We start from the raw sequence: 288,358 nt of genomic DNA, 5'->3' as shown, positions 1-288,358 counted from the left end.
TCACACACTGTAAATATTTTGAAACCATTACATTTAGATGAATGCATTTGCTGATCGCTCTGCCAGCTATTTACTAGAGTAAATAATACAAGTATGTAGGCAACCGGGGCATCCAGAGTGAGACTATGTTCCATCAATATATGCTTATCCGCTAGGACCACACCTCTATGGATAAATGACAGTACAGCATCCCATATCAGGGATAGGGGACTAGAACCTAGTGCTCGCTGGCACAAATGAACAGTACACACATTGTCCCATAAATTGCTGACTTAGTAAAGAAGAACCCACAGGGTAACTCACTGTTGAAGTCCAATGATCTTCAGTGTGGTCCTATTGCGGTGTATTCCAATGGCGTGTAGTCCTCCAAACACGATAAACAGAGAAAGTAGAGAAAAAATGACCAGTCAGGACCCCTAGAGCAGCAGCACAGGTAACACACCTACGCGTTTCGGTCCCGTGCTGCTGCTCTAGGGGTCCTGACTGGTCCTTTTATGGAATAAAAACACTTTTTTTTTTACCTGTGAGCCTCCTGCTTTTTTGGCAGTGCACTTTCATTTTTTCTCTACTTTCTAGAGTAAATACTAGACAGTTTTCATCACTTCAGACAAATAAGAAGTAGTGAACCAAAATGACACTAAACGCATTATTTTCATCTTGATCCTCTTTGCATCAGTGTATCAAAGTCTTTCTCAAAACGAGAGCAACGCATCGAAATCATCTACCCCCACATATGGCAGAATCACGAAGGTCTGATATGGGTTTGTCAGGATCGCCTAGACCTCCTGCTTAGCCATAGTTCTTCTTTGTCCACAGGTGTGCTGCTGTCTTCTGTTTCCTCTGGGTTCCTCTGTCTGTCTGTCTGTCTTCTTGTTGCTCCTGTCTCTGTCCTTTATAGCTTGCTTCCTGTCTGTTGCTTTTGCCTTTGCTTGAAGTCAGACTCCTTATGCACATGCTTCTGATCCTGATCTGTTTTCTGTACCTGTACCTGTATTATAGAAGTCTGTTCACAGTAAAAGCCCTTGCTGGTAATCCGGCTTGTCCCTGTTCTCAGTCTCTGCCCCCAGACCTGTCCTTGCTCCCCTGTCCTGTTCCAGTCTCTTCGTTGCCGACCTCTGCTTGTTACCTGACTTCGCTACCTGCCGCCTGCCTCGGACCTCTGCTTGTACCTGACTTCGCTACCTGCCGCCTGCCTCGGACCCCTGCTTGTGACCCCTACTACGCTCGTGCTGTTCCGGCCACCGAGATCCTACCCGCCACAGGAGTCTCCCGTGACAGGGTTATTGCTGCCTGATCCATTGTTAGCTGCCGCTGACTATTGCAGCACGACCATTCGTATTGGACCTTATTGAATCCCAGTGACAGAGTCGTCATCAATATGCAGTGAAGACGTCTTCCTCATGCAGGAGATGCGTTCATCTCCATTCAAATGAATGAAATGACCGTGTTCTTCAGCCTGCGAAATATGGCTTCACTGCATTTTGAATTGGGACTATGGACCGCACACACCCTCAAGGTTTATTTACCCAGGCGCCATATTAGTCTTTTTACCCCTACTAGCCATGAGCGATTGTTGACATTTATCACCATTTACTAAAGATGTGCAATAGTTAGAAATTGCTGTTTTAAAATCTATTCTGGATGTTTATTCTTCCTGGACCGAACATTTACAAATGTGTTGTCTTTACATCTATAATAATAAAATAATTTGTTTGTCTGTCTCGCTGTCAAGGCCATAGCTCCAAGACCATGAAATCTAGACATCCGAAACTTTGCCATCATACTAAGGGGACCCAAGGGGTGTGTGCATCTTTATCTTTTTTGATTTTTATTTAAACAAATTAATTCTATGAGTAATTAAAATCTCAGACAAGCAAGTCAGCCAGTGGGTATTGTATCTGGTAGGCTATGTATTTGGCACGTGACATCATAATGCACATAGCCTGGTGGCATATAAGGAGAGTAAGATAGTTATAAAGTTTACACAGAAAGCAGATGAAGAAAGAAAGAGGGAAGTCAATTGACACGTGAGGAGAAAGCAGGTGGAGAAGGAGAGACAGGTGGAAATAATTGGGAACATCATAAAGGTAATAAAGGAAAGTGATGGGAAGAAGAAAGATGAGGGGGGCAGGGAAAGATGAGGGATAGAGAGAGGAGAAGGGGGGAGAGAGAAGAGATGGGAGAATGAGAAGGGAGGAAAGAGAAAAGAGAAAAGAGGGGGAGCAGAGAAGAGGGAGAGAGACCAGTGCGAAGCAGGGCTTTAGCTAGTGATATTTATATTACATCTGAAACTAGCATACTGTACAGATGTCTTTTTAATGCAAAGTTTATGTATGTGTGCATGATTAAATAATTAAACTCTGACTAATTGGAAGGAGGCGGATTATATGTTTAGACTTCAAAACTGCACTGTAAAGATATTTGTCAAATAGTTTGTCATGTTGATTCTACAGTTTCATATGATTTGAACATCCAATGTTGAAATTGGCCATAAATGCCTTTGTCTTTGTTATTTTCCCTTGGTTATGCATCTAACAGGAGCAGAACACAAACCTCTATGTTTGTGGGTTTTCTGCCAAGTTATAACAGCTCAGTTCAATGTGTTTCCTCCCTGTGCAGATAAAACAGCTCAGAACACCCCTTGATGATACTCTTAATTGCAGTTTTCATTTCTTACAGCTCAGCCTAACTTCTTGAGAGTTTAGCGGGTGGTTATATATTTATAACAAAACAATTCCTGGCTTTTACACTGTTGCACCAGATTTCTGAAAGAATAAATCCCAATGTTTTCAATAGTATTCATCTTCTTTGAAAATGTAATGAACACGCAATCCCTGCAAGCTCTAACCCCAGCACCCAAACCATCATATATATATATATTATATATGTGTCAAAAGGAGTGCTACTCGGTGGGCCAAATGTATACAACAAAAGACAAACATACCCAATGCTACATATCCAATATGACAAATAATACATAGTTAAATACTAAAATGTTTGTATTCTCATGAGTAAGGGTTGTGACACTAAGGGGGTAACCAGGCTATACAATAAAGGTTAAGCCCACCTGGTTATCCCAGAGAACGGTGGGCCCCTGGTAGCTATCTAGCACCATTAGCCAGGGGCCAGGTATTATAACATGCAATGGTTAAAGTGTCATCTGCTTTTTCACTGTCCATGTTCCCTTTGCCCCAGACTCATGAAACTTTCTATGTGTAAGTTTTAGGTGGGATATTTGGGTAGAAATGCAATTGTTTTGTTTGCAGGAGTTTGGGGGCCAAAGATACCGGTAGTCCCCTAATTCTCCCCTGTGAGCAGGCATGATTTGTCGGTACGTGGGTTGAATCACACCGGGGCTGCCCAGTGTCCCCCAGACTCCTGGTTTTTGAGCCTAGATATACAAGTCCTGTTCCCCTTACAAATATGAGTCTCCCCAAGTGATCCTATGGATTAAAGTATGTTTTATTTAATTTGTGCTTTTACTATAAATGTCTATTCAGTTAGCCCGGGCATCCATATAGGTTCCGGGAAGTCTGGATAGACATCGGAGTTTAAAGAGGAGACGGGATGTTGAGTGGTGTCTGGGTTTTAAGTGGCTGGGGCAGGGCGGAGTACTGGGTCCGGAGAACAGAGACTCCCTGCGGTGAGGACCCTCTGGTCTGCCAGACTCAGTGGAGCCTGCCCAGTAGGTGGCAATGGGTTGACTGGGGGAAGCGGCAGAATGACGACGCGTTTCCCATTGGTCAATTCATATGTCCCGCCCACGGGACATCCCGAGCCGGATTGGCATGCCCCCTCCTCTGATGTCAGCCAACAGACAAGCCCCCTTTTCTATTGGCTAGTGGGATAGGGTTCCCACGCTCTAATTGGTCACTCCTCCTACCTCCATGTCAAGGATAGCTTAGCGGAGTGTATGAAAGGAGGAAGCCGACTCAGAGGACCAGACCATCTAGTGGCTTGTGTCGATGAAGCTAGCAAAGTTGCGAATAGCAGAGCAACCGACTTCGTTTTGAAGCTAGGAAAGTCTGCCCGGTAGAGACTAAGTCAGACGCGAAGTCCAAGTTCTCATTTTAAACGTAGCGGTCGCGGCTAGGAACTGAAGCCGAAAAGAGGACCAGGAAGCCCGGGGGAATATCCCGGTCAGGGTAAGCCTACCCAAGCAGGCGCCCTGCACCTATTGTAGTAGAGCCTAGATTTCACCCCCAGACTCCCAGTAAGTGTGCTGTATTATGTGTATTCATTGTGTTGTACGCGGGTCTACCCGAATAAACTGCATTTTGTTGTTACTACCTTGTTTTGCCTAGTGAATGATCCTGGTACAAATATAAATATGTGTCAATAGTCCTGGTCTCCCATGACAAGGGTCATTTAGCTAAACCCTTTGGCCAAAGCATTATAAGCCTGCAGCCACGTCACGGCTATGTATTTTTTGTCATATTGGATGTAACATTGGGTATTTTTGTCTTTTGTTGATAAATTGAATGCAGCCCTGTTGATCCATTTTTGTAATTGAGAGACTTAAATAGTGAATTTTATGGGAGCATTTTGCAAAATCTGCCGCCTGCAAAATGTGTGCAAGTCCAGCATCATATTACCTAATATAAAGTTTGTATTCGTTTTCCCGTGTTTGGCAGCTGAGAAACTCTGTTATTAAATACAGATCCCCTTCTATATCACGCTGTAGATGTAGACGTTTGTGTTTCACTTTTGCCCCTCTTATGTCAGTAAGGAACAGAGGAGGTGTCTCATTTTATGCAAATTGCAAAGGACATTTGTACACAATAATGCATAGTACAAGAGCCAGCAATAGGCTTTGGGGGGGGGCCCAAAGTGGACACTGGCAGCGCTGCCTGCCCTGTAAATAAAAAGTTAAGGGGACTTACCTTGATAAGCGGCTCTCCTTCGGCAGTGTCGCTGCGTCATGATGTCATGTCACGTCGGTAACCATGGCAACACGACGCTAGAGGAGGTGGTCTGCTCTGGAAATGTTAAGACCCCCCCCACAAAAAAAAAACATACACGCCGCTCAGTAAGAATCGGTCCTGCCAGTCCGGGGTCCCCGCGCTCCCTCTTCCAGCTACCCCCTCCAGTCAGATGCAAGTTGGATCCCGGCCCCCGACAGGAAGAGGGAGAGGAGGAAGCGTGGGGCCCCTGCAGGTGCGAGGCCCGAGGTGGCCCCTTGCCCTATAGCACAATGTTTGTTTTACCTTTCTGAGGGGCAGATCCACATTGTGGAAAAGGTAAAGACCATTGGGATGATGTTGCACCACCTGAGTCTGCTGAAGCCGGTAATACCACGATCGGCATATTTGGAGATTTGCCGGGTCGAGGCTAAAGAACCCGACTCTAGTGAAACAAGTGTCCCAGAGGAGCATATTTGTGGGAAAACTGTTTCGTGGATACTGATTCCATCCTTTTCCTGTCTATTTAGAGAGGGAAGAATGGTGTGGTGGTGGAGTGTTCCATCCAATTTGAGCTTGCCCAGATGTCTATGATTAGAAGGGGTTATGGTGTGCACTGGTGTGAGGGTCTATTAATCCCTCCCGGAAGGAGAGAATTTACCAGCAGTATTTGGAAATTGTTGATGACAGGTTGTCCTACAACAAAGATGTGGGACATGGCTCTGACAGAGAGCCCTAAAGAGGGCGTCGCACGCCAGAATTGGAAGCTCGGTGTGAACAGAGTAAGGAAGAGACCTGTAGCTGAGGGAGAGCCGGCGCCCAGCCACGAAATGACCGGCAGCCGGGCCTGGCCAGAGATTGGACCCAACTTGCAGCGCTGACCGGCACCCCCGCAGTCACTGGGCCCGGGACACCTGTCCCAGTTGTCTCCCCCCTGTCGGCGGCCCTCCTCCCAACACCACTGCAAGCTTGTATAGCTCTCCAGGCAGGATAATATCGCCTGTGTTACCAAGTCTTGCAACATTACCGCCATTTTTGCGGAAGTGTTTTGTATACTGCAAGAATGATCTCGTTTTTAACACCACGTGTCATTACCATTCGCACGGATTTTGGAACTTTAGAAACGCTCATGACTTCTGCTTTATTTATGCGTTAATAACATGCATTTAATTTTTTTAAAGGACTGCGATTTAAACTCCATTTTAGTGGCGTTTGATGACCGCGCCTATGTATCAAATATAAGCACAAAGTATTTTCTTTAAATACCTGCGCCCGGCTGCTTGTACGTATTAGTCTTAGTTGCGCCATTTGCGTGTGCGTCCGCCTGCAATGAGATGAGGGATTTATGGAGCATGCGGTCAGAGTTACATGTGCATATTGGTCTGTGTATCAGGAAATGTCCGGCTTGCGTTACTTTCCTTGGCGGTTTTCTGTGTGTGTTTTCTCCATCGCCTTACTGACAGCGCAAGTCTTTTTTTTTAGCGCAGAATACAAGCGCAGCACGTGACAAATTCTACAACAGTAGAAATACGCGCAAATATGTTGCATTTGACAGAAGAAAAATGCTGTTTTGTTAACGCAAAATGCGTCAGCGCCGACCACTTTCCTGATACATACTGTAGACCCCGCACTCTTCTGCGTGTCTACATACACAGACCTCTTGTTTATTTCCTCCTATTCCCTTGAAGTCCTAGTTGCAGCGTTGCCAGACAGATCAAAGCATTCGCGTACGTTCCTTGAACGTCGAAGCCTTTAGATGTTCCTTCCAAAATCTTTCCCCACTACACGTTCTGATAAGTACAAGATTTATCCGGCACCAAAAAGACACGGTTAAGATTCAATTACTCGCGGGGTGGATTGCTGTAGGAGCCCATGCTGTTCATTAGAAATGCAGCCACGCATATGTCCAAAATTGACGTAATGCAGATGTAGCCAAGAGCTCTCAAGAGCCCCCAATAGGTCAGGTTTTCAGGATATCCCTGCTTCAGCACCGGTGGCTCAATCAGTGGCTCAGTTGAAGACGGATTGAGCCACCTTAAAACCTGGCCTGTTGGTAGCTCTTGAGGATTGGAGTTGGTCACCCCTGATATAATGGCAGTAATCTACTTAATAGGTTTAATCTAGCTGCTTTTTGCCTTAAAAAACACATCTAAGTATTTGAACTGTTTTCAAACTTCACCCTCACAATTGTTGCCGCCTGAAGGCTCGGGTGTGTCCTTACTGCCACTATCTCAGCCTTATCATTATCACATGTGCCAGCTGGTCCTTAGGCATGGAGTTGATAACCATAAATCTGATGACCGTATGAATAAAAACCACACTAATTTACACCGCCCACCCGGTCTCCGATTCCGCTCTTTTGCCTCTGAAGATAAAGGGAAGTGTCCAGCGGGTCAGCGCCACTTGCATATACTTTTGATCTAATTTGTTTACAGAAGGTGTCAAGCATCTGGTTGGGTAACGAGTGAGGCAGCACCTTTAATCATTGTATTGATTGTCGCATCGCAGTCAAGCACATTAAGATACTAATTCCAGATCATATGATACTGCAGCATAAAAGATCATCTCGTATGGCTGTGCTGGGCGTGAAGTACATGCAGACTTGTAAAGTCCCCATCTCAATATTCTGTGTAGTCTTTCCCCCCTGGCTTTGTGCCTGGTTATACCCACTTATCAGCTACACATGGCAAAGCCAGTTTCACCAGCCTCACACTGATGAGACCCAAAAGGTGAAACAGCTGTCTGTGAGTAGGGTTACTGGCTTTGCACTTCTTTAACCCCGGCTGTGCTGAAAAAGCTGTGCAATGCGGCAGGCAGATGTTTACCGGGGTTCATGTTAAAATGGACAAGAAGCAAAGAGTGACTGCGCTCATTTGCATGCCATTACCCAGAATCCCTGGCGGCAGTGGAAGCATCGTATGCTGGGAGATAATAGGGAAAGGCAGGGATGACGACCTGTCTGAGATGTGTGATATGTGCTCACAAAGGGGTATTTAAATTTACTGTACACTGTACCATGGAGGATTTTTGTCACTTTTTTACCCACCATAACATGTTTCGTGTCTGGTTTTCCCTTTGGTAAGAAAGTTTTTAAGCCCAATTTCCATGAATGGAGCTTACATCTTCCCTAGCAAGGAAAGGACACCTACACATATAGGGACTGAAAATGTTATACCTAATTTGGGACCACAGGCATGGGGGCAGGGGGGCAGGGAGGCAGGGGGACAGGGGGGCAGGGGGACAGGGGGGCAGGGGATAACTCTTAATCAAAGTTACAAGGATCGAGCACACTCACTTCCTACTTCAGCTCCCGTTGCCTCTATCTATCATAAACCAGGCTGTGGTAGTTTTAATATCTGTAAGATTCAGATTTGTGTTAATATGACACAAAACAATCCAGTGCTCCCTACCAGCTCCAACTCTGAACAGGAGGAGAGAGAAAAGAACGGAGCACTACATCCAGTGCTAGTCAGCCAAAAAAAACAACAAGAGTGTGTTCCCACGATAAAAAATAAAGCTATTTAATGGATCATGGTAACAAACAGCACACCAACACGTTTCAGACTATACAGCCCTTTATTATTGCTGCTTTCTGTTTTGGAGCACCATACAGCATTGGTTCCAGCTCCTACTCTGCCCTGGACTTGGTAGGGTAGATCAGGGGTGTGCAAACGTCTGGTGCTGCACCCCCTGCCTGCTCTCCCCCAGTGCTCGCGCCCCCCCCCCTTACCTGTGTGTGCGGGGTCATGTGACGGGCATCAAATGATGCCGCGACGTCATGTGATATCACATGACCCCGCGGCATCATTTGACGCCGCGTTCCCATGGCGACGCATCGCCCAAAGCCGGCTGAATCACGGTAAGTGAGTTGCAGAGGCCTCACGCATTTATTTTAAATGCCTTGGAGAAGAGTGTGGGGCCTCTGCAAAAGCGTCACCCCCCCGAAAATCTTGCGCCCCCTGTTTGCGCACCCCTTGGGTAGATCATTCACTTACGTTATGTTACACGGTTCTTATACTGTTAACAAGCAGAGGGTGAGGTTCACTAAGCGCCGATGTTGAGTATCGCACAGCGATCCAGCGTAAAATGCTCTTCGAATCAATGAGCGTTAACCCAGTGCTTGGTGAATCCCGGTGATAGAGGCCTCTAGTTTATAAAGCCACTGGCTGTTGTAATGAGTCTCCTTCCTTTAGGAGATGTGGAGGTAAGGAGGTGGGCTGAAGGAGCGGCTCAGTGAGTAAAGGCTCTTACTGTAGCTTGAATGCAGGGGAGCCTGGTTCAAATCCTGGGTTCCGTGCCTTGTGACCGTGGGCAAGTCACTTTATCTCCCTGTGCCTCAGGCACCAAAATATAGATTGTACGCTCACCTGGGCAGGGGCTGTGCCTGTAAAATTCTATCTATAATGCTGAAACACACAAGAATAAACATTATTATTATATTGGGTAAGAGGCCCCACGCTCTCCACCCGCACCGAGCTCCGCTAAGTGGACAATTAGGTTTTGCGAAAACTCTGTTTTGACAAAGGCAGTAGGTTCCTGGCCATCAATGAGAAAGGATGCTTGTGCATATGAGAAGTCCTACTGCACATGCCAGGTGCCTAAACCCTCACAGCTGCTGCCGGTGGGATTGATAGTTCCTATCGAGATGCTATGTCTGCTTCACATATTGGGAGTGGATTTCATGGACCCTTTACCAACAAAGGCAAAATGATGGAAATAAATGTTATTTTTTTTGTGGACGGTTTTACAAAGCGAGTGAAACGATTTCCTACTAAACAAGCAACAACCAAAAGCGACGCGGGAAAGTTGGCAAAGGAATTGTTTCCACGGCATGAGGCTCCACCGACAATCCCTGACAGAGGAACACACTTCACAAGCGTTGGTTTAAAAGAAGCAATTTCTACTTTAGGCATTTAGCACTGTTTTACTTCAATCACCCTCAGTTTTATCTAACAGAAAGGGGGGAGGGGCGGTGTGTGTGTGGGGGGGTGGTTTGGGGGTGGGCAGGTGGGGGGCACAAAACAAGCACGCAGAATGCAAAATAGAAAAGAAAAATAAAGAAAACTACACGTATACAGTACATTGACAGTTAAAATGTATACGTTTTTCTCTAAATATCAGTTTTATAGAAAAAGAACTGTAACGGTTCGATTTTACACATGGCTACAGAACATTTGCACCACTTGATACATAGCCCATGCTGTAAGTATATACTGTAGTTACCTCTTTCTGAATGTAGAGTATAATTTCCCATTTTGTTTGATAACAGAATATTTCCTGTAATTAGATTGCATCTCCCATAAGCCCATTTCGTATCATACCCGTCTATATATATATATATATATATATATATATATATATATATATATATATATAGCAGAAAATAGCCGTGTTAGTCCAGTTGCGATTGTGCAGAATAAATGAGTTCTTCAGTATTAGGTGATACCTTTTTTATTGGACTAACAATTTATGTCATAGGACAAGCTTTCGAGAGTTATCCTCTCTTCTTCATATATATATATATATACATCACAGTTCTGTGCAAACAAGCTTTCATTCTCCATTTATATATCTATTCCGTGACCACCATCCGTTTCCTTTTTGCTTTTGAAGCGCAAACTTATCCCATTGCAATTCTACTTTGTGTTTCCCACTAATTAAACGTGTTGCTCATCTGTGTCCTGTCCAACGTCCCATGACCAGAACTGCACGGCATGTCCAAAGCACAGCCATACACCTCACAGTCATCGAGCTCATAACTCAAAGATTAGAATGTGCCAAGCGGTTTATTCATTTACTTTACCTTACATGGTGAGGCCAATGCATGGTGGGTGTGCAAGAACAGCTCAAAAGGAGTGAGGTGGGGGTGAGTCAGAAGGCCGAGGGGTGATGCATCAAGGCAAACTTTACTCAAATTGCATCATTCTCAGTTTGCGTCTCTGTGTCAATGTATCCAGTGTTGCCCTATGTGTGTCAGATTGCGATTTAGGGAGTATCTGTAGGAGGAACTGGGGAGGGGATACATTATTATAATGAGATGTATCTGCGTCTTGGGCTGCGTCTCGGGGCTTAGCTTGCAGCTAAGGCAATGAAGGGGTTAAACCTCAATAGCCTGTTTCTTGGGGCAGATGGGGTTGATGAAGGGGGTAGTAGTCCCAGGGTGGGTGGTTAGGCCTGTCTGGAAGGTTGCCGGGGGCATTAACCCCTTCACTACCATAGCGGTGGCAACCGCTATGGTAATGAAGGGGTTAACCAGTCCCGCTACCCCACGTAAGGCCTAAACATCCATCCTTGGGGCTACTACCCACTTCACCCAATCCCTCTACCCCAAGAAACAAAAATAAACACAACAATCCTACTACCCACCTCCTCTAACCCCAACAACCCCCCCACCCCCCCCCCCCCCAAACACATACAGTACAGCAATGGGCAAAATTACTATTATCCACATATGGATAATAGTGCATTTGCCCATTATAAAATCAAACATTAGCCATCCAACATTAATAAAGTAAATAAAACTTTCAACTTACCCCCGCCTCATGAAGGGCATCCTCGTCAGCTTACTGCAGGGCCATGTCCTCCGATGCCAGCAAGAATACAAGAATAAATACAATCTAATTGCCCCTAACCCCTTAATCACCTTAGCGGTGAATAACCGCTATAGTAATTAAGGGGTTAACCCAACCTCCCCGCTACCCACCCGGGAGGCCTAACCACCCACCCCGGGACCACTATATCCACCCTCTACCCATTGATTGGCACAGTGGTATATCATACCCATATAATATGGGCATGATGAGCCACTATAGCAGTCAATGGTCAACCTAATAAAAATTATTAAGGCCAAAAATAACAATAATCAAAGAAATACATAAGCACCTAAACACCATAACAATAAAATAACGAAAAAGCCTCACTACACATCAATTACATTCATATATCACTTAAACAGAAAAATAATTCCAATTGTTATTCCAACACATAAGAATACAAATAAATAAACACCTATCCAACCAATCAATTAAAGAAAAAAAACCAGTAGCCAACAAAACAATGAATTAATTTAACATGCTAACCAATCCTAAAAAGTACTAAAAACCAGCCATCCAAATTCAAAACAATTTAATCCTAACAATAAACAGAAATAGCAAAAATAACAATTAATTGAAAACACGCATTTGCCAAAAAATGCATTGGCTTTCACAGTATTTATCTGTACCCTAAAGGGGCACAGATTAATACATTATCAGTCAATGGGCAAGCAAAAACATAAAAGTAAATAAATACAATGAAAAAACCTGAAAAAAGACAATTACATACATTTAATATTTATCTTACCTTTAGAAGTCTTCACCCTCCGAATCCCGTTGTATCTGCAAGCTCTCGACCCATGACGTCATCACCGGCAATCCACCTCCATCCTCCTTGAAGATCAGCATCAGGTACCAAAATCTTCTTTCTTTCATCTTCTTTCACCGTCTTCTATCTTCATCTGTCATTATTTTCTTATTTTCTTCTATCTTCTTTCTTTCAATCCAAAACCCCATGGTATATCCAAACGGATGTTGCTTCGTCGAGATCTTCGCTAAAATGAGACGTACAGGCCTTTTATATGGCCTGTGATGTTCCATTTCTGGGTCAAATGGTACAGCTCCAATCCGACGCTGTATCATGTGCCCGCCTTTTTTTTTTTTTTTTTTAAGGATGTGACATCATCTCCAAGGGAGGTACGTCACATCCTTAAAACCACATAGTTGATATCACATGGTATTTCAGCCAATGGGATGTTAGACAACCCCATTGGTTCCTGTACCAAGTGATGTAACATCCTTTTTAGAATGGAACATGTCACATGGTACAGGAACCAATGGGATTGTCTGCAATCCCATTGACTGTAATACCATGTGATATCAGCCATGGGGTTTTAAGGATGTGACGTACCTGTACCTCACCCGGGAGTCTGTTTTGGACGGCTGAAAAATTTGGCCATTCTTGTCTTTATCGCCCACTTATCGAGGCTTACAGAATAGCAGTATTCATTTTGGGTGAAAAGGCCTCGATAAGTGGGTTATGAAGGATTATAGAATATGCCCCTAGGTGTCTGGAGAACAGTGATAAGATAATTAAATAGTAGTAGTAATAGTAATTAAGTAGTTAAATATATAAATAGATATTCCTTTGGGGGTATTTACAACAAAACGCTCTGTCGACCTGGATGTAAGGAAAGGAAATTGGTACAGCAGCTTTAAAATAAAGGTTTCTTGTTCCGCCTTCTGGAAGGGGGAGTGAAAACATGGTTACCATTTTAAAACTAAGGTGAAGATACTGTAGAAATAGCTAATAATTAACCTGATTACTGCAAGAATGAATGTTATTGGCTTCCACAGAAATGTTCAACTCCCTTTACCTTTAAAGTAAGTGTCTGAAAACGGAAGTTTCCACACACAACGTTACCACAGTGGGACAAGATAAATGGGAAGCCATGTGCTTACAAATTAGCAAAGAGTGGAAAAAATGACCTTAGTGATGGCATTTTGAAACACCCAGTAAAGACTTGATTTCTGCACGACATTTGTTAGAAGCCCATAAATTCTGACCCCTATACATAATGTGCATGCTTTTTATTCATGTGCTTAATTTATGTCAATGACAATGTTTATGTTATGAATACAATTTATTTTCTCCCGTGCTCTTTGTTGCAGAAATGAAATGAGGAAACCTCTTTGTGAATTTTGTTTTTTATAGTTACAGAAAAATATTAACGTAAGACAGTGTCCATGTTTACTAAGCAAAGCTATGTAAAAGACAGCTTTCAGCACCAGAAGACAGCTTGCTTCAAATTTAAATGCCAGAAGGTGTCTTATGGACTAGCTGAGTAAATATGGGGCAATGGGCCACTTTACTAAGCGTTTTTTTGCCATTTTTTCTGGAAGACATCATACTGCCTATTCAAGTCAATGGGCTATAAGGGGATTTGTATTGCCAGAAGGCATTGGCCAATATGCCAATATGTCAGGTACAGTATACTGTATGTGGACTCTTCTTCTGATGAAAGGGCTGGGCGATCAGTCTACTTTTGACGGGAACTGTTCTGTGTTCGACCAACATACCTTTGCACTGCGTAAAACCTATGATGTCACAGACGCTAAAAAGGTCACTTTGAGTGCTCTCTTTACACTTTTGTCTTTGGAATACCTAGGGTAGTTTCATTTTATATATTTCATGAGAAATATTCTATAAACTCCCCATCACAAAAAAAAGACAGAAATTCTCAAGTACTTTAGGACAAAGAAATGACCACAAATTTGCAAAGTAATCATTTTTGGAATCAAAACAGCACTGATGACAGCCCATATCACAAAATGTAACAGTGGGTTTACATGAAGAGGGGACCTGGGATGCTTCAAAACATATGCATTCTTATTGTTATGTAGCCATGCATAATAATGACTGCATACATCCTCCCTGTTGGCAGTAAGTCCTGGTAACTACAGGCCTGCCAACAGTAGTTATGGAGGTTTTCCCTCACACCCTAGTGTGGTGCCCTGTGTAAGGAGGGGAGTGGCTGTATGCTCTGAGTCCCTGGATAGTGACCTCAGAGATGCGCCTGCCCCCTGAGGTATAAAGGGCACAACACTGACAGTTAGTGTTGTTGTTGGTTGAGCAATAGTAACCAGAAGGTACAGAGATTGGAGAATCGCTTTTGTGACCCTAGTGCAGTAACTAGCGGTAGCAGAGTGATCAATTAAGTTTTGTCTACGCCATACTGTGTCCAGGGACCTGGCGCAGCGGTGATCTCCCTAGGAGAACGGGGATCCCACTTCAATACGGGAGGGCGTACCTGGCAAAGGGACAGCACGGAGAGATGTGCGGCTAAAGCCAGCAGCTGCATGGGGCAGTCTGCTACATCCCTGTATTCAATAAAGATGTCCTTGAGAAAAAGAACCCCACTGTGTGAGTGTGAGATTACTCAACAGTGGATGGCACCAAGAAGGAGTTCCTCACCAGGACCATCTCCCTGCGGAAGCACAGATCCTGATGAGGTGGAGGCACTGCACATGATGTAAGTTGGACTCGTACCCACTACCTCAGCTACCTGTCCTGATGACATCCCCTAATAACACCAAGCGGGAGACTCAAGAGTCCTGTTACTTGCAGGTGCACCACCACACACGCCTTGTAATGGGAACTGGTTAGACTACATGGGCCAATGTGAGATTTGGTGGGTCAGGCCAGGGGGATACACCCGTTACAATTGGAGGCGCTGCTGAGAGACCTGTTAACAGGACAGGCTTTTGCTAGGCACACATTAGGAAACAGGGAGAGTGTCTGCTGCCACTTTGTGCTGCGTTGGACGGAACCAGGGGTAGTCAGGGAGATGCTGGAGCTGCATGCCGCAAAGACGCCTTGGGATCCGTTAGGGGTTAGTGAGTCTGGAGCAGGGGGCTATTGCTGTCCTAGTCGCCTTGAGGTAGCGCTAGCGGGGGACGCCTAAGGGGTAAACTGGTAACTGAGAGCAGGAATTCTGGACGGGTCCGCACTAGGCTAGCCAAAAGTAGGTCGACGCCCAAAGTACTGCATGGAAGAGCCAGAGTACTCTAGTCTCCATTCCAGATCACTTACCAAGGAGCACAGACTGGAGGAACGTGTTACAGTAGACACAGAAAGAGTGAGCCTAGCCTCAGGTAGTGCAAACACGAGTCGGATATACATTAGGTACACAAGGTGGTGCACAAGGCATGTTTATTGTACAGATGTGGTAGCTGCCCCACAGAGCGGAGCTCCATGTACAAAACCCCCGTGTTCAATGATCACGAGCGATCTGTCGGAATGGAGGATCTGCACAGAGCAGAAGGTCCAGGATGGCGGAGAGAGAGAACCACAAGAATGGAGGATCTGCACAGAGCAGAAGGTCCAGGATTGCGGTCAGAGGAAGAACACGCATATGAACTGTGCGTGGGTGAAGAACAGGCTACAGAAGAGACTTTTGTGGGCTTGTTGTGGAATGGAGTGAAAGCCGTGGCTGCGCCGTGTTTGTCCTGCCTATGTTCTTGGGAAGATACCCCCGAGAATAGTGAGGACGACAGTCTTGCGAGATGGGAAGAGCGAAATGGACTTTGTTATACACCTATTAACAAACAGCCCGACGCTGCCTTAAATGAAAGAAAAGACAATGCTTACCAAGATGGCGGTTCCCGCGTTCCCGGGACGCCGCGTGGGCATGCTGCAGAAAGTCTTGCAACTTTGCAGTCTGCTAAATGTTGGCCAGGATTGGCGCCAACAAGAAAACTCCACCCCGAGGGGAAGTTTGGCGCGAAAGCTGGAGCCGCGCCCTCATGGACTATGACTCACTCCGCACCTGTGCTGGGTCAGCCTACAAGTCTACGAGACATCCCCCTAGTTTCAACCAGGGGGAGTGGTTTGCGGTTCCACCGGATGTCGATAGAGAAAATGGGAGGAAGGGTTGCTACATCAGCCCACGGCTTTCAGTTGCGAAGAGACATTGACCAGTATAGACCTCTGAGACGAGTGCCTCCGCTGGTAAAGATGGTTGAAGCTGCTGACAAAGTGGACCAAGGTCCTGTGATTTCCACTCACCCTTATTCGGCTCCAGGAGGCTTCCTGGTGATACGGGTGGAGGGTGTGGAGACTGTGGCGTGTCTTTGCCTGCAGTGCAGACTGCCGGGCGGAGCCGTGGGCAGCGAGGCCCGATACCCCCACTGCGGACTGCAGTACATGTGGCCAATGACCACATTCGTACCGGTGCAAGCTGTGGGAGTGGCCGGAAATGTCCCGATGTCAATAGAAGAACAGCCGGGAGCGCTCTGGAACAAGAGTGTCAGTCCCGCGGAGTCGGAGCCAGCATTGGTGCTTCCGATGGAGAAACTCAGCCATCGGACAGGTGATCACCGAGGAGCTCATCGTCGGTCTCCTACTGGGCTGCCTCGGCCGAACTGTAAACTGGAATCCTCGGACGAGGAGTGTGCAAGGCTGGCAAGTAAGGCCGTTCCAAAACGGGACTGTCATACCATTGGTACGCCATGGAGGGATGCAATTCCTCGTGGTGTGGAGACACGGAGTCGAGTGTCTCCAGTACCGCGACCACCCGATTGCCGGAGTCCCACTGCCGTGGTGACTAGTGGATCGGACGGAGGTCGATCCACCCCTACCCTGCGAGGTATTAAGACACCGTGCCTGTCGCAGGCCTTGGGAGTGGAAGATCCGGAAGAGCGAGTCCAGAGCCAGACTGGAACGCGCAGTAGACGGGCGTTGGCGGATGTCCTCGTGGAGGAAGAGATCCCGCTTGGGGATCCACCCCAAGATGGCGTCGCAGCACGTGCGCGTGCGGAAGTGGTTCCGGCGGACCAGGGAGGCCCCGAGTGGGAGATGGTGCCGCCTCTGCGGTCAAGCAGCGGGAAACGACCCCCTACTACCAGGGGGAACGGACGTTTGAACTGCAACCCCAGAAGCTCAGCTGTTGAAGACAAAGATGGACTTTGTGGCGACGTTACAACAGGTATCGCCGGAGAGCAGGTCGAAACCCTGTCAGTGCCTACTGTTCGGTCCCATCCCCAAACCCCATCCACACCCAAGGTTAACCCCAAGGCCCTAGTTAAAGCCCCTGTGCCAGTCACTATTTTATTTGGGTCCAGTTCCAGCTTAGGGTTGTCCGGGGAGTCACGGGGTCCTTCCGATGATCGGACTGGAAGCCTGGACTTGGGTACGTCGGATGATGGGTCGGAGGGAGGAGGGAGCATGTCCCGACAACTGTCGGTGTCCAGTGATCGCCCTAGTGGGTTTAGTATCACAGTACGAAACACCTCTCAGTATAAAAGAGTTAATGAGAGATCTGAGGGTACATCTGGGGTGTCTTCTGGTGGGCCTGATGAGGAGTCCATAGAAGAGAGTATAGATCCTAGCTCCGAGGAACGGAAGGAGACTAGGTGGTGGGCCCCATTGTATGAGGGCTATGTATCATGGTTCGACCGCACCCGCTTTATTTTAGAGAGGGAGGGGGTGGTTGATCACTGGTGGGCTGCCGGTGACTTTGATGATGAGTCATACCTTAGGGCTCTAAGGGTAAGGTGGGATCGGATCCAGGCAGGCCTTATTATCCCTGAGGGGTCCGCAGGGTTGGATGATCCGGTAGAAACCGATGAGCCCCTGTCATGGGTGTTGCCCGGGGCGGCTGGTCAAAACAGTTTAACCAGGGTTTGCCGAGCTGAACTGGCAATTACGGCCAAATATAGGAAGTCCCATGGGCTTGATTACCCATATGTCCCTGAACCTCTAATGCGAGAGATAGAGGAGAACAGGGAAAGATGGCTCAAGAATGATATACAGTATTATATCGTGGAGAGAGGGGGAGCTATTAAAGGGATACAGGCCGAGCAGAGGGTAGCTCAACTGATGCGGGTCTGGAAGATAGGGCGCAGTGTATATATGCACAAGGTGGTATACTGCAATGAGCGAGGAGTACCCAGAGAATACAGCGTGACTGTACATGATGCCGCGGGGCGAGAGGTGAAGAAGCCAGATCCTCGGCATTATTATTGAGTATCCAATAGAGTGGTCTGTTGTTTTCTTTAGCGCTCTCTGCTGGTCAGTGAGTGTACTAGGCTTACATTATTATGTTCATGTGATGATGTTTGCTATGTTATTTGTGTGTTCTTTTGCTGTGTTTCCTGGCGCAAGGTACACCAAATTTAGGTCCCAGCCGGGACGGTGGGTATCAACCAGGGGGAGTATGTAGCCATGCATAATAATGACTGCATACATCCTCCCTGTTGGCAGTAAGTCCTGGTAACTACAGGCCTGCCAACAGTAGTTATGGAGGTTTTCCCTCACACCCTAGTGTGGTGCCCTGTGTAAGGAGGGGAGTGGCTGTATGCTCTGAGTCCCTGGATAGTGACCTCAGAGATGCGCCTGCCCCCTGAGGTATAAAGGGCACAACACTGACAGTTAGTGTTGTTGTTGGTTGAGCAATAGTAACCAGAAGGTACAGAGATTGGAGAATCGCTTTTGTGACCCTAGTGCAGTAACTAGCGGTAGCAGAGTGATCAATTAAGTTTTGTCTACGCCATACTGTGTCCAGGGACCTGGCGCAGCGGTGATCTCCCTAGGAGAACGGGGATCCCACTTCAATACGGGAGGGCGTACCTGGCAAAGGGACAGCACGGAGAGATGTGCGGCTAAAGCCAGCAGCTGCATGGGGCAGTCTGCTACATCCCTGTATTCAATAAAGATGTCCTTGAGAAAAAGAACCCCACTGTGTGAGTGTGAGATTACTCAACAGTGGATGGCACCAAGAAGGAGTTCCTCACCAGGACCATCTCCCTGCGGAAGCACAGATCCTGATGAGGTGGAGGCGCTGCACATGATGTAAGTTGGACTCGTACCCACTACCTCAGCTACCTGTCCTGATGACATCCCCTAATAACACCAAGCGGGAGTCTCAAGAGTCCTGTTACTTGCAGGTGCACCACCACACACGCCTTGTAATGGGAACTGGTTAGACTACATGGGCCAATGTGAGATTGGGTGGGTCAGGCCAGGGGGATACACCCGTTACAGTAATTATTATTTATCTGTCTCTAAAGGAGGCCACGTCAGATTAACTATACACACTGGCAGTGCTCAGGCTCTCAGGCCTTTGCAGGGTGCTGGGTCGGTGCAGGCCGGGGCGTGAATAAGCAGGTAGGAAAAACAATGGGCGCCGGATACTTTTATAACACAAAAAGGTTCTTTATTGGACACCCGTCTATAATGCTTCACAGCTGTTTGATTGGACCTTTCAGGCACACACTTTGGGGTTACAAAACCCCTGTTATGTATTGCATGCTTCCTCCGTACCTATTCGATCAGCGCGAGGAACCTTCTGGTTGGGTCGGTCGAAGCATACTCCTGAGTTACTATTCTGAGAACTCCTATCCAGAGCATGCTGCATCCTTAGCAATAGTGAGAACAATAGTGGTCCCTTAGTACTGGCGCTTACTTAGATCAGGGCATATTTTCTAACTTCAAAATAATAATAGGTGATAGGACGCATCTTTATACACACAAACTTATTTACAGGACTCACAGTGAGGACCCCCAGTCAGACCTCTGAAGAAGATGCTTCTAGAACAAAGGGTGGAGCTATATATATATATATATATATAAAGGAGATAGGAGAGAGTGCACGCCCCATAGTGTAAAACCGTAAATTTATTGAGGGGAAGGGGAGGGGGGGGGGGTAAAAAATGCACTCACAAGGGTACAAGTTTTAAAAGCATATCGTGATCATAATCACCACCATCCGGTAAATGTGTTGATGCTGTAGAAGACCCTCGGTCCCAACGATGGATGAACCACACTGTTGCAAGAGTTCCTGGGTTGGTAGATGGTTAGGAGACAAGTTCCAAAGATCCCAAGGAAAAACAGCTTTGCTCGCGGGTCTCTGTGGTGTCCGGCGCTCGAGTAGATTTCCTCCTGCGCTCCGTGATGACGTAGTGTCTGTGCGTCTACGTGATGACGCTCCCTGACGCCTTTCGTCACACACGGGTGACTTTGTCAAAGGGTAGTGGGGAAGAGTGATTTGTCCGCATATCTATACCCTAATGGTTCCGTGGTATACAGCTGAATGTAATAATTAAGATAATCAAGGTAATCGGAGCCGAAATCGCTCCTAATGACACTGGTGAATCAATTTTCTAAGGGGCATGCAAAGCTCTTACTATATATGGATACTATACTAACACAGTATATAATGACAGAGGGCACAATACAATACAGAGCTAATATGACAATATCTAGAAAATATATATAAATATTTCATTCCAAAAATGTAAGCTAATATTATATATAAAAACAGTGCTATATATATAAAACCTAAGTGGTTTCAAAATGACTCATAAGTGCCAATAGATATAAATTGTAACATATTAGAACACAAGAATAAAAAACTATAATGCCATAGAATATGCCCAGAGGGAAAACCTAAATGATTAATGTTAACAAATTTGCCAGTTAGCCTATACTATAATATATACAAAAATCCCTATAATAAAAATAATGATAATAATGATGTATAGAAACCTGGATATTGAAATTTTACCGATGAAAAAAACCACAATATGTAAATGGTGAAGGAGGTGAAGGACTCAAAAGTGAAATAAATTATATTGTGTCCCAAATATAGACACAATATATCTGAAATTAATAGATGAATGAAAGTATATAATTATGTGCAATAGGACTCTTAACTATATGCAGTGGTTGACAAATCACCAAAAAATCTACTCGCCACACAAAAAAATCTACTCGCCTCCTAGTACCAAACATGTGCTGCTTGGGCCAATATTTACTCGCCCGGGGGTTAAATCCACTCGCCCGGGGCGAGCAAATGAATAGGTTTGTCGAACACTGACTATATGTAACTATAAAACATGATATAATTATATATTAATAATGTATTGATAATTTTATAATTTTATAAATAATGGTGCGGGCCCTAATGTGAAAGAATTTTGTATATTTACTCTAAAATAACATTGTGTATAAAAGATTAATTTCATAAACCATTGTGTGGAAAAAATGATTCAAAGAACCAGAATTAATGTATATGTGTATATATATATATATATATATATATATATATATATATATATATATATATATATATATATATATATGTAAATAATGACCATTCCAAGATCAGGAGGATCTGGGTGGGATTCAGACAAAAGATGGTGGAGGACAACAGAGGAAGCAGATGAACAAGGAGAGGTGCCCACGGGAAGAACTACACCAATGTACTAACATCCAAGCATTCATTTAGACCACCAGGGGTCAAGGTACCCAACTGGTGGATCCAGAATGTTTCTCGTCTGCAGAGGGTCTTGAATCGATCACCCCCCAGAGTACAAGGAGAAATGGTCTCAAGTCCCATGATAGTCAAGGATTTTGGGTCAATTTAAAATGTCGTGAGACACTATGGGAATTTAGACCTTTGATCACATTTCTCCTATGTTCCAGGAAGCGGGTTCCAAGTGACCTGGTGGTGCGGCCAACATATTGTTGACCACATCCACACTGTATCAGGTATACAATATATGTACTTAGACAGTTAATAGAAGTAGTAATAGAATGTATAGTTCCTCTGCTGGCAGAACAGAACTGGGATTTGATAAGAAGGTGTCTACAGGTTATACACCGGCTACGTCCACATTGATGATTGCCCACGGGACCCATACGAACCGGGGCTCTGGATGTACTGGCTGACCTCAGTTTAGTGGGAGCCACAATGCTCTTGATATTTCTGGTCTTCCTGTAAACTATAGCAGCTTTCTCTGGCAGAGTAGATCTTAAATGGGGATCACACCTGAGGATGCTCCAATGATTTCTCAAAATTTTATTAATAGATCTAAAGGACTGATTAAATGTAGTTACAAACCTTACCGAAGATGGTCCAGTTTTAATGGGTTCAATTGGAGCATCATAACTCAAACGTACCCCTCCATCGGATTTGATTTTAGATTTGTTCAATAAAACTGACCTCTCCATAGAACTGGCTTTGCTGAGGGAGTCGGAGACCAGATCCGGATCATAGCCTTTGGATAGGAATTTGTCGCCAAGTAATTTGGACTGACTGGCAAAATCGATATCCCTGGTACAGTTTCTACGTAACCTGTGGAACTGGCCCAGGGGCACATTGTCAAGCCATTGTTTATGGTGGTTGCTGGACGCATGAACATAACTATTAACAGAGACTGACTTGAAGTGCATGGTTGTGATAATGTTAGAGTCTGAGTCTGCAGTTAGGACTAAATTGTATTGTATTGTATTGTATGTCTTTATTTATATAGCGCCATTAATGTACATAGCGCTTCACAGTAGTAATACATGTGGTAATCGAATAAATAACAGATAATATAAATAACAGATCATGGGAATAAGTGCTTTAGACAAACATAACATTAAGGAAGAGGAGTCCCTGCCCCGAGGAGCTTACAATCTAATTGGTAGGTAGGGAGAACGTACAGAGACAGGAGGAGGGAGTTCTGGTAAGTGCGTCTGCAGTTGGCCAAGCTTTATGTATCATGTGTTCAGAATATCCACAGTGCTATTCATATGCTTCTTTAAGCAAGTGTGTCTTAAGGTGGGTCTTAAAGGTGGATAGAGAGGGTGCTAGTCGGGTACTGAGGGGAAGGGCATTCCAGAGGTGTGGGGCAGTCAGTGAAAAAGGTTTAAGGTGGGAGAGGGCTTTAGATAAAAAGCGGGTAGAAAGAAGACATCCTCGAGCAGAACGCAAGAGTCGGAATGGTGCATAGCGAGAAATTAGGGCTGAGATGTAAGGAGGGGCAGAAGAGTGTAAAGCTTTAAAAGTGAGGAGAAGAATGGAGTGTGAGATGCGGGATTTGATTGGAAGCCAGGAGAGGGATTTCAGGAGGGGAGATGCTGAGACAGATCTAGGAAAGAGTAGAGTGATTCTGGCAGCAGCATTTAGGATAGATTGTAGGGGAGACAGGTGAGAGGCAGGAAGGCTGGACAGCAGGAGGTTACAGTAATCAAGACGGGAGAGAATGAGGGCCTGAGTCAGAGTTTTAGCAGTCAAGCAACAGAGGAAAGGGCGTATCTTTGTTATATTGCGGAGGAAAAAGCGACAAGTTTTAGAAATGTTTTGAATGTGAGGGGCGAATGTGAGAGAGGAGCCGAGTGTGACCCCTAGGCAGCGTGCTTGGGCTACTGGGTGGATGATCGTAGTTCCAACAGTAATGTGGAAGGAGGTAGTAGGGCCAGGTTTGGGAGGTAGTATGAGGAGCTCTGTTTTAGCCATGTTGAGTTTAAGGCGACGGAGGGCCATCCAGGATGATATAGCAGAGAGACATTCAGAAACTTTGGTCTGTATAGCAGGTGTAAGGTCAGGTGTTGAAAAGTATATTTGTGTGTCGTCAGCATAATCAAGAAATACAGTGGATACTGCATCAATTTCAAAAGTAAATTTGAGTCCAAATTGATTATCGTTGAAGGAACTAAGAATACCAGATAGAACAGTCTCTTCACCATCCCAAATAAGAATGATATCATCTATGATGCGGCCATAGTACACGAGACCCGCTCCAAGTAGGGTGTTAAGCCACAAAGATCTCCTCCCAATGTCCCATGAAGAGATTTGCGTAGCTAGGAGCGAATCTCGTGCCCATGGCTGTTCCACAGATTTGCAAGTGATAATTGTCTTCAAATAGGAAATAATTGTGAGTGAGGATAAAGTGAATGCTATTTAGAATAAAGTGCTTGTGCTTGTCTGGGAATGATAAGTCCCTGTCTAGCCAATATTTAATGGCTTCAATCCCCCTGGCATGATCAATACAAGTATAAAGTGATGCCACGTCACATGTGGCCCATAGATAGGTAAATTTCCACTTAATAGCTGAGATGGAGTCGATGACATGGAGCGTATCCCTAATATGGGACCTGAGCTTGGCTACATAGGGATGGAGAAAGTAATCTACATATTGGGATTGGCTCGATGTCATCGACTCCACCCCAGAAACTTTCGGCCTGCCAGGGGGATTGAGCAGGGACTTGTGAAGCTTGGGTAAATGATAAAAAATGGGAGTGCGTGGATGTGTAGAAAACAAAAATTTAAATTCTGATTTGGAAATAATACCATCACCCAGTGCAGTTGTGAGGAGTTCCTTCAACGATAATTGATAACTGTCCACTGGATCAGACTCTAACAAGGTGTAGGAGGCAGAGTCACCCAGGAGTCTATGTGCCTCTATGAGATACACAGATAGGTCCTGGATGACTATGCCCCCGCCCTTGTCGGCCTGTCGGATGACAATTTCATAATTAGCCTTGAGTTTGTTCAATGCGTCCAGCTCACCCTTAGATAAATTCTGATTGAATTTCGTAGATTTTGAACACAATGACTCAAAGTCACGAAGTACCAGATTATAGAACGTGTCCACAAATCCCCCTTTAGACTGGTATGGGAAGAAGACTGACCTTGGCTTAAATGGTGAGTGTATAATATTCAGATCTTCCTCTAAGTCTAGTTCCACAGACCTATTTTTTAATTCTTATTTACGTTATTTTATATATATATTTTTGTCATTGTATTTATGTGTATGGTAATATTTATCACAGCATTATAAGATATATTTGTCTATTCACCATATTAGTTTAGGCACTTAGTTTAGATTCTATATTTATTCACATTAGCACATATATTTAATATATTATAATTATATCACAATTATTTCACTTACACCCTCACTAGGCGCTGCTTTATTGTTTTGTTTGTCTTATATATATATATATATATATATATATATATATATATATATACAGTGTTCGACAAACCTATACATTTGCACGCCCCGGGCGAGTGGATTTAACATCGTGGCGAGCTCCTATTGGCCCAAGCAGCACACGTGTGGTACTAGGTGGCGAGTAGATTTTTGTGTTCGGCGAGTAGATTTTTTGGGGATTTGTCGACCACTGTATATCTGTCTTGTTTGTATCCAGCTTCAACCGGGGAATGTAATATTGAATACATGTCCCCGCCCCCCCCTTCACCACCAGTCTCCCCCCGCTAGCTGGCACATCTTCCCCCCTCCCCCGCTGGCACATCTCCCCCCCTCTACCACCCCACACATCTGACATAACCAGTGATTCCCAACCTTTTTTGTTTGGAGGAACCCTTTAAGTATTTCGTAAAATTTTGGGGAACCCCTATCTGGATGACACATGTTTGACAGGGGTAAATTGCAAAATAGACGTGTAAAGCAGTAGGGGCAATAAATAATTAACTCATACTTTTGAATAAACAATGTGTTTATTTTGTAATGATTTTGGTTTACAAATAACCCCCCCCCCCCCCTGCAGCTACCATCACCCCCCTCCCCCCTGCATCTCCCATCACCTCCCATGGACCAATCGATCTTTCTCCCTCTCCTCTCTCTCCTTCTCTTTCCTCTACCTCCTGCTCTCTCCTCTCCCTCCTTCTCTCTCCTCTACCCTTTGCCTCTCCCTCCTTCTCTCTCTCCCTCTCCATTCTCTCCTCTCCCGCCTTCTCCCCTCTTTCTTCCTCTCTCTCACACACAGTGTCACACACACAGTGTCACACACACACAGTGTCACACTCACACACAGTGTCACCCACAGTGTCACCCACACACACACACAGTGTCACACACACACACACAGTGTCACACACACTGTGTCACACACACTGTGTCACACACACTGTGTCACACACACTGTGTCACACACACACACACACACACACACACACACACACACACACACACACACACACACACACACACACACACACACACACACACACACACACACACACACACACACACACACACAGTGTCACACACTCACACACACACAGTGTCACACACTCACACACACACAGTGTCATACACAAAGTGTGACACACACAAACACACACACAGTGACTGTGACGGTAACTTTGTGACAGACTATTAATAATACACACCAAAAATATAACTGGGTTCAACTGAACGAGGCTTAGATATGATCAAATATAATTTATTCCTTGAAAAAGGTGAATACACGAGATTATACAAATAACAAACAAAATATGCACTTACTTAAAGTTTGAATTATGAAATAATCACGAATCTTGATTAGCAGTTCATACAGCAATCTCAGAATGACACAAAGACACGAAAGACAATAGCCATAGGCTGAGCCTGGTTCTTATACAATTATTTCCCATTGAACACAACCTAAACCCAGCCCCTCTCATAAATCAGTGGTGAGGTTGACAGTTTTCCCCAGAGTAAAACTCCTCCAACCCAAGGACGTTTAAAAACTGCTTTTCCTATCTAAATAACTTCATAACTTCAGTTCAGTAGTACTTACTGGCACGCGAGCATATTAATACATTCCGGCACGCATGACGCTCCCAATAAGACTAAATATTACCGTGTAATATTAAAATTAAGAGAGATATTAATATCTGTCTCTTAGTACCTGCTAGACATCATGTGATGGTAATCCTTATGTGCGAATCAGTCCCTCGAATACACATATGTAGCTTTTAGCACGTTCAGCCGAGGACATCTCATAATATTCTTATATTTAATAAGGTCACTCATTCTGATATCTCCTTGGGTAACAGCACCCCTGGCCCCCATAACCCCTGGTCAATAAATCCTTTGAAGCAGGGACTCGTGTGTAGAGAACATTTGTCACAGGTGCTAGATTTCACACCCAATGCCCCAGATATTGCCCATACCTGTCTCTACCAGCAATATGTGTTAACATACACCAAACCCCCTCTGTACTTTTCACACCCAACTTCAATCAAGCCTTTTGAAGCCCAGATATTTCTGAAAAGACACCACACATATTTGTATTTTCCTAAACTGTAGCTCATTAACCCCTTAAGCCCCAGTGTGTGTGGTGCAGACACTGGCACAGAAACAATACATTTATAAAGGGGAATAAACAGTTGGATGGCTGAAGCAAGGCAAAAACACATTACTGGACCCCAGTCCAGTTAACCCCTTGCTTCCCAGGTGAGAGTAGAGGGTGGCCAAATGGGTTGTAACCCTTTTTATCCCGGGCCAAATCCTCTCTCTCATGACAGTGAGTCACACAGTGTCACACACACACAATTTCACACAGTGTCACACACACACAAACACACACACACACAAACACAGTGTCAAACACAACACACACACACACACACACACACACACACACACACACACACACACACACACACACACACACACACACACACACACACACACACACACACACACACACACACACACACACAGTGTCACACACACACACACTGTCACACACACTGTCACAGTCACACACACAGTCTTGCAGCAAAAGCTGCCTCTCTCCCTCCCTCCCTCCCGTAGCTTACATGTAAGGAGAAGTAGAAGCCCTTCCCCGCCCCCCCCCCCAAGTGCATAGCTGCTAGAGCATGCTCCAAGGAGGGAGGAGGAGAGCAGAGGTGGGAGAGCCAGGGACACACACACACACACATACACATAGTTTCCAGCAAAAGCAGCCTCTGTCCCTCCCTCCCTCAGCTCACATGTAAGGAGAAGCAGAAGCACCAGGCTCCTATCTCCCCCCAGAAGTGCAGGGCTGCTAGATCGCTCTGAGGAGGAGAGCCAGGGGAAGCAGTGACAGAAACACACACACAGCTCCCCAGGCAAGGACACGCCCCCTCCCTTAGTAGCCACGCCCCCGCCCCCTGCTCTCGCTCTCACATTACTGCTATCCAGCAGAGTGAAACTTAGAATGTCCATAATTTGGGAGGTGAGTGACATTGGAAGCTCAAAATAGTTGCATTGACCTACAAATCTGCAGCAGAATGTACAGTGAATGTTTCGTGGTGCTACGTGGTGCCGTTTCTGAGATTTCGATGCTTCTGACATACAAACAAACGGAAAACGGATAGAATGGGGAGGGGTAAACCCTGAGTGATCCCACCCAGTTAAACCCTTAAGGCATTAACCCTTTTACAGAACTAGTAGTCTTCACAGAGGGGGCTACATATCTAAAGCGCAAGCATATTCCGTAGCACGGCGCAACGAGGGAGCAGCACAGTAGTTACATAAACAGAATTACATACAAAATAAGAACAACTGAACACAAACCCATACAAAATATACAGAGGGCCCTGTTCATGAGAGCTTACAATCTAGAAGGAGAAACAACGGTATAAGTGGCTGCTCATTGCGAGACAGAGTATGCCTCAGGATGGAGTTTAGGGCATGTTGATGTCAGGGGAGTGTGACATAGGCTTCCTTAAGCATGGTGACTTCATCCTTAGTCACAGGTGGAGGTGAAGAGAGCGTACGGACACAGGGGTAAGGTGCTATTGAAAATATGTCCTTACTCGTGAGTGTACATAAAGTGAGTGTCCGTAAACCAGGGTATGCCTGTATATTACGTAAATATAATGACATACAAATAAGGAAAAACAAGTGGAAACAGATACTAAAGGTAATGAAGACCCTGCTCCAGGGAGCTTACAATGTAGAGTAGGGCTGTCATACATGCGTCCACATGGTGTTTCCATGTAGCCCTCGCCCACTCAGCAGAGTTAAAGATAGACCACTTCAGGCAGGCAAACAGACTCTGCTCTGGAACCCTCGGAGTGTGAGCAGGTGAGGACTTCCGCCCGATCACCCCCACACCCAATCCCTCCAAATCTCCACCACACCCCAGGATGGGAGAAAGAAGGAAAGGTTTGATGGGAAGAGGGAGAGAAAGAAAGGGGTGAAGGGGAGAGGGAGAGAGAGAAAGGGGTAATGGGGAGAGGGAGAAAAGGGGGTTATGGGGAGAAGGAGAGAGAGGTGATGGGGATAGGGAGATATGGGATGAGGGAGAGAGTGGGAGTGGAGGAGAGGGATGAAATGCGGGAGAACGAGGGGATGGGGAGAGAGAGTGGATTGGGGAGAGGGAAAGGGGAAGGGAAGAGAGGGGATGGGGAGAAATGGGGGGTGAGAGAGAGAGGAGGGATGGGGAGAGAGGGGATGGAAGGAGAGAGGGGATTGGGAGAGACAGAGAGACAGTTAGAAAGAGAGCGGATGAGGAGAGAAAGATGGCATGGGGAAGAGAGGATGGAGGGAGATGGGATTGGGAGAGAGACAGAAAGACAGAGAGGGGACAAGGCGAGAAAGAGAGGGAATGAGGATATTATGAGAAAGAGGGTGTGTGGGGAGAGAGAGATGGGATGGGGATGGAGAGGAAAGGAGGTGGGAAGGGGTGGTTGGGAGGAGGGGAGAGATACCAGTGACTTTTCCATATTTTTTACAAGGAAAGCTCAAGTAAAAAAAAGTGTATGTGTAGATTATAGTGACTCTTTATTTTTTCCTTCTGCCGCTCCGATGGTGCGGTCAAGTCTTACAGTCGGATTTAAGAATTGATCCCCATCTATTCTGAGTTTAGTGGGCCAGATCTGGAGGGGAAAGGGGGCTGCTTGCTGTGAGATGGAGTGTGCCTCAGGATGGTCCAACCGCTCAGCTGATCCAATTTAGATTTGGGGGGGGTCCAGCTACGATTTGCATTCCATTATAGTGGATATGGGAAAACAGTGTGGGGTTTGCATAGGGGATCAGCAGATTTTGGACGGACTGGAGCAGGGAAAGTCAGATAAGAAGGAGGTTGAAGCAGTCAAGGCAGAGCATGATGCGAACATGTTGTATAGTACAGGTCCCAATAGGGTTAGAGGGGGGGTATGCCATATAGGAGTTTTCTGGGAGTTTTTAAATGTCTGAAAGCTGGGGGAGAGTCTGATGGTGCATGGTGGGGAATTCCAGAGAGAGGGAGCAGCACGGGAGAAGTCTTGTAGGTGGGACTGGGAGGAGGTAATAAGGAAGGAGGAACAGGCGGATGTCATGGGAAAAAAATAGTGGGTGTTTAGGGGTATATTTGGGAATGAGGGCTGAGATGTAAGGGGGGCGGCATTGTACATCACTTGTACTAGTGATGTACATGGGCCACAAAGTCTTTCAGATAAAGGCTCCTATTTACCTACTGTATGTGGGGCTATTCTATAACACACTGGAGGCCGCTCCAAAATGAATGGGTTGTAGTAAGTTTTCTGGTGATGGACGGTTATAGCAGAGCACGTCTAATAAATATGGCCCTAAATCCTAGCTCTCGTGTACTGTGCCACATTTCATATTAGCTGGGTTCTAGTGAACAAAGTACGACCCAGGGAGACGCACGCTTAGCGTTTACGTGCAATATTAAATGCCAGTGTTTCAAAGAAAAAAGCCCATAACGAAGGAAAATCAAACGAACCCCTTGACTGCTGCGGGGAAGCTGTTAAACACAATGCAGTAAGAAGGTTATCACGCACATCCACGGCTAGTTTTTCACTGGCCATCCCATGGGCATTTTTTTTTTGGTTTCCTTAATTATTTCATTAAGAGAGGATTTATGGGATCAGGCCGGGGCTTGGAATGTAAGTAAGGGAGGAGGAGCATTACCTGCATACCAGTGAGATGAAGCAGACCCTAATTGAATCTCACTTATCAGGGGAACTGGTACACGGTGGAACATTGTTTAAATATGAAATCTCTTTTGGTCTGGATCAAGCACACAGCAATAAATTACATGAGGTTTGTAAAACAATGGATGAAAAATGGCTTGCAGGGATATTTTTTTTTTTTTACAAAAGCTACAGAATTGCATAATTTCTCAACTTGTACTCTTGTACTTAGATTGTAAGCTCTTCGAGGCACGGACTGCTCTTCCTATTGTTTTGTGTCTGAAGCGCTTATTCCCATTGTGTTATATTATTGTCACATATATTGTGGAGCGCTATGCACCTGTATGGCGCTATATAAATAAAGATATACATGCAGTATATACATACCACAAGCACGAAACAAAACAATATTTACTGATACATTTCATAGTAACATAAAAACAAACCTCTACGTTGACAATACAGGCGGTCCTCGGTTATCCACCGGAATCCGTTCTGGAAGTAGCGTTGGATAGTGAAACCGTTGTAAAGTGAGTCCCATGTTAATCAGTGGCGGTGAGCATTGGATAACGCATTCAGGCATCGGATAACGCATTCCGGCATCGAAAAACGGGCCCATAGGGCTGCATTGTAAAGCGTTGGATATGCCATTCATGTAAAGTGAAACGTTGGATAGCGAGGACTACCTGTAGATTCTTTCTGTAGCAGTGTATTTCTGTAACGTGCTTGGCATTCGTCTTGATAGCACTTACCTTTAACATTCTGTTACTCTGTATTGCTGCATTGTGGCATTTTAGATTTCTAGAAAAGTATTCACCACAACCAGCGTTACATATTGTAGAAAAAATAGTTGTTGGACATGATAAGTTTTGCTATCTAATGTACAGCTCACTGGATCAGGGCGCTAAATAAATGTTGTTATAAATAAATAAACGATTTAAATGATATGGCAAATACACGTGGGGAATATTCCTGATAGAAAGACATGAGCGGATTAATGATAAATCAGAATACCTGCAGCTCTTGGGTACAAATACAAAAAACAATGTGTCATTCTTGAAACATAATTCATTTCCATTTCCCCCGATCCTATATTGAAACCATAATGGCCCTTGGAATTATTCCAGCTGACTTTCATAGAATGAATATGGAATATGTGTTGCACTCTTACTGGGAAAAGCAGAGAGTTGGTCACATAAGAATAAAGGGGTTATATACTCAATTCTCCGATCTGCAAAACTGGCATAAAACCAGTGCAAAAGAACAGCACCAGATTTTCCTAAAGAGCAAACTCCCATTGTTTTCAATAAAGATTCCGTTACCTTGATAAATATGGTGTTTTTTTTGTTGCACAGGTTATTCCCCAGGAAATTGTGGGGTTTATTCTGTAAGCTCCCAAAGCGCTGAGTCGTGCGATCTGCGAAGAAAACCCCATTCAAGTCAATGGGGTTTTCCGTGCAGATTGCCCGGCTCAGCGCTATCGGAGCTTACTGAATAAGCCCCTGTCTTTTTTTTGGTGGTAGCCATTTTGTCTGTCCCAAGCTATTGGGGACTTCACAGAGTCACATCCAGTAAGGTAAATCGAGGCTTCGCATACCACCGAGAGAATTCTCATTTAACATATTCAACATCGCTTTGTGTCAATGTATCAAGGTATTTGCTCCATACTGGGGAGTCTCAATCGGAGGAGTGAGAGAGAGAGGAGTTACACAATGCACAGACTAGAAGGAACTCAAATTCTGCATCTCTGTGCATCCTTTTTTCCTTGGATTTGTATCTGCTTTTCTGGCTAACAAGGCAGTGACAGCCACAAAACCATGTTCTCTTCCTTTACTCTCACAAGGTGGTGGCTGGGCTAACCCAACTATCAAAATCTAACACAATGGCTATAACAATGTGGAAATATTTGGTCAGCAGTGGTTTAATAATATACCTGCAGTGCACTTTTATTCAAACCTTGTGCAGTCAAAATTGCTTTGGGTAAGCATGAAGGCCGTCAGCTTTTAAGGAGATCTATGTGTGTGTTTTTACTCGTCTGGTCTTTGTGGGCTGGAGTTTGACTTCTCCTTCAGGAATGTGATAAGTAGTCACATTTAGGAGAAACAGATTTCCTTGTAACATGTTCCACCTGTGGGCTACTGCAATCAACAGCTCGTACATCATGGCATTTGTATGCAGGTACATGTGTTGAGTTGGGGTCAGAAGCAGTCCGTTTAATCCATCCATAGGTGCACCAGAGGGCCATAAACTCCAGGACATCACTTACTGACCAATGTCATGACATGTATCAAGATCACCATTTATTACGTTCAGGGTGATAGGTAGGAGATTTAGGGCCAGTTAAGTCTCTTTAACATTTAGAACATGGCAGCGCAATATAGAAACTACACGAAGACCCTGACAAATTTTGCTGCACTTATTGTATAATTAAAATTCCCTGTACTGTATTCTTTGTGAAGCGCTGAGTACACTTTTGGCGCTATATAACTAAAGACATACAATACAATACAATACAAATGTGACTCTGAGGGTCAAAGATTATAAGAAGTATTATACTAAAAATCATGAGCCCTTCCAAGCCCCAAGACTTGTTACCACTGAAATCAATCCAAGAGATTCATCCAAGAATACGTGTGGGCTCATAACATGACCAAAGTCTCTTGTGTGTCCGAACACAGTTATACACCAAAAAAAAGCAGAACGGATTTCCAATCTTTTTGATTTCATTGCTCTTTATGATATTTTGCTTTCAAGTTTCATATGAAGTCTAAACTTTATCTCAGTATTGTTACGATGCTCTCAGGGACCTTGTCACAACCAGTTCTAGATCTAATCACACGGAGTCATTTGTAAGCTTGCGTTCTGTATTTATTTGCGTTCTCATTTTTACAATCTCTCTCTCTTACAGTAAAGATGGAGAACCCATGAATGTATCTTAGGCTACGGCCCCAGGGAACACTTTGCGCTCTCGACGGAGTGCCTAGCGGCGCTCGTTCCCTCCACCCGCGCGATCTCAGATCAATCGCGATGGGGAGACGTGGCGGGGGCATGACAGGGGCATGGCCATGACATCACATGGCTGGTTCGCCCTCATTGGCTGAACCGCCGCCGTGACATGACCATTGCTCAGCCGGCGCGACAAATCTTATCTTTTAGAAAAGGTGATCATGCATTGCGCTTTCTGCAGGCGTGCGCAGGCAGTGACTGGGGCCGCCCCCATAGAGGGCCCTACTTGGTTGGGCGCGCACGCCATCGCGCACACAGCCGCGAGCACAGCCGCGAGCACACAGCCGCGAGCATCGCGCACACAAGGCCTAACTGTCTTCCACAGGTTCCCCTAACTTGTTTCATTCTTCCCATTATCACGTGCCAAACAGTAGCTAAGCTTCAGATAAGGATTCTGGGAAGTAACATGACAAGGAGCACACATCATTAGTGTCACTTTGAGCTGCCTATATTTTACATGGATTTCCTATCATTTCTTGTACGGCACTACACAGCTCTCACGGCTTAGCCTAGCAAAAAACAATCACCTTACGATGTATGTATGCGTGTCTTTATTTATATAGCGGCATTAATGTACATAGCGCTTCACAGCAGTAATACACGTGACAATCATATAAATAACAAATAATACAAATAACAGATCATGGGAATAAGTGCTTCAGACATAAAAGTAACATTAGGAAAAGGAGTCCCTGCCCCGAAGAGCTTACAATCTAATTGGTAAGTAGGAAGAACGTACAGTATAGAGACAGTAGGAGGGTGTTCTGGTAAGTGTGTCTGCAGGGGGCTAAGGTTAATGTATTAGGTGTAAATTATCAGCCACGGTGCTACTCCTATGCTTTGTTAATCATGTGTGTTTTAAGGTGGGTCTTAAAGGTGGATAGAGAGGGTGCTAGTCGGATATTGGGGGGAAGGGCAATGCAGAGGTGAAATGAAATACATTTGTTTTGAACCCCTGGTGTTCTCCATGAACCCAATCATGGGAGTTGGTGACGATGCAGGGTTACACCGTGCTGCTTTCTTACCTCCTCCTGCTAAACAAGAAACAGCAATGACATGGGTTTCCCTCAGCCTGCCTCCAGGAAAGGCAGAGACAGGCTCCGCGCTGACCTCAGTGCTGACCCGTGCTCTCTGGGGAATGCTGCGAGTTAATTGGAAATGAGCTTTATCACTGCAGCAGCTGGATATATTTGTTTAATGACTGTGGTTTGTATGAAGCTGTGAGGAAGTTGATTTCATTGTTATGGAATTCCCACCATGAGCTCTTTATTGTGCTAGGGACATTCACCTTTGCTTACTATTTGTGCCCTCCCACTATCACCCACGCAATTAAATAGTCTTAATTAATGGCTGGATAGGAAAGTACAGCTCAGGCATTCAATCACTATTCAAACACATTCATTCAGCCAGGGGTGGCCAACTCCAGTCCTCAAGGGCCACCGGCAGGTCAGGTTTCCAGGATATCCCTGCTTCAGCACAGGTGGCTCAGTCAAAGACTATTTGAGCCCACCTGTGCTGAAGCAGGGATATCCTGAAAAACTGACCTGTTGGTGGCCCAGGAGGACTGAAGTTTTTCTGGAAAAAACATACTGGACACAATGGTGAAAGGTGCGGCACTCTCGGGATACACACACTGCTCCATGCTGTTTCCTTCTCTCCTTTGCCCCACCTCCAGGCTCTTGACACCTGCATTACACAGCAGCAGCCAATCAGGATGGAGGAAGCTGCTCAGCCCCCTAGCAACAGCCCTGCTCCCTCCCTGCTTGGGGAAATCCCGCAGCCCCCCTCCCCCCCAAGCTGGTCAGGTCACTATGTCCAGAGAGGTAATACCGGTATACACGTACATGTCCCGAGAGGTAATACCGGTATACACATACACGCCTAGTATTACCTCTCATTGTTTACTGGACAGAGTGTCCAAATATAGGACAGCCCGGTTCAGTACTGACCCAAATTATACATGAGTCACAATAATAAATTTGGAGTGCGCCATAAATGAGCAAATAATAGAATATTCCCTAACAATCCAATACTCCAAGAAAAGGTTAAAGCTGTAATCCCGTCTGCATGAGATTAGTTTGTGTGTCTTCACATTTTGATAATCAACTGGATACTACTTTGACTCCCAGTCAAACAAATCTTTATATTAACCACTTCAGTGCCCCGATGACATAAAAGTGCCACCCCGGGGGCCCTTATGACGTATACCGTACGCTCGCTGGCCTTTGCTCGTTTTCTTTAGGGGCTGTACGTAACCATGTACCCCACGGGAAAGGGGGGAGGATGGCCGGAGCAGCAAACTCATCACATGATTGCTACAAAGAGGTGGCACGTCCTTCCCATACTGAAAGGGTTAAGGAATCGAGCGTTATTTAGAGCAGCAAACCCCTACATCCCATTACTTGATTTGATTGGTTGCTGAGCGAGACTGACCACAGGTGGCCATATTGTGCGCACCAGACAAGTATCCTGTGGATATACCAGTACTGTACACATCTGGGGAGCCAGAGGATGCTTGAAGGACAGGTCTACCATGAATCAGGACTGGGAGACACCCTAGGAGGAAGAGAAAGAAAGAAAGAAAGATTGAATTGGTGTTTTAGAATAAAATACACTTGCTCGCTGGGCGTACTTATATTTTAAGTCTCTGCGTTCCCAACTGCCCACCCCGAAGTGATCTGGTTGCCGGCAGCCATGCTTTTCTATCCCGGGGTCACTTTCCAATACAGAAAGCTGACCACAAGGGATTAGAACTCGTTTTGAGAACGAAGACCACGTTGGGACTTAATTGAGTCTCTTTTTATGAAAATAAATAAACAAATGGCAGATTGCCCCTTTGAAATGACAGGAAACATTGATGGCTGAATACTTAAGTCTAACTCTATTATTAGTTGCTCTGTGGGATTGTATAATAACACAACCTCAGAAGAGCCGAAGGCTGCGATAGTTGGTGCGAAAATCTACCATGTGACCTTTTCAAGATAAAAAAGTTAATTAAAGTCTTCAAACAAAACACGCTTTTTTGTAACTCCCTAACTTTGTGTGTTTTCCTGGATTCAGCAAGTTCTGAGTTGAAATTAATTAGATGGAAGTTTTCGGAGCGGCAGCTGGGAAGGGCACAGCACATCTGTTCCACCACAGACCTTTTCATGCTGAGCAGCAGAGTTTGTCTTCACTCCTACATCTTGTGCGGAACGCGTGGCAGGGAGAATATGATAACTCGCTGTCTGTACATCGTTATAGAGACCAGGCACACGCTTCACTTCTCTGGGGTGGCGATTACTTGTGCCGCGGGTCTTATAGAAGACTTCTGCGTTGTCGGCGCATAAACAGATTTAGGGTAACCACAATGGACCGACTCAAACAATGTCAGACAGAGCCCCACAATTCTACAACACTCACTGCATTAAAATGCTACATTTTACAAAGCTGCTCTTTGGGAAAGAGCATAAGAGTATAACCAACCTCGTACTGATGACAAACGAAAGGCTGAAACAGCTGCCTGTGAGTAGGATTACTGACCGGGCACTTCTGTAACCCACACTGTGCTGAAAAAGCTGTGTAATGCGGCAGCCATAAGCTTATAGGGGTCCGTGTTAATAATGGACAAGAAGTTAAAAGGTGACACTTTGTGCTCATTTGCATGTCATATCCCAGAATCCCTGGCTGCAGTGGAAGCACTGTATGCTGGGAGATAATGGGGAAAGGCGGGGTAGCAGACGTGTCTGAGACACGGGAATGTGCTTATAACGTGGTATTTTTATTTGCTGTGCCCTGTACAGTGGAGGGTGGTTGTTATTTTTTTTACCAACCCTAGCTTGCTAGAATGAGTGCCAAACATAGCAGACGTTCTTATGGAAGTCACAATACGATTTGTTTGCTATAATGCAATCAGAAAAATATATAAGCAAATTCTCTGCTCCTATTGGCTTTTTCACTGCATTCCATGTTTAAACTCTCCCACTCTGTATGTCATTTAAATTGGAAATAGAAAAAAAATAGACTCATTAAAACTAAGTGAAAAAAAGTCAGATGAGGGTCTAACACCTTCACTAGCATGTTGTTTTCAGTTGTACTTCTAAGGCTAAAGCCCCGCTCCCTCCGTCAGCGTGCCAGCACTGCAGACAGGCGGGGCGCTGACAGATACAGACCGCGATATGCGGTCTGTAGTGAGCGGGAGTCGGGGCTGGAGTGGGAGGGAGGGGCGTGGTTTAAGCGGGGGGGCATGGTTTAAGCGGAGGGACCCGCTACCCCCCCCCCCCTCCACGGGCTCAGGCTGCAGCAGGGAGCTGCTGCGGGCTGCCCTAGGTGTGTGATCGACTGGGCTTGTACAGACAGCACTGGGAGAGGGACACTGTATCCGGCTGCAGCAGGAGACTAACTCACACGCTGACACTCATGCACTCACACACACGCACTCATGCACACACACACACACACACACACACACACACACACACACACACACACACACACACACACAAGCAGGCACACACATACACACACACACACACACACACAGGCACCGACAGGCACTCACGCTGCTTTCCCTCCACACTCTCCTCCCCGCTCCCCAAAGCCTCCCCTCCTCATTGGCTCCCAGCCACATCACGTGACACGTCGACGCTAGGGATTACAATTCTCTTGAATCCCCTAGCGGCTGACGCGTCACAGCGTGTAGTGAGCTGTGCCGTGAGGGGGGACCGGGTCCGGCTCGGGAGGATTCCCCTGCTGGTGGGGAACGCTCGTGCAATCCGTCGCTCCGTCGCGTCGCGCTTACTATAAGCGCACGGGACGGCGGCAATGCATTTGTTTTGCCGTCACGTCGCTGTCGCCGGCACTATAATCGCAGCCTTATGCTTGCATGCTGTCTAATTGCTTTTGAACCAGTGGTGTTGATAAGCAGTATTTATTGTTACTCTTGCTGCAGGAGAAGGTACAGCCAGTGGTGTTGATAAGCAGTATTTATTGTTACTCTTGCTGCAGGAGAAGGTACAGCCAGTGGTGTTGATAAGCAGTATTTATTGTTACTCTTGCTGCAGGAGAAGGTACAGCCAGTGGTGTTGATAAGCAGTATTTATTGTTACTCTTGCTGCAGGAGAAGGTACAGCCAGTGGTGTTGATAAGCAGTATTTATTGTTACTCTTGCTGCAGGAGAAGGTACAGCCAGTGGTGTTGATAAGCAGTATTTATTGTTACTCTTGCTGCAGGAGAAGGTACAGCCAGTGGTCGAAGTGATATGAAAGAAGTAATGTTGTCTGATTTAATAAAGATCTCAAGCACAGATCCACACATCTCCGCTAAATTACTTAACCCAGGGGACTCAACTCCAATCTTCAAACCCCCCCGCCCCCCCACAGGTCAGGTTTTCAGGATATCCCAGCTTCAGCACATGTGGCTCAAACAGCGGCTATCGAAGACTGAGCCTCTGATTGAGCCACCTGTGCTGTAGCTGGGAATTCCGAAAACCTGACCTGTTGGCAGAGCTTCAAAAACTGGAGTTATGCAACCCTTTGCTTAACATGTAGCGTCACGCTGAGAGTAAGGCCTTGGCCATAGTACTGCCAAGATGGCGTGAGCGACGACACAGGGACGCCAATGCGCCAGTGCGCCCGCATGCCTGTGAGCGCTACAGAAAACAGAGGAGACAAAATGTGTTTGTATTTGCCGCGCAGCGGCCGGGTCACCTGAGTGGTTCAGCCGATGAGTGCAAACCACTCACGTGACATCACGGCACGCCCTCGTCACGCCCCCACCCATCGCTCAACACTGCAGGACACAGATCTCGGCAAGGACAGGCGCGAGTGACATCATGCGTGCTCGCCCGTACTGCGTCCGAGGCCTAATGCTGCGGCCACAAAGGCCATTAACCTAACATTAAGTCATCATTTCTCCCGCAAAGAGCGTTGTGCAAGCGACGGCGGCCATTAGTGATAATAAGATGCTAATGATATGCAAGCGCGGCGTTACCATAACAGCGCCTCATCACAGAGAGCCGGTAAGGTTCACGCTGGGATTTAACGTCGCCTTAGTTACATCTTTAACCCCGGCTGTGCTGAAAAGCGCTGTAACACGGCAGGCAGACGCTTATACTGTAAGGGTCCATGTTACAATGTATAAGGCGCAAAAGTTGACACTGCGTGCTCATTTCCATGTCATTACCCACAATCCCTTGCTACAGTGGAAGCACGGTATGCTAAGAGATAATGAGGAAGGGCAGGGTTGCAGACATGTCTGAGGCATGTGATATGTGCTCACACAATGGGATTTTCATTGGCTTAGTTAAGTAATAACGTAACGTGGCGTTACTCACGTGGGTGTGACATCACAATTACAATATAGTGCGCCGTGCGTAGCACATAGGGAGAAGGAGCGGCTCAGTGAGTAAAGACACTGACTGACACTGAGATTGCTGCAGGGGAGCCTGGTTCAATTCCCGGTGTCAGCTCCTTGTAACCTTGGGCCAGTCACTTTATCTCCCTGTGCCTCAGGCACCAAAAACATAGATTGTAAGCTCCACGGGGCAGGGACCTGTGTCTGCAAAATATCTCTGTAAAGCGCTGCGTAAAACTAGCAGTGCTATACAAGAACACGCTATTATTATTATTATTATTATTATAGGAATGTTACAGACACTGGCACAGAGAGATAAAGTGACTCGCTCAAGGAGCTGGCACCTGGATTTGAACGCAGTTCCCCTGCTTCAGACGCAGTGTAATTGTTATCCCAGCCAGTGCCTTCCCTCGCTGAGCCGCTCCTTTGCTGTTGATATTTGCTAAATTCCACCTGCCTGGAAATATTTGGACTTTTCTCTGTAAGAAACTCTCCCTGGCTGGGCAGCGATTGTATCTGCTCTTATCAGGTGGAGAGGAATACCATGCATGGTACACAGCGCAACTCGTACCAGGAGCCAGATCTTGAGGTTACATTCTTTTCATATGTGGAATAACCTCCCTTCAGAGACATCTTATAGCCATTCTTCATTTGAAGGAACGTTTAAGGTGCTTGAATGGCAGTGCGTGGATAGATAGTTGTGTGCGGGGTATTATATTAATCTGGAAAAATATATAAGATGATAGAAGTATTGTAGACACGTTTGTTTTACAGTATTATTGTTGTATATTATTATTGTTTATTTGTAAAGTGCCCACATACGCCGCAGTCCGGTACAAGGGGGGTACAGAGTGACATCGATGACAAAAACAGAATGACAAACAGATACAGAAGGTAATGAGATCCTTGCTCCGGAGAGCTTACACTCTACAGGTGATAAGGGGCAATGCTGAAACAAAGGGTAGAGGGGCTGCTCATGTGGGACGGAGTATACAGCAGGGTGGAGTACGTTTCAGCTGCACCGCTGGATCCATTAAGGTTTGGGGGTGTGGGTGTTAGGGGGCGACAGATAGCGTGGAGTTTGGCCATTATTCCCTATTGTTGTGGAAGATTCCCATTATCACTTATATTTATTCAGCGCTGAAACGACAGATACTGTAGAACAGCAAGTGGTGGGGCAATGTAGAATAGAAAATATGAACTTGCAATATTGTTTTATTATATAGAGGGCTGCAGTGTACTCAGCACTGTCCATTATCATTTTCAGAGACACGTGTCTCTCCCACAGAGCCTCCAATCTCATTTGTGTGTCTGAGGCACAGGGAGATAAAGTGACTTTCCCCAGATCACAAGTGCAGGTTACTGGGGGTGGAGGGATGTTCACCAACTTTACCACTGAGACATCCCTGCTCCACATTGCTCCTCCATATCTGATTTATGTTCTCCGAAGTGTTGTCTTACAGCCAATAACAATTCACCCCATTCACATTTACATTTAACCATCTTTTATAGGAAGCTGAAATGGCATAAAGTGTAAGGTTCTGGCATTTTACTGAAAAAGTAGTAGATGCCTGGAAAAGTCTTCCAGCAGGAGTGGTGGCAACAAATGATGTCAGAGGTATAGCAATACAAATAGCTGTTTTGTGCCAATGTATCAAGGCATTTTACACGTGGTTGAGCTGCTAATTTGCACTTGGATTAGCACACTAATTAGAAAGTGCTTACGGGTGCAGGTTGTGAGTAGTTATTAGGCCAGTATTGTTATGGGACACATCAACGTTTGCACCTTTAACAGACACACTTTTTCTTTTTGATGTAATTTCGATTGAGCCACCTGTGCTGAAGTAGGGATATCCTGAAAACCAGACCTCTTGGTGGCCCTTGAGGGCAAGAGCTGAGCTCCCCTGGTCTCGCCCATGTGCAGTGCTGCTGTTGGTCTGGGCGGAGTTCCAAATAGAACGGAGTATCACTAAAATCACCTGAAAGAGCGGACAGCAGAGCCAGCACAAGGTACACAGTGCGCTGAAATGATCATCACATACAGATGTGTGAAGAAGAGAGTACACCCTCTTTGAATTCTATGGTTTTACATATCAGGACATAATAACAAGTTCCTTAGCAGGTCTAAAATTAGGTAAATACAACCTCAGATGAACAACAACACATGACATATTACACGTGTCATGATTTATTTAACAAAAATAAAGCCAGTTTATATGTTTTCATATATTTCGGATTCCTGTCTTTTGTAGGCTTCCTTACTACCTCCGAGGGTTCCGTACATTCTGAAACCAGCCAGACAGATCAGCTGCTCTGCATTAGGCCTCGGCCAAGGTTGTTGCTGGCGCTGAGGCTCAGGGAAAGTTGGCCTTAGACAGCGTGCCATCCGGGGGCGTGTCGGCGGGCGGGCCAGTGACGTCACGGAGCTGGTTCGCCCTCATTGGGCGAACCGCTCACGTGACCGGCCCTGCGCTCCGGCAAGAGCTTGATTTTAAAATTTCCGTAAGACCTACGCTTCCGCGCGCTTGCGGAAGCGTAGGCGAGCCCCTACTAAAGCCGCACTCATTGCGGCTGTAGGGGCTCACTGGTAAGTACCAGCGCGCCTCCATGCCCGAGGCCTTATACCGAAGGCCATTGAAGTCATGGACACTACCTATAATGTCAACAAACAATTTCTGTTACCAGCAGTTACTCTGGTCAATCGGCCACTCCGCCTTCCACATTGGCCTCATATCGTTAAACTAGACGAGAGAGGCAACATGGAGGGCGACGTCGCCCTTCAAGGCAACAGTAAAGTCACAGTGTTTACTAACAAATGTTTTAACATTTTAATAACGTTTCATAGTTATAAAGTTTTATTTTATTTTAATTATAAGTTATATTTTTGTGGTACTTTTTGTAAGTGGTTTATTCACACAGTATTTACACGTTGTACAAAATAAACATGAGTTATATCTACGGACATGAAACATTCTAGGCCATTGCTGTTGTTTACCGACAAAACACTATGCATATATTTTCTTCTCTCTACCCAAGGAACAAGTGATACACATATGCAGAATGAGAACACAAACATAGTCAATACAATTCCTGGCAAGAAAATAACAGTCCCTTTACAAAACGTCACGTCTACTTTCATACTGTACATGTCATACTTAGCGTGGGGAAGAATGAATCGGGAGGCTGAAAGAGTTCTAGAAGGCAAGTCACAGTCACAAATAACACACAACATCAAAACCTAAATGTACAATAATCGTTGTCCGACACAACAATAGTTGCATTCCTCTCTGTCTTCACTCCCTCTTCCCTCTCTCTATCTTCACCCTCTTCCTTCTCTATCTTTCTCTCTTCACCCCTCCTTCTCTCAGCTTTCCTTTGACAGTTTTTCTTAACATTTGATTTGTTGAGGCTACATATGTCTGTATAGTATATAGGCCATAGCTCATGGATGTTAGTGGTCTGCCCTAAATAGAAGCTCAATGTGTGTCTGATTTGTTCTTCCAATGAGCACTAACATTATAACGACCCATTTCACTGTCTAAAAAGCATAAGCCATGTAACAATCAAATGCATTTTCATTTGTTATCTCATGTAGAGCTAACCACATTTACTGTCACTTGTCTGCCAAGATTAACTGACCTTGTCCTACTTTTGATTGACCAGGTGCCTCATCGGAAGCTTCAAGGCATGAGTTCCCCCTTCTTGGCCTCACCAAACATGTATTGATGCTCCATAGGGGCGTCTGAAAGTATGGAGGAAGATGAGCAGAGGAAGAAGGCTCCTCAGCTGGCTGAACACCCAACCAGCCTGCGTCCCTGCACAACACGTTCAAGAGGTCCGTGATCCAACAGAAGAGGCAGACAAAAGTGTTTGGAAACATCAAACTCTGTGTCCCCGGGAACGCATACAAATTAAAAAAGATGTGGCAGAGGCAGTGCCGTCTTAACGCATGGGCACGCTGGGCAGTTGCCCGGGGGCCCCACGAGCATAAGGGCCCCCATGCTAATCTATGCACAGACCACAATTTAGCACTAATTTTCCGATCGCCCGCCTCAACATTCAAATCTCCCGCTAACTCGGTAGAAGGAGAAAAATTACGACTTGTAGCGGAGTGTTGGCGGGGCCCAGTGCACTGCTTTGCACAAGGGCCTATAATGCTGTTAAGACGGCCCTGGGCAGAAACCACTGACAGACGACAATGCTATGCTGCAAAAGCACCTAGAATACTGCTTGAGTCAAAATAGCATCAGAGAACATCGCCGGGTTACTACAAAGTGAGCAGGGACAGGACAAGCTGAGAGCGGAGCAAGTGTAAATGGAATTCAAGTATGTATGTATGTATATCTTTATTTATATAGCACCAAAAGTGTACTCAGCGCTTCCCAAAGAATACAGTGCAGGGAATTATAATAATATAGCAAAATCAGACAATAGGAAAGGAAATCCCTGCCCCGAAGAGCTTACAATCTAAGTGGTATGATGGGAGAGTTACAGAGACAGCAGGTGAGGGAATAAGTGCTGTAGATGGCAGTGCTTGGTCACAGTGGGTGATAGGAGTGACTGTGTGTGTGGGACGATAGTCAGGAGTGCAGGCTGTTGGAATGCTTGATTTGTGGGGCAAGTTTTAAGGTTAGTCAGTATTAAATTAGATAGGTTAACACCATTAGCAGGGGAAGAGGTGGCAGGGAGGCGTGGGTGAGAGCAGGTGTGTGTGTATGGCTGGGTCCAGGATTAGGAGAGATATCCCCAGCAGCAGGAAGGAGTAGTTAAAGGGTGTGAATAGAGGATTTGTGGGGGTGCTTTTTATTGAGCGGTAAAGAAGTTGGGAGAGAGGTTTATAAATAACGGTGCAGTGTACGGGCACACGCATGGGTGGAGGGGAGGACAGATGAAGAAATGTGGATAGAAGGGGAGGGGGGAAGTTGCAGAGAACAGAAACGTTTACAAAGGAGTGAGGAAACAGTAAACAGAAATAGCAATAGGGAGGGCCTAGTAAGATGCAGGGAGAGACTTCCCAGGTACTGGAGGATAGGAAGGATACATATTATCAGAGCATTTAGTTCTCACAGCTGCAGGGTTGTTGTTGTTGTTTGTTGAAGTGCAGAGTCCAGATCTTCTTGTATTGTTCACCTCCAATTCTAACTTTAATGTTACGTGATTCAGAATCCATGTTGTTTCCCCAGACTGAGGAATATAAGAAAAACAAATATAAGCAAAACAATTGACTTGAAGCAAGTTATAACAAGTGAATTGTTTATAATACATTTTGGGTACTAAAAGTTGTGTCCACATTTTTCTAAGGATTGTTTCATTGTATTATTGTTTCATGTTAACAAGCTATGCATAGGTTAAATTAGTAGCTAGGAATTACTATGTAAATCCTGTTTGAGAGTAGATACATCAGAACAGAAATACATAGCCCAAGTTCTTTTCCATTTTTAACCAGTCGTTGCCCGAATTTGCCTGAAGCTTATTGCAACTGCCTCTAGGAAGAATAAATATTTGGAACTGCAAGAAACCTGTCGGACAAATTTATTGGGACAAAGAATCTGGAATTTCACACACTTGAAACATTTATTTTCACCAAGCAGGAAAGCGGCAAACACCAGTGAATCCTTGATATTAACTGTGTCTGTCCGAAAAAGGCAAAGTATTTTTGCCAAGTACCGCAGGCACCTGCTGCTGTCCCTTCGACGCCTCTGGTCCTGTCGATGTCTGCTGTTCCACCGACCCCTCCTGTCCCCTCGACGCCTCTGGTACTATCGACGCCTGCTATTCCACCAGCTGTAGCAGCAAAACCAAACTGGCCCTCCAACGAGATCCAGAAGGAGGTCGGAAAAAATGGCCTTGACATTTGTGGTCACGTAATAATACACTATAAATGCTTGATGCAAAATGTTGAGTTGGTATCATTTTTTTTACTGTATACAGTATTCTTATTAGGTTCATGGATCATGGGCATAAATAGATAAATAATTACAATTAACGCGGCAGAACAAATCAATCACAAAAGTCATCCAAAAATATGTGGGTTACATGCACACAAGACAAACATCCCCATGACATATTTACGATGACTTTGTCTACGTTATCCCGATTGGATAGCATTGCAAATAAGCGACACATTTTGCATTAAAATAATAAAAGTTAACTATGAAAAAGTTTTCCCCTTATTCATGCAGAGCAGAACAGGCACCATTTGTATTATGTTGCAAGATTGTGGAGTGAAAAATCTTCTAACATAATATGCGTCCTGCAGTATAGCAAACGTCACTATACATGTACACAGCCACTGTTACCAATAAGATACTACTTTGGTTGGGGGTTAATGACTTATCTACTGTATGCTATCGTATGCACATTCCGTAGAGAGTTTATATTCCCGAACAGACGTTATGTAAATAAAATTGTGTAATTTGTGCAGCTTTTGCAGCAAGTTTAACACGGAGACATGCATTTCCCAAGGTGCAGCAGGACTGGTAAAGCAATAAGCACCTTACCCCTCGCCAAGGCGGCCTAGAACATTTGGTCGCGACCAAATCTCCGCTGGTGCTTAGCCTCGCTGCCGGGACATCTGCACTGGCTGCTTTGCTGCCAAGGTAATACCCTAATCTTAACCCCTAATACAAAAGTTACCCCCTACCCTAAAAATCTTAACCCTTTATATAGGGGTTTTCCCGGGGCAGATTTTGCACATGCGTGAAACGGCGTGCGCACGAGTGGCTGGCCAGTGCCGGCAAGCACCGATCGCTCGTGGGCGGCCGGCCCCAAAAAACGGGTCATTTGAGATAGAAGTCGGGACCCGGGACAAAGTGTAAAAAAACGGGATGTCTGGTCACCTCTGAAACCCCTTAAATTAACGTACCTTAATGGAGAAGCATCCCGCGGCGGAGCGTCTGCGATGAAGGGTCCCTCAGCCGCCAAACGCTGGCGGAGACTTGGTCGCGGTGAGGTGGCAATGACCAAATGTCCGATTCCGCGCCTAGGTGCACTACAAGGGCTCGGATACAGTGGGTGCAGGGCGGGGCGCATGGCGTCACGCACGCCTGTCGGGCCAAGCGATCTGTGGCCCGTGATCCACAGCCACGGGGAGGCGTGGCGGAGACGTGGCATGCCTGTGAATTGACGTGAGCGGTTCGCCATCATTGGCTGGACGGCGCACGTGACCTGGCCATCGCGCGACAACATAAAAAAATTGACAGCTAAACGCGTGCGCGCCGTCTCGCTTTATCACGCGCACGATCACTCACTCTGTGGTTCCCTCATCGAGGTTCGGCCTGGTGCACGCGCGGTCGCACACAGTATGGATGCGGCCTAAGTAGATTTGTGCCGTACATGCTATTTATTTTCATTGCTTTTACATTTATCAAACAAATTTTTTTTAAAAAGTGTGAATTCTGCGACCATGAAAAAGTTGCAAAATTCACAGAAAAAAAATGGCAAGCAGAATAGCATATCTGAAAAGAAATACAAAGAAAATACAAAATAAATCATTTGTATCGTACGGGCGTTATCTCGTCAGGCTGCAGAACGCTTAATGCGAGGAAGGAGTCTCTGCTGTGTAGTCACTATATCAGCAACAACAACTCAAGCCCAACTGCAAACTGCGGGCTGTTGTTGTGACAAACAGCATTTCGCCTCTAATAAATGCAGTCAATGGGCTAGATAAAGCAGATTAAACTAGGACATTAAATCAACAAGAAAAGCCATCTGTCTGCACTGCTAAGCTTTTAAAATGAATGGTGCCTCTACTTTGTAAGTATATATAGTATACACACGCGCACACACACACACGCGCACACACGCACACACAATATGTGTGTAGTGTCCAGGATTTGGTTCACATATTTTTTATCTAACTTAGTTAAGGGTGTGAAATGTAGATATTTTTCCATAATGTACAGATTATTTCATCATTTTTTATGCTGTTTTTTTTTAAAGAAATTGAATAAAAACATTATCTAGGTCATGTGACCTGGCACGTTGGTCATGTGACCCGGCACGTTGGTCATGTGACCCTGCACGTTGGTCATGTGACCCTGCACGTTGGTCATGTGACCCTGCACGTTGGTCATGTGACCCTGCAAATTTGTTTCGTGAAAAACTGGGAAATTTCGCCACGCTTGCGAACTGTTGTGAACAGTTTACACATATGGAAGATGCACATATATGTATATGTGCGCACACACGGAATTATCAAGTGTGATATATGTTGCAAGAACTCACTAGATTTCACCAGGGTCTACAAACCCAACGGTGCGCTGTAGAAATTAGCAAGGGTGAATAAAAATAAAATCACCATCATTATAAATATATTTATTAATATTATATATAAGTGCATATCAACTAATCAGTGGTCCCAAATAAAGTCCAAACAGTGTCTTTCTAAAATAACAGTGTCCAAATAGAATCAACGTCACCAATGTAGTGTATTCATATATCCAACTGCACAGGTGTCTTGTGGTATCAGAAATTTGTGTGCCTTGCGATGAAAACAATTCTTGGGAAAGATTTCCTCTTTCCAGATTACCGGCGTCCTGCAGCCTATTAGGGGGGTTCTTCTATCCTACATCTAAGAGTATATCATGAAGATAACAAAAAGCACACACAAACAAAACCCTGCCAATAGTTACATACAGCTTAATATGATCAGCTTTCAAACAAGAAGCATTTCACTTACAGAGACATTGCTCATCTCACAGGCATGCGAAGGGCTCCCCATATACTCGGTCCAGCACCTGCCCTTGTCCCAAATGACTAGGGCTCTGATCGTCTCGGGAGGTTGACATCACCGTGAAGAAGCGGGGGAGCCTAGGGAGAGTGTCTGTTGGAATGAAGGTCACATGGAAGGTGACGTCCTCCACCTGTCACCTATACAGTGGCGACCAGGCTAGATGCTGGGCCGAATGTATGGAAAACTCTTCATACTCCTCCGAGATCAGCATTGCTTAACATTGTCTGTCAGGGTGGCCGCGTCTGTGCGTGCCCCCCCTCGTGCTCCTGCAGCTCAGCGATCTGTGCCTTGGCTGTAGGAAGTTGGGTCGCGGCGTTTGGGGGCGTGGAGAACGTGTCGCGGAGCTGGTTCGCTGAACCAGCTCACGTGACGCGACTGTAGCCCGAAATATCATTTTTGGTTGTAGCGGCAAAATGTCGCAGCGTCAACGCTGCACTTTGCCGCCGGTGGAGTTTTCAGTTTGAACACTCCCACCGAACAACCCGAAATTGCGACGGCCGTGCACGCGCACGCAAGCGCACGCACGTCGCGTAGCAGCCACCCTGAACTCGGCCTTAGTACTTTACTTACTGTTTCAATCTGAACATATTAAAGTGTGTGTGTTGTAGTTGTACAAGGTACTGGTATAAGTATCGTGAGTACAGTGAGAATCCCCAAAGTTGGCAACTCCACACACAAGTTTGCAGCACTATTACCAATCTGCCAATAAATAAAATAAATACATGAAGACTTCTTCATACACTATTGGCGTTCTTCTTTTCACCGTTTGATTTTTTTCTTGATGTGCAGTACACTGGCGTCTAGCCCTGTTAAATAAAGATGACGTTTTTCGATTCCATTTATTCCACAAGAGCTGCAAAATAAACGTGCGACAAGTGCATTTAGTTTAAGACGGAGTAGTAAAGCCCCCCCAGTACTATCACCCTTTGATGTATGGAAAGATCATTAGCATTTCACCACTTTCCTGGCTGGCTTCCCTCACGGAGGTGTACTTGACCCCAACGTGTCTAGAATTCCTGTAAAGTAAACTGGTTAATATAACATTTAATCTTCATAAAGATAAGAAGCCCAGAGTTGGGAGGTCCTGCCTAGGAAAGGGATCCCAGTGTTCCACTGCAGGAATTCTGGGGAAGATAAGAGGCTTTCTGTGGCTTACTGTACATCATCTCAGCAAAAAGACTGTGACAGGGCTAAAAAATCTCTAGGGTGTTTCCTAGAGTGGTGCCCGATTCTTTTATTAGTAGAGATAACTTTTAATGGACCATTAAAAGATATCGATATGTGTAGTTCTTACCTTTGGGTCTCATCAGTGTGAAGGAGGTTACTGGCCTTGCATTGTGAAGATGGTTGTGGCTACAAACCAGATACACAAAGTAAGTTTAGGTAAGGCCAGTAACCGCCCCTTCCACCGATGAGACTCAAAAGGTTGAAACAGATGTCTGTGTGTGTCATGGCCTCCGATAGGAGGGGAGGGGGGTGGGGGGGGGGGGAGAGCACGGTGGCTCCGGACAGCCGATGGTGGATGTTCGGCCTGAACAAAAAAAGTGAGGCCTAACTTCCTCATCTGGCCACAGGGACCTCCATGTTCCGCGGGTCCCCAGCTTTCCATTGCTGCGGGGGACCAATAGCCAAACTCACCCAGGTGTCCGGCCGGCCCGATGCTGGTGGGTGGGCCCAATTTTCGCATCTGTCCACCGGGCCCCAGCTCTACTCTGCCATGGGACATTACATGACAGAAGTCCTCACCCGAAAGTAAAAAATAGAGATGGGGAAGAGTGAGAGGGGAAGATACATGCAGGGGCAGAGTGATAGAGAAAGAGCGTGAAAGAGTGAGGGAATGAGATGAGAGGGGAATACATATCGTGGGGAGTGAGTGTGGGGGGGGGGAAATATATGGGGGGAGATTGTGAGTGGGGGATAGTAAGTTGGGAGGGAGAAATACATGGGGGAGAGAGAGGGCACGTAAGAGAGAGAGGGCATGATAGAGGGAGGGCGGTAGAGAGATGGGGAATCGAGTGAAAGAGAAAGATGGGGAGAGAGCGAGAGAGATATTGGGGAGTGAGAGAGATAGGGAGAAATACAAGGGGGAGAGAGAGCAACAGAGATGAGGAGGGAAGTAGGGAGAGAGAGATGGGGGATGAAGTGAGAGAGAGATGGGGAGAGAGTGAGAGAGATGGGAAGGGAGCGAGAGAGAGATGGGGGAGAGAGTGAGAGAGAGCGAGAGAGATAGGGAGGGAGCGAGACAGAGATGGAGTGATGGGGACGGAAGTGAGAGATGGGGACGGGAGTGAGAGAGTGATGGGGGGAAATACATAGGGGGTAGAGAGCGAGACTGAGTGGGGGAGAGAGAGAGGGGGGTGCATGAGTGAAGGAGTGAGAGAAAAAGAGGGGGGGTAATAAAAGGAGTGGGAGAGAGAGGGGGTGCATGAGTGAAGGAGTGAGAGAAAAAGAGGGGGGGTAATAAAAGGAGTGGGAGAGAGAGAGAGGGGTGCATGAGTGAAGGAGTGAGTGAGAGAAAAAGAGGGGGGGTAATAAATCAGTGGGAGAGAGAGAGGGGTGCATGAGTGAAGGAGTGAGTGAGAGAAAAAGAGGGGGGTAATAAAGGGAGTGGGAGAGAGAGATGGAGAGAAAGGGGGGAGAGGGAGAGATGGGGAGAGGAAAAGATAGGGGAGGGGGAGAGATGGGGAGAGGAAAAGATAGGGGAGGGGGAGAGATGGGGAGAGAGTGAGAGAGATGGGAAGGGAGCGAGAGAGAGATGGGGGAGAGTGAGAGAGAGCGAGAGAGATAGGGAGGGAGCGAGACGGAGTGATGGGGACGGAAGTGAGAGAGAGATGGGGGAGAAATACATAGGCGAGTGAGTGGGAGAGAGAGAGGGAGTGCATGAGTGAAGGAGTGAGTGAGATAAAAAGAGGGGGAGTAATAAAGGGAGTGAGAGAGAGATGGAGAGGAAGGGGGAGATGGGGAGAGGAAAAGATAAGGGAGGGGGAGAGATGGGGAGAGGAAGAGATGGGGAAAGGAAGAGATGGGGAGAGGAGGAGATGTGTGAGAGGGAGAGATGGGGAGAGGGAGATCGTCCAGGGAGGGAGAGCGAGAGGGGAAGAGGGAGAAAGAGTGGATGGAGAGATGAGAGTGAGCAAGAAATGGGGGAGAGGAAGAGATGGGAAAGAGGGAGAGATGGGAGAAAGGGAGAGATAGGGAGTGGAAGAGATGGGGAAAGGAAGAGATGGGGAGAGGAGGAGATGTGTGAGAGGGAGAGATGGGGAGAGGGAGATCATCCAGGGAGGGAGAGCGAGAGGGGAAGAGGGAGAAAGAGTGGATGGAGAGATGGGAGTGAGCAAGAAATGGGGGAGAGGAAGAGATGGGAAAGAGGGAGAGATGGAAGATAGGGAGAGGAAGAGATAGGGAGAGGAAGAGATGTGGGAGGGAGAGATGGGGAGAGGAAGAGATAGGGAGAGGAAGAGATGGGGAGCGGAAGAGATGGGGGAGGGAGAGATGGGGGAGGAAGAGATGGGGGAGGGAGAGATGGGGGAGGGTGAGATGGGAAGGAAGAGATGGGGGAGGGGGAGATGGAGGAGGAAGACATGAGGAGAGGAAGACATGGGGGAGAGGAAGAGATAGGGGAGAGGAAGAGATGGGGGAGAGAGGGGGGAGAGGAGGGGAGAAGGGGGAAAGGGGGGTCCTCGGAGATGAACATAGAGCGTTACTGACCTGGAGGAAACCTCGATTCCATTCATGTTTTAAAAAAAAATCAATATATATGTATTTATTTATATTAAAAAAAGTTATGGTGAGTAAAAAGAAAGCGACAAAAACCCTCCACCTTACAGTGTAAATACAAATATCACTTGTAAGCACATTCGCATGTCTCAGACAGGTCTGCAACCCTGACTTTCCCCATTATCGCTGACCAAACAGTGCTTCGACTGCAGCCAGGGATTCTGGGTAATGAGATGCAAATGAGCGCAGTGTCACTCTTTACTTCTCACCCATTTTATATACGGACAGCCAGGATTTGTGCTTTAAGTCACCTAAATTGTAGCTGCCTTTAGACACTAACATTCCACTTATATTAACATGTAATTAACATGCAGAAGTGAGGACAGGACAGGGGGTTATTTATTCCTCTTCCGGCTGCAAAATATAGTCACAAACAGGTTTATTAAAGGAAAAATGCCAGGGGGTTATTGGCTCATTTATGGAAAGCTTCCAGCTTTCAGATTGGGGGTAAAAACCCAGATTGGACACTACATTTATCAATACATTTTGTTCCCATTGATGGGTATTTTCTTACGGATAAATTCGGTGCAGTACCAATATTTTTGCACCAGCGGTACAATGGGGGGGTAGAGAGTGACATGAATTCCTAAACAGAATAACATACAAATAAAGACAAACATGTACAAACAGATGCAGAAGATAATGAGGGCCCTGTCCCAGAGAGCTTACAATCTAGAGGGAATAAGGAGCAAAAGTTAAAGTGGCTGCTCATTGTGGGATGGAGTATACATCAGGGCGGAGTATGGTCACAGCTGGTCCTATTAAGATTTGGGGGGTGCATATTATGGGGGTGTTAGAACGCGTGGAAATTGGTCACTTAATTGCTAACATAACGTGGCGCTAACATTAAGCCTGTGCTAATGAGTTAACAACGAGCGTTGTTGCATATAATTAGCTTGGCGGATTCAGTACGTCCGTTATCGAGTTTGGTAACTGCATGTTATCAGCACTGAGCTACCGGACCTACAGCAGATCTGCACCTTCGTACCATGGACAACAGAACACATGCGCAATAGTGAGTCTCGCCCTTTGGATCACACAGCCATTCACTGAGACTGAAGATTAATCTCACATTCTGTATCCGACGGCATGAAACCTTTTTTCAGCTTTTAATACTATACAGATGACGGCTGGTTGCAAAGCGATGTGATACTGTCCCACAAACAGTGCGCATAAAAAGAGGACAGTAAGAGCGTCTTCAAATCATTATCATCATTATTATCAGACATGTACAGGTGGCGAGATGTAGATCATGAGCCCAGATTGTGCCCATAAAGTAATATTCTCTGTACATAAGGCAATCTGTAGGATTTCAGTAATGTGCCACGTTAGGAGATGTGTTCCTGTTAAGATTATAATCCTAAACCTGCGATTTGAAAGGGGGATTTAAAATGGCTATTGTGACACAGCGTACATCTGTGAAATCAAAAGCTACCAAGTTCCACATGAAAAAGAGCCGATCACATTATAATCCGTTAACATCTCTCCAAAGGGAATGCTTATTTTTTTTCCTACTCATGCCAAGCTTTACAGTGACCTACATTTTGAAACGAAACCCTTTATAGTGATACATGATACATGATGGCCCTACTTCAATGATTGGCTGCCCGGCTGGGACCTCCACCGCCACTGTGGTCATGCTCCCATCTGCTCAACAATACTTAAGCCCCCAAATACCACCCTCACTCAACTCGCCAGCACCATCCCCCAACCCTCTGTGCTTGGCCCAGTATAAGCTGTCGGAAAGCCTGCTTTCTTGCACTGACTTTTTGACACAACATTTTTACAAATAATAGATTTAGCTTAAATACATCGGTTCCTGTATTTTTGGTTCCTTTAATAAATCTGGTGGATTTTTGTGCTGAGGGAGCAGGAACAGCTCTGTGAGGAACTGACTCTGATAACAAGACACTTTATCTCTCTGAGCCTCTGGCACAGAAATCAGATTGTATGTATGTATGTATGTATGACTTTATTTATATAGCGCCATTTATGTACACAGCGCTTTACAGCAGTAATACACGTGACAATCATATAAATAACAAATAATATAAATAACAGATCATGGGAATAAGAGCTTCAGAAATAAAAGTAACATTTAAGAATAGGAGTCCCTGCTCCGAAGAGCTTACAATCTATTTGGTAGGTAGGAAGAACGTACAGACAGTAGGAGGGTATTCTGGTAAGTGCATCTGCAGGGGGCCAAGCTTTATTTATCAGGTGTATAGTATCAGCCATGCAGCTACTCATATGCTTCTATTAAGCAAGTGTGTCTTAATTTGGGTCTTAAAGGTGGATAGAGAGGGTGCTAGTCGGGTACTGAGGGGAAGGGCATTCCAGAGGTGCGGGGCAATCAGTGAGAAAGGTTTAAGGCGGAAGAGGGCTTTAGATACAAAGGGGGTAGAGAGAAGACATCCTTGAGCAGAACGCAAGAGTCGGGATGGTGTATAGCGAGAAATTAGGGCTGAGATGTAAGGAGGGGCAGAAGAGTGTAAAGCTTTAAAAGTGAGGAGAAGAATGGAGTGTGAGATGCGGGATTTGATAGGAAGCCAGGAGAGGGATTTCAGGAGGGGAGACGCAGAGACAGATTTAGGAAGCTCTACAGGACAGAGACTGTGTGCGCAAAATTCCCATGTGCTGCGTACCGCGCGCTATACTGTAATTGTAACTGTCACGCGCTTTGAGTCCCATTGGGAGAAAAGTGCTATATGGCATAAAGTTTATTATTATTGCTATTTATTATATATTTGCATGATTTTCAGAAACAGTATCCCTCTTTCTCTTTTCATAGGATTACTGGAGAAAGAAATAAGTTTTTCTGAAGACATTTGCACATATTGTATATTGCACATAATCAGCACTATATATTGCACTTTAATAGCACTTTATAGCTGCACATATTTGCACAATTAAACAGCGCTCCCCTCATCCTTTCGGTATATCCGGTGTGCCCAGGGTTGCCTCCTCTCCGGGTTTGACCCGGAGACTCTGGGTTTCGGGCACTTACCTCCGGGCTACAGGCTGCCATTATCAATCTCCGGGCGGCGGCGGCGTTTCCGTTATTTTCCTGCGATCCCCCCTCCAACTGCAGTGAACGTGGCCGCGTGGCGCAACCGAAAGCTACGTGACGTTGTGACGCTACGCGCCGTTACATTGCCAGGGCAATGTAAGGGCGCGGCACAGCGTCATGACGTCACGTAGCGCCTGGTTGCCATGGCAATGCGGTGTCATATGACGCAGCCATGCTCACTGCAGGTAGAGGGGGAATTGCAGCAGGATGCCGGGAGGCGCCGCCGCACCAAGTAAGGGATTTATTAAAAAAATGTTATATATCTTTGGGTTGGCGTTTAGTAGAAGGTGGCAACCCTGGGTGGGGCTGATGGGGCGGCTCTATCTCGTGCATAACGCTGCAACTTGGATGCTGAGACTTCTTTCTCGCTTTGAGCAGATTACGACCATCGGGCGCGATCTGCACTGGCTTCCAGTGATCTTTCAGGTTCGGCTCAAGTTGGCCGTAATAGCCGAAATAGCCGTAATAGCCAAGGGCCTGCCTATCTGCAGTCTCGTTTGAAGCCTCAGAAAGATACTGGCTATGACCTCAGATCCTCAGGGGGTGTCCGCCTCTCTGTGCCTCATGTACTGCACCCTACGCTGGGTGGGAGGACCTTCTCGTGTGCAGCTGCAGAGATCTGGAACTCGCTACAGCAAGAGCGCAGGTTTATATCTACTTTGCCACTGTTTCGGGATCTGTTTATTTCTTCCTTCTGGCTTTTCCTGTCTAACAGAATAATTATATATCATGTTTGTTCTTAAACTGGCTGTAAAGTACTTGAGCAGAAAGCAAGAGTCGAGCAAGTGTATAGTGAGAAATTAGGGCTGAGCTGTAAGGAGGGGCAGAAGAGCGAGAGCCTTAAAAGTGAGGAGGAGAATTCTGTAAGTGATACGCAGTTTAATATGAAGCCAGGAGAGGGATTTTTGCAGGAGAGACACAGAGACAGATTTACTGTAGGAGAGAGTAAAGTGATTCTGGCAGCAGCAGTTAGGATAGAGTGTAGGGGAGACAGGTGAGAGGCAGGTAGGTCGGGCAGCAGAAAGTTACAATAGTCGAGATGGGAGAGAATGAGGGCTTGTGGTAGAGTTTTAGCAGTAGAGTGACAGAGGAAAGGGCGTATCTTTTGGTGATACGACTGTGTAACAGTCCTTTAAGCTATTCATTTTCTTGTTGTTTTACTTGTTTGCAAACTAATTATTGGTTATCAGGTGCATAACCAGGACTTTGTCTGAGGTAAGGCATTGTTTGTTGCTGGTGGGGCGTTCATGGTGCGCTGGGCAAAGTTCTGTCAGGTTATACTCAGGGTCAGTGTATAGTGTAGTCTCAGAGTATAACCAGACCGCACTATGCACTGACCCAGAGTATAACCAGACTGCACTATATCACTATCACCAAGTATAATAAGACTGCACTATATCAACCCTGAATATAAGGAAATAATATATACACATGATTAGTGGAGAAAAATTAACATGAAATCAAATTAAACACTGCAAAATTAAAAAAGTTACCAAATCATTTAAAAAGCCAGAACACTGCAATAAAATAAAAACATTAATTATTCCTAGATTCATGTTAAATTAATAAAGGAGCATTAGCAACATAGAATACATTTCCACAACATGCGAACAGCAATAACATCAATGTATTATACAGTACAGTAAAACATAATCTGGAGATGGGGGGAGGGGACACATAGGTGGGGGAAAGAGAGGAGGCACACATGGGGGGAAGAGAAGGGGACACACATGGGGGGAAGAAAAGGGGACACACATGGGGGGAAGAGAAGGGGACACACATGGGGGGAAGAGAAGGGGACACACATGGGGAAGAGAAGGGGGGACACATGGGGGGAAGAGAAGGGGACACATGGGGGGCGAGAAGGGGACACATGGGGGAAGAGAGTGGGACACGTGGTGGGAAAGAGAGGGGGACACACGTGGTAGGAAAGAGAGGGGGACACACGTGGTGAGAGAGGGGGACACATGGGGGGCGAGAAGAAGACACATGGGGAAGAGAGTGGGACACACATTGTGGGAAAGAGAGGGACACACACACGAGGGGAAGACAGTGGGACATGCAGTACATGGAGGGGAAGAGAAGGGGACACACATGGTGATATAGAGAGGGGGACACATGGGGGGCGTGAAGGGGACACATGGGGAAGAGAGTGGGACACATGGTGGGAAAGAGAGGGGGACATGCAGTACATGGAGGGGAAGAGAGTGGGACACGCATGGGGAAGTGGTGACACATTGGGGAGACAGTAGGGGGGAAACATGGAGGATGCACTAGGGGGAGAATTGGGGAGGCTGTAGGTGGGGCATGGGGTAGCAGAAGTGACCTGTGACGGAGCGCTTGTGGCGGAGGGTTCCACCCAGGGCCATCTTAACAATATTAGGGGCCCCCGGGCAAAGCAGTGCATGGGGCCCTGCCAACAATGTCGCTCCCAGCCTCCCTGGAAGAGCTGCACTGCTAGGCTGCGAGCGGTTGTGACGCGAGCCGGGGTGCCTGGCGGGCAGGGAGCGAGCGGAGCCGGGGTTCCACTTCCGGGCGGGGGAGAGCGAGCAGTGCCGGGCGGAGAGCAAGCCGGGGTGCCGGCGCCGCGGTGGGGGGAGAGCGAGCCCTCCTAGCTAGACTTTGAACGGAGATTTAACATTTTTAGCATTGCTGGGTAGGGTTGCCAGATGGCTTGTTCAAAAATACTGGACACAATGGTAAAAGTTGGGACGCCCCCAAAATATATATATATATATAAAAAAATAAAAAAAACACGCTCCCAAATACATATATATTTAAAAAAAACACGCTCCCAAATACATATATATTTTAAAAAAACACGCTCCCGAATACATATAAACTATACCCTTACCACCCCCATATATATTAAATATCCCCGCACCACCCCCATATCTACTATATATTTGTGAAATCACTGTATGTCTGCGTCCCAAGGGTCAATCGCATTGGACCTTGGGCCTGTCACTCCTGCTCAGGCCATGCCCACCCCCGCACACCTCTCATTGGCCTACGTCCAACACCAATGCCACACTGTCCCACCCCTCACTGACTCTCATTGGCCTGCGTCCAATGCCCGCCCCCGCACACCTCTCATTGGCCTGCGTCCCACCCCTCACTGACTCTCATTGGCCTGCGTCCAATGCCCGCCCCCGCACACCTCTCATTGGCCTGCGTCCCACCCCTCACTGACTCTCATTGGCCTGCGTCCAATGCCCGCCCCCGCACACCTCTCATTGGCCTGCGTCCAACACCAATGCCCTAATACTTCCACACTGTCCCACCCCTCACTGAGTTTTGGGAACGCTTTCCTCTAATCCTCAACCTGCTCTGGGGCCACGCTTCACAGCTATCAAAACCTTCACGTCTGCTACCACAGACTGCCGAATCAGGTACAGCAGTGTTTCCCAAACTGTGCGCCGCGGCGCTTGGCTAGAGGGGCGCCGCGATCAGGGCCGCCAGCAGCGGGAAACAAGGGCTGCTAGCTCATTAAAAAAAAAAAAAAAAATCCTCTGAGGGGAAGCAGAGGAGCGGTCACGTGACCGCTCCCATCCAATGGGGCTGCAGCCTGCCCGGCATTGCAACTGCAGAGCCACCAGACAGCAGCAGCACCAAGGGGGGGGAGGTGTGTGTGTGTGTGTGTGTGTGTGTGTGTGTGTGTGTGTGTGTGTGTGTGTGTGTGTGTGTGTGTGTGTGTGTGTGTGTGTGTGTGTGTGTGTGTGTGTGTGTGTGTGTGTGTGTGTGTGTGATGTGTGTGTGGTGTGTGCGTGTGAATATATTTATCAAAGTTGCACAATGTTAATAAATAATTTATTCTCACATGTCTTTTTTTTTTTCATTTTTAAATATTATATAATACACACACACACACACACACACACACACCAAGTGACAAACACACACAGTGATACCCGCCTACCAAGCGCGCTTGCTGTCTCCTCTGCCAGGACAGCGAAAAGCTCCTGGTAGAGCGAGCGGCAGCAAGCAAGAGCGAGCAGCAGCACCTAAGCGCTTACTATGTCCCAGGCCAGAGGAACTATAGCAGCGCTGATTACAGATGCAGGGGCTTTGTGCATCTGTTCAGCGACGCTGAGAGAGGGAGGCCCGGCGCGCACGCTGGAGGAGCAGCACCGGGAGACTGAGAGAGAGAGTGAGGTCAGAGAGAGAGTGATGTCAGAGAGAGAGAGAGAGTGAGGTCAGAGAGAGAGAGAGTGAGGTCAGAGAGAGAGTGAGGTCAGAGAGAAAGAGTGAGGTCAGAGAGAGAGAGAGAGAGAGGTCAGAGAGAGAGAGTGAGGTCAGAGAGAGAGAGAGAGTGAGGTCAGAGAGAGAGTGAGGTCAGAGAGAGAGAGTGAGGTCAGAGAGAGAGAGTGAGGTCAGAGAGAGAGAGTGAGGTCAGAGAGAGAGAGTGAGGTCAGAGAGAGAGAGTGAGGTCAGAGAGAGAGAGTGTGAGGTCAGAGAGAGAGAGAGGTCTGAGAGAGACACCAACTGCGCACTGCAACTGTTAGGTATGTATATACACCTTTGTTTTTACTTTGGGCGCCGCGTAAAAATCCTGATCGCCTTGGGGAGCCTTGAAAAAATTCTGATTGCCTTGGGGAGCCTTGAACCGAAAAAGTTTGGGAACCACTGAGGTACAGAATCTACACACAACGCACAAACACAGCACACACACACATTCACACAACACCAAACACTGCAGACTGCCTCTTCAAACCCCCCCTCCCCTCCACGCCACACATCTCCCTCACGCAACCGGACCGCGAGGCCGCGGCCTCCACTCACACACCATGGCAACGATGTCCCTCCCCCTATCCCGCTACCTCACACAGTGTAGCTCCCGCGAACCGCACAGCACGCCACATCTCCTGCACCTCACACAGCTCCCTACCGCAACCAGACCGCGAGGCCGCGGCCTACACTCACACACCATGCCACCAATGTCCCTCCCCCTATCCCGCTACCTCACACAGTGTAGCTCCCGCGAACCGCACAGCACGCCACATCTCCTGCACCTCACACAGCTCCCTACCACAACCGGACCGCGAGGCCCCCTACCCCGCTACACCATGCCACCAATGTCCCTCCCCCTATCCCGCTACCTCACACAGTGTAGCTCCCGCGGACCGCACAGCACGCCTCACATCTCCTGCACCTCACACATCTCCCTCCACAACCGGACCGCGAGGCCCCCTACCCCGCTACACCATGCCACCAATGTCCCTCCCCCTATCCCGCTACCTCACACAGTGTAGCTCCCGCGAACCGCACAGCACGCCTCACATCTCCTGCACCTCACACATCTCCCTACCGCAACCGGACCGCGAGGCCCCCTACCCCGCTACACCATGCCACCAATGTCCCTCCCCCTATCCCGCTACCTCACACAGTGTAGCTCCCGCGGACCGCACAGCACGCCTCACATCTCCTGCACCTCACACATCTCCCTCCGCAACCGGACCGCGAGGCCCCCTACCCCGCTACACCATGCCACCAATGTCCCTCCCCCTATCCCGCTACCTCACACAGTGTAGCTCCCGCGGACCGCACAGCACGCCTCACATCTCCTGCACCTCACACATCTCCCTACCGCAACCGGACCACGAGGCCCCCTACCCCGCTACACCATGCCACCAATGTCCCTCCCCCTATCCCGCTACCTCACACAGTGTAGCTCCCGCGGACCGCACAGCACGCCTCACATCTCCTGCACCTCACACATCTCCCTCCGCAACCGGACCGCGAGGCCCCCTACCCCGCTACACCATGCCACCAATGTCCCTCCCCCTATCCCGCTACCTCACACAGTGTAGCTCCCGCGAACCGCACAGCACGCCTCATCTCCTGCACCTCACACAGCTCCCTACCGCAACCAGACCGCGAGGCCCCCTACCCCGCTACACCATGCCACCAATGTCCCTCCCCCTATCCCGCTAGCTCACACAGTGTAGCTCCCGCGAACCGCACAGCACGCCTCACATCTCCTGCACCTCACACATCTCCCTACCGCAACCGGACCGCGAGGCCCCCTACCCCGCTACACCATGCCACCAATGTCCCTCCCCCTATCCCGCTACCTCACACAGTGTACACTGGCGACACACTTTATTCGAGCTCGGCTAGTCCCACGAATTCGGGTATACCCGGGTGTATTGAGGTTTGTGACTGTTTTCTGCCCGAGTGCATTGAGGTATTTTCCAGGCAGGGATTGAAGCATTTTATTCCCGCTGGCTGCAATACTGCACAGTATATATATATAAACTGCATTACAATTCATGAATTTATGCCATCTGGTAGACACGCGAAGCATTGCAGCCTATTAAATCCTAATCATTATCATTTAACAGATCAGCCGCCCGTCAGCCAGGCATGAACCCAGGCTGGGAAGGCAAACACAACGGGGCTTGTCAGAGGTGAGGAGCGGCGCATTCCAGGTATCTGCCAGGTACATACTGGGTATTTGCTCGAATAAAGTGTGTCGGTGCAGTAGCTCCCGCGGACCGCACAGCACGCCTCACATCTCCTGCACCTCACACATCTCCCTACCGCAACCGGACCGCGAGGCCGCGGCCTACACTCACACACCATGGCAACGATGTCCCTCCCCCTATCCCGCTACCTCACACAGTGTAGCTCCCGCGGACCGCACAGCACGCCACATCTCCTGCACCTCACACAGCTCCCTACCGCAACCGGACCGCGAGGCTGCGGCCTACACTCACACACCATGGCAACGATGTCCCTCCCCCTATCCCGCTACCTCACACAGTGTAGCTCCCGCGGACCGCACAGCACGCCTCATCTCCTGCACCTCACACAGCTCCCTACCGCAACCGGACCGCGAGGCCGCGGCCTACACTCACACACCATGGCAACGATGTCCCTCCCCCTATCCCGCTACCTCACACAGTGTAGCTCCCGCGGACCGCACAGCACGCCTCATCTCCTGCACCTCACACAGCTCCCTACCGCAACCGGACCGCGAGGCCGCGGCCTACACTCACACACCATGCCACCAATGTTCCTCCCCCTATCCCGCTACCTCACACAGTGTATGACAACACCTACCACTGGAAATCAGATGTTCGTTGAAATAAAATTTGTTTTCCTAACTATTTTACTGTCTGTATAATGTACACAACACTCACCCACACAAAACCCCTTCATACACACACACACACACACACACGCAAACATCCTGTCATTCTATGCCACACACTACACTCAAAAACATGCCATTTTTAACATGTGTATGACCAACAACACGCACTCACACACGTCACACACACAACATGCCTCATACACACACACACGCCATCACACACCAGCAACACACACACATGCTCTCACACACACCACACACCATGCCACCGATGTCACTCCCGCTATCCCGCTACCTCACACACTCTACCTCCCGCGGAACAACCAGCACGCCTGACATCTCCTGCACCTCACACATCTCCCTCCGCAACCGGACCGCGACGCCGCGGACTACAGTCAAACAGCATGCCACCAATGTCACTCCCGCTACCTCACACACTGTATGACAACACCTACCACTGAAACTCAGCTGTTCCTTACAATAAAATATGTTTTCCTAACAATTTCACTGTCTGTATAATCTACTATATATTTCTGAAAGCACTGTATGTCTGCGTCCCTAGCGGCAATCTCATTGGTCCCTTGGCCCGCCCGCCCCCGCACACCTCTCATTGGGCTCACACACTCACACCACCCCCTTGGCCCACCCCCCACACCTCTCATTGGGCTCACACACTCACACCACCCCCTTGGCCCGCCCCCCACACCTCTCATTGGCCTGAGGCGGAGTGACGGGCCAAAGCTCCAAAAAAAAAAAAAACACACACACACACATATATATATCTCTGTCCTCTCCCCCCCCCATCACTCACCTCCTCCCCTCCCCGGTGCTCACCTCCCTCCCGCTCCACTCCCTCCCCGGCGGGGGGACACGCGCCCACCTAAGACGCGCCCGGAAGCCGCTCCACTCCCGCACTCACCTCCCGCACTCACCTCCCGCTCCACTCCCTCTACACTCCACTCCCTCCCGCTACACACCACTCCCTCCCGCTCCACTCCCGCACTCACCTCCCTTCCACTCACCTCCCTCCCGCTACACACCACTCCCTCCCGCTACACACCACTCCCTCCCGCTCCATTCCCTCCCCGGCGGGGGAACAGGCAGCCTGCCACGCGGCGCCTAAGATGGCGGACCCCCTTCCTCCCTCGCGCTCCATTCCCTCCCGCTCCACTCCCTCCCCCGCTCCACTCACGTCCCTCCCGCTCCATTCCCTCGCGCTCCATTCCCTCCCGCTCCACTCACCTCCCTCCCGCTCCACTCCGTCCCCGGCGGGGGAACAGGCTGCCACGCGGCGCGTAAGATGGCGGACCCCCTTCCTCCCTCGCGGCGCCGAGTAAGAAGATGGCGGCGGCCGGAAGTACAGGTAGGTGTCGCTCCCCCACCTCCCCCCCACCTGTGGCGCCGCACGAAACTGAGAAAGGGCGCATCACGGGTGTGTGTGTGTGTGTGTGTGTGTGTGTGTGTGTGTGTGTGTGTGTGTGTGTGTGTGTGTGTGTGTGTGTGTGTGTGTCACTGCCACCCCTCCTGTCCACTGCCCCCCCTCCTGTCCACTGCCCCCCCTCCTGTCCACTGCCCCCCCCCTCCTGTCCACTGCCCCCCTCCTGTCCACTGCCCCCCCCTCCTGTCCACTGCCCCCCCTCCTGTCCACAGCCCCCCCCTCCTGTCCACAGCCCCCCCCCTCCTGTCCACAGCCCCCCCTCCTGTCCACAGCCCCCCCCTCCTGTCCACTGCCCCCCCCCTCCTGTCCACTGCCCCCCCTCTCCTGTCCACTGCCCCCCTCTCCTGTCCACTGCCCCCCCTCTCCTGTCCACTGCCCCCCTCTCCTGTCCACTGCCCCCCCCTCTCCTGTCCACTGCCCCCCCCTCTCCTGTCCACTGCCCCCCCTCTCCTGTCCACTGCCCCCCTCCTGTCCACTGCCCCCCCCTCCTGTCCACTGTCCTCCCTCCTGTCCACTGTCCACTGCCCCCCCTCCTGTCCACTGCCCCCCCTCCTGTCCACTGCCCCCCCCTCCTGTCCACTGCCCCCCCCCTCCTGTCCACTGCCCCCCCCCTCCTGTCCACTGCCCCCCCTCCTGTCCACTGCCCCCCCTCCTGTCCACTGCCCCCCCTCCTGTCCACTGCCCCCCCCCTCCTGTCCACTGCCCCCCCCCCTCCTGTCCACTGCCCCCCCTCCTGTCCACTGCCCCCCCTCCTGTCCACATCCCCCCCCCCCTTCCCACCGCCTCCCCCCCCCTTCCCACCGCCTCCCCCCCCTTCCCACCGCCTCCCCCCCCTCCCCCCGCTTCCCACCGCCTCCCCCCCCTTCCCACCGCCTCCCCCCCCTTCCCACCGCCTCCCCCCCCTTCCCACCGCCCCCCCCCCCTTCCCACCGCCTCCCCCCCCCCTTCCCACCGCCCCCCCCCCCTTCCCACCGCCTCCCCCCCCGTTCCCACCGCCTCCCCCCCCTTCCCACCGCCTCCCCCCCTTCCCACCGTCTCCCCCCCCCTTCCCCCCCTTCCCCCCCTTCCCCCCCCTTCCCACCCCCTTCCCCCCCTCCCCCCCCCCTTCCCACCGCCTCCCCACCCTTCCCACCCCCCTCCCACCGCCACCCCCCCCTTCCCACCGCCCCCCCTCCTTCCCACCGCCCCCCCTCCTTCCCACCGCCCCCCCTCCTTCCCACCACCCCCCCTCCTTCCCACCCCCTCCCCCTTCCCACCACCTCCCCCCTCCCCACCACCTCCCCCCCTTCCCACCCCCTCCGCTCCCCTCCCCTCCACCCCCCTCCCCTCCACCGCTTTCCCCTCCCTTCCCCTCCCACACTTCCACCCCTTCCCCCCCTCCTCTAACCCTTCCTCCCCCTCCTCTAACCCTTCCCCCCCCTCCTCTAACCCTTCCCCCCCCTCCTCTAACCCTTCCCCCCCCTCCTCTAACCCTTCCCCCCTCCTCTAACCCTTCCCCCCTCCTCCACCCCTTGCCCCCCTCCTCCACCCCTTGCCCCCCTCCTCCACCCCCTCCTCCCCTTCCCGCCGCCCTTCGCCTTCCTGCCCGCCTTACCGCCTCCCCACCCCCGCCTCTGCCTTTCACCCGCCCTTACTCCGGCCGCCTCTGCCTTTCACCCACCGCCTCACAGCCGCTGCATGCACTCAACAGACACCCGCCACACTCGACACATACCTGCCGCCACACACACCTGCTGCCTCCCGCCCCTACGCACCGAAATCACTGACCCACCGCCTCACACCCTAGCAGGACCCCCACTCACACACAGCACTCACAACCCACGCGCCACCCGCCGCCTCACACCCTAGCAGGACCCCCACTCACAGACAGCACTCACAACCCACGCGCCACTCGCCGCCTCACACCCTAGCAGGACCCCCACTCACAGACAGCACTCACAACCCACGCGCCACCCGCCGCCTCACACCCTAGCAGGACCCACACTCAGACAGCACTCACAACCCACGTACCACCCGCCGCCTCACACCCTAGCAGGACCCCCACTCGCAGACAGCACTCACAACCCACGCGCCACCTGCCGCCTCACACCTTAGCAGGACACACGCCTCACATTTTTACATCACTTATGGCACCAAAATATACATTGTACTGTGGTGTGGTTACAATAAACCATTTTTATACAACATCGTATTACATTTTCTTCCATCTTTCTTTTCAATATTATTATCCAACCTTTACAACAAACAGTCACCTATTGTTCCACAATTTATAAATAATACTACCTATTACGCATTTACATCCCGGGCAACGCCGGGTCTCTCAGCTAGTATATATATATATATATATATATATATATATATATATATATACAGTGGTTGACAAATCACCAAAAAATCTACTCGCCACACAAAAAAATCTACTCGCCACCTAGTACCAAACGTGTGCTGCTTGGGCCAATATTTACTCGCCCGGGGGTTAAATCCACTCGCCCGGGGCGAGCAAATGTATAGGTTTGTCGAACACTGTATATATATATATAAAATATCCCCCCACCTCCCCAATTCATATAAAATATACCCCCACCTCCCCAATTCATATAAAATATACCCCCACCTCCCCAATTCATATAAAATATACCCCTACCACCCCAATTCATATAAAATATACCCCCACCTCCCCAATTCATATAAAATATACCCCTACCTCCCCAATTCATATAAAATATACCCCTACCACACCCATATATATTAAATATACTCCTACCACCCCAATATATATAAAATATACCCCCACCACCCCCATATATATTATATATACTCCTACCTCCCCAATACATATAACATATACCCCCACCCCCCTATATATTATATATACTCCTACCTCCCCAATACATATAAAATATACCCCTACCACCCCCATATCTTATTATATATTAGTGAAAGCACTGTATGCCTGTCTGCATCTTCCTGTGTCCCTAGGGGAAATCTCATTGGTCCCTTGGGCCGCCCGCCCCCGCACCTCTCATTGGCCTGAGGCGGAGTGACGACACACACACACACACACACACACCCTCCAAGTCATCGTGACCCACGCGCACCTCCTCTCCCCGTGTCTCCCTGTTTCCCGCTCTTTCACCCCCCCCCCCCCCCGGCGCCGCTACAGTCAGCGGGGGAGCGGAGCGAGCACCCGGGACACCCCCCACGGCTCTCAAGCACGCGCCGCGCGCCCCCGCGCTCTCCTCCTCTCCCCGTGTCAGCTCCCCCCCGGTGCTCCGCTCAGCTCTCCCCCCCGGAGCTCCGCTCAGCTCTCCCCCCCGGAGCTCCGCTCAGCTCTCCCCCCGGTGCTCCGCTCACCTCCCCACCGGTGCTCCACTCACCTCCCCCTCGGTGCTCCACTCACCTCCCCCCCCCCCCCCCCATGCTCCGACAGGCAGTGGACCACGCGGCGCCTAAGATGGCGGCGCCCGGAAGGACCCCCTTCCTCCCTCGTGGAGTAAGATGGCGGCGGATGGAAGGAGAGGTGACGTGTGTGTGTGTGTGTCACTGTGTGTGTGACACTGTGTGTGGGGGGACACAGTGTGTGTGTGTGTGTGTGTGTGTGTGTGTGTGTGTGTGTGTGTGTGTGTGTGTGTGTGTGTGTGTTACACTGTGTGTGTGTGTGTTACACTGTGTGTGTGTGTGTGTGTTACACTGTGTGTGTGTGTTACACTGTGTGTGCGTGTGTGTTACACTGTGTGTGTGTGTGTTACACTGTGTGTCTCACTGTGTGTGTCAGACACTCTAGGGTGGGGACCGGAGCTACGCATGGGGGGGAGGGGGAGCAGGAGCGGAGAGAGAGGGGGGAGCGGAGAAACATACAGGGGGAGTGGAGAGGAGGGACACGGAAATTGTAAGCAACCGACCCCCCCTCCTGTCCACTGTCCCCCCCCCTCCTGTCCACTGTCCCCCCCCCTCCTCTCCACTGTCCCCCCCTCCTGTGCACTGTCCCCCCCCTCCTGTCCACTGTCCCCCCCCCCCTCCTGTCCACTGCCCCCCCTCCTGTCCACTGTCCCCCCCTCCTGTCCACTGTCCCCCCCCTCCTGTCCACTGTCCCCCCCTCCCGTCCACTGTCCCCCCCTCCCGTCCACTGTCCCCCCTCCTCCTGTCCACTGTCCCTCCCCCCCTCCCCTCCTCCTGTCCACTGTCACTCCCCCCTCCCCTCCTCCTGTCCACTGTCCCTCCCCCCTTCCCCTCCTCCTGTCCACTGTCCCTCCCACCCCCCCCCCCTTTTCCTAGCGGGAAATTTCACTCACGGGCAACGCCGGGTCTCTCAGCTAGTATATTATATATACTCCTACCTCCCCAATACATATAAAATATACCCCTACCACCCCCATATATATTATATATACTCCTACCTCCCCAATACATATAATATATACCCACACCATATATATTATATATACTCCTACCTCCCCAATACATATAAAATATACCCCCACCACCCCCATATATATTATATATACTCCTACCTCCCCAATACATATAATATATACCCCCACCACCCCCATATATATTATATATACTCCTACCTCCCCAATACATATAATATATACCCCCACCACCCCCATATATATTATATATACTCCTACCTCCCCAATACATATAATATATACCCCCACATCCCCATATATATTATATATACTCCTACCTCCCCAATACATATAACATATACAACCACATCCCCATATATATTATATATACTCCTACCTCCCCAATACATATAACATATACCCCCACCACCATATATATTATATATACTCCTACCTCCCCAATACATATAAAATATACCCCCACCACCCCCATATATTTTATATATACTCCTACCTCCCCAATACATATAAAATATACCCCCACCACCCCCATATATTTTATATATACTCCTACCTCCCCAATACATATAACATATACCCCCACACCCCCATATATTTTATATATACTCCTACCTCCCCAATACATATAAAAAATACCCCCACCACCCCCATATATTTTATATATACTCCTACCTCCCCAATACATATAAAATATACCAATACCCCCCATATATATGAAATATACTCCTATATATAATATATTCAGTCAAAGACTGAATCAGGGACAGATTGAGCTACCTGTGCTGAAGCTGGGATATCCTTAAAGCCTGACCTGTTGGGGGGGAGGGGGACTTGAGGGCTGAAGTTGAGCCCCCCCTAATCTAATCTAATCTAAAGGACACGATGGTAACCTCACGTGCTAGAGATGAATGGAAAGCATCATTTTTAGCACTTAAAAAGAGAAATGAACATTATACAAGTTGATCCCCAGCCAGTGACAAAGCTGTTGCTGTTGATCCAGTTAACAAAACAACAACGCGAGGGATACAGAAGTGGGATAAACACATTTATATTGTCGGCTTTCAGCTCACTCCTTCCAGGTACTATAAATAAAAAAATTAATTAAAAAAAAAAAAAGCCTTTAATTGGGGTTCTCTTTCAACAACAACAAAAAAGAACAAAGTAAGAACGAGTGACCTTTACACAGCGGGACACTTAAAGAATCGGACTCCCGAAGCCCCCCCCGCCCAGCCCCCCCTGGGATGGTAACGTCATCATATAGAAATCCCTGTTTAATTGCTTTTTTTTTTTTTTCTTTTCTTCATTCAGATGTAATTTCGCTATTCATCGCCTTTCCACCCACATGTAGGTTTCAGGGGCTTCAACAATGGGGCGGCCTCACGTGCTCACAATGCCTTTTCTTTACAAACTGCCTTTGGCTTCCTTTTTGTTTTGATCCTGATTGAGTGTTATTGTGTCAAATCTGGCAGCAGTATCTGTTTTGGAGAAATAAAAGCAGGGGTGCGCAAACAGGGGGGCGCGAGAATTTTTTTTTTGGGGGGGGGGGGTTGCACCGGTGGTCCCCCTGCTCTTTCCTCAAAGCATTTAAATTAAATCTTGGGGAGCGCGAGAGGTCTCTGTAACTCACTTACCTTCTCTCTCTGACGGCATCAGGCGACACGTCGCCATGGCAATGCTGTGTCAAGTGATGTCGCGGGGTCATGTTACGTGATGTCGCATGACCCGTGCTGTCACATGACCCGTGGCGTTATTTGACCCCGGATACCAGGTAGGGGGGGTGTGAGCACTGAGGCTGAGCAGGCCGGGGGGGGGGGGGAAAGGGGGGAGCAGGGCCAAAAGTTTGTGCACCCCTGAAATAGAGAACGAAATTAACCCTTTGCAGAAGACACGTTGGGGTAAATATCACCTTGTCATAGCCTGGCCCAAAGTGACGTGAAAAGAAGTCCCCAGGTCAGCCGATAACCTTCCCTGGGCCCAGGACTAGAGTCTCCACCAGGGCCCTGGTTTTTGAGCCAGTGGGGAGGGAGGGGGAGCTGTCTGCTCACCCCTGTCAGCAGCCCCCCCCCTCTCTCTCACACTCTGAACCCCTCTCTCTCCCTGTCTTTCACTTACTCCCCTATCTCTCTTCTTCCCTTTCCTTTCCACCCTCCCTCTTGCTTTTCCTCCTCCCTCAGTTTTCTCTCTCGCTCTCTCACTCTTCCCCCCCCCTTTCTCTTCCACTCTATCCCTTTCTCTCTCTCCTTCTCCCACCCTATGCCTGACCCCCCTCTTCCACTCTCTTCCCTGTCTCTCATGCCTCCCCCTCTAACTCCTCCCTCTCTCTCTTCTTTCCCCCTGACCTGCCTCTCACTCACCCCCTTTCTCTATTCCCATCACCCTCTCCCTATTCCTCACTTCGCTCTTTCATTCTCCTCCCTCTCTTTCATGCCCCCTCTCTCCTCTCCCCATCTCACTCTTCCCCCTTTCTCACTCCTCCCCTCTCATGCTTTTCCTCCCCCCTCTCTCCCTTCCCCATCTTTATCACTCTTGCACCCTTCTCTGTCTCACAGACCCTCTCTCACACTCCCTCTGTTTCACTCCCCCACGCTCTCTCCCCTCATCATTCTCCCCCTCCACCAACGTTCTTACTCTGTCTCCCCCGGCCCCTACCTGTGAAGTGGGGATGCGGGGTCTATCATGGCCCTACCTTACGCCAGAGGGGGGCGCATCTAGGTGGCTGACATGAAGTTCGGTGCGACTTCTGGAGGGGCCTAACTTCTGGGCTCAGACTGCTGGGGTGAGCCCCCCTCCACGGCTGGGCCCGGGACATATGTCCCTGCTCTGCCCCCTGTCGGGGGCCCTGGAAACCCCCACCACTTCCGCTTACCTCTCCGCAATCTCCTCCTAGAGAATTAGCGTAAATCAAGTGACGTTCCCTTAACATCATAAGAGCCCCTACAGTGCTGGCCGTTATGTCGTTCAGGGTATGTCATATGGCACCCCAGGGGTTAATATATTTGAGGCCTCTTAAACGTGTAATCCCACCCAAATCAAATTTCAACTTAACACCTCATTTGAAAAAAAATGGCAAATACAATCCCAAATTCGGTTCCAGAAATCTTAAACTCCATTCATTTTCGTTTTGACGACTCCACTGCATTTTTCGGAGCTTTGCTACTGTAACTCATTCTATCTGCCATTCTGTTCTATCCCGGCAACAGCAGGTTACAGGGCAACCTTTTCCAGCTTTAGAAGGTTAAAGGAAGTTTAGCAGGGACCTGCAGTTATGCGGAAGGCTTTTCAAAAGTCAAGGGAAAAGCGCGTTTCGCCCTTCTCAGGTCAAGGAAAACATATGGGAAGGGGTTGTACCTTTAAAAATTACACTATTGTATATTTCATAAGAACTGCTTTCAAATCCAGCTAAACCGGTACAGCTTTGGAAACACAACAGCCTTGAAGTGACACTTAATAATAGGATATGTTCAGAGGTCTTTTACGGCCCTATTTAATATACTCCGGACTGGGCGCTTTGGCTGTTTTGTTTCTCAATAAAAATGATGAGTTACCCACCGAAGCCCCGAACACAAACAAACCATGTATTATCATCCGAAATGGAAAGGACCATGCAAATACACATGGCGGCCCACCTTCTTACTGTACTCTCGCTTGGGCGAGTCCTCTGATTTTGTGCTGGACGTCTTCTGGAAAAATACAAATGTCTGTAAATCGGAGGTGACGGAAGTATTCACCACAGAGTTGGATTCCTTTGTTCCCCAGTTCAATGTCTTAATTAATTCTTCGAGTGTTGCTTTGAATAGCTTGGGTGACATTGTATCCCTCTGTCCCACACTCTTGCTGATCCTTATCTTGCTTGTATCTTCTTGTACTGTAGGCTAATGGTTAATGTGGCCTTCTCGTAAATGTCCCTTATAATATCAATGTACGCTTCTTCAACATTTCGACTTCTTGGTGCATTTAAAATGACTGAGGTGAGACTCGTGTTTTTTTTGTTTGTAATTGATTAATCCTAAAATGAGTGTTAGATCACATTCATTACTTTGGGAAACCATTTCTTGTGCCACTTGGATATGGTCCATTGTGTTGTATCCACCACAAAATATCCCTTTTTCTCTAGGCTGGGGAAATTCCCGGGTCTCTGGCAGCTGATTAGTTAGAATCTTGGTTATAAACCTTGTAAGTGGTTGGAAGTAAGTAGACTGGTTAGTTCTTTTCTTCTTGATCTCCTTTCTTATGGATGAGGATAGCTATGGCATTCCTCCACTATTCTGGAATTGTGCTGTTCTTTAAGCAGCACGTACAAGTAAGCAGCTTTGCAAGGGCTTTGTACACATCTTCCCCAGCTTCTTGCAAATTTTCAGTTGTAATTCCACCCTTTCCATTCGCATCTGCAAAGATTGAAATAAATGATGGAATAGAAGTAGAAGTCGAAGACTATGGCTGTCACGTAACAATATAGGGGGACCTAGAATGAAATCAATAGGAGAATGAAGATGGGATGGAGGCATTTGGAAGAAACAAGACCATATTTCAAGGGAACCTTCCACTGGGCCTCACGGGGAAAGTTTTCAACGAGTGTATTCTGCCCACACTCACATATGGATGTTGAACTTTGACCCTAAATGAGAGGATAACTCTGAAGCTTCAGACAACTCAAAGAAGTATAGAAAGATGTATAGTGAGTTGGGGTTGATGGCCGTAATGGGTTAACTGTGTGGGATCAGGTTACTCCCCTCAGGTCATGCAGGATAACTATGCAGAAAGGGATTGTCTTGTGAGACCAGTGATGTCACCATATACAAGTTACAGAGACAGTAGGAGAGTGCTATGGTAAGTGTGTATGCAATGGGTCATGGTACTGTAAATGCATAGACGAGGTATACTATGAGACAACAGAGCTTACCAAATGCTTCATTGCATTGTGGTGTGGTTTAGGATAGGCCTTAAAGGTGGAGAGAAAGGGTGCTTGTCCGATATTGACCGGAAGAACAATACATATTGCCGTTTTTCTACACAGCATTTTTTGCTCTTACTTTACAGAGGCTCTCAAGGGGTTAACACAATTTCAGCTTTTATAAAAAATACATATTTTATTTGCTTATTTGCATTGTAAATAGATGCGCTTTCTGAAACAGTGTTTCCCCTTACTGCTGTAAGTAACATTATCAATGTGTCAGTGCACATGTTGTATTTCCAAGGGGAAGCCCCAACGTAGCCATTGTATTATAAAATATGTAAACATCTTTAAAGCGTAACCGCAGCTGGTTTAGTTTCTTATGAAATAATGAGAGCCTTTCTATTAAGACTTCACTCGTGCCCCACACCTACCTCGAAGAGGACCGGGGGGGGGGGTGGGAAGGAGGGCAATTTGCTTGTGAAAGAGAAGAGCAGGTATACCAAACACACAGTAACTTTGCAAAAAAAACAAACAAAAGAGGGGGTATGTGCGGAGCACGCGCGTTCTAAGTGAAACTTCTTTGTGTTCTGTCACAGAAATTGTATTTTGATGTTTTTGATTGAATGAAAGACAGTTGAGAGTATACAGACGGTCCTCGCTTACCGACGCTCCGGATTCCGACGGATGCCTTATCCGACGCTGCATAATGCAGTCCGCCGGGCGCATTATCTGCCGCCGGACAACCTTAACTGACGGTCACCGCCGCCGATTAACATGGGACCCGTTAACCGACAGCGGTTTGCGGGACGCATTCCGCTGGATAAGCGAGGACCGGCTGTAATTAGAATTTCAGTGACAAAACACAAAGACGTTTCACTTAGTACGCGCGCGCTCGCCACACACCCGTCTTTTTTTTGCTTAACAATATCAGTGGCTCTATATTCTAAATATTCAAAATGTGTGCACTGTGGGAGTTAAATAAGGTCCAAGTCTCATGTTTTACAGTTATTTAAAACAGAGCGATGGTTTATAATATTTTAGCATTCTGTACAATTTATTTGTCAAAAATTGTAGCGTAAATATTGTCGAAATTGTAGACTTTACTGGATATCTTGATAACGTGAAATATTTGAGCAAATAAAAATAGCACTTTAACAATAGATGAACTGATGTCTACATAAAGTTTTTTGTTTTTTTTAATACGAAAGCATATTTTGAAATGATGTACTGTAACAGTGTTGCCACAGACAACACAAGATGTTAAAGTTAAGTACAAATGTGTTTTTATAGTGACCGAAAACACAAGACTTTTTGTACAGAACAGAAGAAAACAAGATTACCTCACAGAGAAGCCTTTAAATTATTCTGTGTTGCTTTCTCTTCTTGCTACACACACACAAATAGCCCACTTTACACTTTATTAAACGATTGTAATACATGATATACTTATCAAGGTATATTAAACTTGTTTTATACTAATTATAAAGCTTTGTATTTGTATCGTGCCTATTTACCCGGCCGCTGGTTTTATAACCTCGTTCCCCTTTATTTAGCTGCCAATTTTGAGATTATTAGGGCTCAGATAGTGCTGGTTAGTGTAAGGATTGGGCTGTGGCTGCTTCAGCGCATGCACTGGGACCACCATCCAATTACGTCACTTCCTGTACACATAGTGCTGCGCATGCGCGCGTGGTGGAGGCCGCTTCTCTGCATACGTAGCCAGCACTATCCAATTACATCACTTCCGGTTCACATTTTCGTTCCCAATGAAGGAGATTTTGTCCTATGAGAATTTGGTGCCAGTAAAGACGTTCCACCTCAAAAACAGACTCGCACGCCAGTATGTTAAACTTACTTTCATAAAGCCTTTAAAAATATTTATATGTCTCAGATTTTTTTTTTAGTAATCGCCCGATAACATGTTACTGCTGTTGACGCTGTTTGGTCACAGGGAGAAGTGCACCTGTAAAGGCTTCAAAAACATCAACAAAATACACGACTGATCCTTTAACACCATCTCGTGTTCCCATCTATTGTACTCATTTGCATGTCATTACCCAGCAAATAACCACCACGGTGTGAGCACATTCACGTGTCTCAGACAGGTCTGATATCCTGCTTCCCCCCATTATCTCCTGGCATATAGTGCTTCCACTGCAGCAAGGGATTCTGGGAAATGACATGCAAATTAGATCACAAGTGTCATTACCAAGAAGCTCTGGCTGCGATGGGGGAAGACAGGGTTGCAGACCTGCCTGGGACGTAGAAATGCATCACAAGTGGTATTTTTATTCACTGTGCATCTAATGTTGATAGCTAATGGAGCAACCCTGTGGGATCCTATGTAATCTAAAGGGTTAATTCTGTCCAGGTCTCTAGTATAATGTCGCAGTTTTCATGTCACTAATTCAATGTTGCAAATTAATCACAGACAGCTGCTTCGCCACGTCTTCTTTCTGGAATATGTTTGAAGGGCCACCTGAAGGAGGGGGGTTCAGCCTTCCCTTATTCTGCCCAGTTACTGGGGTAAGGATAGTGATGTCACTTGGGGGTATACAAGTTAGGGATGGAACGTTCCGCCCTCAGATCTTAGTGGTCCCACGTGAGAGGTGATTGCCAGGGCTAACAGTTCCGGAGTAAAGTCCCATCTTTCTTGTTTTATAGGCAGGGAAGTATCCCAGAGTAAGAGACCTGTAGATATAGTCTTTGGAACCGGTCCCCTCCACAGCAGAGTCTGGAGTCCTTGTTACAGGTTCTCATCAAGGGGGAAAACCAAAAAGAACCATTCCTGCGCTCCTACCAATTTAGGCTAAAAGAAAATAATAAGCTCATGAAAATGGGTTATTTTGTTAAACCCTTTGGCCAAAGCATTTATAAGCCTGCATGCCACGACAAGTCACATAAGCTTATGCTGTATTTAACCCCATTCAGGGCTTTCACACATTTTATCACCAGTCCATGGGGACAATTATTACATATATTCAGTGTAGGTACCTGCCTACGGGTATGCCTTGTCGTGGCATGCAGGCTTATAAATGCTTTGGCCAAAGGGTTGAACCAAATAACCCTTATTCATGAGATTATTATTTTATCTTAGCCTAATTGGTAGGAGCGCAGGAATCGTTCTTTTTTGTTTTTCTATATGTAAGGCCTATCTTTTTACCAGCAGCAAACTTCTATAGGGAGGAGCGCGGTATTATATACAGTTTCTCATCAAGGGGAACCTGGAGGTATTACTGGGGAACTATTTAGGGAAGACCCTAGTTTATTTATAAAAATGTTTTACCAGGAAGTAATACATTGAGAGCGACCTCTCGTTTTCCCGGAGAGGCGGCAACCCTGGTGGTAGGAGTGAGGAGCTTCGGTTCCCAGTAGCAAAGTGCAAGGCTTGAAAGAGACCGTCCCTGCTCTGAATGCTTGGGGTGGAGGATGGAACCCCACCTTAAATAGACAGAAATATTTGGGCGTGACCCCATTTCTATTGGCCCGGGGTAGAGGTGTTACATTTATTTTTAAAAAAATCTGAATAATTAAAATATATTTAAAGCAGCAATTCTACCCCCCCCCCCGCCTCCCCAAGAAAACTAAAATGATGGCATGACATAACCTGGTAGTTCATGTTATTGATGTATTTCTAACTTTTGGAAACTTGGTAGTTTTTATTTTAATTTTTTACAACTTTTTTTGTTTGAGAATCAGCTTTTTGTTTTTTTACTTTGCCAACATAGCTATGGGGAGAGCGCCCTCCAGTGTGTTACAAGAGACTAGCGCCTCTGAGACATACTGTACTGTAGGAATCACGGTACAGATACAGTACTTCTTAGGCTGCGTCCCCGCTAGCGCTGAGCGCGCGGCGCTTGCGGCGGTTACTGACATATATAGCTATATGTAAGTCCCCACTAACGCTGTGCGCGCGCGCACACCCGCGCTTAAGTAAACAAAAAACCTATACTTTCCCGCGCGCTCAACTACCCGCAATGCCCCCCCCGTCCCTCCCACGCGCGTACATGCAGGACACCCGGCGCTCATGCTTGGAGCGCTCTCCAAGCATGAGCGCGTTCAGCGGCAGCGGGGACTCAGCCTTATCTGAAAAGCAATTCTGGTGCAAAGGGAGACGCAGCCCAGTGTATAAGGCACGGGCATGCAGTATTCCAGGGCACATCTCACCCCCATTACTAATGTTTTCATAAGAAAAGCATTGCACGTTAATAATACATACAAAGTCAAATTTGATTCTATTACCTAAATAAAAAAAGATCACTCGTTAGCACATATCACATGCCTCATGGTCTGCAACCCGGCTTTGCACCATTATCTCAGCATAGTGTTTCCACTCCAGCAAGGGATTCTGGGAAATTATATACAAATGTTTACACTGTCACCTTTTGCTTCATGTCCATTTTAACATGGATCCCTATGAGCTTATGCCTGACGCATTACACAGCTTTTCAGCACAATCTTGGTTACAGAAGTGCAAAGCCAGTAACCTACTTACCGATAGCTAAAATTCCTAAAATGTTGTAAATATTGATGATTTGGTTGTTGTTTTTTGGTCCACTGAGTAACAGAATCTGCCTGGGACTAACACAGTGATGCTGGGCGGTAAGCGTGCTTTCTTCCTTCCCATATCACTGAGCAGCCCCTGTATAGAGTAATGACCTGATGCATATCCAGTACACAGGGGGCTGCTAGGAAACTCGGTAAGACGCATAGAACGGTAACATGGCAGCTCCGGGGCTGATACTGTACACCTCAAACATCGACCTTGACCCCCTGCAGACACACCTACCCGAACGCCCCCTCCTTCTGTCTCTGTACTTCCAACTTACCACTTAGATTGTAAGCTCTTCGGGGCAGGGACTCCTCTTCCTAATGTTACTTTTGCGTCTCAACCACTTATTCCCATGAATATGTGTTATTATTATTATTATTCCAGAATCTAGAGGGAGCGTAGTGCCAGGATCACCCCAAAATAAGGAAGAGAATAGATATAGTGCACAGCGGTTTGTGATGTCTGAAGGGGAAGTAGTCTTGGCTCCTTCAGATTACCTACTTACAGTGTGTCTGTATACAATAGGCAGATTAGGTGGAGTTTTTCTGGGTCAGATGTATGATATAGTAGTAGAGCATGATCTCGGGATGAAAGAGAAAAACGATAGTGCAGACCAATATAAAATTGTTATCTCAAATAGTAGCAATGCAGACAAATGTACTCACATAATGTACATTTCATATGGGCACAAAACAAATGTAGGACACACGTAGTCGTCACGCCCCGTGGAGGATGGAGTTCGCGCCGTTCCCCGCCCCTCTGCGTTAGTTCCGGGTAGCTGGAGGAATCCTCGGCTATGCGTTCTGCATCATGTCCGGTCGGATTGACGTCACATCCGGTAGGTAGCGCCCGGGGAAGATGGTGATGCGGCAGATAGGCAAATCCTCCTGGCGTCTTAGCAGTGCAGCTTCCTACTGTCTCTGTACGTTCTTCCAACTTACCACTTAGATTGTAAGCTCTTCGGGGCAAGGACTCCTTTTCCTAATGTTACTTTTGTGTCTCAAGCGCTTATTCCCATGTAACGGACTTTCTGGCCTAGCCTGACCCACCCAATCTCACATTGGCCCCTGTGGTCTAACCAGTCCCCATTACATGGTCGTGTCTGGTGGTGCACCTGTTGGCAACAGGACTCCTGAGTCTCCCGCATGATGTTGTTTGGGGATTGCCAACCCAGACAGGCAGCTGAGGTAGTGGGTATGAGTCCTACCTATATCCAGTGCAGCGCCTCCACCTCATCAGGATCCCTGCGTCCGCAAGGGGATGATTCTGATGAGGAACTCCTCCGTGGTGCCTTCCTCTGCAGAGTAATCCCGGACTCACACATGAGGGTGTCTTTAATCAAGGTCATCTTTATTGTTGCTTGGTGTATGGGCCAGCTGCCCCTCGCAGCGGTTAGCTCAGCCTCACATCTTGCTGTGCTGTCCCTTAGAAAGGTACGCCCTCCCAATGGAGTGGGATCCCCTCTCCCCTCAGGGAGATCACCCCTGTGCCAGGTCCCTGGACACAGTGTGGCCTTGTCAGGCTTGATGCTACTTGACGTAGAAACGGGCCACTAGTTACTGCACTAGTGGGCCCTTCATGTGGGCAATCTCTAATTACCTAAAGAATTGTATAGCTGCAGGTCAATTCGTTCTCCATTTATTGATCGGCGAAATTTGGTGACATAATTAGAGCTGGCATATGTTTTTCTTCTGCTTCTGTCACTCAGTGGAAGCTCATGAATATTCATGAGCACTCCTGCACTGACATGTGCTAGAGGGAGGGCAGGGCTGACAAAGGGGTGTGCCAGGGCTTGTGACAGGACATGAAGGGGCGGTGCCTTAGCAAATGGTTGTTAAAATAGAATACAAGAAAATTGGTCTTTCAAAGTTGTTTTTTTTAAAACAGAAAATGCTAAAAGTATTTTTTCTTACTACAGAACTGATTTATTAAAAAAAAAACACATGCAGGATATAGACTGAACTGCAGCTTTAATAACAAGCTACTAGACATTTTTATTTTTTATTCAGGGAGTGTATATCCACTCAACACACTCAATGGGTTCATGTACCCATTTTCCTATGTCCCTTTGGACTTCATAATGAACTCACTATCACATGGATGCGTGCATTACACGTTATTGCAACAACCCACGAAAGACTAGGGGAGGTTCTAAACCCAGCTGTCCGGACAATAATGCAAGGCGCATGCGCGATCTATTGAAGGAAGCGCACGCCTCCAACTAAGAGGGCGCCACACACAGATGTCATATTAGATGCGCATGCTGCTCACTGCAGGATGCGCACGCATCAAACAAGATGGCGGCGCCCCGTCGCGTCAGAATGACACACCTAATTGAAGAACAGCGGAGACTGGCCAGAGACTATTTAAAACAACTAAAACTCAGCCATTCCACTTTTAACGAGCCTGAGGAAGCCCTGCACAGGGCGAAACGCATAGCTCTTCATCTGAGACAGTCTGCAGCGATCACAGAGGAGCCAGAGGTGACGTGGTAACTCTCCATCCGGACGCGGAGACAAGAGACTTTTTACCACCAACCACTGAGTGACTCCCTATGCTGTTTGTATCCCCCCTAGAAGTAACAGTTGCTTCTGTTTTTAGCCTTTATCCATTTTATTTTATCTTCATTGTTTATCATTGTGTTTATTTTCTGCATATCCTTCCAATAAAGCATTCACCTCCCTTAGACCTCAGTGTCCCATAGTCTATCCATACTTCTATTTATAGCATAAAGGAGGTTTCTACCACAGAAATTAGAAGCTCAAAGAAACTTCTACAAGTGTGTACTCACACTGGCCCGTATGAGTATTTGGACTTATTATTATTCTGCATCCCTTCCTCCACCGTTAACATTAGGTGACCATTAGGTCATTGATCTGTATTCATCTGCAATTTATCTGAAGACCTGTATCAATTTCTGACACGGGTGACAACAAGATACTGCTATAGGAGAACACTCACATTAGGCCGTGTGAGTGAGATATCATTACCTTTTATTTGCAATAATATATTGCCTCATTATCTCTCCCTACATCGCAGCTGACTTTTACATATGTGTATCTAATTGCCTTTTCATCCTTATGAGAGGCAAATTACTGTGAAGAAACTATTTATCCAACGAGGAACATTCAAGACGCAGTGAGATAAGAAGATTTGAAAAAAAGAAGAATCAGCATCCAGAAGGAAGATTCGGCAGCCAAAGAAACCTTGATGTGATAGAACTTACACAAGGCCGTGTAAGTAATTTATTTTTCCACCAACTTACACATATCACTCTATGTTTGTCTCCCACCCAAGGAGTCAATCACTTAGACTGACGGTTCAATAGAGGTGTTTGCACCACATTGATCATCAGCAAAAGAAAATACACCTTCAACCTACCTTTCCTCACATTGTGCTCCCCCATTTCTTCTTGTGTTCTGTAAACTTTGGAAGACCAGTGGTGGGCCTCTTTCTATTCTTGATCTACCTGTGGCTCTGCATCCAGCAGGACCACTGCTGCTGTGCACCCATGGCGATTTGTTACGTGTGTAACATGGTAAGTACATTCTACCGGTCTCTCTCACTGTTATGTAAGCCCCTAGTAAGTTCAGGGCAGTAACAGGTTAATTCTGTGGGTATTACACCCCCCCTGTATCCTCCTCTGTGATGGACAGAAGTGAGGTGGTGACTCATGACCTGTGTAGGCCTATCAGGATGGGTACAGCATATCATGAGCCCACCCCTTCTGGAATAATCCTAATCAGATGAGTGACCCAAATTTTGTCTAGCTCGGCTCTTTGAGGTGAGAGCAGGGCTGTCAGACTCTCCCATCACGTGTATGAACTGGCCCACCCTAGGCCAAAAGGCCTGGGGAACATCTAGACTCCAGGCCCCCATACTACCGGGGCAGCACCATCTGAAGTCCTGGGATGTTGGAGTTAACATCTTATGCTTTAAGAAGAGCTGTGCAGCATGACCAATAAACTACCTGTTCAACTATACCTCTGTGTCAGTTCCTGGGCAGGATGGGTAAGGAGTGCAGTGGTGGGGACGGACATCCATACACCAAGGATCCCATCACCACTGAAACCATGCAGAACCCAGAGACAACGCAAAAGCCTGTCCTGTTGCCCCTTACCACCGCGGCAGACTCAGCTCTCCTGTACATGCAGGTATGCCTCAGCACCCCACTATCTTGTAATTCAGTCTTTCTCCCGGGGGGGGGGGGGGAAACATGTGTTACACGTGGTATCGTGAGTGCACCTATCATTGGACTATTACATGTATCGCATACAACACACTATATGAAATATATATTTATATTTTATATATTCTGTATATTAAAGAACAATGCGAGAATTTATCATGCACCATTTGAGTGGGCATTTGTCTTTTGTTTATTACATTTAACCTTTTATACTTTAACACACTATAGATTTATAGGTGTATGTACACACGTATGTACATGGGTATATATGGCATGTGAAGATATGTATCCATGCCCTGCACTTGGCAGTGATCAGGCTACACCTGGGCCGCAGTTCACGCGCTTCAAGTACAGGGCAGGGTGGAGATGAATCTGAGGACCCCGATAGTACACGTGCCTCCTGCTACTCTCCGATGGGTGCTCTTCTGGGCTTCCTCGTGGAATAGACCTGCACCCCGCGTTCGCCAACTCGGGCGGATCACTCACTGGCTCCTTGTCACCATCGGTTAACACAGATACCCAGCAAGCTCAAACTTGGGAGTTTGAGCTTGCTGGGTATCTGTGTTAACCTATGTCTCTTTGGAGGCTGTGGCACCTCCCCCCAGAGCTCACTCCTCCTCCTTCACCCTTTTAACTTGGAAGGTCATTTCACTTGCTGCAGGAACAAGACCCATTATGGTTTTTTCCCCTCTCACAGAGGTAAAAGGAAAGGTTTCACAGTGTAGTGTAGGACCTGCATTATTTTGGTTATACCTTGACGTTGGTATGCAGGCTTATGACGCCTTTGGCCAAAGGGTTAACTAAATAACCAATTATTATTATTGAAGTATTTTACTTTATATGTTTTGTCAATTGGATGCAGCATTGGGCACCCCCTGCTCCTTGTCACCATCGGTCAGTCCTGAGATCCTTCAGGCTGCAGCAGCTCTACCCATACATGCTCTGCCAGGGGTGCTTAAAGATGTCCTCCCTTGGTCCTGCCTCTGAGTCCAATGTCATTGGCTGAGGACCTGTCAATCACAAGTCACATCCTGAACACACGTGAGAACGCAGGGGGTAGTGTGTGTCAGCTCCATGCACTTACAAGGGGGTTACACTAGGGGAACTTTATAGGAACAAGGTCATCCCGAAGGCCGCTGGTCATTAAATGCATCGCACAGCAGATGCCAATGCCAATTATAGACTACGGCAGTGATTAACTGGGGTTCCATGGCCGTCAGGGTTCCCCAACATGGCAAAATCTAATTCTGGGGTTCCCTAAACAAATAAAGGTTGACAACCACTGGACTATGGGGGACATAGTATATGGTTCAGCACCCCACAAATCACCCTTGCAAACTAGACACCCTCTACAACTCAATATGCCGCTTTGTCCTCTAATGTAACTACAACACACATCACTGCGAAATGCTCCAAGAACTAGATTGGCTCCCTTGAGTCCATGCGAAAAGTAAATTTTTCTAGTCTGGCCTTCAAATACTTTCTGGAAAAGCTACCTGCCTATCTGAACAAGCTCCTCATCCCTGCCACATGCTGCACTTCTCACCGGAGATCCGACATCAAACCACTGTTCATGGTCCCACGGTTCAACAAAGCATACGGCCAGTTTTCCTTCTCTCACCGGGCACCCCACAACTGGAACAACCTACCTGAGACTCCCAAAGACACCACCAGTCTAAGTCATTTCAAGACTTCAGATGTCGAACATTTTAATCTAATCTAAGTGTAAGGCTGCGCTTTTAGTGCTGTTGCCAGCGACACCGACGTCGCGCTGCAGTCACTGGAAAAACCGAATTGAAGTGACTTCCAGCAATCGCAACCAAGCCGTCACGCCTACTGTAAGTGCCGTCACTATAAGTGCAGCCTTACACTCGCCCACAACATTAACTTTAACTGTTCAAGAAATGTCTTTAAATACAATTTATAACTCTGTTCATTTAATGTAACCATGTATTGTTATTATAACGCTGTGCCCAGGACATACTTTATAACCAGAGGTAACTCCATGTATAAATGTAGTTGGTACACAAATAACCTATGGACTGGGGAGCTTTGAGGTGGACCCTGGGCTCTCTGCTTCTGCTAATATCAGTGTAGTTGCCTAGGCAGATGTATATCTGCGTCGCACCAAAAGGCGGGCGCCTGATGGGGTTCCCAAAGAGCTGCTCCCCTCTGCACAGAACCAGCAGGCTAAGGTTTAACATCTGCTTTTGCTTGTACTATGTGGAACGTCAACCCCACCCACGGGAATGTTAATGAGCCAGGAAGACAGAAATTTGAATTCACAGCTGCTTTCAAACTGAACCCCTTCAGTGTACATCTGCGGTGCCCCAAAGGCAGACAGCCTTTGGTGCAACTAAAGGGTGTGAGCTGTTTGCTGCCATTCGGCTGAAGTTTAAGCTGCTCCATTGCAATCTAAAACTCACCAGCTCTTTTATCTCCTGTACTCAATTTTCCAACTATCGGTCCATTAAATGTCTGCAAATTGACTGTATAACCTCTGTTCATTTAATGTAACCAGGTATTGTTATAGCTCTGTGCCCAGGACATACTTGAAAATGAGAGGTAACTCAATGTATTACTTCCTGGTGACACATTTTATAAATAAAATAAAGCGGCACATACTTTAAGGGCCTTTTTATTATTATTTATTTTTAATTGAAACTGGTTGAGCGTCAAGTTGCACAATTGCATCAATGACAGAAGCCTGACACACAGTGCGCGGGCCTGGAGGTTCTGCGTATTAAAGGAGCAATCAAAGCCAGCCAATGTTTTTACTAATTTTTTTTTAATTATTATTTTTATAGCATTGAAGTGGGGCGCCTCCGGAGTTTAACCCCGCTAATTTCAGCTCCGTGGGCTCCCCTGCTTCTGGAGATACTTACCTCTGAACTAAGTGCCGGTAGCTGCTCTGGCTGAGCATGCAGGGCTTTAAAGATTAAAACTCCCTATTAGCCCATGTGAAGCAGGAGCCGCACCGATGTCTCGGCTTCCGATTGGCTCGAGATCTTTAAACAGCGGCCATCACGTGACCCCTGGCAGCTGAGGAGCGCAGCTACCGGCACCGACTATGGAGGCAAGTATTTTCAGAAGCAGGGGTCCCTAGAGCGGAAATTAATGGGGCTTAGCTCTGGTATCCGCTGCGTAACACACACACACACACACACACACACACACGTTAAATGCGGTCTGTGAGCTAGTGGAGGATTCGGATCACTGAACATATCACCTGCAATTTCAGCCACAAAGATACATTGCGCAGATTTACACAAAAAAAAAATGCTTTAATACAGTTACAAACTTATCAAAAAGCCAAGTGCTATTTACATCCCACGGTGAATAAATATTAATACATTTTAGGAAAATACTTTCTTCACAGATTGCCGCCAGCAAGGACAATCCTGGAAGAAAATAACGAACAAGCCCATTCCCAGAAGAATTACAAAAAGGTAGAGCCCAGCCCTAAATACGCCAGGTTTCTGCAATTTAACCGTTTCTTTTCTGAATAAGATCCATAGCGGGCTTTGCGCCATTGTAGTTCTGCTCTGGATAAAATTGCTTGGGTGACGTAAAAAGTTTGCAAAACAATATCTTATCCCATCGGTTGCTCTGTGTTTTATGCAAGTGTCCTCGCTTTCTACTTCACGGTGATATGTTAGGAGGAGGACAGCTGCCTCAAATTGTGACATCTTAGTATTCCAACAGAGTAATAATACCACCGCGGATGTGATGGAAGAGCAGTATGAAGACTTGTCTGCAGCTTCATGTCAGTGGCTGTGATCTTCAGAGAAGACTTCCGCTGTGCAGTCCAGTTTAATACTTTATTTTGTCCCCAGGACTTGGGAACACATCAGATCGGGGCGGCCTATCAGCATCCGATAGGAGAGGGTGCGAAGAAATACATGGCGAGCAGAATGAAATAAACAATGACTAGCACAGTACCTGTAGGGAAAGACAAGGAAGCGCTGTTATACACAGGAGTGTAACATCCATGGAATAAAGCTGTGGTATATCCGAAGAGTCCAGGTGGTCTCCAAAACTCATGTACAGCTTCATCTACAAAGAAGTTAGTATGGACCATGGAAACTACAACAGGCCTACAACATGCAACGAAGCTGGACAGCGGCCTAATTAAGGTGTCCCTTCACAGAAAACATTTTCCAGGGTAAAATGATAGTCAAATCAAATACTGCTTTGAACACTGGGGCATTTAAAATATTTAAATATTATATTAAAATATCATATTTAATGGAGTCCGAGGCTTCACAGAAGGTAGATACAGTAAATGGGCAGACAGTGGTTTGAAAGAGGCATATACTGTAGGACAGGGGGACCCAACTCCTGTCCCCAAGGGCTACCCAAGAGGTCAGGTTTTCAGGACATCCCTGGCATGACTGAGCCATGCACAGGTGGCTTAATCCTGACCTCTTACGTAGCCCTTGAGGACTGGAGTTGGCCACCCCTGCTCTAGGAGGACGTCTAGACATTTGTAATGAATCTACAGTGACTTCTGCACACGTTTTTAATAAAGCAGCAATCCTTATACAAAAAAAAAGTGTTAGCAGGCTTAATACGCTTTGGCCAAAGGGTTAAACTAGATGACCCTTTTTACAAGAGATATATAGGTATTGCACTGTGTATTTTTTTCACATTGGAAGTAGCTTTGGGCATTTGTTTTTTGTTGTATACATTTAGCCACGCCCACTAGCACTCCTATTGACATATATATACACATATATACACATATACAGATTTCTCAGAGCTTGTTGGAAATCTGAGTATTTACAAAAAAAAGTGTTTCCATCACCCAGTTTTCAAAAGGGATTATACGGCATTTATTCAAGGAAAGGTGAAAAGGCACCCTCAGCAGCTCAGGATGTCCCTGCTTCAGCACAGGTGGCTCAGAGGCTCAGTCCGAGCCACCTGTGCTGAAGCTGTGGTATCCAGAAAACCAGATGTGTTGGGGGATGCTTGAGGACTGGAGTTGAGCACCCCTGCTCTAGTACCACCACATCTGTCAGAGTATGTCCCTTTTTTCCCTCCCCTTTTCACCTTTCCCTTGAAGAATAACTGCCGTATAATCTTTTTGGGAAACTGGGTGCAGGAGCCACGGTTCCCTTTTTTGTATTGCATGATTATGTCCACACGGGACCAGCACTTATTAACACAGCTCTGGGTAGATGTAGATGATTCAAACACAACTGCATTAGGCCCGTATTTACCAAGTGGTGCGATGTCCACCGTCAGAATACACCCTACTGCCCACTCATGTGGTCCATTATTTTAAATCCGCAAAGAAAACGTAGGGGGGGGGGGGGGGGGAATAGTTTTGGTTTCTCAGCGATGGTAAAAATCAGAATAGATGTGGATACCTTTATAAGAATTGTTGCTTTATTAAAAACGTGTGCAGAAGTCACTGTAGATTCATTACAAATGTCTAGACGTCCTCTTAGAGCAGGGGTGGCCAAGCGAGTCCTCAAGGGCTACCCAAGGTAAGGTTTCCAGGATATCCCTGAAATGACTGAGCTGGGATATCCAGACAACCTGACGTGTTGGGGGTGGGTGAGGGGCTTGAGGACTGCAGCTGAGAGCACCCCTGTACTAGAGGCCAACACTGTTTGCAAGACTGTACACACATTATAGGAAAAGAAAAAGCCGTTGACACGGAAATGAGATCGGTGGTTCTAAAACGGCTTCCAATACCGACCTTGGAAGTAGTCACACTTCCCGTCCATGAAGATGTAGTTCATCAGGATCACACTGAACATGCTGGCCCAGAGGTGCAGGTCACTGAACACCAAGGTGAATCCTGTCGGCTGGAGGAACAAAGGCTAGTTAGTCTGTTTCCGGGTAGGAGAAGATTCTGTGGCCCCCTAAACTAGAGCAGAGTCCCTGTATTGGGGAGATTTTAGAACTACTCAATTAAGAGGAGCTGAGCAGCCCTGGGAAGGGTCCTTCATATTGAATAAAGCAAGGCCACGTTATCGGAGTTAAAGTCCTAGGTGTTCGATTTGCACTAATGTGTGCGACACCGTGACTAAATACAGCAATTGTTTATGTTATAGTTATTATTTTAGTCTGAAAAGGCAAATTGCATATGTAGCCGGGACCCCGTTTTCTCCCCCAAATTGTTGTGTGGGGTGGGATGTCGCACCTAGGGAACACTCCAATAACGGAGGTTCCGCGTTAAGGGAGCCGCCCTGTTTAGGGTGGCGCCGGCGCAGACCTGGTCCGGCAGGAGGTTTCGCATGCGCAGAGCAGGGTAGCAAAGCCCGCGAAGGAGGAGAGCTCGGGGAGGGGAGTTAGGGGACTACGGGTCCCAGCAGCCCCCGCGGTCCCCCGTGACGCGGAAAAAACAATCAGGTACGAGAATAGGGAGGAAAAGGAAGTGGTGGGGCGCACGAGGAGTCAGAGCTAGCTGTCGGAGGAAGGAGAAGGAGCTCTGGTGTAGGGAGGCAGGCCGCCCCTACCTAGGCCGCATGCCCCAGACCCAGTTAGACCCTGAGCCCCAGTAGAGTGCAGCTGAGCTAGGGACTGGCCATAGTCAGGTTCCGAATCCCCTTCTGTGATACGATCGCTACCGGGACAGTTCTACATCAGCGGGAGGCCTGGGACCAGGACCCGCTACTAAGTCGCAGCGTGTCTGGGTGGGATCGCCCCAGACACCTATGGGTGACGTCATCTACGCCCACGCCGAACCTTTGTGAAGATAGTTGCAGCACCGAGTACAGGAGTGACCGGCAGGTAAACATCAAGTGCACCAACGATACCATTTTCACTCCGGGACACGGTGGCTGCGCAGTCACACACTTATACATCCACTGACTCACTTGGGGATGGGGGAGCGTATTCCACGCGGGAACTGGACACGGGGTGGGATCACCCGGTGAAGGGAAAGGGAGAGTGAGCGTTCAGCCGGACGCTGGTAGTGTCTCCTCCAGGGAGGGACACCTGTTAATTAAGCTGTTGGATGCTACAAGTAAACGTATATTGGTTAAGGTATATCGCTGTGTGTGTTCATGTACATAAGTTCCTGCGAAGACCCACTTCCCCTAGGGCGGAAGCTGTCGCAGGTGGAGGCGCTGCACCAAGTCATAAGTATTGGGAGCACCCCAGGCTCTCCGTGGCAGGCGCTTAGGCCCTGTGAGCCTACAGGTTATACAGCATATGGTAGTGGCCTGTGTTCGATAGGAACCAGGGCTACATTTGGAGGCACTGCTGAGATCTTAGACCTGGGGTGCCCCCCCCGAGCCAAAAATACCGCCATGGCCCTTCCCTCACGTCAGGAAATACGCGACTGGGCACGACAAATGAGCACGCCCACACGCCGCGCAGTGGCTGTGACCCGAGTATCCATGGCCCTACCCTTAGAGACATTGCAAACGGCCCTACGACAACTACCGGGTTTTACCAAAGCCCGCCTGGTAGACGTACTCATAGATCAAGATGATCAGTGGAACACCTTGCTAGTAGATGGTCGTCGAGATCTAGTAGTCCGAGCCTACCGCCCCTCAATATCTGCCGCTGCCAAACTCTCCGTCCGGCCCCTTGGTCTACCCTCTTCGGGACCCCCCTGTGGGGGAAATAGGTGATGACGACCCTACGCTCCCCTTTGCTCATTACCCCGCGAGCGAGGCGGGTAGCGCTGCCCATCAGACTGTAGCTATCCCGGGTCTAGCGCATCCGAAGAAGCGGGGGTGCGTAGTGATATGCTGCAGAAACTCAATGACAAGATAGACCAGTTAACCACTCCCTCAAGCTTACCGCCGTTAGTAGAAGCACTTACCCTAGCCACGCATTCTCAAAGTTACCGGAAATTAAAGGACTTCTCGGGGACTCTACCTGTGCCCACGGGAGAGGGTGGGATAGATCCGTGGAAGGAACATAGTAGGGGAGTAATGGAAGAGTGGTCTTGTACCGATGTAGTGAAACGCCAATGGCTCATCCAGTGCTTGAGACCCCCGGCATCCACTTTGATCAGCATCCACCGAGAGCAGTATCCCGACCTGACCGCTCGTACGATGATCGAGTTTCTCGTCGAGGCCTATAGCGCGACCGAGGATGATGGGGCCTTGTGGGCTAAGTACTATGCCATTAACCAAAAGGAGGGAGAAGATTTGTCTGCCTATATCCACCACGTGCAAATCTCCCAGGGACCCCTGCTGCATCATAAATACTTGACCGCCTCCCACATGGACGAATACCTCCGCAAACAATACCTATGGGGGTCCAGTCCTACTCACCCTATTGCAAACATGATTCGTGATAAACGACGGGGAAGGTCCTCAAGTGAGATTATCAAACTGTTACAGCAAGTCAAAGTGCACGAAACGCATCTCCTGCTGCACTCTCCACAGAAGTCTAAAGCAGACAGCAGCACTAAACCCAAAGGGAGTGCTGAGAAGGAGGAACCGCCGGACAAAATCAGGCCCGGAGAGGCCGAAATACGCTGGCCGAACCTCGCCTCCGTATGACCGCCGTACCACACCTCGAGATATGTCCTGCTATAAATGCGGGAAGAAGGGGCCCTATCTCCTACGATTGTCGGATGGGGGAGTCCCGCCACCGGAGTCCGTCGCCCAACAAATTGACGCCCCAGGCCATGATATGCAGTGTATACGCGACCAGCCCCGAAGCCCCTGTTTCCACCCAAAGTGGCGATGAACCCGAAGAGGAGAGTAACTGCGTGGGGCCAGTAGCGCTGATCCGGGTACTAGTAGACGGTATCTACTCCTCCGCCCTGCTTGACACGGGATCTCAAGTAACCATCATATATCATGGATTCTATGATCGACACCTCTAGAAGCGTCCTCTGAAGTCGGCAAGGCATATCAAAGTAAGAGGGCTGAGCAATGACGATTACCCCATTGATGGCATAGTGACCGTGGATCTGGAGATACAACAGCTCAACACGGGGAAGTCTCATCCCATGAAGGTGGACGCCTTGGTGCATCCAGAACCTAAAGAGACACCTAAGTATCCAATCATCCTAGGTACGAATGCGGACATTGTGCAAGCCGTCATCCGGGCCTATCTACACAAAACTAACGAACTGCCCATGTCCAGTCTACAGCTACAACTTGTCCAAGTGGATCCAGATTCCCCTCCGGCCACCGCGGAGGACCACGGACTGCTGTTCTGTGGCCGGGCAGGGCTGACTAGGCTCTTACCGGGAGAAACGCAGAGGGTATCCGCCTGGTGTGCATATGCTGAACGAGTAGGCGAGGAGCGGCTCTTTTCTCTAAAAAGCACGCCTGAAGAAGATGTCTGCCGAGGATATCGGCTAGTACCGGAATTTCGGGATTGGCTGACCGCCATTCCCCGGCGAATTTATGTGATGGTAGAAAATCTTTCGCCATGCCCCATGGCCATCGACGCGGGACAGGGGATAGGGAGGATTTACCCTGTCAGCTCGGTGGATGAGGCCGTACAAGTAAAAGCTGCCCGAGTGGAAGATCCCGGGTCGCCGTTAGACTTCGACTTTGGCTCGTCCGGGCTGTCGGATACTTGGAAGGAGCGGTTGCGAGTACAGCTGGAAGAGAGACGACCAGTATTCTCTACAGGGGAGATGGATGTGGGGTGTAGCTGACACACCCAACACACCAGTCGGATGACTGATACCAAGCCCTTCAGGAAACGTTCCCGTAGGCTCGCTACAAGGGACGTAGAAGATGTACGAGCGGCCCTCCATGAGATGGAAGTCGGAATTGTTACAGAATCACGAAGCCCTTACGCCTCACCCATAGTGGTAGTGCGAAAGAAGAATGGGACGGTGAGGTTATGTGTAGACTACAGGACCCTCAACAATTGAACCGTACCAGACCTGTACAATCTTCCCCGCATAGAAGAAATCTTGGACGCTCTACATGGAAGCAAATGGTTCAGTGTACTGGACCTCCGGTCCGGGTACTACGAGGTGCCTATGAGTCATGAGGACCAAGAGAAAACGGCGTTCATTTGTCCATTGGGGTTCTACCAATTCACCCGTATGACCCAAGACATATGTGGTACCCTCGCTACCTTCCAGCGGCTAATGAAGAAAACTTTAGGGGACCTGAACCCCCGAGAATGCCTTGTGTATTTGGATGACATCATAGTCCTCGGGAAGACCCTGGAGGAACACGAGGCTCGACTCCTGAAGGTACTTGACCGATTAGCGCAAGAAGGACTCAAGCTCTCCTTAGATAAATGCCGGTTCTGCCGGACGTCGGTGACTTACGTGGGACACATAGTGTCCGCTGAGGGAATCGCCACGGATCCAGCCAAAATAGAAGCCGTCGTCAATTGGCCCCGACCTGACAACGTGGGGGAGTTGCGATCGTTCCTGGGGTTCTGCAGATACTATCGCAGGTTTGTGGAGGTGTATTCCCGACGGGCCAAAGCCCTCAACGGCCTCCTCAAAATATATCCGGAAGACGCCAGAAGGCTACGCCTGCCCGACAACCCTTCGGGGACAAATGGACTACAGAGTGTGAACAAGCCTTCAAGGACCTAAAACAGTTTAACCGCAGCCCCCGTGTTGGCCTATGCAAACCCCGAACAACCATATATATTACATGTGGATGCTAGCCTGAGTGGACTAGGGGCGGTGTTACATCAAAAATACCCCGAGGGACTACGGCCCGGAGCTTATATCAGACGCAGCCTTACCGTCAGTGAACAAAACTATCCCGTCCACAAACTGGAGTTCTTGGCCCTCAAGTGGGCCATTGTCGACAAGCTTCACGATTACTTGTACGGTGTGTCGTTCGAGGTGCGGACCGACAACAATCCCCTTACCTATATTATGACCTCAGCCAAACTCGACGCAGCCGGCCATCACTGGTTGGCTGCCCTGTTCAATTACAATTTCACCCTGAAATATAAGCCCGGCCCCTTGAACATTGGAGCTGATGCCCTGTCTAGGCGACCAGGGCTGGCCACTACCCCCGATGAAGACCAATGGGATGAGATTCCGGGACCCGGAATAAGAGCGCTATGTTGTACCGCTGCCATAGTCAATGATCAAGTGGCATTCTCCGAATTAAGGGTGGCTGACTCCCCAGTGGCATGCACGTTACTCCCGACAAGATCATAGCCTGGAAAGATATGGTACGCTACCAAGAGCAAGACCCGGTCGCGGGGGCCATTCGCTATGCTATCCGGCAAAATCGCCCGGCCCTCTTCAGACAGGCTCCGGGGGATGTAGGAGGTACACTAATGCGGGAAGTCGACAAGTTCGAACTACGAGACAATCAACTGTACAGAGTGGTAGAGTATCATAACCACCCGAATAGGAGACAACTAGTACTGCCCAAACGACTACAGTACTTGGTACTGAGGGCTCTACACGATGAACATGGTCATTTCGGGGTTGACAAGACTTTCGGCCTAGTGAGAGATAGATTCTTCTGGCCCAAAATGAGAGAAGCAGTAGAGCATCACTGTCGACGGTGTGTGCGGTGTATTCAGCGGAAGACATTGCCCACCCGGGCCGCCCCAATGGGCCACTTAAAAAGCACCGGGCCTATGGACTTAGTGTGTATGGACTTCCTATGCATTGAACCGGACAGCCGCGGCATAGGCAATGTGCTGGTCATCACGGATCATTACACCCGCTACGCCCAGGCCTTCCCGACCAAAGATCAAAAAGCCATCACGGTGGCCAAGGTGCTCTGGGAAAAGTACTTTATGCATTACGGGCTTCCGCAACGACTTCATTCCGATCAAGGAAGAGACTTTGAAAGCAACTTGATATAAGAACTGCTGAAAATCTTGCACATCACTAAGTCCCGAACTACCACCTACCACCCCGAAGGGGATGCATTGCCGGAACGGTTCAATCGTACGTTACTGGACATGCTAGGCACATTAACGGTGGTCGAAAAGACTGAATGAAGTCGACACGTGGAAACACTAGTGCATGCCTACAATTGCACACGACATGACTCCACGGGATTCTCCCCGTACTTTCTCATGTTTGGGCGAGAAGCATGACTGCCGGTGGATATAAGGTTGAGAGTCTCCACCGATGGGGTGCATAATACTACTCATTTACGATATGTACAGCGATTGCAAGAGAATCTGCAACGGGCCTACATACAAGCTGAGAAATCTACCGAAAAACTGAACGCCGGGAATAAACGGCGATACGATCATAAAGTTAAACCAGAGACATTAAACCAGGCAACGCAGTACTCCTCCGTAACCTGGGAGTGCCGGGAAAACATAAATTGGCTGACGGAGGGAGGGAGTGTATGATGTAGCCTCACAAAAGCCCGGTCTTCCAGTCTACCGCATTAAGGACTCGGAGGGTTGGGTGAAGACATGGCACCGAAATCATTTGCTCCCTATTCCCCGAGTGGAGGAGGGGGATTTGGAGTGGCTGGCATCCTCGTTGGATGGGGAGGGGACATTGGGAGATGACACGCTAGGGAACTCAACCTTTCAGGAAGATCCACAAGAGGGAACCTCTCAAAGGGGCCCTCAACAGAGCGCACCTCCCTGTGGAGCTATGGGTAAAGGGCGCGGGGAGCATTCACCCCAGGGGGTGGCTCTGGAAAATTCGTCACTGGACCCATTGAGCCCGTGCTTTGTACCAAGTCAGGATAATTTAGAGACTGTAACCCCCTCAAGGGAAGAACTCGAGATTCAAGATCGTCACTCTCCCAAGGGAGTGACCGAGCAACAGTTAAGGCGAAGCCAAAGGAACGGGCAACCTCCCATGAGGATGGCCTATGATCAGTTTGGGGCACCCCACTATGAGGCTCAGTAGTGGGCCCGCAGCCGCGTGAAATCAGTGATTGTGATGTTTAGCGAAATGTACAAATCTGATTTAGAAGAGAAGAGAAATGTTGTTGTTATGCAATTTTTCATTATATAAACGTTGTACCAGTTTAAAGGTATTGTCCAAGCGGGGTCGTTGGAATCCACAAGGGGGAGGATGTAGCCGGGACCCAGTTTTCTCCCCCAAATTTTTGTGTGGGGTGGGATGTCGCACCTAGGGAACGCTCCAATAACGGAGGTTCCGCGTTAAGGGAGCCGCCATGTTTAGTGTAGCGCCTGTGCAGACCTTGTCTGGCAGGAGGTTGCGCATGAGCAGAGCAGGGTAGCAAAGCCCGCAAAGGAGGAGAGTTAGGGGACTACGGGTCCCAGCAGCCCCCGCAGTCCCCCGTGACACAGCAGAACCAAATCAGGTATGAGAATAGGGAGGAAAAGGAAGTGGTGGGGCGCACGAGGAGTCAGAGCTAGCTGTCGGAGGAAGGAGAAGGAGCTCCGGTGTAGGGAGGCAGGCCGCCCCTACCTAGGCCGCATGCCCCAGACCCAGTTAGACCCTGAGCCCCAGTAGAGTGCAGCTGAGCTAGGGACTGGCCATAGTCAGGTTCCGGATCCCCTTCTGTGATACGATCGCTACCGGGACAGTTCTACATCAGCGGGAGGCCTGGGACCAGGACCCGCTACTAAGTCGCAGCGTGTCTGGGTGGGATCGCCCCAGACACCTATGGGTGACGTCATCTACGCCCACGCCGAACCTTTGTGAAGATAGTTGCAGCACCGAGTACAGGAGTGACCGGCAGGTAAACGTCAAGTGCACCAACGGTACCATTTTCACTCCGGGACACGGTGGCTGCGCAGTCACACACTTATACATCCACTGACTCACTTGGGGATGGGGGAGCGTATTCCACGCGGGAACTGGACACGGGGTGGGATCACCCGGTGAAGGGAAAGGGAGAGTGAGCGTTCAGCCGGACGCTGGTAGTAGTGTCTCCTCTAGGGAGGGACACCTGTTAATTAAGCTGTTGGTTGCTACAAGTAAACGTATATTGGTTAAGGTATATCGCTGTGTGTGTGTTCATGTACATAAGTTCCTGCGAAGACCCACTTCCCCTAGGGCGGAAGCTGTCGCAGGTGGAGGCGCTGCACCAAGTCATAAGTATTGGGAGCACCCCAGGCTCTCCGTGGCAGAGGCTCAGGCCCTGTGAGCCTACAGGTTATACAGCTTATGGTAGTGGCCTGTGTTCGATAGGAACCTGGGCTACACATAGATTACACAACACATGGAATATTTGTAATCATCTAGATAAGGGATTAAAAGTTGTAACTAAATATCTATGGGAAGATGCAATAATCCCAAAGCTGCAGTGACCTGGGCACGGATACTATGCAGCTCACAACAAAAATTATAAACAATTTTTTTAAATAACATGTTTCTGGAATGGAAAAAATTGCTGAACAATCTGCGTGTGAATTACTTAGAAACACAACCCCCACCACTCCCCCCCCCCCCCCCCCCCACATCCCCGTTGGGTCAGGGGATTTAAACAGAGCATCGGATTTCATTAATCAGGCTGCCAAAGCATCTATGAACCAGGTATGAGTAACCGCCCTCATTGGGTCACATATTCCACTTTCTAAATTATATTATTTTTTATCACGAGAGGATCCTGCAATGCACTGTTTTAGGGATACCCTGGCAGACAAAACTGTTCAATATATTAGAAGTAAACATCTAACCCCAGGTGTTTTCTAAAAACACGCCGGACATTGCAAGAGCGGCTTCAGGATAGAACAAAAATAAAATAAAAAAATTCCCCCGTAACTCTGCATCCTTGGTCTTTGTCAAACATCGGAGATGAACTGTTCTTTATCCCCACGTCACATTTTAGGAATAACCTTTTTCCTGCCCCAATGCTCATGGTTCAGGGCGTACCTGATGAGGTACGTCATGACTAGGTATTTTTTTTTGGGGGGGGGGGGGGGGAGATGGGGTGTGACCGGGGCTAAATCATTCCATCGGATCGGTTAGCCGTCTCAAAACTGGAGCCTTCTCTACTTCGGTTTACGTCATCCAGGGGGGAAAGTTGGGGTGGTCGGGACATCATGATTGCGACTAAAGCGATCACATGGCTGCAAATGCCAGTAGGCTCGTGCAACTCTGGTGTCACTAGACCTCGGGTAGGGAAGGCATTAATGGACAGGTCGACTTACGTAGAACACGGAGAACAGAACCAGAATAGGAATTTGCAGCATGCAAACCTGCACCGCAATGCAGCTCCCGATCTCAATGCTGAAAGGAAAGGAAAGTGCTCATTCAGTTGCACGGTAACAAAATAACGTCAAGCACCAAATATCAAAGGGAGTCAAACAAATCTATACACCTCGTACCCCGATCTGCCTCTTCCATTGATTCTGTCATTTTCGTAGCTTAACTCCCGGTCTTTGCTTTTGCCCTCCATTGTAAGCTGGGTGGGTGAGGGGTTAATATATTAAGGAAAAATTGGAGCAATTCGGGGGCTGCATAATGGCACCATATGTAGCAAAGAAAAAAGTATATTGCTTTTAATGGGACTGTGCGTGGATACCCCTGTGCGTGGGTACCCCTGTGCGTGGGTACCCCTGTGCGTGGGTACCCCTGTGCGTGGGTACCCCTGTGCGTGGGTACCCCTGTGCGTGGGTTAGAAACCACCAGAATCAGACTTTGTTTTAAAGAAAGGAAAATTACTCCGTTTTCATAAAAGTTTAATAGACCTCTAGGTGAGACTTGTTAAAAGCCTCAAAAGAGTACGTGCAGTACTAAGTCAAAGACTGACACCTGTGCTTAAGCTGGGATATCCTTAAAACCTGACCTGTTTTGGGGGTTGGGGGGGGCTTGAGAAGTTGGATGGAGCCCCCCTCTTTTAAGAGATCCTTTATAACTTACTAAACAAAATATTTTACAAACAAAGCCCCAAAATGCTTAACAAAAGCCCAATAACAAATATGAAAATAAGGGGCTAATTTCGGGTTCACACCTGATGAAGGAAAGGTGCAGCATGAACTCCTAATTTGCTGTAATTATGGTCAAGGCCTAAAGTGGTCTTAAAAATCACTGTAGGAGCCGTTTATAAGAGGATAAAGCAATGTCAGAGACAGCGATGTGCGAGATTTAACAGGGCAGTTTTACTTAGCGGACAAAATTATTATTAATTGTATTATTATTTAGACAACATTTCTGTAATCTGCTTCATTAGAAAGACACAGCTACCTATAAATTAACAGCTTTGCTTATTGGTATCTTGTGAAAAAGGAGTATGAATAGTTTGTTTAGGACACCAGATTCAAGCCGGTTATCTGTTATCTGTTAGCCCAATGATGGTTTCATCTTTTTTAGCTTGGTTTAGTAATTGAGGTCTCTGAGTCTTCTTGCCAAGACGTTAGATAAAGAATGTAGAAAATAACCCAGAGTATTGATTTACCATAGAAATGTCTACATTTTTTATAAAACCTCAACAAGTATAGGCACTTAAACATAGATTATTATTTTTAAACGAGTCCAGCAGCTCCATGTAACCCATTCAACCCAGCACAGTCATCAGTGTCCTCTCCTCCTAGGATGGACTTGCCTTTCAATAAAAGGTCTACATGTATTTAACATTGGTTAAAAGCCATCAACTGTATTTTAGTAAAAACACAAAAAAATATCCAAACCTATCATTTAAGTTTTGCCCCCACAAGACTGGTGGGTCCCCAATTACCGTCGCACTTCAACCAATGATGAAGCCCAAAGCTGCTGGATAATTTAACAATTTGACACATGGTTTGGATAAGTAGGAGTGAAGATTAGGAGGGAATGTTGGGAAATACTGTAGCTGCATTTATCAGCCTCCAAGTTGAATGTAGAGGGAGAAAGGGGGTGGCCCGGTATTAAAGGGGTTGTACCCCATATGGCCATCCCCTGACCTCACCAGAGAGACAAGAGGTTATCTGGACTGCGGTTCAGGGATGAGGTTTGCACCTTGTTATACCTTGAAAATGTATGTTCCCCTGTTCCCATGTTTTCATTATAAGCATGTATTTTAATGTTTTAAAGTGCATTTCTGTATCTCCAGTTCGGGAGGTCGCAGAGAGTTCATATTTGGCCAATATGTGGAGTCACTGTAGGCATTAAAAACTGGCAAAGGTCGACCCACTGAGTCCACCAGAATGGCACTTATTAATAAGTGTAGATATCAAAGTGTCTGTGTATTTTATTGTGGATCTATTCTGAAAATGCAGACGCCATTTGATAGGCTAATAAGTCCTGAAGGGCAAACGGCAGAGTAGCCTAAGCACAGTGATCAAAAAGTAACTTCCTTGATTGTTACCCAATGTTTAGGGATTAAGTATTAGTCAATCAACAAACTCTGGCAGTCTAATTGTTGCCTGAGGGCATGAGGTAGTCTGTTAGTCTGTTAGTCTCCACGTTAGATAATTGTTCACCAATAGGCTGTGTTCAATGTTAAGAATAGGGTTGCACAGGTATATAAACTGTGTCAAACCTACAGTTGTGAGTTGTGCTTCTGATACCATCTTCAATGTCACTGGATTGCTGGAGTTGTGCTTCTGATTCCATCTTGAATGTCACTGGACTGTTGGAGAATTGCTATTGGATACTTCTCCATCCCCCAACCCTGAGTATGTGTTACCCTCTTGTCTGTTAATTGTACTATATTGCTGTGTTCACCTTATTTAAGGAATAAATTATATTTTATTATATCTTAAGCCACGTTCAGTTCAACCCAGATATTTGGTGTTCATTATATCTTGTCATAAGCTACCGTGACATTGAACACCTAGCTACCTGGAGCAGCGAGTACTTCCCATACCTGTGCCGTCTGTTTCCAGGTGATTGTTATTCTGGGTTACAAGAAGACTGACATTTTGTAGGAGTTGTACGCGGACACTCGGCACTCACCTGAGACTTAAATTGTTCAGAAGAGCAAATTGTATCCCATTAACGATCTCTGGCAGCTCAGGGATTAAGGCCAGCACCGTCACACCTATAAAATACTGCAGCAAGGTGGAAAACAGGACAGGTTAGGCGTATAATAAACAGCGCTACCCACTTCAGCGCCAGAGAGAGTTGCCGACAGCAAAGTGGTTACACAAAAACAGCAAACAGAGGTGCGTTCCTAGAAGTATTAACAATCATTATGTTGTTTACAACGGCGTTTCCAAGTATTAGGTATACATGTCAGAAAACTACATTGTAGCCAATTTGTAACAGTGACAGTCAAACAAAATACCCGGGTGTTCGATTGACAAGGGAGAGGAGTACCAGGGCGAGTATCAGAAAGAAGGCCTCGAAAAGAGAAATAATGCCCATCTTTGCCTCAAAATCCGGTAACAAAAGTAAAACATTTGATTATGTGGACACACACACACACACACACGAATGGTTAACACTTTAAAGGGTTAATCTCCAGCTCAATGCTCAGTCAACACGCTATCTTCTACCAGTCGCCACTCCATGTGTCCAGCACTGGCCAACGCTGTAGACTGGAAACCATTTGGTCTGATGCAGAATTTATGGTCCATATGACTGGAGGATATATAGAGACCATTTGCGTGCTGTAAAGCAGTGCGCTATGACGATCACTCACCTGTGACACTCTGGTATCTGTTAGAATGGGACTGATGTGCTCTGTGGCCAGATCTGCACATGCCGACATTAACAAGGTAGAAACTATCAGTATGACCATTGCTCTCCAGCGGGACCAGTGGACCACAGCACTGTGGTGGTGCCCGGGCACTATGAGGCAAAAGACAAGATGCAACAAATCAACAGGATCTCAACATGCTCTAGATATCAGAAAAACAGGACATGGAGTTCAATCATGGTGCAACAGAAATATTCGGCAGGTATATCATATAATAAGTCCCATAAGCCACGGACATCAAAATTCTTGATCCTGGGTATATAAATGAAACAAAGCTGCTCCAGAGAAATTGACATCAATTGTCATCCCAATCTAAAGTTCATGAAGACGTAACTGCCGAATATGGCTTAAATCCTAGAGTGGGATTTATAGGGTAATAGGGGGACACAAAACCAAAGGCAGACGGTCCCCTTTTAACCAACCACGCTCAGATAAAGTCACTGAACAATATTGATGACACAGTCAGAAGTCAGCCAATAATACCACAGTCCACTCACTGTTAATGTAGAGTGATGACAAACAGCAGGAAATCCGTGTGAGCGTGCATCCAGCTTGATTGGAGATCAGGAGAGAACAGCCTCTAGGGAGGAAAGTGGAGCACAGCGCAGGGACAAATAGCAGGAACCAGCACACCATAGGTTAAAAATTAGAGTGGGTGGTTGCTCCTTTTTATGTTGTCTCCCCTTGTCGACCAATAAAGTAGTTTTTAACCTATGGTGTGCTGGTTCCTGCCATTTGTCCCTGCGCTGTGCTCCACTTTCCTCCCTAGAGGCTGTTCTCTCCTGCTCTAGATATCAGTGTATTCCTTAGGGTAGTAGCCTCTTGAGTGAAGGAAATACAAAACCAGCACTCAATTTAAAAGGCAAATATCCTTTTGGATGGTCTAGTCTGCAAAACATGTACTCACCGAGTAACTCAAATCTTAAAACCAGAGCCCATGAGCTGTATCCCCATGAGTAGAATGACTAAACTAGAGCAAAGCTAATATGTCCCGTCCACCAAGCCCTACAACAATGCCCAGAGTTACTACGGTAGGCAGTGGTATGACATGAGGCATCTTACAGGCTATTCAAATGAAGGTGCAATACGTTGCCTTATGCAGGGGCGTAGCTATAGCCCGAGGGCCCGCTCTCTAGCTTGAACAATGCATTTTTTCCTACCACGCATGCGTAGCAGGCAAGTGCCAGTCGCACATACGCAGCCAAACAATACAAAAAATTTACCCGGGGGGCCGTTCATGCCTTGCTATGCCACTGGTCTTATGGCTTTGCACCGTTTAGTAAATATTGCCCTATAGCACAAACCTGTAAGATATTGATCTACAAATAGGAGCAAGAAACGGCAAGATTTAGTAACCGTGTTTTGGAGGGGAGTAAGAGGGTGTCATTGGATGCAACGCTTAGACCGCGTACTGTACGTGTGAGACCGAGTGGATCGTGGTGTTATGGACTAACAGAGCAGAGAAGAATGGGCCTGGTTTAGGAGGGGAGTATTAGAAGTTCTGCCTAGCGCTCTCAGCTCCTCAAACGTAACATGCCCAACTAGTCAGAGATCGCTATTACGCAAAATGGGATTTGTGACTGGACTGCAGGTGCAAGGTGAGGTGCCAATAAATATAGTAGTGTGTTATCAGCATAGAGAACATGGCTGAACCCAAACCGTGTTCTTCACACAGCAATAGCATATTTGGGCCCAGATCCCCAAAGCTGATAGATTAGGGTTCATAACGCGATCTTACCCAAAATAGGAATGGATTTCATGTTCCCCAATTTAACATGGTGTACTCAAAGCTAATTGTATGCTAAAACAATACCAAATCTAAATCTCATTTGCATAGGTTTAATGTCACATAACGTAGCATTATCTTCCGAAACTGTGCCATTATGCCAGCCTTGGCATTACTCCGATCTAGACCCTGATATGGGTGTTTAGCTCAAGTTGAAAGGGGAGGGGAATTAACGCCATGTTGGCTAAATCATGTCTAACTGTGGTGCTACACCCACCCAGACCCTTTAAAAGCCTCGCTTCTCGATCTGGATGGGAGTAACACCAAGTTGAGGTATGACTTGACCAACGTCACATTAAGTCCATTAAGCATGAACAGACTTTTGTGGCTATGTCATAACGCCTCATTTACATGTTATTGTCTGATAGTTAACAATATGCTCTTCCGAGCAGCAGTGGAGGAGTTGGCAAAAGAGACTAAAAGGAGCAGTGAGGTAAGCGGAAAACCAGTACCACGGGTGCCAACAGGGTGAAGAATGTACAGCACAAACGGGTCATCAACGGTATATCAAATAGATTAAGGATTAGGAAGGAGACCTGCGAAAGGGACAAGGAGGATTTTCTGGAGATGACTTCCACTTGGACCTTGAAATAAATCAGCAAAGTCTTGCAGTGTAATGGACTGAAGGGAGCACACAGGAGGAGTAGGCCAAGGAAGCGAGTGAAAGAGAAGAGGTGCCATGGGTTGGATTTGTGCCTGTTTGTTAAAGAGGAAATAGCGACGTTTGGCAAGAAAAACAACAGGACTGGATGAATTTGTAGTTAAGGAAACTCGGTGCAACTTCCGCCAGAGGCTTTCAGTGGAAAGATATGAGGAGGAACAGTTTTCAGTAAAGATGAGGTTAAGTAGGTGCTGGCAGCAGTCCAATGCTGGAGACCAAAATGGAAAGGAGAGAGAAGAGATGCCAAGGAAAGACTGGGGTCACAAACCAACGTCAACAGCGGACTCACGGCCCTCTATGCTATGGTATAATCTCTCAATGACCCCTCCAAAAATCAGCTCCCCTCCCCTCTCCCCCGCAGTGTACCCCATTGGCCATGGATCTCATGTGCTAGCTTACCGTGGCAGTCACTGATGTGAATGTCATAGATATGAGAGTGCGTCTTCAGGGTGAAGATGAGCCCGATAACATACGCAATGGGCAGGAGAATGGACACTGTGTACACCAAAGGCCTAACACAAGAAGAGAAGATCACTTGGAGAGATACAGTATAACAGCCCATAGCTATAGGAAGCCATCATTTTTATAGACTCGCAACAAATTCCTACACATTTGTTAAATTGGCACATTGGACATTTGCAATTAAAAAAAGTTAATAAAATGGCAAACTTTAGTAAGATATCAGCGCTTGCTAGTTTCAAACTGGCAATTGCCAATATCTTACAGAGATTCAACTTTGCCTACAAGTTTCCAGATTTTTGGCAACTTAAGACAATTGCCGATTTCCCCAATACATTGCAAAAATCAATGTTCAATGTTCTTGGCAAAATCCAACAATGCAGGGAAAATGGTGCTGAAAGAAAGAAATATAAGAACTTTTGTGATCAATTCTCACAAACCAAGGTAGCATTGTTCATCTTAAAGTCATGGTTGAATTTGTTCTTTACTTAATTGGTGCCTCTTGCACAGCATCTTGGGTGGGTACAGCACAGCTGGGGAACCCAGGATTACCTGCATGTCCGTCACAAGTCTCCCCAACCTGCTGCATTCACTTTACTGTCATATGTTAGATAGTGAATAAACTGCAGACCGCTCATTTCTTATAACACTTATTTTAGGGTTTCTGGAGTAATGAGACTCCTAGTGTATGTATTTAGCACACAAGTAATTAACATACTTTTAATACACTTGGTATATGAAACCGAGCATGATTATAGAAAAGGGCTGTGCAATTCCAATCCTCAAGGGCCACCACCAGGTCAGGTTTTCAGGATATCCCTGCTTCAGCACAGGCAGCTCAGTCTGACTGAGCCGCCTGTGCTGAAGCAGGGATATCCTGAAACCTGACCTGTTGGTGGCCCTGGAGGATTGGAGCTACCCACCCCTGATATAAAAAGCTCAAAAACATCAACCTACAAGGATGTGCAATGGTTTTATTGTATCTGTTTGCAAGCAGTGCTGCTTCACAGTAATGTAAGAAGACTCACTGGACCTCGCTGTAGAATGCGGTGCTGTTGTGTACAATCTGGAGGGGAAAATAAATAATGAACAGAATTACAAAATGAACAGGATACACAAACAGTAGAAAGTGGTCACAGCCCCAACTGGACATAACTCGCCACTTTGCAATCTCTTCAAAATGCTGCAGCTACAATTTTCACCTTAAAGAACTGTGCGCTGTTCTGCTCCCTACACCCTCCCGCAGCACCTACACAGTACTGCTCCCAGCAACCTCCCCATCACCTACACAGTACTGCTCCCTACACCCTCCCCATCACCTACACAGTACTGCTCCCTGCAACCTCCCCATCACCTACACAGTACTGCTCCCTGCAACCTCCCCATCACCTACACAGTACTGCTCCCTACAACCTCCCCATCACCTACACAGTACTGCTCCCTACAACCTCCCCATCACCTCCCGCAGCACCTACACAGTACTGCTCCCTACACCCTCTCCATCACCTCCCGCAGCACTGCTCCCTACACCCTCCCCATCACCTCCCGCAGCACCTACACAGTACTGCTCCCTACACCCTCCCCATCACCTCCCGCAGCACCTACACAGTACTGCTCCCTACAACCTCCCCATCACCTCCCGCAGCACCTACACAGTACTGCTCCCTACACCCTCCTCATCACCTCCCGCAGCACCTACACAGTACTGCTCCCTACAACCTCCTCATCACCTCCCCCGCAGCACCTACACAGTACTGCTCCCTACACCCTCCCCATCACCTCCCGCAGCACCTACACAGTACTGCTCCCTACACCCTCCCCATCACCTCCCGCAGCACCTACACAGTACTGCTCTCTACACCCTCCCTATCACCTCCCGCAGCACCTACACAGTACTGCTCCCTACACCCTCCCCATCACCTCCCGCAGCACCTACACAGTACTGCTCCCTACACCCTCCCCATCACCTCCCGCAGCACCTACACAGTACTGCTCCCTACACCCTCCCCATTACCTCCCCCGCAGTACCTACACAGTACTGCTCCCTACACCCTCCCCATCACCTCCCGCAGCACCTACACAGTACTGCTCCCTACACCCTCCCCATCACCTCCCGCAGCACCTACACAGTACTGCTCCCTACAACCTCCCCATCACCTCCCGCAGCACCTACACAGTACTGCTCCCTACAACCTCCCCATCACCTCCCGCAGCACCTACACAGTACTGCTCCCTACAACCTCCCCATCACCTCCCTCAGCACCTACACAGTACTGCTCCCTACACCCTCCCCATCACCTCCCGCAGCACCTACACAGTACTGCTCCCTACAACCTCCCCATCACCTCCCCTGCAGCACCTACACAGTACTGCTCCCTACACCCTCCCCATTACCTCCCGCAGCACCTACACAGTACTGCTCCCTACAAGCTCCCCATCACATCCCGCAGCACCTACACAGTACTGCTCCCTACACCCTCCCCATCACCTCCCACAGCACCTACACAGTACTGCTCCCTACAACCTCCCCATCACCTCCCACAGCACCTACACAGTACTGCTCCCTACACCCTCCCCATCACCTCCCGCAGCACCTACACAGTACTGCTCCCTACAACCTCCCCATCACCTCCCACAGCACCTACACAGTACTGCTCCCTACACGTTCCCCATCACCTCCCCCGCAGCACCTACACAGTACTGCTCCCTATAACCTCCCCATCACCTCCCGCAGCACCTACACAGTACTGCTCCCTACACCCTCCCCATCACCTCCCGCAGCACCTACACAGTACTGCTCCCTACACCCTCCCCCCACCCCTTATCATACGCGGCTTATTCAAAACAATGGCTGCTTCTCCCGCTGGTGCGTTGGGTAAGCCCCGGTGCAGCGCGCTAGTGGCTGCAGTAACATTGGCTACGTCTGTGCTGCTCCCTACACATCTCAGCTTTGATTTGCAAATGGTCAAGAATGCAGCTTCGTAACATTGTAGCCAAGCAAAGGAAGACAACTGCATTGGCAGGTTTCGCCCCTTCAAGCCAGGCTACAGCCGAAACCAGGGGCGGCCAACTCCAGTCCTCAAGGGCCACCAGCAGGTCAGGTTTGAAGGGTATCCCAACTTCAGCGCAGGCAGCACAATCAGTCCCAGCTTCAGCACAGGTGGCTCAATCAGTGGCTCAGTCCTGTGCTGAAGCCGATATATCTTTAAAACCTGGGCTGTTGGTGGCCCTTGAGGCCTACACGTTTAACATTTAAGTACAACATTTCACAAATAACCTTTGGGGTGGGGGAGGGAGCATATTTTCATTTTGAATATTTAACCCTTTGAGTGGTGTACAGTACTCACTACATCATGAGGACTGACACTCCGGGGGACACATGTCCCATGTCATAGTGACCAAGTCATTCTCAAAAAGGGACCTCGTGCGTTCCTATGTGGGGCAAGACGTGATACAACCAGTGAGGAAATGGAGGGCCCTTGCTCTTCTAATGTTCTATTTATCAGGCCCTTTCAGCGAGTGTCCCAGCATCCTTTGCAGGGTCTCCTGGTTCAGATGGGCGTACTTTTAGATGCTCCTACACTGCCTCTCCCATTTAATGCTGAAGTGGGGTAGAATAATGGTTCTTACCAGTTGAGTATGGCAGTTCTGGCAGAGATATCTCTCTGTTGCATTCTGGCTGATGATAGTCAGACACTCCCCACACACCATCTTCCCGTAGACTTTGGAGAAAAGAGTCGGAGCAAAGACACCTGCAACCACAGGGGACGCATTGGAACAATTTCAAACTAGGAAATGTTCTACACAGAATTAGTGGTTAAGGTCCGAAGACCAAGCGAGTGAGAAAATACTGCATACAGAGCAGGGGGGGGGGGGGGACTTATTCCACTACCGTGTAGTACAGGGGGGCTCAACTTCAGTCCTCAAGCCCCTCCAACAGGTCTTCAGGATATCCCAGCTTCAGCCAGAAATTGAGCCTCCTGTTCGGAAGCGGAGATATCCTGAAAACCTGACCTGTTTGGGGGGGGGGGGGGTGGGGGGGCTTGAGGACTGGAATTGAGCACCTCTGATGTAGCAGATCTGTTGATTTTTAAAATTACATGTATGTATTACCCCTTTGCTTTTTAATAGATATTAGATGTGTAAAAAAAGTATACAGCATATAAGCCCACTCCGTCCTTTGTGGTATTCTTTATAAACAAACAATGCTAAATTATTCCTAAATTGTTCATAGTTTTGGATCTGTAGCTCGCTTTCCATGTGCGATTGCCAACAGCATGGTAGGGTTAAACCAATTACAAACAGCATGGTATGGTTAAACCAATTACAAACAGCATGGTAGGGTTAAACCAATTAGATTGCTCTCCCCCGATTGGTCTGTGTGCCCTACATAAACCATTATTCTTAGCTCACTGCCTATAAAGCAACTGGTTGTTCCAAGTGCAACAGAGTTTTAAACGAGCTAGAATTTGCACACAGGAGTGAGCCCAGCATGGTCAATCGCATTTATATTTCTTACATTGTGAGGTGTTGGATAGTGCAATAGATGCAAGACGGAAGGGTTCCACCTGATATTCTGGAAACTCAGATTCTGTCCCGTATATAGGCATGAGGCGATTGCTAGGCTTAAATACCAATGCTTTGCGAACCTGTGTCCCCCACACAGGTACCACCCAAGACCTGCTGGTCGACCCCTGTGAGCTCTGGCAGGGTTAGTGTTGTAGATCGCAGGCACATCCTGCAAATCGGTGCCGCTGGACATCTATGCGGCACTAGCAGGACACAACTGCACCACAGAAATACCTACTGCAGTGGGGGGGGGGGGGGGGTGAGGAGGCAGTAGTGGGGGGGTTCTGGAACAGCAAGATAAATGGGATCCCTGCATTCTGGAAATTGTCAAAAACAGCAAAACCCTCCTAGGGTCAAATAACCTGGCTAGGGATTAAACTAGGTTAGTGCAGGAAGACTTTAGGGGCAGCGTTAAGGCATGTAGCATCCTCAGTGGCTTTGCCAGAGGTGTTGCCAGGGTGTAGGGGTGGCAAAGGCAAGACTCTACACACTAGAGACTTTAATGTCGAGGGGGAGTGGCTCAGTGAGTAAAAGACACTGACTGGCACTGAGTGTGAAGCAGGGGAGCCTGGTTCAATTCCCGGTGTTGGCTCCGTGTGACCCTGGGCAAGTCACTTTATCTCCCTGTGCCGCAGGCACCAAAAAAACAAACATAGATTGTAAGCTCCACGGGGCAGGGACCTGTGCCTGCAAAATGTCTCTGTAAAGCGCTACGTAAAACTAGCAGCGCTATACAAAAACATGCTATTATTATTATAATAATGTGTGGTTGAGGAGGGATTTGGATTGATGGGATTGCCGGCTTCCAAAATACTCAGGGAGCAGCTTAGATTCTTCATTACAAGTATTTAAACTAGCTGAGGGGGGCAGAGAAATAAGTCAGGATACTCCCCCCCCCCCCTCCCCGCAAGGGGTAGCGATTAGGCAGGACTTTACAGCAGGAAACCTATCGGGCAGGGGGGAGGAGAGAGCATAAATAGGAAAAAGATTGGTAACATTGGCAGAAAGTAAGAACAGGGGAAACCATAACGTTTAAGAAAAGCAGTTCATCATTTGGTTATTATTGCAATTAGCTCTTGGATGTTTTTCGCCAATTATTGGATATTGTGAATCGCGTACAATGAAAATCAGCACAGTACAGTAGTTATACCAGGTTACATTATATTTAAAATGGATTGGGAGGGAAGGGGAGTAGTCTGAACATAAAGGCTACTTCAGTACAAGGTACGGTAGAAACGTCGCTTTGGGACAACTCAAGAAACTGGTAAGGACTTAGTCTTTCATACTGGGGTTACCTCCAGCCCTTCAGGACAAGAAGAGGAGTTGGATAGGATGTTAGAAGAAGACATCACTAAGATTGCAATTAAAGGAGAGGTAATCCATTATGGGATAAATGTGGACGAAAGCATTTGCCAAGAACAAAAGTCTGAGATTTTCGGATGATGTGCAAGATATGGTCAAAAATAATTAATTTTGGGACTGGAGAACATTAGGTAATAGACCAGGATGCACAATACACTTACCTACATTTTAATAAGGCCTTTCACACTGTCCAACAGACTTGTAAACTAGTTGCAATGCTTGGTATTAGATACAAAAGTGGTTGAACAGGTTAGACGTTGGTTGAAGCATAGGCAACAGAATGGCGGTAAATAAAGAGCCTTGGCAGGGAAACCCAGGGATCTGTACTGGAGCTGGTTCTCTTTAATGTCACTAGTTACATTACAAACGGTATGGAAGTGAAAGTGAAAACCTATCTGCAGGGGAGACAGATCTGCAGCAGGAGCGACACTCCAGGGGGAGGGGGTTAAACAAAATGAGGATTTAGGTAGGATCGAAAGAATGGTCAGGAGTGTACAATGCCATGCCAAAAAGTGCAAGATAACGCACTTGGGTGACAAATCTCCAAAGGCAGAATACAGGATTAATGGCACCTACTATAGAGGAAAGGGGCCTGTGAATCAATATTTCAATGGACTTATAAGTAGGCGAGCAAAGTAACAAAGCTATGCGTAAATTCAGCAGGATGCTACAGTAGGTTGTATATGTACAGTATGCATTTCCTTATTTGTATAGCGACATCCATGTACTGTACATAGCGCTTCATAGCAGTAATACACGTGACAAAATACAAGGAGATAGAATGGGAAGTAGTTCTACAGACATTAGGAAAAGGAGTCACTGCTCCTCTGAGTGAGGTTTTAGCAGCAGAGAGAGGGGTGGTGGTGATGCCACGTTATAGATCATTGGTAAGACCTCACCTAGGGTACGGTGTTCAGCTCCGGAAACCATATCACCAGAAGGACTTACAGGATATTGGAGACTGTACAAAGGAGGATTACCAAAAAACAGTGAATGATCCACAGCAGAAGACTTCTCAGGAAAGACAAAAGGTCCTTAATATGTACAGACCAGACGACAGAAAGGTTATAGTATTGAAACTACATAAAGGCTTTCAACAAAGTATAGGCTAGAAGCCTATTTGAGAGCAAGTCATGCACCGAAGCTAGAGGTTCAGGAGAAATACGAGGAAGTACGACTTCATGGAAAGGGTGTTGGATTCATGGAATACGCCTCCCAGCAGAGTTGGTAGGGCAACAACTAGAAGGGAATGTGATGGACACAAGACTTTCCCAAATAAAACTAAAAAAGTGTAAGTGGGCCAAGTGGTTCTTATCTGCCCATAAATTCTGCATTCTTGTGTTAGTGAAGTTCTAGTCTCTTTCTAATTGCAGGTGCAGTGTTTTTTTTAGAACAAGGTAAGGTCACAGGATTGAGTAGGTGGGTTACACCTTGAAAAGGAAATTGCAACCTACTCTACAACTAGTATAAGTGTATGCCACTCGTAGGACACATGGTCAGTGCAATGACAGGAGAGGCAGTGATATGGTCAGAGTGATCAGTTAGAGCGTTGCACAAATCTTGTATAAAGCAACTTTGACAATTAAACCAAAAAGGTCTCAACAATGGATTTTAACTTCATTTGAATTTAACTTTAGTCATATTTTTGCTCCCAACCTATGCATCCTCAGCACAAGCTCCTGACTCTAGCAACTTGCTGGCTTCTTACCTCCCACAGATATGAAGAGCAAAGCTGAGCCCACGCCTGCCGACCTGCTGTTAAACCTCTGCTCCCGGTGCTTGATTCCACCGATGACCATGCAGAGACCCTACAAGCATCAGCGCATACGGAGAGAGAAAGAGGCTAAGATGCTCTTATATACCAACCAATGCACTCAAGTTTACACTTAGTCTTCCCACATACCGATTAGATAATAAGCTCTTGGGGACAGGGACTCCTTTCTCCTAATGTTACATTTATGTGCTAATGTACCAAAGGGTACATATACTGTTATATACCCTCTGTTTTACTATATTACGTTTTGCAATGTTGTAAAATATTGAGTAGCACAGAGTTGGAGGAACTTTTATCAAAAGGTGAAATTACATATACATATTTATTTTTATTTTTTTAACAGAATACTAGGGAGTCTAAAAATTGAGATTTTAGTGTGACAAAATTACAGAGCGCTGGTAGAGGGTTCAATCCAGGTTCACCCTCTAAACAGTCACAATCATCACTAGACCACCCTCTACTCATTTCCAAAGTGTGACCGGGAAGATTGAATCTATTAATGTCAGAGGGACCAGCCATTACTCTTTAGTATACTGGATTATGTATTTGAAGGATGTACCGTGTTGTACCAAGGACTACAGGTTTCAAGGAGGACTCACAGGAACAAAGAGGACACACCCCAGCAATGTGCCCGTCAGGGCCGACTTCACCACTTCTTCGTAGCACTTATTCTCTTCCCGGGCGCCCTTGATTAAAGCCGTGATGTAGAAGGTCAGCTCAATGATGGAACCAAACGTAGCATTCACAACCGCACCCACGGCAAAGTTACTTTGTGCCGAGATACTAAACAATGCCACAAGAGACCAGGGCCAAACATGGAAAGAGAATGTCAGTTACAAATATTGTAGTTGAATATTGTGCAGTAAACTTTATCAACATCATGATAAATATAGTAACTCAGACAGTGTCAATTACAATTTTAAAATTGCCCTGTGCTGGCAGCAACCACTAGCTCTGGAAAAACATTTTTGTAATCACATTTCTTTTCCAACTTGCATGGACTTAAATACAATGTTGGCCAGATTATAGTACGGCCTAAAGTTTTGAAGGTGTTCTACATGAAAAATAAAAGGTGTTAGGTTGCGCATACAATACGGGCAGAGTTTTCGGAAGGATATTTTTAGGGGAAAAAAAACTTAGCACTATATTTAGGCCAATACGATACATACTAAAGAAAAAGTAAGTTAGAAGCGCAGTCAATACAGAGTTGGTGTCAAACTCTATATCTTTATTATATCGTGTCCCAGGGATAGCCCTCTAGGACAACAACAACATGAAAATCAATACATTAATAGTAATATTAAAAACTGTGCAGATGAAGCTGTAAGTGCAATTGCACTTGGTTGGTCTTCAAGGAGTTAGAAACGGGAGTCGCCCGATAGTTAATCTAAGTCTTGCAATCTGTGCACTGCCCGGGCAGGTTTTAGGTAGAAAGCCGGGGGTACCCCAGGGTTGAGACAATGCTCAATATGCTCACCCTTGATCCACTTTGGTCCGTTGGGGTCCAGTAGTATTCTTTAGCCCCAAAATCTGCTCCGTAGCAAGCTGCTCAGAAGCGCTAGGGCGCACGATAGCAGACAGCCCTCCGGGTGTCCGGGTCTGATGTCACTTCCGGCTGTGACGCACAGACCCTTCCCGGTAGTCTCTGGGCTTCGTCTGTTAGCTCTCCTCCTCCTGCTGGCTGCCGATGACCAGGCAAACGGGTTTTGATCAGCTGGAGCCCAGCGTATGGTGCTGACAGCTCTACTCCACTCCACTGCACTGCACTATATGGAAGCAAACACCCTATTGCTCCTCCTCCTACGCGTTTCACCAAAAGGCTTCGTCAGGGACGAAGCCTTTTGGTGAAACGCGTAGGAGGAGGAGCAATAGGGTGTTTGCTTCCATATAGTGCAGTGCAGTGGAGTGGAGTAGAGCTGTCAGCACCATACGCTGGGCTCCAGCTGATCAAAACCCGTTTGCCTGGTCATCGGCAGCCAGCAGGAGGAGGAGAGCTAACAGACGAAGCCCAGAGACTACCGGGAAGGGTCTGTGCGTCACAGCCGGAAGTGACATCAGACCCGGACACCCGGAGGGCTGTCTGCTATCGTGCGCCCTAGCGCTTCTGAGCAGCTTGCTACGGAGCAGATTTTGGGGCTAAAGAATACTACTGGACCCCAACGGACCAAAGTGGATCAAGGGTGAGCATATTGAGCATTGTCTCAACCCTGGGGTACCCCCGGCTTTCTACCTAAAACCTGCCCGGGCAGTGCACAGATTGCAAGACTTAGATTAACTATCGGGCGACTCCCGTTTCTAACTCCTTGAAGACCAACCAAGTGCAATTGCACTTACAGCTTCATCTGCACAGTTTTTAATATTACTATTAATGTATTGATTTTCATGTTGTTGTTGTCCTAGAGGGCTATCCCTGGGACACGATATAATAAAGATATAGAGTTTGACACCAACCCTGTATTGACTGCGCTTCTAACTTACTTTTTCTTTGTTGCCACGCATTTATCAGGGACTAGGGGTTCCCTGTTTTAAGAAGCTGCATCATTCATTGGGTTGTGTCCGTCTCACTCATATATATATTCTTTTTAGCAATACCCTATACGCACCGGACTGGTTCATGTCACAAGTTTTTTGTTTTTATAATATTTTTTTTTTATATATATATACATTTTATTGTCAATCCTGCTCATTGCCCATATTCATAGTAACATCCCATTTGGCGCACATTTTTTTTTTTTGTTTTTTCTTGTACGATACATACTAAGCCCTATTTGGACAAGATATAGTCCCACCATTTTAAGAGTGCAATTTCTTACGGATTTCCATGGTTTAGTCCTTCATGGCAGTACATACACCTATGAATTCCATGGGAATCTCTAGAGTATTCAAACCAATGATGTTTGTGTCACAGCTAACATACAGTAAGAGCTCACAAAAAAAAATTTGAATTACAAATTTGGTCCCCCTGCTCCTATGGAGGACTACGACAAAAGGAAAGAAATCTCATTAAAAATAATTTCTCACCTACTGTGATGTCCCCCATGGCAGCATAAACCAATGTGGTCTATAACAAAAAGGGAGAGAGACACCAACTTGCCTAACTGTGCCCAGATGCCAGATAATGGGAGCAAATCTACTTTGTAATATTTAGTGATCTCAATTAGCAGCTTCACACGTCTGTCCTGTGCATGCGTGTGCTCTGCCCATGAGGCTCCTCTAGTGAGTCAGATTATCTTTGATAGCATATATAGTGTTTCCTTTCCATATACTGGTTGGATACAAGCGTAAAGTTCATGTTGATAGAGATGCTTTACAGGCAGTGTTCCTCTTTCTGGGTCCACAAAACAGGGTCTTTCCAACTATTTGGTCATTTTTGAGTAAACCTTCACTGCCTTAAGTCTATGCGAAGCTCCGACTTGGGTATTTGATGGATTTGAATAAAAACGAGGGAGCCAGTGTTTCCTGAACTATATTAAACAAGGAAATGACCTTGTAAAGAAACGGACAGTGCACACAATCTGGTCCTTGTGAATGTTTTAATAGGGAGTTATGAAAGATGCTTGTAACGCCCACAATTCTTGCAGAGGTAATAGTCACAAATACAGCTTTCAGTTTAAATGTTGTTATAGATCTTTCTTCCGATGGTAAAAGCATATCCAATGCCAACTGGTTTAAAACTAAAATGTAAATCAAAGGGTGGTCAAGGCCCAGAAATTAGTGGTTTCAGCCTAGTCGTCACCTTAAGGCACATTACCTGCATATTCAATGCAACAGACTTGTTTAACATTGCTACCAATGCAGGGATTTGGACCTTCAGGGATTCTGCACACAATACCTTGTTAAACTGGTCCAGTAGAAAGTCTAGTATTTGTAATATATGGATATGATCCACTAATTTCCAGTGGGTAACCCCGGTCGATTAATATTTTCAGTACTCTGTAATATTAGATATTATCCAGGTTTATTTAATGGTTGCAACTTATTTCGAAGCCAACATCTCCAAATTGGGATCTTACTGGACCCCTGTGACAACAGATCTGATATTAATGGTAGTTCCCATTGTTCCTCCACTGATGGAGTAACTAGGGCAGAAAACCAAATGGTTCCTCTGTCAGTTCTATGCAATAATGGAGTCTTGTACTAGGTCTGTGCAGAGCTTCATCATCCTTTGTATCAAAGGGGTTGGGAAAGCATACACAAAGTTGAAGCCCCAATGGAAAGACATTGAGTCCATGTGCCAAGTCTGGATTTCTCCACCCTTTGCAGTAGCTTGTGGTTTAGCTTGCTTGGCATGAGATTCTCTGGTTCGCCGCAGAGAACTATACACAAGAATAATGAATTAGACAGAGCTGCTGGGGATGTGACCGTCTTACCTTGCTATGGCCATTCCAATGTAATATGACAGTGGCATTATGGAGAGAAGGGAGAGGATGAATTTGACTATGGAGCTGGTGTAGTTGTTGTGGCTGTCGACATACCCCAAAACCAGCGACACGATGACCAGTAACATCAAGTCTAGATGTGAGAGGTTAAGGAAATTGGCTTCTCAATGCCAGGTTGATTCTTTTCAACAAGTGGATAGCCAACCTTATCCTTTACGTGAAAGAAAAGTGCATAATCATACATACCGTGTATAATCAGGGTTTGTGTCTTGTTAGCTGGACTCCATACTCCCACATTAGATCTGGATCCAGCTTAATTTTTTTTTTTCTTACAGCTAATTCACTGCAATTTGGCTCCAGATCCTAACAGGTTTATGGAAAACGGAGACATGGAGAAATCGAACCGGAGTACATACAGCGCTGTAAAGGATACTGATTGCAAACACATTGAGTCCATCCACTGTGTATTTGTAGTAATAGACGTTCACTGCATGATAGCAGCACAGGATAACTTCTGTCTCATAGGAAACATCAGCCTAACAAAACCAATGGGAAAATTCATTACAAAGTGAGATTCCATTCATCAACGTTCCCTATTGTCCTGCACAAACCCCAATTTGATTGGCTCAGGGGGTTGTCAATGATGCATTGAGCCAGTCTTCTCAAACCATGGTCAAAACAGATCCTAAAATATCCCATTCACCAAGGATATGGTGGGAGTTCATTCTGCATTTTTACATCAAACACATATTGGGTTTAGTAACAATTCCCTGTACTGGGGATTACTTAGGTTTACTATTAACGGAATTAGGGTGGTCTCCATTAGACCATCTGATTTTATAGCCATGTTCAGCTCAAACATCATAGGGTTTACATAGCAAATATGAGTTCTGGTTGTGGACATACCAATGACCAGATTATGGTGTCTTGATTAAAATCTCCAAGTTATACAACTGAAATCTATTTATTTTGCAATGGTTTTGCTCCAAAGGACAAACTCCAATTGCTTTCAAGAAGATTCCCTTTCTTTGGTAAATATGGTGTCTTTTTTGGCCCAGTTTTGCAGCTGGGATATTTTTGTAAATAACCTCCCCTCCCCCGAATATATAATGCCTTCATGCTTTCTCCCTTCACATTGATATCACTAGAGCTTCATCAGGAATCCTACACAACCAATTGCAAAACCCCATGTTGCCCCACCTTGCTTATAGTGCGGATGTGCACGTGTTCCGGTGGCATGAGCAGCACCTTGGACAGAGTCCTGGCGTTCATCTTGGAGATGGGGATGAAAAATACCAGGATCCAGGAGAAAAAGCAAACCAGCCCATGGGCTACTGCAAGCACAGGGAAGCCCAACAAGAGCCAGATGTAAGTGCTGAGACGCCACTGGAAACAAACAGGAGGAGACAGGTGAGGACATCAGAAGGAAAGCCAGGTCAAACTTTCCCTATACACCTCAATGAGTTAATAGAAACCAGACGTCTTTCGGATAACCCCTATACTACAAGAGGCGCCAGCAACCAACGGATCTAACCGGGTCTAATATTTCACGAGAGAGAACAATGTGCAGGCTGGGTGGGTCAAGTGATTCTCCTCTACCGTCCACTTTCGGGTTTCGATGTTTCAAGTCTCTTTGTTTTAACCCATTAATTATCAACTTCATTGGTTAAGTTTAGTCCCATGTGGGGATAGTACCATTAAATGCACAAGTCGCTCAGCCTAGGAGTTATGGGGACACACACAAGTCATTTAGAATGTGCATCTTCTGAATTTCAAGCAGATCAAGATGCGTTGCTCAGATTGTACAGCTTTTTCTGGGAGTTATTTGAGAAGGAGTCAGTACAGTTAAGGCAGGGATGCTCAATTCCAGTCATCAAGCCAACCCCCCCCCCCCCCCCTTAAAAAGGTCAGGTTTTCAGGACATCCCAGCTTCAGCACAGCTGGCTCAGAGACTCAATCAAAGACAGCTGCCTGCAGTAAGGGGAAGATTTATGAAGAATATACAACAATGTTCTGTGCCTCTCGTAGGCATTTTTTCTCAACATTATATGAAGCAAATAAAAAGGTGCAATCCAGCCCAAAACAAACTGTGTGCTAAATCCATACTGTATGTAAATAGTGGGCAATTACAAACACTACCATACTTTTTTCCTCAGAAACCAGCCAACTTAAACAATTTTAGTTTTAATGAATGTCAATCATGAATCCTATATGGGTGTCATTTGTTCTCCAGCTTATGTATCACCTGAAATACACCAACTGTTTTACACCCCTGTACACTGTTGTCACTTACACTTCCTTCTAGAATGATTGTAGGCACCTTGAGGCACTCCAACATATGTTGTCTGTTAACACACATTCCCAGCTATCTCAAATTCCCACACCAACCATACCTTGGCGTTGGTATGCAGGCTTATGACGCCTTGGCCAAAGGGTTTAACTAAATAACCAAGTATTTATTATTATTGAAGTATTTTACTTTATAATTTTTACCATATATGTTTTGTCAATGGGATGTAGCATTGGGCACTCCTGTCTCTTGTTATATACAATTGCCACGCCCAGTAGCACTCTTGTTGACAAATATATATTCATGATGTGGTGGGTGGGGGAGTTTGAGCGAGCTGGGAATGTGTGTTAATCAATGTCTGACTGGTAGCAGTTGTTTGGAGGCTGGTGGCACCTCTCCCCAGAGCTCACTCCTTCACCTTTTTAACTTGGGAGGTCTTTTCATTTGCTACAGGAACTATGATGGTTCTTCCCCTCTTACAGAGGTAAAAGGAAGGGTTCACAGTGTAGTGTAGGACCTGCATTAATTTGGTTATACCTTGGCGTTGGCATGCAGGCTTATGACGCTTTGGCCAAAGGGTTAACTAAATAACAAAGTATTTATTATTATTATTATTGAAGTATTTTACTTTATACTTTTTACCATATATGTTTTGTCAATGGGATGTAGCATTGGGCACCCCTGTCTCTTGTTATATGTTGTCTGTTACCTTATTGTATTTTGCCCTCCAACCTTTGTGTACTGCGCTACGGAATATGTTGGCTCATTATAAATAAATGATCATTTAAAGCTCACGAAGGAAAGATGGCTTGCAAGGAAAGAAATGAAGACATAAAAAGCCTCACCCAGTAGCCGACAGAATAACTCTGGAAACCTGGATTGCCGTTCTCACATCTATCAATGAGGGGCGTCTTCTCCATCTCGTCTACTTCTGGGATGGCCTCGCACTTCTGGAACCTCACACAGCATTTCCTGCTATGTCCTGTCCCACTCTGCAAAGAACACCAGGAAGAAAACCGAGTCTCAAAGTGTCCACACCCCATCTGAGGATACCAGGTCAGGCAGACACTGGCCAGCTGATTATTTCTGCTCCCTGACATGGTATCTAAAGATGTGTGGTGATTTTGATGTGTAACCCTTCAGATGCTTTTATGCATATATAGACACAATGGGAATTATTTTATATATGAACAATTAGTGCATGCGTGTTCTCATGTTCCTGCCCCTTCCCCAGTTCATTATTCTTAAGTCTCTTGATCCAGCCGCTGTACAGTAGCTGGAGCAGCATCTCATGCAAGCTGTGCCTCGCACGCATACACTGTCAATCAACAGTGGGTCACACTATGACCCTCTGGAATAGCCTTAGGAATGTAACTAGCAGTGTTGCAAGAGATATGCCGTGCCATCTTGGGGCTCTGATACCCCAAATATATTTTAAAAAGGGGTGAGACTAGAAGGAAGCTTGGCCCTGAGAAAGACCACTAGTGTGTGGGTAAAAATGGTGGAAAAAGGAGTAAAACTGTTTTTGTATCACTTATTTTAGAGTACTACTGCCTTTATTTCCCACAGCTTACTTGAAAAAATGAGGTAACGCAAAGTATTTTGTTTTCCAGGCAAAATATTTTATAAATAAAATATTTGTTATGGTCTTATGATCTTTGATTGCAAGAGATCTAGATAATCACCCCACTTACATTTTTTTTTAAAAATTAACAATCCTGACTCTGTTTTCTACCCCTTGGGGACCAAGCACCTATATTTTCAACTCTTGAATTGGGTAATATCAGCATGGATTGATTTCATCTGGTGGAACCAACTGTAGATACGAGAGTGGTGAAGATTACTCAAGAGCTGAACTGTGGCTTTGTGGGATGCTCATGTCTGTTTGAAATGTCACTGGTATTTAGAAGAGCATTTGATACTATAAACATTAACTCCACTCCTAGAACCTCGAGTAATGAAGACTGGAACTTTATCTCCACTGAGCAGAGCCGCATTATGCACAGGACGTACAGGGTAAGTTGCATTCTTAGACCTGCCTTTTCTCGCTCATTCCTACAGCTCAATCTACACTTTACTTTTCCATTAGGTTGGTTAATTTTAGTAGCAGGCATGTTTGTCCCCAAAGCAGTGACATTTTTGATCTTCCAACCAACTGGAACACGACAAATTGTGGGATAGTCAGCATGTAGTCAGCATGTACAGATGCAGCGGCCGTTATTCGAACAAATCACAGCACCGTTTGTGTGCGCTGCTGTACTCCAAGCGGCCAATCGCCCCAGGCACATGTGTTTATCGCGGTTACTGTGTTTGAATTTCATGGATTTTAAGCAATTAAATTAATGAATTGTAATGTGTACAGTACTGTGCTACTGTGTCAATTTCAGGTGTTTAAAACCCAGAACACTAAAATGCAATTTTCTGCACTTGCGTCTAAAGGAGGTATGGTTGGAAGAAATTGTGTGCCATCACATGGGTTTTTCGAGGTATACACCGCGTGAAGTGTTTCAATAATGCCCGCTGCATCTGTAAGGCAAAGCGGAAACTCGGGGCACTCAAGCCGACAAGCGATGAACGAGAAGGGTCTGAGTATTTGTCTACGTCATCTTACTGTACAACCTCTAAAAAGAGGCTCTGAAGAGTCCTTACCTTTAGGATTACTTTTCCAAATGGCCATAAAAAATACCCAGCAAGCCTCCAGCACAGAACCCCTGTAAGAGGAACGTGCATTTGATTTCGGTATTTAATAATTTATATAGCACTTTTCTCCCAATGGGACTAAAAGTGCTTCAGTTACAAAAAGAAAGAAAAAAAAATAAATAGAATAACATGTAAGGTTATAAACGAGACCAAGCAGAGGGAAAGATAAATACAGGATGGGGTGGCGCTGTAGCTATTAAACGCCAGACAGGTTGTGGTTCATTAATGAAATGCTTTGGTAAACAGGTAGGTCTCGAGCCCGTTTTTATAGATTTCACAGAAAGGTGGCCTCTCGAACTATACATGGCAGATTGCTCCAGAGCGTGGGTGCACTGCGGCTAAAAGCTCGGGCGCCAAAGGAAGTCACGGAGATTCTGGAAACGCTTAGGAGTCCTTCATCTGCAGATCGAAGTGAGCGAATGGGAGTGTAGGGAATAGGGTTGCCAAGTAAGTAGTAGGGCACCCGCTTAGTAGATAAATCTCTGGGAGCAGGGGGTCACCAGAGCTGAAATTAATGGGGTTCAGCTGCTTCAATCCTGTGAGATGACAATAGGTTATGGAAAGCACTTATGTTGGTCCTATTAAAAATTAACAGCCGAAACCAAAGAAACACTTCTTTAGGACCAATAAGACTCTTGGACATCTGCTCTATGGCAATGAAGTAAAACATAAAACAAAAAGGTACTTCCGGAAAAAAGTAACTAACATTTTTTTAAATGGGAAGATGTAATGTTGAAACAGAAAAACTTAAAATGTGGTTGTACAATGAACACAGCATTTCTATAGGTGTCTGAATATGTCACTATGTACATAACCCATGTAGAGTGGAACGCTGGTGGTAAGAGTTTGACCTACCATATGGAGCTCCCAGTATAGAGAAGAACATCAGTGCTGATACCAGGAGATACAGAAGGCTGACCCACCATCCAAACAGAAGAAGGTAGATAATGTTCCCAAAAGATATAAGGGACTCTACAAAAAGGGAGCAAAAGTTAAGGAATAAAAAAAAATATATATATATTTATCAGTAAAGTTACAGCATTATTTTTAGAGTCAACATGCTCCCACGGTTGCTCCTTGCTGTACAGTGCTTTGGATCATCAAAAACCTCATGAAACTTCAGGTCCACCTTGTTACAAAAAGCACTACAAAACTACAGCAGTAGAACAACCTACATGTTGAGCAGCAGAACTGTAGGTGGCAGAAAGATATTCAAGTAATTAAAGTGTGTTGCTGTGCTGGTAACGTAAGTCCCTGGTAGTTTGGTATGCCAGGTCTTCATGGGACAAAGTAATCCTTAACCTTGTAGAACTAGCAGTGAGTGCCACCAACGCTATTTATCTTCCTACACTGGGGAGCTCAAGACGCCTGAAATGAGACAGCCCACCAGAGCAACATTTAAAATGTGCAAAAATTAAGAGGAATGAGAGAAACGCTCAGATGATTGGAAAATGCAGAGCACTAGTTACACCAGGAATGTCGAGAACTAAAGGACTTTGACATGCATGCCCTGTAGGGCATAGGATTGAGACATCTCATACCTTGCGGATATCCTTGAACTTAATGTTATCTTATTTTGGGCATACATCTATATGGGCGTTATGAAATGTAGCATGGAAGGAACCATAGTAACAGATTACTTACTTATCAGGAAGGGTCGCCCACCAACCGAGCTTTTCACTGTGTTCAGGTCCGAGTAGAGTTCCTTCACAATCTCAGACCGATCTTCCCACGGTCTCTCGGTTACGTGACTCTTCCACTTTTTAAAGCCAAACTAGTGAAGAAATAGACACAGACAATAGGCATATGTTACAACTGTAGGGTAACCACATTTCAAACATGGGAAGCCATGACACCCATGGCCATAATATCTACTGTGAAAAGTATTGGGCAACCTGCCTTGCTTCTCAACTCTTCCATCTCACTCTGCAGATCTTCACCAACTATTGGTCGCTTACATAATGGAGAGACTAGCAAAGCAAATATGGGACATTTTCCCATCACAACATTGTCCAATGTCTACAAAGTCAGGAAAGTCTTGCTACCTTGGTAACACAGCAGGCCATCCTACTGAGTGCAGAATCCCGAGGCTCTACCTATACCAGATATCAAGCTGGTAACGATCCCATCAGATATCTCAGCACTCATGGATTCTATAGGAACAGCCAATGAAAAGTAAACAGGGGTACAGAGATCCTGAAGATATGTCTAAATGAATATGGCACAGTCCAGTGGAACTGGAGTTTATACTGTAATAAAGTTTAAATACTTCTACTTTGAACAAAATCAGTGGTACTTCAGTTTTGTATAGTCTCCTAACCAGTAGGTCAACCTTCCTCCGGACGATGTTCAGATGACACTGCAGTGGGAAATTTCAGAACCTAACATATTAACAGTGTGCTCACCTTATAGTTGTTTGATAACTTTAGAGCCTCCACCTCATTCTCAGCAGTGATGGTGGTTTTGATTAGGCAGATGTCACAAGGCAGGAGCTCATCTGAGTGATGACAGCAGGAGGGAGTAGAGGACATCCCTGCAAGACAAGACATTAATATAACAAAAACAGAACTGAATTTAAGACCCTTCCATCGTCTCCCACAAAAACTGTGTGAGATTAATAAACGTATTATATATTGAGTGTTGGCTCAATAAATGAGTTTAGTTATTCAAATCCGTTGTGCCATGCGTTCCTTCCACCATTAATAACGTATAACATGTGTTTCGCTCGCCATCATGCATTAATGCAGTTTCATTATTGCGGTGCAATAGAATTGTATTATTAATATAACAATGCCACTTGGGCCGTATAGCATATGCGTTAAAAGTAGAACTTTGGCATCACATTTTAGATTCAACACAAATGGGTGTTGGAACCGGTTTCCTCATCTCCGACATGGTGGCGTATATAATGCGTATATAATGAATGAAATAAGAGAAGCAGATGATGAAAAATGCAAGACGCCAAAAATGAAACATCACTAGAATATATGTCAAGTGTCTTCTCGCCAACATCTATTGTGCCATAAATATACTAACCAACGAGCCTGCAACCCACCTTCCATAATCCCTTCACACAATGGGACATTGTACCTGTGCTACGATACATGGAAGCATGTGACAACCTCCGTGTACAGCGACGAATTTCCCATTAGGCCCAGGCAGCAAAATTTGGGGGCAGTATACAGAGGGTCCCTTCTCTTCCCCACTGATTGCCAATAAAGAGCGCATGGCCTCTGTAAAGGTCTCTTACCTTCTCCTTTGCCCTCCTTCTGCAGCATCGCAACGTCAAATGGCGATGCATTGCCATGACAATGTGGCATCACATGATGTCACGGAAATGCGCCGTCACGATGCTGGAGAACGACAGGGTAAGTGCTTATGGGCGGCAACATTTTAAAGTCCGCCACTGACTTTGTTTAGGACATTATCCCAAATGATAAACCAGGTGTTGGGAGCAGCGACCTATCTTCGGATTATCTGCAGCATTTGTGTGAAGAGAAAACACCAAACCAGGAGGAAGCATTTTCCAGCACACACGTGCAATGACTAATGTACAGAAAGAGACAATTTCTCTTCATTTAGATCAGTATTTGTCTAACCTGGCACTCCGTTAATCTGCAGTAAAATGGAATCAAAACCATAGACCTATTACAATTCTCCAATGTCTCAATAATCCATAGCTCACCCCCCACATCTCAATAATCCATAGCTCACCCCCCACATCTCAATAATCCATAGCTCACCCCCCACCATCCCAATAATCCATAGCTCACCCCCCACCATCTCAATAATCCATAGCTCACCCCCCACCATCCCAATAATCCATAGCTCACCCCCCACATCCCAATAATCCATAGCTCACCCCCCACCATCTCAATAATCCATAGCTCACCCCCCACCATCTCAATAATCCATAGCTCACCCCCCACCATCCCGCCTTTATCTCCTGTGCAAGACCAGAGTGAACGTGACGAGTCTTACCTGGCAGCAGTCTGGGTGTGAGCAGACTATGCTGGTGGGACCCAGAATGTGTGTCCCCCAAATCTGTCTGGACATTTGCGGTACAGTGTCGGTCACAGAGAGATCCCCTTCGATGGTGGGAGTCCCCTCTGTGGTCAAACTCTCGTGGGAAATCTGCAAAGAAGGAACATTCCCCAAGAATCAGCGTTTAAGAAAAAACAGTGAAAAAACAGAGGGGGGGGGGAGGAAACCACACCCCCACCCCCACCCACACACCCGTCTTGGACAGGGACCAGAAGTAGAGATGGGGAAAGTAGTCAATTTCCTTTGCAAAAGTCTCTCATTTAACATAGTTGTTGTAGCCGGGAACTATTCAAGCACAGGAGTGGCTTTGCAGGGCCAAAGAAAACAATATAAAATACTTCAAGTGAAAGGGACGTTTTTGCCAATTTTACATGGGAAAAATTATCACGTCCGGGTGAAAGCTGCTCCATGTGCCAGATATTTAAGTTTGTCTTTCTTCGCTAAAGTTTTATACGTACTACATTAAATACAAATATCTGCCATAATGTCACCTTAGGGCCGTGTTTTCATTGCAGGGAACACTGCAGACAGCCTTAAGACAGCCACAGACATTCACTGCAGAGCTAAGGATTCGTACTCATTACTGCTTTATTTACCTTGTGTTTCTCATGCTAGTTGATACACAGTGAGCTTAGGTGCTACTGCATAGTGATTCATCATTAATTGCTGCTGTCTCCTGTCAGTCTGCCCATACTATCTGCGTTTTGGATACAGTTTAGTCAGTGTTTTAGGTTATCACCATTAGGTGATAGGGTGACTGTACAGACCAGGTTTAGTCAGGTTTACTTGCCTTACTTCAGTGGAGAGCTATATAGGTAGGAGGTGTATTCATTAGGGAAGTACCATAGACTGTTATAGTCTGTGGGAACGGGCTTGAGAAAGGGGCTCTGTATGCTCAGAAACGTTAACCCCCTATACCACCTCAATTTATTGTTGTGTACTGTGCTTTTGTTGTTTTTTTTGTTACGTTTCCCTTTGTTCTCCCTCCTTCCCTCCTCTCCCTTCATTGTTTGCTTGGTCCATGAGATGTACTCTCCTTGCCTGTGCTGGGATTGATTTTGTAGCTGCTTTATTCACAAATATATCATTAGATTCTATTTTTGACAAGTTTGTCTGCTTTTCCTCATTTGTATGTATGTATTGTTGCTTCCTATTTGGGGGATTTGAGGTGCCTCCTTGCTCCCGTGCACCACTCAGTTTTCCATTAATGGCTATTTACACATACTTTGAGTGTTTTAGAAGATGATTTTACAAAGGATAATTTATGCTTTAGAACATGCATAGTAACCATGTACTGTATATAGAACGCTGTTTCTTTTATGACATTTACATTGTCTGTGAAGAAACTGTACATAACCATATGGGTACATGCATATTACATATGGGTACATGCATATTACATATGGGTACATGCATATTACATATGGGTACATGCATATTACATATGGGTACATGCATATTACATATGGGTACATGCATATTACATATGGGTACATGCATATTACATATGGGTACATGCATATTACATAGAAGATTAGGTTGGGGGACGGGGGCACGCCATCCATGAAGTTTAACCTATGCTAAATTTAGATGACAGACAGACACTTTATCTTTTATCCATACTTACAGTATATTGATCCAGAGGAAGGGGGGGGGGACCACAGTGAAAAATCTGATCTCATAAGGAGAAAAATTCCTTCCTGACTCCAAATACTGGCAAATTGGATTATTCCCTGGATTAACTTCCTTCCCATGTTTACTTGTTTGGTATATCCCTGTATACCTTCCCTTTCTAAAAAGATGTCCAACCTTTTTTTTTTTGAAGATACCCATGAGACTGATGGGAGGTACAATGGATAATTAATCCCACATTGTAACTGCCCTTACTGTAAAGAACCCTTTCCTTTGTTGCTGGTGAAATCTCCTTTCCTGAAACCTTAAGGAATGACCCAGTGTCCTTTGTACTGCCCGTGGGATAAATAGTTATTTTGAAAGCTCCTTGTACTGTCCCCGAATATATGTGTATATAGTTAATATATCCCCTCTTTTCTGATGTTAATAAATCTAATTTAGCTAGCATCACCTCAAATCATATTTAAAAAAAATCAGATTATCTACCCCTTTATTAATGTGGTGGCTCTTCTCTGCACTCTCTCTAGTTCCATAATGTATTTTCTAAGGAGTGGTGCCCAAAATTGTACTTCATATTCAAGATGTGGTCTTACTAATGCTTTGTAAAGCGGCATAATTATGTTTATTTCCTTTCCATCCATTGCCCGTTTAATTAAAGATAAGATCTTGTTTGCCTGTGCAGCTACTACATGACTTTGGGCACTATTGCCAAGCCTGCTGCTTACAAGCACTCCTAAATCCTTCTCCATCAAGGATTCCCCTAATTTATCCCTATTTAAATTTTTACGTTGCCTGTTTATTCCTGTTTCCCAAATGCATAACCTTACTGTTCTATGTATTTAACCTCATCTGCCGTTTACCTGCCCAAGTTTCCAGTCTATCCAAGTCCTTCTGGAATTGCTTCGAATTAATCAATAGACACATTCTTTCAAACATTTAAGGATTTGCCTCTCCACATAGATATGTTCATAAATTTGTTAAAGTATTTGTAAATACAAGTCTCTCGTGCGTTGTGTAAAATGTTACAGGCATTCATGTGATATGGAGACTGCAAAATATTTTTACACTCTTTGCAAATAAGATGTTGGTCCTAAACAATTGCTAATCAAGGACAGCCAACATCACCATAGACAAATCAACCACTGATGAAGTGATTGCAACCACAAAACGCGTAGGGCTTTTGGATACGACCAATACGTTGATTATTGGTCTCCCCCCTCCAAAAAGTGTAAAAGCCGTTTTAATACCGACACATTGCGAGTTCAATAGAACTTATTTTTATTTATGTTTTATTTTTTTTAAAAATGGTGTTACGCTATGGGCTGTTTTTTTCTTTGTTGATTTCTGTATGTGCTGGGAGGGGAGGGGAAAACCTTAACCGGAGAGCTGCATACACCTGCAACAGATGAGATCCCGGACCCTGGGACCATCTTTCAGATAAGAATCTTATGTGCAAGGCGAAGGCAGAGACCCTCGCTCAGTCAAAGGAAGTAACAAAATAGTCTGGAGGTGGCGCTCACTGGGAAAAGGTCAGTAGTAAAAAAATTATAAAAAAATAAAATAAATCCAATTAGCACTTTAACGCCTGAATGTAGTAGTGCAGAATGTATAATTGTATAGATATTAATACTCCATTGTAACGGTCATAGTTAAAGTATATATTGACTATAATTACTGCGACCTGCCAGTAGTGAGTGTTAAAAAGTGGGTAGTCATAATCTGATCTGGTGCAAAGACATGAAGTGATTCCTGATTTATTTTTCAGTCTGAAAGTAGTGGTACTCTTCACAAAGTGACACATCTCTATCTAATACTTGTTATATTGTAAAGAGGCAATTCAAGCGGCTTAAGAAAAATACATTTAAAAAACAATAAAAAAACACAACCTTGTTTTTTTAATATATGCAGCCTTTGATTACCTTTATTGAAAAACAATTACCTAAATTGCCGATCAATTCATTTGCGCCTGTGGTTGATCAGCAAAATCCTGCTTCCCAGGGTTCACCTAATGGCTGCCTTTCAGGTTTCAAATAAATCCTTCAGTCAGTGTAACTCAGCGGCTACAATGTATGCTTATATTGCTAAAAAAAGGGTAACATTATCTATTGTTACCGTTTGCAGTTCAAACGGCTGGGAATAGTGGCAACAAATGATCACAAAAAAAGGAAAGTGTTACAAAGATCTTGCACTGCTGAGAGGTGCTTGAAGCCTTCTATATAACAACCCACTTTTTAACAGAGAGACAGAGAGACAGAGAGACAGAGAGACAGAGAGACAGAGAGACAGAGAGACAGAGAGACAGAGAGACAGAGAGACAGAGAGACAGAGAGACAGAGAGACAGAGAGACAGAGAGACAGAGAGACAGAGAGACAGAGAGACAGAGAGACAGAGAGACAGAGAGACAGAGAGACAGAGAGACAGAGAGACAGAGAGACAGAGAGACAGAGAGACAATATTTTAACTATATGATTGTAATGGAGTATTAATATCTATACAATTATACATTATACTCTATTCAGGGGTTCGAGTGCTAATTGGACTGCGATCTCTTCTCTCTGCTACAGATTAGAATCTTATGCTCACCATGAACTAATTTTCATCTTATGGTCTTCTGTTCTTTATCTATAATCGTTTTATATTGTGTTTTTGTAGACTAGAGACTAAAAGGGGTAGTCTTGAAGACTGCAGGAGGGGCAGAGTTTACGCAACCAGGAGGGATCTCAGGAGGGATAAACAGTAACAGTTTGTGAACAGAACAACTCAGCAGAGCTGGTTGACAAGGTCGCAAATTAGTCGACTACTGAAATCAGCTGAGCAGCAGCCGACCAGATAAAGGGATGTGTGAGTAGCTATGGAGGGGATAGTCACCACTGACCAGGGCTGCCAACAGGGGGGGCCTGCCGTGGTTGGCGTCCCGGGCCCAGTGAGTCTGTGGGCCCGGCGACCTAGGCCCCCTGCACGATCGTGCCAGTGTTTATATTAAAAAAAAAAGAAAGTGCCAGGGCGAAAAAAAAAGCTGGCGATTCCCATGCGCAGAGCAGATGTCTCAGCGCGCATGCGCAGGGTGTCCGGCCTTGTTCCTCTCACACTGAGCAGCAGCAGCCATGTGGACCCGCTCCCCCCTCAACGTGGAATGAGGGGGAAGCACCGTGGCGCACACGCCAACTCAGCTCCACCCGTGCCAGCCTCCTGCAGCAGCCGCGGGGACCAGGGGGAACACTAGATGCTGCCAGGGGGGAGGGGGGGAGAGAAACTAGATGCTGCAGCGGGAATTAGCCCGCCAGTCTCACAAGCCTACCTCCCGCAGCAGCCACGGGGATCGGGGGGCAGGAGGGGAAGTGAGTCCCACCCAGTCAAGGTAAGTCACCCACCCGCCTTCCATCTCCCCTCCGAAACTAGCCCCAACGCCTGCCAATTGAAGCCCTCTCCGGTCGGTTGAAGGCTCCACCCCCCACCTGGCCGATTGAAGTGCGGGCCAGTTAAAGGCTTCCCCCGGCCGATTGAAGCACGGGCTGATTGAAGCCCCCCCCCCGCGGGCCAGTTGAAAGCCCTGCTTGCTGACCGATCGAAGGCCCCCCCCCCCGCCACCCCCACTACGGACCGGTTGAAGAGAGGTACTGCAATTCATTATAGTCCCATACTGTACTTTACCTCTTAGGTCCATACTTAAACCCCCACAGGCCCATACTTAAACCCCCCCCCAGGCCTTTTGTCACCTTGGATGTAGCATTGGGTAGATTTGTCTTTTGTTGAAAATATTAAAATAAACAGATTGCATTGTAATATTTTTTCCGTATTACAATAAGAACACAGCTAAGTAACAGTTGCGCACTAAAAAATGTTTTTTTCGTGGTAGGTGCACTATGGGTTGGGGGTGGGGGTGGTGGGGCCTGCTCCTTTCATTTGTCTTGGGCCTCATGATTTCTGTTGGCGGCCCTGGGCGCTGACCATGGGGTTACTGAAGTCTTTGTGAAGATACAGGCCTGCTGCAGTTACACAGTCTATAAGAGATCCAACAGTGTGCCTGCACCAACACATGGGTCCCCTATAACACAGGGTCGGGTGGAATTGGGTACACACCTGCACATCAACTGATGTAAAACATACTGTGCCTGTTAGTAAATGATCTACCCGCTTGAGGGTCATAAGTACATATATCGCTGTGTTTGGAGCGTTTTTTCCATAAATACAGTTGTATTATTCAAAGCCCTGTGTGGTGTCTCATTTGTCCGACCTTCGGCCAAGTGCTCAGTTAGTGAGATAGCACCGGACATAACGGGGAGTAGGACCTGGGCCCCCCGCCTTGGCATATAGACGTCAGTTTAAGGAGAATAACAGGGGTTACATAATCATTACTGGAATTATCTGCATCTGAGAAGTGATGTCCCACTGAAATACAGGATCTTTCTTCATGTGCGATTGTGCATCTGTGTAGGTTCATTCCAGTTTGAATTTGACCGATGTCACCAATGTAGCATCCTTGGTCACATTTGCTATTCTGAAATCATATATATCACATTTCTGGATGGGCAGCAGAATGATCCTTTAGCATTGAATGCTCTGTTTGTGACTGGCTGTGGAACATTCGCATGCATGCTTGTGTAGCAGTCTTCCTCCTGGCCCCCCTTACCTCCGCAGGAGAACGGGGAACCCTGTGGTATGTCGGGGAGCTGCGGGGGCAATCAGCTACAGGGCGCCGCCATCTTGCAGGAGCTCGCGCATGTGCAGTGTAGTCGCGCATGAACAGTACGGTGCCGTCGGTCGTGTTATGGTTGGCACATGTTCACCCATGCGCAAGGAGCACCGGGGGAACCGCGGCGGCCATTGCAGCAGCGCAGGGCCGTCCCGAGATCGCGCCTTCGCAGACACATGTAGCGGCGGCCATTACAGCAGCGCAGGGCCATCCCGAGACTCGCGCATGTGCAGTACACATTGCGCACGTGGCCCCAATATAAAAGAGGTCTGCAATGAACTACAACCCCCAGCAGCCTCTGGGGACTGCCTTTTCACCCCGATCACCTGCTGCATTGAAGCCAATAGGGTTTACAGATTCTCCTGGAGCAAAGAGGATACAATGTTGCGTGCTGGAGTCAGGAAGCTGACAGTGGAGCACAAGTGTGAGAGTGTCAGTAGGAGCTGGGACACAGAGAGGGGAGGGTGTGTGCAGGGAGGAAAGTAGCATCCTGCACTAGGCCAGAAGTCTTCCCCTTAGGCTCCAGCTAGGTTCTACTCACCCCCAGCTTGTGGTTACTGTAGGGACTCCCCTGAGATAGGGACAGGGTCCTGTAGAACCTAGACAAGTGAGGGTCCAGCCAGGAAATGTAACTATCCTGGCAATTACTGTGAAGGTGAATTGCTGTGAAGGCATAGTATCCTCTGTGATAGCAGAGAAAAGAGACATTATAAAGGTGGATCACTCCATGCGGGAGCCACCCACCATTGAGGCGGAGGCATCTTGGATCATCTCCTGGAGCAAGGGATTCCAAGAAAAGGTCATCTGCGCACCCGGTAGCAGGAGCACCGGGCAGGTATTATCGAAGGTCACCAAGTGCACCACCTATACACTTCATCTTAGTGGGCAGCGCTGTCCCACACGTGGGTGGGGTTGTGGGACAATTGGGACTCAGGGATATATGGTGTGGGGTTACGGCCTATGAGGCTCAGTGTTACAGGGGTGACACTAAGGTTGTTGTCATTGATGTATGTGTTATGTTCTATTCTGCATGTAGTAAACTGTTTAACCATATCCTGGTGTATGTGGTTACTATATGTGGGTCCTGTTTAAGGGGTCATTCTACACACTAGAATCCTACACAGGTGGAGGTGCTGTTTATGTAGATCGTTCCAGAGGATACACCCAAGGCTCTCACTGGCAGAGGTTCAGGCCTCCTGTGAGCCTAACAGGTAAAGCACCACACCTGGTAATACATTTAGATTTCCCCACATGCACCCTATCTGCGATTGGGGGGAGCAAACTGTGTTACACTTGCAAAGCACGCAGCGTGTGATGTTACAGGGTCTTGTATCATTCTACGTGTTCTTGAGTTTATTATGAAGTTTTCTGTTGATCAAATCCTGTCTGAGGTTTGGCGGTTGCTTTGGAGCAAGAAGATTGATTAGCTATTAGATATTACACAAAGTCTGAATGAGAGCTCACATGGTACAGACTGAGAAAATCAATTCAACAGTCATTTAGTAACACCGCCACATGCCCTATAAATCTATTGGTTCAGCACCTTACAAATATACCACATAAGAGAAATACAACCCCCCCCCCCCCCCCATCATGTGCCGTTTCCTTGGCTGAACAAAGTGAGTAAAATCCAGGTCAGATAACACCACAGTGATACATGTGACATAATATAACAATGGGAATAAGCGATTGAGACCCCCCCAGACCACCACCACCACCACCCAGAAGCCTATGAGTTTAACTCCTGTTTGTAGCTTGCCCCATTAGCCTGTAACCATCTTTTTTTCTTTTTTTGTAGTGTTAAAAAATAATGACTGCTCCAGGCTTGGAGGAAATTCAGTTGTAACCTCCAGGACACGGAGTATTTCAAAACGCTCATCTCCTGAACAGAGCATTTGATTTAAAAAATAAAAACAGCATTAGAAGAGACCTCTTATAGTAGGGGGGTTGGGGGGGGAGGGGAGGTGGCGATCAGGGCAAATTGCTGCTTTAATCTATTTGGCATATCCCTGTATACCTTTTTAAAAACATTTCCAACCTACTCTTAGACATATGAAATGTATTTATTCAGAATAGTGAAACGTAAAAATTGGCCAGTTATTCACCATGAGCTTAGATCGGATACCAGAGGACCCCCAGCTGTGCGAGTGGCTCCCCTGAAGCTACATCTTCCTTGGCACAGATGACTTTAAACACAGTTTGATAAACAGAGCAAAAGCTCTAGGGAATCCGTGTAATAAAGTGAATAGGAAGCGCAGGTGTGCACTGGGCACTTCTTTACATGCCACTACCCAGAACCCTTAGCTGCAGCTTAACATGTGACAACAGGGTTTATGGAGCAGGTTTGGGGACACGTGGAAGACCAAGTTATAACATACCCATTAGTGCTCTTTGAAGTAAAGTTACATTGATATGTACCAAGCCCTAGAAACTATTTAAGGGAAAACATGTTTCCAAAACAATAAACATGAAGACAAATTGTACATATTATTGCAGTCCAGGTGAGCAGACAACAGATGAGGTGTTATTTGTTAGTTTTTTTTTAACAAAAGGAACCAAGGCTGTTTCCATGTATACAAAATACTGTATCAAATAGTTCATTGAAATGTTCTGAACACATCTGAACACATCAATATACTGTATGGAAACAGAGAATCCCCCGGACTAAACATTTAAGAAGAATTCCAGTGTAACTTTTCTGAGAAGTTGCCAGCACTATTATCTAACTTGCAGCGCTGCGCAAAGTGGGATTATTTTTTGGGGGGGGAGAGGCGCTTGCAGAGGTCCCACGCTCTTCCCCGAGGCATTAAAATTAAATGCCGGGGGGGTTGCGTGAGGCTGGGGTTCAGACGCGTTGATGTGACGCGTCGCCGTGGCAACGCGTCCCATGCAGAGTGACATCACACGGTGGTCTCCATGGTAATGGGTCATGTGACGTGATGGGGGCGCAGCTCCAAAAGTTTGCACTCCCCTGATTTAAAACGGAGAAATGCAAAAGTAAAAAGAAACTTGACATACAGAACATCATGTTCTCACGTACTTTAGCACCTATTCATGTTGGTTCAACAACAACAACCTAGGAGGGAACCACTCCGTCCCCTCAGTAACACTGCTGCAACCTTACACCAATTGTTACTCAAATTCATGTCAATGTGTTCCTTTCTTTTGTAAACAATATGAAGCAGAACAAGTCCAGGAGGAGCAGCGTCTGCAGATGTCCTGCCGGAACCAGTTTCAGCTGTACTGTTACAGAACTAGGAGTCAAGCAACATCGGTCCTCAATACAAAATACAGTGAGCATAATTTGCAAGATACAGCATATAAAAACACCACGTTACGAGCACATTCACACCTGACAGATCCACAAACCTGCCTTTCCCCATTGTCTCTTAGCAGGGATGCTGGGTAATGAAATGCAAATGAGCCTTCTCCCTCACTCAAGATGCAGCATATAATCTCATGAGGGCATCTACATGTCCACAGGTCCCTAAACCCACTTCACTGCTGTGGTCACTTCATACAGTACGTTTCCCACAAGTCACCAAAACCCACTTCATTCGCCATCACAGACCACAAGTAAAAGCAGAGACACTGGGCAAATTAGCACGTCAATGATGTCACTTTGTAGCTTCCTATCCATTTTAAAAACATGGATGTTTCCCTGGAACTTTTCTTCCTCCTATACCCAGCTTTGTCTTTAATCAAAACTTGCAACTTTTCCCTCTAGTCTGAAAGTACAACTTCACAAGCGCCTCGTAGGCCGGAGAACAAACAAAGATGGATTCCATCAAACCAGGAAACCGCTCACCCAACTTCCCACGAGGTTGCAAGAGTATTGGTTTTGAATCAGTGCGAACACAGAATATAGTGCCCAGAAAGACAGCAGCTTTTGCCATTTCTTTTCTTTGCATTTACTGTCTAATAGACGTTACTTGCGTTTCACTGATTCAAATCAATACGTCTACATAAAAATGTCATTTGTTGGTCAAGAATCTCAAAATCTCAACGCAATGTGGACATGTGAAAAATGGCAGCACTCCGGGCATAATCAGGAAGGCGGACTATACAAGTAACGGGCTTCATGTAAGTGCACGCAGAGACTGGCATATGCGCTGTAATTGGGTATGGCAAACCAGCATGAAATAAAATAGGCCATTTGACAACATAAATTAGAAACTAGGCTAGAGAACCAACGTTGTGGTCGGTCCCCTGAGGAATTTCCTTCAAGTGATATTATTATTTTTAATGAAGTAAAATTACTCTGAAAATGGAAATTTTCTTAACAACCACCAAGGATTACCCACAAATCACAGATCTCTTATTCAGCCCCATATACACTTAGAAACGCATGCAGTGGTTATACTACACGCTTAGGAGCCACAAAACTGCACAACTTCTGTACATAAGCACAATACAAGTAAAAAATGCGTAAAAATACGCTCGTCACAGAACTAGCAATCTAAAAAAGATTCAATCCAGAGTGAAGTGAAAACACTGTTAATGATGCATTAACTGATATGCAGGTGAATGGAAGTCACTCTATTATTTAATCCAGCATCTCCCCCTGTTGAATTAGGGCCAGAGAGACAGCCGTGTTATGCACAAGTCCAAAATCCTTCGTGATTTTACACAGACCTGTTCGCACAACCCAATGACACAGCCGACGCAAAACTCAAAGAAAAAAATACTTTTTGAGTGGCTATTGTGCTGGATTTTCCCCACGTTCTTGTCCTTTGACCAGCCACTTTGAGACTATGACAAGTTATGCAGTTTGATGGTACCATTGGGTAGGATTGAGCATAACTTGCACCCATAGCACAGGCTGACAACTCCTCTCAAATAAAAAGAAACAAAAAGGTGGTCTACTCAACAGTGCACACAGGTAGTATATCTCCACTCACCAATATACCAATACGATATTGTTACACAAATATTCTGCCTCTTTACAATATACGTTTCAAAGAAAGTTGTTTATAACTTTATATCATGCTTCCCAACATATAATTACTGAAGACTGGATCACAGCTGCTCCCAAATCAGTCAGACATCACTCAGCAATCAGAGAAACAAGACATTAGATAGAAAATAATAATTCCCAAATAACAATGAACAAAACGTTCCCAGATTAATTCCACAACCCACTAATAATGCTGGCTTTGTTCATATTGCTTAGGATGTTGAGTTGTTCTCAAAGGACAACTGTTTAGAGGTGGTAGAATAAGAATTATTATGAAGCTGCACATACACAATTTGTGCACAATTTGCAACTTTAGACACACAAATATATAGACACACACAAATATATATATATATATATATATATATATATATAGACACCTTTTATTTTAGGCACAATTTAAGTACCAGTATCAATTATAAAAAGGTCCCCACCTCATTGTTAATTCAATGAGCACCATATGTGAAGGATCCTAACGAAACCCTTTCAATGCTGAGGAGACAATGGGGGGTGATTGGTGACCCGCCAGTTTGCACCGGACCCTGCTAATAAAAGCACATTGTTACCAAAAGTGTCATGTGTGTTCCTCCTGCGCCGGGCATACTCCACATCCAGGGACATGCTGCTGCTGCTGCTGCTGCTGCTGCTGCTGCTGAAGCAGGGGGCGCTGGCTACCTCTCCAGCCTGGCACAGTCACAGCTGCTAATCACACGCCGCGCGCCACACCAGGGGGCTTTAAACATTAAAGGGCCCGCCGTGCGCATGCGCGCCTCTGCTCTCAGTGCGGGACCTGTAGCTGCATTCATGTCTGGTGGTTCCCGGTCTGCTCCCAAGCATTATATTCACATAGGGAAACTGCTGTGTTTCTTGCAGCACTGTATACCTTCTCCTAGAAACAGTACTGCGTGGAGGAATTAGCTTACACTTGCGGCTTTCTCCCTGATAAAGGTTCCCTCATCCTACTGTATACCTTCAGAAAATGAAGAATATCTCCTTTCATTTTGAATGATAAATACAATTATTAAGAGGGGCCAGCAACAATGATGTTGACAACCCAGCCAATGCCGGTCACAAGCTTGGATGAAAAATGGGGAGTCTTGGTCCTCGTGGCGACAGAACTGGAATATTAGCCAAGAACCACAATAAATAATAATAATAATAATAATAAATAATATTTACACTTTTTTTTTATGCATATGACAACATTTTCTTAGTCACTTTGTTCTAGACTAATCTGGGTTTCCAAGGAGTGATAGGATTTTTTCGTTCACCTTCCCTGATGCCCACACCCACCCCTCTAATATTCCTAATATTCAATCTTTTTTTTCCCTGTAGGGTGAAAATCTAAATATACGCCCTATTGTTTTTAAAATAATCTTTCCGTACCTCTTTCCACATCAGTGAGAACATCTCTCCTACCAAAATGACTAAGATTTAACCATTTGCGCTGAATAATCCCACTTTGGAAAAGACACTAATATCCTCTCCCAGTTAGTATTTCATCCTCATTCGTAATAATTTCCCAATCACTATTTGGAGTTTCTCGCTGATCCATTAAAGAAAGTGCCACAATGAAAAACAAATTGGTGTTGTAACTCATATTCCCTACAATAATATCCCTAGTGTTTTGGGAGATATGTATGTCACAGAGTGATTTACCAAAATAGAAACCCTCTCGCCTCACTCCTCTCCCTCTATCCCCCATCTGTTGCCTCCCTCCCCCCTCTCTCTCTACCCCCCCCCCCCTCTCTCTCTCTACCCCCCCCTCTCTCTCTCTACCCCCCCCCCTCTCTCTCTCTACCCCCCCCCCTCTCTCTCTCTACCCCCCCCCCCTCTCTCTCTCTACCCCCCCCTCTCTCTCTCTACCCCCCCCTCTCTCTCTCTACCCCCCGCTCTACCCCCCTCTCCCTTATTTGCCTCCAGCTCCCAGGGTCTGGATGGCAGTTGGCATATTAAAGAACATTGAAATTCCCATTGACTTATAGCGTGGCCAATTTCCTTTGCGAACTCTGACCGAACCCCAACAAGTTTCCCGACACAGCGAATGTATAATGGAAATAGGAGGTTTCTGGGGAAAAAATCTTCACTCCGGTGAGGTTTGGCGAACCAGTTCCCCCTGAAACTATTGACGTTAAAACGTTGGCATTCTGCATAGTGCAGCCAGCGCCTCACTAGTCAACTTTCACCACTTTAGTAATAATAATAGCATGTTCTTGTATAGCGCTGATAGTTCAGACATTTTGCAGGCACGGGTCCCTGCCCCTTGGAGCTTACAATCTATGTTTTGGTGCCTAAGGCACAGGGAGATAAAGTGACGTGCCCAAGGTCACAAGGAGCCGACACCGGGAATTGCACCAGGTTCCCCGATCCTGGGCCACTACTTCTACCTTAGCAGGGGAGCCTGGGTTTGCAAGGGTAAGCACCACGTTGTTTGGGACAACCCAATATCCTGACTTTGGAGACAGTGGGGGTTACTCATTAAATTGCTATGGTGCCGATGGTGTCACTATCGGATTGACTTCAGTGGGAGTTTCCGTGTGATAGAGCCCCAACCGGCACTGTCGCAGTTTGATGAATAACCCGCAGTGTGTGCCTTTTTTGTGCCTTTGCCTGAGCTCAAGAATGGGTCAGTGTGGACTGGACATAGACAGGGGAAGTGGTGAGAAGGGAAGGGACAGAGGGAGGAAGGCAGGTTGCCCTGTCAGCTCTACAGAGAGGTTGTAGACTGGTAATGACAGGAAAACCACAAACCATCACTGTGTGCCCACCCCGGCCACATGATGTTTTACAGGGGACATCACCAGTAATCATGAGTGGCCTTACTTCCCTTGTGTGAAAGCAGGTAGCCGTTCCATGAATAGAGCTTTTCCATAGGAACTTAGGAGGAGATGCACTCAGCAGATGTGGGGTGTCCCACTGGGATGGGGCCATTTAACCCTTTGAGCATTGGAGGATATGCGACACCAGAGTGCCATAGCTCCTTCGGCACACCGTGATAAAGTGACCGCTCCTTGGGAGAGTTAGAGAGTAAGGAAAGGGAGAGAGCGGGGGGAAGAGAGAGCGAGGAAGGGAGAGAGTGAGAAAGGGGGGGAGGGGAGAGGTGAGTGAGAGAGAGGAGGTGGGTGAAAGAGGGGGAAGAATTAGAGAGAGGGAGAGAAAGGGGAGGGGTGATCGGGAGAGAGTAGAGTGAGAAAGTGGGAGGTGAGTGAGAATGAGGGAGAGAATGAGACAGAGGGAGAGTGAGAGAGAGATAGTGAAAGAGAGGAAGGGATGTGGGAGGGGGGGAGATGAGAAAAGGGATGGGGCCCACATGGCTGCATGGGCCTGGGTAGAGACTTAGAGACTTTAGGCTTGGGCCCTCGGAAAGCTGACCTGGATGCAGAAAACAAATTCCCCACAAAATAAGCACAAAGCCCATAACATTGCCCCTGGTATGCCAGACCCCTTTACGTTGTGCCTACGTCATGAGGCATCCCATGAAGTCAATGGCAGTTAATGTGGGATCACAGTGCGATACCTCGAATCCCGGCTTTAGTGTCTTCTTAGCCTTCACTGGGCATGATCATGGAGAGGTGGCACACCATGATACGCTTACATTAACGTACCCCCAGCAGGAAACACCCCTAACGGAGGGTAGAGGTCTTCATTGTACAACTAGTAAAGGGTAAAGTCAGTGGCGGATTTCCTATTAGGCCCAGGCCTAGGGGGGAAAATGTCCGCCCCATATACATTTGCTGCGCTCTCGGGTCAGTCGGGCCTAATGGGAAGGCATTTAGCTGTGGCTGCCGCCTCCTTGCTGCCGCCCTCTTTCTCCTTCCGAACCGCAGTGTCAAATGACACCGTGGATGTCACCAACGTAACATTACATGGTGTCTCGTTGGCAACCATGTCAACGTCCGCGGCGTCTTTTGACACTGCAATTCAGAAGGGGGAGGGCGGTAGCAAGAAGGCGGACGCCACTGCTACGTGACGCGGATTTAGAAATCCGTCGCTCAATAAAGTTCTTGGGGATAATAATAATAATTGTTGTTTGTTCTTGTATATGTAACACTTCCCACCCCTCCCCCCCCTTATGGGAGATTTGTATGCTACGTGTGTATGCTGGTTAGCTCATCTGCTGTAGGCCAGGAAGCCTGAGTCTCCGCGGATGGTAGTAGGAGTAGCAACAGGACAGGCTGGTAGTTCTCCGGTACAGCGCCTCCATCCTGTAGGGAGTTGCCGGAGGCAGAGAGTAATCACACAGAGGCCAGGAACGGTTCACCTTTTATTTGGCAGGCCAGACTCGATTCCTTCTCCTGCAAGAGAGGTACTGTATACACCCGACAGTCATGGAGCATCTTCCATCGCATCTTGAATTCAGTCACTTCCCCGACTAGGCCCCCGAGGCTAGTCACCAACCCCTTACCCCCTGTTGGGGTAAGGCCGACACCGCCTCACTCTCAGGGGAGCAGGCTACATCCTGGAATCGACAACTACATTTGGGTCAGGAGCCTCTTATATACCTGGGGAGGGGTTAATAACCCTGCCCCAAACTGGGCACATTTTAGAGAAGGGACCGGTGTCACACCACACTACGTTCACCCATTAACATGACACTCCCAACTGCCATCCAGCTTTGGCAACAAAATATCCAGTGTGCCAACGTACTCACACCCTGACCCATGTGAAATGGATTTAACCTCAGCCCTGCCTGCACTTACCAGGACTTACATACTAGGGTTGGAGAACACAGCCGGGGGCACAAGGCTACATATAGCGCTGCTAGTTTTACGTAGCGCTTTACAGAGACATTTTGCAGGCACAGGTCCCTGCCCCGTAGAGCTTACAATCTATGTCTTTGGTGCCAGAGGCACAGGGAGATAAAGTAACTTGCCCAAGGTCACAAGGAGCCGACACCAGGTTCCCCTGGTTCAAACTCCGTGTCAGAGTCAGTGTCTGTACTCACTGAGCCGCCCCTTCCCCCATGGACTAGACTTGCTGGGTTACTATGTGAGTGGGAAAGGAAATTCTGTTGTAGCTTCCACCTGCTCTGTTGCCCTCTTCCAATGATAGCCAGCATCTCCAAGGGTACCTGGGGTGTGCTCCTTTAACAGTACAGGCATTTCTCCCTAATTTATTTGGAGGGAAGTTTGAGGGGACACACGGACATGCACCTTCTCCAAGCCGTTCCGTGGATTTGTACAAATTGCGGATCCCTTCATGGGATAGGTTAAAATCGAGACTCCACAGAATAGATTTTCAGTGATAGAAAAAAAAAATCTGGGTGGAATGGATTTAATGGCGGATTCGGATGTATCCGCTCAAATATTTTAGTACCCAATCACCAGAAGGATTTTGGTGTGGGGAATCGGATTTGGTCTAAAAAATCCAGGAAAATCCACGAAGGGGGTTTCAGATCGGTCCATCCCTCTCTACTGGGGACCCCACAGTCCCAGAGACATTTAATTATTGACAGCAAAGTCAGTAGGAGGAGGAAACAGAGACACAGCCAGGAGAGGAGACAGATGAGATGAGTAGGAGAGGGGGGAGTGTAGTGTGCACAAAGAGAAGCAGACACAGTAAGGCAGGGTAAACCACAAACGAACTAATAACGCTCTCTATCAGCGCTTGATCCAATTAGGCTAATGTGATATGAATATCAAACAAAATGTGCGTGATATAACAAATATGTGAAACAGCTGCCAAGGGGACAGCAAACAATAGACAGTTCTAAATCTAACATAACATATGAAAATACAAAAAGCTAAGTCCCCGGCGCTAATGAGTTAAAGTCCACAATACCATGATCCAAGATACAGTCCTTGATGGAAAAGACAGTCCTGGCAATGGGTGTCACGAAACGCGTAGGGAGGAGGAGCTTAGTATCCCACGTGTATGCCTCTCCACTGCTGTACCTTCCGGCGCTTGAGACTGACCCGCGCCGCTGACGTCATCAATCGGCGAGTAGTGCACGACTGCGTGGGTCCCTTGTTCCAGCCGGACTGCAGCAGGTTGCGGACGGCATCCGTTGGTCACATTTGCTACCAATACAAATTGTAAGTGTTGGTAGTATGTTTGTTTTTATGTAATAAAAGTGTAAGTACGTTTTTACACTAGGCTGTATTCATTTCTCTACACACTTGCTGTGGGGGCCTATGCTGAATCCCTGAGGGCACCACCAAGTACAAGAGAAACCATCCGACTGTAACCACGTGGGGTTCGTGGATATTGAGGTTGGAACGCGACACAGCACAGATTCTCTCCCCTGAATGTACAAGAAATTATCTTGTAAGTTAGGGTTATTTCCATCTCAGTTGGGGCTGTGGTTCTTTATATACTGCGCAATTGGTGTGTCTCTTTTTTATTCATTGCAGAGAACATCTGGGGCCATTCTGAAGACCATCAAAGCCACTCTGAATTGCATTGGTTAACCCACCCATTGCCAGGACTGTCTTTTCCATCAAGGACTGTATCTTGGATCATGGTATTGTGGACTTTAACTCATTAGCGCCAGGGACCTAGCTTTTTGTATTTTCACAGTAAGGCAGGGAGTGCACAAAGAGGAGAGAAGAGAGTGCATAGAGGAGCAGGGCATGATGGAGGAGAGTAGGGTTGGGGAAGTGGGGACACGAGACAGCAAGGCATTACAGGGAGGGGTGAAAACAAAGAGTAATGTTTTATTAATAACCTTTAAGATATGCTAATGTTACACCGGATACAGCTACGTTTGATATATTATGTAAAGCTGTTGGTTTCAAAAACTTTACATAAGCAAATCGGCAGAACAATGTCTTCTCTACGGTCAGCTGAGCCCATCCTGTGATGGCATGTTACATCCATCTGTCGCACAGGCCAGTGTCTTAGTGCTCATTGTGTACTGTATGAGGCGCTGCATTGATCACTAAACCGAATCCTTTACTAATAGATTTATTTTCTGTAATAGTTTTTTCCTGGATCCTGTACATTCAGTTGAAGGCCCCATATAAAACCTATTGATGTCAGGGGCGCATGTAACACATTTCAAAGCAAACTGCAGGTCACCATGACAGAGGGGATTGAAGAATGTGGTTTTTGGAACATCCACATAACCACGCTGGTTACAGCTCGCAAACTGCAAAGAATCATTTCATGACTTGGAAAAATAGTTGCTCCATTTTTGTTTCAGAGTGGCCTTTAAACTCCGCATGCATTTAAACACCTTTGGCAGGGATTTCACTAAACTCCGGCAATGGGCATCAGAGCTAGATCCCGCGTTAACTTGCATGGCAACGAAAGCGAGATCACGCTCCGATTCTCCTTATCGTAGTTTAGCGACTCTCCCCCTTTGTATGAATGAGCCGCAGTTATTTGCCTTAAGATTAGAAATTCACATCTGAACAGCTACCAAAGCTTGGATTTGAAACTAGATTTAACATTTAGGAATCTTTGAACCATATGACAGACCTGAAGTAGGGTAGGAGCGCAAGACACGTGCGCTGCACACACGGAAATCTGGTGCAGGCGCTGAATTATCGCGGCCACAAGGCTTTGGTGGAGTGCTGATGGAAGGCATTACTAGGCTTGTAGTGAACACTTCATTGGTACAGTGGATCCTTGCGACTATCCTTAGAGAGACGATTTGTGCAAGCTGGATATTCTGTTTTTATATGAATGTCTGTTTTTCTACATAAAAGGTTCAGCATGCTTACCTGCCTTTCCTCAGCAGGATATAATGTGTGCTAAAGAACTGTGTGTCGAGGGCACTTTAAAACTTTTGAATTTATCCACCGAAAGTAATCAGATTCTGAATTGACTTCTAAGAAAAAATTACAATTACATCACTCATTCTGGATTTTTCCAATTCTCTCCAAAATCAAGGAAGGTCTAAATTCTACCCTCCATCCGTATAAATGCTATTTCCCAGCTCATTATGCTGCACCCGGTTTTATGACTATGTGGTGATGGAACTGGGTACAAGACCGGAAGATTCAGGTTGTGTTGCTATGTGGCGGACCCCACAGAAAATAATGTCTGTGCTAAAATAAAATACTGGCCCCCAACATTTTAAACAGATGGTACCTCAGCACAGCCAATCTGCGCAAGATGTTCTCAGGGGTTTCTTCTAAACGTTGGAAGGAATATGACTACCTGGAAACTCTTTGAGTATATCTAGTGGTCCTTCCCATGTAACTGAAGGAAAATCTTAATGACACAAAATGTTTTGGAGGCGACCCTACTTTTAATAAAGTTTATCCCTGATCGCCCAACTGATATTAGAATTAGAAAGCAGAGAACCACTTGGCCCGCGGCTGCCCTGTTTCCGGTCTGCTGGCCGTAGGACCTCTGACTCTCCTTGATCCAAGGCTTTTTTTTTTGTTTTTAGGCTAGCCGTAGGTCTACCCCAAACATGTATTAATTCCTTTACTGAACTCCCGCTTTTGTTGAGTGGCTATTCCACAAACCCACCACCCTCTTTCTGTAAACTACTTCTTCACATTCCCCAAGCCTGCCACCCTCCAGCTTCAGAGCATGACCTCTTGTTTTAAACACATTTCTCGGACATCTGCCTCCCTCCCGTACTTCATTTACACCCTTTAAGCATTTTAAAGTTTGAAATCACATACCCCTTTTGAGTCTTTCCTCTTCTAAGGCTGGTTCTTTAGTGCGGGCGCGTGCTACGCCGCGCGCGCGCACGACAGTTATAGATGGCTGTTAGTCAGCCCTTCTATACAAGGGCCGTGCGCACGCACGGCAGGGAGCGGGGAGCCGACAGACAGCGGGGAAGACCAGAAAATAAAGATTTCGCGCCGCTACCGCAGATTAGTGTGTGTGTGTGTGTGTGTGTGTGTGTGTGTGTGTGTGTGTCAGTCACAAATACATTTTTTTTTATTCAAAAAAAAAAAATCTTAGTTAAGCCATTATTATACTCACACACAATCTATACTCACACACGCTCCCGGCAGCACAGACTCTATACACATTAAATAGCTAACCTAAGAGTAAAACGAGAGAAGTAAAAGCGGAAGTGGAAAGATTCCTTTGTAACAAGCATTGGGATTGATTCGCGTTCGCACATGCACGCTCGCAAGGCCGCAAACATTATAGAACGGCCCTAAGATGTACTTATGAAAGCCCTCTAATCTTTCCTGAGGAGTTGCTTGCTGTACCATGCACCTTTTGATTAGCCAATCTTTGCACAATCTCCAGCTTATTTGTCCCTCTGGAGAAATGGTCTTCAGTTCTGAACACTAGGTGAGGTCTTATCAATGATCTATAAAGTGACACTGCCTCTTTCTGCTAATAACTATGCAACATGGTATCACTGCTGGCTTTTCCATTGCTTGGCTACTTTTAAAGTGCACCAACATTATTATACTGTCATTAATCTTGTACCGTACTTTTGAATTGTTAACCAAATGCATTATTTTGCACTTTTTGGCATAATATTGTAGTTGCCACACTTGACCATTCCTCAAATCTACCTAAATCAATCATTTTGTTTACCTCCCTGCTGCAGATCTAGTGCCATCTGCAAATAGGCATACTTCCACTTCAAGACCATATGTAATGTCACTAATAATGATATTGAAGTGTACCGATACCAGACTTCCTCCACTGGTCACCTTCCCTTCCTCTGAAGGTTCTCCATTTACCACAACTCTGTCTCTCCTCTTCTTCAACCAACGTCTTATCCATTCAACCCCTTTTGTATCCAATCCCAAGCACTGCAATTTGTGCATCAGCTGTCTATGTGGGATAGTGTCAAAGGCCTTATTTAAATCTAGGTAAGCTACATCTCCTGCTCCACCCTGATCTATGACTTACTTTAAAAGTGGACTATTGCTACAGTAAGGAAAGGAGGAAAAAGTTTCTACAATGGAACAATTAATTAATAACATATGATACATAGTGTGCATGGAACAGGATTGGAGTTTGTCTCTAATGGGTCTTGGAGCCTTGATGTTCCTACATGTTCCCAATCAACAGATCTGTCTTTTCATCCAATGACCCCATCCCTCCTCTTACCTCTGATGTAACTGCTCTTTTAGCCATTGACTTCCCTTTTATGTTAAGGTTCTTTGTATCTGATCTATAGTTTCTTTTTCCATATCTAACTTTGCACATCTTGCATTTATTTTTCTACCTCATTTTACCATTAAAAAAAAAAAAAATACAAAACAATATATTTCTTTTAAAAAAGTATTTATTTTATGCACCATTTCACCGTTGCTCTTCACTCAAATACAAAAAGTTATCAAAACATTTCAGTACAAATCCCAACAAGTAAAGTTGTTTAATTAAATATCACAAATTGACTAACCTAAAGTTCAAAGGTCTGGCTGCAGAGAAGGTTATACAATGGCAAACCACGATACAAAATAGGAAGTTGCAAAATTAAATTACCTGCTGACCAAAATAGTACTGTAGCATTAAATAGCTAAACTAAGAGTGAAACGACAGAAGCAAAAGCGGAAGTGGAAAGATTCCTGTGTAACAAGCATCAGGATTGATTTGAAGTTTTGTCGCTCTTCAAGTGGCTTAAACGTAGATTTTTGTTTTTAAGCAGTACATCAGCCCACAAAGAAAACAAAGACAACTGTTATTTTCAAAATTGGGGGTGCTTATTTCTGCTGCAAAATTCGGAATCCAGAAAATGAATGTTACATTGAATGAATACAATACCTATGTATAGCACTGACAGAATTAGAAGCTACAGCCCTCATCAAGATGGCATGGGGAGTGTACAATGAGCGACATAGACCTATTGCCTTGAAGAAAGACTGGATAACCTTCAAAAACGCTGGTTATGTGCAATATGGTAAAAAAAAAAAAAAACACACTTTACTGGAGTTGCTGGGCTGTAAGAAGACACCTTATGCACTTTAGGGTAGCACCGTTATGATAAAGACCCAGTTTCTGTGCCGATTGTAATAAACCTGGCGATTCCGTACAACAGTAAGGAAAATACATTTCAGTCAAATCTTTAGCGTGTAGTATTCTTCTTCCGTGCGTCATATAGTTTTTTTCTAAAACAGGGATCCTTGCTGTGCGACAGGGTTAGCACGCCTGATGGTAAAGAAACCACCACAAACAAAAAAAGGTCTTTGTAGCGGCTCCGGAATCCCCCCCCAAAATCTCAATTAGGCAATTTAAGTCACACAAAGTTTTCCCAAACCTTTCCCTTGCGTGAGAAACGTCTGCTAAAAAAAAAATAATAATCTAAAAAAAACGGCCATAAACTCCCCCCCCAAAAAGAGTAAATTGTATAAATATCACACTTTTCAGGAACCAGTTTATCAGATAATCCATACTAAAAAAGGTATTCCGTTTATTTTATTGTGGTGGAGGGAGCAACAACCGAAATATCTTTTTAAAAGGACGTCGTCATTAACGGAAGATCTGGGATTTAAGTCAAGAGTATGTGAAGCATTAAAGGTTCCCGAATATCCATAAGACATTCACTCCAGATAAACCAAGGTTGACGCGCCTGAAAAACAAAAATGTGTTACCATTAAGAATAAGAAGTAGCACATTTTTTAGTTAAGAGCAGTCAGAAGCCAACCTTTTCAAGGAAGCTTTCTTTAAGGAGTACAATAACACCTAGCCGTGTACTAGAAACACAATGAACCCACTTCTAAAGTTTACAACCCAAAAAACATATCACATTTAGGGGTAGACCCGCAAAGTTCAGTTAAATTAGGGCAACTAACATGCTACCTAAAACAGGTAATGGACATTAGCTTCCCTCACTTACACAGAGATCCACAAAGGTAAATATATGAAAAAAAACAATGTCTGTTACAGCAGTCATTTGCATATGGCCAATGCAGCATTAGTCAGCTAAAATCCGGATAAAACAGCAGCGCCAGTTGGCAGTAACGCTGGCTCAGAATAGCCATATTCAGAGGAAGATAACATGTATTGCAATGCAAGATATACCTGGCATCTGCCTTCATAATAAGAAAAGTTAATGAACCCCCATGTATCCCATAGTGGCATGCCTTCATGATCACTAAAATAGCAAATGGGTTATTAGCAATACCCTATGTACCCATTGTGTGGCATAGCGGTACAACCGTTATGGCATACAAGTGGTTAACCACCTCACTTAAACACCCTGACCTCCCCTCCTAGGGGCACCTACTCAAATAACCAAACGCTCACAAGGAGAGCCTAAGTAGCCACAATAGCACTTAAGTGGGCAGGTAAAATAAATTTGACCTACCCCATCCACGTTGACTGCCTCGATCTTTAGTGAATTAAACCAAAACCACACAAAAGGGGCGATGCCCAACCATAAAAATATAAAATTAAAAAAAACCACACATTTCAAAAAGGACCAATGGGCAAAAACCATGAAAAAACAAAAACAAAATGACCAAACCAGCAAAAGAAAAACCAAGCAGACAAAACAATCCAGGCCAAATGACCTATTTGCAATTCTTGGCCTTGCGACGAGGGACCCTCACCTTGACAGACATCTTTGATTGTCCATTGGTGTAAGATTCTTTATCTAAATGTTTCTTGTAAAATACTCTTTTCTACAGCTGCCGAATATACCCTCTGCATCAACTTCCTGTCTGGAGCCTTTTTTTAGGGGGCCAGGGCTGTCACAAAAGACTTGTCATAGCATCACGTGGTACAGCAACCAATTCAGATTTCTTGCTGCACCATGCAATTGCCGCTATTAGATATGACATCACAGATTTGGACAGCCATGTCGGGCCATATCTGTGATGTCAACTAATGGCAGCAGTCACATGGTGCAGCAAGCAATCTGATTGGTAATGGCATCACATGGTACAGAAACTAGTCTTGTGTGACAGCCCTGACCTCCCCTCTACAAAAGGCCTAGGCTCTCAGAGAACACCAGAAGTTCAAGCAGAAGTCACATTCGGTGGCTTAAGAAAAGGAGTATTTTACAAGAAATACAGATCGATACAGGATCTAGGGGACGTTGGTCAAGCAGTGGATTCCTCGTCGGCAGGCCTTGGATTACAACAAGGCCATTGGGTCTATTAATTTGAATTCTTGATTTCCCGACTTTTTTCTTTTTTGTTTATTTTTTGCCATCGGGCGTGGTGTTTTCTTTTGTTGGCTTGGTGATTTATACTTGTATGGATTATTTGCCATCGGGCCTTTGGAATGCTTTTCTTATGGTTGGGCACCAGCCCGATTGGATTGCTTACAGGAGGCTCATCGACCTGAAGATGGAAGCCGTCAACTAGGATGGGGGCAAGACAAATATTTATTTCAGCTACGCGTGTACATGTTTTGCTTTGGGTATTATTGTATAGTGTTTATGTTGGCCATTAGCCAGCCTTGGTCAGTGGAGCTAATTGCAAGTACTGTAAAGGGGGTGGGTGGGGGGAGGAGGGAGATGTGGGGTTAGGTGCCACAGGGAGGGAGACTAGGCTCCCAGAGAAGGGAATTAAGGGTGGTGGTAAGTCATAGCAGTTGTACCACTATGTCATACAATAGGTAGTTCGGGTATTTGTATTAACCCTGTGACTACCTTAGAGACCAAGAACACATACATAGGACATGCCTTCATGGCCACTGATTTCTATAGGGTTAATACACAAGTCTTGGCTACAATAAAAAAAAAAAAAAAAAAAAAAAATGCCCAGTCCAGTGTATTCACTTTGGCTTCCTACATCGCTAAGGCACTAAAGGAACCTAACAAGTGGCAAACGTCAGACCCCATGACAAGGGCATACACGTCTGCGACTCCGTGTTAAGTTCCGTTTCCGCTGCAAGACAGCACTTCGCGCATCGTTGGTGAGCTTTGAAGAGCACCGATCGCACTAAACAAGACGTTACCATCTCGTTTCGTCACCAACGGAGTTCTGTGGATCTGCCCCCGGAAATCTGTTAATTTTTGGGGGTGGGAACCTATTCAGTTAGGGAATTGACAGACCATTTTTAGTCTGCACTGTTCAGCACTATATAAATAAAGTATACATACAAAACAAATTTACAGCATGGATCACTGCGTGCATTTAAGTGTAAAATACCTATTTTGCTTATACAGGATTGACACTACACCGTTTCGATATAGAATGTTCAAGTACCATCTAAACTTGGCACCTGAGACACAGAGATAGATTCAAGTCACAAGGAGCTGTGATTGAACCATGTTAATCTTCTTTAAAAGGCAGTAACAAACAAGTTCAGAAAAAAACCACCCCTTTTATTTTAACATATCTTGCAGAAAAATTACTCTTTATGAAAATTTGAGAAATTATGTGTATTAATAGATTACTACATTTAAGAATTATTTGATAACCGAATACATATTTGGAATTGGTGACGGCGTGATGACCTCATGAAGTGCGTAGTTACAAAATGCTGTTTAGACATATATAAAGTGCTTGCGATGTGCCAAGAAATATGGTCCAAAACGCTTATATAAAATTTTTCGCAATAAAGGATGGACACAAGGAGGACTGAATAAACTAATTAGTAAAACAACGTATTATTAAGAAGTGGGAGCAGCTGGATCAACGCGTCATCAATTATGCAATCAGGCAGTGGCGTTCGTCTTCGGGTGCAAGTGTCAGCAGGAGGACATTTTGAACTCAAACTTCATAGTAGTCTTAGTGTTTCAGATTAGAATACACCAGTTTAACACATTTACGAGGGAAGGAAAAACTCTTATTTTTCGTTTAATTAACGTGAACCTCCCAGTGTCTTCTTGACACAATGCAGTGACATCCACTTAGCAAACATCAATTATCACTTTTAGAAGGACCACAATGTAGACAATCTACATAACAGTGAAAAGGAAAATCAAGCGCAAATAATATCACAACAGATCAAAGGTAACACAGATGATATACTATCCTTAATGAGTGCAGCTCCTGACGTAAAATTCAAACCAAATTCAATCAGCAAACGAAGGAGAAATAGGTGCGCAAATCACATCAGGACATGTAAAAGAAAGTAAAAACACAAAATAGTGCAATATTGTCTACTTCAGCAAATTAGATTAGCCCCTGAGGAAGACTTTACAGTGGAAACACGTGTTGGGTGATATCAGTGACCACTAAAGGAGCCCTTGTTGATGACATCTAGAGTGGAGGACAACTTTAATCAGCCCAGTACCTGCTGTGACGGCCGTGGAGCGGATGCTGTTGCTGTGAATATTTTGTCTGACCTTATGACCCAGAGTGGTCTGAATGCTCTCAAACAAAGGCACTTATGTAAGTGGAATACTTTGTGTTTTTAACATTAAAAACAGTACTATACTATTTTGCTTTTCCCCTCTTTTTGTATATGGAATTTCCCCCTCTCTATGTGGATCTGGAGTACCTTTCTGGAGACATAAGTTGGTAACTTTGAATAACCACAACGCTTTCATTTCACGTTAAGCACGTGAGCGCAAATTTTATTGAACTTTCAGCATTGAAGCTAATTTGCTGAAGTAGACAATATTGCACTATTTTGTGTTTTTACTTTCTTTTACATGTCCTGATGTGATTTGCGCACCTGTTTCTCCTTCGTTTAATCTGCATAACAGACAATACAAATTGTGCACATTTTGATGAGCGAGAAACATAAGATACCATGAAAAATGTTATTAGAGAGTTACTAACAAGTTACGCCACTATTTATGCAAATGCAGTAAGTTTGACATTAAAAATACTGTATACAGTTTGTCAGGTGATAAGGGCAATCTCCTAAATGGATAATAATCCTCCATGAATATTACATGTAATGAGTCACTTAATATTTACCAAATCTACTGTATCAACTACTGGGAAAATACATCGGGATCAACAGCAGTATTTCTCCACCCGTAAAGTACTGAAAGAACCCACAGAACAGTTCTATATTAACACTATTTTATGCACTTACCCGAGCATCCCAGATTCTTTTGTCTTTATGATGTACAGAAACATAAGTAATGTATGGAACAAGTTGTTTCTTCCCTGAAAATGAGCACACATATTACAGGCAGCATACAGTGCTAGGATAATCTAAGTACACTTCCTCAAACTGTAATGCATAAAATCTACAGAGAAAGTCTGCTGTGTGGGACCGAAACGTTGGATGAATAAATACCGGTACTGATCTCTTGACCACTATTTTGGTGTACTAATCTTTAACTTCATTAAAAGCAACAGAGGCATTGAATTAGCTCTACAAGCTTCAATATAAAACGACTCTTTCCTCATAAATTAGAAGGGTCTGTGACGGGTTGAGAGAGATTACGGTGTATGGAGATGATATCTGTAACCCCGTTGCAATCTGCTTCTAAAGCTAGAACAAAACTGGTCTGCTTCCCAAGTGCTCCAAGTGAAGGAGCAGCGAGTGGGCGAGGTTTGTGCTGAAGCAGACAATACAATCTTTAATTCCTTTAAAATGGAAACCTTGGATGGAAAACTAGCATAAATGAAAAATGTAAAAGCAACAGAATATTAAATATCCATTTCTGAGATGTGTCTTTAGAGCAGAAATCACTTCCGTATAATGCCCCAAGTGCGAGACCTTCACAGTTCTAAATCCGATTAACAGTCTTGATATGAGATGGGACTTCAGCTAAGAAACTTTTAGGAATGTTGTTGGTGGGCATAAAGAGACCTGTAGTGTGCAGTCTGTTATTAGCTGCCTTCCTAACAGCGATTGGGTTTTCCCTGCTATAGAGCAATACGAGACTTCACACATCGTACAATGTCCCATGGAGAAGTGCATGCAGCTCACATGTTCTTTCACAATGCTACGGATACTGAACTATTGCACCATGAATATCAAGGCGTCCTGACAACAGACCACTTTGTGGGTCATGCTGTCTGCTTGGAGACTTTTCTTCGGCTACAACATTTGCAAACGGTCTTAAGACAGAGGCAGGACAATTGGACGGTTTGCATGTTTGACAGATTCAATGCCTTAGTGAATGGATTATACATACAAAATCCAAACATTTACCAAGCAGAAAAAAAAAGGCAAATTCTTCTCTCGCTATTTAACATCAAGAACAAACTCACTCTTAAGCTTTGATTACACGTCTTCCAAATAAGGTTTAGCTATTTAGTTTATACCAACACAGCAGAATAATGTACACATTTAGATTTCTTTACATGCTATCTACTGATGTAATGTGGAACTATGCAATGATCTTAAGCTGCGCTACAGGAACAGGCTGCATACCTTTGGCAAGTTGTAGATGTGTTTGTTGTACACCAGTTCATAGTGAGGAGGGTTGATTCCACTCTGATGGATGCAAAATACATTCTCATTTGAGGTATCTGGCAAGCAAGAAAACAAAATAAATTATAATCTCCATCCACACACATTTATATGTACATACAGGTGTGGGTGTGAGTCTATACTGTACACATACGTAGCAGATGTTTTGTAAACATTAGCATGCAATTTGAGTGCTATGTGTATTGTGTTTTTGTATTGTGTTTGTGCAATCTGCAACAGAAATGGTGCGAGAACAGGAGCAAAATTAGATAAGACATAAAAATCACCAGGTCACGTTTGTGTATTTAAAAAAAAAAACAAACAAACCATGCAAGAATATGAAGGTATGTATGTATATATGTATTTTTTCTTTCTTACATATACACTGCAAACCAAAACTACAAAATGCACTTTTACAGAACACCGTTCAGGTACACGGTAGCATCAATATAATTATAGAAAGACAATGTATAAATTCCACTTACAAACACTTAATTCTTAAGTTTTACATCTAGCACACACATCTGGCAACTGCACACAGATCCTAAATTTGAACCTCGGGGAGGGGGGGGGGGGGGGGCAAAAGTACATTGTAAAAATATGTCTCCTGCAGGGTCTCTGTACTCCTTCACTAGAACTACACGGTCCCGGTCTTCAGGGCGTGGGGGAAGAACAGGGCCAGATTTTTCTAATCTAATAAATATTCTTTTGAATCGATGACGACGTGATGAGCTCATCAAGTGCATACTTACAAAATGGCGTTTAGCAAAGAGACGCACGTTATAAAGTGCTTCAGACTGAACAAGAATTATTGTCTAAAATGCTTATAGAAAATGTTTCCTTGTAAAGGATGGTCGCTAGGATGACAAAAAAAAACCCTGAATAACTAAAACATATCTCAGGACTGGGATCAGCGTGATCAACGGGTTATCGATTATGCAAGCAGACGGTGGCGTTCGTGTCTTCAGGCGCACATTACCATGACGACATTTTGAATTTAAACATTATACAGTAGTAATCTTAGTGTTTCAGATTAGATTACAGTATAACACATTTATGAGCTACGAAAGAAAAATTCCTATTTCTCGTTTAATGAACACGAACCTACCACAGTGTATAATCTGGTGACATAATACAGTGACATCAATTTAGTTATCAGTTGATTGTCTACATTAACAATATATAAGCGGCACAATCTACACAAGACCTTCAATTGTGCTCTTTTTCATGGGAAGAGAGTGAGAAATATATACGATAAGAAACGAAAGGAGCCCCTTTTCCTGAACACTGTGTAGTTTATTAGCTAAATAGTTAATATTCATGGCTGCCCCCAAAACTAAAGCACACAGCCGTGTGCAACCAGAATAAAGCAGATGAATTATAGACTTCAGACATAATTTATGACTTTCAATTATGACCAACCCATAACGCAACGAGAAAAACCATTAAGACAGGACAAGCCTACCAAATCTTGGGGTCGCGTTTCTTTTTCAGAGTGCCGCTATTTCTGTTTTCAAGCCATTTATAGGCACAAGAGGTTGCACTCAATTTATTTGATAGTCTCCTGTATGAAACTGTTGTGAGACTTACTGTGAGGAATCCACAGATGTCAACTGTCACAAAATTACTGTCCTTCATTTAATTAAGGAGCTATGACAGCTTCAAATATCCAATTTCTAGTGAGGTAGGGGTTGTGGTTGCATCCTCCGAAAATGATCTACCACTTCAAATGCCATCACACACATTCTGTTACGCAGTATCTACAGTTCATATCTTTAATGGCAGATATAGCTCAGAATGTAAAGAGAACATCTTGAGCTATGCGTTACCTTTCACTAAACAGTAATAGGATGTTAAATTGAAGATCTTGACTAGGATGCCCATGGAGATCTCCTATTAACAATGTCACTTATTACTTCAGTACGCCGTAAGGAGGGTAGTAGACAAATACAATCAACCAATAAAAAGATCTTTCCTGGTAATTACAGCACAAGATCAGTGGACTTGGAAAACTGACAGATGTAATCTAAAAACACCAACATAGTATAGCTCACAGGCTTCCGTTAGCATACAGAGAATAGGTGAAGAAACCAGAGCACTAATCCACGCAGTAATCACAAGGTGGCCCTGTAAAATATGTGTATTGGCGTCTTGTGGACATACAAAATGCGCACACCAACAGGTTTTGCGCTCCAAGTGCGCTTTATCAAGGTTGATTAATGGAGGATGAAGGAAAAGCGCTACGTAAAACTAGCAGCGCTATACAAGAACATGCTATTATTATCAATGGCATTGGACTCTTATTTTTATCTATACCACGAGTCCATTATTGTGCCTTTATTTACCTTTTCTCAACGTCGAAGGCACAATCGTGAGTCCTGCTGGATCTCTCACTAGGCTAAATGAATTTATATGCTAAGAGTATACTGCATTTCTGTGCATAAGAGTGGCTAAGAAGCTGAGCATCATTTTCTTTCTGAACTTTACTTTAACATACAACGGACCAACAAAATTGTACAGAGCAGCATATTTATTCAAAAAAGTATTCTCAAAAGCTTATACACGTGCCTATCCCAACGATGAAAGCACACGTTTTGCAGTTCTGCAAAACACACATACCTGGTTTATCGGGTGTCTGGACAAAGTGCTGTGAGGTAAAGGTTTTCCCATCAGGATATTTGGGATGAGGAGGCAGTCGGAAGTCAAGATACGTGCAAAACATATGCATGATGATCTTAAAAAAAGAAATATCAATTTGTATTTTTTTTTGCAGATGCCAATTTGAATTGATTGAACAAATCTAAAAAATTGTATGCCACTGTCCAACACTCAATTATGAAATATAGCCTTACAATAAACTTGACAAATGCTACGCTCATTATGTGAATTAAAAGCAGCAATTCCCCCCCCCAACTGGACCCTCAGGTAATGTTCAACTGGACCCTCAGGTAATGTTCAACTGGACCCTCAGAGTAGAATCCTGGGTTTAGGTGGCTGTTCTCACGCCGACATCAGGGGACTTCCCTCTGGCGTCTACCGGACTTCCGTCAGGTGGCTGTCTTGTGTGGAGGTTGGTTGCGATACCGGAGCAGTAGGAGCCGCCGTCAAGCTTGCAGTTCAGTTGCTCCGCACGAATTACGACACGCCGCGTAACTACGAATGTAGCTGCCCTCCCCTTACAAAAGGGAGAATGAGGGCTAGAATGCTGCAACCCCAATAGGATCTATCCAAGACCCTTAGTACGTGTGCAAGGCAGCATATGGGATCCTAGACGCCGCGTCCAGAATACAGGATCATGCAGGAGATCTTTGAACACAGCACACTCGGTCAGCAACCAACCTCCACACAAGACGGCCACCTGACGGAAGTCCGGTAGATGCCAGAGGGAAGTCCCCTGATGTCGGCGTGAGAACAGCCACCTAAACCCAGGATTCTACTCTGAGGGTAAAGTTGAATATTACCTGAGGGTGTCGTGAGATAAAGTGCTCCTGCTGTCGTTTGCATGCGGTGCTGGGTAACACATGTCGCTAGTGCATGAAATGTCCATTATGATCTAATTTGATGTACGCAGATATCTTATCTTTACCATTTTACAATATATCTTGAATATACTTCACTATATGCGTTTGCGCTGTTGTTTTTCTGTTTCACTGTCTCTAGGGGTGCTGAGCCACTCCGTTTGTTACAGCTGCAGACACCATCTCAAACACTAGAGGTTGTTGTTTCTCTATTATATCACATAGGTGATTAACTTATGGGTGAATAAGTTTTCACTTTGACACTAGAGAATAATTATAGTAGTGCACTGTAGTTTCTTTTTTTGTTTCCCCCCCAACTAGATCCTACTCTTTTTGTTACAGGATTGTTACAGGATTTAGCCCTAGTGACCCGCCTCTAAGTTGCCGAGATATTTACAAGTGAAGTTACTAGTATTACTGCCTTTAAAGGGGATTCAAGGGGGCGTCCCAAAGGCCCAAGATTTGGCAGCCATATTGTTTCTCCTGTAGGGAGTTTAATCCAATAACAGGACAGTAAGTATTTTGGGAACTGTGAGGTTCTTGGAGCATGAGTTGGAGAGCAGGAGATTGATCCTTTAAATGTCAAGAGGTCCAGTGGCACCGGACCTCCAACACTTCTGCGTCATGTGACCGGTCCTGGAACGATTACGACACGCTCAGGCACCCCATACCAGAAACAGCAGTGGGCTACATTCCATTTGGATCGGTCACCCCAATTTTACCCCAGAAAGCGAGCAAGTGCACATGATGTACTTGGTACACCATTAGGGCACTGCAAAGATTAAAGGCAGGATGCACAATCAAATACTTGTTCTTGTGTACACGCAGGGACAAAGCATAGGTTTTCTCTTCGTCTCTTGGAAGTGGGACTAGGCGATACATAACCAAGGCGTACTTCATACAAGCTCTCTAAGCCAGTGGTCTCCATCGAATTTTGACCAGTCCAGAGTTTTAGAAAGCCACCAGTGTTTCTCCTGCTGTCCTCCCGCTCCCCTACCGGGCCTTCATGCAGTGGTATCCAAACAATAGTGTAACCACAATCCCATTAAACCCAACTGCTGCGTCCGGGTGCTGGGGCCTCTGCTTGCTGCAGGGTCCTCACTCAGCGGCCAATTCCTCCTCCCCTGCCCGTTTCCCTTGTCGGAGCCAGAAGTTGAGTCCAACTTCCATTAGCTGGGCAAGCCGATCTCAGCACTGCACTACAGTTTCCCACCCCAACTCGGCAGGAACAGTCGAGCAGGCCTATCAACAAACACCCAAGGAAAAGTTCTTAGTGGGTGGGAAGGAGAAGTGTGTGTTGGGAAGAAATGGAGTTTGAGGGGGGTGCATGGTACTGTCGCGGCCGAGTTTATTCTAACTTTTACCTGGTCTCGGCCGCGACAGAAACCGGGCGCGCGCCAGGGTGTCCCGTGCGCGTGCCGGGGTGTCCCGTGCGCGCGCCGAAGCCTCGGAGGATCGGTCCTCCGATCGGGGCTTCCCCCTCCCCTCTCCGGGTCCCCCGGAACCCTCCACCGCCATCCCCGACATCGCGGGGACACCAGGGCTCCCTCGGGAGAGACGCGCGGCACGCCGAGGGAAACAAACGACCAAGCCGGGAAATCTCCCGGCTTGCGGCACCAGCCCAGTTAGAATAAATTTGGCCGCCTCTGTAGCATGCTTAAAATGTCAGCACTTCATAGTATTAACCGGCCCTCCAATTTTATTTAGTTTTTTGCCGGGCCTCTTAAGGCAAAAGGTTGGAGACGGCTGTTCTAATCCATGGTCTGTGTTTTAACCAACATGAAAATGGTATTGGCTGTAACCAGCACAACCGTACATTCACCACAAAAACTACCTCTCATCTGAACCAACATGGAAAACCCTGCTTTTTGTAAAACAGTCCACACAGAGAAGTGGGCAAATTCATAAAACCTTTAAACAAAGCTCAACGCACTGCAGAGTCTGTGGGAAGGTCAGTGTCCCATTTGCGGCCTTTGAAGTCTCCTCCCGCATTCCATCGAAAGGAGCTCATGCATCCTCCATGGGAAAGCTCTGAAAGGATCAAACAGAAGTAGGAATCAAGAACATGCAACTTGGGATGCCTCTAGTAGAAGGGGACATAAATAAAAAGCAATGAGAGCATGGGTGCTACAGACAGGAAACCTAGTCAGGGTACTGGCATAAATGTCAAATGAGTGAAGCCGTGCCCACCAAAAAAAGATGGATGCAAACAAAAATACCCGACACTTAATGACTAAAAAAAAGTCACAGAGATCCAACGTTTCGGTGCTAACCACCTTCATCAGGGATACAGTGAGAGATACAGAACACTTCGTGTCCCACAGCATACACACCCATAAAAAGCTCTGAAAGGAAAATATATATACTCATTTAAAGTAATTGCCATATTAAATAGCATGTATAAAATTGCATTTCTATACTAAAAATGGCTTCAGACTATTATGCTATTAAGCACAATATAAACACCGATTGTTTTGCATGTCTGCTTTGAAATACAGTATACACCAAACACCATGAACTGCATTAACCCTTTGGGTCTAAGTAACAAATTAACCAAACTTGCCACGCATTGCATTTTGGTAATCTTATTTTGTAATGGTTATGAACCATTAAAAAAAAAAAAAAAAAAAAAAATTTAAAACCCCACATGTACTTCCAAATACTCGGAAGGAAAACACTTACCTTTAATGCGCTCAAACAGGTACTCCTGATTGGGAGTGATATCCAGATATTGAACAATAATATGTAGTGTAGGAATAAGCGGAGCTCTTACAAGAGCTGCTTGCTTCAAACTGCTGATGCTGGCTTCTGCAACACAAAGAAAATAAAAAAATATCACTATTTGAAATTATTGTATAACGTGCAACAAGATAGCCATGTCGTATGTATGATCTTTATTTATATAGCACCATCCATGTACAAAGTGCATTACAGCAGTAACACACGTGACAGACAAAAGTAAAACGTTGGGAAAAGGCATCCATTGGCCAAAGAGCTTATAGTCCAAGTGGCAAGTAGGAAGAACTTAGAGACCTGCAGGCAGTCAGTGTTATTTCAGTTAAAAAGACCCCATTCCCTCCCATCTCCTCAAACCTCTTGCACCCAGCCTAATCCCTAAACTCACATGTTCAACTCCACCCTCAGCTCTGGTACCTTTCCCACCTCCTTCAAACATGCAACTGTTCTACCGTCACTCAAAAACCAGTAAGCTTAACTCTTGCCTTGTCTCCCTCCTGCCTTTTGCCTCCAAACTCCTTGAACGCCTTTTGTGCTCTCTCTCTCTCCATTTCCTTACATCCAATTCTCTCAGAGAACCTCTATAATCTGGCTTCCGCACAGCTCACTCCACTGAAACAGTCCTCACAAAAATAACTAATGATGCTGCTAAAGACCACGGTCATTACACCCCGCTTGTATTACTCAACCTTTCTGCAGCCCTCGATATGGTGGACCACCCTCTTCACATTCTCCATATGCTTGGTATCCATACCTGCGCTCTATTCTGGATGTCCTATTACCACTCTTATCGTACTTTGTCTCTCGTTTATCAACACCTACTCTTCCGATCTCGGTGAGCATACTTCAGGGGTCTCTCCTGGGATCTCACTCTTTACACTCTCTAGGTGACCTAATCATTCTCTTGGGTTCAAATATCGCCTCTATGCTGACTCAAATTTCAACCCGACTGTACACCTGATGCACAGACCAGTCTCTGAATGTCTACGTGGTATCAACCTGTATGGCCCTCCACCGACTCAAACTTAACATGTCAAAGACTGAGCTCCTCATACTTCCTCCCTAAGCCTGGCCCTACTGCCCCTTTTACATTATTGTTGGCATTACTATCATACACCCAGTAATACAATCACGCTGCACATTTGACTCCATCACATTCACAATGTAGCTAAAAACTCAATTTTAACGAAGGCCTTCATTCTCTCCCGTCTCGACTATTGTAACCTTCCATTGTCCAGCCTTCCTGCCTCTCACCTGTCTCCCACACAACGTATTCTAAACGCTGCTGCTAGAATCACTTTACACTACTAAATCTGTCTCCGCGTCTCCTGCTGAAATCCTTCTCCTGGCTGCCGATTAAATCCTGTATTACTTTCAAAATTCTCCTCTTCACTTTTAGGCTATACACTTCTGCCCCTCCTTGTATCTCAGTCCTAATTTCTCGTTATACACCTGCCCGACTCTGCTCAAAGGATGTCTCCTGTATCTAAAGCACTCTTCCATCTAAAATCTCTCACTTACTGTCCCACACCTCTGCAATGTCCTTCCGGTAAATATCTGACTAGCACCCTCTGTCTCCAGCTTTGAAAAGCCCATCTAAAAAACACACCTCTCTAATAAAGTACTTTGGTAGCTGCCTGGCTGGTACTATACATCTCATACATTTCCCACGACCCCTTGCAGACGCACTTACCATAACACCCCCTATTGTCTCTACGTTCTCCCTACTTACCAATGATTGTAAACTCGTCGGGCAGGGATGCCTTTTCCTAATGTTACTTTTTTTTGTATGAAGCATTTATTTCCATTATGTCACGTGTGTTACTACTGTACAGAGCTATGTACATGGATGGCGCTATATAAAGATATACAAACACTTGAATTCTATGTTTACCTCCTATTTGTAACTCAGGGCTCCCAAATCTTCTCATCTGCGTGTTTACAGAATCCATCTCGTGGACCAGGGTGACCAAAATGGTTTCATTAAGCCACTAGATCAGAAAGATATGAAGAAACAGTCTGTAAATTCAAAGCGATACTCTATGATCCAACAAAAAATCTTAAAAAAGGCAAAATCAGCGTAGACTGCTGATTAAGACCACAAATGTATCTTCTAAGATAGTTGCCAATGCCTTGAGCCACTAAAGATAACAGAGCAGTATTTCTCAGCCAGGGTGCAGCTGCCCAAGGGAAGAAAACCACAAACTACTCTAGCTGCTCAGAAGGCACATTGGGGACGTTCATGCTTTTTGTGCGGTGGGTGAAGACGTGGTGTAAGTAAGAGAAGGTGGGCAAATGGAGTGATAACGATTAAGAGGGTGAGTGTGGGTGTGAGAAAATTGGAGGGGCTGGGGGGAGAGGAGATGAGTGAGGTCTGAAGAGCAGGGTTACCCGAGATGTACAACATTCTTCAGGGGTGCCCCAGAAAAAAATAAAAAATAAGTTGAGAGCCACTGTGCTATACTATCACTTGGGAGAGGTGTAAGATTAATGACCGAAGACTTGATTTGGCACCTACTCCGACGGCCGTAAGGTAATGTATGACCTACAGGATTTGGGGACCATTTGTAATTCACGAGTAGAACCAGAACCACCACCGATAACTAAAATGGTAACTGGAGGGTCCCCAAAGCTAAAAATAGTGCAGCTCAGTTACAAAACACCCCCAATTAGTGTGTTTATATATGTGTGCGCAGATATAGTTATATAGTGTGTGTAATAGATATATGTATGGTGTAAAAGATATATGTATGGTGCATGGTGTGTGCACAGATGTAACCGGATGGTTTTTTCTGCTAGCCCAGGAAAAATTTAGGAAAATTTGGGGCTCACACAGAAAAGTTGCAACATTTCTGTGAGATTTTTCTGCTATTTGAATACAGACTAATAGCCCATCGGATTAACACAGCAGACGGCCCTGCTATTTGAATTGACTACAGGGGACCCCTGCTATGTTAATCCGATGGGCCATTAGTCTGCATTCAAATAGCAGAAAAATCTCAGTAATGTTTCAACCCCAAATTGTAGCCCCAAATTTTCCTAGATTTTTTTGTACTTTTTTCCTGGGCTAGCAGAAGAAGCCATCCGGCTCCATCTGTATGCATGTGTATATACATATACACACACTTATTTTTATAACATAACTGTAGGGGAGATTGCTGCTTTAAAGCATGTTGCTCAATACAAACTTCAGATTCTGATATTCAAATGCTAGACAAAATACTAATATGAAGAGAAATTGTACAAATTTACAGGCAATTACAAAAAACTTACATTTCGGAATTTCGCAGTCCATGAATCCATGTGGTCCAACAGTGGACGGTTCATTGCAACTCTTGCCCAAACCTACAGTTTAAAAGTCAGTGTCTTAATCTAGTAACAGGTGGTTATAAAACAGTACAGCTAACTGGACACAAGGTACACACAATGAATAGTTATACTTTTGTTTGATCCATATGTTGCCATTATCATTTGGCCACCTCTCTCGTCAGTAGAGGTAACATCGCTTATATAGTTAAATCCTTATCTGTAGCTGTTCTCATAAGTGAGGGTCACTCAGTTAAATTCTTGGCCAAAGCATTGTAAACTTGCAAACCATTTCAAGGTGTGTCTTCTGTTTTGCGAGTCCTAACAGTATCTCAGGACGTTTTAAATAGCATGTCCTAACATGCAGCAGTCTATTAAGACTTATTGATCCATTCAAGAAAGAAAATGTTCAGAGATAGTGTTCGGACTTGCAAAAAAAAGGGAACACCTTGAGGTTTGCAAGCTTGCAATGCTTTGGCCAAGAATGTAACTAAGCGATCCTCACTTATGAGAAGAAATACAGATAAGTATTTACCTAAATAAATTTGTCATGTTGGCTGTAGCATTGGGATTTTCTGTCTTTTGTTGTATACATTGTCACAAACCCAGTAGCACTCAGTCTACCAAGGTAGTAACTTCCACATTGTCACTGCCCTTAGTGTACAGAAGCATTTCCTTGGCCGTTAGTGAAATCTCATCCAGTCCTGGGGAGGACTGCACAATTTGTACTGTCTTTGGAATAAAGGTTCCCTGGAAAGTTCCTTGTAGTGACTTTAAATATATGTGTAACCGGTAATCATATCCCCTTATATGCCTTCTTTACAAAATGTAAACAAAACTAATTTAGCTAGCCTCTCAGATTTCAAACCTTAATTTCCTTTAATACTTTGGAGACTCTTATCTGCACTTTTCTCCAGTTCCAAGTGCTGTATCTTTTTATGGACCATTGCCCAAAACTATCATTTATATTCAAGGTGTGGTCTTACCACGCATTTATATAGTTAAATTATGTTGTCTTCCTTTGCCTCTATACACGGTTATGCAAGATAATACCCTGTTAGCCTTTGCGGTTACTGGCTTACTTTGAGCACTATGCATTTATTATGTACATTAGCAAGCATGAGGATTCTTGCTTCCCATTGATCTGCATTAAACCTCATATGCCATTTACATGCCCAAGCTTCCAGTATTTCGGTAGATAAAATTACTCCATGCTCTTTTTTTACTACCTTACATAATTGTAAATCAGCAAAGATGGAGACTTTACTCTCCATGTATACTTCAATATCATTAAAAGAACTTCAAAAAGGAGAGCCCAGTACAGAACCTTGAGCTACTCCACTTACCACTTTAGCCCAATCTGAAGAGGTTCCATTTGACAACTCTGTTGCCCATCCTTCAATGTGTAAATGTTTTCACCCAGAACAATTTACTGTATTATGTACATTAACCTTGTGTGGTATATGAAAAGCCATTGGAAAATCTAAGTAGACCACATAAACTGCATGGTATTGGTCTAAATGCTTGTTAAAGAAACTAAGAAGATGACCTATTCCTCAAAACTTCATGCCGACTTTCTGATTTTCTCTAAATTTATTAGTAAAGTACCAGACAGCATTCCTATTGTGCTTAGTGAAAAAAGTGGGAATCATAACTCCAACTTTTCCACAACAGCATATGTACAAGATGGAGACATCAGCACTCCCAAACATTAATAGTATGGAACATATTAAAAGAAAAAAAAGTCTCTATTCCACAAATGCTGCAGCATATAAAGTACTTTATAAAATCAGCTCATGTGGACTCTCGCTACCGTCCTAATGATTTAGTCTCCTACCATCAGAACCTGCTTAGGTCTCAAGAGTTCCCTCTGTGCTGGAGGGACTACTCCCCTGGCTGCAAAATGTATCAGTCTTCCCAGGCATTGCCAATACTGCCCTGACAGCCCCCTACACCCCCTCCCCCAATATCTTCACTCCCTCTGGCTTGGATGGTCCAGCTCAGAACTGATTGGAAGTCTAAGAATTGCCTTACATTAACTATTTTTTTTCTCCTGCAAACTCTCCCATTAAATGAATCATACACCTGCCTCCCTTCTTACTTCTTCCGCTGCTTGTTTTGATCCAAGATCAGCTTCATCCTTATTTGCAGATGGAGCCTGGGATCGGTAAGACAGCTGGTACTGGAACTTTCGGAGGGTCTGTGCATAATCGCCCATGGAGCGGCTGTAATTCCAGAAGGTTGGGCTGTTGGAAGGCGAATTGGAATCTGGACTCCCTGTATCGGCATTCAGAGTACAAACACACAGATCACAAGCATGAAGTCAGAAGTCACAAAACCACAAAAAAATAATCTGAAAAATATTAATGTCATCATTAACATGAATGGAAAGCTCCACTACCTTGAAATGCATTGAAGGTTTCTCTGGCACACAAGGGGTTAAGCAATAAAAGTGCAATACAAACTAAAATATCCAGTTCTAATTCAATTCTGTCTTGTGCCCATGAGCCCCAGTATTTAAATGGTTCTGGCCATGGTATGGCCTGTGCAGTAGACTGGGGTGAGGTGGGGGAAGGGAAAACAAGGACTAGATCCTGGCATCAGGCCATTCGCAGGAGAGCGGACAGTGGGACCAAGAGACTCGGCAATGTAATTTTCCAACAATAATTCAGAGGAAACAGCCATTAGATTATTCCCAACTTCCAAAGCCCAATCTCCCTATTTAGTTACATGATGGTTGGTTTAACCAGCTTTGGCACAAATTCTATTGTGGGAGGATAAAGGCCCTTCTGCCATAGTGCCACGGCTTACTTCACTACATACCCAGTTGAGCGCGGTGCTGCTTCTCCTCTTCACACCGAAGGAACGTGTCTAGTAACTTTAGGTCTGTCATGTAGTCTTCTTTGCCAGTTGGGGAGCTGTAGGCAGGTGGTGAAGAGCGGTACCGAGGTCTCAATCCACCACTTTCCACTGGGCCAAGACTGCTGGGGTACTGAGGTGAGCCAGAAGTTGGACTATAACTTGGGATCTAGCAGAGAGTTGAAGATGAGTACGTACCATTACCAATTACTGCTAAAAATACAGAAGCAGAGATTTAAAACACCAGAAGAGAAGAAAAAACACACATTGGAACTGGAACTTGCATTTTTATAATTATATTAGAATAATAAAACAAATTATTTTTAAAGGCACACAATACATTGTAGACATTCAAAATAAGGTAATTGATGGGAGGAAAAAAATACTTTCTTCCAATTGAGGTTTCGGGTTATTTTTTATAATTTAATAGGACAATCCCAACATAGTGCTGCTAGCTCCCCACTTTTATTTTGCACTGTTTGCCAGAGTTCTGCAAAAGATCGAGTTCTTCCTTCCCTGAAAATTCCACTGTGGACGGCCCCCACAGGTGGATCCCCAGCGAGGGAGGGAATGCTGAACTTTCACCATTGCCTGACCCAGGGTGGTCCCACTGCTTGACTACAACTTATGTTTGTGAGTTTACTACTTTTTCATTTATCCCTGTAATAACTATCTGCACTATTTTCTGTGTCCTCTATTTTTCATATATGGGATCCTCCTCACCATGTTTCTCTACACGGTTGTCTGTCAGGATATATCACCATTGAATCAACGTATGAGGTGGTCCACTCTTTATAACCACAAAGCTCGTATCGCTCACGGAAAATGTGAGCGAATTACATATTTATTAGAATCACCACTATCCAAAAAATGTTTGCACGGTGTGTGTTTTTCTCTTTTTATATACCCCTGGATGTAAGTGTGCTCCTGACCTGTCTCTACAACCATATATGGACTTGGATTGAGTACACTCTAGGAGCAGCACCTATTCAGAGGACTGTATATATTTAATCTTCCCTCACCAGTGTGTTCACTTTGTTTAATTACATTTTATCAATATGGTATTTGCACTTGATTTTGTCTTCAGAAGTGTATTAACACCTATTTGCAAATTGGAGAATTGTCAATGAGCTAAGAACCTGAAACGGGAAGCTAAGAACCTGAAACGGGAAGCTAAGAACCTGAAACGGGAAGCTAAGAACCTGAAACGGGAAGCTAAGAACCTGAAACGGGAAGCTAAGAACCTGAAACGGGAAGCTAAGAACCTGAAACGGGAAGCTAAGAACCTGAAACGGGAAGCTAAGAACCTGAAACGGGAAGCTAAGAACCTGAAACGGGGAGCTAAGAACCTGAAACGGGGAGCTAAGAACCTGAAACGGGGAGCTAAGAACCTGAAACGGGGAGCTAAGAACCTGAAACGGGAAGCTAAGAACCTGAAACGGGAAGCTAAGAACCTGAAACGGGAAGCTAAGAACCTGAAACGGGAAGCTAAGAACCTGAAACGGGAAGCTAAGAACCTGAAACGGGGAGCTAAGAACCTGAAACGGGGAGCTAAGAACCTGAAACGGGAAGCTAAGAACCTGAAACGGGAAGCTAAGAACCTGAAACGGGAAGCTAAGAACCTGAAACGGGAAGCTAAGAACCTGAAACGGGGAGCTAAGAACCTGAAACGGGGAGCCAAGAACCTGAAACGGGGGCCAAACAGACCAAAAAATGTACAAAAGAACCAACTAAAGGACTTCTTTGTTGTTTAATTTAAATGTAGAGATTCACGAATAAATGGAAATGCAACTTGGGAGCACAGGATTTGTGCTTTTGTTTTCCGTAAATGCAAGGACAATTCTTTTCCAGTTACATACTCAATTAAAAGGTACAGTATGGAATGATAGTGTTTGGCCGCGATTCTAGTGACCGCGGCGGCACGAGCTGCGAAGTGCAGAAGCCGATAGGGGCCGGGCAAAGTGTGCACAAGAGCGACCGCGCGGCAGATTTTTCAAGATACAAACCATTTTTTTTTATCGCACGATGGCCGTGTCACGTGAGCAGTTCAGCCAATGAAGGCTAACCAGCCTGATGACACGCCCACCACTCCTCCCCAATCGCTGGAAGCTCAGTTCACCCAGCGCTTGGGCGACAGGCGTTACTGTTGCATTCAGTTATAGCGGCAGGTTTAAGCTTACATAATTCAGTTGTTGAGAGATATAGATATAAATGTATGATCACCAAAGTGTTCATGATACCAAATATAAATATATGGGGTTTATTAAATCCATACAATACAGGTAGCCCAATATAGAAATATATTAAGAATATAACAGGACGGCACTCATGGACTTGGCAACGAAGCAAACAGTTCTATTTACACACAAAAAAATACAATGAAGTAGCACTCACCCCGTCTAACACAATTCAGCTAGAGGCGTTATGATCCTGCACCGCAAGATGCATACAACTACAAAAAACAAACTGGATCAGCGCTCAAAAATAATAATAGTGAAGGACTTGCATCAGGGGGCCTTGAAACGTTGCTCTATTGTGCACATATAACCGTGTCTCTGCTAACATTTCCTTTCCCTGTGTAGCCAAAGATTTTTCTTGTATAGCTGCTTTTTGATACATTAAAGAAGATACTTGGCGAGATCAAAAACAAAACCGTAAGTCCTTCATTATTATTTTTGAGCGCTGATCCAGTTTTTTTTGTTCTATTTACACGACAAAATAGACGTTTCGGTCCTTTTTAGGACCTTCAAGATAGATATCTTGATAAAAGGTCCCCCAAAAGGGACAATAGATGTGCAATGTGCAAACACTATTTATTCGCTACCAAGCCCGAGTGCCGTCCTCTTCTATTCCCGTTTGTACAAGTACACCCGATCTCCGGCACCAGTGCAAACAGATTCTATTACCTAGCGTGCCCAGTTCACACAGGATACTTCCATAGCATACTGAGGAGTGAACCATTTCAAATGAGGTATTACACAGGTTGCGCATAGTAGAAATATTAATTTCATGGTAAAAGCAAAAATACTTTATATGTATAGAGGGCTTTAATCACAAAACACAATTATACGTTAGAGGCAATTACACGGCTACTTCTGGGGGAAGGGGTGCTGGCTATACACATCTGCCAAAGGAAAGGGAACATACTCATTTTATTGTCCAATTTTAGGTTAGCTCAGGGCGATAAACTCCAGAATCGACAATGAGCACAACTAAAACCTTGAGTACGTTAGATCAACGTCGTAACCTTTATGACATGTTTATGTCATGGTCCAAATCATCCACTTACCTTCGAGTAGCTGCTGCCGCTGCTGAGTGAATAAGGCCCAGCTGTAACAAAGCCACTGCTGTTTGGTGACAGAGTCTGTAACTGAGGGCTGTAGCCAGTGATGCAGCTGGAAGAAAACTTGGGGCTGGTACTAGGTGATCGGGAAGGACTGTAACTCAGCACGCTCTGCCCCTGCATTACAGGGGATGGTGTGAAGGCCGGAATCGTATTTGCCACAAGATCCCGAGGCGGAGAGGACTGTACAGCTGTAATGGAGGACACACTCCTAGAATTAGGTTAAATAAATATTAACATGCACTCAACCACATTTTCTGCATTATCTTTTTATACATCGGCACCAAATCCCCGCCAAGTTTGAAGGCATGCAAATAAACTAATGTTATACACACCAGTGAGATCAAGAGGCTACCTCATGAGTTTCAGAACTCAATTTGCACAGATTAAAGCAGCAGCTGCTTTTTATTTGTAATGCACTTGAATTGGGTGTCCCCCGATATCCAGGAACCCAAGATATTTGTAGTGTGTGTTGCTCAAAACACCGCCATCCCCTCCAAAAACTACAACTTTGGTCATGGGGTCACCAATAGAAATGTCACCTGCCAATGACCATGCAGGAGCAACAGTGATACCAATCATCATATTTTGTCTTGCAGTATCTCTGAAACAAGTGGGTCCATTCTTCACATAGAGAGAAAAAAAACCAACCCCCTCTCCCCCCCACAAAAAAACCATGAGCTGCATGGACTTCTGCTTTAAGGTATTTGGACAGGCTCTGAATTGATCTTAGACAGGGTTTCCCTGGCCCAGCAACATCATCCAAAAGACTGCAGATATTATTGGTATGGATCGGAAAATGAGCACACAAGATACTGAAAGGGACACATCCTATTTGCACAAAGGGGCTACTTCATGTGTTAACCCGAAGTATTCAAATATATACAATTAAGCGTGGAATATGATTTTGGGATTGGCATTGTTATCGTGACTTTAGATCAATACTTACAGCAACCCATGAAACACGTTGTTTCCAGTTTTACAAGTCATATGCCGAGATAATGTAACCCTCTATAATGGCAGACTCCAACAACATTTTAATATCCGAGTTTGCATACTACAAGAATACGCATCTTTCGCCTTCAAATTGTGCAAACAAAACATATAATATATGGTAACCTAGTATCATTTTCCCAGGTTTTGCTGTACAAGCAGTGTTATACATTAGAAGAAAGCATTCATGTCCAAATTAAACAAAGCTAAACGGGACACTTCTCATTTTAAAGCTGCAGTTCAGTCAATATCCTGCATTTGTGTTTTTTTTTAATAAATCAGTTCTGTAGTAAGAAAAAATACTTTTAGCATTTTCTGTTTAAAAAAAAAAAACCAGCTTTTAAAGACCAATTTTCTTGTATTCTATTTTAACAGCCATTTGCTAAGGCACTGCCCCTTCATGTCCTGTCACAAGCCCTGGCACACCCCTTTGTGAGCCCTGCCCTCCCTCTAGCATATGTCAGTGCAGGAGTGCTCATGAATATTCATGAGCTTTCACTGACAGACAAGCAGAATATAAACAGATCCCTTCACTAATTATGTCACCAAATTTCGACCTATCAATACATGGAGAACGAATTGACCTGCAGCTATACTGTTCTTTAGGTAATTAGAGATTGCACACATGAAACTATTGAAGTAAAAAAAAAAAAAAAGACTGAACTGCAGCTTTAATGTCACCCAGAAACATCAATTGCAGTTTAATCCCTGTAACGATGATAGATAGAATCATTACTTGATGTCTGCACTCTCATCGATTGAAAGATTCAAAATAAAAAGTAATGCTCCCTGTAGATGCGCCTCTCAGTTGACGAATTATAGGTGGAACTGTCCATTAACATTATACTCATTACAACAAAAATATTTAAATTATCCAGTGGTGCCAGACTTGTCTATGGGGAGAAAAAGGAAACAGGCAGACAGCCGCATACTGTCTTTAGTAGGGCCGCACACTGTCTATAGTAGGGTTTCATCTGTATAACATATATTGAGTAGCGACAAAGGATTGCCTGCAGGGTGTTGCAGAACTTTAAATAAGTAAAGATGTTGCGTGTACTGACTGATCCGTGTGTTTGATTTGAAGTGCTGGTTGTTTAAAGTGTGTGCAGTTAGAACCAGAAGCAGTTTGAACAAGGAAGCGGTTAAACAAGGTATTGTAGTACAGTTTACTGTTAGTACTTCTAAACTTCATAGTTGCTAGAATGAGCAGGATTGAAAATGCCACTCAATGTACATCTTGCCACATGTATGTGCACTTGGAGCAGCTGTTCCAAGGAGCATACCGCTGTGAGAGGTGTGAGCAGGTGGTCTCTTTAGAGTCAGAGATTGCTGATCTGAAGAGGCAACTTGCAATATTCAGGGACATTGGCAATCTTGAAAGGGAATTAGAGCTCACTGAGCAGGCCCTTGCTTCGACTAGTGGTGCAGATGGTGGCGCTGTTAGTGAGGAGCAGGTAGGTAGCTGGTGACAGAAGGGGAAGCAGGGGCAATAGGGAGAGGCAGGTCGTTTCTGAGCTGACACATCCCAATAGATTTGCTGTGTTGAGTGAAGATATTGGTAATGTCGGGGCAGAAATGGCAAGGCTGGGGGAGACTAATTCCTCTAGCAGCCAGGGGAATAGTTCCTCCAGCACAGTGGATGCTCAGATACAAAGAAAGATTGTGGTGGTAGGGGACTCCATTATTAGGAAGGTAGATAGGGCAATCTGTTGCTGTGGCCGCATGAACCGAGCAGTTTGTTGTCTCCCGAGTGCTCGGGTTCGGCACATTGCTGATCGGGTAGACAGATTGTTGGAGGGTGGCTGGGATTGACCCGACGGTCTTGGTACACGTTGGTACCAATGACGAAGTTAGAGAAAGATGGAGGGTCCTAAAAAATGATTAAAGGGATCTAGGCCAAAAGCTTAAGGCAAGGACCTCCAAGGTAGTATTTTCTGAAATACTACCAGTGCCATGCGCTACCACAGGGAGACAGTCAGAGATCAGGGAGGTTAATGCATGGCTAATAAAGTGGTGTATGAAGGAGGGGTTTGGGTTTTTAGAGCACTGGGACTCCTTTACTGAGAGGTGCCATCTATATTCTAGGGACGGATTGCACCTCAATGAAGAGGGATCTTCTGTGCTAGGGGGGAGAATGCTAAAAAGGTTGGAGGAGATTTTAAACTAGGATGGAGGGGGGGAGGGGAATGAAACAGATAATGAACTAAATGGAATAGATGAGGATACAAGGTGGTAGAATGGGGGCAAGTGCGAGTTTGACAAGCAGTGAGACACCCATAGTAAATACAGATAATACTAGAAAACTTCTTAAGACTAAACCAAGTGGGCGCAGAAAGGAAGGAGCAGATAAGATAATAGTACAGGCTGAAAAAAAAACTTAAATGTATGCTTGCTAATGCAAGAAGCTTGAATAGCTGCAAGGGAGCAGTATGATATCATAGGCATTACTGAAACATGGTGGGATGAAACTCATGACTGGACAGTTAATTTAGAGGGTTATTCTCTTTTTCGGAAGTATCGAACAAATAGAAGGGGAGGTGGAGTATGTTTATATGTTAAACCGGATCTAAAACCTATTATAAAGGGATGATGTTTATGAAGGGAATGATAAAAATGTAGAGACTTTGTGGATAGAAATTAGCAGTGGAGATAAAAGTATTAAGAAAATGTTTGTGGTAATATGCTATAAACCACCAAATATCTGTGAGATTGAGGAAGCTAAAATACTTTTGCAAATGGAAAAGGCATCAAAACTGGGTCATGTTTGCATAATGGGGGATTTTAATTATTCAGACAGACTGGGACAATGAGATTAGTGTTACAACAAAAGGAAACAGGTTTTTGGGGGTGCTTAAAGACAATTATATGACCCAAATTATTGAGGAACCAACCAGGAGAGGGGCAATACCGGATTTGGTCATATCAAACAAACAATGTAGAAGTAATAACAAATATTCACGTCCTGGAACATTTGGGTAACAGTGATCATAACATGGTCTCATTTGAAATAAATTATCAAAAAATAGATTTCTTGGGTTCAACAAAGACCTTCAACTTTGGAAAGGCAGATTTTAATAAACTGAGGTCTAATCTAGTAGTAATACAATGGGATGATGATTTTGCAGGGAAAAATGTAGAAGATAAATGGGCAGTCTTTAAAACATTGTTAGAAAAGCACACTTATCAGTGTATACCCTTGGGTAATAAGTATAAAAGAAATAAGTCAAAACCAATGTGGCTAAATAAACAGGTAGGGGAGGAAATGGACAAGAAGAGGAAGGCGTTTAGATTCTTTAAGTCAGACGGGAATTAGTATAGAAGTATCAGAATTATAAGGAATGTAACAAAAATTGCAAAAGGGCAATCAAATTAGCAATAATGGATAATGAAAAAAGGATTGCAATAGAAAGTAAGGTCAACCCTAAAATGTTCTTTAAGTACCTTAATAATAAAAAAAATGAGAAAAGAAAATATAAGACCCTTTCAGTGTGAGATGGGTAGGCAGATTATTATTGGAGATAAGGAAAAAGCTGAGGTATTAAACAAATTCTTTGCCACGGTGTTTACCAGGGAAGAATCAAGTTCAATAGTAGTGCCGCAGGAGGAAGCCACAACCTCCATATTAATGAACAATTGGTTAACTGAGGAAGAAGTTCATAAGCCACTTGAAAAAATTAAAGTAAATAAGGCACCTGGCCCCGATGGCATACATCCAAGAGTTCTCAAGGAGTTAAGTTCAGTAATAGCCAAACCATTATATTTAATATTCAAGGACCATTTCCACAGGCTCAGTACCACAAGATTGGCGTAAAGCAGATGTGGTGCCTATATTTAAAAAGGGAGCAAGATCACAACTGGGAAATTACAGACCTGTAAGCCTGACTTCAATAGTAGGGAAACTACTTGAAGGTTTAATACGGGATAATATTCAGGAATACCTAATGGAAAACAAAATTATTAGTAATAGTCAGCATGGATTTATGAAGGATAGATCTTGCCAAACTAACCTTATTTGTTTCTTTGAGGAGGTAAGTAGGAATTTAGACCAGGGTAATGCAGTTGATGTGGTCTACTTAAATTTTGCAAAGGCTTTTTATACGGTTCCACACAAGAGGTTGGTGTACAAATAAAAGAAAATTGAACTCAGGAATAATGTATGCACCTGGATTGAAAACTGGTTAAAGGACAGACAACAGAGGGTTGTCATAAATGGAACTTTTTCAGATTGGGCTAAAGTAGTGAGTGGAGTACCTCAGGGATCGGTACTGGGACCCCTGCTTATTAACTTGTTTATTAATGACCTTGAGATCGAGAGCAAAGTCTCCATCTTTGCTGATGATACTAAATTGTGTAAGGTAATAGAATCAGAGCAGAATGTAATTTTTCTTCAGAAGGACTTGGAGAGACTGGAAACGTGGGCAGGTAAATGGCAAATGAGGTTTAACACAGATAAATGTAAGGTTATGCATTTGGGTTGCAAGAATAAAAAGGCGACTTACAAATTAAATGGAGATATATTGGGGGAATCCTTGGTGGAGAAGGATTTAGGAGTGCTTGTAGACTGCAGGCTTAGCAAAAGTGCCAAATGTCATGCAGTAGCTGCAAAGGCAAACAAGATCTTATCTTGCAAACGGGCAATGGATGGAAGGGAAGTAAACATAATTATGTCCCTTTACAAAGCACTAGTAAGACCACACCTTGAATATGGAGTACAATTTTGGGCACCAATCCTAAGAAAAGACATTATGAAATTAGAGAGAGTGCAGAGAAGAGCCACCAAATTAATAAAGGGGATGGACAATCTAACTTATGGGGAGAGGCTAGCTTAATTAGATTTATTTACATTAGAAAAGAGGCATCTAAGAGGGGATATGATAACTATATACAAATATATTCAGGGACAATACAAGGAGCTTTCAAAAGAACTATTCAACCAATGGGCAGTACAAAGGACTCGGGCCATCCCTTAAGGTTGGAGGAAAGGAGATTTCACCAGCAACAAAGGAAATGGTTCTTTACAGTAAGGGCAGTTAAAATGTGGAATTCATTACCCATGGAGACTGTAATGGTAGATACAATAGATTTGTTCAAAAAAAGGTTGGCCATCTTTTTAGATGGGAAAGGTATACAGGGATATACAAAATAAGTATACATGGGAAGGATGTTGATCCAGGGATTAATCCGATTGCCAATTCTTGGAGTCAGGAAGGAATTAATTTTTCCCCGTAAGGGTTTTTTTTGTTTGCCTTGCTCTGGATCAATAAGTATAGATATAGGATAAAGTATCTGTTGTCTAAATTTAGCATAGGTTGAACTTGATGGACCTATGTCTTTTTTTCAACCTCATCTACTATGTAATTATGTTCAGCTGGTGTCTACAAATTGGAGACAGAACTAAAGCATAAATACCAATGTTTATTAAACATGATGCCAAAATACTTACAAGAGTAGGGCATTCCTAGGAGCTTTTGCTGCGAGGGGCTCAGAGTAAGGTTCGGGGACGTCATTGTGTATTTGAAGTATCGCCAGAAATCAAACAGGGCATTCAGACTGAACAAGGACGCGAGGGCGAGTTCTAGAGGGAGAGAGAGAAAAGAAATAAATAAAAGTAAAAAAACAAGCTGCTCTTCAGTTACAATTCACATTGCTGTTCTGTTCAATGTCAAGAAGAGTGGGTAGACACACACTACGAGCTCAATAAACTTATCAGTTGCAGCACAGGGAGAACTGCAGTTCCCCGAGGGGAAAACGCTGCAGCCAGAGAAACCCGCATAACTGTGCAGGATTCGTCAACTAACAGCATTATCCACCTCCAAACCCATGGAAAAATGAGAATTCATTACAGCTTTCAGCAACTTGCATTATGTTAGCTCCTGGGAACAGCTGAAACTAGAGACCTGTCAGCACCACAGCAAGGGTGAGACCTTGTTTCTTAATGGGTATATGACCTGTGTTTTGCTCCCTCTGGATAAAACGTGTTCTAAGGGAAATTTCTGGAAACAAGTTCCCATCGGAGGTCTGAGCATTAATTTTGACAACAAACACTAGTATCTAATCACTTATTTTTTTATGTCACTTAATGCTGTGAATCCCTTATGATATAAATAATTTCACCTACACTTTACATTTGTGAGAGCGCCGTTCTAAACCACTATCTGGATTCTTACTAGGTATAGAACAAGGGCCCTGAAGTGGTTAACATTATACAAACTAATATAAGTAACTCAATTTGCCAGACATTTTCTGGTCTATTAGATGGTCACTTGTGATACCGTGAAATATCGTTGAACATGCAAAGTCAACACAAAAATTATGTTTTGAAAAACAACCGAAATGTCACTTTTCATTACTATGGGAACTCCCTGGAGAGTTTAATTTGTTCTCCTTAGAACATCTCGTTGATAAACATTAACATTGCCAGCAGATACAAGATATATTTTCAAACTTCTTAGATACGTAACTATACTTGCGAATTATTAAATAGGGAGGGAAATAAAGAATAAACACTGAAAGTGAATAGAAGTTACTTACCAATGTACCACAGCGGCCAATATGAAACGTTATAATAGGTACTGATCATTTTACCAGTCCTGAAAAGGAAAAAACAAAAATAGGGGAGTCATGAGTATTATAGCTCACAGCTTTGCACAAAAAAATACTACTTAACCCTTTCAGAACTGAAGGGGTATGGGCTGTTCTTTTCAATGCATGCAGAATGGCTGTTTTGCATGACAAATTACATAAATCACCCTACAAGTGAACTCACATCTCAGTGTAAACCATGCCAGCCAGAGACACATTTAGAAGCGCCCAGGCCAAGACCACTTTTTTAGCATTTGCCGCTTTCCTCATCTGGATGGTTTGGTCAATGAAGGACATACTCTGGCTTTGCTCCAATGGCTTCATTTCTAACAGATAAAAGAAAAGCATTAATACCTAGAAATAAAGGGACACAAGAAAGGCAGTGTGTGTGAGATGTAGAGATATATATGTAATGGAAATAGCCATGTTAGTCCAGTTGCGATAGTGCAGAATAAATGAGTTCAGTATTAGGTAATAAATTTTTTATTTGGGACTAACAATTTATGGCATAGAACAAGCTTGAGAGTTCTCTCTTCCTCGGGTCGGCAAAAATAGGTTGTCCACCTATGTAGAAGTTTTGGAGACTTTCCAACGAGGTTTAAACAACTGAAATGGGGCAATTTAACAAAAAATGTGGGCTGGCCAAGTGGTACTGCTTTAATGAAACTGGACATTTACATAGCACCGGCATCATACACAGCACTTTACAAGAGAATCCATTACAGGGAATTATAATACAATAAAGTGCAAAAAACACACAATAGGAAATAAATCCCTGCCCCAGAGCTAACAATCTAAACGGTTACATTGACATTCATCTTCACACGCCTCACAGGGTGACATACTGACATGATGTGACATTCATCTTCACACGCCTCACAGGGTGACATACTGACATGATGTGACATTCATCGTCACACGCCTCACAGGGTGACATACTGACATGATGTGACATTCATCGTCACACTCCTCACAGGGTGACATACTGACATGATGTGACATTCATCGTCACACTCCTCACAGGGTGACATACTGACATGATGTGACATTCATCGTCACACTCCTCACAGGGTGACATACTGACATGATGTGACATTCATCGTCACACTCCTCACAGGGTGACATACTGACATGATGTGACATTCATCGTCACACTCCTCACAGGGTGACATACTGACATGATGTGACATTCATCGTCACACTCCTCACAGGGTGACATACTGACATGATGTGACATTCATCGTCACACTCCTCACAGGGTGACATACTGACATGTGTTTAAGGCCAAATTCTTTATTAGACTGAAAATACATTTCTAAAAATACATCAATGGCAGACATCAAGCCGTCCTAAACCAGGTCATTATAGGGTAACGTGCTCCACCGGGACATTATAAAAAGGTAGGTGTTCAACACCAGCCCTCAAGGGCCACAAAACAGGTCAGGTTTTCAGGATATCCCTGCTTCAGCACAGGTGTCTCAATCGGTGCCTGCTTCAGCACAGGTGTCTCAATCGGGGCCTGCTTCAGCACAGGTGTCTCAATCGGGGCCTGCTTCAGCACAGGTGTCTCAATCGGTGCCTGCTTCAGCACAGGTGTCTCAGTTGAGTGAGCCACTGTTTGAGCCACCTGTGCTGAAGCAGAGACCCTGACACACAGTGGGGGATAAGAGGAGGAGCCTCACGTCACACACAGGAGGAGCAGGCGGCATATGAATGGAAAGTAATTTAAAATCCAAACTTTCACCAGGATCACCGGCGGCATGACGTGCGGACCCTCCCCCCGTCACCAGAGAAGGCGCCGCTATACCCTACCCCGCACCACTCACCTCACCACGCACCGCGTCCAACCAACGTCCGCTTGACCCCCGCGCGCGCTCAGTCCCGCGCCGAACGGTTCCCGCAAAACTGCCCGGTGCCGTTCTGGCTCGCGCAGGAAGCCCGCGTGCCAGCACCCTTCCAACGTGCCAGGCGGAAGTACAACTTTTTTTTTTTTGCCTGCGTTGCAAGCCTCGCTTTGGGTGTGCAGCCCCTTCTCTCTCCTCAAACGCTGTCGTTTGTCTCTGAGACTCCGCCCCCCCCCCCCAGCACTCGTAATAGGCGGGATGCGGTGTGTATAGACAGACCACGAAGCCCCTCACCGCTCCCCCCTCACCTCGCTACCCCTCCTCACCTCGCTCCCCCCTCCCTCACCTCGCTCCCCCCTCCCTCACCTCGCTCCCCCCTCCCTCACCTCGCTCCCCCCTCCCTCACCTCGCTCCCCCCTCCCTCACCTCGCTCTCACCTCGCTCTCACCTCGCTCCCCCCTCCCTCGCCTCGCTCCCCCCTCCCTCGCCTCGCTCCCCCCTCCCTCACCTCGCTCCCCCCTCCCTCACCTCGCTCTCACCTCGCCTTCCCCCCCCCTCACCTCGCTTCCCCCTCCCTCACCTCGCTTCCCCCTCCCTCACCTCGCTTCCCCCTCCCTCACCTCGCTTCCCCCCTCACCTCGCTTCCCCCCCTCACCTCGCTTCCCCCCCTCACCTCGCTTCCCCCCCTCACCTCGCTTCCCCCCTCACCCCTCTTCCACCACCTCTCTCAATCCCCACTCGCCTATCTCTTCTCCCCCACCCTTGCCTCTCCTCCCTTGCCCCCTCACCTCTCTTCTCCCCCCTCGCCTCTCTTTCCCACACCTCACCTCTCTTTCCCCCCCCCTCACCTCTCTTTCCCCCCCTCACCTCTCTTTCCCCCCCTCACCTCTCTTTCCCCCCCTCACCTCTCTTTCCCCCCCTCACCTCTCTTTCCCCCCCCTCACCTCTCTTTCCCCCCCTCACCTCTTTCCCTGCCTCACCTCTTTCCCCCCCCCTCACCTCTCTCCCCCCCCTCACCTCTCTCCCCCCCCTCACCTCTCTTTCCCCCCTCACCTCTCTTCGCCCCCCCTCACCTCTCTTCCCCCCCCTCACCTCTTTCCCCCCCTCACCTCTTTCCCCCCCTCACCTCTTTCCCCCCCTCACCTCTTTCCCCCCCTCACCTCTTTCCCCCCCTCACCTCTCCCCCCTCACCTCTCTTCCCCCCTCACCTCTCTTCCCCCCCTCACCTCTCTTTCCCCCCCCTCACCTCTCTTTCCCCCCCCTCACCTCTCTTTCCCCCCCCTCACCTCTCTTTCCCCCCCCCCTCATCTCTCTTTCCCCCCCCCCTCACCTCTCTTTCCCCCCCCCCCTCACCTCTCTTTCCCCCCCCCTCACCTCTCTTTCCCCCCCCCACCTCTCTTTCCCCCCCCTCACCTCTCTTTCCCCCCCCTCACCTCTCTTTCCCCCCCCTCACCTCTCTTTCCCCCCCCCTCACCTCTCTTTACCCCCCCCTCACCTCTCTTCCCCTCCCTCACCTCTTTTTCCCCCCCCTCACCTCTCTTTCCCCCCCCTCACCTCTCTTTCCCCCCCTCACCTCTCTTTCCCCCCCCCTCACCTCTCTTTACCCCCCCCTCACCTCTCTTCCCTCCCCCTCACCTCTCTTTCCCCCCCCCCCTCACCTCTCTTTCCCACCCTCTCACCTCTCTTTCCCCCCCCACCTCTCTTTCCCCCCCCCACCTCTCTTTCCCCCCCTCACCTCTCTTTCCCCCCCCTCACCTCTCTTTCCCCCCCTCACCTCTCTTTCCCCCCTCACCTCTCTTTCCCCCCCCTCACCTCTCTTTCCCCCCCCCCCTCACCTCTCTTTCCCCCCCCCCTCACCTCTCTTTCCCCCCCTCACCTCTCTTTCCCCCCCCCTCACCTCTCTTTCCCCCCCCCTCACCTCTCTTTCCCCCCCCTCACCTCTCTTTCCCCCCCCTCACCTCTCTACCCCCCCTCACCTCTCTTTACCCCTCCCTCACCTCTCTTTCCCCCCCTCTCACCTCTCTTTCCCCCCCTCACCTCTCTTTCCCCCCCTCACCTCTCCACCCCCCACCTCTCTCCCATCTCATTTGCTACTTTACTTCTTTTTCCTACATAGGTGCATCAGTGTAGTTCCTAGTTATATATCTTTACAAAAGTGTCTATTTTATGAAAAAAGCCTACATTTAGCCTATAATAGTAATAATCCCCTCAGAACAGGGCATTACTGGCCAATAACACCCTGGCTGGGTTAAAATCCCTCGGCTTCGCCTCGGACCTTCAACTCTTCCAGCCAGGGCATTATTGGCCAGTAATGCCATGTTCTTCGGGGATTATTACTTAATTATAATTCACGGAAATTAAATATTAAAGTACAGGCCCGTGGTAAAGCGCCGCAATTAAAACAAAATAGAGATATTCGTCCTTATGTGGCAACACTAGTTAAAGTGAAAGCTATCCCCCATGGCTAACACTATACACCTGATACATAAAGCTTGGCTCCTTGCAGACGCACTTACCAGAACGCCTTCCTACTGTATCTGTATGTTCCCCCTACCATTAGATTGTAAGCTCCTCGGAGCAGGGACTCCTTTTCCTCTATGTTACTTTTATGTCTGAAGCGCTTCTTCCCTTGATCTGTTATTTATATTATTTGTTATTTATATGATTGTCACGTGTATTACTGCTGTGAAGCGCTATGTACATTAATGCCGCTATATAAATAAAGACATACATACATACATCCCTCCTGGAATCGGGGGTGGAGGGGTCTTTCGATGCTAAACCATGCTACTTTCTGCATCCCGAGATAATTACTGTTGTACTCACAGTTGCTGCCTCCGAGGGCAAACGATAGGGTAACAGGAAGCCATGACATCTGTTGTATCCTTCGCTGAAAGAAGCATGTTTCAGCACTGGAAGACCCTTTGGTTCCAATTATGCAAGTTACATGAATTGATAAACTAGCCAGAGCCTAAAAAGACAGATGGCCGTAGCTGGCTAACAGCGCAGACGTTGCGATAACCGCAAATAGATGGCTTTGGTTGGCCAATTTCGTTTTCGGCAAAAATATATTTTTGGTTTTTCATTTTTTATCATCCCTATTGAGCATGTTTAATTTGAGTGCAAATTTGTGTGAGTAAGTTATAGAGATAATAGGGCAAATTATTCGCCTTGGCTGAGAACGTGGCTTTTCTTCGCAGATCGGCACATTCGCCTCTTTTTATTTCATTTTTTGAGTGAAAAACGATTTGCAAAGGTGTGAATGTCCCAGCTCCCTGCCCTCTCTCACCGTCTCAACAATCAGGAGACCAGCGGCGAGAAAGTGGGAGGAGCTTCTCGCACGCCAATGCAGTGAATGCATAAAGATTCGTCGCCCGACATTCGCAGAAAGGCAGGGCGAAGCGAATACAGCGGCAGGCACACGCGGTCGTCCGTATTTTTAGCTGTCAAATGCGAGGGTGAAAAATTCAGCCGCAAATCGAATTTTGTTGGAAACACTGCGTAGAATTTGCGCTCCGAATTGCCACACATTCACCCATCTCCACTTAAGTATACTCAGAAAAAGTGTAGTATAAAAAGGATAGGAGGCAATTTACTTATGTATTTTGCCTAAAAGATGACAAGCTCGTCCTCTAGTTCAGTGAGACAGTTCTTTTCTGATATAGATGCAGCGGCCATTATTTTAACATATCACGCGTTGTATACCTCGGAATACCCATGTCATGGCGCGGGATTACTTCCAACCGTACCGCCTTAAGACGCGAGTGCAGAAAATGGCATTTTAGTGTTCTGGCTTTTAAACACCTGAAATTGACCCAGTAGCACAGCACAGTACTGTACACATTACAATTCATTCATTTAATTGCACAAAATCCATGAAATTCAAACAAAGCAACCGCGATAAACACGTGTGCCTGGGGTGATTGGCCGCGTTCTGTACGTGCCAATCAATAACTGTCTTATGCACTGAATGACACCCGCTTCTTTTTATACAGTCTCTGTTTTAATACGCATAAAAGTGACCTAAAGTCTGTCTTTTCAGCAGTGAGTGGGAGGGGAGCTAAAAAAAAACACAAAATAAACATTCTCTCGTATTCTTTTTTTTTAACAATCATTTTTATTGGTTTTCATGGAGGGTTACAGGCAACATTTCAAAACGTTTACAGGAGGTATGTTTATAACACATTGTACATACAGTAAGGCAGTCAATCTTTCAAGACCTAGACAGGGAAGCTTGCATAAAACATACCGGGGCAGTAACTCCACCTTATTTTAAAAATGAGGATAGTGAAGGACAAGTAGAGAAAGAGAAAAGGGGGAAGAGGGGGGGGGGGGGGAGGAAGACGCAGCGATCTGGTAATTCGGGTGTTTTAATCTTAATTGTAGGGCCATAAGTCCCAGACCTTGTTGAACCGGTCCAGGCTCTGGTTCAGGAGGGCCGACAAGTACTCCATCGGTTAACCTCATTTGTTCTACGGAGAACCATCTGGACGGGGTTTTTATTTGTTTCCAGTTGGCTGTTAGCGAGCAGCGAGCTGCTGTGAGCAGGTGTGAGATTAGTTTTCTCGTGGAAGCTGAGGCTGAGTCAATTGGTTTTCGCTAGAAGGAACACCAGGGGGTCTAGAGGGATCTCTTCTCTTGCTATTTCCTCAGCTATAGAGCGGATCATATTCCAGAAAATCTGGACCCTAGGGCAAGTCCATAGCAAGCAGGGCAAGCATATGAATAGCACTGGATAATCATGGACACATGATACATAAAGCTTGGCCCCCTGCAGACGCACTTACTAGAATTCCCTCCTACTGTCTGTACGTTCTCCCTACCTACCAATTAGATTGTAAGCTCCTCGGAGCAGGGACTCCTTCCTTAATGTTACTTTTACAGTATGTCTGAAGCACTTATTCCCATGATCTGTTATTTATATTATTTGTTATTTATATGATATGTATTACTACTGTGACGCGCTGTGTACATTTATGGCGCTATATAAATAAAGACATACAATACAATAGTATATGTGCTAGGTCTCCACCCTGACCACACCCTCTCCAACAAATATTGGGCTGGCCAGGGAAGATCCGGCTCAGCCTTCTCGGAGACAGGTACCAATGAAATAGAATTTTGTATATATTATCTTTGGTAGTAGTACAAATGGATGTTTTGGCTGCAGCTTCCCAAATGTCATCCCAGTCATCTCTATCTATTTCTACGTCTAGGTCCTCGGCCCATTTCATCATGTAATTGTGGTTGGCGGGTATCATGGAACGTGCTAGTCCCAGGTAGATTCCTGAGATCAGACCTTTTTGGTATGTTCCCACGGCACATTTATTTTCGAAGGTCGTGAGGCTTTTAAATTTGGACCTTTGGGACGCCACTTGGAGGAAATGTCTGATCTGGAGGAATCCGTATAAGGGAAGTTTTACAGAGGAGTGTCTTTCCTGTAACTCCAAAAATATCATCAGAGACCCCTTGTTAAGTAAGTCTGATGCTGTCTTTATACCAGACTCTCGGAATTGTTTAACTTCCCTGGGGTCGCAACCCGGGGAAAATCTGGGTTATCGAATATAGGTATAACGGGGGAGGGGAAGGATGTCAATCCATGTCTGTCTTTTGTTTGTGACCAAATTTTCCACGTACATCTTATGGCTCCCAGGCCTATTTCTCCTGGTATTGTTATCTTCGCACCCCCTTGGGACCAAAGTAGTACTCCAAGGGATAGGGTAGCCACGTATGAGGCCTCAATCTCTAACCAGCCACAGGACGCTGGGTCATTATTCCATACCACCCGTTTGCTTTAGGTGGGATGCTTTGTAGTATCTGGTACACCTAGGCCTCCGCACTCCTTTGGGGCAAGCATTACCGTTCGCGCCACTCGTGGCCTTTTGTTTTTCCATATAAATTGGAAGATGCTATTTTGATTGTTTTTGAGGTCTGCCAGCGGTACACAGACCGGTGAGAGTCTGGAAGAAATACAGCAGTCTGGGAAGGATGTTCATCTTAACTGATGCTACCCTACCGAGCCACGAAATATGGTATTTGTTCCATCTCTGGAGATCTTGTTTAATTTTTGTAAATAAAGGAGGGAAAATTGCAATTGTACAATGCTGCGTATGAGTTGGCTATTCTGACTCCCAGGTATTGTATGTTTGTGGACCTCCACTTATAACTAAAGTTGAGCTTTATTAGTTTTACTTCTTGGGTGGTCAGGATAGGTTCAGCGCTTCTGATTTATCGCTGTTGATTTTGTACCCTGAGATCCGGACGAATCTTTCCAACTCAAACTGAAGATTAGGAAGGGTCGTCATGGGGGATGTCAGAGACAGGATAACGTCATTGGGGGATGTCAGAGACAGGATAACGTCATCCGCGAACAGCGAAATTTTGTGTTCTCTATCTCCGATGGCGACCCCTTTAATATCTTGGTTTGTCTAATTGTTGCTGTCAGGGGTTCGATTGATAGTGCGAAAGGGAGTGGGGATAGAGGGCAACCTTGTCTAGTACCATTCTTAATTTTTATGGGGACTGAGTCTCCTCCTGGGAGTTTGACAAAAACCGATAGGTTCTTATATAGGGCCCTAACCCCCTCCAGGAAGTGGCCTCTGAATCCAAATTTAGTCATAGTATGATCTAGGAAATCCCATCTAATTCTATCAAATGCTTTTTCAGCATCAAGACTCAATAGGAATGCTTTTGTCCCCACTAGATGCACGTGGTCAATGATATTTATTATTTTGCGTGTGTTATCCGAAGCTTGTCTGCCCGAAACAAATCCGAGCTGGACTTTATGGATCAAGCTTGGTAATATTGGATTTAGTCTGTTTGCAAGGAATTTACTATAAATTTTGAGATCCGAATTAAGTAAAGATATTGGCCTATAGCTCCCGCATTGGAGCGGGTCTCTTCCTTCTTTATGGATAATTGCCAGGTTAGCTGTGGACATGGATACTGGGACATCTTCCCCCTCCATAAACAAGTTGAAAACCTCCGTTAAATGTGGAACCAGCACCTTCTTAAATCTTTTGTAATATTGATTCGAGAAACCATCTGGCCCTGGGGTCTTATTTGCCTTTAGTTGTTTTATTACTTCAAATATTTCTCTAGTGGATATTTTCTCGTTAAGTTTAAGGACGTTTCCTCTGGAAGGGCAGGTAAGCTGCACTCCTCTAGGTATCTAAAGATAGCCGCCTTATGGGCTTCCCACAGCGTTATTGGGGAAACGACCGAACCCTTGTTTATATCAAAGTATTCCTTTAGTTTTTGCGTAATTGTGCCCACTATTTCTGGGGAGTTTAAGAGAGAGTCGTTTAGTTTCCAACTGTAGCTATTGTTCTTTCTGAAAGGCAGAGAGAGCACTATGTCTATGGGGGCATGATCAGACCATGTTATCGAGCCAATATTTGACTGGGTGGACACCTGGAGAACATTTTTGGTACCCAGAAAAAAATCAATCCTCGAGTAGGACTGATGTGGAGCAGAATAGAATGAGAAGTCTCGCTCCCCCTGGTGTTGGCTTCTCCAAATATCGAACATTGGGAAGTCTCTAAGCATGTTGTTGAATTTTTTGGCATTGATTATTGATGTCTTTGGTGGCGCTATGCCTTGGGCACTCGATCTGTCTTGGTCTGGGGAACAGGTCATATTAAAGTCTCCCGCTATTATTACTGAGGGTGATTTAAGGTTACTTACAGTTTCAAAAATTGACTCCAGGAAGGGGATCTGGCCTTCATTTGGCACGTAAACGTTCACTAGCGCAATCGGCTCTCCTGTAAGTGAACCCAACAAAATTAGGAATCTTCCCTCTGGATCCAAGATACTCTTTTCGAGGGCAAAGGAGGTATTACTTCGTATCAGGGTAGCTACCCCTCTTTTCTTAGTATGGCAGGAGGCGTAGTATGCTTGTGGGTATTGTCTACCGAAAGTGTTGGGAGGGTTATTTGAGTTAAAATGAGTCTCTTGTAAAAATAAGATGTCACCGTTGAGCTTATTCAATTCTAGAAGTGCTAGTCTACGCTTTCGTACGGAATTTAACCCCTTAACATTCATTGATATGAATTTTATGTTCGTTTTATTAGCCATAGTGGTTTTATTGGTTTGTGGGCCTTTGCTGCTGTGATCACTTTCCCAGGGTGATCAGGCCCATTTATCTTCGGTCTATAGACCCTTCGGGCGTCATCTGCGCCGACCCCCAACCCCCCTATGATCTCCAGAGTTTCGAGAGGCGACTCTTCTGAAGAGGGGTGGGTGGGAGAGGGAGGGAGAAGAAAAGGGAGGGTGGGGAGAAAGGGATAACTAGAAATAGAAATCTGAGGGCTATGAGAGAGCCCAACCATGTTAAACCTTCCTTGCCCTAATGGCAAAGGTTGAGGGCTTATTGCCCTTTGGAGATCTTCCAGCGTGCTCTCGGGAATGGCGCCCTAAGTGGAGGGGGGACCAAGCCCCTCTCTCATCTTGCATCTTAATTTTATTTTCTTAGTACAACAGATTTTAAAGTTTGGGGGAGCCATGGGGGTCAAGTATCTATCAGTGGAGGATGGGTGGGATTGGGGGGGGGGGTGGTAACAGGGGGTTGGAAACAGGGGGAGGGGGGATGAGGACGTGGGGCGAGAGGAAGGAGGGAGAGATCAACTGTACTCCATATTTCGAGTATCAGTGGAGGGTAGGTGGGATGGGGGTGTGGGGGGTGGAGAAGGAGGAGGAGTAGACATGGAGGGGTAGATATGGAGGGGGAAGAAAGGGGGAGTGGACGGAAGGGGGAGAGGGAGTGGGGGGGAGAGGCGAGGGGGGGGAAGAGGGATGAGCGAGAGATCCACTGTACCCCATATTGCATTTAATAGGAACCTTTGTTGGTACGTGTGTAGCGGTCATGTAAAATGGCTACAGTCATCTCTCCTGCTGACAGTAAGGCCTGGTAAGTTGTGGGCATGCCAGCAGTAATTATGGAGGTTTGCCCTCACACCCTGGTGGGGTGCCCTGTGTATGGATGGGAGTGGTCACATGCTCTGACTCCATGGTTAGTGATGTCAGAGGTGTGTCAGCTTCCAGAGTGTACATAAGGCACAGCACTGTGTCAAAAAGTAGTTCTAGTACAAGTTCAGCTAAGAGGAGGAGGAGTTCAAGTTCTAGTCCTAGTCTGAGTTACTGGTTATGTTTTAGTAACTGCAAGAGACTGTGTCCAGGGACCTGGCACAGGGTAAAGATATCCCGGCTGGGATAGGGAATCCCTATTAAAGGAGAGCTCACCTTTCAAAGGGAAGCATTGACTCAAGATGAGTGGCTAGATATTCTACTGCGTGGGGCAGCTAGCCCACATCAATCAATAAAGATGCTCTTATTCGAACACCCTCTCGTGTACATGTGTGGAGTGAATGTACAGAGAGGAGCACCACGAAGGAGTTCCTCAACAGGACCATCTCCATGCGGACGCAGGGACCCTGATGAGGTGGAGGCGCTGCACTGGAACTAGGTAGGACTCAGCACACTACCTCAGCTGCCTGTCTGGACGGGTCCTCCCCATACACCATCATGCGGGAGACTCAGGTGTCCTGTTGCCAACAGGTGCACCACCCGACACTACCACACTGTAATGGGGACCGGTTAGACCACAGGGGCCAATGTGAGTTTGGGTGGGTCAGGCCGGTTCAGAAAAACCGTTACATTTGGAGGCGAGCTGCTGAGATCAGATCTGTCATCAGGACAGGCTCTAGCTAGGCACACTGGGAAACAGGGAGAGAGTCTGCTGCCACTCTGTGCTGCGTAGGGACGGACCTAGGGGTGGTCAGGGGGCTGACGGGATATTGTCAGTTTGCAGGGACGACCTAGGGGCCTGAAAGGAGTGAGGGGTTTGGAGCTGGGCTATAGCTGACGAGTCACCTTGAGGTAGTGCTAGTTGGTAGGACGCCAGAAGGGATAGCCTGTTAACTTGGTCAGGAATCCTGGAGAGGGTCTGCGCTAGGCTGACCAAGAGAGGTAGACGCCCCAAGTACTGCATGGCAGAGCCAGAGTACTCTAGCCCATTCCAGACACTTACCATAGGGAGCACAGACTGGGAGGAAGGAGTTACAGCAGACACTGAGAGAGTGAGCCTAGCCTGAGGTAGTGCAACATGAGTCCAGCCTAGATCAGGTACACATGTGGTGGTGCATCTGAGCAATCTTTATTGTACTGGTGTGGTGGCTGCCCCGCAGAGCGGAGCCCCATGTACGATAATTGGTACGAGAGTGTGACAACCCAAAGAATGGAGGATCCGCATGGTGCGGAGAGCCCAAAATGGCGACCAGAGGCTGATGGGGAAGGCACCCGTAGCGTGCGCCCCACTGAAGAGCAAACTGTCGCTGAGTTGTCTTTAACCAATCTGCTCTGGAGTGGAGCGAAGGCCGTGGCTGCCCCGTTTTTATCCTGTCTGGGACACCGAGGAGCCACCCTTGAAGAGTGTGAGGACATTGTGATAATTGGGGGGGAACCCCGCGAGGAGAGCAAACAAACTGACTTTTCGGGCTTAAAAGCCAACCAAAATGGCGGTTCCCGCTTGCTAGGGAAACCGCATGGGCCAGTCGCAGAGAAAATGGCTGATACAGAACTTGCAAAGAGCTGGCCGGGAATGGCGCGAACAGCAGAGCCCCGCCCTGATGGGGGGCATGGCGCGAAAGCTATGGCTGCGCCTGCATGGACAGTGACTCACTCGGCCCCTGTGCTGAGTCAACCGCTTAGTCTATGGGACCCTCCCCTGATTTCCACCAGGGGGAGTGACTTTCAATTATGGCCTGTGGGAATGCACCCACTGGGCCCAGGGACTGATATCCAGACGGCGCCACTACAAGAAGTAGTTCCGGCCGCGGAGGTAACGTGCCAAAAGGAGGGATATTTTGCACGAAAAGCAGCAGCTAGGAGAAGGCGGGAACTAGCCGCGGCCCAAGAATCCCACTCTGATGAGGAAATTGGCGCGAAAACGCAGACCGCGCCCACCAGGACTGAGAAAGGCGTGGCCTTAATTAAGGGGCATGATATTCCCCTGTGGGATCCGCCCATAATTGCAACCCCTGGGGGCGGGTTCCAGCTATGTCAGCGGAAGGAGGAGCCGAAGCAGGAAGTGGCTGGCCCAGAAGCTTCTACCGGTCAGTTGCGAGGAACCACTGACCTGGAGAGACCCATACTGAAAGTGGTCCCTACTAAAAGAATGGCCTGCCCCCCCACTGTGGGAACTATGGTCTCCACCCAGCCCTACTCGGTACCCGGCGGGGTACTGGTAGTCAGGGTGGCAAATACCGAGACAGTGGTCGGGCTCTGCCTACAATGCGGGCTGCCCGGAGGCACTGTCAACACGGCGGCACGTTGCCCACATTGCAGGACATTATATTTGTGGCCCATGCCCACATTTATACCTATCCAACCTGCTGACCCCCCAGGGGATACGGCTAAGCGCTCCGCCGAGTCCCCTGGCGCACTATGGATCAGCCGTGCGAGTCCCGGAGAAAGGGGACTGGAGTCGACCAAGTCGGCTGGGTCAGTAGGAACCGAGACGGTCGGGTCACCCCCCGACCGAGCAGAGAAAAGACTTTCGCCACGCTCGGTGACCCCGAGATCAGGGAAGGGAGATTACTCCGATGAGGATCTCCGTGAGCTAGCGGTGGCGAAATCGGGATCCAAAAGGGACCCAGGACGGACGACACCCCGTGGGGTGAGTGGCAGTCTGGAAACCAGGGCGTCCCCCGCAGATCGGCGAGTCGAGAGACGGAGTCCCGCCGTCCCAGGACCTGGCGGCGACGGGAGAGAGACGCCAACGCCCCTGCGGACTAGTAAGAGAAGCAGCCCCATCACTTACCTTGTCCCGGCAGACAGCGCAGCGGAGGAAGGGCCGTGCCAGGCCCGAGACGCACGTGGAGAGACGGCATCACTTCCGGTGAAGATGACGGCGGAGCTTCCGGATGTCGTCATCGAAGAAGAGATCCCGAATGGGGATCCGACCCGAGATGGCGGCGTTTCCGGTTCCGGGGAGGACATCACTTCCGGTGGCGACGGCGGAACCGCTGGGAACGATGCAGCGACGCTTCGGCGATCGGGGGAAGGTCCCCGATCACCTCAAAGGCCCAGGAGTTGGATGGGCGATCCGAGGACTGAGGAGGGTGAGATGTCCTCATTGGACCAGTCTACGGACAGCCGGGAACAGGTCGTAACCCCGTGGGGTCCCATCGCTTGGCCTTATGTCCCCTCCCATGCCCTAGATAAAACCCCTGCCCCTGTCATCGGTTCCCCGGGATCCCCGCCTAGCTTGGAGTCGGTGGACTTACCCTCGGAAGAGGAGGTGAAACGGACTGGGGGGGGACAGCGCAGTTGCGCTACGGAAGGCACTTCTCAAGGGGGGGGAGAGTTGAGAGTGGCCGCGGTAGGCCCTGTAGCTTCCGAACCAGTGAAAAAGGCCCCGGGATCTTACAGGTGGTCCGTACCGCGATCTGAACGGACCTCGGGGGTATTTTCCCTGGAAGATGATAGAGAGTCAGGGGAGTCACATAGATTCAGAGAGCACCGTTGGTGGGCCCCACTATTCGAAGGGTACTCCGCATGGATGGACCGCACTCGGTTCCTCATCCGGCGAGAAGATGTAGTGGATTACTGGTGGGCTGTGGGAGAGTTCACCCCTGAACAAAGGGATAGAGAGTTGCAGGAGCGATGGCTGCAGATCGAGCATAGGGAGATAGAACCCATGGGTCCCAGCATCCTGTCAGATCCCGTGGACCCTGATGAGCCCCTATCATGGGTGTTACCTGGGAGGGCCGGTAGGGCTGACCTGACCAGGATAAGTAGGGCCGAGCGGGCCATAACTGCTCGTTATAAGTCATCCCACGGGTTGGAGTACCCGTATGTCCCTGAGCCTCTTATGGACGAAATAGAGGAAAACAGAGGGAAGTGGCTTAGGGAGGCCATTGAAATGTACTTAGTCGGAAGAGGAAGTGCAGTGGTAGGGAAGAAGGCTGAGGAGCGGATAGAGCACTTAATACGCATATGGGGCATAGGAAGGAACATCTACAAACATAAGGTGACCTATAGGCCCGAGAGGGGACTGCCGAGACATTACTATGTTACGGTCCTGGATATGGGTGGTAGGGAGGTACGAAAACCTGACACCAGTCACTACTTTTAGGAGGTACTATGTATTACGCGGGTTCGTGGCTGCTGGACGGGGCGGGCTTGGCGGAATGTACTGTAGACATTTTTTTTTCTGTGTGTATTATGAAAATTTGTAAGATGTTCTAATTATGTTTTGTGTTTCAGTGCTTCCTGGAAAAGGGTAAACAAATTTAGGTCCCAGCGAGGACGATGGGATTCACCAGGGGGAGAATGTAGCGGTCATGTAAAATGGCTACAGTCATCTCTCCTGCTGACAGTAAGGCCTGGTAAGTTGTGGGCATGCCAGCAGTAATTATGGAGGTTTGCCCTCACACCCTGGTGGGGTGCCCTGTGTATGGATGGGAGTGGTCACATGCTCTGACTCCATGGTTAGTGATGTCAGAGGTGTGTCAGCTTCCAGAGTGTACATAAGGCACAGCACTGTGTCAAAAAGTAGTTCTAGTACAAGTTCAGCTAAGAGGAGGAGGAGTTCAAGTTCTAGTCCTAGTCTGAGTTACTGGTTATGTTTTAGTAACTGCAAGAGACTGTGTCCAGGGACCTGGCACAGGGTAAAGATATCCCGGCTGGGATAGGGAATCCCTATTAAAGGAGAGCTCACCTTTCAAAGGGAAGCATTGACTCAAGATGAGTGGCTAGATATTCTACTGCGTGGGGCAGCTAGCCCACATCAATCAATAAAGATGCTCTTATTCGAACACCCTCTCGAGTTCCTCAACAGGACCATCTCCATGCGGACGCAGGGACCCTGATGAGGTGGAGGCGCTGCACTGGAACTAGGTAGGACTCAGCACACTACCTCAGCTGCCTGTCTGGACGGGTCCTCCCCATACACCATCATGCGGGAGACTCAGGAGTCCTGTTGCCAACAGGTGCACCACCCGACACTACCACACTGTAATGGGGACCGGTTAGACCACAGGGGCCAATGTGAGATTGGGTGGGTCAGGCCGGTTCAGAAAAACCGTTACACGTGCTATATGTATAACATCAAACATAGTAACTTCTACATTTTGAAACAGCTACTCAGAAGGAGTCATGTCTTAATGCTCGGGAGATAGCATCAACCTTTGTATAACTTTAAACAGTCGATTTCGACTTTGTGACGGGAGGGGATGAGGGGGGAGGAGGAGATGGGGTGGAGGAGGGGAGGTGGGTGGAGGAGGGGAGGGGGAAGGGGGGTAGGAGGAGGGGGGGAGGAGAGGGGAGGGGAGGGGAAGAGGGTGCGGGGGGAGGGGAAAAACCATCAGGGCCAGTGTTGTACTTACTGGGAATCCTTGTTGGTACTTGCTATACTTATAACACCAGACATAATAGCTTATACAGTTGTAAACACTCAAACAGGAGGAATCTTATCATGGTACTATGAAAGTACCATCAATCCATAGATTAATCCAAACGGACGTTTTCCACTTTGTGACGGGAGTGGGAGGGGGGTAGGGGGGAGGATAAAATCCACCGGGTCCTGTATTGCATTTACTAGAAACCTTGCTGATATTTGCTATATGTATAACATCAGACATAATAACTTGTACAGTATTAAACACTCAGACAAGAGGTGCTCTGAAAATAACATCAAACCGTGTATAAACTTGAACAAACATTTTCAATTTCAGGGGGAGCTGGGTGGGGTGACCCGGGGGGTGGGTGGGGGCAGACAGGTGGGAGGGGATGGTGGAGGATGGGGTTGTGGAGGAGGTGGTAGAGGGTGGTGGATGGGGGGGGGCTTCCTCTGAGCAGTCCCTCTGGTTTGTGGTGTATTTGTGGAAATGGGTAATCATTCACAACTTTTTACTAACTGTAGACCTTCAACACAGGGTCCCAGCTTGGAGTCTCGGCTTGGACCTTTAGATGGAGTCCTCTCGGCGGAACCAGTCGATGTGTGAGTATCGCCCATGCCGTCTTAGTGAGATGGTGGGGAGGGGGGTTCATCACCAGGAGGAGGGGGTGGGGGAGGGGGGAGAAGGGACGGAGGGGGGGGAAGGGACCCCAATCCAATACAGGGGCCTGCCAGTTCAGAGAGGATCATCGGGGTCGGACCCAGGAAAGGGGGGGGGAGGGGGCGGAAAGTCCGCGGTTGGATTGCCCCCCCCCTGTCCCACAGGAGCATCGACCCTCCATCGCCTGGTGTTGGAACTCCGGTCGGTGGGGCAGGCCCAAGGCTCCTTCGACCAGATCCGCTACCATGAAGCAGGTATGGAATCCACTCTTCTTTTTCTCTAATCCTCCGTTCTTGGGTTCCTTTGGGATGTGATCCTCTGCGATGTCCTCGGGTATCTTCTTGGAGATGGCGATCTGCGGGAACCCTCCTCCTCGGCTCCTTCATTCAGGGAAGGTAGGTCCAGTGCCTTCAGGAATCGGGGGATGTCCTCTGTGTAGGATATTGTGTGGAATTTACCCTCCACAAGCACTATCAATTTAAAAGGAAATCCCCAGTGGTACTTTATGTTCTTATTTCTCAACAGGATCGTGAGGGGTCTTAGCTCTCTCCTTCTTTCGATAGTTGCTTTGGATAAATCTGAGTATATTTGTATAGGTGTAGCTTTGAAGGAAATTGTTCCTTTATTCCTGCTTGCTGTTAGGATGCGCTCTTTCTGGGAATATGAATGTAATCTAACAAGAACATCCCTGTTTTTTTTGGGACCAGAGAATTTAGGGCTAAGAGCTCTGTGTACTCGATCTAGCTCCAGAGTTTCCTGGGACAGGTCAGGTGCCAGTTCAAGAAATAATTCCCTCAGGTATAGTCGTAGGGATTCTGTTACCATCTAATACCATGTGAGTGTATTGCATTATACTTACCTTTTATAAATTTGTATACAGTCTGCACTATGTCCGGTTCTTTTGTTTATTACTAAAGGTACCTGAGTGCATACTTCTATTGAGGCAGACACCTACCTCTACCGCAGCTGGCGGATCATCACTTAAAGATACCATTACGTATACACATCCATCCTCACATTTGTGAGTATTTTACATATAGACTTTAAGAAGACATCCTCACGTTTATTATTTAAACAATATTGCTACTACTTGTGGGCTGTAGTTCCTTCTTATTACTTATGCCAGCTAGCAGTTCCCCCGTGGAGTGGCCCGTCAAAATGGCGACCCTCTCTCCTGCAGCCCCCCGACCGGGACAGTTGGATCCTTTAGTAAGGGGGGTACCCACGTGTGCCTCCACCCCACCCCCCGTCCGACGGTGCCCAGACTCAGGTCAGCTCTTTATTTATTCGTGCGTGTGTGGGGAGGGGGGGGGGAAGGGGTTGCGCAGTGGAGCGTGCCGCCTCCGTCTTACCTCGCGGCAGCAGACGGTCTCCAGACCCCACCTGGGGGGAACTCCGTCTGGGTCACCGCCGGCCCGGGTTCCGCAGGGTGCTCCGAGCTCCGCCGCCCCGTGTCATCAGGGCCTGAGTCTCCCACGATGGTATGGGGGACAACAGGACCAGGTTTCTGTGGTACTTGCCTCCATCTGTTCTTAGTGGTACAGCGCCTCCATCTCTGGCAAGCCCTATCAGGGTAGGGTGAAATCCTTCCAGAGAACCCCCCTCTGGGGCGAGAGATTTCAGTCTCACACAGTCTCTTATAAAACAGCCTTTGACTCCTTTATTGCGCACAGCAGCAGCACAGTGTTCACTCAGGTACAGGATCTTCTCCTCCTCCAGAATGCACACCCTCAGGATGGTCTGTGGGTGGTCAGTGTCTCCCTGCCACCACCCCAAGCCGTGGGCGCTCAGGGTGGGGCTAGCTCTTCCCTCACCCCCTATTGGTCCACCTATAGTTCTAGCAGCTCTAAACAGGGCCTGCCAGTTCTCCTCCTCCAGCTGTGCACTTCATGCACTGCTCACTCTCTCTCCTAACACACAGGAACTGCCTGCACTAAATAGGCTGCACTGCCCTTTATGACTTTGGCAGGCCCCTCCCCTATGTCTCTTGCATTAGACACAGAGTCAGGTGGCCTACCTCCACCACTCAGGGCAGGGCTTGAAGGGGGGGAAACCCATGATAACTACTGGCAGCCTGCCCTTAGTAGGACTTACACCAGTAGGAGGATAGACATATAGCCCAATTTCTTACCAGGGCTACACTTCTATTAATGGTTTCCACCACTGATACTCAGCCAAACGTGATACCATTGTGTCACAAACCTAAATTAGAAATGTGTCATGAAAATGTATAGAGCAAGACCAAGTTTAAGAGGACACGTTAAAATACATTTTAAAATGTAAAAAGAAGACAGAAAATGGGATTTGCATTTGTATTTACAGTAAAAAGAAAATCCATAAAAGGATTGTTTAGCGCAGCTCTGACATGAAAAAGCGCTCTCCCCCCATCACTCCCCCTCTCCTTTCTCTCCCCTCCTCCTCTAACTCTGCCATCTCCAACTTTCTAGCTATCCCCTTCTCTCTAACTCTCCCACCATTCTCTCTTACTCTCCCACCATTCTCTCTCACTCTCCCACCCTTCTCTCTTACTCTCCCACCCTTCTCCCTCACCCTCCCACCCTTCTCTCTCACTCTCCCACCCTTCTCTCTCACTCTCCCACCCTTCTCTCTCTTCCACCCTTCTCTCTCACTCTCCCACCCTTCTCTCTCACTCCCCCACTCTTCTCTCTCTCTCCCACCCTTCTCCCTCACTCTCCCAACCTTCTCCCCCACCCTTCTCTCTCTCTCCCACCCTTCTCTCTCTCTCCCACCCTTCTCCCTCACTCTCCCACCCTTCTCTCTCGCTCTCCCACCCTTCTCTCTAACTCTCCCTCCCTTCTCTCTAACTCTCCCACCCTTCTCTCTAACTCTCCCACCCTTCTCTCTAACTCTCCCACCTTTCTCTCTCACTCTCCCACCCTTCTCTCACTCTCCCACCCTTCTCTCTCTTCCACCCTTCTCTCTCAGTCTCCCACCATTCTCTCTCACTCTCCCACCTTTCTCTCTCACTCTCCCACCCTTCTCTCTTACTCTCCCACCCTTCTCCCTCACTCTCCCACCTTTCTCTCTCACTCTCCCACCCTTCTCTCTCACTATCCCACCCTTCTCTCTCTTCCACCCTTCTCTCACTCTCCCACCCTTCTCTCACTCTCCCACCCTTCTGTCTCTTCCACCCTTCTCTCTCACTCTCCCACCAGTCTCTCTCACTCTCCAAACTCTATTTGTAAATGAACTTTTAAAATGGTAACTTTTCCATTGCAAAGAAAATCTTTGGAGGCTTTTTATGATCTAATGTTATTTGGAGATAAGATTAAAAATGCTGCAGATTACATTCATAAGTAGTTTGAACGTTATTTGTGACCTGCTACAAGCCATTAATGGACAGTATGTGGCAGATGTTTGCAGATGTTGCTATGCTGTGATGCTTGGGCTGATGTCATAAAGAACACATCATCCCTAGTAACAAAGAAAAAATCCACAGGCAAGCCCCACCTCCTCATTGTAACAAACATATATGACTTACCCAAGCCACACTGGCACCCACCTGCATGTTCACTATCCTATTTTTGAGCCATGCATTACCTCGATTGGGTTTACAACACCCCAGTCCATGACGTGGAAGAGAAAGAGTGCGCATGGGATGAGTTTAATCATGCACGTTATGTAATAGTCTTGTTTATCTGCTACGTATTGACCTTTGCTGGGACTATACTCTGTCGTGGCTATTTCAGGGTAAGATGTGTGAACCTGTATTTTTTCCCCAATGTTTTCAGTGGTGGAACCATCTGTAAGGCCGCGATTATAATTGCCGCGACGGCGCACGCGCATCGCGAACAACATGCCTCCAATACTATGAGGCCGAACATAGTGCGGGCGAGAGCGTGCCCGATGAGGCGCGACGGCGCAACCACGTTTTGGAAAGACAAAATCTTTTGTCTTTCCTAGCGACGGGCGCGTGACGTTCGCGTCGCGTCAAGCGGTTGAGCCACTGCGGGCGAACCACTCACGTGACATCACGGCCACGCCTCCCCATCGCCTGAACATCGCCCAAAAGCAGAGTTCACATTCGCGCGAGCGACAGGCGTGCGACACGTGCACACGCTCATGTGTCTCATAGAAGGCCCGAACCTCCGCTGCTGGGAGCCTGGGTTGTAACTGATCCATCTGGTGACAGCGCCTCCACCTGTACGGGTCCTAACAGTGTGCAGGACAATATAATAAATACACCGGTATGATAACAGATTTACTGAGCACATATGAATAATAGTGATAACACAGCCTCACTCAGGCCTCGCAGGGCCGTAGCCCCTCGCCATGCTCTCCACACCCCGATAGGGTTTACCCCAACGTACTGAGGTGCCCCTGGGCACCCAATCACCCTGGTGTCCATAGAGTCAACCACCCACCCAAGTGTGTGAGATAGCTCTGCCTCACTAGCCTGTGTGTAGTTGGTGCAGTTGGAGAATGTCTCTATATATCAGTAGAGGTATGATCTGGTCCCAGATCACCATGGTCCAGGATGCACCCACGTCCTGGCTGTGTCCCTATGCTCTGGTTCTACAGGGGCAGAGTCCCAATCTTATGGGCCTGTCCCTGCAGCAAACACAAGCTGAGGTATTGCCATAATTTCCTGAAATTGCCTTTTAACATCATACATCTTGGGAGTAGGCTGACAATAGAGCCAAGACTAAAGCTGACATCTCTCTAACGTTGCACTACACCTGCACTTAGATTGTTCATCTTGTTGTCTTTTCTCCTTTATACTCCCCCTGGATTGTGAGAACATATTGCTACGTTTTGGGACCAGTGAAGACTGGCCCCACCAGGGGGTCTGAGCAGGGAGTTACAACCTGACATTTCATTATGTCACACTTTGTAATTATTACTTGCACTATACTGTAATTCACATTGCTGAATATGTTCTATTCACTTTAAGGCTGCGGCCCCGCTGGCGCTGAGCTCGCTATGTGCTTGGCGCTCTGCGCGCTTACCTTCTTCAATGTGGATCAGCACATCCCCTCTCCCGCTGTGCTCGCGCGCTCATGCGCGTGCACACACGCTCTCCCAAGCGTTGTGCTTGGGGAGACAAGGGAGAGATACTTTTGTGCTGAGAACAGGGTCACATGACCCTGCTCTGACCAATGGGAAGTGAGAGGGCGTGTTTTACTGTCCTGCTGTCACACACACACACACACACAGACACAACACAAGCACTGAATTCAGCAGAGAGAAGTGAAAAGGAGGGGGCGGGGGGCAAACAGAAGCCTAAGAATAGTGAACACTCCATGTGTTAAAGCGCTTTATTTGACCACTTTCACTTGTTGGATACAATTGGATACATTCTATTTTTAATTCTATGAGTTATTACAAGTTCTCTCAGCACGTCGGCCACTGGGTGTATTGTATTGTATTGTATGTCTTTATTTATATAGCGCCATTAGTGTACATAGCGCTTCACAGTAGTAATACATGTGGTAATCAAATAAATAACAGATAATATAAATAACAGATCATGGGAATAAGTGCTTTAGACATAAAAGTAACATTTCGGAAGAGGAGTCCCTGCCCTGAGGAGCTTACATTCTAATTGGTAGGTAGGGAGAACGTACAGAGACAGTAGGAGGGAGTTCTGGTAAGTGCGTCTGCAGGGGGCCAATCTTTATTGGCCAGGTGTTGTACCTGGTAGGCTGTGTATCTGGCACGTTACAGCATACTGGGAGTCAGATAGCTATACAGTTTACACAGAAAGCAGACGGAGAAAGAGAGGAAGTCACGGGAGGAGAAAGTAAGAACGCTGGAGGAGGGGAGAGAGGCAGAGAGAATTGGGGACATCATAAGGTATTAAAGGAAAGGGATGGGAGGGAGAGGGATGATTCGGGGAGAGAGAAGGGGGTAGGGGGTGGAGCGGAGGAGGGGAGGGATGAGGTTGGTTTCTTAGAATTCCCGAACAACACCAGGTACTTCAGCTAGTGTTATATATATATATATATATATATATATATATATATATATATACATATATATATACATATATATAACAGTGGTCGACAAATTACCAAAAAATCTGCTTGCCGAACAAAAAAATCTACTCGCCACCTAGTACCACACGTGTGCTGCTTGGGCCAATAGGAGCTCGCCACGATGTTAAATCCACTCGCCCGGGGCGTGCAAATGTATAGGTCTGTCGAACACTATATATATATATATATATATATATAATATATATATATATAGATATATAACAAAACAAGCAAAGATTGAAGTAGCGCCTCTAAATTATCCTGATTAAAAATAAATTTTAGAAGAACCAATTGCTAATCATGAATGCGCTTAGCAGGGCGGCTTTAATATAGGCTGATACACTATGATACAGACAATAAAATAATACAATATTAGTGCAATCTCTTAACAATTTGACCCTATAAAAAATATATGGATAAAAATCTAAAAAATTATATATATATATAATATATATATACTGTATATTTTGCTCCCTGCCAGTGTCCTATTACCACTTCCTCCTATGTCCTCTCCCCCCTGGTGGCCTGTACGGGATCTAAGTCCTTGATTGTCGTTGGAGGCTGATGTGATGTCCACCCCCTCCGAACTGACGACACCGAAGTCCCTCCACCTCCCCACTCTCCTTCCTGGCAAGGATGCCAGGGGTGATGCCCAAGGGGAAATCAATCATTTTGAAGCCATGTTCTAAGTAACTTATGTCATAGTTTAAGCAAATCCAAACAGCAGTAAGGATGCAGGATAGGTTTGACACGTTAAACTCAAACTCTGTTCATTAAATAAACAATATAACAATCTGTATTAAACACAAATAAAATAATATCCCCAAATAGTAAATAGGCTGTTTTTGACAATTACGACCACACAGGGACATTTAAAAGTAGTTTGTTTGAGTTATGTGTAGGCCCATGTGACAAGGGGGTTACTACCATGATATAACAGTAAAGGTGTAGAACGCTGCTGTAAAAAGCCTTCATGTTTAAAAAAAAAAAAAGGTCCTTTTCCAGTTATACGTGTGTTTTATTTTTGTTATACAGCCCTTTAAAAAGTATCCGGGGACACTTCCAACAAGAGATCTCTGCCACACTAAGGGTGAGTATTACCTGGGGTGGGTAAGTACTTCTTTGTGAGTAGTCCATCCATGGAACAGCCTACTAGAAGAGGTGGTTGAGTGTGGTACAATAAAGGAATACAAAGCAGCTTTAAGATACAGCGGTGGGAACGCTTTTAAAACGGGCAATGGGGATCCGAGGCTTTAAGACAAGCAAGACAATGCATTGGGTGGGCCAAGTGCTGTACTGCTTGTATTGTCACATTGTCGTTGTAATCCAGGGGGAGCATGGAGGGAAATAGAACAAAAAGACAAAAAACAAAGTAAGTGTAGACAGTTTTAAATTGGTGTAAAATTCTATGTCTTGTCTTGGCTCGTATGTGGTGCCTACTTACAAGATGTAAGTTGTAATCAAGCGGTTTTGACACACAATGGTCTCTGCTAGGGATGTTGTTCTCCACTCTGTGATGCGGTCTCCAATTCTCAGCTCAGTAACCATGTGTATGTGAAAAAAATGATACCATAGTGCAGACCAGTATAATAATAAAACTATACTTTATAGGGTTAAAAAATGAACACTTACAATAAAAACAAGTGATTTAAGCTTTTGTCACAGAGTGGAGAACAACATCCCTAGCAGAGACCATTGTGTGTCAAAACCGCTTGATTACAACTTACATCTTGTAAGTAGGCACCACATACGAGCCAAGACAAGACATAGAATTTTACACCAATTTAAAACTGTCTACACTTAGTTTGTTTTTTGTCTTTTTGTTCTATTTCCCTCCATGCTCCCCCTGGATTACAACGAGAGTGACGATTTGTGGGACTAGTGTAACCAGTCCCTACCAGCTGGGTTTGAGCAGGGGGTTTGAACCTTTTAATATCATTTGCACGTTATTTGAGCACATTATTATTGTTGAATAATCATTTGATTTTGTTAAGAAACTCACTATATAGCTTAAGTGTACACTAATAGAGTTAGCGCCGTTTCTTTCACCTTCACATAGCACGTGTATTGTCACATTGACCATCTATCTCTTCCTGTTGATCAGGGACAAATCATATTTTTGTCTGAAATGTATTATTGTTCTACTTTCCCCCCAAAAGATATTCCATTCAGGCCCAAACGCCTGCATTTTCATCCCAAGTCTCATCTTATGAAAGGTTTTGGCCAGTGTGTGCTATGTATGAGCTCGGGAAGCGGTTATGTGCTCCCGTGTACATGGTAGTAAGTACTGAAATGTTGCAGGTCACCTCTACGGATCCCATATAGCAATGCAGGCTCAGTATTTATATGTTGCCACTAGAGATGTGCAAAGCGCTTGGATTGGCTAAGCATTAATGTAATAATGTGCCTTGCAATTTCGCTTAATACGCTAGTTTGCAAAATTCTGAAAAATCGCTAGACTGGCTTAATGCTGAGACAGTAAACAGGACAGACACACCATGTTTCTCCCGCTATCTGGTGATGTTTGGCTGAATGCTTGCCAAATAGCAAACTCTAAGGCATATTCCCTGACATTATTAGCCTTTTAAGGCCTAGTGAAATCTTATGAAATGAAGCCATCTTTAATCTTGACCAGCACACCTCATTTAAAGTGACAACATGTTTTCAACAATCGCTTAATCTATTCCAAAGAATCGTCCTGAAGATGAAGAAGTTTAGTAAAACCTGAAATCTAAGTGGAGAATTACAGTAACAGGTTATCATGTCTATGCAGTTTTGATACGAAATTGATGCAAACACCAATTTTAATCTCAATATGTAGTGAAACGGTCTCCCCCGTGCGGGAAGGTTTAGCTGCATTCACTAGAAAGAACCTGATCTCTTCTCCAGGGGTTGGGAATGGTGTCTTCACAATATATTGAATAGCTATGTGTCAATATATCAAGGTAATTTGATCGGTGTACAGCTTCTGTCAACAGGAAGCGTTGGAGAGTAGTGAGATGATGCAGATATTATGTGATTTATTAAATACTCTGCCTCTATCTGACATCTTTCTATCTTTTTCTGCCTCAAAAACGACCATCTCTGAGCTGAAATAAGTTAAGTCAGTAAGTGTACGGGCTCAGAGTGTTGTGTTTTCTAACAGGTCTCAAGGCTCCAGGAAGGTCTAGAAGAGTGGAACACGGTCAAGGAACCCCCATCAAACTAGGCCTATTGTCTAATCTCTTCAGAAACTATAGGACAGACAATGTGTCAGTCAGTGACCTCAGCCACAGGAGGAAGAAGTGGGAGGAGAGACAAAAGACCCTTAAGTGCAAGATCAAGCCCTGTCGTCTCTGCAAAGCCAGGAGAACCCGAGAGTGGTTGTCCCAAAATTTCCCTTGCTGCCCAGAAACTGCTAGGGACAGTGAGCGACCATCGGAAGAACAGGCCTTTTATTGGACCTAGCTTTTGTCTATGCCCTGTAGAACCAGGATATCCAAATATTGATATAAAAAGTCAATAAAGATGAGTTATGAGAAGGATAAATATCCGTATAGTTTCACAGATCGCACATTATTTATTTATTTATTTTGCTCCAGATTTCCTGGTATTTTAAAAGAGAAATCCTATATACAAAGCTAAAAACAACCACTTGTAAACAATTTAACGGTCTGATTGGCTTCCTTCCACTGATCCAACCATACTAAACACAAATATTTGGCTGTTTCATTTTTTTTATTATTATTGTTAATTACACGTTGCCTTTCTTAGGAGCCTCTGAATGGAAGAGTGTTTGTCAGTCAAGGAATTTCATTACCATTAGCCCACTCAGACCCCCATGCAAAGAGCTCAGTTATTGATGTAATGAGGTGTTAAGTTAATGCCTCGTTAAGTGCTAACGGGTATCTTCAAAGCTCACTAGGGCAGTCCAATTTGGAGTCCCAAGTGCTATTTTATTCCTCCCAAACAAACTTCTCTCTCTCTCTCAAAACTCATATGTGAGATGAGGGAGCTTACGCCCCCTTTGGGCGGGACAGGTGTAGCGCAAGTTATGTTATTTGAAGCTAACGCTAAGCCGTGCTAACTTACCCCGCCATTAACCCTATGCTAATGAGATTGATAACGGACGTTGTTTTTGTATATATTTAGTTTTGGTGGATATGCGGTACCTTCAGGGAACATAATAGGTGTTGCTCATTTATACCTTGTTATTTGAACTGAAAGGGTTACCTATCTAGATTAGAGTTGTGCCATATACCTACCATACATACTGTATTTGACACTGGGACATCAATCATTTTTTCATCTGATATACCTAGATGTGCCTTTCCACATGGACATCCATACGTACCAAGGGCTGCACCTCTCCTATTATGATAATATAGGGAAACCAATAATTAATAAGAGTATCACATAGCCCCATACGATATAATTGTATTGTATTATTTTCTGTCATGTATCTGGACCCCTTTACATGTTCACTATTATTATTCACATTTTTACGACCGCATTAATAATAATAATGGTTGTTTGTTCTTGTAGCGCTTTACAGAGACATTTTGCAGGCACAGGTCCCTGCCCCGTGGAGCTTACAATCTATGTTTTTGGTGCCAGAGGCACAGGGACATAAAGTGACTTGCCCAAGGTCACAAACTCAGTGCCAGTCCGTATCTTTACTCACTGAGCCGCTCCTTCTCCACTTATATACTGTACATGCGCATGTGTGCCGGTGTAAGAGACCTGCGCAGAGATATACTCAGGGAGACCGATTTGTTGATAACTAAACTTGGCTTTATTTAGCCTGTCACTTTCACCAGTAGTTTAAGGCAAAACATAATACAAAGAAACAAACACCTATCCCTGTGTAAGGGCTAACTTACGTCCCCAGTCACACTCTGCAAGGCTGGGGGGGAAAGCCCATTACCCTCTGTGGCGAAAATGGGGGTAATCAGCGCATTAATAAAGGCAGTGGGCTCGGCTGGTTACCCCTATTTCGTATTGGGGATGAAGGGGTTAATATTATATGCTGTTCCCCTTTTAAGACTGCTAATTTAGGAACGGAGTGAGCCAGCACCCTGATTTTTTATGTGCAATCCCCCCCCTCCCCCCCAGTACACACATATTAAAAATATAACTTTGTCATAAGGGAAACATATATTTTTGATAAAGTGCCTTCTGTTGCAGTTAAAATGTACCAGCAGGATGCTATTTTTTTTCTACCTGCCTTTGTAAGGCATTAGGGAACAAATGTTATGCATAGATGAAAGACCCCAGAGTCATAAAGTGTCACTTAATCAGGATGTTTCTGAGTAGCAGGTCCTGTTACTCCTCCTGGATATTTCACACCTTGGGACCAAACTCCAGACATTGCGTCCCCAGAAATGAGTGGCCCCTTTTTACTTAGCAGTGCTACCAAGCTGCTCACTGAGCATGCTCAGAGTTACCTGAGCTGGCTGTAAGATTTGCCCCTGTGACATGGCAGGTTTTGATAAGAGGAAGATAATTCCTTGCCAATGGGATGAGGCTAATGTAACCCTTCACAGGCCCTTGTCCTTAAAAAGGCCTGTACCCCTCATTCCTGTGTTGTTGCTGTTGCTGTTACCTGATTTCTTCAAGCGGATAAGACCTAAGTACAGCGGCTACGATTCCAGAACGCAAGGGGTTAAAAACATCGCAACAAGGAAACTTGCCCTGCTTCAGGATTTCGTTAGCCCTGGGGATTCAGAAAATCCCCAGAGAACCAGAAAAGACTTTGCACATTCACAGAAGGATTGGACTGGCTATTTATTTGGCAATTTGCAAAAGGACTACATTTTAAAGGACAATCTTCTGGTGCTTTGGCACCTTTCTGGACATTATCCTCTGTTTCTCTACCCGTGAGTGTAATTATTAAGTTTATTCTGCAGTTGTCGTGTATTTGCCTATCAAGGGAATAAATCTCAGTTTATTTTGCTCAACCTGTTCTGCTCAATCAGGATCCACGAAATATAAATGTGTTATTAAGCGCGTCTCCCGTCACACCCTCCTAACACCCCAAAGTCTCAAGAGGTACCTGTATGCAGGGGCTCTTTGCGGCAGTCTCTGAGTCTAGGTGGGCCCAGGAAAAAGGTCTGGTATCTTATCGGCACATCTCCTCTGTGTGCTCAAGACTTCATCTCCCTATGTCTGCAGTGTGTCTGTGCCAAGGAGTCTCTGGGTCTGTCCGCAGCAGGGTTTTCTTACCCCCCTCTGATTACCCAGTTGGAGCTGGTTAATTGACTATAGGCAGCTTTACTTAAACAGGGATAGGTCCCTGTTACAGCCGGTATGCGGGTGCATTTGCGCGCATTTATGTGAATATACGCACACATGCGTTCTTATGTGCATTTGTTGGTTCACAAGTTTAGCTTTACGTACTCTCTTCGTTTAACATTCATCTAGCCGTACTAATAGTATTATAGCACATGTCACTGACTTTGTGATTACCCATCCTTCCAGGGTCACATATCATTATCACATATGACATTATAACTGTAACATATTTTTGTATCACTAGTTTCATTTCATGTTTGTTTGTTTGTTTAGATCTTCTCACCCGGGAATTAGTCCTGGCTACCACTTATCACAATCCGTGTTTATACCTGACCACTGATTTTCTGGTCGGTACTCTATTTCTCTCCACCACGGAGATGGTGGCACTGCCTTTTCAGTAGATTTCACTTATCGAATAGGGACTATATGGGTAGCGGGATCCAGGTATACAGTTTAAAATTATATTCATGATGGTTTTGACTTTTAGAGGCGGATCACTCTAGGGTCAGTACATTCCTACATTACTATTTATACCTTTGCTATTTGAACTGAAAGGGATACCTATATAAATTAGAGTTGTGCCATATACTTACCATATATAATTTACACTGGGACATCCATTACTCTTTCATCTGATATACCTAGATGGTGCCTCCCCACTTGGACTTCCATTCTTACCTGGGGATGCTTTCTAATGGGATGCCCCTCTTTGACAGTTATCTGCTGTCATGATAATATTGAGCTACTGTGATGGAGCGGACTGTTGGCGAGTCCACACATGCGTTTTAGGGTGAACCAAAACGTTCAGTGGTTTTATTTGCTCCACAACTACAACAAAATGTTGGGGACACTGCCCCTTTAAGGCAAAGCAGAAAGCATAAAATAAACACCTACTCCTATTTACTTTCCATTACTTTGGCCCTTTCTATCTGACTGGCTAGATAGGCCAGTTCCGAGTCCAAAACATATAAAACAATACCAGGGAACAATGTATAAAGTCTTATCTGACTGTACTGGTCCGGCGTCTCCAATTTCTCAAGATACAGGTGTTGAAGTGCTGCTGCTCCCAGGAAGTCTGTTGCCCTATTTCTGTGCAGGCTTCTCTGCTGTGTTGGGCTTTGAGTTCCACACTGTTCCCAGTCAAATCTGATGAACAAGCCTGGATCCCTGCGGCTGGAGCTCTGTTATAGCTGGGTGGAAATCCCAGCTGGGTCACAGGCATGCCTCTGTGACCCTCCTCTCTTGCAGAGCAGGAACCGGACGTCTAAGGCCGCGTCCATAGTGGAACACGCTAGCTTCCACGCTCCTCTGTGAAGTGGCGTTGCGCTTCGAAATACAATCTTGTTTGTATTGCGAAGCGTGTAGCGCATGTGCAGGCGCTAGCACGCATGCACTATGCGCATATGCATTGGCGTCATAGTGTTTGTTTCGGCACGAGCTACGTAGCTCGCGCCATATCCTGCACTATGGATGCAGCCTAACAGACACTCCTACAGGGTCTCTGGCAAGAAGTTACTTCCTGCCTTTTAATTCCTGCTCAATCAGGAGTTCATTACATCCACCTGATGCAGCTCAGGTAGGAAACCTGACACCAGTATAGTGTAAAGGGTGTTAACTCCTTCACTCCCTTACAGCTACTTATATATAATAAGATCATCACATTGCTCCAAACTATATAATTGCAGAGCATTATTATCGTTCATGTATCTGTACCCTTCTATTATTGCTACTTCATCATTGTTGCTCCATTTCTTACTTGTTATTACAAGTAGCTTTTCCGCTTTGGCTACTATATGCCTTGACTCGTCAGATACTACTCTTACACGATCAGCCTACTAATTGGTTACATTTCTGTGATTGGCCCAGCAATGTACCACACCTTTTGGCACCGGATATATAAAGAAGCATTAGCTGGGGACTGTGACTCCTCCTCCCCTGATGAAGCGTGCTGAGTCACGCGAAACGTGCGTCGGGTTTTAATGACGTCCCGACGATGACTTATGTTGGTGAGGCGGTGCAACCATGAACTCCACAACAAAACAGCTTGTATTATGGGTATTTTTTCCTCTTCGCTTTCTGCGCTTGCTGTGCACAGCCCGGTTTGCTACACCTGCGTGACTTGTGATTACTAGTACATTTGTACCTTTGAGCACTGACCGCAGTAAGCAGATTCTACCTTAGAGCTGACAAGCCATTATTAAGGGACTGAACCAATAGACCTATAGCTACCAAGAGTGTATGCAGACCGCTGCAGTTATTTTGGACTGATTCGATATCTCTACATTATTGTGATATATTTGTGTCCTACATTTGTGTCTAGTGTTGATCATTGCTACACATTCTGTACATATGTATGTATTGATATTGGAGCTGGAGCCAAGGGGATAGTGCCCTTATGTCAGGGCTATAGCCCATTCATCATGACTGTCTATACCTAATATGGGTTTGATTTTCATGCGACGGCTACACAGACAAACTAGATGTGTATACAGGTATATGTAACTAAACTTGTGGAATAATACACTATTTATAGTGTGAATCCATCTGCCACCTCACCATTGGGGATTTTAAGATTTTTTTCACTGTAAATATATATTCACCATTGTGATTTTGATGTAATAAAGTTTTATCATTTTCTTTTATATGGTCATCTTTAGATTATTCTATTTGATGCCTTGAGCTACAGGTCACTAATCCTTTGGTCATGTATGACAGCCATATATATGAGATATTGGTATCTTGTTGACATACAGTCTTCCCTTTATTTTCCGCAGAGCGTACATTCATTAGGGACTTTTTTGACCTTTCGGGGGATCATTTTTGTGTATATTTACTCATTTTGATAACAATATGTTATGAGTCCTGAGTTACCGGAGCTCATAGTGACATCAAACAAAAGGAATCAGCTCAAGAGGTTTAACTTTAAAACATGATTTAAATATCCTTACAGATGTCAGATTTTCAGACAATAGGCATGATTCACCCATGTGGGACCACTTAAACATATTACTGCCAGAGAAGCATGCCACTTACTGCTTTTGGCACAAAAAGGGTTTGTGTAGCAGAACATCAATTTTTAGGCCTCGGTCCCGCTGCGCTCGTTGGCGCGGGCGGCCACACGCGAGTTCCCCACCAGCAGGGGAATCCTCCCGAGCCGGTCCCGGTCCCCCCTGGCGGCACAGCGCACTACACGCTGTGGCGCGTCAGCCGCTATGGGACACAAGAAAATGGTGATCCCTAGCGTTGACGCGTCACGTGGTGTGGCTGTGAGCCAATGGGGAGGGGAGGCTTCGGGAGGAGGAGAGGCTTCGGGGAGCGGGGAGGAGTGTGGAGTGAAAGCAGCGTGAGTGCCTTTCTCTGTGTGTGTGTCTGAGTGAGTGCCTGTCTGTGTGTGTGTCTGAGTGCGTGCGTGCCTGTCTGTGTGTGTGTATGTGTGTGCCTGAGTGCCTGCCTCTGTCTGTGTGTGTGTGTCTGTGTGTTTGTATGTGTGTGCCTGAGTGCGTGAGTGCCTGCCTCTGTCTGTCTGTGTGTGTGTGTGTGTGTGTATGAGTGCCTGCGTGTGTGTGTGTGTGTGCCTGCGTGTGTGTGTTGCTTACCTTCAATCAGCAGCTCCAGCCCGAGCCCGTGGAGGGAGGGGGGGGAGAGTAGCGGGTCCCTCCGCTCAAGCCACGCCCCCCCTCCCTGTCAATCCTCCCACTCCCGCCCACTCCCGCTCCGGCTCCCTACAGACCGCATATCGCGGTCTGTGTATGTCAGCGCACCGCCTGTCTGCAGTGCGGGCGCGCTGACTCTGGGAGCGGGGCCTTAGCCTTATACTTTATTTGTCCGATTCGGAAGGACCGAGTAACAGGGTAAACCCCCTTTCATGTTATGAAGAAGAAAACCTGTGTGCAGAGCCTGATACAGCACTGAGGAGGTTCATTCTAGTGCAGGCTGCCTTCATTAATAATCTCTTCCAGGATTAGGAGGGAGCATATTCGTCAGGAATCCACCCCAAAAAAAGAAAAACAATATAGTGCACTTCTGTGTGTGCAGTGTAATAGGAACAATATGCGAAGTCTTGGCTCATATAGAGAGCCTACTTACAGACTGGTAGAAGTTCAACAGCAGTGAGTATAGATGGTATCAGCTGATGTGAAGTCCAATCTTTTCATGAATCACTCCCTAGGGTCTTCTCAATCAACGCTGCTCCCTTCCTCCGTTAACACACGAGAACACTTCTCTGCTCCCGGGACCACAAGCCTAGGTTATGATCACGCATGATTCATTAATAATCTCAGCTGCTTCATTAGGCATTTAAAAAGCCTGTAGTACAGACTGCAAGGTTTGACTGACGAGGAAGGTACTGGAAGCTGGCAGTGCCGGACCAAGACTTTATTGCGCCCCAGGCAGACACAACATTTGGCAGCCGTACTCACTGCCACAGGTCACCTCGCCTCCATCCCTGCAGGTCATCTTCTTTAAATGTCCTCAATCTCCCCAGTCACAGGGCACTTCGCATGGCAATAGCCACCGCCGCCGTGCGTGAGCGAGTGCGTACACACACACAACACTCAGCTTGGCAACCAGGACACATTGTTTAATTTGCCACGGTGCTCGGTAAATGTAAACATGTGTCCTGGCTGCTGGCGGCCAAGCAGTGGCGGTGGGTCGCCTCACAATGGTATGAGAGCGCGCTGGTCTCTGTTGTTTAGATGCCCCTGACAATGTGCCCAGCCAGCCGGACCTTTAATCCGGCACTGGAACCTGGACCACTGTGGAGAGGAACCCTGCACACAGAACCTTACCCCAGCCGAAGGTAACTGACCTCCACCTGTGAACTGTTTATGTGACTTGTTGGTAAAGGGCCTAGCCCCTCAACCCGTAGATAGGGTGTGGTGCAAGGCTGCACAGAAGGAAGGAATTAGGCAGGAGCCAATCAAGCTACTGGAGCTTGACAGTGTCGGAGCCTGCGTCTGATCCTCACAGTGTCTTTGTGTTGGTGATGCACAGCGGTTTGGTACCTTATTCCTTAGGGTGCTGGAATTCGTGCAGGGCTGGTATAGTCACCAATAATAGGGAGGGTCGTTTTCTTTAGTTTTATTTAAAAGAACACACATATATCAACTTCTTCCTTAGGGTTGCTCTGGCAGCAGTCCCCAAAGAGGTACAGTCTCCCACTTTGTGTTGCACAGAAGCACTCCCCTTCTTAAGTAACAGCTTCCTCACTGGAATGCTTAGGCAGGGTACGCTCAATATAAGAGATTTCACCCTATCAATCTGACAGAACCCAGGAGTATCTTACCCCTGGTAATTCTAAAGGTGATACTCCCAGGCCCTTGCTTACAGAACCTCCTCTGGAGTACCTGTCCATTCCCTCTTGTGGGTGGAACATGCTCAGAGCCATATAGAGGAGCCCTATCTTTAGGAGTGCACTTCCCTAGCTGGAAAACAACATAGTGATCCTAATACTAACACATAGAGTTACAGACTAGCATGACTTACTGTAACAGGGAGTTATCACAGTTTGAGAGAAGCTGCCTCTAAATCCAGCAGCGTGCTGGTTAATTGCACACTGGCAATCAACCAGACTCCACCTGGCTGATTAGGACTCGAGAAAAGCCTGATGTGAGAAACAGGAGAGAGATTCCTGAGTTCATAATTGGGCTGACACAGGAAAGCAGAGAAGCCTACACACAGACACTGTCTTGAGCACAAAGGCTGTGCTGAGATCAAGACACCCAGACACCTAGAGACCTAAATTTCCTGGACACAGACGACCCAGGAACCTGCCAGAGACTGACAAGGAGAGCCACATGCTTAAGGTACCTCCTGAGACTTTGGGGTGATAGGCTGGTAATGGTAATATCCCTCCAGTCGTGCAGATAGGGTCTGGAAAAGTAAGTTAGCCCTTACATAACGGAAGGGCTGAGCCTAGCTGAGCTATCCCCTATAGGCTGACCCTTCTAGCATATTCCAGAAACCAGGGAGTGGCCAATCACCTCTCTGTGGTTAACTTGCAACATTAAATTAGTTACATGAAACCTGCAACATGATACTAGTGTCTGGTAAAGGATTGAACCCCTTAACTCCCTGTAGGAACCAGGAACCAACTGAGATAACTTAGCTTACCCCCAAGGGTGCTACACAGGTCACTGGAACGAGTTCACTATGGTCCTAGGAGTAAGTGCCCCTTTAAGGGCTGGATTTCAGCCACACACCCCTGCTCTGCATTGCCGTGCTGTTTGTCTCTGATCCTCTCTGCTGACAGTGTGAAGTCAGCTTGCCAGACCCTTTCTTTACCTGATGACATGGAAGTACCCTGCAACCTGTTAGGCCTGGTCCCCACAGCTCGCGGCTGCGCGCGCATCAGTGTGCGCAGCACGGACAAGGTACGGCCCTCGATAGCGTGACCACCTTTCCCAAAGACAAGAAATTTGTATTATTTGGTGCGGTGGCCGAGCGATGGCCACGTCACGGTGGCTGTTCAGCCAATGACGGCGAACCAGCTGCATGACGTCATGGCGCCCCCGCCCCCCTGTCGTGAGTGATCTGAAGTCCTTCAGATCGCTCGGGTGAAGGGGACGAGTACCGCCAGGCGACCCATCGCCCAGGTGACCCATGCGACGCGCTCACTGGGACCATTGCATTACACTGCAATGGCTCACAGGAAACCAAAGGTCTATTACAATGTTCTTTCTTAGATCCCAGCACAAGTTGGCTCCAAAGCTGACGACAGAATAGATTGGGTGAAGAAATAGCCTTCCATTGTTGTTACATTGTTTAGTCATATGTACAGTTCTTTATTACATCAGAATAAGAAAGAAAAAAAAAACCCCCATGGAAGAAACGCGTCCCGTATCAGTGGGTTACCTTGAGATAAGCTTCTGTGCACCTGAGAATATGACCACCTGCCGCAGCTTCCCAACAGAATGCAAACATAGCATTTCTGCCGCCGTCCTTATAAATACCTCCCAGCGAATGCCCGGAAATTCCACCTTTCACCATGAAGCTGTTACTGCTCGTTGCGGTGCTGGTCGCCAGTGCTCTCAGTGAAGAAACGTTTGGAGGGTGAGTGTACTGTAGCATTTGATCATCTCACTGCAAACATCTGTATGTTGAAGGTAAACATCCCAACCCTATGTCTCGCTCCGTCTTCTCCTGTGCCCTGACCTGAATGTGCTCACAACGTGCTATGCTTTTTTTGCTGTACGCTGTATGGGTGTTGTCACTTTTTTACTCACTATAACTTCTTTTGTGTCTGGTTGTAGCCATTACCAGCTTCACATTGCAAAGCGAGTAATCATCCTCACGCTAAGACCCAAAAGGGGGAATCAGCTGTCTGTGAGTAGGGTTACTTGTCATGCACTTCTGTAACCCAGGCTGTGCTGAAAAGTTGTGTAATGCGACAGGCATACGCTTACAGGGGTCCTGTATGAGACCTGTGCAGAGGTACACTCAGGGAGACAGCTTTGGGGAAATTAAAACATGGCTTTATTCAGCCTGTTTCTTTAAACAATGCACAGCATACAAAAATAAACACAATAAACAAACAGCCTATCCCTGTGTAAGGGCTAACTCACTTCCCCAGTCCCTCTCTGCAAGACTGGGAGGAAAAGCCCCATACCAGGGTATCACCCCATAGTCACAAGAGATACCACAAAGCAGGTGGCTTTTCGTGTCAGTCTCTGGGTCCAGGTCTGGATAGTTGTCTGCTTGAGTGTCCAGCCTCTGGCAGGTTCCTGGGTCCTCTGTGTCTAGGCATAGAGGTCTGGTCCCCTGGTGTCTTGCTGCCAGCACGCAGCTCTTCTGTCAGTTCCCAGGTGGAGACTTTTCAAGCTGTCTAATTAGCCAGGTGGAAACTGGTTAATTGACAAGCTGCAATTAACCAGCTCCCTGCTCAGACCATTTAGAGGCAGCTTTATTTAAACAGGGATAAGTCCCTGTTACAGGTCCATGTTAAAATGGACAAGAAGCAACAAGTGACACAATGTGAGCGCTCATTTGCATGTAATTACCCAGAATCCCTGGCTGCAGTAGAAGCACTGTATGCTAGGAGATAATGGAGAAAGACAGGTTGGCATAGCTGTCTGAGACATGTGAGCGTGCTCACAAGTGGTATTTTCATTTGCTGTCTTCTCCTGATAAGTATATAGGTGCCTATTTAATATACTGTCTGTGAAGCTGCTTCTCAGTGCTAGGGAAGGGTTCAGTTACATTCCAGCGAATGAGACCGCAGTGTTCTCCATCCCAGGGAAGACCGCGTCACAGCATTTTGAAAGGCCACGGTGAGGCAGTCACAAAGCGGGGGTCCTTTTATCGTGTGCAAATTACAAGGCCGTGTTTCTAGTAGCTGCTCTGATACGGGAGAATTTCAGGTTTGCTTCAGGATATGACGCCTGTGAACAGATTAACAAGAGAGATGTTCCTGTTGTACAAGCAGTAGATTAGAAGTTCTTTGGGGCCCGGATATTGTGCCAATAAAACGTTATTGTGGTATCTCTGTATTCTGAATTGTTACTGAATTATTACTCCCTTTAACGTGAAATAATGCAAGGAATAATATGTAAATATCGCGTACGGAAGGAGAACTCCCACTCCCGTTTTTTTTTTTCCAATGGTGCTCGTGGTAACACTTTTAGTAATAACGTGGTAGCTTTGGCGCATAGTGTCAACGCGTGGAATAACACCGGCTACATCTGTACTGTATGTTTCATTTTGCTGCCTGTGTATGACGCTGATTTGTATGCACACCTCTGCAGTCTTTATTTTCTATGCTAGAACAATTATTATCCTTATGGCGTTTACTTGACCCAACAAATAAAATGCACTTGATGGCATGTTCAGTTGTGTGAAAAAGAAAGTACACCCTCTTTGAATTCCATGGTTTTACATATCAGGACATAATAACAATCATCTGTTCCTTAGCAGGTCTTAAAATTAGGTAAATACAACCTCAGAGTCTGAGATGTAACTCTTGGATTTTTTGCAATTTCTCTGAGCATTGCACGGTCTGACCTTGGGGTGAATTTGCTGGGACGTCCACTCCTGGGAAGATTGGCAATTGTCTTGAATGTTTTCCACTTTTGAATAATCTTTCTCACTGTAGAATAATGGACTTTAAATTATTTGGAAATTGCCTAATAACCCTTCCCAGATTGATTGGCAGCAACAATTGCTTCTCTAAGATCATTGCTGATGTCTTTCCTCCTTGGCATTGTGCTAACACACACCTGAATGCTCCAGACCAGCAAACTGCTAAAACGTCGGCTTTTACAGAGGTGGTCACACCTGTCTGCTACTTAGCATCTTAATTCCTATGGAAGCAGTAAGGGTGTACTTAGTTTTTTACACATAGCTTCTCCATTTTGGCTTTATTTTTGTTAAATAAATCATTACACGGTGTAATACGTCATGTGTTGTTGAACATCTGAGGTTGTATTTACCTAATTTTTAGACCTGCTAAGGTACAGATGATTGTTATTACAGTATGTCCTGATATGTAAAACCATAGAATTCAAAGAGGGTGTACTTTCTTTTTCACACAACTGTAAGGTCCAATGTGCCAACAACAAACCACCTAACCTGCTCTTCCTTTACACGTAATCTAAAACCATGGACCCTGCATGAGATGCAGATCTCACGGCCAGCAGTGTAAGAATCCTTCCTATCCAAAATAACACCACTCAGTTTCTAAAAGGCCAAACAGCAGAAGTGGTAGAGGTCGGAACAAGAAACGGTCTAAAAAATGCATGGCATAGGTGTAGGTATTTCCCCACCCTTATTATTTATTTATCAAATGTGTTACCAGGAAGTAATACATTGAGAGTTACTTCTCATTTTCAGTATGTCCTGGGCACAGAGTTATGATGACAGATACATGGTTACAAATGCATAGTTACATTAAGTGAGCAGGGTTATACATTGTATACAAGACATTGCATGCACAGTAAGAGATATTATAGGTTATAGGCGTATGTAACATTTACAGACCAGATTAAAACGTGAGACAGCTTTAGTTTTGAAAGAACTTAGACTGGTGGCGGTTGTGAGAGTCCCTGGTAGATTGTTTCAGTTCCAGGGGGCACGGTAAGAGAAGGAGGAGCAGACGGACACTTTGCTGAACCTTGAGACCATGAACAGTCTTTTGGAGTCAGATCTCATATGGTAAGTGCTACATGTGGTAGGGGTGAGGAGCTTCTGCAGATAGGCAGGTAGCTTGCCCAGAAAGTATTTGAAGGCAGGACAGGAGAGATGAACTTTGCGCCTAGACTCAAGTGATGACCAATCTAGTTCTTTGTGCATTTCGCAGTGATGTGTGTTGCATTTACAGTTCTTAATACATGTATATAGCTTTTCACGTGGCCACCTTTGTCACCCTTTTCACTGCACAGCTGTATTGGAGTTTTTTTTTTCTTCCATAATTTGTCACAATAACAATAATAATAAAAATAATCCCATTGTTATTTTTTTCCAGGCACCAGGTTCTGAGGATCAAGGCAAGCAGCAATGATCAAACAATTCAGCTCCAGGCCCTGGAATCTCTGACACATCTCCAGGTAGAATACATTATATTTATAAATGGAAAGACTCCAACTTTTCAATTAAATAAACACACAATGTTATTTTATAGGTCTGGCCATGTAGACAGAAATATTCAAACATTGTTATTACAGAAATAAGAGATTCAGATACCTTCTGGAGAGAAATCAACATGATGAGCTCTATTGAAGGATTAAGGCGATGAAATATTATTTAGACTTCACTTCTGTATTTATAATGTTGTGCATTACTGGTCCCTTCAGCTCTGTATGGGTTTACGTCTTTCACGACTAACTCGGTTTTCTAGGCTTTAGTAGCAGACATGAATTTGTTTCACAAATGATCTTCCTTGGAGGTCGACTTAAAATAAGAATGATCCAGTTGACAACTTTGTTAAAAACAATGGCCCCAGCTTCCAATTTGCCTTCCGGTTCTATTTAAATGGGAGATTGTGGTACAAGATAAACTGAGATAAACTATTTCTATGTTTGTTGAGGATGAGCAAACATCTGGAATGAAGCACTCAATTATACTTCCCTGTCCACCCACCATGGAACTTCTGCATTGCCTGGTTTCCCCAATCATTACATAGTCATTACAATCACTTACAATCATTATTTTTATTATCGTTTATTTGTGAAGCACCAACCTATTCCACGGCGTGGTACAATGGGGTTACAGAGTTATGTATATTACATAAACAGTTGCATACAGGTGAGGACAGACATACACAAACAGATACAAAGAGGTAATAAGGTCCCTGCTCGCGCGAGCTTACCGTCTGGAGGGAGTGAGGACAATGTTGAAACAAGGAGGTAAAGCTCATTGTAGGATAAGGATATTTAGGCAGAAACCCTTTGTGAATGAAGAGTGAGATTGGGCCCTAGCAGATGATATCCCCTCCCTTCCCTTGAAGTCTGTACATATTTATCAGGCTCCAGTGTTTGCTCATTTACTCAAAATAAACATGGAATTATAGAGTGGCCTGTGTAGTGTGCCCACTCCTCCTATCTGATGTAACACATCTGACCCGACTTAATCCGTGGCTTCCTTCTGTATTTAGGGCAGCTTTACTGTACATCTATCCCAAGCATGTTTGCCATCCCTTACTGTATTAGCATCTACCACCTCAGCTGGCAGGCTATTCCACAAATCCAGCACTCTTTCTGTGAATAAGCCCTTCCTCACATTTCCCACCCTCCAGCTTCGGGGAATGACTTCGTGTTCTAGCACTTCCCTCTCTCTGAAAAATGCTTCTTTCCTCTACTTTGTTGAAACACTGTATGTAAATGTTTTATTCATATCTCCTCTCCCTTCTGTTTTCTACGCTGTACATATTAAGTTACTTTAGCCTTTTCTAATAAGTCTTATGCTGTATAGACCTGGGGTAGCCAACTCCAGTCATTAAGCGTCACCAACAGGTCAGGTTTACAGGATAATTGAGGTGCTGATTGAGGTAGGGATATCCTGAAAACCTGACCTGTTGTTGATGCTTGAGGACTAGAGTTGGCCGCCCTTGTATAGACCATGCACCATTTTAGTTGCCCTTCTTTGCACAAAATCTAGTTTATTGATGTGCTTCTGGAGATATGGCCTCCAAAACGGAATACTGTTCTGCAGGTGAGTTCTTATTAATGATCTTTAAAGGGGCATCACCCCCCTATCCCTGCTGCTAATATCTCTCTCTGTACAACCTCACCCAGCTATGCTTTCCACATAGCTTTGTTACATTGCTCGCCTACTTTTAAGTCTCCTGAAATAATGACTCCCCGGTCTATTTCCTCTATAGTAGGTGACATTATATCGTGCCATTAATCCTGTCTTCTGCCTTTGGATTTTTGTGACCCAAGTGTATTATATTTCAGTTTTTGGCATTAAATTGATTTCAGCTCTCTTAATCATTCTTCCAATTTACCATAATCATTCATCATTTTGTTTAGCCCCTGGAGTGTCAACCCTGTTGCAGATCTTTGTGTAATTGGCAAAAAGGCATACTCTCCATTCAAGACCATTTGTAATGTTACTAATACAGATATTAAAGAGCACTGGGCCTAGTATAGATTCCTGAGTTACTCCGCTGGTCACCTTCCCCTCCTCTGAATATACTCAATTTACCACAAATCTGTCTTGCCTATCCTTCAACCAATGTCTTGTCCATCCAACCACCATCGAATCTACTGTAGTACCAAGATTGCAACTTGATCATCAGTCGTCTAAGTGGGACAGTGTCACATTTCTTTCTTGTGTGCTCATTTGCATGTCATTTCCCAGAATCCCTAGCTGCAGTGGAAGCATTGTAAGCTTGGAGATAACAGTGAAAGGCAGGGTTGCAGTGCTGTCTGAGATGTGAATGTGTTCACAAGTGATATTTTTATTTGCTACATTTGCTTACTAAAATCTTAGCTAACAGAAAAAAGACAAGCGCACAACTCTCATAGTATAGTAAAATTGTATAATGTGCTTTGATAAAAAAAAGTGAGTATTGCACGTACATCAAGAGTATTACAAATCCAACGCGTTTCGTATAACTAGTCTACTTCATCAGGGATTTTTCCTAATGAAGTAGACAAGTTCTACGAAACGCGTTGGATTTGTAATATTCTTTGCTGGACATTGTCCCCCTAGAGTCTGCACCCATTATTGATACATGTCACGGTAACTTGTGATAGGATATAATATACAGCAGGGCCCCGGGTATACGGTGGGTTCCGTTCCAGAGGCCCGCCGTATAGTGAAAATAGCCGGAAAGCGGATCCGGCGATTTTCAGTGCTGCGCATGCGCAAACCGGCATTTTTGCCGTTCTGCGCATGTGCAACCTGCGGTCTGCGCATGCGCGCCGGGCGCACCCGCCCATTCTGCGCATGCGCGAATTAAAATTCAACATCGCGGCCCTCTTCTCGGTGCCGCTGGATCAGCGGATCGCCGAAAAGCGGAGCGCTGAGAAGCGGGGCCCTGCTGTACACCAAATATCTGGGTTGAATTGAACACGACTTAGATATAATAAATATAGTTTATTCCTTAAAGAAGGAGAACACACAAGATAATACAAATAACAGACAAGAAATAGAACTTACTTAAGGGTTGGACAATGAAGCAATCAGGTACAGGATTGGCAATTCATTCAGCAATACAGTTTCAAATGAAGACATCACAAAAGACAAAGAGTATAGGGCTTACACTCATTTATATGGAGTTTCAGCCCCATATCCTAACCTTGGGCACCTGAAAGTCTACCAGATTTGTATCTAGTCAGGAAACCCGTTTGTCTGTAGGTGTGAATTATGGCACTTACAGACCACTCAGGCTCTGCGTTTCTCCGCCCTATTGTACACAATCAGAGTGGTCGAGTCTTTGATCAGGGGGGCTGTTGTAGATAAAGAGTTGCCCTCCTGAACATTAACATAAAGCAGAGCCAGTAACTTTCCCGGGCTTTTATACCAGCCTTGCAAAACAGTATATTCTTTAATATCTACACATATTAAAATAATCCGTTCTGTGGGTCTGAGCGGGCTGAAATTTGCCAGGTCCTCATGCCGGAGGACCCTTGCCATAGTGGCCAAATATCAGCCTTCCACGACCCCCAGAACCGGAGATACAAAAAACAAGTTAAAATCCCCTATTAACTTTAATGCAGGATTCTCCGCTATAAGCTAAAAGAAATCACTACATTTCACTCTCCCATTGAAATCAATGGGCTCCGCCGCTATAGGCTTTCAATGGAGCAACTCCGCCATTGAAGTCAATGGGGAAATCACAATTTTCACATTTTCCCATACTCCGTCTGGTTGATCAGAGAGTGCTGGAAATGTCCATGCAGTCATGCCGGAGCAGTGACTACATGCGACCAAAATCCCAGCCCTCTGGTACTCACAGAACCGGAGATATGGGTTTTACCTTTACACACTTTCAGACTTAGCCGTTTCAAAGCCACGCGGCTTTCCTCCATTAGAATCAATATGGCCGGCGCCTCTATAGAACATGCATGGGCCGGCGCCGCCATAGGATTCAATGGGACCTCCGCTCCCATTAGAGTCAATGGTGCAACCCTCATGGCGAGCGTGACCCTTTACGGGGGTCCTTAATTCTCGGACCCGGTGGTGGTCGAGTGTGGGGGTTCCTAGGGTCTAGGGGCAAAAAGAATTTTATTCCTGGGTGCCCTAGAACCTAAGCTTCCCACGCCAATTGTGTTTGAACTGGAACTAGTGTGATCAAAAGCTCTTTTTTAGATATTGTATCCGCTTCTGCGGTCTGCGGTTTGGATGGCTGCCAACCCGTTCCTGGAGGTCGGCGTCGAGGAATCCCCATTGAAATGAATGGCTCCATTGACATACAATGGGGAACCGCCACTCCTCCTCTCGGGCGCCACCTGCAGGTCTTCTACTGAAACGGGCCCAACTCGCTGGATTCGCCATAGGATTGTATGGAGCTGCAATGGCGACCTATGGAGAGCTGCAAAATGGAGCCTGCAAAGGCGGGAAAATGGAACAATGGGCTATAATCACTTCCTAACTATTAACCCTTCTCCTCCCAAACGGATCCCAGTGTGAGTGTTGGTGCAGACACTGGAATGGGAACAATACATATTCACAGGGGGATACACAGTTGGTGCTGAAGCAGGGTTATAACGACAGTACTGGACATCATTCCAGTTAACCCCTCGCCTCCCAGGTGAGAGCAGGGGGTGGCCAAATGGGGTGTAACCCCTTTAATACCGGGCCAAACCCCCTCTCCCATGACAATACATCCATGCTTGCGGCTTCTGCTTGGCTATAAGACGCTCTGCCGTATGGTTGCTATCTGTGACGAGTTACAGTGATGCCATTAGCCACTGCCTACTGCACGAGGGTGTTTCGGCTTTACCGAGGGCTACAAGCATCTCAGTCGTCCCCCCCCCCCTCCCGAAATTGCCTGAACATGGATGCCTGGAAGTAAGGACATTCACATCGATCCTTTTCTGTGTTTACCAGGCTGGGGAGATAACGACGACGGCCATCCACGTCGTATGAGAGAGCAGTGTCCCGTCGTGGAAACATGTATTTCTAACATGATCTGCTTTAAAGATCTATCTTGATGTACGTGCAATACTCACCTTTTTATCACAGCACATTATACAGATTTACTATACTATGAGAGTTGCGCGCTCGTCTTTTTTCTATTTTCTACTGGTGCCTGAGATAATGAGCCATCTCTATTGATAAGCTGCAGACTCGCAAAGTTACAATTGTTACACACAAGGTTTTGTTGCTAATCTGATACAATAGTATCATTTTATGTATCACTGATTTATAGTGTGTTTGTTTTTTAAGGCATTGTCCATTTATATCAGGGGTGCGCAAACTTTTGTTGCTACGCCCCCTGTCTGCTCTTCTCCGGACTTGCCCCCCCCCCCTTACCTCGGTGCGGCGTCGAATGACACAGCGGGTCGTGTGATGTCACATGACCCGCGGCATCATATGGCGTCACATTCCCATGGCAACACCATTTGACGCCGCGTTGCCATGGTGACGCGTTCGGAAGCCGGCTGAATCTCGGTAAGTATAGGCTGCAGAGTCCTTGCGCTGTCCCTGGCAATTAATTTAAAAGCCTTGGGGAAGAGCGCGGGACCTCTGCAACCACCAGTGTCCCCCCGCCCTCCCAAAAAAAAACTTGTGCCCCCTGGTTTGCGCACCCCTGCTTTATATCACGGTATTGCTATTAAGCCATACATCATAATATCTTGCTCAATCACTCACCCCTTTTAGCAGATCTATTCTTAGTGAAAGTTCACATTATATTTTATAATCATAGCTGTTAAATTCACAATTTGGTACTTAGCATTTTTCTTCACTTCAAATCTTAGATAAGCTGAATCTACGGCTCCACCATGATACCTTACCTTAGTTACCCAGTCACAAATCAGTCAGGTTTGTTTGATATGATCTCCCATAGTAAACCCAGGGTGTTCGTGATCTTGAAAGTTGCTGGACCTTAGATACTGAACAATTCTGAATTTCAGCAGTATTGCCATTAATTCCCCCAATACTGTTGTCAGACTCACTGGCCTGCAGTTACCTGCCTCCTTCCTACAATCACTTGTGTGAAGTGGGACTACACTTGCTCTTCCGTCATCTTGAACTACACCTGTTAATAGTGACTAGTTACACAGTTATGTTAATGGTGTTGCCAGGACACCACTAATCTCTTTTAATATCCTTGGAGGTATCCCTTTTGGCCCCACTGACTTGTCCACTTTCAGTTTTGAAAGTTCCAGTTGAATCTTCTCTCCTGCAAATGGACTGTGTGTTCACCCAACTTCCATTACTATTCTTGTTACCTAACTGTGGTACCTCCTCTTCACCTTCAGCCTCAATAATGAGCAAACATAATTATTAAGGTGGTCTGCTATACCTCTGTCTCCCCCAACATGTCCTTTTCTGTATTAGTCTTATAATTGCTCCTTTTGTTTTTCGCTTTTAACTTATATACCTAAAAAAAAGTCGTCGTCCCCCCTTTTCAGCAGGCTTATATTCTGTTACTCGAAGCGACTTATTTGAACTTTTATCGAATATGGGAATAACAGTCTTTTTTAAGGGATACAGCTTGTTTGTCAGCTCAAAAAAGGGAAAATTAGATAGAGGTAAAACAAATAGCATTTCAGTATTTCAGTGTGGTGCATGTTATGTAATAATCTCTATGACCATCACACCCCAGGATGGAAGTGAATAGAGGGTTATGGCTAATAAATGGGTCATCAGGTGTCATATAAAGTAGACATAAACACATAAGGAGAAAAAAAGTTCTCCTAAAAAGATCCCCATTCACTGTACACCAAAGCTGAGGTGATAATCAGGGTTCAAATACCCACTAGAGATGTAATAGAATTAGTTGCAAAGGGTACAATTAAGTAACCGCTCCCAGCACTGTGGGAGGACAGTTACCACTAAAGGCAAATAAGCAAAATAATAAATACTTTAATCATCAGCAAAATCGATGCAGTAACATTTACTCAAACTACCATAAAAACAATTAAAACACATATAAGGGGTGACTTGGGGTTCAGGGATGTCTATGGATAAATCCAAAATAATGCAATATACATCCCCTAACCAGATGTTCCGATCATAATTGTGAGACACAATGAGTAAATAGAGGTAGTTAACATATAGTAATCATCCCTCTTGCCTCAGGGTGGGTTGCTGGTACACATCAGACGATAAATAAATGCTGTGGATCATTTCAAAGTTGGTAATAATAGTGCAAACAGCATAAGGTGCAGTGCACCGAGTGTAAACATGTAATTATTATACTATGTAGATCGGTATAGTGTATCCCATAATAGGCGCTAGCATTATAAAGCAAAAATAGGGTAATACACTCAAAACCAGTAAATAACCTGCACGATTAGAGCCCAGCTATTTCCACCACATCAAAAACGATCAGGAATGATCTCATCCTTAGCTCCTCCTACACGACGTCAATGCGATGACGTCATGCCCGACGTATGTTTCGCTCATAAGGGGCTGGCGCTTTCTCTATGACCATCACACCCCAGGATGGAAGGGAATGGAGGGTTATGGCTAATAAATGGGCCATCAGGTGTCATATAAAATAGCCCCACTGAGTCAAAATGGACTTACTTGTATAGTATGTTTGCCCAGGTATTTATCTAGATTGGATGTTTATTCAGTAGCAGAGACCTAAGAATCCGAAGGAATGTAAAACCAATAGATGAAGGTGGTTAGAGATCAAACTTTCTTGCTCAATGTATCTTGGGGCAGAACCACCATAAATGACCAAAAGTCCCATTTTGTCTGCAATTCATACATAAGGACGAGTACATGGCGTGTAGGCTAGAAGGTGCTAGGTACAATCCCTGTGTAACATTAATGTTCGTTGCCTTAATGGATTCACATATTGAGAATGTAGAGGTTCTAACTCCTAGACCTCTTGGCCTTGCTCTGAACTCATGTCTGCTTTCCTTTGGTTCATGGAGTTTAAAGCCTTCTTTTATAGTAGATAGGAGTATATAGGAGTTCATAGAGCAAATCAAAGACTAAATGGGGCAATATGGTAAAAGGATTTAAATGTGGTTAAGGGCCTTGACGCCAAATACCTTGTCTCAAGACAAGAGTCAAAATGCCTCTGCTGTAAATATTAAAAGAAAATGTTTCCTGGGTCTGGTGGCATTGATTGAAAACATCAAAGGAAATAACATACTGTACCACCATCCTAAAGATATCTTATCATAATGGCACCCACATTCTGCCACAGAGCAAAATATGTGATATTTAAACATGGTTCAAAGCAGGGACTGTTAAAAAGAGGAGTCACCAGTAAAGGGACCAGGGAGAGTTGACCCAGTTCAAAGGCTGTATCTCATATTGGGTGATTGGGAAGGGTGTGGTACGGTTATCTGTTTACAAATTTCCCTCACCTAATTGCCTGCCCTTGTTTGGCTCAGATTGGGCTGTGTGCCCTATATACTGTGTATGTGTATTACAACCTTGCTCTGCCTATAACCATCTGGCTGTTCCAACTGCTGCTGGTTTTCTAAGTGTGGGATCCAAACAAGTTGGAGTGCATCTTGGTTTCTAAGGGAATTACATCATCTCACATTTTGTCTCCCTGTAGCTCGACTTCTGGACCGAACCTTCCAAACCTGAACTACCAGTCGATATCCGAGTTCCCTTCCAAAGTCTCCAAGCTGTGAAAGTTTACCTGGAATCCAACAACATTGAGTACTCCGTCATGATTAACGATGTGCAGGTGGGCAAAGCTCATTGGCTAATGGATAGTATAGAAAATACTATCTTCAGTGGAAACACTAGGGCTGTATTCTTGGGGCATTAGATTTGAAGTTTGAATTTCATTGTTCAACCTAGAGTAGAATATCAGCACTCAGATTCCCTGTTCCATATGTAGATTTGAAGGCAAAATTCGTTTTAGATGCTCATGTGTCGTTTTTTTTCTCTACCAAATAACAAAACCATACATCTACGTAATTAATCGTCACCGGGTAGGACCAGAATGTATTTCACAAAAGCAAATGTAGGAGGATGTAGTCATTTTTTAGTGGGGTACCCGGCAAGCTTCACATGAAGAATAGGAGTGGAGATCTGAGGGAGGTAGGTGAAGAGGGATACTGGACCAATAGGGTTTGAACTCTGTATGTATATGGATTAAGAAAGTAACATCAGCAAAACAGGAAAACGCAACAGCTAACAGAGGCAGTGAAATGTCGGATGTTAAAAGAGAAATCTTGTGTCTTCAAGATTTTATTTGTTTGGTACAGATGCAACTGCTGGTTGTAGACCGCTTGTCAAGGAAAATCTGTGACCATCGCGCAGTAACTCGTGAGATGGTCCAGAGCAGGCTGTAATGGCCCATTGGATTAATACAGCAGGGACCCCCACTGTGTTAATCCAATGGGCCATTAGTCTGGCTGCAGGAATCTCGCGGCGTGGGATGGGTTTAAGTGCAGAAGTCTCGAGGCAATCCAAGTAATGTAAGTGTGTTTGTGTGTCTTTCACAGGTCCAAAGACCTGCTTCATTCACCTTATTGTCACATGTCATACTGTGCTTTAACTGCATAATTTAACAGATAATACCAACATGTGTCCCAGCACGTTCTCCTTTCTCAAAAACAAGCCTTTACAGGTTTTTTTATAATAACTCATAATCAGAGGTTCATGTCAAATTATCTATCTATTTAAAGACATTTAGTCCATTTCCCTGATATTGAACAATTATGGCTTCAGTGCAATAATAGGGGATTCTTTTGTGATCACCTCTTGATCATTTTTGTATATGTGTAGTCTACTCCCCATGCACGCCATTATTAGACATTATTAATACATTTGGAATCTTAAGGTAGAGTGGTTGATTTATCTTTTTAAGGTTCATGTCAGACCTGAAACGCTGTCCTTTTACACTTTTCTCTTAAGTAATCAATATAAATAAGGATCTTTGGCCATATTTAATTATTTATTTCAAATGTTTTCTAACGTGCTACTCAGCCAGAAAACTCAATACTAGAGATTGTAGGAACTTAAGGAGCACACCGATCCCAGACCTACAACCGGGACCTACTGAAAACATATAGGGGAATGACGAGGGAGAACAGAGAACAACAAAGGACGGAAAGCACGTATGGGAGCAGGAAAGCTGGCTGCCAGAGTATTAGGGTCTGTTTGCCAAGCTTTATTTATAAAGGAAGGTTATTAATTCCTTTCTGAATGGAAGTAAAGCTTATTCCACAGTCTTGGGGCGGTCCTTGAGAAGTTCTCCCTTCCAGCTTTACTGACTTTAAACTGAGGCTCAATCAGTTGAGGGGCAATGGCAGATCTGGGAGCCCAATTGGGGGTGGTACTGAACATGAAGTTTTGAAGGTAAGGGGGGCGAGACCACAGATAGCCTTAAAGGTAAGGGTCAATATCTTAAAATTAATCCTTTGTTCCGATCAGGAGCCAGTGGAGATCTTGTAATGCTGTTGAGATGGGGTCTCTCCTTGCCTTGTAAGATGGGCGGTGGCATTTAGTATCAGCTGCAGGGCTTAGATATTATGTTTTTTGGAGATCCATCAGCAGAGAATTTGCCAAATCCCGTCTGGAGATGACCACGGCCTGTGCTACTATCTGTAGATTGGTTTTCAAGAGAAACATCTAAATTTGTCTCCGCCGATGGATTTAGAAGTAGCAGTTTTTCACAATAGATGCAATATGAGGCTGATCAATGATGTTTCTGTCAATAATAGCTCCAAAACTTCTCACCTTCTCTTTCCTTGGAATGGAGTTATTGATTTTTAGGTCATTGAAGGCGTTCCTCACAACATCTGTTTGTGCTTTAGGGCCTAACGGGAGCAGCTTGGATTTAGAGGCATTAAGTTGAAGCCAATTCAATGCCATCCAATTAGAGATGTTGCTAAGGCAATAATTCAGACCGTTCACAGTGATGATAGGATCGTTGGACATGTCCGACATCAATTGGATTCCATCCGGTAATTGATGGAACTGAATTGGTTTATGATGAACAATGTCCCCTTGGGCTTTAACATATTAAATAGAACCAGGGAAATGGCAGATCCCTTAGGGACACCCCAAGTCAACAGGATTGTATTTGAGGATTCCTGTGTGTGGGTGATTCTCCGACTACGGTCATATGTTTCATCTATAGCGAGCATCTCACGCCCTGGCGTGCTCCCCTTGATTTTTATTCTTTTCTATTTGCTTTATACAGCTGTGTAGTGTTCCAGCGGTTGTTGTAGTTTGCATCCTTATTGTGCTATATATTCTTCTTTGTGACTTTACTTTTTGTCCTCCCCCCCCCACCCCTTCTGTATCTTACTTTAAAAAGGAATTCAGAAACAAGACTGGATCATTATCCTGCCGACGGTCTGCCGTTAGAAGGATAGAGATTACACCGAGATCAAGCTTGGCGTATGTGCTTAGCAATCCTCAGCCCCGTGCTCTTGAGTAATCTTGTTCATTATTAGGGGGCAGTACCTGTAGGAGGCCAGAGAAAACACGCTGCAAGTTAATGCATTGTGAAAGCAGGACGGCTTGTATTCATGTATTAATGGCTTGCGGTTTCTTTGTTCCAGGCCGTGATTGACTCCGAAAAGAAAGAGATGGAAAGCAATGCGCGCAAGGAACGGAACTCTGGCACTTTCAACTATGGGTCGTATCACACCTTGGACAATGTGAGTGCTGCAACTAACAATCCAGCTCAGTGATAATAAATCTGGTGCATCGACGGGAGAAGGACTGACTCTGAAAACAGTGACACTCAGTAGAAGGAGGGGAGCCTGGCTCATATCCCGGTGTCAGCTCATTGGGCAAGTCACATTATCTCCCTGTGCCTTAAGCACCAAAAAATACATTGAACGCTCTACAGGGTAGGGACTTGTGTCTGTGAAAATTCTATGCACAGCGCTGTGTACACAATCAGCACTCTACAAGAAAAGAAAAACAAGTATTATTATCTCAAAAGGGCTCATTATTCCATGAAGCTGTCTTCCCACTGCGGGGAAAGAGATTAGCTCCATTCAAATGAATATGGCAATGCAGGAAAGATGATAGAAGAAGATAACATTGTTTTTGTAGCAAAGATCTGTAGACCAGTTTTGAAAAAGTAGTATGCTACATAGTTATTGTATGAATATGTATTTAGGAATACCTCTTTAAAATAGGTTGGAGTTTTTTTTGTGAAAAAAAAAGTGGAATCTTAGGTTTCTTAAAATAATAAGTCTACTCCATATTAAAGGCCATAAAGTTGATGCTAAGACATAAGACGGCTTACAGTGCCTTAAGATATCTTATGGCCCATTCAATTGAATGGTGCGTAGGGTGGCTTTGCACCGCTAAATACGTATGGCCCGTAATCTTGACCACTTACACTGGGCCTCCCTGTATATACTTAACATCTTAAGTACTGCTGTGCCTCTATTTTGACACCGGCATCTGATATACTGAGCTAGATGTAATCACGCTTTTAACCCATGTTACTTCTTGAACATATATATCTGTGTTTATTTTTATTAGTCTGACATTATTTTATCTATATACCAAATAAAAGTTCATTATTAATTGTTACAACGATTCAATTTCCACTGGTCCCGTGAGTGCAGCATACAGTGCTTTCTCTTTGCAGACGTGCTATTTGTTCTCCCCTGTTCTGCCCCACAGTAACAAGCATATGACCACCAGGGCTGAGCAGGGGGTGTTCCATTGGTAACGTTCACTGTGACCCACTACATTATTTTAAAGTTGTTTCCGTAAGTAACACTGTATTATCCCTTAATTGATCAGACATCCTCATGTTACTCATATATCTCTGTTCTTTTATTATGTTAGGTGTACAAAGCTATAGACAGCATCGTACTGGATTATAAATCGCTGGTCAGCAAACAGCAGATTGGAAGTTCTTACGAGGGGCGTCCCATTTATGTGCTGAAGGTAAATATCACACACATGACTACCCATGAATACATAAACTACCCAGAATAATGTGTATCCTCTAGCTTGTGAGTGATCTCTGGGAAATGTATCTTGTAATAAAAAATAATAGTCACTACATTGACCAATCAGTGAGCTTAGTGTAATCGAGCTTTCCGCTTAGCTGCCGGTATCTTCAGGGGCACAGGCTTTCTTTGGAAAACATGAAGCTTTACTTAGAAATGAATAACAGCAACAAACTACCTGGACTGGGTTGCCGGGTCAGCACCACCCAGTTCCCGGGGCACTTCACTTAGGTCAGTGTTTTTCAACTAGGGTTCCTACTGTAGGAACCTTTGGGTTCCCTAGACATCCCTAAATGGTTCCCTGCAATTTTCAATTAATTTTACAATCGTACCAAATACAGAAGAATTTACAATTCATCTGATCGCAGATGCGCTGTTAGAGAGGGTTGGGGTTCCTTACAATGCATCTGATCTCAGACGCGCTATTAGGGAGGGTTGGGGTTCCTTACAATGCATCTAATCTCAGACGCGCTATTAGAGAGGGTTGGGGTTCCTTACAATGCATCTGATCTCAGACGCGCTATTAGAGAGGGCTGGGGTTCCTTACAATACTTCTGGTCTCAGGCGCACTATTAGAGAGGGTTGGGGTTCCTTACAATGCATTTGATCTCAGACATGCTATTAGAGAGAGTTGGGGTTCCTCAAAATGTCACATTGGGGTCCTGACGTAGAGAGTACTGGACACAGCATGGAGTAAGGTTGTTGTAGGAACGGTCTCTGGAAGGTCTAAGTTTAGAAGGAAGTCTAACAATGTAGCCAGAAGCTCATCCTTCGCCTCCGCTTAGACGCATCTTGAAAACCCACTCCAACTTTCCCTCAACTCCAGCTGATAGGGAGTTATCTTTGTGATGTGATGCGACTCCAAAAGACAACTTCTGGCACGAGAACACACCTTCTGGCACGGGAACACACCTTCCGGCACGGGAACACACCTTCCGGCACGGGAACACACCTTCCGGCACGAGAACACACCTTCCGGCACGAGAACACACCTTCCGGCACGGGAACACACCTTCCGGCACGGGAACACACCTTCCGGCACGGGAACACACCTTCCGGCACGGGAACACACCTTCCGGCACGAGAACACACCTTCCGGCACGGGAACACACCTTCCGGCACGGGAACACACCTTCCGGCACGGGAACACACCTTCCGGCACGGGAACACACCTTCCGGCACAGGAACACACCTTCCGGCACGGGAACACGCCTTCCGGCCACGCGAACACGCCTTCTGGCCACGGGAACACGCCTTCCGGCGCGGGAACACACCTTCCGGCAGGGGTTCTCAACTTCAGTACTCAGGACCCCCCAACAGGTCAGATTCGAAGGATATCCCTGCTTCAGCACAGGTCGCTCAATCAGTGGATCAGTCGAAGAACTGAGCCACTGATTGAGCCACCTGTGCTGAAGCAGGGATATCCTGAAAACCTGAATTATTGGGGGGTCTTGAGAGCCTTACAGCCATTACTCTTGAATGGGCCACAACGGGATTTCTAACACTGGAAGGTGTCTTATGCAACTGACTCACTTAATAAATATGCCACTTTGCCTTTGCCATGTTGTAGTACTTTTTGCATGATATTTAGGATTTGAATGTGTTGGAATTGAACGATCTGTACGAGAGGGACATAAAGGCAGCGGATGAGCGATGTGCTGCAGGCACAAATAATTACCTCTGTGTGTTACGTTACCCATGGTACTAACTAATGTGTTCATTTCAGTTCAGCACTGGAGGTACCAACCGCCCTGCCATCTGGGTGGACGCTGGCATTCACTCCCGGGAGTGGGTGACCCAGGCTACTGCCCTCTGGACAGCACACAGGGTGCGTTTCTCACTATTCCTAGACTTCTCAAGCTAACCAATAAAGTATCTGTCGTCTAAATTTAGCATAGGCTGAACTTGATGGACGTATGGCTTTTTTCAACCTCATCTACTATGTAACTCTGTAATATCATCTACATTATGAATTGACTATGATCAAATGCGGAGATTGAAGTTTATTCTGTTTTGTAACAACCGCAAGAATTGCTACAGCATAATATTAAGAAAAGGGGTATGTGGGAGACAGACAGTGTCAATGCATAGAGCGCACTGAAGCTGTCCACAGAGAATGAGAGGTTGATAGCACTGCATGAAATCCATACAATAAATGACATGTAAGGGAGCAGGAGGGGTGACAGTGATTTGGGGAGTACACCTGATGTGTTAGTGTTAGTGTTCCTGGGGAAGCAGAAATATAACTTTACTTGCTGCCCCAGAGGGCAAATTTGGACCAAAATCCATCTGTCCATGTAAAGACAATGACGGCATTGTCCCATTTTGTGTTATGTTAGAGCTGCTTCTTCTCCACTGCAGAAGACTTAGGCCCTTGTTAAATACAAGTATGCTGTAACGTTCCTTCTCCATCTCAGGAAATGCATGGGATGCAGAGACTTCCCTAACATGGAGAAGCAGCTTCACAGCATATTCAATATGGGCCCCAGGGAGTTATGCATTAAACTGTGATAGTGCCGGTCTAGACTCTATTGTATGGAAACCTCACATTGTCTCACAAGTAAATGTGAGTTTCCGTGCAATAGTGCCCTGATCGGTACTATCACAGCTTGATGAACAACCCCCTTGGACTGTGCAGTCATCCAGATGTAGAGGTTATAGCTCGGTTAGTGTGAGGTATGTTCACAAGCATCTTCTGTGTTGTCCTCAGGTGGCCTCTGACTATGGGACTGATTCGTCCATCACTTCTCTGCTGAACACATTTGACTTGTATCTCCTGATCGTGACTAATCCTGATGGATACGCCTACAGTCACGCCTCTGTGAGTATCCCACTGTCACACGGTGCGTCCTCTCACCTCTGTGAGTATCCCACAGTCACACTGTGTGTCCTCTCACCTCTGTGAGTATCCCACTGTCACACTGTGTGTCCTCTCACCTCTGTGAGTATCCCACTGTCACACTGTGTGTCCTCTCGCCTCTGTGAGAATCCCACTGTCACACGGTGTGTCCTCTCACCTCTGTGAGTATCCCACAGTCACACTGTGTGTCCTCTCACCTCTGTGAGTATCCCACTGTCACACTGTGTGTTCTCTAATGTCTGTGAGTATCCCACTGTCACACTGTGTGTCCTCTCACCTCTGTGAGTATCCCACTGTCACACTGTCCACTCACCTCTGTGAGTATCCCACGGTCACACAGCGTGTCCTCTCACCTCTGTGAGTATCCCACTGTCACACTGTGTGTCCTCTCACCTCTGTGAGTATCTCATGGTCACACTGTGTGTCCTCTCACCTCTGTGAGTATCCCACTGTCACACTGTGTGTCCTCTCACCTCTGTGAGTATCCCACTGTCACACTGTGTGTCCTCTCACCTCTGTGAGTATCCCACAGTCACACTGTGTGTCCTCTCACCTCTGTGAGTATACCACTGTCACACTGTGTGTCCTCTCACCTCTGTGAGTATCCCACTGTCACACTGTGTGTTCTCTAATGTCTGTGAGTATCCCACTGTCACACTGTGTGTCCTCTCACCTCTGTGAGTATCCCACTGTCACACTGTGTCCACTCACCTCTGTGAGTATCCCACTGTCACACTGTGTGTCCTCTCACCTCTGTGAGTATCTCATGGTCACACTGTGTGTCCTCTCACCTCTGTGAGTATCCCACTGTCACACTGTCCACTCACCTCTGTGAGTATCCCACGGTCACACAGCGTGTCCTCTCACCTCTGTGAGTATCCCACTGTCACACTGTGTGTCCTCTCACCTCTGTGAGTATCTCATGGTCACACTGTGTGTCCTCTCACCTCTGTGAGTATCCCACTGTCACACTGTGTGTCCTCTCACCTCTGTGAGTATCCCACTGTCACACTGTGTGTCCTCTCACCTCTGTGAGTATCCCACAGTCACACTGTGTGTCCTCTCACCTCTGTGAGTATACCACTGTCACACTGTGTGTCCTCTCACCTCTGTGAGTATCCCACTGTCACACTGTGTGTTCTCTAATGTCTGTGAGTATCCCACTGTCACACTGTGTGTCCTCTCACCTCTGTGAGTATCCCACTGTCACACTGTGTCCACTCACCTCTGTGAGTATCCCACTGTCACACTGTGTGTCCTCTCACCTCTGTGAGTATCTCATGGTCACACTGTGTGTCCTCTCACCTCTGTGAGTATCCCACTGTCACACTGTGTGTCCTCTCACCTCTGTGAGTATCCCACTGTCACACTGTCTGTCCTCTCACCTCTGTGAGTATCTCACGGTCACACTGTGTATCCTCTCACCTCTGTGAGTATCCCACTGTCACACTGTGTGTCCTCTCACCTCTGTGAGTATCCCACTGCCACACGGTGTGTCCTCTCACCTCTGTGAGTATCTCACTGTCACACTGTGTGTCCTCTCATCTCTGTGAGTATCCCACTGTCACACTGTGTCCTCTCACCTCTGTGAGTATCCCACTGTCACACGGTGTCCACTCACCTCTGTGAGTATCCCACTGTCACACTGTGTGTCCTATCACCTCTGTGAGTATCCCACTGTCACACTGTGTCCTCTCACCTCTGTGAGTATCCCACTGTCACACTGTGTGTCCTCTCACCTCTGTGAGTATCCCACGGTCACACTGTGTGTACTCTCACCTCTGTGAGTATCCCACTGTCACACTGTGTGTCCTCTCGCCTCTGTGACTATCCCACTGTCACACTGTGTGTCCTCTCGCCTCTGTGAGTATCCCACTGTCACACTGTGTATCCTCTCGCCTCTGTGACTATCCCACTGTCACACTGTGTGTCCTCTCGCCTCTGTGAGTATCCCACTGTCACACTGTGTGTCCTCTCGCGTCTGTGAGTATCCCACTGTCACACTGTGTGTCCTCTCGCCTCTGTGTGTATCCCACTGTCACACTGTGTCCTCTCACCTCTGTGAGTATCCCACTGTCACACTGTGTCTACTCACCTCTGTGAGTATTCCACTGTCACACTGTGTGTCCTCTCACCTCTGTGAGTATCCCACTGTCACACTGTGTCCTCTCACCTCTGTGAGTATCCCACTGTCACACTGTGTCCACTCACCTCTGTGAGTATTCCACTGTCACACTGTGTGTCCTCTCACCTCCGTGAGTATCCCACTGTCACACTGTGTCCTCTCACCTCTGTGAGTATCCCACTGTCACACTGTGTGTCCTCTCGCCTCTGTGAGTATCCCACTGTCACACTGTGTGTCCTCTCACCTCTGTGAGTATCCCACTGTCACACTGTGTGTCCTCTCACCTCTGTGAGTATCCCACTGTCACACTGTGTGTCCTCTCACCTCTGTGAGTATCCCACTGTCACACGGTGTCCTCTCACCTCTGTGAGTATCCCACTGTCACACTGTGTCCTCTCACCTCTGTGAGTATCCCACTGTCACACTGTGTGTGTTCTGTCACACCTTTTGTGTGTATCTCACTGTCACACTGTGTGTCCTCTCACCTCTGTGAGTATCCCACTATCACACTGTGTGTCCTCTCACCTCTGTGTGTATCTCACTGTCACACTGTGTGTCCTCTCACCTCTGTGAGTATCCCACTATCACACTGTGTGTGTTTTGTCACCTTTTGTGTGTATCTCACTGTTATATCATGGAGTTTATTCACTAAAATCTGAATGTTGCAATATTGTGGGGGGAACCAGTGCCATTCACTGCACCGTGTTTATCAAAGAAAAGGACCCTCCCTGAGAGCAGTTGGGGTTTATGTATCGAGGGAATAGAGGTGAAAATCTGGGGGGGAAATCAGCACCTTGTGTATTAAGTTGTTTCTAGACTAAGGCTGTTTCCTACTTTAACCCTTTGAGTGCTTTTAATAGCGGTCATGTGACTGCGGCAGCCATTTTGGAGGAAACGGAAGAGGAGGGATCTCCTGTCACACTGTCTTCTCACCCCTGTGTATATATCACTATTACACAGTGTGTGTCCTCTCACCTCTGTGTATATATCACTATTACACAGTGTGTGTCCTCTCACCTCTGTGTATATATCACTATTACACAGTGTGTGTCCTCTCACCTCTGTGTATATATCACTATTACACAGTGTGTGTCCTCTCACCTCTTGTATATATCACTATTACACAGTGTGTGTCCTCTCACCTCTGTGTATATATCACTATTACACTGTGTGTGTTCTCTCACCTCTGTGTAAATATCACTGTCACGCTGTGTTCTCTCACCCCTGTGTATATATCACTATTACACTGTGTATGTCCTCTCACCTCTGTGTATATATCACTATTACACAGTGTGTGTCCTCTTACCTCTGTGTATATATCACTATTACACTGTGTGTGTCCTCTCACCTCTGTGTAAATATCACTGTCACACTGTGTTCTCTCACCCCTGTGTATATATCACTGTCATACTGTGTGTGTCCTCTCACCTCTGTGTATATATCACTATTACACTGTGTGTGTCCTTACACCTCTGTGTATATATCACTGTCACACTGTCTTCTCACCCCTGTGTATATATCACTATTACACTGTGTCCTCTCATCTCTGTGTATATATCACTATTACACTGTGTGTGTCCTCTCACCCCTGTGTATATATCACTGTCACACTGTGTTCTCTGACCCCTGTGTATATATCACTGTCATACTGTGTTCTCTCACCCCTGTGTATATATCACTGTCACACTGTGTTCTCTCACCTCTGTGTATATATCACTATTACACTGTATGTGTCCTCTCACCTCTGTGTATATATCACTATTACACTGTGTGTGTCCTCTCACCTCTGTGTATATATCACTGTCACACTGTGTTCTCTCACCCCTGTGTATATATCACTATTATGTGAGTATCCCACTGTCACACGGTGTCCTCTCACCTCTGTGAGTATCCCACTGTCACACTGTGTCCTCTCACCTCTGTGAGTATCCCACTGTCACACTGTGTGTGTTCTGTCACCTTTTGTGTGTATCTCACTGTCACACTGTGTGTCCTCTCACCTCTGTGAGTATCCCACTATCACACTGTGTGTCCTCTCACCTCTGTGTGTATCTCACTGTCACACTGTGTGTCCTCTCACCTCTGTGAGTATCCCACTATCACACTGTGTGTGTTTTGTCACCTTTTGTGTGTATCTCACTGTTATATCATGGAGTTTATTCACTAAAATCTGAATGTTGCAATATTGTGGGGGGAACCAGTGCCATTCACTGCACCGTGTTTATCAAAGAAAAGGACCCTCCCTGAGAGCAGTTGGGGTTTATGTATCGAGGGAATAGAGGTGAAAATCTGGGGGGGAAATCAGCACCTTGTGTATTAAGTTGTTTCTAGACTAAGGCTGTTTCCTACTTTAACCCTTTGAGTGCTTTTAATAGCGGTCATGTGACTGCGGCAGCCATTTTGGAGGAAACGGAAGAGGAGGGATCTCCTGTCACACTGTCTTCTCACCCCTGTGTATATATCACTATTACACAGTGTGTGTCCTCTCACCTCTGTGTATATATCACTATTACACAGTGTGTGTCCTCTCACCTCTGTGTATATATCACTATTACACAGTGTGTGTCCTCTCACCTCTGTGTATATATCACTATTACACAGTGTGTGTCCTCTCACCTCTTGTATATATCACTATTACACAGTGTGTGTCCTCTCACCTCTGTGTATATATCACTATTACACTGTGTGTGTTCTCTCACCTCTGTGTAAATATCACTGTCACGCTGTGTTCTCTCACCCCTGTGTATATATCACTATTACACTGTGTATGTCCTCTCACCTCTGTGTATATATCACTATTACACAGTGTGTGTCCTCTTACCTCTGTGTATATATCACTATTACACTGTGTGTGTCCTCTCACCTCTGTGTAAATATCACTGTCACACTGTGTTCTCTCACCCCTGTGTATATATCACTGTCATACTGTGTGTGTCCTCTCACCTCTGTGTATATATCACTATTACACTGTGTGTGTCCTTACACCTCTGTGTATATATCACTGTCACACTGTCTTCTCACCCCTGTGTATATATCACTATTACACTGTGTCCTCTCATCTCTGTGTATATATCACTATTACACTGTGTGTGTCCTCTCACCCCTGTGTATATATCACTGTCACACTGTGTTCTCTGACCCCTGTGTATATATCACTGTCATACTGTGTTCTCTCACCCCTGTGTATATATCACTGTCACACTGTGTTCTCTCACCTCTGTGTATATATCACTATTACACTGTATGTGTCCTCTCACCTCTGTGTATATATCACTATTACACTGTGTGTGTCCTCTCACCTCTGTGTATATATCACTGTCACACTGTGTTCTCTCACCCCTGTGTATATATCACTATTATGTGAGTATCCCACTGTCACACGGTGTCCTCTCACCTCTGTGAGTATCCCACTGTCACACTGTGTCCTCTCACCTCTGTGAGTATCCCACTGTCACACTGTGTGTGTTCTGTCACCTTTTGTGTGTATCTCACTGTCACACTGTGTGTCCTCTCACCTCTGTGAGTATCCCACTATCACACTGTGTGTCCTCTCACCTCTGTGTGTATCTCACTGTCACACTGTGTGTCCTCTCACCTCTGTGAGTATCCCACTATCACACTGTGTGTGTTTTGTCACCTTTTGTGTGTATCTCACTGTTATATCATGGAGTTTATTCACTAAAATCTGAATGTTGCAATATTGTGGGGGGAACCAGTGCCATTCACTGCACCGTGTTTATCAAAGAAAAGGACCCTCCCTGAGAGCAGTTGGGGTTTATGTATCGAGGGAATAGAGGTGAAAATCTGGGGGGGAAATCAGCACCTTGTGTATTAAGTTGTTTCTAGACTAAGGCTGTTTCCTACTTTAACCCTTTGAGTGCTTTTAATAGCGGTCATGTGACTGCGGCAGCCATTTTGGAGGAAACGGAAGAGGAGGGATCTCCTGTCACACTGTCTTCTCACCCCTGTGTATATATCACTATTACACAGTGTGTGTCCTCTCACCTCTGTGTATATATCACTATTAAACAGTGTGTGTCCTCTCACCTCTGTGTATATATCACTATTACACAGTGTGTGTCCTCTCACCTCTGTGTATATATCACTATTACACAGTGTGTGTCCTCTCACCTCTGTGTATATATCACTATTACACAGTGTGTGTCCTCTCACCTCTGTGTATATATCACTATTACACTGTGTGTGTCCTCTCACCTCTGTGTATATATCACTATTACACTGTGTGTGTCCTCTCACCTCTGTGTATATATCACTATTACACAGTGTGTGTCCTCTCACCTCTTGTATATATCACTATTACACAGTGTGTGTCCTCTCACCTCTGTGTATATATTACTATTACACTGTGTGTGTTCTCTCACCTCTGTGTAAATATCACTGTCACGCTGTGTTCTCTCACCCCTGTGTATATATCACTATTACACTGTGTATGTAATCTCACCTCTGTGTATATATCACTATTACACAGTGTGTGTCCTCTCACCTCTGTGTATATATCACTATTACACAGTGTGTGTCCTCTTACCTCTGTGTATATATCACTATTACACTGTGTGTGTCCTCTCACCTCTGTGTAAATATCACTGTCACACTGTGTTCTCTCACCCCTGTGTATATATCACTGTCATACTGTGTGTGTCCTCTCACCTCTGTGTATATATCACTATTACACTGTGTGTGTCCTCACACCTCTGTGTATATATCACTGTCACACTGTCTTCTCACCCCTGTGTATATATCACTATTACACTGTGTCCTCTCATCTCTGTGTATATATCACTATTACACTGTGTGTGTCCTCTCACCCCTGTGTATATATCACTGTCACACTGTGTTCTCTGACCCCTGTGTATATATCACTGTCATAATGTGTTCTCTCACCCCTGTGTATATATCACTGTCACACTGTGTTCTCTCACCTCTGTGTATATATCACTATTACACTGTATGTGTCCTCTCACCTCTGTGTATATATCACTATTACACTGTGTGTGTCCTCTCACCTCTGTGTATATATCACTGTCACACTGTGTTCTCTCACCCCTGTGTATATATCACTATTACACTGTGTGTGTCCTCTCACCTCTGTGTATATATCACTATTACACAGTGTGTGTCCTCTCACCTCTGTGTATATATCACTATTACACAGTGTGTGTCCTCTCACCTCTGTGTATATATCACTATTACACAGTGTGTGTCCTCTCACCTCTGTGTATATATCACTATTACACTGTGTGTGTCCTCTCACCTCTGTGTATATATCACTATTACACTGTGTGTGTCCTCTCACCTCTGTGTATATATCACTATTACACAGTGTGTGTCCTCTCACCTCTTGTATATATCACTATTACACAGTGTGTGTCCTCTCACCTCTGTGTATATATCACTATTACACTGTGTGTGTTCTCTCACCTCTGTGTAAATATCACTGTCACGCTGTGTTCTCTCACCCCTGTGTATATATCACTATTACACTGTGTATGTCCTCTCACCTCTGTGTATATATCACTATTACACAGTGTGTGTCCTCTTACCTCTGTGTATATATCACTATTACACTGTGTGTGTCCTCTCACCTCTGTGTAAATATCACTGTCACACTGTGTTCTCTCACCCCTGTGTATATATCACTGTCATACTGTGTGTGTCCTCTCACCTCTGTGTATATATCACTATTACACTGTGTGTGTCCTCACACCTCTGTGTATATATCACTGTCACACTGTCTTCTCACCCCTGTGTATATATCACTATTACACTGTGTCCTCTCATCTCTGTGTATATATCACTATTACACTGTGTGTGTCCTCTCACCCCTGTGTATATATCACTGTCACACTGTGTTCTCTGACCCCTGTGTATATATCACTGTCATACTGTGTTCTCTCACCCCTGTGTATATATCACTGTCACACTGTGTTCTCTCACCTCTGTGTATATATCACTATTACACTGTGTGTGTCCTCTCACCTCTGTGTATATATCACTGTCACACTGTGTTCTCTCACCCCTGTGTATATATCACTATTACACTGTGTGTGTCCTCTCACCTCTGTGTATATATCACTATTACACAGTGTGTGTCCTCTCACCTCTGTGTATATATCACTATTACACTGTGTGTGTTCTCTCACCTCTGTGTAAATATCACTGTCACACTGTGTTCTCTCACCCCTGTGTATATATCACTGTCACACTGTGTCCTGTCACCCCTGTGTATATATCACTATTACACTGTGTCCTCTCACCTCTGTGTATATATCACTGTCACATTGTCTTCTCACCTCTGTGTATATATCACTATTACACTGTGTGTGTCCTCTCATCTCTGTGTATATATCACTGTCACACTGTGTTCTCTCACCCCTGTGTATATATCACTATTACACTGTGTGTGTCCTCTCACATCTTGTATATATCACTATTACACAGTGTGTGTCCTCTCACCTCTGTGTATATATCACTATTACACTGTGTGTGTTCTCTCACCTCTGTGTAAATATCACTGTCACACTGTGTTCTCTCACCCCTGTGTATATATCGCTGTCACACTGTGTCCTGTCACCCCTGTGTATATATCACTATTACACTATGTGTGTCCTCTCACCTCTGTGTATATATCACTGTCACATTGTCTTCTCACCTCTGTGTATATATCACTATTACACTGTGTGTGTCCTCTCATCTCTGTGTATATATCACTGTCACACTGTGTTCTCTCACCCCTGTGTATATATCACTGTCATACTGTGTTCTCTCACCCCTGTGTATATATCACTGTCATACTGTGTCCTCTCACCTCTGTGTATATATCACTGTTACACTGTGTGTGTCCTCTCACCTCTGTGTATATATCACTGTCACACTGTGTCCTGTCACCCCTGTGTATATATCACTATTACACTGTGTATCCTCTCACCTCTGTGTATATATCACTATTACACTGTGTGTGTCCTCTCACCTCTGTGTATATATCACTATTACACAGTGTGTGTCCTCTCACCTCTGTGTATATATCACTATTACACTGTGTGTGTCCTCACACCTCTGTGTATATATCACTGTCACACTGTCTTCTCACCCCTGTGTATATATCACTATTACACTGTGTCCTCTCATCTCTGTGTATATATCACTATTACACTGTGTGTGTCCTCTCACCCCTGTGTATATATCACTGTCACACTGTGTTCTCTGACCCCTGTGTATATATCACTGTCATACTGTGTTCTCTCACCCCTGTGTATATATCACTGTCACACTGTGTTCTCTCACCTCTGTGTATATATCACTATTACACTGTATGTGTCCTCTCACCTCTGTGTATATATCACTATTACACTGTGTGTGTCCTCTCACCTCTGTGTATATATCACTGTCACACTGTGTTCTCTCACCCCTGTGTATATATCACTATTACACTGTGTGTGTCCTCTCACCTCTGTGTATATATCACTATTACACAGTGTGTGTCCTCTCACCTCTGTGTATATATCACTATTACACTGTGTGTGTCCTCTCACCTCTGTGTAAATATCACTGTCACACTGTGTTCTCTCACCCCTGTGTATATATCACTGTCATACTGTGTGTGTCCTCTCACCTCTGTGTATATATCACTATTACACTGTGTGTGTCCTCACACCTCTGTGTATATATCACTGTCACACTGTCTTCTCACCCCTGTGTATATATCACTATTACACTGTGTCCTCTCATCTCTGTGTATATATCACTATTACACTGTGTGTGTCCTCTCACCCCTGTGTATATATCACTGTCACACTGTGTTCTCTGACCCCTGTCTATATATCACTGTCATACTGTGTTCTCTCACCCCTGTGTATATATCACTGTCACACTGTGTTCTCTCACCTCTGTGTATATATCACTATTACACTGTATGTGTCCTCTCACCTCTGTGTATATATCACTATTACACTGTGTGTGTCCTCTCACCTCTGTGTATATATCACTGTCACACTGTGTTCTCTCACCCCTGTGTATATATCACTATTACACTGTGTGTGTCCTCTCACCTCTGTGTATATATCACTATTACACAGTGTGTGTCCTCTCACCTCTGTGTATATATCACTATTACACTGTGTGTGTTCTCTCACCTCTGTGTAAATATCACTGTCACACTGTGTTCTCTCACCCCTGTGTATATATCACTGTCACACTGTGTCCTGTCACCCCTGTGTATATATCACTATTACACTGTGTGTCCTCTCACCTCTGTGTATATATCACTGTCACATTGTCTTCTCACCTCTGTGTATATATCACTATTACACTGTGTGTGTCCTCTCATCTCTGTGTATATATCACTGTCACACTGTGTTCTCTCACCCCTGTGTATATATCACTATTACACTGTGTGTGTCCTCTCACATCTTGTATATATCACTATTACACAGTGTGTGTCCTCTCACCTCTGTGTATATATCACTATTACACTGTGTGTGTTCTCTCACCTCTGTGTAAATATCACTGTCACACTGTGTCCTGTCACCCCTGTGTATATATCACTATTACACTATGTGTGTCCTCTCACCTCTGTGTATATATCACTGTCACATTGTCTTCTCACCTCTGTGTATATATCACTATTACACTGTGTGTGTCCTCTCATCTCTGTGTATATATCACTGTCACACTGTGTTCTCTCACCCCTGTGTATATATCACTGTCATACTGTGTTCTCTCACCCCTGTGTATATATCACTGTCATACTGTGTCCTCTCACCTCTGTGTATATATCACTGTTACACTGTGTGTGTCCTCTCACCTCTGTGTATATATCACTGTCACACTGTGTCCTGTCACCCCTGTGTATATATCACTATTACACTGTGTGTCCTCTCACCTCTGTGTATATATCACTATTACACTGTGTGTGTCCTCTCACCTCTGTGTATATATCACTATTACACAGTGTGTGTCCTCTCACCTCTGTGTATATATCACTATTACACTGTGTGTGTCCTCACACCTCTGTGTATATATCACTGTCACACTGTCTTCTCACCCCTGTGTATATATCACTATTACACTGTGTCCTCTCATCTCTGTGTATATATCACTATTACACTGTGTGTGTCCTCTCACCCCTGTGTATATATCACTGTCACACTGTGTTCTCTGACCCCTGTGTATATATCACTGTCATACTGTGTTCTCTCACCCCTGTGTATATATCACTGTCACACTGTGTTCTCTCACCTCTGTGTATATATCACTATTACACTGTATGTGTCCTCTCACCTCTGTGTATATATCACTATTACACTGTGTGTGTCCTCTCACCTCTGTGTATATATCACTGTCACACTGTGTTCTCTCACCCCTGTGTATATATCACTATTACACTGTTTGTGTCCTCTCACCTCTGTGTATATATCACTATTACACAGTGTGTGTCCTCTCACCTCTGTGTATATATCACTATTACACTGTGTGTGTTCTCTCACCTCTGTGTAAATATCACTGTCACACTGTGTTCTCTCACCCCTGTGTATATATCACTGTCACACTGTGTCCTGTCACCCCTGTGTATATATCACTATTACACTGTGTGTCCTCTCACCTCTGTGTATATATCACTGTCACATTGTCTTCTCACCTCTGTGTATATATCACTATTACACTGTGTGTGTCCTCTCATCTCTGTGTATATATCACTGTCACACTGTGTTCTCTCACCCCTGTGTATATATCACTATTACACTGTGTGTGTCCTCTCACATCTTGTATATATCACTATTACACAGTGTGTGTCCTCTCACCTCTGTGTATATATCACTATTACACTGTGTGTGTTCTCTCACCGCTGTGTAAATATCACTGTCACACTGTGTTCTCTCACCCCTGTGTATATATCACTGTCATACTGTGTTCTCTCACCCCTGTGTATATATCACTGTCATACTGTGTCCTCTCACCTCTGTGTATATATCACTGTTACACTGTGTGTGTCCTCTCACCTCTGTGTATATATCACTGTCACACTGTGTCCTGTCACCCCTGTGTATATATCACTATTACACTGTGTGTCCTCTCACCTCTGTGTATATATCACTATTACACTGTGTGTGTCCTCTCACCTCTGTGTATATATCACTATTACACAGTGTGTGTCCTCTCACCTCTGTGTATATATCACTATTACACAGTGTGTGTCCTCTCACCTCTGTGTATATATCACTATTACAAAGTGTGTGTCCTCTCACCACTGTGTATATATCACTATTACACTGTGTGTGTCCTCTCACCTCTGTGTACTGTATATATCACTGTCACACTGTGTCCTGTCACCCCTGTGTATATATCACTATTACACTGTGTCCTCTCACCTCTGTGTATATATCACTGTCACACTGTGTCCTCTCACCTCTGTGCATATATCACTGTCACACTGTGTTCTCTCACCTCTGTGTATATATCACTATTACACTGTGTGTGTCCGCTCACCTCTGTGTATATATCACTGTCACACTGTGTCCTCTCACCTCTGTGCATATATCACTGTCACACTGTGTTCTCTCACCTCTGTGTATATATCACTATTACACTGTGTGTGTCCTCTCACCTCTGTGTATATATCACTATTACACAGTGTGTGTCCTCTCACCTCTGTGTATATATCACTATTACACTGTGTGTGGCCGCTCACCTCTGTGTATATATCAATGTTACACTGTGTGTGTCCTCTCACCTCTGTGTATATATCACTGTCACACTGTGTCCTGTCACCCCTGTGTATATATCACTATTACACTGTGTGTGTCCTCTCACCTCTGTGTATATATCACTATTACACTGTGTGTGTCCTCTCACCTCTGTGTACTGTATATATCACTGTCACACTGTGTCCTGTCACCCCTGTGTATATATCACTATTACACTGTGTCCTCTCACCTCTGTGTATATATCACTGTCACACTGTGTCCTCTCACCTCTGTGTATATATCACTATTACACTGTGTGTGTCCGCTCACCTCTGTGTATATATCACTGTCACACTGTGTCCTCTCACCTCTGTGTATATATCACTGTCACACTGTGTCCTCTCACCTCTGTGTATATATCACTGTCACACTGTGTTCTCTCACCTCTGTGTATATATCACTATTACATTGTGTGTGTCCGCTCACCTCTGTGTATATATCACTGTCACACTGTGTCCTCTCACCTCTGTGTATATATCACTGTCACATTGTGTTCTCTCACCTCTGTGTATATATCACTGTCACACTGTGTTCTCTCACCCCTCTGTATATATCACTATTACACAGTGTGTGTCCTCTCACCTCTGTGTATATATCACTGTCACACTGTGTCCTCTCACCTCTGTGTATATATCAGTGTCACACTGTGTCCTCTCACCTATGTGTATATATCACTGTCACACTGTGTCCTCTCACCTCTGTGTATATATCACTGTCACACTGTGTCCTGTCACCCCTGTGTATATATCACTGTCACACTGTGTGTGTCCTCTCACCTCTGTGTATATATCACTGTCACACTGTGTCCTCTCACCTCTGTGTATATATCACTGTCACACTGTGTCCTCTCACCCCTGTGTATATATCACTGTCACACTGTGTCCTCTCACCTCTGTGTATATATCACTGTCACACTGTGTCCTGTCACCTCTGTGTATATATCACTGTCACACTGTGTTCTCTCACCTCTGTGTATATATCACTGTCACACTGTGTCCTCTCACCCCTGTGTATATATCACTGTCACACTGTGTCCTCTCACCTCTGTGTATATATCACTGTCACACTGTGTCCTGTCACCTCTGTGTATATATCACTGTCACACTGTGTCCTCTCACCCCTGTGTATATATCACTGTCACACTGTGTCCTCTCACCTCTGTGTATATATCACTGTCACACTGTGTCCTGTCACCTCTGTGTATATATCACTGTCACACTGTGTCCTCTCACCCCTGTGTATATATCACTGTCACACTGTGTCCTCTCACCTCTGTGTATATATCAGTGTCACACTGTGTCCTGTCACCTCTGTGTATATATCACTGTCACACTGTGTTCTCTCACCTCTGTGTATATATCACTATTACATTGTGTGTGTCCGCTCACCTCTGTGTATATATCACTGTCACACTGTGTCCTCTCACCTCTGTGTATATATCAGTGTCACACTGTGTCCTCTCACCTCTGTGTATATATCACTGTCACACTGTGTCCTCTCACCTCTGTGTATATATCACTGTCACACTGTGTCCTGTCACCCCTGTGTATATATCACTGTCACACTGTGTGTGTCCTCTCACCTCTGTGTATATATCACTGTCACACTGTGTCCTCTCACCTCTGTGTATATATCACTGTCACACTGTGTCCTCTCACCTCTGTGTATATATCAGTGTCACACTGTGTCCTCTCACCTCTGTGTATATATCACTGTCACACTGTGTCCTCTCACCCCTGTGTATATATCACTGTCACACTGTGTCCTCTCACCTCTGTGTATATATCACTGTCACACTGTGTCCTGTCACCTCTGTGTATATATCACTGTCACACTGTGTTCTCTCACCTCTGTGTATATATCACTGTCACACTGTGTCCTCTCACCTCTGTGTATATATCACTGTCACACTGTGTCCTGTCATCTCTGTGTATATATCACTGTCACACTGTGTCCTCTCAACCCTGTGTATATATCACTGTCACACTGTGTCCTCTCACCTCTGTGTATATATCAGTGTCACACTGTGTCCTGTCACCTCTGTGTATATATCACTGTCACACTGTGTTCTCTCACCCCTGTGTGTATATATCACTGTCACACTGTGTTCTCTCACCTCTGTGTATATATCACTGTCACACTGTTCTCTCACCCCTGTGTATATATCACTGTCACACTGTGTCCTCTCACTCCTGTGTATATATCACTGTCACACTGTGTCCTCTCACCTCTGTGTATATATCACTGTCACACTGTGTCCTCTCACCCCTGTGTAAATATCACTGTCACACTGTGTCCTCTCACCTCTGTGTATATATCAGTGTCACACTGTGTCCTGTCACCTCTGTGTATATATCACTGTCACACTGTGTTCTCTCACCCCTGTGTGTATATATCACTGTCACACTGTGTCCTCTCACCTCTGTGTATATATCAGTGTCACACTGTGTCCTCTCACCTCTGTGTATATATCACTGTCACACTGTGTCCTCTCACCTCTGTGTATATATCACTGTCACACTGTGTCCTGTCACCCCTGTGTATATATCACTGTCACATTGTGTGTGTCCTCTCACCTCTGTGTATATATCACTGTCACACTGTGTCCTCTCACCTCTGTGTATATATCACTGTCACACTGTGTCCTCTCACCTCTGTGTATATATCAGTGTCACACTGTGTCCTCTCACCTCTGTGTATATATCACTGTCACACTGTGTCCTCTCACCCCTGTGTATATATCACTGTCACACTGTGTCCTCTCACCTCTGTGTATATATCACTGTCACACTGTGTCCTGTCACCTCTGTGTATATATCACTGTCACACTGTGTTCTCTCACCTCTGTGTATATATCACTGTCACACTGTGTCCTCTCACCCCTGTGTATATATCACTGTCACACTGTGTCCTCTCACCTCTGTGTATATATCACTGTCACACTGTGTCCTGTCATCTCTGTGTATATATCACTGTCACACTGTGTCCTCTCACCCCTGTGTATATATCACTGTCACACTGTGTCCTCTCACCTCTGTGTATATATCAGTGTCACACTGTGTTCTCTCACCCCTGTGTGTATATATCAGTGTCACACTGTGTTCTCTCACCCCTGTGTGTATATATCACTGTCACACTGTGTTCTCTCACCTCTGTGTATATATCACTGTCACACTGTTCTCTCACCCCTGTGTATATATCACTGTCACACTGTGTCCTCTCACTCCTGTGTATATATCACTGTCACACTGTGTCCTCTCACCCCTGTGTATATATCACTGTCACACTGTGTCCTCTCACCCCTGTGTATATATCACTGTCACACTGTGTCCTCTCACCTCTGTGTATATATCAGTGTCACACTGTGTCCTGTCACCTCTGTGTATATATCACTGTCACACTGTGTTCTCTCACCCCTGTGTGTATATATCACTGTCACACTGTGTTCTCTCACCACTGTGTATATATCACTGTCACACTGTTCTCTCACCCCTGTGTATATATCACTGTCACACTGTGTCGTCTCACCCCTGTGTATATATATCACTGTCACACTGTGTCCTCTCACCTCTGTGTATATATCACTGTCACACTGTGTCCTCTCACCCCTGTGTATATATCACTGTCACACTGTGGCCGCTCACCTCTGTGTATATATCACTGTCACACTGTGTTCTCTCACCCCTGTGTATATATCACTGTCACACTGTGTCCTCTCACCTCTGTGTATATATCACTGTCACACTGTTCTCTCACCTCTGTGTATATATCACTGTCACACTGTGTCCTCTCACCCCTGTGTATATATCACTGTCATACTGTGTCCTCTCACCTCTGTGTATATATCACTGTCACACTGTGTTCTCTCACCTCTGTGTAAACTGTATATCACTGTCACACTGTGTCCTCTCACCTCTGTGTGTATATCACTGTCACACTGTGTCCTCTCACCCCTGTGTATATATCACTGTCACACTGTGTCCTCTCACCTCTGTGTATATATCACTGTCACACTGTGGCTGCTCACCTCTGTGTATATATCACTGTCACACTGTGTCCTCTCACCCCTGTGTATATATCACTGTCACACTGTGTCCTCTCACCCCTGTGTATATATCACTGTCACACTGTGTCCTCTCACCCCTGTGTATATATCACTGTCACACTGTGTCCTCTCACCCCTGTGAATATATCACTGTCACACTGTGTCCTCTCACCTCTGTGTATATATCACTATTACACTGTGTGTGGCCGCTCACCTCTGTGTATATATCACTGTCACACTGTGTCCTGTCACCTCTGTGTATATATCACTGTCACACTGTGTTCTCTCACCTCTGTGTATATATCACTATTACACTGTGTGGCCGCTCACCTCTGTGTATATATCACTGTCACACTGTGTCCTCTCACCTCTGTGTATATATCACTGTCACACTGTGTCCTCTCACCTCTGTGTATATATCACTATTACACTGTGTCCTCTCACCTCTGTGTATATATCACTGTCACACTGTGTCCTCTCACCCCTGTGTATATATCACTGTCACACTGTGTCCTCTCACCCCTGTGTATATATCACTGTCACACTGTGTCCTCTCACCCCTGTGTATATATCACTGTCACACTGTGTCCTCTCACCTCTGTGTATATATCACTGTCACACTGTGTCCTCTCACCCCTGTGTATATATCACTGTCACACTGTGGCCGCTCACCTCTGTGTATATATCACTGTCACACTGTGTCCTCTCACCCCTGTGTATATATCACTGTCACACTGTGTCCTCTCACCCCTGTGTATATATCACTGTCACACTGTGTCCTCTCACCCCTGTGTATATATCACTGTCACACTGTGTCCTCTCACCTCTGTGTATATATCACTGTCACACTGTGTTCTCTCACCCCTGTGTATATATCACTGTTACACTGTGTGTGTCCTCTCACCTCTGTGTATATATCACTATTACACTGTGTGGCCGCTCACCTCTGTGTATATATCACTGTCACGCTGTGTTCTCTCACCTCTGTGTATATATCACTGTCACACTGTGTTCTCTCACCCCTGTGTATATATCACTGTCACACTGTGTCCTCTCACCTCTGTGTATATATCACTGTCACACTGTGTCCTCTCACCTCTGTGTATATATCACTGTCACACTGTGTGTTTCCTCTCACCTCTGTGTATATATCACTGTCACACTGTGTTCTCTCACCCCTGTGTATATATCACTGTTACACTGTGTGGCCGCTCACCTCTGTGTATATATCACTGTCACACTGTGTCCTCTCACCTCTGTGTATATATCACTGTCACACTGTGTCCTCTCACCTCTGTGTATATATCACTGTCACACTGTGTCCTCTCACCCCTGTGTATATATCACTGTCATACTGTGTTCTCTCACCTCTGTGTATATATCACTATTACACTGTGTGGCCGCTCACCCCTGTGTATATATCACTGTCACACTGTGTTCTCTCACCTCTGTGTATATATCACTATTACACTGTGTGGCCGCTCACCTCTGTGTATATATCACTATTACACTGTGTGTGTTCTCTCACCTCTGTGTAAATATCACTGTCACGCTGTGTTCTCTCACCCCTGTGTATATATCACTATTACACTGTGTATGTCCTCTCACCTCTGTGTATATATCACTATTACACAGTGTGTGTCCTCTTACCTCTGTGTATATATCACTATTACACTGTGTGTGTCCTCTCACCTCTGTGTAAATATCACTGTCACACTGTGTTCTCTCACCCCTGTGTATATATCACTGTCATACTGTGTGTGTCCTCTCACCTCTGTGTATATATCACTATTACACTGTGTGTGTCCTCACACCTCTGTGTATATATCACTGTCACACTGTCTTCTCACCCCTGTGTATATATCACTATTACACTGTGTCCTCTCATCTCTGTGTATATATCACTATTACACTGTGTGTGTCCTCTCACCCCTGTGTATATATCACTGTCACACTGTGTTCTCTGACCCCTGTGTATATATCACTGTCATACTGTGTTCTCTCACCCCTGTGTATATATCACTGTCACACTGTGTTCTCTCACCTCTGTGTATATATCACTATTACACTGTGTGTGTCCTCTCACCTCTGTGTATATATCACTGTCACACTGTGTTCTCTCACCCCTGTGTATATATCACTATTACACTGTGTGTGTCTTCTCACCTCTGTGTATATATCACTATTACACAGTGTGTGTCCTCTCACCTCTGTGTATATATCACTATTACACTGTGTGTGTTCTCTCACCTCTGTGTAAATATCACTGTCACACTGTGTTCTCTCACCCCTGTGTATATATCACTGTCACACTGTGTCCTGTCACCCCTGTGTATATATCACTATTACACTGTGTCCTCTCACCTCTGTGTATATATCACTGTCACATTGTCTTCTCACCTCTGTGTATATATCACTATTACACTGTGTGTGTCCTCTCATCTCTGTGTATATATCACTGTCACACTGTGTTCTCTCACCCCTGTGTATATATCACTATTACACTGTGTGTGTCCTCTCACATCTTGTATATATCACTATTACACAGTGTGTGTCCTCTCACCTCTGTGTATATATCACTATTACACTGTGTGTGTTCTCTCACCTCTGTGTAAATATCACTGTCACACTGTGTTCTCTCACCCCTGTGTATATATCGCTGTCACACTGTGTCCTGTCACCCCTGTGTATATATCACTATTACACTATGTGTGTCCTCTCACCTCTGTGTATATATCACTGTCACATTGTCTTCTCACCTCTGTGTATATATCACTATTACACTGTGTGTGTCCTCTCATCTCTGTGTATATATCACTGTCACACTGTGTTCTCTCACCCCTGTGTATATATCACTGTCATACTGTGTTCTCTCACCCCTGTGTATATATCACTGTCATACTGTGTCCTCTCACCTCTGTGTATATATCACTGTTACACTGTGTGTGTCCTCTCACCTCTGTGTATATATCACTGTCACACTGTGTCCTGTCACCCCTGTGTATATATCACTATTACACTGTGTATCCTCTCACCTCTGTGTATATATCACTATTACACTGTGTGTGTCCTCTCACCTCTGTGTATATATCACTATTACACAGTGTGTGTCCTCTCACCTCTGTGTATATATCACTATTACACTGTGTGTGTCCTCACACCTCTGTGTATATATCACTGTCACACTGTCTTCTCACCCCTGTGTATATATCACTATTACACTGTGTCCTCTCATCTCTGTGTATATATCACTATTACACTGTGTGTGTCCTCTCACCCCTGTGTATATATCACTGTCACACTGTGTTCTCTGACCCCTGTGTATATATCACTGTCATACTGTGTTCTCTCACCCCTGTGTATATATCACTGTCACACTGTGTTCTCTCACCTCTGTGTATATATCACTATTACACTGTATGTGTCCTCTCACCTCTGTGTATATATCACTATTACACTGTGTGTGTCCTCTCACCTCTGTGTATATATCACTGTCACACTGTGTTCTCTCACCCCTGTGTATATATCACTATTACACTGTGTGTGTCCTCTCACCTCTGTGTATATATCACTATTACACAGTGTGTGTCCTCTCACCTCTGTGTATATATCACTATTACACTGTGTGTGTCCTCTCACCTCTGTGTAAATATCACTGTCACACTGTGTTCTCTCACCCCTGTGTATATATCACTGTCATACTGTGTGTGTCCTCTCACCTCTGTGTATATATCACTATTACACTGTGTGTGTCCTCACACCTCTGTGTATATATCACTGTCACACTGTCTTCTCACCCCTGTGTATATATCACTATTACACTGTGTCCTCTCATCTCTGTGTATATATCACTATTACACTGTGTGTGTCCTCTCACCCCTGTGTATATATCACTGTCACACTGTGTTCTCTGACCCCTGTGTATATATCACTGTCATACTGTGTTCTCTCACCCCTGTGTATATATCACTGTCACACTGTGTTCTCTCACCTCTGTGTATATATCACTATTACACTGTATGTGTCCTCTCACCTCTGTGTATATATCACTATTACACTGTGTGTGTCCTCTCACCTCTGTGTATATATCACTGTCACACTGTGTTCTCTCACCCCTGTGTATATATCACTATTACACTGTGTGTGTCCTCTCACCTCTGTGTATATATCACTATTACACAGTGTGTGTCCTCTCACCTCTGTGTATATATCACTATTACACTGTGTGTGTTCTCTCACCTCTGTGTAAATATCACTGTCACACTGTGTTCTCTCACCCCTGTGTATATATCACTGTCACACTGTGTCCTGTCACCCCTGTGTATATATCACTATTACACTGTGTGTCCTCTCACCTCTGTGTATATATCACTGTCACATTGTCTTCTCACCTCTGTGTATATATCACTATTACACTGTGTGTGTCCTCTCATCTCTGTGTATATATCACTGTCACACTGTGTTCTCTCACCCCTGTGTATATATCACTATTACACTGTGTGTGTCCTCTCACATCTTGTATATATCACTATTACACAGTGTGTGTCCTCTCACCTCTGTGTATATATCACTATTACACTGTGTGTGTTCTCTCACCTCTGTGTAAATATCACTGTCACACTGTGTTCTCTCACCCCTGTGTATATATCGCTGTCACACTGTGTCCTGTCACCCCTGTGTATATATCACTATTACACTATGTGTGTCCTCTCACCTCTGTGTATATATCACTGTCACATTGTCTTCTCACCTCTGTGTATATATCACTATTACACTGTGTGTGTCCTCTCATCTCTGTGTATATATCACTGTCACACTGTGTTCTTTCACCCCTGTGTATATATCACTGTCATACTGTGTTCTCTCACCCCTGTGTATATATCACTGTCATACTGTGTCCTCTCACCTCTGTGTATATATCACTGTTACACTGTGTGTGTCCTCTCACCTCTGTGTATATATCACTGTCACACTGTGTCCTGTCACCCCTGTGTATATATCACTATTACACTGTGTGTCCTCTCACCTCTGTGTATATATCACTATTACACTGTGTGTGTCCTCTCACCTCTGTGTATATATCACTATTACACAGTGTGTGTCCTCTCACCTCTGTGTATATATCACTATTACACTGTGTGTGTCCTCACACCTCTGTGTATATATCACTGTCACACTGTCTTCTCACCCCTGTGTATATATCACTATTACACTGTGTCCTCTCATCTCTGTGTATATATCACTATTACACTGTGTGTGTCCTCTCACCCCTGTGTATATATCACTGTCACACTGTGTTCTCTGACCCCTGTGTATATATCACTGTCATACTGTGTTCTCTCACCCCTGTGTATATATCACTGTCACACTGTGTTCTCTCACCTCTGTGTATATATCACTATTACACTGTATGTGTCCTCTCACCTCTGTGTATATATCACTATTACACTGTGTGTGTCCTCTCACCTCTGTGTATATATCACTGTCACACTGTGTTCTCTCACCCCTGTGTATATATCACTATTACACTGTTTGTGTCCTCTCACCTCTGTGTATATATCACTATTACACAGTGTGTGTCCTCTCACCTCTGTGTATATATCACTATTACACTGTGTGTGTTCTCTCACCTCTGTGTAAATATCACTGTCACACTGTGTTCTCTCACCCCTGTGTATATATCACTGTCACACTGTGTCCTGTCACCCCTGTGTATATATCACTATTACACTGTGTGTCCTCTCACCTCTGTGTATATATCACTGTCACATTGTCTTCTCACCTCTGTGTATATATCACTATTACACTGTGTGTGTCCTCTCATCTCTGTGTATATATCACTGTCACACTGTGTTCTCTCACCCCTGTGTATATATCACTATTACACTGTGTGTGTCCTCTCACATCTTGTATATATCACTATTACACAGTGTGTGTCCTCTCACCTCTGTGTATATATCACTATTACACTGTGTGTGTTCTCTCACCGCTGTGTAAATATCACTGTCACACTGTGTTCTCTCACCCCTGTGTATATATCACTGTCATACTGTGTTCTCTCACCCCTGTGTATATATCACTGTCATACTGTGTCCTCTCACCTCTGTGTATATATCACTGTTACACTGTGTGTGTCCTCTCACCCCTGTGTATATATCACTGTCACACTGTGTGTCCTCTCACCTCTGTGTATATATCACTATTACACTGTGTGTGTCCTCTCACCTCTGTGTATATATCACTATTACACAGTGTGTGTCCTCTCACCTCTGTGTATATATCACTATTACACAGTGTGTGTCCTCTCACCTCTGTGTATATATCACTATTACAAAGTGTGTGTCCTCTCACCACTGTGTATATATCACTATTACACTGTGTGTGTCCTCTCACCTCTGTGTACTGTATATATCACTGTCACACTGTGTCCTGTCACCCCTGTGTATATATCACTATTACACTGTGTCCTCTCACCTCTGTGTATATATCACTGTCACACTGTGTCCTCTCACCTCTGTGCATATATCACTGTCACACTGTGTTCTCTCACCTCTGTGTATATATCACTATTACACTGTGTGTGTCCGCTCACCTCTGTGTATATATCACTGTCACACTGTGTCCTCTCACCTCTGTGCATATATCACTGTCACACTGTGTTCTCTCACCTCTGTGTATATATCACTATTACACTGTGTGTGTCCTCTCACCTCTGTGTATATATCACTATTACACAGTGTGTGTCCTCTCACCTCTGTGTATATATCACTATTACACTGTGTGTGGCCGCTCACCTCTGTGTATATATCAATGTTACACTGTGTGTGTCCTCTCACCTCTGTGTATATATCACTGTCACACTGTGTCCTGTCACCCCTGTGTATATATCACTATTACACTGTGTGTGTCCTCTCACCTCTGTGTATATATCACTATTACACTGTGTGTGTCCTCTCACCTCTGTGTACTGTATATATCACTGTCACACTGTGTCCTGTCACCCCTGTGTATATATCACTATTACACTGTGTCCTCTCACCTCTGTGTATATATCACTGTCACACTGTGTCCTCTCACCTCTGTGTATATATCACTATTACACTGTGTGTGTCCGCTCACCTCTGTGTATATATCACTGTCACACTGTGTCCTCTCACCTCTGTGTATATATCACTGTCACACTGTGTCCTCTCACCTCTGTGTATATATCACTGTCACACTGTGTTCTCTCACCTCTGTGTATATATCACTATTACATTGTGTGTGTCCGCTCACCTCTGTGTATATATCACTGTCACACTGTGTCCTCTCACCTCTGTGTATATATCACTGTCACACTGTGTTCTCTCACCTCTGTGTATATATCACTGTCACACTGTGTTCTCTCACCCCTCTGTATATATCACTATTACACAGTGTGTGTCCTCTCACCTCTGTGTATATATCACTGTCACACTGTGTCCTCTCACCTCTGTGTATATATCAGTGTCACACTGTGTCCTCTCACCTATGTGTATATATCACTGTCACACTGTGTCCTCTCACCTCTGTGTATATATCACTGTCACACTGTGTCCTGTCACCCCTGTGTATATATCACTGTCACACTGTGTGTGTCCTCTCACCTCTGTGTATATATCACTGTCACACTGTGTCCTCTCACCTCTGTGTATATATCACTGTCACACTGTGTCCTCTCACCCCTGTGTATATATCACTGTCACACTGTGTCCTCTCACCTCTGTGTATATATCACTGTCACACTGTGTCCTGTCACCTCTGTGTATATATCACTGTCACACTGTGTTCTCTCACCTCTGTGTATATATCACTGTCACACTGTGTCCTCTCACCCCTGTGTATATATCACTGTCACACTGTGTCCTCTCACCTCTGTGTATATATCACTGTCACACTGTGTCCTGTCACCTCTGTGTATATATCACTGTCACACTGTGTCCTCTCACCCCTGTGTATATATCACTGTCACACTGTGTCCTCTCACCTCTGTGTATATATCAGTGTCACACTGTGTCCTGTCACCTCTGTGTATATATCACTGTCACACTGTGTCCTCTCACCCCTGTGTATATATCACTGTCACACTGTGTCCTCTCACCTCTGTGTATATATCAGTGTCACACTGTGTCCTGTCACCTCTGTGTATATATCACTGTCACACTGTGTTCTCTCACCTCTGTGTATATATCACTATTACATTGTGTGTGTCCGCTCACCTCTGTGTATATATCACTGTCACACTGTGTCCTCTCACCTCTGTGTATATATCAGTGTCACACTGTGTCCTCTCACCTCTGTGTATATATCACTGTCACACTGTGTCCTCTCACCTCTGTGTATATATCACTGTCACACTGTGTCCTGTCACCCCTGTGTATATATCACTGTCACACTGTGTGTGTCCTCTCACCTCTGTGTATATATCACTGTCACACTGTGTCCTCTCACCTCTGTGTATATATCACTGTCACACTGTGTCCTCTCACCTCTGTGTATATATCAGTGTCACACTGTGTCCTCTCACCTCTGTGTATATATCACTGTCACACTGTGTCCTCTCACCCCTGTGTATATATCACTGTCACACTGTGTCCTCTCACCTCTGTGTATATATCACTGTCACACTGTGTCCTGTCACCTCTGTGTATATATCACTGTCACACTGTGTTCTCTCACCTCTGTGTATATATCACTGTCACACTGTGTCCTCTCACCCCTGTGTATATATCACTGTCACACTGTGTCCTCTCACCTCTGTGTATATATCACTGTCACACTGTGTCCTGTCATCTCTGTGTATATATCACTGTCACACTGTGTCCTCTCAACCCTGTGTATATATCACTGTCACACTGTGTCCTCTCACCTCTGTGTATATATCAGTGTCACACTGTGTCCTGTCACCTCTGTGTATATATCACTGTCACACTGTGTTCTCTCACCCCTGTGTGTATATATCACTGTCACACTGTGTTCTCTCACCTCTGTGTATATATCACTGTCACACTGTTCTCTCACCCCTGTGTATATATCACTGTCACACTGTGTCCTCTCACTCCTGTGTATATATCACTGTCACACTGTGTCCTCTCACCTCTGTGTATATATCACTGTCACACTGTGTCCTCTCACCCCTGTGTAAATATCACTGTCACACTGTGTCCTCTCACCTCTGTGTATATATCAGTGTCACACTGTGTCCTGTCACCTCTGTGTATATATCACTGTCACACTGTGTTCTCTCACCCCTGTGTGTATATATCACTGTCACACTGTGTCCTCTCACCTCTGTGTATATATCAGTGTCACACTGTGTCCTCTCACCTCTGTGTATATATCACTGTCACACTGTGTCCTCTCACCTCTGTGTATATATCACTGTCACACTGTGTCCTGTCACCCCTGTGTATATATCACTGTCACATTGTGTGTGTCCTCTCACCTCTGTGTATATATCACTGTCACACTGTGTCCTCTCACCTCTGTGTATATATCACTGTCACACTGTGTCCTCTCACCTCTGTGTATATATCAGTGTCACACTGTGTCCTCTCACCTCTGTGTATATATCACTGTCACACTGTGTCCTCTCACCCCTGTGTATATATCACTGTCACACTGTGTCCTCTCACCTCTGTGTATATATCACTGTCACACTGTGTCCTGTCACCTCTGTGTATATATCACTGTCACACTGTGTTCTCTCACCTCTGTGTATATATCACTGTCACACTGTGTCCTCTCACCCCTGTGTATATATCACTGTCACACTGTGTCCTCTCACCTCTGTGTATATATCACTGTCACACTGTGTCCTGTCATCTCTGTGTATATATCACTGTCACACTGTGTCCTCTCACCCCTGTGTATATATCACTGTCACACTGTGTCCTCTCACCTCTGTGTATATATCAGTGTCACACTGTGTTCTCTCACCCCTGTGTGTATATATCAGTGTCACACTGTGTTCTCTCACCCCTGTGTGTATATATCACTGTCACACTGTGTTCTCTCACCTCTGTGTATATATCACTGTCACACTGTTCTCTCACCCCTGTGTATATATCACTGTCACACTGTGTCCTCTCACTCCTGTGTATATATCACTGTCACACTGTGTCCTCTCACCCCTGTGTATATATCACTGTCACACTGTGTCCTCTCACCCCTGTGTATATATCACTGTCACACTGTGTCCTCTCACCTCTGTGTATATATCAGTGTCACACTGTGTCCTGTCACCTCTGTGTATATATCACTGTCACACTGTGTTCTCTCACCCCTGTGTGTATATATCACTGTCACACTGTGTTCTCTCACCACTGTGTATATATCACTGTCACACTGTTCTCTCACCCCTGTGTATATATCACTGTCACACTGTGTCGTCTCACCCCTGTATATATATCACTGTCACACTGTGTCCTCTCACCTCTGTGTATATATCACTGTCACACTGTGTCCTCTCACCCCTGTGTATATATCACTGTCACACTGTGGCCGCTCACCTCTGTGTATATATCACTGTCACACTGTGTTCTCTCACCCCTGTGTATATATCACTGTCACACTGTGTCCTCTCACCTCTGTGTATATATCACTGTCACACTGTTCTCTCACCTCTGTGTATATATCACTGTCACACTGTGTCCTCTCACCCCTGTGTATATATCACTGTCATACTGTGTCCTCTCACCTCTGTGTATATATCACTGTCACACTGTGTTCTCTCACCTCTGTGTAAACTGTATATCACTGTCACACTGTGTCCTCTCACCTCTGTGTGTATATCACTGTCACACTGTGTCCTCTCACCCCTGTGTATATATCACTGTCACACTGTGTCCTCTCACCTCTGTGTATATATCACTGTCACACTGTGGCTGCTCACCTCTGTGTATATATCACTGTCACACTGTGTCCTCTCACCCCTGTGTATATATCACTGTCACACTGTGTCCTCTCACCCCTGTGTATATATCACTGTCACACTGTGTCCTCTCACCCCTGTGTATATATCACTGTCACACTGTGTCCTCTCACCTCTGTGTATATATCACTGTCACACTGTGTTCTCTCACCTCTGTGTATATATCACTATTACACTGTGTGGCCGCTCACCTCTGTGTATATATCACTGTCACACTGTGTCCTCTCACCTCTGTGTATATATCACTGTCACACTGTGTCCTCTCACCTCTGTGTATATATCACTGTCACACTGTGTCCTCTCACCCCTGTGTATATATCACTGTCACACTGTGTCCTCTCACCTCTGTGTATATATCACTGTCACACTGTCCTCTCACCTCTGTGTATATATCACTGTCACACTGTGTTCTCTCACCTCTGTGTATATATCACTGTCACACTGTGTTCTCTCACCTCTGTGTATATATCACTATTACACTGTGTCCTCTCACCTCTGTGTATATATCACTGTCACACTGTGTCCTCTCACCCCTGTGTATATATCACTGTCACACTGTGTCCTCTCACCTCTGTGTATATATCACTGTCACACTGTTTCCTCTCACCCCTGTGTATATATCACTGTCACACTGTGTGGCCGCTCACCTCTGTGTATATATCACTGTCACACTGTGTCCTCTCACCCCTGTGTATATATCACTGTTACACTGTGTGTGTCCTCTCACCTCTGTGTATATATCACTGTCACACTGTGTTCTCTCACCTCTGTGTATATATCACTGTCACACTGTGTTCTCTCACCTCTGTGTATATATCACTGTCACACTGTGTCCTCTCACCTCTGTGTATATATCACTGTCACACTGTGTCCTCTCACCTCTGTGTATATATCACTGTCACACTGTTTCCTCTCACCCCTGTGTATATATCACTGTCACACTGTGTGGCCGCTCACCTCTGTGTATATATCACTGTCACACTGTGTTCTCTCACCCCTGTGTATATATCACTGTTACACTGTGTGTGTCCTCTCACCTCTGTGTATATATCACTGTCACACTGTGTTCTCTCACCTCTGTGTATATATCACTGTCACACTGTGTTCTCTCACCTCTGTGTATATATCACTGTCACACTGTGTCCTCTCACCTCTGTGTATATATCACTGTCACATTGTGTCCTCTCACCCCTGTGTATATATCACTGTCACACTGTGTCCTCTCACCTCTGTGTATATATCACTATTACACTGTGTCCTCTCACCTCTGTGTATATATCACTGTCACACTGTGTCCTCTCACCCCTGTGTATATATCACTGTCACACTGTGTCCTCTCACCCCTGTGTATATATCACTGTCACACTGTGTTCTCTCACCTCTGTGTATATATCACTGTCACACTGTGTCCTCTCACCTCTGTGTATATATCACTGTCACACTGTGTTCTCTCACCCCTGTGTATATATCACTGTCACACTGTGTTCTCTCACCCCTGTGTATATATCACTGTCACACTGTGTCCTCTCACCCCTGTGTATATATCACTGTCACACTGTGTCCTCTCACCTCTGTGTATATATCACTGTCACACTGTGTCCTCTCACCTCTGTGTATATATCACTGTCACACTGTGTGTTTCCTCTCACCCCTGTGTATATATCACTGTCACACTGTGTCCTCTCACCCCTGTGTATATATCACTGTCACACTGTGTCCTCTCACCTCTGTGTATATATCACTGTCACACTGTGTCCTCTCACCCCTGTGTATATATCACTGTCACACTGTGTCCTCTCACCTCTGTGTATATATCACTGTCACGCTGTGTTCTCTCACCCCTGTGTATATATCACTGTCACACTGTGTCCTCTCACCTCTGTGTATATATCACTGTCACACTGTGTCCTCTCACCCCTGTGTATATATCACTGTCACACTGTGTCCTCTCACCTCTGTGTATATATCACTGTCACGCTGTGTTCTCTCACCTCTGTGTATATATCACTGTCACACTGTGTCCTCTCACCTCTGTGTATATATCACTGTCACACTGTGTCCTCTCACCCCTGTGTATATATCACTGTCACACTGTGTCCTCTCACCTCTGTGTATATATCACTGTCACACTGTGTTCTCTCACCTCTGTGTATATATCACTGTCACACTGTGTCCTCTCACCTCTGTGTATATATCACTGTCACACTGTGTCCTGTCACCTCTGTGTATTATACCTGAATTTTCCATTTGTTTCCTCAGGACCGCATGTGGCGTAAAACTCGTTCCATCAATAGCGGGAGCAGATGTGTTGGTGTTGACCCGAACAGGAACTGGAACGCAGGCTTTGGGGGTAAGGATCTGTGTCTGTGCTCTATGGCCCTGTAACAGGAACTTATCCCAGTTAAGAAACTTGCCTCTAATCCAGCAGTGTGCTGGTTAATTGCACAACAGCAATTAACCAACTCCACCTGCCTAATTAGAGCTCTGTGAAATAGTGTCATGTGAAACACAGGTAGAAATATTCCTGAGCTCACAATTGGAGCTGACCCAGGAAGGACAGACCAGAGAGTTCCCTAGTCCACAACTGGGCTGTCCTGGGGAACAAACAGATGTCTTGAGCTGCAAAGAGACTGCAGAGTGACAGCAAGACAAAAGGGACAAGATTTCTAAGCCTGGATCCTGATATTGCTATAGCACACAAGGGTGCGGACCCAGGAGAGCAGAGAGGCCTTCCCATACAGCTACAAGATACAGATAAGACTTTCTTATGGGACTGTTATATATCTGTATATATCTATATACAGTGTATATTTGGGCTGGTAATTAGCTTAGCTAACCACCTAGTTAGAGAGGGCTGGACTACATGTGTAGTAGGCTTTTCTTTGGCTTATTTTGAATGTTTTGCTGTGTTAAAGGGACAGTCGCAATAAAGCCTAATTTTAGTTTCACTTTAAACGGTCTCCATTGTGCACCTCTGCACATGTTTCTTACAGCCCATATTTACTAAGCAGTCTTTTTTTATAAGACATCTTCCTATGCTAGAATACACCTTACAGCCAGGGTTGCCACCTTGTATTAAAGGCTAACCCGGAGACTTTTTGCAATACATTTTTTTACATGTATTTATATATTTATTTCACTTACCTGCGGCATCTCCCGGCCTCTTCTCCCCCTGAGAGGTCCATTCAGCAAGGCTCTACAACGTCAATTGGCGCGCGTTGCCATGACAATGCGTTTCGCGCCCCCAGGTGCTTTGTCAAAGAGTAACTGCTGTAGCTGTAGTGGGAGAAATGTGTACCTTTCTTCGCCGGAAGTCGCAACTCTGACATCGACCAATAAGCTCTGGCCAGAAGCATGAGGGGATGATGCGCTCGAAGGCCATGGGCCAATGACCCCCATGGGCAGGGTACTGCAACACATACTGAGAAATAGCGATAAAAAGTTATGTCTGAAATATAACTATATACGTTATGACCTCGAGCACTTCATCCCCTTATGCTTCTGACGAGATCTTATTGGTCGAGGTCTGGTTCACGACTTTCAATGAAGAAAGGTACAAATATCGCGCACTATAGCTATAGCAGGTACTCTTTGACAAAGCACCTGGGTGTGCAAAACGCGTTAGTTTGCTTACGTTGCCATGCACATCTTGTAAAGTGTCAGTAACATTTACCAGTAGATATCTCTAGCCCTTTTTCATTCATGGCGCGGTGCGCCTTCATGTTCCTGGCTAACAGCCGGATCCTTTTGTCGCCTACTTCTAAGTCCCCTGAAATAATGACTCTATTATTTATTTATCAAATGTGTTACCAGGAAGTAATACATTGAGAGTTACCTCTCGTTTTCAAGTATGTCCTGGGCATAGAGTTAAGACGACAAATAATACATGGTTACAAATACATAGATACATAAGTGAACAGGGTATGCATTATAGTAGTCTATATTATCTTTCTATATTATCTATAGTAGTTGACGTTATATTACCATTAATGCTGTATTCTGCTTTCGATTTTTGTGACCCAAGTGCATTATTTTGCACTTTTTGGCAATAAATTGTAAAAGCCCCACTCCTGACCATCTACCTAAACCATTAATCATTGTGTTTACTCCACACATCCCCCTGGAGTTTCAACCTTGTGTCACCTGCAGAAATACCCACTTTCCCTTCCAGTTAAGAGCGGCTGGTTAAATAGTTCTGTTAGTGGTGTTGCCAGCACGCCCATTCAGCTCTTTTTATATCCTTGAATATATCCCATCTGGCCACGTTGACTTGTCCATGTTCACTATTGAAAGCCCCATTACGTTCCTCTCCTTTGTATACATCCCACCTCTTTTCCATTTATGTTCTTGTTCCCAAACTGTGGTCCCTCTCCTTCACCAAATTTTTTTTTTTTAATTGTCTGCTATACCTATTTTTTTTTTCTGACACTACTTGACCATTCTGCGTTTAGTGCTCCTGTCTCCTTTTATTTTTCTCCTTTCACTTATATGTCTAACAAATGTTTGTCTGTTCTGCTTGGGCCTTTTCACATCTAATTACAGTATTTGTTTTGCCGCCTTCTGTATGACCTGTATAGTTCTATATCTTCTGTCTTCTGAGTCTTCCTATAAATGTCCTTTTTGCCTTAACAATACTTACCATCTCTTTTTATAACCATGTGTGCTTTTGCTAACCTGCCTAAGGCCGCGCTCATGGTGGGGGCGTCGCTGTGTGCGCGCGCTTGTGTGCGCTTGCACATTCGGGACTCTTCTATGCTTCTCTATTGAAGGTAGCATAGTACTGGCGGCGATGTAGCGCGTCAACGCTGCTGCAGATTGGCGAGACAAGTAAAATTGTCTTTTCCGGCTGCAGTCGCGTGACGTTCAGCCAATGAGGGTGAACCAGCTTCCTGACGCCCACGCCACGTGTTTGCCACGCCCCCGCCATGCCCCCACATTGCCTCCCAAATCTCCTGCAGTTAAGTGCACAGATCGCTGGGGCTGCAGGAGTGGGCGCGGTGGTGCGCGCTGCCGCCGCCATGAGCGCGGCCTAACACAGAGGTCTGTTGCTTTTAGTATTGAATCTTTTAAGCACTCCCCTCATTTTGCAAACTTTAATAGATAGAACCCACCGTGTAAAAAGATTCCTGACCCAAGGAGCTTACTATCTAAAAATGCTTTGTATTGTAGAGGTTTTTCTTCAAACAGCCTATGGGTAAAGTAGTTACCATACTGATGTCTCATGCTTCACTTATAGGACCAGGCGCCAGCGCAGACCCCTGCTCTGATTCTTATCGGGGGCCCAGCGCAGAATCTGAAGTGGAAGTAAAAGCCGTCGCTGACTTTCTCAGGGGACACGGTAACGTCAAGGCCTTTGTGAGCATCCACAGCTACTCTCAGCTCCTGATGATCCCGTATGGCTACAAATGCACCAACCCTGCAGACTTCACAGAACTGGTGAGTTACTGCTCAGTGTTCTAAGTCCACAATGACTGCAGCCTCCATTACACCATGCTCTGCAATGCATCTCCGGCCCAGCCCGATGTGCAAAACCATGGGTTCTTTTTTTTTTAAAATCCCTCTTTTGTTGTATGTAGGAAGCTAATTCAGTGGGCGACCTTCCAAGGTTTTCTGTGATTTTTTTTATAAGGAAAAAATATAGAAGGTTTAGAGACTTGGGTAAACACATTTATCTGCTCTGCATTGTGTTTCTGGTCCCTGTGATGAAGGAGGATGGTCACCCAAGTGTGGCCATGTGCTAATTCCATGGATGAAATATGAAAGGCTCGTTAAAGCCTTTAGCTAAAAAGCCAAATATGCTAGTGAATAAGGGTCGTCTTAATTTACTGTGAAAGCGCTTTTCTGTGCTGGAGAACAAATCGGCTCTGTTTTTAGGAATGGGACCAAACCACCTGGTATTAAGACCTTCTTCTCTTGCTAGAACAATGTGGGTAAAGCAGCTGCCAGCGCCCTCAGCTCCCTCTACGGTACCAAGTACACAGTAGGAACCATCTGTTCCACCATCTGTAAGTACATGCCTATGTGTTTCCATTATTTTATCACTGTGAAGCCTATCATTATAATGAGCAATGTCATATACACGTTTAACCTTACAAATGAAATCCTTCCCAAACTGTAAAATCGGTGGTGGAAGAGTTATGGTCTTTGTCGGTAAGGACAGGGGTACCGCCGTTTTTGGTTTATTCATAGCCGGGATACCATTATTTTTTATTTCCAATCTTAAAACTCAATTTTGTTATTAAAAAAATGCCATGTTAGAAACCTTTACCCCTTCCTCTTTACACAATATAAATCTTGCTTGGGTCTCCCTAAAATACAGAGAGCTCCAAAGAGCCTTGCCCCAAAGTTGAATACGGTGGAGAAAATAAGTACATATTTTTCCTATTCCCAAGAATATGAAAATGACAAACCGAAATAGCGGATCTCTCTGCAGTGTCACATTAGGAAAGAGAGATCGTGTATACAAAAAATAATAATATTTACTGAAAAGTGATACAGAATTAAGAACAAAAAGCTTGCTAGAGAATATAAAGTTTTAGCCATTTATGGAGTGGAGGTATCCAAAGTTATTGTGGACAGTACAAAAATTGTCCATTTGGAAAGATTCACGGCGTCATTTGATGTCCATCACCATGACAACGCAATGCCGCAGGAGGAAGTAAGACACCCCCGCCCCCCTCATAAAACACACACTCCCCAGCTTCCTCTTAGAGCTCCCCCCTCCGGTCGGGGGTGGAAGTTGTATCCTGGCACCAAGAAGAGGAGGGATTGTGGGCCCCCTGATCGCACGGGGTCCAAGGCAACGGCCTTACTTGTCTTAAGGCCGGCCCACTGTCACAAACACAATTATAACCATAATAAACAGATAGTAACCCTGCTACAGATCCATAACCTCTATTATAGCAGGGCTGGCAAGCATTTTGTAACCTAGAGTTGGTCATTTTGAACCTGTACCTGGGTCCATATCTTGACTGGTAGGGGCAGCGAGCGGGCTTGACCTTTATTGTGCTGGTCCCGGCTGTCACTACCATTACAATAGGCATTACTAAAACATGGTGGGATGAAGCCCGGTTTCAGTTAATTTAGAGGGTTTTTCAGAGGGACTGACAAGAGGTGGTGGAGTATGTTTACGTGTGTAGCCCATGTACCCCCTCCCCCCCCCCCAACCTCATATTGGACCCCCTAGGGTGTCTCAGGGTCTGGCTACATGTCTGGATGTTTTGCGTACCTGCTGGCAACAGGAGGGCCTGAGCTTCCCGCGGTGACATGGGGGAACCAGGACAGGTTTCTGGGGTTGATGCCATCGTTCTCCTTCTACTAGTGCAGCGCCTCCATCTGTAGTAAGCCCCAGGGATACGGGGTGGAATCCCTAACACAGAATCCCCTCTTAGGGATGAGAGATTCCAGTCTCCACACAAGTCTCTTTCTTAGTAGCATCAGCTCTTTATTTGTCTCTTTATCCACAGCATACAGACAGATATTACAAAGGGAACCAGCAGTCAGCTGTACTCCTTTAGGATGTCCCTGCCTCCACTCTGGGCCCCAGGGGCACCCAGAGTGGGGCAAGCTTTTCCCTCACCCCCTAAGCAGGATGAGAGGTACTTGGTCCACCTATCTATCAGCTCTACTCACACACTCCTTACTCAACAGGAACTGGAACACTAGACTGACTTTCTCAACACTAAATAGGAAGTTGCACTGCCATAAGTAGATTCAGTAGGTACCGCCCCTGTGCCTCTTGATTGGACACAGAGTCAGGAGACCTCCCTTCACTTATCCCAGGGCGAGTGCTTGAGGTGGGGAAAACCCATGATAACTCTTGGCAACCTGCCCTTAACAGGGATTACTGCCAGAAGGAAGATAGAAATATAGCCCATAATCTTACCAGGGCTACACGTGTTAAACCAGATTTAAAACCTATTATAAGGGAAGGTATTTATAAAGGGATTGATGAAAATTTAAGAGCCTTTGTGGATTGAAATTAGCAGTGGAGGTAAAAGTACAAAAAAAAGTTTGTAGGGATATGCTATAAACCCCCAAATATCTGAGATTGAGGAAATGAAACTACTTTTGCAAACTGAGAAGGCAGCAAATCTAAGTCATCATTTAATAATGGGTGGTTTTAATTATCTGGACATTGACTGGAGCAGTGAGATTAGCATTACAACTAAAGGAAACAGGTATATATTTGTGCAAAAAGACAATTACATGGCCCATATTATTGAGGAACCAACCAGGAGAGGGGCAATACTGGGCTAAGTAATATTAAACGATGTTCTTGTAATGTTCTAATTACAATTAAAAAAATAAACTATTCACAAATATTCAAGTCGGGGAACATTTGGGAAACAGCGATCAGAACATTTCATTTAAAATTAAATTATTAAAAGCCATATTATGAGATTAACAAAGACTTTTAATTTTAGAAAGGCAGATTTTAGTAAGGTAAGGCAACACCGACAAGGAATAGATTGGGATGAAGTTCTTGCAGGAAAAAATCCGAAAGAAAAATAGGCAGTCTTAAAAACATTGTTTGATAAGTACATTAATTACTGTATACCATTGGGTAATACATTTTAAAGAAACAAGTCTAAACCAGTGTAGATAAATAAACAGTTAGGCGAGGAAATGGAAAAGAAGAGGAAGGTGTTTAGATTCTTAAAGTCAGAAGGGACGGAGGCATCGTATCAGAATTATAAGCAATGTAACAAAAGTTGCAAAAGGGCAATCAAATTAGCTAGATTTAAAACTACAAATTATTTCAGTATAAAGTAAGATCAACCCTAAAAAGTTCTTCAAGTACCCTAATAACAAGATTAGTAAAGAGAAAATGGATAGGAGCCTTTCAGTGTGAGATAAGCAGTTAATTTAGTGGAGACAAAGAGAAAGCCAAGGTATTAAATACATTATTTGCCTCTATTTACAGTACCGACACACTTTAATCGAGTGTGGTCGGTACCGCAAGCCGGGAAATCTCCCGGCTTGCTAGTGGCCGCCCCTCGGCGTGCCGCGCGTCATAGACGCGCGGTCACGCGTCTTCGGGAGCGTGCGCCCCCTGCACGCGCGTCCAGGGGCTCCCCGAGGGAGCCCTGGTGTCCCGCGATCGCGGGACAGCGGCAGGGGGTTCCGGGGGACCCGGCGGACCCGGCAGCGGTAGGGAGAGCGCCCCGATCGGAGGGCGCTCTTCCGCTGCTTCGGCGCGCGCCCGTCACTCTCGGGCGCGCGCCAGGCTACTGCTGCGGCAGAGAACGGGCAAATGCTCGAATAAACTCTGCCGCAGCAGTACAAAGGAGGAATAAATTGCAAAAATACTGTATTGCAACAGGAGGAATCCACAACCTCAATATTACCTACAATTTTATTAAAGTGCATAGGCAGCTTGATAAAATGAAGGTAAATAAGGCACCTGGCCCTGATGGCATACACCCAAGAGTTCTTATGAGGCAAAGTTCAGTAATAGCATAACTGTTATATTTAATATTCAAACACTCCATTTCCTCAGGCTCAGAACCACAAGATTGGCGTAAAGCGGACTTTGTGCCTATATCTAAAAAGGGAGCTAGATCTGAATGCGTGACATCAATAGTGGGGACTCTACGTGAAGGTTTCTTAACGGATAATATTCAGGAATTCCTATTGAATAACACAATTATTAGTTATAGACAGCATGGATGTATGAAGGCTAGGTCATGCCAAATTAACCTTATTAGTTTCTTCGAGGCGGTAAGTAGGAATTTAGACCAGGGTAATGCAGTTAAACTGGTGTGCTTAGATTTTGCAAAGACTTTTGATATGGTGCCACACACGTGGTTAGTGTACAAAATAAAGCAAATTAGTCAGGGTAAAAAGATTTGCACCTGGATTGAAAACTGGTTGAAGGATAGACAGCAGAGAGTTGTTGTTGTGAGTGGAGTACCTCAAGGATAGTTACTGGAACCCCTGCTTTTGAACTTGTTTATTAATGACCTTGAGGTTGGCATCGAGAGCAAAGTCTCCTTCTTTGTTTATAACACTAAATTATCTAAGGTAGTAAAATCAGAGCAGGATGTAATTTCTCTCCAGAAGGACTTGGATAGCCTGGAAACGTGGGCAGATAAATGGCAGATGAGGTTTAATACAGATAAAAGTAAGGTTATGCATTTGGGAAGCAAGAATAAACAGGCTACAGGCGGACCTCGGTATCCATTGTTTCATTTTCCAAAGAACGGGTTATCCAACGCATCATAACGCATTCCACGGAACGGATTATCTGATGCTCAGGAACGCGGTTTAACATGGCATTCGCAATCCGACCATTTCACTATCCACCGCGATTTGGTGGAATGGATTCTGTCGGATGACCATGGACCTTCTACTTACAAACTAAATGGGGAAAATTGGGTCAATCCTTCAAGGAGAAGGATCTAGAAGTGCATGTAGACAGCAGGATTAGCAATAATCTCAATGTCAGGCAATATCTGCAAAGGCAAATAAGATATTATCTTGCATAAAACTGGATATGGATGTAAGCGAAGTAAGCATCATTTTACCATTGTATAAAAAATCATTAGTAAGACCACACCTTGAATATGGAGTACAGTGTTGGACACCACGCCATAAAAGACATTATGGAACTGGAAAAAGTGCAGACAATAGCCACCACATTAATAAAGGGGATTGAAGGTCAGATTTATGAGGAGAGCTAGCAATTTAGATTTGTTTATATTAGAAAAGAGGCGTCTAAGAGGGGATATGATAACTATTTATAAATATATATAGGGTCAATAGAAGGAGCTTTCAAGAGAACTATTAATTCCACGGGCAGTACATATGACACAGGGCCATCCCTTAAGGTTGGAGGAAAGGAGATGTCACCAGCAACAAAGGAAAGGAGGCTTCTTTACAGTAAGGGCAGTTACAATTCTGGAATTCGTTACCCAGGGAGACTGATGTCAGATACAATAGATAGCTTCCAAAAAAGGTTGGAGATCTTTTTAGAAAGGAAAGGTATACAGGGATATACCAAATAAGTAAACAAAGGAAGGTTGTTGATCCAGGGAGACATTTGCTTGCCATTATTGGAGTCAGGAAGGAATTGATGTTTCCACTTATGAGATATCATTAGATGATCTGTCTCTGGGGTTTTGTGTTTGCCTTCCTCTGGATCAATATACTGTAAGTACGGATATAGGATAAGTATCTGTCGTCTAAAATTAACATAGGCTGGGCATGATGGATATATGTCTTTTTAAAACCTCATCTACTACATAACTATGTAACTAAATCCTATCCATGACATTTCTGCCGCTGGTGAAATGTGAAAACCCCCAGTTTTAGTAAAGGAGACAAAAACAGCTACCACCTTTGCAGAAATGAAATATTTCATGATTAATCTGATGATGTTTTGCCTCAAGTCTGCGCCACTTACAAGATCAGGAAAATCCTCTAAATAGCGACACAAATGCCACGTTTCAAACACATTCTTCTTAGTCAGTTTCATGCCAGAACTGACAGTTTGGGAACTTAATAAATACACATTCCATAAACTGTATTTTGTTAGTGGTCGATATGGTCTCCCCAGTATATCAATAACTTTGTATCGATTATTTAGTCTGTTGATAACACGAAAAAACGTGTAACCTGTGTATATTTCCTTCTTCAGACCAAGCCAGTGGTGGAAGCATTGACTGGACGTATGACATTGGCATAAAATACTCCTTCGCCTTTGAGCTGCGTGACACAGGGCGCTACGGTTTCCTCCTGCCAGCCACTCAGATCCTCCCAACAGCACAGGAGACCTGGCTGGGCTTGAAGAAGATCATGGAACATGTACGAGACAATCCCTATTAGGGAGAGGGCAAAGCAAGAGTGCAGAACATCTTTCTAGATGCACAGTTACTATGTTACAAGCTGTAACGAACAACAATAAAGCAATAAAGTCAGTGTTCCTGGAGTCATGTAGAATGTGTAACTTGTCATATATGGATACATTTGTAGGTCACTCAATGGTTTGGGCTTTCATTTCTAACTATGTTTGCTATGATGAGGAAGTAAATTCCAGATGCATTTTCCCTGGGTGGGGGTAAAAAATACTCCATCACATGAAGAATATGGATATCTAGAACATAGTAATGTATGCTACGCCATAACCACTTTGCCAACTTAGTATGTCCATATGTCCCTACTATTTACTGTCTGCAGAATTTACTTCATAGCTGGCCTGAAAGAGCAAACCGTCTCTATAGCATCATACAAGAGCTTTATGTTGGGGGCTTCGGATCAGAATACTCCTGAAGAATTCATGTTGGTCCTTATTGCAGTAAGGCTGGAAAAACACGTGGATTCTCTTAGAGTAGGCATTTATTTAGAGCCTCTAACATAACGGCTTAATTTCAGCGTATCATAACAAACAAAAATAAGCCCTGAACATGGATGTGCCCTTTGCCAGAAAGGCCCAGTCTTTAATCCCGGACAGGACTGCGCCCTCAGGGAGATATGAGGGGTTCAAGACCAGTGGTGTCTCAAAGAGCAAATACAAACAAGGAAAATAAAATAGACCCTGTGGTAGGGTCCTCTGGTCCTTTGGTCCTCTGGTCTTTCAGAGCTCCAGGACGTTTGTTCCTGGTTAAGAGAGAGACACAGACTCCTGGAAGCTCCAGCCTTTTAAGCTCTCCTAATGAGCCAGGTGAAAGCTGGTCAATGACTAACCAGCTCGCTGCTGGACTCAGTAGCTAGACATATGTTTTCCTTGCATAGCTATTAGACAGGGATACTACCCTGTCATAGTCTTATGGAAGACATTATTTCCTGTACTGAACCTGCAGTTTTTCAGATTTAGTAAAGCTACTAAGACACTGCACCAACTTTACCAAAAATGTGTGTAGCTCTTACGCCGTATATAGCCCCCACTTTCTTTCCATTGCTTGTACTATATCACAGAACATGCTATATCATGTTGTAATCTTCTGACTATGATTTTTTTTCGTTCATGGAAGTAAGCTCGACTTGCAGTAGAATTAGATCTTGGCTGGTATACACCCGCATGACCTTGTGTTATCCCAAGGGTCAGCACGCCAGTAAACAAGTGTAACAAAACCATGTTTCAATCACCATCACAATTGTCCGTTACGTATCATGGCAACATTGTATTTGTTGTACGGTATATGACAGGCATGACTACAACGTGCTCATTGTAACACACAAATAATTCATTAACACATGTTTTGGCAAAATAACGTGATGGGTGTCCTTCAAAAGCATGCGTTCCTGATCCTGGGCATAACTGCCGTATGGTTGGACCGGATTATAGGAACCACTTAGCTACGTGTCCTCGAGTCAGCGCAGCAGCTGGGGACGTGTTCACAGCTTCTCAGTGAGAGTAAATAAATTACAGGAAGTCTCATAACAACGTCGGAAAATGGCCGACAAACCACGTGAGCGGAGTGGAACCAGGCACGGCGCAAGCTCACGGACCGCGCATTTTCCATACAGGGGGGCCAACTGTTCGTACACATTTGCTGTCCTCTTGTTGCTCTTTAATCTGCACGTGTCTCTGACCGGCTGAGTTTTATTTACTGAAGTCTCCCAGAAAAAGCATTGCAACAGATTTATCAAAGGAAACTATCCTGTTGCTTTCTATAGAATTCCTTTTATCTAATAAATCGTGTGCTGTGTTGTACTGAAAGACTTTAGTAAGTAGACTCCTGTGCATCAAGTAATTTTCCCCGATCATGCTTCACTTTTGGCAAACCACATATTATTATTATTATATGTAAAATACAAATATCACTGGTGCGCACATTCACACGTCTCAGACAGGTCTGCAACCCTGCCTTTCCCCCATTATCTCTTAGCTTACAATTCTTCCACTGCACCCAGGGATTCTGGGTAATGACATGCAAATTAACACTCACAGTGTGTCACTGTTTGCTTCTAATCCATTTTAACGTGGGCCCCTATAAGCATATGACTGCCGCATTACATTGGGTTTTCAGCACAGCCTGGGTTAAAGAAGTGCATGGCCAGTAAACCTACTCACAGACAGCTGTTACCGACCTTTTGGGTCTCATCAGAGTGATGTTGGTTACTGACTTTGCCAGCATTGTATGGCACACATTCTACATCTGTTGCCATCAGTGGCACATTTCCCATTAGGCCAGTTAGGCCCCGGCCTGGACAGCAAAATTTGGGGGTGGCAAAAATGTCCCACCCCCATATGCTTTTGCCGCACTCTCGGGCCTATTGGACCTAATGGGAAGTCACTTGCCTGTGTCGGCCGCCTCCTTTCTGCCCCCCTCCTGCTCCTTCGGAATCCCAGCATCAAATGATGCAGCAGAAGTCACGAACGTGGCTTCACCCTAAGGCGTCAAACGTGACATGACATGATGATGTCGCATTTCCATGGCAAAGCGCGTCGTGCGAGGGCGGCAGAAAGGAGGCGGCAGATTGTGAAATGATTGCCATGATTTCCTCTCCTCATCAGCATCAAATGTTATCTACCAGGCTGGATGTTGAGACAGCAAACAGGTGAGTCCGTGCAGATCCCAGGACCAGGAACATGGCTCTTTACATTCGTAACAACAGTCTATCTTGCTGCTCTAAATTCTACCGAGATCAACGGGGCAAACTAGATGCAACAAAAGCACAAAAAGAGCGCACAGAAAGACTGGATCATTAAAAATTCATTTATAAAGACAAAAAGACAAATGAAAAAAACTCACATGGACATATTTAAAAAGCCAGGGTAACTGGAGTTATCACCTCAAACCGAGGGCAGCAGTGGAGGTGACTGCAGATACAGGTCACCAGGTGGACAACACTCCACAAAGGAGAGATATTCCAGGCTAGAACTTGACCAGCTGGTAAAATCGCAGTCAACAACCTCATAGGAACGCTAAGCATGTGACATCACAATGGGATACCTCAACGCATTTCGCTTAAACATGCTCTTCATCAGGGGTGGATGTTGAGACAACAAATATGGCCCAGATCTACAACGCTCTGTTAAGCCATTTAAAGCTGCAGTTCAGTCTTTTTTTAATTTATTTTTTTACTCCAATAGTTTTATGTGTGCAATCTCTAATTACCTAAAGAACTGTATAGCTGCAGGTCAATTCGTTCTCCATGTATTGATAGGTCGAAATTTAGTGACATAATTAGTGAAGGGATCTGTTTATATTCTGCTTGTCTGTCAGTGGAAGCTCATGAATATTCATGAGCACTCCTGCACTGACGTGTTAGAGGGAGGGCAGGGTTGACAAAGGGGTGTGCCAGGGCTTGTGGCAGGACATGAAGGGACAGTGCCTTAGCAAATGGCTGTTAAAATAGAATACAAGAAAATTGGTCTTTCAAAGTTGTTTTTTTAAAAACAGAAAATGCTAAAAGTATTTTTTCTTACTACAGAACTGATTTATTAAAAAAAACACACATGCAGGATATTGACTGAACTGCAGCTTTAATATGGTGTTAATCTAACTTATGGAAAACAAATACAAGAACCCAGCGCTCCTTCCAAATGGCAATGTATTAGTGAACTTTTACACTTGGATCCTAAGTCTTTTAAAGTCATATACAGTAGTTCCATCTTTTGACCAGAAAATTATTCGTTTGGTAACCCCATCAAGGTAAACTCCCTTTAAGCAGGTACCTACACCTAATGCATTATATTTCTTACTCTACATCTTCATTATTTCAAGAGACGGTAGCAACCTGGGACCAAACAACAAGGGAACATTTGAAGGCTTGAATTATTTTTTTTATTTATAAATGCAAATACTTAAATATATGCAGAGACAGACTATCATAGTGGAGCAAATAATAGTATCGATTCCTGGGCGAGAATCTCTGTTAAATGTTTATTTTTAGCGATCATTCTCAGGGACAATGTGATGACCTGGACACGAGTAATGGCTTCTGATAACAACGTACTTGAGATAGTCTAAAATGATTTATAACTATATCCCGCGCAGAACTCATTCCTACGCATTGCTGAACATGAAGGTTCTGTTCATCTTCGGCACTCTCCTGGTGGCTGCTCCTCGCTGACCTCTGCCGAGGCGCCTGAAGCCCACCGGGCAGCACCCTTCCCCGTAGCTGTCGGTCCATCGAGTGAGGAGCCAGAACCTGATGTAGAAATAGGTAACAGGAATTTGTCCGGCTCCTCATTAAACTCTAAACCCCTGTCCAGGTCTGTCCCCTTCCTCCCTATCCAGGGTGTGGGAACCAGGTCTAATGAGCTAAACTCAGCCTGGGACTATCTCCTCCCTGCATTCCTCCTCCGAGCCTTGTTACCCCCACCCCGTTACCCCCCACCCCATTGTGTCACCATTGTGTCACCAGCTCCCCCACCCCTGATCTTAACTCTATAGTTGCAGGCAGGAGGAGAAGATTTCAGGTGCGAGGAGAAGGGTGAGACAGTACTGCACTGCAGGGGAAGCTTCACTAGAGGGAACCAATGATCCATTCAGTTTAAACAATAAGCTTTACATTATTATATTTAATTCTTTTGTTTTATTCAGTTTTATTCAGCTCCTGTGTGGGTTAATTAAACGCAAGTCACGTTGGCTTCTTTTTCTGAAATAATGGACTAACTATAGTTCTTATCTGCAGGTGTTAAAAAGTCTTCAGGTTTTTCACTTTTTTAACTTGAGAAAAGTCCATACTAGAACTTTAATTCTGGACCTCTGTAAATGTGTCTTTACTGCTTATCCATTTTATCATGGATCCCTATAAGCTTATGCCTCCCTTACATGGATAAGAAGTGACACACTATGCTCATTTGCCTGTCATTACCCAGAATCCCTGGCTGCAGTGGAAGCACTGCAGTGTGTGGAATTGTGTGTGTGATTGTGTGAAATTAAGTGTGGGTGTGTGTGACTGTGTTTGTGTGTGGAATTCTGTGCATATGGTGTTGTGTATATGGAAATGTGTGTGTGTACGTTTTGTGTTTGTGGAATTGTGTGTGTGTTTGTGTGGCATTGTGTGTGTGTTTGTGTGTGTGTGTGTGTGTAATCTGTGTGTGGAATTGTGTATGTGTATGGAGGGGGTAATTGACAGTGGGAGAGTGTGAGGGGGAGGAAGAGTAAGAAAGGGAGTGAGACAAGGGAGGAGAGGGGGACAGTCAGGAGGGAGAGAAATACATGGGGGGAGTGTGAGGGAGAGAGAGAAATGCATTGGGAGAGTGTGAGGATGATAGGGAGGAGCGTGAGGATGTGAGAGGGGTCTGCTCGCAAGACTGCTGACAAGGGGACTCTGGTGGAAACATTTTCTTTTTTATTTAGGGGCCCTTGAATTTTATTTGCAGGGGGCCCAAACAATGTAGTTATGCCCCTGCATCTAGGTGTCCACAAGACACAGGAACTTCTGTCATGTGCATTTTGATGGCCCAAACTCCCACAGGATGTCAATGAATTAGTGCTCTCATGCAAAACTTGTACCAGGAACAAGACCCCTCGTACATTCCCCCTGGGCATGTTACAGCCTGTGCCACCACGTCTCTGGGGATCCATCTCCATGTATTTCATTGTGAAGCTGCCCCCATCCAGGAGAAACAATACCATCCTGCTAGTTGTCCATCGACTCACAAAAATGGACCACTTTGTTGCTGCCCAGGATCTCCCTACAACAGGCCTGACCACCAAGCTGATTATACGGGAGGTTTTTCACCTTCAAAGGGTCCCGAATGAGATCTTATTCGACAGGGGGGTAAAACACACCTCAGGATTCTGGAGAACCTTTTGTGGCACTTTAGGAATTAGTCTAAATCTATCCTCTGGGTACAACCCACAATCCAACGGCCAGACAGTGAGGACTAATCAGACCCTGAAGTAGTATCTGTGCTGCCTTTTCTACCACCTCCATGATGGCTTGGTTGCCTTCCTGCCTCTCGATGAGTTTTCATTCAATAACGCTCAGCACATTTCAACCAAGCAAAGCCCTTTCTTTACCAACAATGGGTTCCACCATACTTTCCTTCCCTGCTTTCTGGTCTTTGAACCCATGTCCGCTGTCACGGAAAGACTTTCCTCTTTACAGGAGACCCGAGAGATCTTAAAAAATACACTTCTGACAGCCAAGGAACTAGTGCTGACTAACGCCATAGAGCTAGTGCTGACTAACGCCATAGAGCTAGTGCTGACTAACGCCATAGAGCTAGTGCTGACGAACGCCGCAGACCAGGCCCCATGTTTCATGTTGGAGATAAGTTCTGGCTCTCCACAAGGAACCTGCAGCTAACAATTCCCACCAGGTCGTGGGCTACAGTCCGGAGGAGAGGTCCTGGGAACCGGCGGATTATGTCCATGCTCTACAGCTAATCAGGGCCTTCCACAGGAAATATCCCGCAATACCATCCTGTGCTGCAATGCTTACCTGTCCCTGCTTCCTGGTTAAGTTCTCGGCTGACCCTAAAAGCTGGTTCTAACTCTGGCATCCTTGCTGACTACTTTCGTGATCCTGATATCTGGTTCTTACTCTTGCTTGCTTTCTGACTTCTCTCCTGATCCCTGGTTCCAACTCTGGCCCTTCCCGTGGATTTCTCAATGATGCCTTTAATGTTGGTTGATCTGAGTAGTCTGGTTAGCTGATATTGAGTGATGCATTCTGAAATGTATGTTGGTGCCAGGCTATGTGTGGTCTTATAGATTGTAGAGAGGACTTTGAGCTCAATTCTCTGTGTGATTAGCCAGTGAAGTTCTATTAGGGTTGCACTGATGTTTTCATATCTGTGCATGTTACTTATAGTTCTAGATATGTTTGCTATGTTTGTTTGACAAGTCAAAGTCAAGTCTGGATGTGACCAGGGAGTGGTTGACCATCCTCGGGTCTTCTTCCGTAAGGAGAGGGTTGAGGTTCTTGATGGGGCGGATCTCCTTTTTGGTTCCGGTTCATTACTAAGGCAGCTGGGATAGGTTAGAGTGGCTACATTTTAAACATGTCTCTGGAGTTATCTGCAGCTTCTTGTAACGCGTAGCTCACCACAAACAAAGCACGGTGCTGAGGTAGGGAATTGGTTAACGCCAACCCACAGCCACGCGGGCGCGCCTAGGAAGCAGAGTAGTCGTTCAAGCCAGGTCAGGATTACAGATAGGAGAATAATCAAAGTACTTGCCAGGTTCAGGAGTGGAGAGTTGCGGATCGTCACAGTGCGTAGTCAAGTTCAGGATTGGAGAGTAGCGGATTGTCGGGGTATGTAGCCAATTCTCTGTGATGGTGGTCTGGAATCTGCAGTGAGGTTTTGGAGTACCTGGGCTTTGCTTATCTCACATATCTTGCAATGATTTGTGGAGCCTTAGTGACGCTAGTGTTCTGTGTGCTGAGCTTTGTTGGTTTCTTTGGGTTATCACTGGCAGGATTTGTAGCTTTGCGAGTGTACTTTTGATTTATACATCCCCAACCCCTATACATCTCTGGTGAGCTGTAATAATATGTTTAGTTGATGTGCTGAATTCCAGGGTGTGTGTGGGGGGGAGAGGGGGGGGGGTGGGGGTAATAAGGCAAAGTGTGTAGCTACTGTATGTGTGAGTCCTCGTAATTGTCCCTTTCTTCACCATTAAAGTTGGACTTCCCCTTTAGTACTGTGAGGCTTACTTGTTAGGATGGCCAATTCCATCCAACTTGTGGTCAACTCTTTGGATAACTCTCTTGATATACTTAAAAAGCCAGACATTAAAAGACAACCTTTTCCTGTAAGATATGGCTGATCCTGCATTTCTCATAAACGACTCATTTTTATAAACTGCTCACTTATAGTTCAGACTGTACTTCTTGTAGAAAGACCCCTGTATTTCTCCATTTAAGAACTAATCTCCATTAGTACTGCTTTGGTCTTTAGCAATACGTATACTGACCTTCCACAAGTGCTGGACTGGCCTTAAAACTCTGCAATAGGGCTAAAGAGTTACATCACTTTTAATTTGTTAACCTGAGTGAAATAACTGTTTGAATGTAATGTATGATGAAATAAACATGATTTGGTCTGTGAAAATTATATTGTGCTTTTTTTCCTTAAATGTCAAAAATTGTTTTAGGTATATTGGTGCCAACAAGTGGGATGCACATGATGCACAAATGTAATTGATATATCCTAAAAAAAATTGTATTTGTACGGCAATTTTTTTTAACCTGCATGGAAATCGTCTGCCAAGTTCAACTTGGTATAAATCCTATATTGTTACTGCAGAAGTTGCTACAGAATCAACCAAAAATATATTTGACGCAGTACGGATGCTTCATTATATAAGTTAGCAAAATGTATTATTTTCACAGTACGGCTATTAACAATAATATTACGCTAATAATTTATATTTACTAATACTAATACTAGTTTTACATTAAAAAAATATACATAATTCTGTTTTATTTTAAATTGTATTAATCAGATACTCAACATGAAGCAATGTGTCAAACAACGAACTATGAGGCACATTTATCAAGTGCCAGTACCGATTATCGAACCCATAACGGCGTTAATTTCCATTCAAGTCACTTAGTTAAATGTGTCCCTATGCATCATACTGTACTGTATGTATGAAGTAATGACTGAGAACAGTGTCTTGCTACATCTGTGTATCATTTAATGCTACTTGTCCTTTGCCCCAGGTACTAAGAACCCATTAGCAGTCATCAATAGATGTTTATCTGAGCTCCTAGAGTGGATGGAAGACAACAAGACTACAGCTACGTCAACCAACTGGCCGTACGCTTGGGGCTTCCCAGTTGCTAAACTCTGCCCATGTGTGCAATCTTTGTGTTGTCCTTGACTGTGACTTGAGGATCTGACCACTCTTGTCCATGCCTTTGTGTCCTCACGTCTGGACTACAGCAACGCCCTCTACCTGTATCTTCTGGACAAGAGCTGAGCCGCCTGCAGCTGGTGCAGAACGCTGTGGCCAGGTTGTTAACTAACCAGACCCATTCTTGCCACTTGACACCTGTTCTCCGTTCTCTGCACTGGCTGCTGGTAAAATGGCAAATTTATTTAAAGATTGGCTTGTTGATATTCAAATCACTACATGCCCAGTGTCCCAGCTATCTGAGTGTCATGGTAGTGCTGCCCGCAGACCAGACCCGTCCCAAGACTGAGGTGGAAAGTATAATACCACGCACCCGCAGCACAGGGGCGTGTCCGGAGTGTGGTAATTTAGTTGCCAGGCCAGGAGTCTTTAGTAATAGAACCAAAGTTACTTGCTGTGTCCGGAGGTAGAAGGATCGTGGTGATTGCCATAGCCGGGGGTCGAGGGTGCCAGAGGTCCGGGAGGTAGAGGAGCGAGCCGAGATCGAAGGGCGGAGAGAGACTGCGTCGTAAGGAGTAAGCCGGGGTCCAGAGCCAGAGGAAGAGTAGAAAGCCAAGCCGGGTCAAACCTGAAGAACACAAAGAACAAGAGCACACACGAATACTAGCCCAACTAGCAGAAGCTATGCAGAGCAATGATTCCCAGGGAGAACAGGGGTAATATACGTGGAGGGACCAATCAGGGAAGGAGGCAGAGCGGGGGGTGGTGCCGTGGAGCGCCTTGTGACTGGTGCAGGCTGTGATCCTTGCCTGTGATCAGCTGTGGAGTGTGAGAGCAGGAGCGGGGCTGCAGCTGTACCAGGGGGGCGTGGCTACAAGACCGGAGGAGTGAATAAATTACTGCTGGAGGCGCGCGCTGTGTAAGATCCTCCTGCGCACGCCCCGAAAAGATGGCAGACGCAAGAACCGGCGTCGGGCGAGATCGCCGAGTCCCACGCCAAGGACACGCCAGCGGGGAGCGAGGGGCGGCAGCAACAACCTCCGAGGCAGGTAAGGAGGTGTTGCGTGAGCCCTGCTTCCTGACACTGAGAGAGCTTCTAGTTCCCTACACTCGCATTTTCCCACTTGGATTTGCTGGTGAAGAACTCCTAACAGTTCCCAGAATCTCTGTGACTTCCTTTGGCGCCCGAGTTTTTAGCCACGCTGCTCCCACTCTCTGGAACAGTCTGTGTCGTACAGTTCCAGAGGCCCCTCTCTGGGAATCTATCAAATCAGGCTCAAGGCCTACCTGTTTACCCAGGCATTTAATTAATGAACCACAAGCTGTCCGACATTTGATAACTACTCCTCGTGTTTGCTCTTTTTTATAACCTTAAATGTTTTCTTCCTTTTCCCCCATATAAATAAAAGTTATTATTATTTATTATTATTATAATTCACATGCACAATGAATTCCTGTCATTAAGAAATTATCATTTAATTTTGGCGTCTGAATCACATAGTTCACAACAGATAACAATGGATCTGTATCCCACATGAAAGACCACGTGCCACGGTGCAACTCCTTTTCCTTCTACTGCATGTCACAAAATAGTCTCATATACAACACTATTGATTTAGAAGTCATTGTTGTATGTATGTATAGCATTATTTATATAGCGCCATCCATGGACATAGCGCTTTACAGCAGTAACACACGTGACATAATAGCAATAAGCGCTTCAACATAAAAGTAACATTAGGAAAAGGAGTCCCTGCCCCGAAGAGCTTACAATCTAATTGGCAAATAGGAAGAATGTACAGAGACAGTAGGGGGGTGTTATGGTAAGTGCATCTGCAGGGGGCTAAGGTTAATGCATACGGGATGTATAGTATTGTTATGGTCATCCGCACAGTGTGGGAAAGGACCATGATGTGTGTTACACAAAGCTTGATTGATTGATACATGTGTTGCACTCGGCAATACATATCCCAATGGCCTTGTTTCTGTGGTTTATGAAAACATGTCCTTTTTACATACTGTAAGTACAAGTGTATTAACCTATACCGTTTTAGAGAAGCCACTACTGAACTGCAGTGTGTTTAGGCTTCTTAAGAACCAATCCTACAAGTTAATGGAAAGCAAGTCAAACAGCCGTTACTTGTGTAGCCCTGGTAACACCCCCCCCCCCCTCCCTAAGTGAGATTGGGGCGAATATGCTCTTCTAGCTACTACTTCAGGTGTTGGGCTGTACCTGTTGGTATACAGGAGGACTGAGTGCTCCGCAATGTATTTATATCCTTTGGGGAGTGGCTGTAATACTGACTCATAACAAGCCAGATCTGGATACTGATAGGCCCTCACATCCAGTGTGTGGTCCAATCAGTACCCACCTCTTAGGTTGGCACTCTGGCTGTTGTTAAGGCCCGCCCTTGGATACTTCTGTTATAATCCAAGGATTTAAAAGCACACAAGGCCTTAGGAAGGAATTATCCCATCCACTGCCTGCACCTAACAGGGCTTACATTGGTAGGGTTCAGGAAAAAGACATAGCGACCGGGAGGCTGGGCTATACTTGTTTTCATTGTGGGCCCATTTCATCCATTCTATGAGAGGTCAATGTTTAAGGGGTTAACCGTCCCATCATCACAACACAGACGGGTGGATTTTAGAATTATCCGCAGCCAGACTTTAACCCTATTTAAAAGTAAAAAGAAATGGAAATGTTACCAATGTGCATATTTTGTAATTCCTTAGTATCACATATATATATATATATATCTCAATCCATGGTGATAAGCAATTTCCTATTTCTAAATTTTTTGTTTGTTTGTTTCAAACAATTTTTATTTCTTTTTTTTTATAACATGGGGGAAGGGTGTGGGTACAGAATAAAGAAGGGTAGGGGGGGAATGGGGGTGCAGCCCCCACCATAATCAATATGATAAACAACAGTGATAATATCTTTAGTATAGTTTTAACAATCTTATTGGTTATAGTCAGAGAGGAAAAACAATATAAACAGACAATCACGGTGGAAGTGGGGACGGGGGGTTTGGGTGGAGAGGCAGGCAAGTGGTTCTTTTGGTATTAGTCCTTTTATTTCTCCTGATTCATTGATTTTTTTATATGGTTTAGTTTATAACTCTCGGCCAACTTATCCATTACTTGCATACATTTTAATTATTATTTAGTATTTTTCAAATCGTTTACATTTGTATATTTTGTAGTGGCGCTATGTCTTCTGGAAAAGCACTTAACCAGGGGTTCCAGGTTTTTTCAAATGTATCCGTAGTGTTATTCATAAATGCCGTCAATTTTTCCATTTCTAAAACATGTCGCACCTTCTCTTGGAAGACTTGATATGACGGTGTATTCATTTGTTTCCATTGAAGTGCTATTGTGCATCTGGCTGCTGTCAACAGATGTGCGATAGATTTGTTTGTGGCGTACGACACATTGGGTACTGGTTTCCCTAGGATCAACATTACGGGGTCCATTAGTATACAAACCTCAAACACCCTGGGGATCTTTCTTATAATTTTCCTCCAAAAGGGAACGACATTTGGGCAGGTCCAGAATATGTGGAATAATGTGCCTCTACTGCCACAATGTCTCCAGCACAGCGCACTCGCTCCCTTATAAATATGTGCAATCCTATCCGATGTTAGATACCATCTCATCAGAATTGTATACCTGTTTTCATTGATAATGGTGCAGAGCGATGAGCTGGCTGCTGCCTCCCAGATCTTGTCCAATCTTCTTTAGAAATCTCTGCTCCTATATCTTTTTCCCATTGAGTCATATACGAGTGTTTTTCGTTTTTGTCCCGAGAGCACAGTCTAGAATATATATTTGATATCCACCCTCTGCGGTGTGTTTGTACTGTGCACCTTTCTTCAAATTTGGTTAATTGTGTATCCCCTTGCAGGAAAGATTTTGACATAATAAAATGCCTGATTTGTGTGTATCTGAAATACTCTGCGAGTGGAATATTATACTTCTTTCGTATTTTTTCAAATGTATATATTTTCCCCTGGAACATGATATCTTTAATCCTAAATATTCCTCTTAGGATCCAAATATTATTCCTACCCGGTATACATCCTGGGGGGAATTCCTCATTCCTCCATAGAGGGGTCATAAGTGAGGGTCGTCCCTTTAGTCCCTTTCTTTTCTCCCAATTATCCCAAATATATAATGTATATTTAAAAACCGGATGACTATATACCTCTTGCGGTCTATTCTTTTAAGGGATCCACAATAATATATCTATATTCTGCAGCGGAATCTCATTTGCCTCAATTTCGACCCATTTAACCTCTTGGGTGGGTGTATGCCAGGCTAGTAAGTGGCTTAATTGTGCTGCAATAAAATATTTATTTAATTGCGGTAAAGCTACTGTAGTCCACCTTCTGACCTTAATGAACTAAGCACGGTTATTTTTATTCTCTGTTTTTTCTTTCCCCAGATAAAAATATAAATTTTACTTTGCATATCATTTAAAATTCTAGTTGGGTTTAAAAAGCCATGGACTAATTTTAAAACACTGCAAAGGCATAAATCGCAAGGTGGACTTGGTCTGCCGAATATCAGCAAGTATTATCTTGCTACACAGGTGAATGCTCTTTTTGAATGGTATCACTGTACTAAAAATAAATTTTGGGTGGAAATTGAAAACAATTACTGCAAAAATATAGACACAAATAAGGTTCAGTGGCTCAGGAAGATAGATCGACCTAAAGATCTTTATGAACACCCTACTATTGGTGCAGCTCTATGCGCATAGGATGAAATATCCAAAGATGAGCGAGTTTGTACGTTCCCATCCCCTCTCACTCCAATATGTGGGACCTTCGACTTTCCCCCAGGGTTGGACTCTGGAATATTTAAAAAGTGGAGCCGAGTGGGGCTAATTAGACTAGGAGACTTGATGGATATGGGAGAAATTAGAAGTTTTAAATATTTTCAGGACCAGTTTGATTTTAAAGATTTTATGAACACCAAAATAAAATAAAATAAACACATTGAGGAGGTTGAATTCTTTTGAAACCATGCTGGTATTATTAGGTGCAATGGGACATAACATATCGTATATCTACAGAACAATATTGGAAATTAAAGCTGAATTTAAGCCAGGATTTGTATTGGCATGGGAAAAGGAATTGGGTAAGGAATACTCTGCACTCGAATGGACACAAATGTGGAATAATGCCGGCTCTTCCTCGATGTCAACGAATATCTTGGAAAATACATATAAGATAATGTATAGGTGGTATTATACACCACAAAAATTGAACAAATGCTATCCGGGAACGTCAGATAAGTGCTGGGGAGGGTGTTGGGAGGTGGGTACAATGCTTCATATCTGGTGGAAATGTAAGAAAATAAAGTGTTTTTGGAATAGGATAGTGGAGCAGATTTTTAATATCACCAAGGTTAGAATCCCAAAAGACCCCAGTATTTTATTGTTAAATAGGGAAGGGATCAAAGGGCATAAAATTAGGAAATCTCTATTAACATATGCTGAATGCTGAATGCAATACTATCGCTGCCAACTGGAAATCGGATGCACCCACTATGGGACAATGTGAGTCGAGAATATGGGAGGTTATGAGGATGGAACAACTCTATATAACCACTGATACAAGGTTAAAATTTGAACTTCTCTGGTGGCCATGGTCAGAGTTCACTGGTAACAGAGTAGTGTGAAAAGATAGGAGAGAGGAATCATCTACCAAAATGGGAACAAGAGGGATAAGTGGGTTTATCAAACACGAGGTTGACTTGTTTTTAGATCTTATTTTAATCAATTTTTTTCCTTTGTTTTTGTTTCATTATTGTTTGTATTTATCATTGAATAATCTATATATACATATGTATAATATAATGTTGTATTGTATTTTAATGTATGCTTTTGTAGTGTATTATATTGTGTTGTATGTTTACCGTTATAAAAAAGTGGATCTTATACTATATTAGTGAAAGCACTATATGCCTGCCTGCCTGGATGTCCGGTGTCCCTAGGGGAAATCTCATTGGTCCCTTGGGCCGCCCGCCCCCGCACACCTCTCATTGGCCTGAGGCGGAGTGACGGGCCACACACACACACACACACACACACACACACACACACACAACACAGCAGCTCTATACACACACACACACACAACACAGCAGCTCTATACACACACACACACACACAACACAGCAGCTCTATACACACACACACACACAACACAGCAGCTCTATACACACACACACACACACAAACACAACACAGCAGCTCTATACACACACACACACACACACACAACACAGCAGCTCTATACATACACAAACACCCCCTCTGTCCGCCCCCCCCCCCCCCATCATGTGCGCCGCCCTGCACTGGCTCCGGACGGGAAGCGCGGCCCTCCTACCCCAGCCGCTCCCTTACCTCCCCGGCGCTACCACCCCGCTCAGGTAAGTCACTGTGCGTCCCGCCTCAGCCTCAGGCCCACTGCGCATCCCGCCTCAGCCTCAGGCCCACTGCGCGTCCCGCCTCAGCCTCAGGCCCACTGCGCGTCCCGCCTCAGCCTCAGGCCCACTGCGCATGCCGCCTCAGCCTCAGGCCCACACAGGACGCTTCCTACCGCCGCTCAGCCGGACGCCACATCGAGCGGGCGCCGGGGGGGGGAGGAGCGCGAGTCTCAGGCCCACACAGGGCGCTTCCTGCCGCCGCCTGCACGCCTCACTCAGCAGGACGGCACATCGGGGGACCAAGCGGGCGCCTGGGGGGGGGGGGGGGAGCGCGAGTCACGGGGAACAGGGGGGGGGAGTCACGGGGAACGGGGGGGGGGCCACCAGCCGAACCAGCAGGGGGACGGACGCACGGAGGAGGGGGGGGAAATGCCCATACATAAATTATGACAATACATATGCCCACTGCTCTCCACCCCCCCCCCACTCCCCTTTCCCCCCCCCCCCCCACTCCCCTTTCCCCCGTCCCCCACACCCCTTTCCCCCCATCCCCCACTCCCCTTTCCCCCGTCCCCCACTCCCCTTTCCCCCGTCCCCCACTCCCCCTTCCCGTCCCCCCGCTCCCCTTTCCCGTCCCCCCGCTCCCCTTTCCCCCCCCGCTCCCCTTTCCCCCCGCTCCCCTTTCCCCCCCGCTCCCCTTTCCCCCCCCACTCCCCTTTCCCCCCGCTCCCCTTTCCCCCCGCTCCCCTTTCCCGCTCCCCTTTCTCCCCCCGCCCGCTCCCCTTTCTCCCCCCGCCCGCTCCCCTTTCTCCCCCCCCGCTCCCCTTTCTCCCCCCCGCTCCCCTTTCTCCCCCCCCCCCGCTCCCCTTTCTCCCCCCCCCCGCTCCCCTTTCTCCCCCCCCCGCTCCCCTTCTCCCCCCCCCCGCTCCCCTTTCTCCCCCCCCGCTCCCCTTTCTCCCCCCCCCGCTCCCCTTTCTCCCCCCCCCGCCCCGCTCCCCTTTCTCCCCCCCCGCTCCCCCTTTCTCCCCCCCCCCCAAACCTTTACAACAAATGCTCACCTATTGTTTCCACGATTTATAAATAATACTACCTATTACGCATTTACATCCCGGGCAACGCCGGTCTCTCAGCTAGTAATAAATAAAGAATGAAACCAATTTTTTTT

The 288,358-nt window shown here is 45.5% G+C and overlaps 3 protein-coding genes and 1 long non-coding RNA gene across 5 annotated transcripts; 2 read left to right on the top strand and 2 right to left on the bottom strand.

Annotated features, from left to right (window-relative positions):
- Positions 1-85,690: 85,690 nt before the first annotated feature.
- On the bottom strand, positions 85,691-136,767 carry LOC142494354 (uncharacterized). The gene is made up of 20 exons (XM_075598912.1): positions 136,685-136,767; positions 124,773-124,925; positions 123,197-123,324; positions 122,436-122,565; positions 121,647-121,763; positions 120,741-120,802; positions 118,937-119,083; positions 117,002-117,187; positions 116,235-116,337; positions 115,793-115,934; positions 112,022-112,205; positions 111,357-111,456; positions 107,348-107,469; positions 104,746-104,783; positions 103,658-103,770; positions 100,755-100,903; positions 100,067-100,161; positions 97,342-97,420; positions 88,079-88,187; positions 85,691-86,313 (listed from the first exon to the last, which is right to left on the bottom strand). The coding sequence occupies exons 1-20, from the start codon at positions 136,737-136,739 to the stop codon at positions 86,240-86,242; spliced, it is 2,286 nt and encodes a 761-aa protein (XP_075455027.1). The 5' UTR covers positions 136,740-136,767; the 3' UTR covers positions 85,691-86,239.
- Positions 136,768-146,262: 9,495 nt separating this feature from the next.
- TMEM209 (transmembrane protein 209) lies at positions 146,263-178,596 on the bottom strand. 2 transcript variants are annotated; one of them, XM_075599365.1, is made up of 15 exons: positions 178,433-178,596; positions 176,791-176,932; positions 176,556-176,614; positions 175,468-175,599; positions 168,978-169,222; positions 165,653-165,857; positions 164,931-165,106; positions 162,797-162,868; positions 161,418-161,514; positions 159,470-159,595; positions 158,721-158,818; positions 155,889-156,003; positions 153,231-153,328; positions 151,938-152,011; positions 146,263-147,564 (listed from the first exon to the last, which is right to left on the bottom strand). In XM_075599365.1, the coding sequence occupies exons 2-15, from the start codon at positions 176,928-176,930 to the stop codon at positions 147,507-147,509; spliced, it is 1,695 nt and encodes a 564-aa protein (XP_075455480.1). In that variant the 5' UTR covers positions 176,931-176,932; positions 178,433-178,596; the 3' UTR covers positions 146,263-147,506. The 2 variants fall into 2 exon arrangements, with proteins under 2 accessions (XP_075455480.1, XP_075455482.1); XM_075599367.1 differs by lacking the exon at positions 178,433-178,596 and adding an exon at positions 178,351-178,374.
- LOC142494834 (uncharacterized) lies at positions 177,879-203,056 on the top strand. Its single transcript, XR_012801593.1, has 3 exons — positions 177,879-178,006; positions 200,544-200,598; positions 202,654-203,056. It is a non-coding gene; the product is annotated as an uncharacterized LOC142494834 (long non-coding RNA).
- Positions 203,057-212,749: 9,693 nt separating this feature from the next.
- LOC142494833 (carboxypeptidase A2-like) lies at positions 212,750-271,965 on the top strand. Its single transcript, XM_075599368.1, has 11 exons — positions 212,750-212,831; positions 216,238-216,319; positions 224,914-225,048; positions 227,882-227,980; positions 229,134-229,235; positions 231,027-231,128; positions 232,011-232,121; positions 262,301-262,391; positions 265,278-265,477; positions 265,962-266,046; positions 271,683-271,965. The coding sequence occupies exons 1-11, from the start codon at positions 212,767-212,769 to the stop codon at positions 271,868-271,870; spliced, it is 1,260 nt and encodes a 419-aa protein (XP_075455483.1). The 5' UTR covers positions 212,750-212,766; the 3' UTR covers positions 271,871-271,965.
- Positions 271,966-288,358: the final 16,393 nt, after the last annotated feature.

Source organism: Ascaphus truei, chromosome 5 (assembly GCF_040206685.1).
Source record: "Ascaphus truei isolate aAscTru1 chromosome 5, aAscTru1.hap1, whole genome shotgun sequence".
Classification (NCBI taxonomy): domain Eukaryota; kingdom Metazoa; phylum Chordata; class Amphibia; order Anura; family Ascaphidae; genus Ascaphus; species Ascaphus truei.
The sequence above is the reverse complement of the archived record's forward strand: the minus strand, read 5'-3'. Positions and strand labels throughout refer to the sequence as shown.

Bases quoted from the DNA above. Each gene is read 5' to 3' on its own strand.
- LOC142494833 (XM_075599368.1), top strand. From the start codon at position 212,767: ATGAAGCTGTTACTGCTCGTTGCGGTGCTGGTCGCCAGTGCTCTCAGT. The intron at 212,832-216,237 runs GTGAGTGTACTG...ATTTTTTTCCAG, and splicing joins AGTGAAGAAACGTTTGGAGG to GCACCAGGTTCTGAGGATCA. The intron at 232,122-262,300 runs GTGAGTATCCCA...TTGTTTCCTCAG, and splicing joins ACGCCTACAGTCACGCCTCT to GACCGCATGTGGCGTAAAAC.
- TMEM209 (XM_075599365.1), bottom strand. From the start codon at position 176,930: ATGAAGCCATTGGAGCAAAGCCAGAGTATGTCCTTCATTGACCAAACC. The intron at 176,615-176,790 runs GTGAGTTCACTT...TTTCCTTTTCAG, and splicing joins GGCATGGTTTACACTGAGAT to GACTGGTAAAATGATCAGTA. The intron at 153,329-155,888 runs GTATGTGTGTTT...CTTGCTTGCCAG, and splicing joins CCAGACACCCGATAAACCAG to ATACCTCAAATGAGAATGTA.
- LOC142494354 (XM_075598912.1), bottom strand. From the start codon at position 136,739: ATGTCCCTGGATGTGGAGTATGCCCGGCGCAGGAGGAACACACATGAC. The intron at 116,338-117,001 runs GTGGGGCAACAT...TGGTTTTGTTAG, and splicing joins ACATCCGCACTATAAGCAAG to GCTGATGTTTCCTATGAGAC. The intron at 112,206-115,792 runs GTAAGACGGTCA...GGCATTGTTTAG, and splicing joins ATTGGAATGGCCATAGCAAG to TATCTCGGCACAAAGTAACT.